Source organism: Protopterus annectens, chromosome 15.part0 (genome assembly GCF_019279795.1).
Source record: "Protopterus annectens isolate FY-2018-M chromosome 15.part0, PAN1.0, whole genome shotgun sequence".
Lineage (NCBI taxonomy): Eukaryota > Metazoa > Chordata > Ceratodontiformes > Protopteridae > Protopterus > Protopterus annectens.
Genome location: NC_056749.1, coordinates 119,449,136 through 119,737,493, shown reverse-complemented (window position 1 = coordinate 119,737,493; position 288,358 = coordinate 119,449,136). Strand labels below are relative to the sequence as shown.

General features: G+C 39.0%; 1 protein-coding gene across 2 annotated transcripts; it reads right to left on the bottom strand.

Moving 5' to 3' along the window:
* Positions 1-69,618: 69,618 nt before the first annotated feature.
* On the bottom strand, positions 69,619-227,022 carry LOC122790018 (liver-expressed antimicrobial peptide 2-like). 2 transcript variants are annotated; one of them, XM_044057554.1, is made up of 3 exons: positions 226,793-227,022; positions 166,835-167,067; positions 69,619-70,391 (listed from the first exon to the last, which is right to left on the bottom strand). In XM_044057554.1, exons 1-3 carry the CDS (start codon positions 226,847-226,849, stop codon positions 70,352-70,354), a joined length of 330 nt encoding a protein of 109 aa, XP_043913489.1. In that variant the 5' UTR covers positions 226,850-227,022; the 3' UTR covers positions 69,619-70,351. The 2 variants fall into 2 exon arrangements, with proteins under 2 accessions (XP_043913489.1, XP_043913490.1); XM_044057555.1 differs by having other exon boundaries at positions 166,856-167,067; positions 226,793-227,021.
* Between the last annotated feature and the right edge of the window lie 61,336 nt (positions 227,023-288,358).

The window sequence follows — 288,358 nt, the reverse complement described above, 5'->3', positions numbered from 1 at the left end:
TATTTTATTTTACATTCCCAGTACCTGCCCCCTTCCCCTTATATCTAGGGATCAGGTCATCACTGCTCTCTCAAAGGCAAAACATACAGCCTCCATGGGACCCAATAGCATCCCAGGCTGCATCCTGCATGAACACAGTCAGGAACTTGCAGCACCATTAGGCACCCTATTCAACTAAAGCCTGAGTACAGGTTTTGTCCCAGCTGAGTGGAGGACAGCCACTGTCATCCCTTTACACAAAGGTGGAGCGTCCACTGATCTGGGAAATTATAGACCCATAAGCCTAACTAGCCTGATCTGCAAGGCCATGGAACAGATTATCATGGACCTCATAAACAAGGACATTGGAACCCTCCAACCAGTTGATCCCACACAGTTTGGCTTCATCAAGGGGAGGTCATGTCTGTTAAATTTGGTCAACTTTTTTGAGACAGTCACCAAAGCCACGGATGAGGGGAAGACAGTGCCTACTGCCTACCTTGACCTGGCCAAAGCCTTCGACACTATTCTCCACTCGGGCATAATAGATAAACTCTCTCAACTTGGCATCAATCTGTATGTTACCAGATGGGTAGCCAACTGGCTCTCTGATAGAACCTACCTACTCAAAATAGGGGAAGCCAGCTCAAGCAGTAGACCTGTATCGAGTGGCATACCCCAGGGTTCGGTCTTGGGGCCTCTGTTATTTGGGATATACTTTTCTGAGGTACAGACCAAAACCAGTGGGCTATGGCTGACCAAGTTTGCAGATGACTGCAAGTTGGGAGCTGTCATCAATTTCCCCTAGTAACGTGGACATCCTCCAAGCGGGTCTCACCCAAACAAATGACTGGTGCCAGAAACATGGCCTCAAGCTGAATATAAAAAAAATGCATCCTCATTCCCTTTGGGGAGAGAGATGTCCCCACAAATGATCACATTAATAACCCTTTCTAAGCATGCAGTCAGTCGTGAGGGATTTGCCAGATTGATAGCAGCCTGACTTTTGACCACCATGTTGCTTCCATTGTATGGAAAACTTTCCTACATGGCCCACCTCATAAATAGGGGTATCTCATCCAGGGATAAGGAGGTGATGACATCCCTGTATTCTTCTCTTATAAAGCTCATTATTGAGTACAATGCCTCATTCGGCATGTACCTCACAAAGCACATGCACAGAGGTTCCTCACCAGGGCCTCAAAAATCTACCATTCACAGATAGGCTAAAAGCCCTATGCCTCTACTCTGTTTCATACAGACTCCTCAGAGGTAACTTCTGTCTGGCATACAAGATGATCTTGGACCCCGCCTTGATGGGACTGCTGCATATCCACAAGTCAAGCACTACTCGAGTAACCCACACATGCAGCCTCAACCTGGTCTGTGACATCAATAGGACTTGCTGGTGGGACAGATTTGTGTCCCAGAGACTCCCCCATCTATGGAATAAACTTCCTCTCCATGTCAAGCAGAGTACCTCTTTACCCCTTTTTATGCACTATCTGGATAACTGGATGGGAAATAGAAAATACATCCCTGGGATTCCACCTGTGCCCCTGCTGGACAGGGGTACTGGGTGCTGATTTGGCTATGCATAGGCAAAACTCTTGGCTAGGCTTATAAGGGCCTCAGGGCCAATAGCCTAGTAACTTCCTATGATCCTATGATCCTATTATGCATTACTTAGCATTTAGTTTTAGTCCATGACTCTGACACCAGTTGTTTGTCTGTGTCAGCACCTCCTGGAGAACATTTGTGTCAGTGTGTGATTCAGTGACATATACCATACCATATACCATACAAACAGGAATATATATATATATATATATATATATATATATATATATATATATATGGGTCTACTTGAAAACACTGACATGCCAAAACACCGACGATGAGAACACAGAGACCGGAAGATCGACAAGTGAGATGCCTGACAGTTTAAAAGCACGATGCTGAGAACACCGACATGTTAAGGTAAGTGTGCGATAGTGACAGACTTTAGGGTTCGGGGCGGGTTAAGTGAGTTAGGGTTAGGGTGCGGGTAAGGTAAGTGTGCGATAGTGACAGACTTTAGTGTTAGGGGCGGGTTAAGTGAGTTAGGGGTAGGGCGCAGGTTAGGTGAGTGTGCGATAGTGACGGACCTTAGGGTTATGGTTTGGGTTAAGGTTAGTGCATAGATAGTTGTGTATGTAAGGTTTAGTGTAGGATTGTAAGGCTTTTGGTGTGCTTGTGTTGTGTGTGTGTTTTTCGGAAAAGGTATTTGTTTTGTTGATTGTCGGGATTGTGTTTTGTCAGGCATGTGAAGTTTCGTGCTTTTAAACTGTCGGTCATCTCAGTTGTCGATCTTCCAGTCTCGGTGTTCTCGTCGTCGGTGTTTTGGCATGTCAGTGTTTTCAAGTATATATGTGTGTGTGTGTATGTGTGTGTGTGTGTGTGTGTGTGTGTGTGTGTGTGTGTGTGTGTATATATATATATATATATATATATATATATATATATATATATATATATATATTTCATGGGTCTAGGACACATGCTCGACTAGCATATGTCCGAATCACAAAACATCGAATACACATACACGAAAGTGCTTAACATCGAAAAGTGCTTCTGTGTATGTGTAGTTCAAAAAAAATCTATGTTTCTGCAGGGGGCTTTGCCTCCCTGCACCCCCCACAACCCACTACTTTATTATTCTCACTCTGAGATTGCACTACAGTGGGGAAAAGGGAATTTTCCCTTACCCGCACTGTAGTCCGATCTACGAAACAGGCACACATACACGGAAACGCTTGTTGATGTTAAGCGCTTTCATGTATGTGTGTTCGATGTTTTGTGATTTGGACATATGCTAGTTTAGCATGTGTCTGGATCCCATATTTTATATGTATATATATATATATATATATATATATATATATATATATATATATATATATATGTGAAACACTTCCTCGTCCCCACTTGTTTTGTCATAAACAAAATGTTATTTTCTAACTGACATCATCCCAAATGTTATTAAATAATACTTATTTAGTTCTTGCTTGCCAAATCTGATATATCATAGCCATACACATCGTACCTTTCCTAACTACCAGTGTTATTTCTTCTTGTTCATACATTCCATACACACTATTTTCCATTCTCACATCATTCAAGCATACACTTTTATTTTTTTTATTTTTCCTAAACTCTTTTTACTCTATTACAGTCTAAAAAGACATGTTCCATAGTTTTTATTTCTTCACATGCTAAATACTTCCTATATTCCACAGCTATATACTCCTTTTCACTTTTGACTGGCAATTTTGTAATTATCACTCTCCAGATAAAATCTTGTCCTTCTTCCCATGCTCTAAATATTTTCCTTCTATTCTTAATGCTTATTTTATTTCTTTGTTTTCATGTTCCCGTGGATGTAAATAGCATGCTTTCTCCATTAATTCTTCATACTATATTTCTATTTTACTTACAGTTTTGTTAATATTCCACACTATAATTTCTTTTCTCCATTCTTGCCTTCCCCTTCTCATTTTCTTTTCTTTAATTTCTTACAAAGTTCTTCATGTTTCATTCTTACAGTATTAACCGCTACATTTTTCATATTTCCTTCCTCTCAAAACCTTATGTAAACACAAAGATACTAAATACTAGGGGTTCTTTAAATTTAATCTCCCTTTCTCCAATTTATTATAGATTATTCAAGTTTTAATATGTTCAGTCTTGATCCCCATAACAATAAAAAAGTGTTTCTACAATGCCTTTTTCTATGTTTTCTGGATATGTCTTAAGTAAACCTAAATAACTTAATTTCCCTATTACATAACCGTATATTAACTGTACTTTTTTTAAACTCAAGTTAAAGATTTTTCATTGCTTGCATATGTTCTGTATTTTTTAATACATGCTATCCATTGGTTCTTCGTATCTTCATAAGTTCCATTAACAATCCTCTATATCATAATACTCTTATTATTAAAGTAAATTCCTGCTTTTTTGATTATTTTACCAAATGCTTTGCTTTTGACTTCATTAATTCAAAAATATACACAATCAAGGCACTTTTCACTTTTTTTTTTTATCTCAACCGACTAACCAATATTTTTAGCAAAAAACACTATATTATCTGCAGAAACCATCATCATAGGAATTCTTCTCTCTCCCCATATTTAAATACCGCTTCTTCCATACCTGTATTCACAAAACCTATAACCATCTTCATAGTTAAAGTAAACAATAAACTACTGAGAGGGCATCCTTGTCTTACATGTCTTTCTATATTTATTTTTTCCCTTACCCATCTAATTACTGTCAAACCAGTCACACCTAAAAACTAAACAGAAACGTTCCAACTTCAAAAACAAAGGTACATAAAACCCGGCTGAGGAATTGATATAACCAAAAAACGAATACCACTCTCCAAAATAGTTTTAGTGCTTTCATTCACCTTTAATTTACGTGAACTTCTTCAGAAACATGGGAAATGACATAATAAGTTGTATAAATACAAATGTTACAGGAAGTGATGTCATGTTAATACAATTAAAAACTTTTTTCATTATAACTTTTCACAAAAATTGAACTTGGTATATTGCTCACAAATGTTATTATTCCTACTTGATTATAACTTTTATAAAAATTTATGTGTATGTATGTGAATATATCCATGAACAAAAAATAGTAATAATTTAAGTACCAGTCACACCTCTTTCATATGCATTCCTAAGTAGTCTAATTATTTTTAATCCATATTGTATTTTTCTAAAATATTCCATAATTGTTCCATTAGAATATTGTCATGCATGGATCATGCCAATTATTCTCTGATATTCAGAAAAAGACAAATCAGTTAAATGCTACTATAGCATAATACCTGGTCTTAACAAGGATTAAGCACCCCCTGCTTAACTTGTTCAGGTTGGATCTTGCATCAGGTAGTCACATCTGCCAATACTGACCACCAAAAGACAGCGGCAGAATAAAAAGCTGATTTGTTTCTGCCTGCTGTCCATACAGATAACATGTACAACATGTTCCTCACTTCCTCTCAGAAACTTAGAAAGTAACTAGAATGACAGGATGTGTGTTTGTCAACATTTTGCGAAGGATACAAATTCTGAAACTGAAATTAATGTCATTGTTTAGTGACTTCAACCCTGAGTGATTTGTTTGTATACCAAATAGTTTATGAGGAACATACCAAACATATAAGGAAAAAATATGGACAATCTGCAAAAATCTGGACATTTGAGAGACTTGGCAATGTGAGTGTAAACATAAGGGATTGTGTCATACTGTCTTCCTGACAGTGCTTGCTAAGAGCTTTATGGCTTTGTAAGCCAGCAAAACACCTTTTCTTTCTTTTCTACAACTAGTAGTACATGGAGAAGAAACATATTTTGAAATATTTTCTTTAAATTAAACTAAAATTGAAATAATTCCTCATACCAAATTACTAGGTGTTACTACTGATGACAAACTAAAGTTTGACATATTCAAAGTAGCATCAAGAAAACACACCAGAAACGTGGCTTATTATATAGGAATAAACAATTTCAGAATATTCCTTCTAAAATCCTGCTAGCAGATTCGTAGCTCTTACCCTCTCTACTCTATAGAGCCCCAGTTCTGAACAACCTACAAACCTCCCTAAAAGTCAAGTTAGAAAGCTACTATAACAAAATTCCAAAGTTCACATTGAATGCTAAACACGCAGCAGACCACTGCAATACTTTACAGTCCGTCAACTGGCTTGAACTTCCCAACCTTCTCTCCTATTTCCAGCTGGAAATCCCAAACAGAAATCTCAGATCCAGAAACAAACAGCTCTTCACGGTTTCCAAACCTTCCACTTCTTCCGGCCAAAGTCTCTACTCCTTCTCTTGCTAAAGCTTGGAACTTCACTTAACATCAGAAGAGTAACTAATCTTTCTTCCTTTAAATCTTCACTAAAAGAATATTTAAATAAATCCCGGATATGTTCCTGTTCCCATCCCAGATGAAACTGACTACGTTTGTACTCTCTGTACTCTGTCTCTCCTTGGTAGCTCTCTCTGCTCTTTCATTCACACCCCCCTCTCTTTCCCTGCCCTTCTGTCTTCTTCTCCTCCTTACTGATCTAGCCTTTCTCCTATGTGCACATCTTTACAACTTATACAATTTTAGCACTATGTCTTCCCTCCCTGCTCGAACTATGTATCCTCTTGCCTCCTGACCTCTTATATTCCTCCCTTTCTCTGTCTAACAGCTCTATATCACTTCATCTGACTGTACTTTACCCCATTATTTTGTCCTTTTTAACTACTCGACTCTTACCCAATTAATTATTAACTTCAAAGCACGAAACAATCTCTTTTCCTTAACCCCCCCTTTTGCATCTCTACATTAAAAGACTGTACTACAATGCCTTTTCTATTACAAAGACTGTACTACGTCAAGACTGTACTATAATACCTTTTGTACCTTAAAAAATGTATTATATTGCCTGCTTCTCATGTCTTAATGTAACTGTTTAACTGTACTGTATTGCCTTCCTCTTACAAGTTTTACTATAACTGTAATTATTACATATATGTACTTTATGTTTTTGCTTATTCTGTCTTTAAATTCTGTGATGTGGAACTTTTCTCCCTGGGCCTCTGCTGAAAAGGGGCTCTTTTTGGCTCATTCGGACTTTCCTGGTAAACTAATGGAAAATAAATAAATAAAAAGCTCCGTGAACTGCAAAGAATTACAATCAGGTCTGTGCTCATAATCCTTAATTATGTGTTCTCTACATGGATGCCGAGATTCAACTCAAGCGTGACTTGACATCCATGTCTTGAACAGATTATATTAGCACACAAACAGTCATCCATCTTAATCTTGGGACTACTACAAGCTTAGAAACTTGAAAACAAACCATTTGGACTACATTTTGCATCCAGAGATATAACATTTAAACTATTGTTAAAATACTGGATTTACTTCAGCATTTGAATCAGTTTTGTGTGTTTCTTGTTGTGTTTGTTGTGTGTGTGAAATTAAAGTTATTACTTGAAAGCAATTTTATAGTTGCAGTGTTTTATATTATAGAATTTTTAAATGGTTTCTGTGCTCTGCCTAGGTGTTTAAATAATTTCTGAGTGGGCTTTCATTTATTGCATTTTTATTCTCTCTCTCTTCTGAAATTTTCCACCCATCCACCATTTTCCTGTTGCACTTTTAAACTTGGAGGCTTTAGAGCTGCCCACTGATAACATATATCTGGGCTTGGAAGCTTCTCCCAGTCTCATCTATTGTATACCAGGCTCTAGAAGCCCCACCCAAGTCTTATTTTCCATGCTCATCTGACTGGGTACTGACAGATAAAATTTGGAAGGCCCTCCCCTTAGACTGTTTGCACTTTAGATTACCTTGAAGTATGTATGCTCCACATTGCTGGCTTATTTGCCTTTGATTTACTTTGTAATTATTTGTAGATAGTTGTTAGATTTGTTTTTGGTACCTATTCATTTTGGGCTAACTAAAGGGTGTTTTTACATTAGCAAGCTTTGACTGCAATTTAACTCATTCACTCCAATGGAGCTCAGGAAGTTTGCACTGTAACTTCCAATGGGCGGAAGCTAAGTCTTTTTACAGAATCAAATTATGTCCTTACATTTCAAACAAATGTTCATATTTCTGGAACCATAGGGGTTATGGAAGATGTATAAATGGCAACTCTTCAGCACAAACTACTTTATAGTGGTAGTATTCTTTAGGTTCTAAGTCTTAAACTGAATTTTATAAGTCACAGTAAACACAGTAACTATTACATTTGTAATATTTTTATTTATTTATTTGTTTATTTATTTTACATTTGTTTACTGGGAAAGTTCAACTGGACAAAGGTCCTTTTTCAATGGAGGCCCGGGGAGAAAAGCTCCAGATACATGAAATAACCTTTACATACCTTTATATCTGGCAGATTTGTTCACATAACACACTTTGAAGTACATCAGAGATACACAGAGTTTGCACAACACATTTAGAAATATATAGAGTATACATAACATATATGTATATATATATATATATATATATATATATATATATATATATATATATATATATATATCTAGTTTACATAGCAAATTTAGAGATATATAGAGTTTACACCAGACACAGTCTTAATTGTAGTAGCTAATACTTTTCTGTGAGGTATTTAATTTCAGACTTATAACAGTTTTCTATGTGCTCATAACATTTTCTATGTGCTCTAAGTTGTGTCTAGATACATTTTTGGTATATCATGCTGGTTGAAAGGATCATTAAAGAAGGGTGTGATACAAGTTGACATAAGGGGCAAGGTGATGGCTTATTGAAAGTAGGACAGAGAAGACAGGATATATTAGTGGAGTAGCAATGTAGTGAGAGAGATAGAGTTGTTAACAGAGCAGAAGGTAGTGTAAGAGATTAATCAAGGTTGTCACAGTTACAGAGCCATGATTGCTGTAGGTGGTTTAGATGACTAAAGCTGTAATAGGAATTGACATGGAAAGGTTGGATGAGGGGCTAATAACCAGTAGGTGAGTGGAAGTAAAGGTACTTTAGTGGGGGTAGCAGGGTGCTGAGAGAGATGGAACTGGTAATAATGTAATAGGAAGTGAAGAAGATTAATTAGGGTTGTCACCATTACAGAGTCACAATTGCTGTAAGTGGGATTTTAAGAACTTCTTGAAGGAGGCAATGGAAGTAATAGATGAGATGTTGGGGGAGGGTTGTTCCAATGTTTGGCAATAGTGTTGCTATAGAGGGATATACCTGCAGAATTATTGGCTTTGGTCACATCTAAAAGGCATTTTTGATTGGATCTTAGGACTCTAGTTTTGGTGCTTGGATGTAGTATGTTTTGTAGAGCAGGGATTTTTTCAGGGTGGTGAAGTAGTTTGTGGGTTAGTATAAGTTGATTATAAAGCATGAGATGGGGAAGTTCAAGCTAATTAAGTGTTTTAAGGGGAGTGCAGTGGTGTGCACTGTGGGGAGTATTGGTTGCAAATTTGCAATTTTATTAAATCATACTTGCAGCTTGGTAAGGTCAGATTTTCTAAGACTGGTGAAGATTGGTGAAGCATACAATAGAGCAGAAGTGAGATGGGTTCATGCAATAGTGGCTCTGGTGGAGTCATTTAGGTATTTGTTTCTGTATAGCATGGCAAGTTTTTTTATGTACTTTCTTTATTATAGTATTGGATATATGTATGTCCAATTTCATGTTGCTGTCAATTTCATCTCCTAGCAGTTTGGTGTGATGGGGGAAGCACAGATTACTGTGGAGTCATCTGCATATTGGATGACAGAAGCATGAAGTGTGGCAGTATGAAGGTTATTAGTAAAAATAGTAAATAGCAGTGGTCCTAGAATGGAACCCTGTGGGACTCCTAGATAAACAACAACTTAATATCTCAGCAACCACTCAAGTTTCACACATACTGTCAACAGCATTTTTATTCATCTTGCTGAGAACTTTCATATGAGGATAAGGAGTTCTGTCTGTGTTACTTGGTTGTTGAAATATTTAGAAAAAAGTGAAAATTATATCTATATAAATTAATATAATTAAAGCAACAGTTAATATCTATTTAGCTGCACTAGACAGAGGTCAAATATTAATGTATTTGAGTTTGCCATTGTGCAAGCTTTAAGATGAAATCTTTTAAAACCTTGTACATAACATGGTTTTGGAATTATTAATGCAAATGTGAACAAGCAATATTTAACACCTCGAGGTGTCAGTAGGAGTTAACTGCAGATGCACCTGGAGGTATCATTCAAATGTAATGAGTTAAGTGGCAGTAGTAAGGTAGCATGGTCTGTCTGAGTTGGGATAGACACAGGTAGGCTAAAGTGAGAATTATTTGTTGTAGCTAGTTGTTTGATATGTTTCTGATACCTTTTCATTTTTGGCTAATTAAAGTGTGTTTACATTAACAAGCTTTGGACTGCAACTTAAGTGACAGTAGAAAGGTAGCTTGGTCTGTATGAGTTTGGTTAGATACAGGTAGGGAAAAGTGAGAAATATTCGTAGACAGTTGTTTGATATATTTCTGATATGTTTCACTTTTAGCTAATTAAAGTGTGTTTTTACATTTAGAAGACTGAGACTACAATTCTAGTGGGAGTAGAAAGATAGTCTGGCCTGTCTGAGATGAGAAACACATAGGGGGGCATAAAGTGAAATTACTTGCTGTAGCTAATTGGTACCTTTTCAGTTTTGGTTAACCAAAGTAAGTTGTTACTTTAAGAAGAGTGGGACTACAATTCTAGTGGCAGTAGAAAGGTAGCCTGATCTGTTTGAGTTAGGAAAAAACAAACTCAACTCTCAAAAACAATGAACCGACAAACTAAAACCTAAAAGACACTGCTGGAAACAGAGGCAACGAACACTTTAGGACCAAAATCAAAAAAACTCTTTAATGCAAAACCAAAAAAAAAAACAGTAAAGTAAAGAGTTTTTCATCTGGCTACATAGCCAGACTTCTTCAGACAAAGAAAGCAAAAAGTTTGCAGCATTAAGTATTCACCCAGTACCTTCCTATTAAACTAATTAACCAATAAAAACACATCTACATGGAAGCAATTAAAAGTCAGTAATTAGATAATGTTAAAATAGCCAAGTTCAGCATTTTACAACTTGAAAAGCTACAAATAAGTATTAAGCAAACAACTCCACCACCCCCGCCCACCAAACAAAACATTTTACCATAAAATTTGTTACCAAATATAATATTAAATATTGATTGAGTTTACTTAAAATTTACACTTAAACTTGTTAAAGTTATTTTACACTGTCTCTAGACACCTAACATGTTGTTTATACAAAGTGTTGTTAATATACTCCATTAACTACAAAAATGTACACAGTTAGTTCAGACCAGAGGTTAAAAAATCCATTTAGCTGTTACACTTCCAAGGTGCAAATTATATTCTATGCTAAACCTCCAATTTTTGTATCCAGGGCCAAACAGGCAGTCAATAAATCATCTGCTCAAACTTTTTAGTTTTAAAATACAAGTTAGTGAGGTGATTTCATTTAGTCCTGGTGCCCTACTGGCATTTAGCCTCAGTTGCCAAAGCAGTTCTAGTTGTTCCAACAATAATTGGAATGGACCCCCTTTTAAGTTTGGTATAATCTGATCGATAATTCTAAAAACAAAAGAATGACCAGCATTACCATTACAATGCCTTGCCAAAGCGTTCTCTTGTTTGCCTTTGGTAATACTATGTACATTCTCATATACCCTTTCCTTTAGTCTTCTGTCAGTTTTTCCAGCATAGAAGGCTGGGCATGTCTGACACTGGGCTAAATACACCACTGCCTTGGAATTATAATTAAACTGCCCACCTACTTTATAAGTACTTTCGCGAATCAGAAAGGTGCTACCAGTCACCATAAACTTACAAAAATTGCAAGCCTCACATTTGAACATTCCAGGTGTTCTGAGGCACATAGCCTTTCAACTTTCTAGAAGGGCTTTTAAATTTTTATCTTTTCTAAATGTTACAATAGGTTTGCTCCCGACCTTCTCCATTATCTTTGTGTCTGATCCAAAAATGTTCCAGTTTTTCCACAAAATTTTAATAATTTCATTAGCATCAACACTAAATGGGGTGATGAAACTAATTCTATAGTTGCCAAATCTACTGTCTCCTACTGGTAAACCATCCATAGGTACTTCTATACAACTCAAATCATGGAAAACTTCTTTGTGGTTACATAAGATGTCTAGAGACAGTGTAAAATAATTTTAACTGGCTATGTAGCCAGACGATAAGCACTTTACTGCTTTTTTTTTTTGTTTTTACATTAAAGAGTTTTTTTGATTTTGGTCCTAAAGTGTTTGTTGCCTCTGTTTCCAGCAGCGTCTTTTACCTAATGAGTTAGGAAAAACACTGGGAGGCTTAAAGTGAGAATGTTTCATCAGTCAGAGGGCATTTTAGGAACTTAGCTGTTTGGTGTTGATCTGCACTTGAGAGATACTTTTTCTATGCTTTTACATTAAGAAATTCCTGGATCATCCATCTTATGGCAGACAGTGTTTACTTGGTTACTCTGAGTTGTGAAACATACACACACACACACACACACACACACACACACACACACACACACACACACACACACACACACACACGCACACACACACACACACACACACACACACACACACACACACACACACACACACACACACACACACACACACACACACACACACACACACACCCACTCTACATCCTTCACACATACTGCTCACCATACATATAGACCTTCTTATGCTAAGACAATTAAAAGAAACCTTCCCAAACCTCAAAGACCTCCTAAGCCATCAGATATCAACACTTATCCTCAGTAATCACTAAAACATGCAACACCTAACACCATATATAAGCCTGTACCCAATGATCTATCAAGAACAAAGCCTATAAGGCAAGCAATCACTTTATAGGTTCATAGGTAGGTACCAGGCTATCAGCTCAAGGCCTGTACAAGCCTAGCCATAACTAGTACTCTTGTCATAGGAGATTCTATTGTACAAAACACAGATGGCCCTCTCCTCAGGCCGGACAAGGAGAAGATAATGGTTAGTTGCCTATCTGGAGCTTGGATCCACAATATCATGCATGCACTCAAGTTACTGGACCATAGGTACCAATATGATTCTATTATAGTCCACTTGGGTACAAATGACCTGAGATGTATCTCAATGGACTATGAATATGTGTCACAGACAAGTATGTGCCTTGCATTGAACAGAATTCTACATTCACCAGGGAAGATGTTACAGAGTGAACAGAAAATGATTGGTTTTAATAATTGGCTTAGTTTATCGTGCCACTTTGGGGGGATCCAGTGGTTAACAGACCACTTTGCATTGCTAAAGATGGTCTGCACCTCCCTCCCCCTAGGCTTTTGGATATTGGCTAAAACTTTATAGACCCCATCAAACCATTTTTAGGCAATATCAAAACGACAAAACTACTAACATAGCAAAAAAAAAAACTCATACCAACCTTAAGGTCAATGCTAGGAGCCTAAAGAAGAAACACCACACTCTATAAGCTGTCCTCACTCTGAAGAATGAGTACATCTGTACTGTTAACAAGACTTGGTTTAAAGCTGTAGAAAGTACTTAGGCAGTGCAAGGCTACAGTGCCTTCCACACATTTAGGCCAACAGCAGCACAGACAGGAGCTAAAGGTGGATGTGTCTCAGTTTATGTTAGCAACAAGTATAACTCCCAACTTGGTAAACGGGATGATGTTCCTGGAGTTCATCAATATCCAAGTGTCCATAGATAAGGTTCCTTACCATGTCTTGGCCAGCTAAACCATTCAATCAAATACCCTATACATGGAATCTTTTAACTACCCCTCTATAGACTGGGAACATTTTAGTGCCTCTAACTCACAGGTACAACATTTCCTGGACTTTATCTATACAAACACTCTGGACCAGAAATTGTGCACTCCATCCAGAGGATCAAACATACTAGGCCTAGTACTAACCAAACATGGGAGAACATTGTAACCCCCCCCCCCCATGTCACTTCCTCATTGATGAGATCAAACCTCAAAACTGTTTCCCTTAGAATAAAAATCAGTCTGGAAAACCTAAGTTAAACCTTTAACACTTAGAAACTTAAGTGATAGTTTGTCAAAATTCATGGCTCCTCCAAACTCTGAGAACACAGCTACCTATGCAGAATTATTCAAAGAAACCCTGTAGAAACATGTAAATGAATGCGTGAGGCTGCCATACCCACCAGACGTTAGCCCATATCTGACACCAAAAACAAACCCCACTGCTGGAATCTTTAACTTAATATGGTATATAACAAAAGAAAAAAGTCATGACCAAAATCAGTAAGAGCAACTCTCATAGAGACAACTGCTTTGTGATTCAACTAACAAAAAACTAAGAGGTCTAATAAAGCCTAAGAGATGTGGAATTGTGAGTAACTGGCTTTTCACCTAAAAGGAAAGGGAATTAAATTATTTTTATTATTTCAATGCAACTTAAATATAGTGACCTGTTTGGTGATATTTCTTTGTACTTTTCTGCTCTGTGTTATGTTTTAGCCAGATAAAAATAACTGTTTGCATGTTTTAGTTGGTTCTGAGACCTTAGTCTTGTATTTTTATTAGCAGTTGTAGGAAGTTTGTATTTCTGCATTATTCTGCATTTCTATTTCCACAAGTAGAATTATTTGTAAAAGGTATCTGTTTATATTTTAAACTCTGTTGGGCCATAGTCTTATAGTTTAATTCACAGTTGTGGCAGGACTGTATACTACTAATAGTGCAAGATTTGAGCCTTAGTCATTTATTACTGCATTTTTTTCCATAAACAGCACCACTGGTAAATTTCTGCATAGTCTGGTGCCTTAAACTGTGTAGAAGTTCAATAGTGAGAGAATTGTCTCTGCTCCAGTTTGTGTTTCAGTGCTTTTATATTCTGCTTATCATTGGTATATTGTGTGTGCAAGAGACCAGATGGAAGGGGAGCAAGGCTAGGTGTATCGGAGGTGGTTTCAAATTGTTTTATCATGGTGTGGATGGGTGGAGAAATGGCGTAGGCATTATCCTGAAGGAACAGTATGTTAAGAGTGTTTTGGAGGTGAAAAGAGTGTCGGATAGAGTGATGTTTATGAAGTTGGAAATTTATGGTGTAATGATGAATATTGTTAGTGCATATGCTCCACAAGTTGGGTGTGCGATGGATGAGAAAGAAAATTTTTGGAGTGAGTTAGATAAAGTGGTGATGACTGTACCCAAGGGTGAGAGACTGGTGAATGGAGCAGATTTCAATGGGCATGTTGGTGAAGGAAACAGAGGGGATGAGGAAGTGATGGGTAAGTATGGTGTTAAGCAAAGGAATGCAGAAGGTCAGATGGTAGTGGATTTTGCGAAAAGGATGGACATGGCTGTGATGAATACATATTTTAACAAGAGGGATGAGCATAGGGTGACATACAAGAGTGAAGGAAGATGCACACAGGTGGATTATATCTTATGTAGAAGGGCCATTCTGAAGGAGATTGGAGACTGTAAAGTGGTGGCAGGGGAAAGTGTAGTTAGGCAGCATAGGATGGTGGTTTGTAGGATGACATTGGTGATCAAGAAGAGGAGGATGAGTGTGAGGGCAGCACCAAGGATCAAATGGTGGAAACTGAAAAAGGGTAATTGTGAGGTGATGTTCAGGGAAGAGTTAAGACAGGCACTGGATGGCAGTGAAGAGTTACCGAATAGCTGGGTAACTACAGCAGAGCTAGTAAGAGAGATGGCTAGAAAGGTGCTTGGTGTGAAATCTGGAAAGAGGAAGGAGGACAAGTAGACCTGGTGGTGGAATGAAGAAGCACAGAAGAGTATACAGAGAAAGAGGTTGGTGAAGAAGAAGTGGAATTGTCAAAGAGATGAAGAAAGTAGACAAGAGTATAAGGCGATGAGGTGCATGGCAAAGAGAGAGGTGGCGAAGGCTAAGGATAAGGCATATGAAGAGTTGTATAAAAGGTTGGACACTAAGACGGGAGAAAAGGACCTGTACCGATTGGCTAGACAGAGGGACCGAGCTAGTAAAGATGTGCAGCAGGTAAGGGTGATAAAGGATAATGAGGGAAACGTACTCACAAGCAAGGAGAGTGTGTTGAGCAGATGGAAAGAGTACTTTGAGGGGTTGATGAATGAAGAGAATGAGAGGGAGAGAAGGTTAGATGATGTGCGGATAGTGAATCATGAAGTGCAGTGGAGTAGCAAGGAGGAAGTAAGGATAGCTATGAAGAGGATGAAGAACAGAAAGGCTGTTGGTCCCAATGACATACCTGTGGAAGCATGGAGGTGTTTAGGTGAAATGGCAGTGGATTTTTTAACTAAATTGTTTAATGAAATCTTGGAAAGTGAGAAGATGCCTGAGGAATGGAGAAAAAGTGTTTTGGTACCAATTTTTAAGAATAAGGGTGATGTGCAGAGCTGCAGTAACTACAGAGGGATTAAACTGATCTGTCACAGCATGAAGTTATGGGAAAGAGTAGTGGAAGCTAGGTTAAGAAGGGAGGTGATGATTAGTGATCAGCAGTATGGTTTCATGCCAGGAAAGAGCACTACAGATGCAATGTTTGCTCTGAGAGTGTTGATGGAGAAGTACAGAGAAGGTCAGAAGGAGTTGCATTGTGTCTTTGTGGATTTAGAGAAAGCGTATGACAGGGTGTCTAGAGAGGAGTTGTGGCATTGTATGAGGAAGTCAGGAGTGTTAGAGAAGTATGTAAGAGTGGTACAGGATATGTACAAGGGTAGTGTGACAGCGGTGAGGTCTGCGGTGGGAGTGACAGATGCGTTTAAGGTGGAGGTGGGATTACATCAAAGATCAGCTCTAAGCCCTTTCTTATTTGCAATGGTGATGGACAGGTTGACAGACGAGCTCAGACAGGAGTCCCCATGGACTATGATGTTTGCAGATGACATTGTGATCTGTAGTGAGAGTAGGAAACAGATGGAGGAAACCCTGGAGAGGTGGAGATATGCTCTAGAGAGAAGAGGAATGAAGATCAGCAGGACTAAGACAGAATATGTGTGTGTGAATGAGAGGGAGGATAGAGGAATGGTGAGGATGCAGGGAGTAGAGGTGGCAAAGGTGAATGAGTTTAAGTACTTGGGATCAACAGTTCAGAGTAATGGTGAGTGTGGAAGATAGGTGAAGAAGAGAGTACAGGCAGGATGGAGTGGGTGGAGAAGAGTGTCAGGAGTGATTTGTGACAGACGAGTACCAGTAAGAGTGAAAGGGATAGTCTACAAGAGGGTAGTGAGACCAGCTATGTTTTATGGGTTGGAGACAGTGGCATTGACAAAAAGGCAGGAGTCAGAGCTTGACGTGGTAGAGTTGAAGATGTTAAGATTTGCACTGGGTGTGACAAGGATGGACAGGATTAGGAATAAGTATATTAGAGGGTCAGTCCAGGTTGGAAGGTTTGGAGACAAAGCCAGAGAGGCAAGATTACGTTGGTTTGGACATGTGCTGAGGAGAGATGCAGAGTATATTGGGAAAAAGATGCTAAGGATGAAGCTGCCAGGTAACAGGAAAAGAGGAAGGCCTAAGATAAGGTTTATGGATGTGGTGAGAGAGGACATGTAGGTGGTTGGTGTGACAGAGCAAGATGCAGAGGACAGGAAGAAATGGAAACAGTTGATCTGCTGTGGCGACCCCTAACGGGAGCAGCCGAAAGAAGAAGAAGAAGATTCTGCTTATCATTTAACTGCTTAAAGTAGCATACTGTGTATGCCCCACCCCCCACTAACATATAAAGCTAAGGTTCTGAAAGAGCTCTAATATTGTCTTTATTTGATTTTAGGCCTGTCAAGCTAGCCTGTGAGTTCCTTGACAACCCAGCAAACCATTATTGCTCTTGAGTAAATCTTCTTTACTACATATTATTTCCTGCTCTCTTTCTTAGAAGTGCCTGTGTTCCAGAAGGGTTTTACTTGTATCTGGTGCCATCCAGGCAAAGTTAACTACCTTTTTTTACACAAATGATTTTTATTTTGATAAAATAACACAATATTTTAATACATTCATAACATTCAATAACTATTTATAGTATTTACATTCAGCCTGGCAAAAAAGATTCAGATAAAAACATTTGTGGTTAAATAATAAGTTAATGTATAAACTATGATAGTTAGGAAGAGTTTGGTTCCATCTGTAGGATCTCAATCAAATTCAAACCTTTCCTCCATGGACTATTAACCAATGGCTTAGGAAAAGTTCTTAACTCTTTAGTTTTTTTTCTCCATTAGTATGCATTTCTTCAGTGATGATAGGAATTCCTCCATTATGGGTGCTACATTAAGAGTTCCATCTTCTAGTTATACATTTTCTGGCTATTGCTAACATTGTCCACAACAAATGCAGGTAATCTTTCTTCATATTGTTACTATTAACAACATTCAATAAAATTAAAGACTTTGTCAAAACAAATATATCAATATAGATAGCTTGAAGAAATTTGTTAATCCCATTCCAATATGGTTTAATATTAGTACAGTCATAAAAATATGAGACCACTCAGCATTAGTGGACAGATGACATCTCCAACATAACTTGTTGTTTGAAGGGTTCAGTTTTGAGAGTTTCTCAGGTGTCAAAAAGGATCTGTGTAGACATTTCCAATGAAAAATCCTCCAGAACTGTGAGTAAGAAGTTAGTTTAACAGAAAATAAAATGTTTGTTTTATCTTCCATTGATAATGATACTTGAAACCCTTTAGTTAGGTATTGCCAGTAGGAATCTTTAGGAGCTGTTTTATAGACAATTAAAGTGTTATAGAGATATGATAATTCATTCTTAACATTGATATTATTATATAGAAATCCAAAAATCCAGTTTATAATTTTTGGTATGGTTTTGAAGGATGAGTTATGTATTATTCTACACAGACCCATAGTGTATGCTGTGACACTCTGAAGAACCAACCAGTCATTAGGGGATAAGCCATAGGTTGACAATATACAATATACAAAGTATATTGTCAACCAACCAGTCATTAGGGGATAGGCCATAGGTTGACAATATACTTTGTATGTTCAAAACTTGTTGGTTTTCAATACATTGCAACCAACAAAAGAGGTTATTATTTCCCCATAAACCAAAAATCTCTCCATGTGTTTTATCAGGGAAATCCCTTGTAATAGTAAATGGTATTAAAAATCTATGACACCGTTTTATATCTAAATTTGTGTTAAAAATATTTTCTAAACACATGAAAAATATTGTTTATTAGTGTTGGTTTAGTTAATTTTGTTGTACTATACTGTAAATTTAAACTTAGATAGTGCCATGTCTTGTTATCTTTGTCAGTTACCAAAGCATTCTTTAATAAATAATTTTCATTCATTAGTATAAATGAATGTAACTGTTTCCAATTGGAAGAGTATCTAGGATTTATTTAATTCATCACTATTTTAATTATAGATGTGTTTATACAAGTTTCAATCTCTGGGAATTTTAACCCCCCCTTGTTCCTATTTTCTGATATGATGAGAATATGCCACTCTATTTCTTTTGGGTACCATAGGAAGTTCATCAGAGTTGAAATGATTTCTTTAAGGATTTTCTTTCCTGGTGGAACCATAAGGGCTTGTGCTATATATAATATTTTAGGTAACAAAACCATTTTTGTCAGTGGTAACCTATCATCAAATATTATAAACAAATTATTCCATTTGCTTATTAATATCTTGATTATGTCTATGGCCTTAGCATAGTTAAGCTGTAAGGTTTCCTCTATATTCTTGCCTAGGAATATTCCTAAATAGTCTAGAGTTGAAACTTGGTTTCCAACAATATGATTAACTGGAACCTGCATGTTCTTTTTTATTTAATAATAAATATTTTGATTTAGATTTGTTGAAGGAGAGTCCTGAGATTTTTTGGAAATTTGTTGTTACTATATCCACTTCACCTAACACTTCCTTAGAGTTGGGTAAGGTAAGTACGACATCATTAGCAAACATCATTATTTTAGAAATATATTGGTCATATATATTTATACCTGTTATCTTTGGGTTATTGCATATTAAGATGGCAAGTATTTCTATGACCAGAACAAACAGGATAGGGGACATTGGACATCCTTGTCTAGTACCTCTAGTGATTTGGATTGCTTTGGAAGTAAAGGGACCTAATTTGACATATGCTAGATTATTTTCATAGATTTTCTTTATCATTGTTATAAAAATGGGGGGAAATCAAATAACTGTAAGACTTTAAATAAATAACCCCAATTTAAGGAGTCAAGTGGCTTTTGAATATCTACACCTATTATCAATGCTTCATGGTTTCCTCTATTGAGGTAATCTATCAGAGTTAATACTCTTTTAATATCATATTGTGTAGGCCTGTTATGTATGAAACCAGTTTGGTCTTCATTAATTATTTTAGATATGGGTGTTTTCAATCTATTGACCATAATCGACATACATAGTTTATAATCATTATTCAACAAATAAATTGGTCTATATGAGTTGCAATGATTAGGGTCCTTATTCTCTTTTAATATAGGGGAAATTAGAGAATATGGTTAAGGTGTTTGCATTACAAACACAAGGTGCAGGGTTTGAGTCTCACAAGGGATAATTGGCTAGGCTTAAAATGGCTCGCAAGGGCAGTTAGCTTAGTACTAATCTATGAATCTATGAATCTATGAATTTGCTAATGTTTGAACTTCAAGAAAGGTAACAGGCTGCATTATGGGAGAACAACTTATCTTCAAACCTCCTAATAACCCTCGGTGTCCCTCAAGGCTCCATACTAGGTCCACTCTTATTTTCTATATTTATTAATGACCTACATTCTGTAATACCTCAAGCTACCTGTATCCAATATGCAGATGATTCAACATTAATATGCTCAGCCGCTTCTGCATCAGATCTACAGTCACTAACTCAAAATGTGTTTAATACAGTTGAGAAATGGCTTCTACACTGATGTCTTATCTTGACCCCCCAAAAAAACAAAACTATTACTATTTACTCCCACCTGTAGAGCCTCCCCACTTAATTTTACTGTTACATCAAGTAATGGTACTATCATCTCTCTTGATCCTACTACAAAACTACTTGGGGTACTAATAGATAACAACCTTACCTTTGATTCCCATATAAACAGTACTATAAAAACAGTCAACAAAAAACTAGGTTCCCTCTACAGGATCAAACCTTTTCTGACCCCACTAGCCAGGTCCACTATTGCCCGTACCTACTTAATCTCTACCCTACTTTACACCTCCCCTATATATACTAAACTATGCAAAAGCAACCTGAACAATCTGGCCATCTCCTACAATAACATTGCCAGATATGCAACTGGGTCTACTACAGAACCCATCATTGTCACAATCTTAAACAGCTAGGATGGTTAGAGTTGCCAAATCTTCTACTATTTAGCCAACTAACAGTTGCCCACAAGATCCTATATCAACCTACCAACACACCAATACTTACAAATCTTATCACCCCCTATAGCAACCTAAAGACCCTATGCTCATCTAATAAACAACTTATGCAAATAGGTAAAACTAACAATTTGGCTGGTGACTCTCTGTTCTCTAATACTGTGGGCAAAACTTGGAACTCCCTCCCCAGTGACCTAACCTCCCTTTGCTCAATCACCCTATTTAAAAGCAAACTGGAACCATATCTTAAATCACAATGGTTATGCCGCAGTGCTAACCCTGACTAACTTCCTCACTTATCTGTGGGTATTAATTATCTTATCTGTATGTGCTAGTTACTATTCTGTTACCTAAAAAGAGTGTGTGTGTCTCTACAGTTAAAAAGTTTTACTTGAGATTTTTATGTATGACTAACTATACCTGATTGTTGTTGTTGTCTCTTTCGGCTTGTCTCGGTTAGGGGTTGCCACAGTGGAACTCCGGTCCGCTAATAATTGGCAGTAGATTTTTACGTGCCAAGTTGCCAGCTCTGATGCACAACCTTCAATGAAGGTACGCCCATTCACGCATGTCTCCACACAGAAGACGCTCTAACTGAGAATCAAACAGGACGTCTTACTGTGAGGCGACAAATATGTACTAAAATATGTAAGCAAAAATCCAGTGTATGGTAAAAAACTGTAATGTATCTCCATTTTGTAAAATGTCTCTTACTGTAAATAATATTGTGATTGTGGAGCTTTTCTCACTGGACCTCTACTGAAAATGGACATGTATCCAGTTGGACTAGCCTGGTCAACAAATGTAAAATAAATAAAAAATAAATAAATAAAATGTAGGAGAGAGATTATAGAAGAAGGGAACAATCTATAAATTTCAATAATTAAGCCATCTATTTGAGGTGCTTTATTAGACTTACTTCCTTTAATCCCATCTATAATTTCCTTTTGAGAAATAGGTTTTTGTAGATCTAACTTAAGTTCCTCAGGAATTCTTGTTATGTTGGGAACTATATTCTCTAACTTCTCACATTCATTTGTACTTATTTTATCTTTATGATGCTCTGCATAATGATAATTAAAAGCATCGAGAATGTCCCCTATGTCTGAGACTTTTTCCTTTTCCCTTCATGAAAGATACCATCAATGTTATTAATTTTTGATTGTATCTTAACTTTCATAGGTTATAAAGATGCTTAGGAGAGGTAGCATAAGAATTTAATTTCAGTTTTTCCATAGCTAAATTAGTTTTATGTGATAATATTTCATTGTATTTCTTATTTGCTTCTTATATTTTCTTAATATTATCTGTAGCAATTAAGTTTTTATTAGATTTAAGAGATAATATTTGATTTTGGAATTGCTGTAACTCTGAGTCCCATTCTTTAATTTTATTTTTGTACCAGCTAATGGTTTTACCATATAGATAGGCCTTAAGAAAATCCCAAACCATAACTGTGTTTGCTTCAGGTTTATAATTAATCTCTAAGAAAAGCTGAAATTCAGAAGTTATCTAAGATTTAAAGTCTTTAATTTTTGTGATATATGAAGGAATCCTTGAAGTAATAACTGATTGAATTCCATGTGTATTGTTAACAACAGGGAATTATGATCAGAAAAGGGACAAGGTTGTATTGAAAAATTCAAGATTTTAGAATAAAGATCTTGTGAGATATAAATTTTATCTATTCTAGTTTGCCTACCCTGTCTATAGTCCTGGTGTGAGAATAGTAAAGAATTTGGTCCCAAATCATTAAAGGTATCTTTTAATTTAAACATTTCTGTCCATTTTTTTAATTGTTTGGCTGAGGACAATAGTGTAGGAGATTTCCTATTGGTAGTTTCTGTAATATCTGTGATACAATTTAAATCACCTCCTAGTATAATATTACCTTTAGAAGTAATTGTAATAAAGTCTAAGTGTTTCTTAGCTAGTCCAACCCCCATACACGGGAACCAGTATAACTCAACCAGGGTCCAGATTCTATTATTAAACTTAAGTATAACTAAGGCCATGAGTCCATCATTATCTACATGTTTGGAAATGATTTGAGGATTTAAAAAAAAATATTTTTCCATAGAATTATTACTCTGGTCTTATTTTTATAAGAAGGTTGAGCAAGTATTGTGTATTCCTTAGGGTCCCACATAAATGTGTCATTTATTTTAAATTGTGTCTCTTGGAGAAAAAAACTACTTGAGCTTTGTTTAGTTTAAGATACCTTAGTAGGTTGGCTCTTTTATATGGATTGTTTAAGCCATTAATATTTAAGGATATCAGAGTTAAATCCATATCAGAAATCTTTAAAGATAACAAATAATAAAGGAACTTGTATTAATAGAATCCTGTATACATAATACTCTTCCTGAATAGACAATAGAATATCAATTGTTGTATTTCTATTTATCACAATCCAAATAACTTTCCCCACGAAAGATAAAAGTAAAACAATTGTGTCAGGCATTTCAAAATGAGAAAAACAGTTAAATAAAAACATTAGCATATTTCACTCTGATATAAACTTTAATACACCCTATACATGGAATGATATACGTTCCTAGTCTAGCAAACAAAACTAAATCTACTAGACTACCTATCCCAACCATCAAGCTTTGTTGGTTTGAGCCGATGAAAACAAAGTAAAAAATGGAGAATATATTATAAATTAAGAGAAAAATAGTAGTGATAAACAACTAATCAGATATTAATTCCACTTAGGTTTTAGAGATGAGTTACATACACTATTATTAGAAACATTAAACATTTATACAGTAATTATTCACTAAGGAAGCAAGAGACATATTAGGATATATATAATCTGAGTTTAGTGCTTAATAGACTAAGGAAACATTAGCTTTATTAACAATCTAAATGATTACCCAAAATACCTAAGCATGACATCTGTATTAGTTCTAATAGAAACTTCAAAATGGCAGAACAAATCAAAGAATTATTTAGCATTTGCATTTACTTGCCCTCTGAATAAATCTTATCATGACAAGCTCCCATTAAATAAAAACTTCACGAGAATTCGGTGTTAGCACATAGTGAGTGTGTATCATTCACAAAAAATGTTAATGTAAAATTTATGTCACTACACTGAAAGGTAATCTGTACCATTACTCAGTGAAGACAACTGAGCCAGTTCAATCTGATATGAACATTCCTTTACTGCATACAAGGTAACATCTAGTATAACAATGAAAGATACACATGTAGCAAAACCGTACTTCAGCTTTACAGCATCATGACTGTAAAAATCAATGTCTGTCATACAAAAGTAAGAAGTCCAATTATAGTCTCTTTTCTGCCTGTATCAGCAGTTTTGAGAATATGCAAGAATAATAAGTCTTCCCTTGAAGCGGGTCTGCTGACAGTTTGATGACAGTTTGTTTCCCATTTTTCAAACATTCCGTTCCTGAAGAATAACTCCTCAGCCTTGCTCTTATTTTGCATGTCCTGTTGATAGAGACACAGCTGCATGACCTGCTTGTGGATAGAGAATTTCACAAACTGCATAGTTTATAAAGATAAAATATTTACTTCTGATTTCTAATAACAATAAATGCCAACCTATATGCCTTATTTTACATTTTCAGACAAAGCCACTGAAAGCCATTTTTAACTTGTTCATTGCAGAATATGTCAAATCTCACAGTTAACATAGATTTTTAGAAATATTTCATAAGACATATTTGTCCTTAATTTTGTCCTAAATGTTTGGAATAGCAGATGTTTAAATAACTGACTAAAATCAATAATAATTAACTGGCATCAGTTAAAATGACAACAATTAGTAAAAAACATTATTTATATAAATCTTACTATGGATAACAGCTCTTAAAAGTGAATGACTCAAAAACAAATTAAGATAGTAATAGATGTAAATATCTACAATAGTAATAGGGTAATACTGAAACTCATAACTTGTTTGTTGTGTTATCACAAGTCATAGATATTACTGAGCTCTTTCCGTGTCATAAAGTGCTAATATACTAAAAAACATGACTTTTATAATAACTGAAAACATGACATCTGAAATATAAATAATATCTAGGATACAATAACGAAATCAACATATTAAATGCAAAGTAATTATAGTTCAATCAAAATTATTCATACATATATTTGCTAGGATTTAGTATGGTGTTTGATTAGCCTTACAGTTATTACCATTAGTCATAAGCATTTCCTGTAAATGTATAAGCCTATACTAAACACTTGCTAATTGCATAGGAAAGTTATTTATAAAGATCTAGTTATAAAATTCACTAGAAATAGTGGCTATAATTAACTGCTTACAAGAAAAAATAAGATTTCTGTATATATTTGATCACAAAATATAGTCACTATTATAAAAGGGAATCAAGGATCATGAATATGTTTGCAGAGAATGCAGCTCATAATTCTTGTAAAAGAAGCCTACTATGCTATATTAACCAATCAGAAACTTGACATTCACAATTAGGCTTGCATATACACATAAGATGTAATGTAGTCTGATCTGCATGCATAGAATGCATGATATCATAAGCTAAGTAAGAAAGCTTCACATCTGATGTTGTAAATCTTTATTCATTCCTTACTGTTCTCGGAACCGACACGTCCATTTCCAACCTTGCGCCAGCCAAAAACTCTCAGCTAAGACCTACCCATAATGCCCTTCTCATAGTTACTCCAGATCTCATTTGCTGCATTCCTCGTCAGATGTGCCTAGCCATCGCTCTCAAAGCTAAGTGGAAAATTGTGATTTGTAGTATAGTCTTTTCTCAAAATGTCTTGTTTTTTATTCAGTGTAGCCTTTTCTCACTATCGCCTATAACCTACTTTATTTCCTACCCTTTACCTTTGGTAATTTAAATCCTACAATAATTGGTACTGTCCCTCTCTCCTGATTTTGGTAGGCCTTTCCTTACCACTTGTGGTATTATTTAAATACCATTGTTGGTATTCTTTCCCCTTTTCTCTTTATTGTTTCCTCTTAGGATACTTTTTTGTTGCTGTACTATGTCAGACAAAGTTAAGCTGGGGTTTAAATAGTGTGACAAGTCTGGGTGTAAGATGCTCAACTCGGACGGACACGCTCGTTACGTCTATTGTTTGTGCGTAGACCATATTAAAGCTGATTGTGAATTTAGCAATCGCACACTAGCAGAATGTAAGAATAAGCTTATTTTAAAAGGTTTAATTAAAACACCTTTTTTGGAGGCTCTATCTGGGTTGAAGGTCTCACCCCCTCCAAAGACCAAAAAATTATAAGGAAAAACGGAGTCACAAAGTGCCTACATCTCCATCAGTTATGGAACCGAGTCAGGTCTGAGCTTCTCCGGTATCCTCGGCAAAGACCTCTTTGGCACCAGGCCTTGTGTCTTCTCCCTCAGTGCTGTCTATGATGTTGACTCCTATTTCGGTCCCAGCCTTGGCACCACCCGCTTCGGTGCTGTTCTTGGTTCTGACATTGGCTCCTATGACTGTACCTGCTTCGGCACCAGCCTGATCACAGTGCTGATAGCTTCTTCAGCTTCACAAACTATGACCTTTGCTCATAAAGTCGAATATCTGCCAAGAACCAGATACTCTCCAATGTACGACCCTTTCTTGGGGCATAGATTTAGCCCGTTTCTTGAAAGACCTGAATCTCCTTCAGCAGCCTCCTTTAGATCCACCAGGAGTTTTTCTGAACCAGACCTAGTGCGGGTTGTGGACCAGCTTCTGGCAGCTAGGGGATTGCCCACTTCAGCTAGACCTTCTGTCTCTCTTGGTATCCTTCATAGTGTATTCTCCTGTTTATCCTCCTCCAGCCTCTACCCAGGTTCTGGAGATCTTGGTACCAATGTCCACCCTGGTGCATACTATCTCAGTTCTGACTATGGACTTTTTCCTGTCAGCACCGACTACCCTTGCTGGGTTGGCTCTGGTGGAGCTGGTGCTCTCTCGGAGCAATGCATGGACCATCGGCACCTTGGTACCTAGTCCATCACCTATTTTTTAGCTGGTGCCATCTATGTCCATGGCTCCAATGACTTCCAGTCCTCGCTGAGCTCCTCACCTGGAGGTGAGCTCCTCAGGGAAGGGTATGACCCCGATTCTGAGGTTGTCCTTCTTAGTTCTGGGCTCCCATCCCTCCTCGGTTGGGCCTGTTTTTAAAGTGATGGAGAGGGTACTTGCCTCTGCAGGCTCACAGCCAGCATCAATGACATCAGCATCAGAACCACCCCCCAACATGGAGCTGCCACAACCCCTACTTCGGGATCCCGGGCATGGGAGCCTCATGACCCCCCCCTTTGAAGGGAACCCTTTCTCTGGAGTCCTCCTCAGAAGATCCCACTGGAGATCCACCCTGAAAGAAATGGTGCAAGAGGAAGCACCTTGAGTCCCCATAGGAATCTATCACCAAAGACACCGACTGTGATGAGGGAGAAGGGTCCCCATGTTCTCCCTCAATGACATCTCATTCAGAGACATTCTTTAAATCCTCGAGCAGCAGGGAGACTGGAAGTCCTCTAACCCTTCTTCTGAAGAATCTGTGTTCTTGCAGGCCTTCCTTGACCAGCCATTTACTTTCTGGGTGACCCAAGCTGCAGATGAGTTTGTTAAGCTCATCGTGCAGTCTGCCTGGAAGGCACTGGACAATGTAGAACCTGTCCCCCAGAGGCCGGACAAAATTTTATCCACACCTGAAGATCAGCCCCACTGGTCCAAACAGTTGACAGTTGATTCCATGGTCATGGTGATGGTCACCAAGAGGGAACTGACAGAAGATAGTTCCACTGTCCATCCTCTGAACAGGGAGTCTTGGATCATGGACAGATTAGGGAAGTGGACCTATGCTTTGGCGACCTTTGCCATTCGGTCGCTGAACTATCTGGCACACTTCACTCACCTCCAAAGAGACCTAATATCTGAAATGTCCCCCTCTTTGGTGGGAGGTACTGCCTGATGAGGTGCATGACACTGTCGCCTCTCAACTAGCTAACCTCAAATTCATCTCAAACTCCTCAATGCATTTGATATCTCACAACACCAAGGGGGCAGCTTGGGCTGCTGCATCAGGCATTGTCATGAGACGTTATGCTTGGATGCGGTTGTGTGACTTCACAGACCCCTTTAAATCTTCCTTCATCAATGTGCCTGTTGACAAATCTGCACTTTTTGGTCCCAAAGTATGAAACACACTAGCACGAAGTGAGAAAGACATAAAGACCTTGTCTGCTGTGGGCATACGCTTTTCCACCTCCCAGAAGTCCTACTCCAGGAACCAGAAGGGAGGAAAAATGTGGTTCAGAAAATCCTAAGTTTCTTTTCGTGACACTCATGGTGAGCAATCTCCCTGGAGAAGAGGGAGCAACTCATCTGGAAGATGCCCCTTTGGGGGTAGAGGGGGTCCACATAACCAGGGAGCTACAGATTCCTTCTCCGGCAGACCCTACCAGAGCTCCTGAGCAGTGGTCCAATTGCTTTCCTCTGGAAGCAGCTGGGGGTAATTTTTCTCTGCACCTACCAGCCTGGCAACTTATTACTACTGATGTTTAGGTGCAGAGAATAATATCCATAGGCTACCAGATACCATTCGATTTAACTCCCAGAACTGTCAAACGAATCCCCGATGTGCCACCCAATCAGAGGGAATTAGCAGCCTTAGAAACAGAAAAGCTGCTAAGAAAAAGAGTCATCTAATCAGTCCTACCAGACCACAGAGGATCCGGGTTTTACTCAAGGTTCTTTTTAGTGCCAAAAAAGACAGGGGACTGGAGACCAATCCTGGATCTCAGCCTATTGAACAAATTTATCATATCTCAAAAATTCTGGATGGTCATGGTACAGTCCATTCTCCCCTTCCTAGGGAGGGACAACTGGATGTGCTCTATAGACCTCCAGGACACGTACTACCACATAACGATGGATCACAGCTCCCGTAGGTTTCTCTGTTTCTGGCTGGGAGCCAGTCACTACCAGTTCAGGGCACTGCCATTTGGTCTCACGACAGCCCCCCGAGCGTTCACCAAATGTATGGCAGTTGTAGTAGCTCATCTTCGACTACAAGGATTCCAGGTGTTTCTGTATCTAGACAATTGGCTCCTTACCACTCGGACCAGGAATCTTCTAATCCACAACCTTTCTTACACTCAAGGTGCCGCTCTCCGCTTGAGGATTTCAATCAACAAGGAAAAATCTCAAATGTCCCCAACAAAGACAATGGAATTTATTGGGGCAGTCTTCAACACAACATCCTGTCAAGCTTCTCTCCCTCCTTACAGGCTTTCAAAAATAAGACACCAAATCCAAGTCCTCCTTCCACAGACCTATGTACCAGCACACCTTGTACTGCAACTCTTAGGCTCCATGGCAGCTGCCATTACTCTAGTACCACTGGCAAGGCTGCACATGAGAATCCTACAGTGGCTTCTTTCTGCACAATGGTCGATCTTAACTCACTCACTAGACCACATGATACATCTTACAAACTGTTGCAAGGAAGAAATTCTATGGGGGATGAAGTCACAAATGAATTTTTGGTATTGACCGTTTTGTCTTCCCCAGCCCATGGCCACGGTGAACACGGACACTTCCCTATTAGAGAGGGGGGGGGGGCATTTCCAGTGAAAGACGGTCCAAGGCACCTGGTTCCCCATGGAGGCCAATTTGCATATAAATGTCCTGGAACTGATAGTGGTTCTCTTAGCATTGCAAGCATTCCATACATCCCTACCTTCTGGGACCATTGCAATTCATTCGGACAACATGTCAGTCGTCTGGTATATCAACAAGCAAGGTGGACCAGGTCTTACCTACGTGTCAGGAGGATTTGGCACTGGGTGATAGCTTCCAACCATTTTCTTATGTCAACGCACATTCCCAGGAGTTCCAACCTTATTGCGGAAATCTGAGCAGGAACATCCTGATGCCTCACGAGTGGTCCCTCAATACTGTAATAGCAGATAGGATTTTCCGCCACTGGGACAAGCCTTGCTGCAATCTGTTTGCTTCCCACCTAAACAACAAATGCAGAAGCTACTTTGCCCTGATCCCCCCTCAAAGGGAACACCTGAGGGATGTTCTAATGCACGATTGGCCCCCAGGTCTACTGTATGCCTTTCCTCCATTTCCCCTGATTCCAAAATTCCTCCAGAAAGCTCAAAAATTGAGAAGCAAAGTGATCCTCATTGCCCCTTATTGGTCCCATCAAGTCTGGTTCCCGTTCCTATGGTCTCATTTAATTCACAGCCTGTGGATCATGGATCATTCCCAAGGCCTGTTATCTCATCCTCAGGGACTGATTCATCCCAATCTCCACAGCCTCAAGCTCACAGCTTGGTTTTTCCACTTCCAGTGATTGCCAGGCTGCCTGACATCCCATCTCCTGTTTGTGAAATTCTTCTGGCTTCAGACAAACCTTCCACCAGGAAAGTTTATTCTAGTAAATGGACTACATGCAGGAGCCTCAGTATCGACAATCTCTGTACATTTAGCAGCTATCGCCAATTTTCATAATGGATTTGATAATTCTTCGATTATGTCACACTGCCTGTGCAAGACCTTTTTGAAGGGAGTATTACACGTTAAACCTAAAGTCAAGCTCCGCTTTGAACCCTGGGACTTGACCTTGGTGCTTCAATCTCTCACAGGCCCTCCTTTTGAGCCTTTTGATTCATGTGATATAAAGTTTTTGTCATGAAAGATCCTACTTCTAGTAGCACTTACGTCAGCGAGAAGAGTATCTGAGCTGCAGGCCCTGAGTGTCAAGAGGCTTACTTGAACTTCCACAGGGATAGGATGTCCCTTTGTACTGACCCTTCTTTCTTGCCCAAGGTCATTTCTGGTTTTTCCATTAATCAATCTATTGACTTGCCGGTTTTCTTCCCTCACCATTCTAACAGAGGGGAGTACCTTTTGCACACCCTTGATGTGCATCGGCAACTTCATTGTTATTTGGACAGGACTAAATCTTTCAAGAAAACAGATCAATTGTTTGTGGCCTTTGCAGGACCCAGATTGGGTAAACCTGTCTCTAAAGTGACTTTATCCTCCTGGCTTAGAAATGTCATTACCTTTATTTACCAACAGAATAAGTTATCCTTACCTTCTAGAATAAAGGCTCATTCTACCAGATCTATGGCTACTCCTGTAGCTTTCCATTCCAAAGCCTCTATGGATGATATCTGCGCAGCAGCCATGTGGGCAAGACCTCATACCTTTATCACTCATTACAAAATGGATTCGGCCTCCAGGGGACAAGCATCTTTTGGTTCTATGGTGCTCAGGAATATCCTTCCTTAGGGCCACAGAGGACTAAAGTAGCTAGGGACTCGGTCCTAACAGTAAGGAATGAATAAAGATTTACAACATCAGATAAAGAAGTTATGTCTTACCATAACATTCCATCTGTGTTGTAGATCTTTATTCATTCATTACTTCCCGGCCTCCTTCCCCCCTGCCTGGACTCTTGGTGGACTTAAGGAACTCCTGGTTAGGGTATTTGCTCAGACAGGGCCTCCTACTGTTTTCTATTACTACCGCTACTTTTCAGGGTTGGGCAAACTCGATCTGGAGTAACTATGAGAGGGGCATTATGGGTAGTTCTTAGCTGCAAGTTTTTGGCTGGCGTGAGCTTGGAAACAGCCGTGTCGGTTCCGAGGACAGAACCGAAGTCCTAATAGTAATGAATGAATAAAGATCTACAACACAGATGGAAATTTATGGTAAGACATAACTTCTTTTTCTTAAATTTCAAACTGACATTTTCCCGCCCAGCACACTACACAGTACAGTTTCCTGACCTCACTTTAACTGTATCATAAAGTCTGCTTATTTACAGTAACAAATGCAGAGTTTAACTGTCAGATACTTCCAAACAGTAAAATAATATGCAATGCCAATGAGAGAGACAACAATACTTTAACATTAAACTCTACAGGAAACATAACTTGTTACCATTTAAAAACCTTGTGCCATAAAATATACAAGCATGTCTTTCAGAGAGACCCAATTTATGTCAAAAGCCGGCAAACAGCTTATTGTTCACACAGGTACCAATATTTATTCTGAAACAATCAGAAGTTATAAATATTAAAGAAACTAGTTAATATATACTAAATCATAGATATGCCCTGTTATCCCATGTATCCAAAACAGTTTTGATAAATAATCTAAGCAGTGACTATGCCTGTGTAATAACTCAGAAGAACATTTAGCAGGGAAAAGGGCAATACATTATTTGAAATAAAGAATGTCATCTTAAGGTCATAAAAGTAAAGATAGCTTACTGTTCAGTTATATCACTCAATAAACCAGTAATTTTATACTAATATACTAAAAAGCATAAACAATTATTTAATTTGTATATGAACAAAAAAAAAGTATAGAAATGAAAAAGCAAAAATAGAAAGAAAAGCAGTAAGAAAAATATTGTCATGACATACCTGACTTGAAGATTTAGCAAGTATAAAACAAATTAAAGTCCAGTTGTAGTAGATGCTTTGAGAGATTTAGTGGGAGCAGCAATCTTTGACTCAGTTTTTTGTTTTTTTCTTTTTAACATCAATCCAAGATGATTTATAAGTAACTCTCTTCAGTGATACAGATGCCCATTCCATATCTTCAGGTAAGAAAATAATGTTATTGTTTTTAATAAAGGCAGTGGCTTCCTCTAGGGCATTAAATGATCTCCTTTCATTCTGGTATAGAATTTTTATTTTGGCAGGAAAGACAAGCTGAGCTCTGATGTTATTCTGTTTTATCAGTTTTATTAATGGCCAAGCTTTTTTCCTCTGTTACAAAATCCTCTTAGAATAGTCATTATCAAACCTAAATGGGTTTTAATTAAATTTTAATGGACTTTTCCTCCAGGCAGATTTTAGGACCAACTCCTTGTCCAAATAAGATAGAAACTTTATGACTATTGATCTGGGAGGAGTAGAGGAGGATGTTGACACTGGCTTTACTAAAGCTCTATGAGCCCTTTCAATACCAGAGGACAGACCCTCCTTTAAATCTAAAATCTCTGGAATCCAGGTATTCAGGAAATAAATGATATCTTCTCCTTCAGCTCTCTTAGGGATGCCAAAAATCCTTATATTTGACCTTCTCTCCCTGTTTTCCAGGTCATCCACTTTATTGAGAAGCCAAATGTTTTGTTTGATGAGAAAATCTTTCTGGCTTTCGTCTTCCTTCAATCTTCCATAAAGATCATTCAGGGATGCTTCTAAGTGTGTTATTCTGGATTGATGCTGCTGTATGAAGTTCCTTGAGAAAATCTGTTTGTGTCTGACAATTTTCCTTGAGGTTTTGTAATTCTCCTTAAAATCATCCATATTTAGTGAGAGTTCTTGTAGAGCAGATGTCACAAGCTGCATTTCTTTTTTTAAAGCCATGTCAGCATGAGAAGTCTTCAAAGTGCTCATCTCCACAAATTATATATTCTCCTTTATAATTTGACAGGAATAAACTTTCCTAAGTTCACCAAAGTTACTAATAATATAGTTTATACTTTCATCTATCAATTCTAAATATTTTGCTAAAATAAAATAAGTTATTTCCTTTTTTTATACTAATTTCATGGAGTTTTGAAAAACTGCTGCTATCAGTTGGCCATCTTGTCTCCGCCCACCAAAGTTAACTACCTTTGATTGTTAAATCACACTTGTTTAATTTTTTGAGTGAATGCTACTGATTCCTGCTCTTATGTGTGTGTATTTCACTGATTTTGGTAAAAAAAAAATGCTGTTCCTCTAACTGCTACTGCTGTAAGACTGCCTTGAAATTGCCTTCAGCAAGGTATTTCCAGCTAGCTGTTTAACTGGTTTATGTTTGCATTGTACTTCTGTGTCTCTTCTACTGTGTTTTTACATTAGGAGGACTGAGTTTATGCCTGGTCAAGCTGAGCTGAGAAATAGACATAAAGACTCATAGTTTAGTCATTTTATTGGTTAGAGGACTTATTAGTTACTTTTCTGTTTTTTCTGTGTTGCTATAAGTTGTACATGTTTCCATGGCCTTCAGTAGCAAACACCTAGAAGGCTTAGAGCAGTTAGTTGGGCATCGAGTGACAGTACCTACAGATTTAGTAGAATTCAGTATTGTGTAAACATTAAAGTTAGTACAATTTAGTACTGTTTAGCATAATCTGCCTCAGTAAAGCACTATTACTAGTCTGCACCAACAATGCACCCTTAACAGCCTTCTAGCCCCCCAAAAAACACCCCTTCGTAGCTCACCAGTCAAAGGACTGGACAGTAAGGATATGCAATTTTCTAACTTCTTTGTAGCCAGCTTGGTGGATATGGGCATCTTGACACAATGTAGCAATTGTTTCATGTTTATTGATAACCAATTAATTCTTAAAGAAGCAGACACAGTATGGGAGAGGTGTACTTACACAATGACACCAGATGCAAAGCTCTTACATATAAGCACACATCACATTGTCGAAGCCACACAAACAACACCCACCTCACATAGCACACATAGATTACCGTATGCTGAGGCACTTAAAAGCAATCTTCCCAAACAACAAAGATTGCCTAGCCCACCCATTATCAAAACTATGTCTCAGCAAGCCCGAAGGCACCAAAAAAATACAACACCTAACACCACACATACTGTCACTCACAGTGGAGCCCCAAACACTAAACCCCTAAGGCAAGCAAACACTCTTCCCATGACTCTCATCAAAGGGGACTCCATTGTAAGATATACTGAAGAACGAACCTCTAACCAGTCTGTACAAGGGGAGGATAACTGTTAGTTATCTGTAGCCAGGATCCACTAAATCACACATGCACTCACGTCATTACACCACAGGTACCTACCATAGTCCATGTATGCATAAATACCCTGAGTTGTAGGTCCCTGGACCATGTGAAGAGGGAAATTATGGAGCTTTGCGTCTATGTTTCTGATTCTGGCATGAGCCTAGCACCGAGTAGCATATTACCATCACTGAGAATGATGACACAATAGGAGTAAAACTGATTACTTTCAACAACTGGCTGTCTTTCTGGTGTCATTCTAGGAGGAATTAATATTGTCAACTTGGGAAGACATGGGTAACAGACCACACTAATTTGCCAAGGATGGTCTGCACCTTTCTCCTCTAAGCTTTTGAATACTGGCTAAAACTTTATCCACTCCCATATTACCTTTTTTAGGCAATGTCAAATTAACAAACCTACAAACACAGGAAAATCAACTCAACTGAACCTGTTACTGCTCAATATAAGGAGCCTGAATAGAAAAATCTACACTCCCTCCAAGTCCTGCTAACACTCAGGAATAGAGACAGCTGTGCAGTTATGGAGACATGATTTAAAGAGCCAGAGAGTACTCTGGGAGTTCAAGGTTCCAGTGCCTTCCACACTTTCAGACCAGTAGTTGCACAGACAAGGGCTAAAGGTGGACAAGCTTACCTCTAGAGTGGTCATACAAGATGACGTGTTGAAGCTCCTCCATGTGCAGATCAATACAGACAAAATTCTGTACCATATTCTAGTCAGCGATAGGTCACCCTCCATGTCCCAAGAAGCTCACAATGCATATTTGGACCTATCTGAGATACTTTCCATCCAAACTAATGCCCTGTTAATGGAGACTTTAATTATCCTTTTGTAGACTGGAAATCCTGCACAACCTCAAATCTACAGGCACAGAGATTCCTGGACTTCATAAATACAAACACTGTTGACCAAATAGTGAATACGCCCACTACAGACTCCAGCATACCAGACCTCATGCTCACAAATATGGGGGAATGCTAGACTCCCCCGATATCTCATCCTGTATGGTAAGGTCTGACCATAAAGTTATCTCTTTTAAAATCAAAATCAACTCTCTAATCCCATCAATATCACTAACAGTTATGAACTATTCCAAAGCAAGCTTTTATTAAGCAATTGGATGTCAAAAATTCAATACTTTTCCAAACCCTGAGAACAAAGCAGCCTATGCAGAATTGCTCTCAGAAACTCTGTACAACCATGTCATGTGGCTGCATAGAATAATTCCCATAAAGATCAAAACTCTCTTATCAAATTAAGTAAGCAACTAAGTGGTCTAATTAGGTCAGCCTTTCAGGTGAAAGATAGCCATAGGCCCTCTATAACTATATCATAAACTTCAAGGCAGCACATAGCAGAGTGCTGAACTGGTGGTTAATGGTGCCGCATTCACTGTGCCTGGCAATATGTCAAACCTGTTAGTGGACAAATTCAGTTCCAACTTTACCCCACCCCTCACCCCCCAACCATCTCCCCCAAAATGCCTCCAAACATAACTCCTCCAACTCTAACTAGGGAGCATGTACTGGCTGTTCAAAATCCTAGAACATAACCTCAGTGGGCCCTGATAAAATCCCAGGATGCCTCTTGAACAGTCTAAAATATGATTTATCAGGACCCCTGGAGTCATTATTTAACTATAGTCTTAAATCAGGCTTTGTCCCACATGAATGGAAGACTGCAATGGTCATCCCCCTTCATAAGGGAGGTCCTTTGACATTTCCTGGAAACTACAGACCCATTAGTCTGACAAGTCTTATTTGCAAAGCCATGGAAAGATTTTTTTTAAACAAGAAACATCTTTATTAAATTACCACATATGACATAGACAATTATACATTTATATAAATGAAGACAACCATACTGATATACTTTTAGTTGCAAACATCATACATCACAAACCATATTGATATAATTGTAGTTGCAAGCATTATATGTCACTTATAAGCTATCTAGACATTGTCAGTCAGACATTACATAGCTCATTCAAACCCTGCCTTCTTTTAAACCTCGTTCCTCCTCTGCATGTATTGTTCCCACAATTCCAATTTCTTCCTATGTAATTTTCTTCCACCCTTTTCTAAAGATCCCAATTCTAGTTGTTTTATCTCTGTTACTATATTCACAGCTTCTAGTAAAGTTGGTTCATAGGTTGGTACTAGGCTATCGGCCCTAGGGCCTATACAAGCCTAGCCATAACAATTCCCTGGCTATTTCTTCCCACGCTATTTACTTCCCTGGACCCCTGTCTAGCAGGGTGACTGACGTGATCCCTGGGGTGAATTTCCTTTCTCCCATCCAATCATCAAGGTTTCTTTAGAAGAGGGCCAAAGAGGCACTCTGCTTGACATGTATGGGCAGTCTATTCCAGAGTCTGGGGAGTCTCTGGGTCAGGAACCTATCCCACCAGCATGTTTTGTTTATTGTGAGGACAAGGTTTAGATCCCTGGGCGTGTGGTTTAGAGTTTGATTTCTATTTTCTAGTAACTGTATTTTGGCAGCCACCATAGTTAGACTCAACAAGACCTTACTATGTCTAACCCATCATAGCTCAAAAAAACATATCTTTAGTTACACCAATTTGCTTACCCAGTATCTCTGACAGAGCAGTCTTCTGGGAATCTTTAAGGTCTGCCAACTCATTACACTCTCAGAAAATATGTTCCCATTTACCTCTTTCTTCCACATCACACCTCCAACATTTGCTGTCTACCTTAGAAAAAATTCTTTGGAGTCTACTCGGGGTATAAAAATGCTTATGTAAACACTTCCAAGCAAAGATCCTAAATCTTCTAGATGTTGTTACATATTTGGAAGACATACATATAGCCCCCATTGTTTCTTTGTGAATTGCTTATTCAATCTCTTTTCCCAGTCCTTTCTAACTTCCTCTGATTGATTCGTACAGTTATTTATTTATTTATTTATTTTACATTTGTTTAACGGAAAAGTCCAGCTAGACATGTGTCCTTTTTTAGTGGAGGCCTGGGGAGAAAAGCTCCATGTAATAAAGAACATAGTAGAATACAAAATATAACTAAACAGTTATAAATTAAAACATAATTGTATATAAACTACATTGAGTGAATTTGTAAGTACTTATATAGTACTGATAATTAAATGATCAAGAAATCTAGACTAAGAAACATGTATGGCATTGGTGGTAGTTTTTATAGTTATTTACGAGTTATTAGTATTTACTTAAATGGTTATAAAAGAGGTAATATATAGATGAGCATATATGGGCATATATGAGCATAGATGAGCAAGGAGGGTTAGAAGGTGAGGTTTAGAGTAGAGTGGGACAAGAGACTATCCTGGGGAGGTACAGGAACAGAGCCAGGAATTTGCCAGGTGTATTTTAGGAGCTTTTTAAAGTGTATTGTTGAGGGATTGATCACTAAGGAGTTTGGTAGGTGGTTCCAGAACTTGGAAATGTAGTTGGAGAAAAGGGATTCACCTGCTGAGTTTTTAGCTTTAGTGACTTGTAGGAGGAGCTTATTATTAGAGTGAAGGGATCTCGAAACACAGTATGGCTGAATCATGTCTTTGAGGATTGGGGTATTTTCAGGGTGGTCGATTATTTTATAAACTAAGGTTAGTTGATTAAAGTGAAGGAGTTGAGGGAGTTCCAGCCAGTTTAGCTGTTTTAGTGCTGAACAATGATGTGAGTTATAAGAGGTGATGGTGGCAAATTTGGCGATTTTATTGTAGCACATTTCCAGTTTTGCAAGGTCTGTTTTTCGGAGGTTTGTTAAGACTGGAGATGCATATTGAAGTGTTGATAGTAAGTGTGTCCTGGCAATTGTAGTTCTTGTATTATTTGTTAGAAATTGTTTGTTTCTGTATAGTAGGCCAAGTTTTTGTGAACTTTTCTGATAGTCTGGTCTATATGGGGATCAAATTTCAGGGTGTTATCTATTGTAACTCCGAGTAGTTTGGCATGGGTGGTTGGGATGACCATGTTTTGTTTTTAGAGAAAATGTGGAAGGTTGCAGGAGGAGAAGTGATTCTAGAGGGGTGGAAGAGCAGAAGGTTTGTTTTATTGGGATTTAGTATAAGTTGGACATTAGTTAGCTAGGTTTCTACAGATAAAAATGTGTTTTGAGTTATGGTTTGCAGTTCATTGAGGGAAGAGGCAGAGCAGATCAAAGTGGAGTCCTTAGCATATTGAATGATGCTGGCATGGAGAGTGCAGAAGTAAAGGTGATTGGTAAAGACAGAGAAAAGAAGGGGCCCAAGGATGGAGCCTTGTGGGATCCCTAAAGAGACGGGGAGGAGGGTGGAGAGAGATTGTTGCCAACAGACTGCTTGCTGACGGTCTATTAGGTAGATCTGGAACCAAGTAATAGCAGAATCATTGAGGTTATGGGAGGAAATGACTGAAATTAGTTTACTGCAATTGACCATGTCAAAGGCCTTTGACAGATCAAGAAATACAGCTGATACGAACTGGGAGTTGTTCCTGTGATGGTTAACTATGTTTGTAAAGGACAGCAGAGTTGTTGTGGTACTATGTGCAAGACAAAAAAATGTGTTGGGTTGGGGATAGGAGATTGTGAGAGAGGAGGTATTCCATGAGTTGGGAGTGCACTACTCTTTCCAGAATTTTAGATAGGGGTGAAAGAATGGCAATGGGGCAATAGTTAGTAAGTTCATGAGAGCTGCCACCTTTGTGAAGTGGCAAGATGTGAGAGATTTTCCAGATAGCGGGTACATATGCTTCTGTTATTGATCTGTTTATGAGTAAGGCTATTGGGTAGGAGATAGCTTCTGCTTCAATTTGTAAGTATTCTGCAGGCAGATTGTCAGCTGCTAATGTGGTTGGTTTCAATTTTTTCAGTAATTTTCTAAAGTATTGGATGGGAACTGGGCTTAGAGTTTAAAGTTGCTGGTGGCATTTTGTGGGGGTAAATTATGGCTAGGTTGTGGGAGGGCAGGATTAGACTTAGTCTGGTTGTAAGCCAGAGTTTGAATGGATTCGGTGAAGTAAGTGTTGAACTATGTAGCCCCATTTTCATTATTGTTTGTTGTTTTTGGAGTGGGAGTAGTAGATTTGCCTGGTTGCAATAAGTTGCTTACTACAGACTAGAACTTTTGCGGATTTTTCTGATGTTTGGTCTTGATGTTTAGATAGAAGTTGCGTTTGTCTAATTTAATTTGTTTTTTAACTTTATTACGAAGTTCGAGGAAATATTGCTTAGTAGTACTGTTTTTGTTTTTATGGAACTGCAGCCAGGTCTTATCCCTGGATATGAGTAGGGATCTAGTTTCCTTGGTTAACTCTTTTGTCTCTAGGTGGTGCATGGGTGTTGAGAATGTCAAGGAATGTCTAATTAAAGGAGAATACATCATCTAAGGGCAGTTGTTTGAGATGTTCCCAGTGACAATTTTTAAGGGCAGAGATAAATTTGTTGGGGTTAAATTTTTGTTGGTTCCTGATTGGTATGGTAGGAAGGTTGGTGGGTTAGATGGTTGAGGTCTCCTAGGAGAAAGGTTGGGCAGTGGTCACTCACACTGTCAGAGAAGCAGCCTGAGTGGGGTGATAGGTGGGGAGAGTTGATTAGAATCCAGTCTAGTACGGATTCACATTTAGAGGTTTTATCTGTCCTGGTGGGAGATCTGATGAGTTGGGCAAAGCCGTACAGGTTAATGTGTGTTTTTGGTGTTGGAGAGGAGCAGAGTAGCCAATTAATATTAAAGTCACCCATGAGGATGGTTTTATGAGGGAGGGATGAGGAACACCACTGTAGTAAGTTCTCTAGTGTGTTAATGTTATTTCCTGGTGGGATGTATCCACCTATTATGTTAAGGTGCTTGCTAGTGTTAATGGTTAATCTAGCTATCATTAGTTCGGCATTAGTAATGTTTGGGATTGAACAGTCAATGATGTCAAGTGATAAGTGTTCTTTAAATAAAATAGCTACACCTCCCCCTTTTTTGTTTATTCTATCTTTACGTAGGATAGTGTAGCTTGGGGGAGTGATTTGTTCATAGGTTCATAGGATCATAGGTAGGTGCTAGGCTATTGGCCCTAGGGCCTATACAAGCCTAGCCAAAAGGTACCCTGGCTTTCGCCACCCAAGAAAATTATTTTCCTGTGCCCCTGTCAAGCAGAACCACAGAAGTGATCCCCGGGGTGAATTTCTTATTACCCATCCAATCATCAAGATTTTTCTTGAAGAGTGCTAATGGGGAGCTCTGTTTGACATAGATAGGTAGTCTGTTCCAGAGTATGGGAAGTCTCTGGGACAGGAATCTATCCCTACAGCATGTTCTGTTTATTGTGGTGACAAGGTTTAGGTCCCTAGAGCATGTAGTTCGGAGGGATTGGGATTCCTTTAAGTGGAGCATGTCCAACAGCTCTGGGTTTGATATAGCTTTGTATGTTAGGCAGAGATCGCCTCTGAGTAGGCGATATGCGATGGATTAAAGCTGGAGTTTTTTTAGACGGTCTGCATAAGGCATCTGTTTGAGGCCGGTAATCCTCTTTGTGAGGTATTTTTGCGGTCTTTCCAGTTGTTGTAGATGTCTTTTGAGGTACATACCAAAAGGGGCATTGTACTCTATAATGGGTCTAAGTGTGAGTGATGAGTAGAGGGGAACAATGACCTCTTTTTTTCTGGATGAGAAACCTTTTGTGATGTGTTGATGTCTGGCTTTAGCCATGTTTCTGTTAGATTGACTATGTCTGGGGAGTAGTCAGCTAGGAGAGCATGTAAATTGTGAGTTTCGTTAGCTATGCTTCTTACGTTTATGTTGAGGAAAAGGAGGGATGATTTTTTCCTTTGGTGTAGTAAGGCGAGGTTAGGTTGAGATGAGCTAGGTACCGAATCATGTGTGGAGGTGGGGCCAGGGTTGGGGTAGATTTACCTTCCGAGCTGAAGCTGTTTGGCTAGGTGATTGAGGAGACTGGAGAGCTTGTATAGGAGCCTGAATAATCTAATGGAGGTTGGTGAGTTAGTAAGCTGTGGAAGGACTTTGAGTGTGTGATAGTAATGGTGGCATGGAAGAGGGTAGAGGTGATAAGAAAATGTTGGGTGTTATATGGTGTTAGCTGTGTAGATGTGTGCCAGGATGGTGGTAGTGTGCGTATCAGGGGTGTATCATATGAGGAAAGGTTATATAGCAGGAGTAGTAGTGAAGTGGTAGTAGAAAGGAGAAGATATGTTTTTAAGCCTGTCTTGCTGAGGAGTGTTGTTGTATGTGTAATAGCAGTAGAGGTGTAAAGACTCAGAGTAGTATTTGTTGAGATGTAGGAATGGGATATCCAGTTAGAATAGGAAATGTGATTGGGTGTAAGAGATTAGTTATTGGTTAGTAGGTGTGGTTGTCTGAACTGATTAGGTAATGAGTTTGGGTGTAAGGGGATTGGCTGCTGGTTTGAAGGTGTGGATGTGGTTAGGTTTAAATGTGTGTATGTGGTGGGGGTGGGTGGTATTTGGGGATAGGACAGGGGAGTGGAATGAGCTCAAGGGCGAATGGAGTGGGTTGAAACTGAAACCGCAAGGCCAGCGGCAGAAAAAAATGATCAGCCGCTTAGTATTCAGACTAGTAAGATATATATTGATTGTAGTCCTGTCTGATGTAATTCCTATCTGGCATAAGCTATCTCTGGTCAAAGAGGGATGTTAAAATATAAAGTATTTAGACTGGGTGGAGGATGACCCTGTATCTGCTTTAAAGTACGTTTTATGGGGTGGGTTTAGCAGGTAGTTAGTGACTGGGATGTGTGCTTGCTTCACAGAGCCTGTTCAAAAGTTTAACACAGAGTGTAATATTATTTGGTGCAGCAGGATTTGCAACTTGAGGGTAGCAGGAGACATAGTTGCTTTACTTGTACAGGAGTTAGGTGGTGTTCCTCTGTAGTTGTGGACCTTGTGGAGGGTACGCACTACACAGAGAGACTGGAAACTGCAGCAGGGTTTGCAACTTGAGAGTAGTAGGAGATGTAGTCACTTTACTTGTACAGGAATTAGGTGGTGTTATCATGGAATATTTTGTATAGCCTACTAATTATTCCTTTTTTAACAGCAGCTTCTGTTCTGGATTCTACTAAAAATTCTGTTGGTGCTGGCCTTTTGCTTAGTATCCCTATTTTGTTCTCTGCCTATACTCTTGACATCAGTCTTGATAGGGAAGACAATCTCTATTCTGCAGTCCAAACAAATTTTTGGCCCCTTCCCATTCTATTAACCTTCCCTGTCTAATTATTTGCTCCCAATACCTTGGTTCTTTTACCAGGTTTTTCCAATAAATTCCAGCAATCCTACATGGTTATTGTTGTTCTCCCTAAGGATTTGCTTCTAAAATTCCAGTATCTCCTTGCTTCTTGAGTTCCCCCCATTTCATCATCATCCCTTTCCACTTTGAATTATAGGTTTCTGCTTATGCTATGCATAGGAGCCTTAACTGTGTAGCTCTGAAACACCCCTTCAAATTGGGTAATCCCAAACTACCTTATTCTATTGGAGAATCAGCTTATCCCACTGACTCTTGCAGTCTTCCCCTCCCAGGTAAAATCCTTCAGCTCTTTATTAATTGCTATCCACAACTTCTCCTCTGGATGATAAAAATATGCCTGACCTGTGTATAAAACTAAAGTGACTAGAAACATTTTAACTGTTTGTAGTTTACTATCCATATGCATGTAATAGACCTTCTAATTTCTCAGTTTTTGTATTATCTTTAGTATAGTCTTTCCCCACATATCCTTAGCTGCCACACTAGAATCCTTTTTAATTCATAGTCTGAAATACACAATTTTTATCATGTTCCATAAATATGGATATTGCTGAACCAATTGGTGGGTGGGTACCCAATTTAAAGCTATTACCTTTGTTTTAGCTTCATTAATTTTGTATCCTGAAAAGATATGAAACTGCCTCAGAATATTCCACAATGCTGAAATGTCCTTTTCTGGTTTTATTAGGTATAAAATAATATCAACTGCAAATGCAGCCAGCTTTTCTTGACTAACATACCAATTATATCCTTGAATTTCTGAGCCCCTTATTTTCCTTGTCAGTGGTTCTAAATATCATGCAAATAACAAAAGGGAAAGAGAGCACCCCAGCCTGATTACTCTTCTCAAACAGAAATTATCAGAGAGGAACCTATCCACTTTAATTTTCACCTCCGATCCCTCATATATCCTCCTAATTAACTATATAATTTTATAAGGGAATGTAAATGCTTCCATTGCCCTGCTCAAAAACTCCCAGATTACTCTGTCAAATGCTTTCTCTGCATCAAAACCCACCAACAACAGTCGTATTTTCTTATATTCAGTTTCCCTCTGGATCATCAATGCTCTGTTAATATTCTCATATGTTTGCCTCCGCTCCACAAAACTGCATTGATTCATGTCTATCAATTTTGGCATCACCTTTGCCATACTTTTAGCCATTATAAGCATAAACACATTATAATCATGGTTTAGTATTGAAATGGGCCTGTATGAAGCTGGATCTGATGGGTCTTTACCCTCTTTAGGTATTACAGCCACTAGTGCTTTCATCCCGGATGTTGGTGCTTCACTTTCTCTTAAAAGTACTGTCAAACAAAACCTCCCAGAACTTTTTCATTTTTTCCCTCCTAGCTTCCAAACTTCAACAGCAATACTATCTATTGGTGGGGACTTTCCTGTTGATTGGTTATACATCACCATTTTTATCTCATCTCCTCCTTTCCTGACGATTATTAATCGAGCCTCATCTACCTTTAACCTTGGCATATTAAATTCTTCCATAAACATTTCTATTTGTACCTTTTCCTGATATTATATTTCTCTGTTTTATACAGACTTTTGTAAAATTGCTGAAATATTTGAATTACCTCTACAGAATCTCCTGTTGTCTTCCATGTTATAAGCTCCCTAAGCTTCACGACAACCCTTTCTACTTTCTGTTGCCTGAGTCATTGCATAAAAAATTTTTGTGCTCTGGAATTATTGTTAAAAAATAGTTGCTTAACAGCAATCTATCTAAACTCATGCATATTAGTGAGGCAATGCTTTATTTTCTGCTTAGTATTCTGCAATAGCTCCTATTTTGTTCTGTGAGATTCCTCCTATTTTGCAATACTTTAACATTTTTCAGTCCCTCTAAATAATTCTTGTTGCTTCTTAACCATATCTCTATTTCTTTTATTTCTACCCTATTTTTAAACTCTACTTTAATTTTATCCCACTGCCTAGCTATATTTTCTGCAGAAATTTCTGTCTTCTCTAACATCTCCTCAATAATTTCTACTACCCATTCCTTAAATTCCTCTCTTTTCAACAGATAGGTGGGAAATCACCAGTGTGTCATTTTTATTTCATTACCCTGAATTTTTATTTTAGTTATTCATGATCTGACATAGTTATTGAGTAAGTATCAAAACTTTCAATTAAATGCACATGTTCCTATGAAATAAAAGTTCGGTATAGCCTAGTCTAGTTTTTGTATCTTGGGGAATAAGATGTAAATTCACTCAGAACTCCTACTACTGAATTCACATCTTCCATGCCAAATATTTTCATAAATTTATTCAAAAATCTACCCTCATTTGTTATATTTTCCTTTCTGGGCCCCTCAGACACATCTTCCCTGCTGGAAATCAAATTCCAGTCACCACCTATAAGTAATTTGAAAGCTGAAAGCTAATTATTTCTACCAGAATCTTCTTAAGCTCCATTCTAGCAGGTTTTGGAGGAATAGAAATACATGCCAATGTAATTCTCCTCCCTTGCCATTAGCGCCTTAGCACTACAGATCTACCATTATTTTCTTTTTTATCCTCTTGTGTCATTGGAACTCCTCTTGCAATTAATATAAGTACTCCTTTTTTCTTTTGTCTGAGGAATTCTGCTGAATAACTGTCCTGAAAACCTTTATCAAACTCACACGTTCAGTTCTTTCTAAATGTGTCTCCTGTAGCATAACTATTTGCACTCTACATTTTTAATATAGTTCACTATGCTTTATTTTTTGTATATATCTGTGAGACCTTAAACATTTAAAGATAGTACTGAAAAGGGCATTATGTTGAAAAGTTTTTATTCCCACTTTTTTTTTGTAACAACTTTTTTGTTAAGTATCTAGTTCCAGCTTTTGTGTTACATGCGCACACTAATGTTAGCAGGTTGACGTTTTATACAGTTGTTTCTTTTATATTCATTTGAGCCAATGTCATATCTTAAAACACTTTTTGTTTTATTAAAACCCTCAAAGAAAAAAACACAAACAGATACATCCCCAATACATCCCAAAGGCATGGAAAGAATTACCATGGAAATTATCAACAAGGACATAGGAGACCTCCAGACACTGGATCCATTCCAGTTTGGCTTTGTGAAAGGAAGGCCATACTTACTGTCATGCATACTGAATCTGGTGGACTTCTTTGAAAAGGTCACTAAGGCAATGGATGATGGGAAAACTGCACATACTGCTTACATAGATCTGGCTAAAGCATTTGATACAACACCTGACTCAAGCATTGTTAACAAACTTAAGGAAGTAGTTATAAACCCTTTATTGCGCACTGGATAGCTAGATGGCTCACTGATAGGATCCAGGAGGTTAGAATCAATGATACCCCCTCCAGAAAGAGGTTGGTCACCAGTAGAATCCCCATGGCTCTGTGCTAGACCCACTTCACTTTGGCATCTCATCTCTCTTCTCAGATGTCAAAGCCAATGTCAAAGGCCTCTGGCTAAACAAGTTCACAGATGATTGCAAACCAGGAGCAGTCACTGAATCCACCCAAGATGAAAACACCCTTCAGGAAAGTTTAACATAGACAACTGCATGGTTCCAAAGCTGTGACTTAAACACTCAATACCATGAAATGTATTGTAGTACCTTTTGGATATCTGCCACTCTGGGTAACTGTGTCATATGTGAAACACCCTTAAAAGTAGATTCACTAGTCAGGGATGTGGGAAGTCATATAGATAGTAACGTAGCCTTCAACCAACATGTGTCCATCATAATGAGTAAATCCTTCTATCTTTCTCAGCAAGAGCATGGCATCTAGGTCCAGAGAGGTCATGATATCACTGTAGTTGGCCCCTATGAGAACCATAATAGAGTATAATGTCCCCTTTGGTATGCACCCAACCGGACACATGCAGCAACTGGAACATCTATAAAGGGTCCTTACAAAAAGAATATGAGGAGTAAACACAATGTCCTACGCTGATCACCTCAAAACCTTGTCTTTATGCAGTATTATACAGACATCTGAGAGGTGATCTTTGCCTGGCATACAAGGGATCTCTGGATCCTGTTTTGATGAACTTTCTGCACGTCTGCAAAAGAAATAGCATCAGAACTACTAGAGTAAAAGACCTAAATTTTGCTTAGACATAAATAGGACATGTTGGAAAGGCAAAATATGTTTCTTGGAGAATTTCCATTCTCTGGAATAGACTCCCCATCCACATGAAGCACAGCTCCTCCCGATCTTCATTTAAGTGAAACTTGGACCAATGGATGTGTAATCGGAAATTCACGTCTGGCCTGTCTCTCTGGTGCACAGAGGTAGTCCATACCCCCCCCCCCCCCTGTATAAGTCAAATTTATGGGTCCCATTTGGGTTGCTTGGCTAGGGTTATAAGTGGCCTAGTGGTCGTTAGCCTAGTATAAACCTATGTATCTATAAGGCCAGTTATGAGGCCAGGATAGCCTTTTAGGCTAAGAACAATCACAAAGCCTTCTTCAGCTATGTCAGGAACCTTAAAGTTAATACTCATTAGTGTGCAGAACTGGTCATAAATGTAACAATCTTCACTGAACAGGGTGATGTAGTGAACCTACTGACTGATAAATTTAGCTCTAACTTCACCCCCCCCACTACTCCATGTGAAATCCTTTCTATCATATCCCTCAACTATCAGCAAGGAGCAGGTTCTGGCGGTGCTTGCTGAGGCCAAAAACACTGCTTAAATGGGTCTTGACAATATCTTTTGTTGCCTCCAAAATATCCTTAAATATGATCTAGAAGGACCACTTGAGGCACTTTTCCACTACTGCCTCAAAACAGGTTACATGCAATTTGAGTGGAAGGCTGCAAAGGTCAATCTTCTTCATAAGGGTTGACCATCAACCAACCCTGGGGACTACAGACCTATCAGTCTGACAAGTCAAATATGCAAAGCCATGGAGCGACTTATCAAAGAAATGATCAACAGGGACATTGGAAGCCTACAGACACTGGACCCATCCCAGTTTGATTTATAAAGGGAAGGTCTTGCTTACTCAATGTGATAGACAGGAACATTGGCAGCCTACAGACACTGCCCCCTTCCCATTTTGGCTTTATTAAGGGAAGGTCTTGCTTACTCAATGTGGTAGACTTCTTTGAGAGGGTCACCCAGGCTATGGATGAGGGGAAAACTGTGCATACTGCCTGTCTTGTCCAGGCCAAAGTGTTCAATACAATACCCCACTCAGGTATTATTGAAACACTCTCAGAACTAGACATAAATCCCTGCATAACTCTTTGAGTTACTGGCTGGCTCACAGATAGACCCAAGAAGTCAGGATCATTAAGACCACCTGCACTAGAAGATCAGTCACCAGTAGAGTACCTCAGGGGTCTGTGTTGGGCCTGCTCCTGTTTGGCCTCTACGTCTTGGAAGTCAGGGCTGATTGCAAAGGCCTCTGGCTCAAAAAGTTCATAGGTGACTGTAAATTGGGAGCTATCATAGATTTTTCCCCTTGACACTGGCATCCTACAAGAGGGTCTAACACAAACAAATGACTACTGCCAAAGCCACAGATTAAAATTCAGTGCAAAGAAATGCATTATGGTGTCCACCAGTGCTAAGTACTTCAGCTATAAAACAGCCTAAGAGTTGACCTGGTAGTTAGGGATCTTAGCTCATATGTAGATGACAATCTGGCCTTCCACCAACACATAGACAAGATAGTAAGAAAATCATTTCATGTCATCTGACTCATATGCAAGGGCATGGCATCCAGGTCCAAGGAAGTTATAGTATCACCCTGTTCAGCCCTTATCAAACCCATCATTGATTACAATGCCCCATTAATCATGTTCCTAACCAGACACTTGTAACAGTTCAAATGGCTTCAAAGGTTCCTCACCGTCAGAATCCAGGGTATGAATACCCTATCCTGCACAGATGCCTTAAGGTCTTATCTCTGCATTTGGTCTTCTACAGGTTACTGAGAGGTGACCTATGCTTGGCACATCAGTTATCTTCAGATACTGCTCATATAGATCTTTTGCATATTTGCAAAACAAACAGCACCAGAAATGCTAGATACAAGGACTTGAACTTTGGAAATAAATAGAACATGCTGGAGATAACAATATATGAGTTATTGCACTATGGAATAAGCTCCCCCTTCCCTTGAAGCAGAGTTAATCCCTGACCCTATTCAAACAAAACTTTTTTCTTTGGATGGGAAATTGCAAATTCACCCCTGGTCTGGCCCCTATGTTGCTGATGGACAGAGGTCAACAGTAAGCAAATTAATCCCCAGCTAACATAACACTCCACATAACCCTGAGCTCTCTCCTTGCTATCACACATCACCAAAGTACTTGGGGGCAAAACCGGGTTGGGTTGCATGGCTAGTCTTATAAAGACCCAGGTGGTCATTAGCCTAATATAAACCTATGAACCAGGTTATGGTCAGCTACCTGATCATAATCCTCTATATTATATCCTTTCTCAAAGTCAGTCCCTGCTTTTATAACTTATTTTATAGAATAAATTAGTTTTTTACAATCAGCATTTCACTCACTATCTTTCCTTTTATTCCATATATTTGTTGTTTGCACATATTAATTAAAATGATATCCTTCTTAAATTGCATTATTTTCATTAATATATTATAATCTATATTCATTAATTAAACTGGTCTCTCTTTCCTGCTTTATCCCCAATTAGTCTTATTGCTCCATCACAAATAACACAGTCTCCAAAACCTTGTTCTTTCCATTCATTTATTATTTAAAAATAATCTTTTTTTTTGCTTTACCTCCACAAGTCTATAAAATGCATAGTCTATTCTGTCTAAGCCTCGTGAACAATTTTCTTTCACTGTTTTTGCACTCTTTTCTAATTCATCTAAATTTATCTCTTTCATTAAAATGTCATTTTCTTTCTTTGCAAACTAATCACATTCCCAATCTACCTTTGGGTTATTCTTTTATGACATTTCTGGGTCATATTCTGAGTAGTTTGAACATTCTGTGAATTTTTTTATTCTTTAATCTTAAGTTAATGTCTGTTGCGTTATTATAAGGATAACATGAACAGTATTACGTGAGTGCTACTTTATTTGCAGGTGTTTATGTTGAATAACGTAAATAACTTCACATTTCTAGTTTAGTATTTTGGTCTTGGTACTTGCAGTTAAAGATGATCTTGAAAAATTGACTGCATTTTATATTTTTTAGAATTCTAATTTGCTTATATATTTTCTATTAACTGCATTAACCTGTTTGTTGACCATTGCTCTTTCAAAATGATTTGGTCATTGCTGAAGTTACTGATTTTACTGTTTTTATTGTAAATCTACTTGGAATGGTGTTACTTTGAATAATGATTTATGCTTTCATCTTTTGTATTTCATTGCTTTGTCTGATTAACTTCAAATGAGAATTATGTAAATGTGCTTAACTTTAAGTACTATAGTCAAATAGAATTTGAATTTTTTCAATTAATTTTTAGCCATGATACCTTATGTGCTGTTAAAATGGCTTACAAAGTTGTTCAGTTAATTCTAAGGACTATAGCCTCCAGGTGAAGCAGAGTTTTACTCTACTTCTACAAATCGTCAGTAAAGCCTGTTATAATACAATGTAATTTGTTATCATAAAAATCATGCCATGTTCAGAATGAAGAAGTACAAATTTACTGGCAGGAACTGTGATGTGGTATGTAAAATATAAAAAGAGATTAAAGATCTTTTCAGTATATTCTTTCAAAAAATGTAAGAAGTGGAGTACATAAGTTATGTCAAGTAATAAACAACCCAATAATGTTAGAGTTTTAAGATCTGGAACAATATAAACGTTACAGAAACATGAGAAGAAGGTTTGCCTTTTTCTCAGACTTTGACAATTTTATTGATGCAATCAATTCACAAACATCATAACACATTTTTCCTTTTTGCTATTAATCAAGTGATAATATATCAAAAACACACTCATTTTGAAGCCATTGCACTTTTTTAATAGCTTACACCTGTTCACCACAGAGGCTTTACATTATAACAAAGCTTTAACAATTAGTGAATACAAAACAAAACAATACTTATAATGCAATATATAATAACCTTCTTCTTCCTTTTCTTATTATTAGTATGTAAACATTTTCATTAAATCACAATTGCAACAGTGACATAGACACATTAACATAACATACATTATTAGAAAAAAAAAATAAACTATAGTGATATTTTTATTGTTTTCATGCAGTATGCATTTTGAACAATTATCTTTCACTCCAGCATTACCTAAAATTGCTCAATTCCTGCCATCCCTTAAACCTCACTCTTTCCTCTAAACATAATTCTGCATGTATTTTTCCCATAAATTATATTTCTATGTAATGTTCTCATTCCCTTTTCTAAAGATCCTGCCTCCAGCTCTTTTATCTCCTTTACAATATTCAGTACTTCAGTTGCAGTTGATTTAAAGTCTAATTCGCATTTTCAAGTGATAGCTTTTTTATCAGTGAATAGAATTACACTTAGTAGGGCCTTACTATGTCTAGGCAAATCAGATCCAATGTCCCTGTTCAAATGAATCATTTTGTTAGTTACAACCATTTGATCCCCCAACATTTATGACAGAGTACTCTGTAGCGGGTTTTTAAAATCTGACATCTTTCAGCAGTCCCATAAAACATTTCCATTCACATCTCCAGCATTTGCTCTGTACTGGAAGAAAAATTCTCTGATGTCTGCTTGAGGTATAAAAATATCTGCACAAATACTTCCAAGCAAAAATCCTAAACCTTCTGGACTTTGTTACATACTCGAGAGCCATAAATATGTTATCCTATTGTTCCTTTGTATATTGCATTTCCAGGCTCAAATCTGTTCTAGCCTCCTCTGATTGATTCTTATAGTTATCATGCAGTATTGTGCATGCCCTACTATTTATCCCTTTTTAACAGCAGCTTCTAAACTAGACTTGACTAAAAACTCTACCAGAGCTGGTATTTCACTTAGCATGGCCCTATCATTTTCTGTTTGACTGTATCAGTCCCTTGTAGGGGAAGGCAGTCTCTAATCTGCAATCAAAACTTCTGCTTGGTATCATCCCACTCTGTTACCTTACCCACAGTAGTTATTTGCTATCAATATCTTGATTACTTTGCTAATTTTCTACAGTAAATTCTGGCCCCCTTTTGCCTAATTTATACCCCTGCTTGCAGTCATCTGTATTGTCAAACTCTCTTTTCTCCTTTCTAGTGTTGGGTCAGTTCTTTTTCTGTATGGTTGCTGTTATTCTTCTTAAGGGTCTGCATCCAAAACCCTACTTTCTCTTTGTTTCTTGAACTCCCTGCCAGCCCCCACTTTTCACCATCTTCCCTTTCCTTTTGGATTTATAACTTTTGCTTATGTTATGTATATGAGCCTTAATTGCATCGTCTAAAGTACCCATTCATGTCAGGTAACTCTAAATCACTTTGTTCTATAGGGAGGATCAACTTACCGCACTTAATCTTTCTCTTTCTCCTCCCAAACAATTTCCTTCAACTCTTTATTATCATTCTCAGCTTCTTCTCTGGGTAATAACAATATATATATATATATATATATATATATATATATATATATATATATATATATGTATATATATATATATGACCATTATATATAAAACTAAAAGGAATAAAAACATATTCACTGCCTGCATTGTACTATCCATATCTACAATCAAGAGCCTCAGTTTCTCTGTTTTTGTATTATCCTTTGTTTATTCTCTTCCCACATATCCTTAGCTGCCATAACTGAATCATTTTAATCCATACTCCTGAATACTTCATTTTATCATGTCCCCGTAAATATGGGTATTGCTGAACGAATTTATGTGTTGAGTATTTGGTATATTGCTACAGCCTTTGTTTTATATTCATTAATTTTATATCCCCAAAAGATTTGAAAACAATCGAAACTATCTCAAAATGTTCCTCAACTTGTTAATATTCTCCTGCTCTTTCCCATTTTGAATTACTTTCATATTTGGACGTAACTTTTAAAATATTTCACTTCTTGAGTTAAATGTCAAGCCCAGATAATAAATAGTTTCAGAACAACCAATTTTTTTCTTTCATGATGAAAACGTCTTCATAATTACATATTCATTTTTCATATGTGTTAATCCTCTACCAACCTTTACATTTCACATTTATCTCATAAACTCACAGGTACTGTTATACTTTGACTCTTTTTTCCAGGTTATTTTTGCTTCATTCTTTTAATGCTCCTTTAAATGTTTCTTCAGTTCATTGAAACAAGACATTCTTCTGCCTGCTCAGACAGGTAAATGGAGGCATCAATTTCCTTCTAATGAGTTGATTCACTGAACTGTTTATTAGTTCTGTAAAAAAACAAGGGCTAACTCTAAATACTGAATCTTAAGGGGGAAGTACCACTACACACCAGTGCTTTGCATTTCTTACATTAGACACGATAATCATGCACAATACATGGCACAGAGGAACATTATACTACATTAAAGTCATTCTGTTCTGAGTACCTTACATATTAATTTATTTAAAAGTGAAGTATACAGTTTTTGGTAGAACAAATGGTATAAGTGCATTCATTTTAGGTAAATCACCAATACCCAAGTATTCAACCATCCAAAAATCATTCAGGTAACCAACTCAACATCTTATGTCAGCCTTCGCTCACAGAATTTTCCCAGCTTGACTAAAACCTTTCAGTATTAGTTCCTTTCTGGTTCATTGCAAAATCTTTCTCTTAAAGACTGTGAAAATGGGTATTGTTTTCCCTTCTCAGCTGGCTCAAAGTGGTTGGAGAGACTTCATCTGCATTCCTTGTTATCTAAGATGAACCCCTACTTCCCCTGTGGAGCAGTAGAAAGAGCTTAATATCTGCATTTTCAGAAACATAAAATATGATTGTTCACTCAGAATGGTTCACTCTTGAAAGAAGATAGTTACAGCAGTATAAATTGAAAATTCTTTATCCTGTACAACTTTACTGCACTATGAAAAGCTGCTGTCTTTTATCTTATTTCATCTAAATAATTATACTTAAACCACACTCCTATTTCTACCACTTTTTTTTCTTTTTAGGAACCCACTGTTTTCTTTCTTTAAATTCTTGGTGTGGAAGCAAACCAAGAGTGGTCTCAAAAACGTTGCCCAGAGTGTGTGTGGAAGAAAACCCCCTGGACTATCTCAATTCCTAACTTCTCTCAGTTTCAGCTGATTAGTCAGTTCTACCAACATATATTTCATGAACTCTGGATAATTCATCTCCTCAGTCTTTGCAGGAATGTCTGTGAATTGTAATTTTTTATGCCTGCTTATTTTTGTCTATATCCACAATTATTTAAAGCTTTAGCATTATCACTGAGGTGGTTATTTTGTGTTTCACTGGCTTCATGTCCCCCTTCAAATCTGGAAGAGAATTAGAACTGCATGATTGATTATAAATATTTGTGAAAGAGTTCATATGTATGTACTAGGCTAGCTGCCCATGCAGGCCATTATAAGCCTGTCCAATTTTTTTCTTTGGTGCTCATTGTCCCATTTGGTGTTAGATTGGCTTTACCCTTCCCTTAGTTTATGTATTACCCCTAGTAAGAATAACTGGGATCATACCATAGGTAATTAGAGGGGGCACATGCTTAGTTAAAGCATTTAGGATCTGCCTCTGTCCATTAGTAATATGCAGTCTACCATTTGTGGAGTAGGTCTCCTCATGGGCTCTCCAAACCAAGTTGAGTGACTTTTTCTCCCTGAGATCAACAAGTAAAAACAAAAGAAAAAGCTTCTTTTTTCACAGTAATCCACTTTTATATTCCTATAGGTATTTTCCAGGCAGACAGCTAACCAGATCAGAGTGTACATATTTTCAAATTCAGGCAATGAAAACATGAAATAATCCTTCTTTGCGCCTTAAGAAATTTGGTTTATTCAAAGTAATGAGCACTTTTATCTATCAGACTTGAGGAAACATTATATCTGATGAAGTCTGACAGATGAAAGCGCTCATTACTTTGAATAAACTGGACAACTTAAGCCTTAAAGAAGGACTGATTTATATTTTCATTGCTTGAATTTGAGATTGGGAACATTCTACACTGCTAAGTTGCCTGCCTGGAAAATACCTACAAGAATACAACAGTGGATTACTGTAAACAAAGGCATTTTTCACTTTTTTCTCCCATTAGTAGTACAGGGATCAGTTCTGGGATAAATACTTGTGTTTCCCATCCATTGATCCAAATTGCACTTGAATATGCTCTGAGATGAGCTTTGTTTTACAAGGATGGTTTGGATGTCCTAGACAAGTGGTATCCTTCTGTGAGATATAGCTGTTCTACCAAACTGTTCTATTGACATTTCAGAAGAGGTTTAGATCCCTAGACCAAAACTATTTCTGATGCCATTTGACATGCTGATGTGCAGTAAATCCATCAGTACTGAGTTAGAGGTTTAGATCCCCAGTCCAAGTAGTTCTGATGCTATTTGACTTGCTGATGTGTAGTAAATCCATCAGTACTGAGTCGGAGGATGGCATGTGTGCCAAACACAGGTAATCTGTTCTCAGTCTGTAGGATACCAAGTATGGCGACAGGTGCTAGTTCATATTATCCCTGATTGTTTACTAACATGACTACTATGAAACTATGAAACTATGTAATGTTTCAAACAGTTGTGATACCTTGACAGACATAAAAACTGCAATGCTAACAAATTATGAAACAACCATGGTCCTACAACATTGAACTTTGATTTTAATAAAGTATGGCCTTTTTGTTGGCCAAAAGTAAGGATTATTAATTGAAAAGACATTTTTCAGTTCTGAAAACAAGATTTATAATCATATAATTTGAGATATAGACCCCTTAAATTTGTAAATATGTTATGATAAAAATATATATAAAAATTAAAAGTCATATATCAGCAATAAACATAGCAACAAAAGAGGAATCTAGCACATCAAAAAAGGAGACAAAACCTTTCAGCAAATCACCACTTATTCCATATATTCCTGCAAAGAATGGAGTAAACCAGGTTCAATGCATAACAGCATCTTCCTTAATACTAATCTGATGGCATAATTTCCTCTAAGCTGTCTTTTGATTGAAAAATCACAATACGTCTTCAGAATTTCCTGCTTAAGATAAATAAAAAATATTCCTGCTTAACACAAGCAACAAAAAATAAATAATTATGAGTATCAATTTATAAGGAACATATATGGAATAAATGGTGGTTTGCTGAAAGGTTTTGTTTTGTTTCGATGTGTTGGATTCCTCTTTTTCGCTGAGTTTTTAACCTTTTGCACCTTAAACTCTGTGAGATACTTGCATGATGTGCTGGTTCCTCAGCGATAATCATTCCACAGTGAGAATTTAAAATAGTGGTAACCATATATTTGAGCTAAAATTAAGAATGATTACAGTCTTTAAAATTAAACTGATGAAAAAAAGTAATAATTTGAGGTAGACATGTATATGACAATTACCATTAGATCATCACATATGTAGGATATGGGAATTGTGGGTAGGGTACTGATTTAAGCAAGAACTGAAATAATTACTCCTTGCTAACTTAACCAAAAAATAAAAAAAAGTAGAAACTTTAGACTGTTATTATCTAATAATGATATTAAAATATAGAAATGTTTCATTGATGAAGACTAAAGAAGGACATGTTTGCAACATTTCTGTGCTTTAAGTAGCTATTATTTAATTCACTGGAGCTCAGTGTTTCTACATTTTTGATTTTATTAAAAATTCAAATTTCCAAAATGAATTAGTTTCTAAACTCCAAGGACCATGATAGATTTTGATTTCCATTTTGTGCCCCATTCCCCTGTCTTTATGCATTTACACACTGCTAATAGGTTCACAGGTGTGTACTAAGCTAATGGCCCTGGAGCCTTTACAAGCCTAGCCCATAGTTTTACCCTGGCATCGTGCCACCCAACCTTAGTTCCCAGTGCCTCTGTCAAGCAAAGCCGCTGGAGTGATCCCTGGGGTGAATTTTCTATTTCCCATCCACTCATCAAGATTTGTCTTGAAGAGGGCCAGTGAGGTGCTCTGCTTGACATGTATGGGAAGTCTATTCCATAGCATCGGCAGTCTCTGTGTTATGAACCTGTCCCTCCAGCATGTTCTGTTGATTGTGGTAATAAGGTTGAGGTCTCTGGAGCATGTGGTGTGGTGGGATTCGGATTTCTTTAGATGTAGCATTTCTAACAGAGCTGGGTCAGACATGGCTTTATAAGTCAAGCAGAGAGCACCTCTAAGTAGGCAATATGAGACAGAGAATAGTTGGAATTTTTTGAGTCTGTCCATATAGGACAAGTGTTTTAATTCCTAGGATCCCCTCTGTGAGGTACTTTTGTGGCCTCTCCAGCAGTTGCAGGTGTCTAGAGAGGTGCATGCCAAATGGGGCATTGTACTCGATGATTGGCCTAATGAGGGAAGAGTACAGGGAGACAATGACCTCTTTCTTCATGGATGCACAACCCTTAGTAATGAGATATGTCACATAGGACTTTCTGACCATAGTGGCAATGTGGTGGTCAACTTTGTTCCCAGATCTCTTATAACTCCTTCTGCATTCAGTGGACTACCATCGATGTGGTAATTTATGGGAACTGGGGTTTTCCCAAATGGGATGACAACACATTTTTTGGCATTGAGCTTAAAGCCATGGTTCTGACACCAGTTGTTGGTCTCAGTGAGGCCTTTCTGCAGGATGTCAACATTGCTAGGAGAGTTAAAATAGCTCCCATCTTGCAGTCGTCTGCGAACTTTGTCAGCCAGAAACCTTTTGTGTTGGCCTGGACTTCAGAGAAGTAGATACCAAACAGGAGAGGACCCAGGACCGAACCGTGTGGGACTCCACTCATGACTGGTCAGCTGTCTGACTTGGAGTCAGCTACTTTCACACTGTGGGTTCTATCTGTGAAGCAGTAAAATAAATACCACTGAGATAAAGCGAAGCTGTAAAACAACAAAATGTCCAAAGAGAAAAAAACAGCTTCACAGCACCAAGTATTAAAAATGTAGAGAGTTTTAATACGATAAAATAATAATAAAGTAAAAAATAAGGACCTGCACATAGTTTTGTATTTAGGGTCATAGATATTTTAGAACCAAGTCTAAGAAGAGGGGATATTAACACCAAGTTGGAAAAGAAGGAATATGAGTGGATTATTCGACTTCATGCAGATTCTCCACCTGGAATTAATAAACAAGTTTCTATTAAGCCAATTTTTAAATATAAACAGCAATATATGAAATTTTGATAAAATTAAACTTTTTATTTTATTATTATTTTTATTTTTATTGAATTAAAATGAATTAATGATATGTATATTTACATTTCTATACTCATTAATTAATATATTTATATGATAAGTTAGGTTGTGTCATGTGATTATTTTAAGATTGTATAAAAGGATGTATATGGCAGAGAACTTGTAACACTGATGAAGGACTTTGTCCGAAAGCTTTGTTTTGGAAAATTGGAATATTCGTATTAAAACTCTCTACATTTTTAATACTTGGTGCTGTGTAGCTGTTTTTTTCTCTTTTGTTCTATCTGTGAGCCAGTTTGCAACCCACCTAGGGATATAGGAGTTGATGCCTAGCGAGTTTTTCTATGATTCCTCAGTGTAATAACAATGTAAGTGTCCAAACAGAAGCGAAATTTCAGCAGATATCAATAGGGTGGACAAAAGCAGACAAAAGCAATGCTATTAGGCAGTGAGTGTGAAGTAAACAAAGGCACAGATAAAGTCAGGAAGTAATGTGAAGGTGGACTTCAGACTAAGCCAGGGTAGAGAAGGTGGCCATCATCAAATCATCATCATCATCAAGCCCCTTTTTTCTCATTTTCTACATTGGAATGGGGTGTTGTTTCAACTGTTGCCATCTCACTCTATTCAGTGCCACTCTACCACCATCTTTGATGCTCATGAGTGATTGACACAGCTCTTTTCTCACACAATCCATCGGCCTCGTTACTGGACACTGCAATTCCACTTGAGTTCTTCCTTTTTGTCCCAAATATTCTTCACCAGATTGCCTTCTACTTTTCTGTATGAGTCTGAACCACCGTAATCTATTCTATTTGATCTAGTCTGCAATTGGAGCTACTTTGGCTTCTGCTCTTATATCTTCGTTTCCTTGTCTGCCCCACAGTGTGCATCCTACCACCCTTCTCAGGCACTTCATTTCCATCACCTCTAGCTTCATCAGCTGCTCTGCCTTTACTGCCCAGGTTTTTGTACCATACAGTAGTACTGGTGGTACCACTGTTTTATACACTTTACAGTTCAGCTTTCCTGGTGTTCTTCTGTCATATACTACCCCTGACACTCTGTGCCATTTGGGTGCAGCCCCTCTGATTCTACTTTTAACCTCTTCCTTCAGACTTGCTGACTTCTCAATCACCCCTCCCAGATACTTGAAGCTGCTAATCTGTTCCTATATCTTCCCTTCTATCTCAGTTCTCAGCTTTTTATGATTTCCCCCATTTGCTACCATAACAACTGTCTTATCTGTGCTCAGTTTTGTATTTCATTCTCCTAACCTTTGCTGAAATTTTTGCTCAGAGTTTGTCTGTAATGCCACATTGTCTGCATACGGCAACTTTGTTGATCTGTCCCCTCTAAACTGTTTGCTTATGTAGTCCATTACAATATAAACAGGTGGGGACTCAGAGCTAAACCCTGATGCAAACCCACCCCCACTGTGAACACCTCTCTGTGAGTGAACACTGCTTGTACTTGAGTTGCTTGGGGTGGGATTTGGCATAATGGTTAAGGTGTTTCCCTTACAGACACAAGGTGCAGGGTTTGATTCTCACATGGGGTAATTGGCTAGGCTTTAAATGGCTCACAAGGGTAGTTATCCTAGTAGTAATCTATGAATCTATGAATCTTTGGGTCCTTGTACATAGCCTACACTAATTTGCCAATGTTTCTGGGACTTCAAACCACCACAGGACTACCCAAATTAACGTTTTGGGGCCTTGTCATATTCTTTCCCCAAGACTAGGAATTCTCAGATGGTCTCTTTCCTCATCTCTAGCATCTTCTGACGTATTTATCTCACTGCAATCATTGGGTCAGTTGTGCTTCATCCTGATCTGAATCCAAATTGCTCATTCCCCCATCTTACTATGTACTGTTTTACGTATTTGTTTATCAATCACCCTTTCTAGAGCTTTCATGCAGTGTGATAGGAGCCTGATACCTGTACACTTCCCACAGCTGTGAATGTCCCCTTTGTTCTAGAACACTGGCACTAGAATGCTTATTCTCCAGTCATCTGGGATACACCTTTCTCTCCACACTGCTATGAGCACCCTCAGGAGCCATTTCTCCCCTAGTTCACCTAACATCTTTATCATATCTGCTATGACCTCATCGAAGCCTGCTGTGTTCCCTGACTTCAGAGAAAAGGGTGGGAGTACAGAAAGACAGCAGGTAAGATGTTCATGAGTTTTAGAGACAGACTGCTAATGAAGCTTAAGGACTGCCATAGAATAACAAGTAGGAATGAAGGAGAAATGGAAGGAAATAACTACTAGAGGGGGAAATAGAGACGCACTGAAGGTGGTGCGAGGGGAGGAATGGTTCCTCCTAATAGGAAAAATTACAACCATTAGTAATGGTAGCAAGAATAATTTATTATTTCAACAAAAGTTATTACAGCATATACACAGGAAAATATAACAATAATCTAGTACAATCCACACATATTTTCTTTCTTTTTTAGTTAAAGTAGTCCAGTAATATATAAATAGTCTCAACTGAATTTTGTCAGCATGTGTGGATACAGATTTAAAAACATCAATCATTACGCAGTCTGTTAAATTCTGAACATAGAAAATTAAACATTTAATCAACGTTAACTTCACTGTGGATGGTAGATACAATAGTCACACGGTGCATCAGAATGATTCTTTGTTAGAGGGCTTACACATAAGCATTAGGCATCTCTAATATTTACTCATTTGCAGTTCATATATTGATTAGAAAAAATGAGTCTAAAGTTTAGCTCATAAAGTAACTGAGTCCATGTATATTAGATACTGCACAAATGTATTTGCTTGTATAGAGAACTGAATCATCTGTTCTGTATAAAGATATCTGACTGATAATTTTAATTGCAAATCAGTATTTCAGAGAAATTGAAATACCTTTCTACTAATGCAACCATAAATATTTTAGATTATATTTGGTTCTTTAACATTTTTTTTAACTAACCAACCTTTAACTTTTCAGAATGATAGAAAGTTATGTGAGCCTCATGTCTAATTATTTGAAGTCAAGTGGATAAGCATCTGTTACAGGTTAATATCTTAAATAAATGGTTTGAAAAGTCTGTGAAAGTTTTAACCTTATTTTAAGACATTGGTCCAGCAACGTCATTAACGCTTGAGTCTCTGCTGTCTTTGTGCAACAATGAAATATAAAACTCTTGGCACTATGGAATATATCATAACTCTTAACCAGATTATACATGACAGCTTATGCTATTTCTTGTGTATATGCTCAAGTCCCTGTAATATATTCTTGAATATGGTAAAAGGAAAAAAAAATAAATTAAAAAAAAAAAAAAAAAAAATATATATATATATATATATATATATATATATATATATATATATATATATATATTTAAAACCAGTTCTGCCCGAGTTCATATAAACGCCTAGTCCTTAGTATGACAAAACCAGAGGAATACATTCCTTCTCTTGAGTATACAAGTAAATGTGCTCCCTTTTCCTTCCCATAATTATGTAAATCTTGTTTTATGGCTATTAACTACCATTTTCTGTCTCATTGTGCTTGTTTTCTTAGTTTGGTTCTTTGCTAGGGTGCCTTTAGTCTACCAATTTCTGCCTCATAAAGCTTGCTTTTTAAGTTTGTTTCTTGACTAGTGTGCCTTCAGTTCAGGGTATGCATGCTCCTCTTGTATTTGTATAGTTTTTCACTCGTTTCTTTCCACATTCCAAAGCCATACTGTTGGGAAAAAGGGATTCCCTAAACTGCCAAAAGGTGCTAGGAGAATATACAAAACCACTCCCTATTATTCCAGATGATGATGCCACCACTCTGGGTACCTGATCTTTGCCTTCCATAGAAATGAATGGTCTGGTAGACTGTTGCTCCTGAAAGGAAGAAATGAATGGGTCCACTGCGGGAGGCTTGATGGATGTTGAGGGAGTGGGGCCTCAAAAATATATGCTCCTTATGATTAATCTGCATCTCATTTTTCATTCTGATCTATGAACTATAGCACATGTTCTTTCCCTGGCTTCTGACACCTTTTAATAGGTTTGTACTATAGTGAAACAGTCACTGTTAGTTGATTTAAAGAAAAAAAAATATGGGTCTCTAAAAATTTTTTTAAATGTAGAGGCCATCTTATAAGATGATATCCATTTTTGATGCCATGTTAGAAAGCTTGTAGTTTAAATTATAATAAATATCTATTAATTTCCTGAAGGACTTCTAGGAGGTATGTAATCACAGTTATGTCTTATAAGTTTGTAGGCAAATACTAGGCTAGCTACCCTTGTGGGCCATTTAAGCCGAGCCAATTTCCCTTCCAAAGGTGAGAATCAGATCCTGCATCTTATCTCTGTGAGGTAAATACCTCAACCTTTATAGCAACCCCCTTTCTGTTAAGAAACATTACATCTGTTCAAAGGGCTGTTCTAGCCTTACAGAGAAATAGTTCCACTGCTGAGCAAGAGGCTCCAGAACATGTGGTAATCCTGCTTGTCTTTATCTCACAGAAGATTACTATTCAGTGAGACTAAATTAATCTCCTGACATAACTCAACAAGCATAGTGCCCTTGTCCTTAAAAATGCCATAATGAGCCATATTTTGTAGATGCCTAGCTCCTTTAGGATTATAGAATGAATTATCCTTCAAGCCATCCCAGGAACAAGTCCTAGTTGTAAAATTCCTTGCTAACACCATTATTTTCTGCACTGCACTCTTTAGTAAATGTTCTTGTATATAGTGCATATCACTTCTTATAAGTAATCTGACATGGAGTAAGGACTATCAGGAGTAAATAAACATTTATTTGAAAACTTTGTCTTCTCCAAAACCCACTTTCACAGACAGCAGGTTTGAGATAGGCAAACCCTCTTTGACCATTTGAAGTACAGTGATTTTAACCAAGGTGAGCAGTCACATTGTGTCGTCCCCAGATGAGCTTGGTTAATGCCATGAAAGTGGAATAAATGGATTGATGGAGAATGGCATAAGGAGGTAAGGCAGTTTTGCTCGGGTCTATATTACATCACCGAACGCTTAAAAAAGTGAACGGTGATTAATCGACTCTATATAAGCAAAAGCTTACAATGTCAATCTGTCAGAACAGCGATTTTGAAAAATCCCTGTTCCAAAAAAACAAAAAACAAAAAAGAAAACACTTTAAAATATTACATTAAGTGGGGGGCTGCACCCCCACACCCCCCTACTTAAATATACCAACTCCGAGACTGCACTACAGTGCCAAAAACGGCAAAGTAACAAAGTGGCCAAGAAAATTCTTTCCCAGGGAAAGAATTCACTTAAAAGCCACTTTGATATTTTGCCTTTTCAGTCTTTTATGTTCGACCAAGACGCATTCGGTCTTGTAATAGGAACCCATTTTGCTCCTCTCCGCCAAGATTTTTGAAGACATACGATGCCAAAATTTAAAATAAAGTGTCTCCAGTCAGGATCGGCTCATATTTGACCAAACCTGGTACATCCTAGGAACGCTACTGTATAATGTCATGTTATATGGGATCTCAGACCTGGACTGATGCTGATTTTAACCATCCGTGCAGTTGGACCTTCTAATCACACTTTAACTGCAATTAATTCATATCTTTCCTGATTTCTCGTATTTAACCCCATCATATCCAGAATCAGCACCAGTTTAAGCAAGCTGTTGTCATTTCAGTGTCTACTTTATCATATACCTGTTAGAGATGAAAAGGTTTCTCAGCTAATTTTATACAATAAAAATGGATTTTTCTTCTTCCTATGGCAAATGCATGCAGAGCATTTCAGCACTGAGAAACAGTCATATTCAGATACTTTTCAGCTTAGCTGGATATTAATTTTTCTGTCTGCATTCCATAACGTGTAACCCAATCAAATTTATTTTCATAACCATGCCTGTTTTAATGCCTCCTCTATTTAATACAAGCTTGTTGCTTTTTGCTTGATCTGCGAATAGCATAAAATCACTCCTTGGTAGCTAGCTTTCCGGGGAGGGGTCAACTGAGTCCTGAAGGAATACAGCACTGGAAAGACTCACTCAAAGCAAATTATCAAGAAAGAACTCATGTAACACCCCTGACTATAACAAGGTGCTATCCTCAGCATGAGAAGGTAGCATTTAAGGCAGTCAGAATGATGGTGTAAACAAATTATCACCCAAATAAAAAGAACACCACCGATGAAGGAAACCACTTTATTCCGTTAAGTGCTTTCGTTCAAAACAGGACTTCATCAGAATAAACTATCCAAGAAACATCACAGAATTTGAACTGCAGCCATCCAATAAGAAAACGCTAACAATAAAACAATTACTTATGTTCACACTTAAAAACACACTTCTTTAAATGCACAAAGTAAAAAAAAACTTTGCATAAATTTAACAAAATAAATTATCTAACATAATTAACATCTTTTAAAAAAAACTTTTAATATTGAGAGTTTCATTAAGCACAGGAAATGTATCTGTCTGCAGTCTAATTTGCCATATAGTTTTTTCTTTTCAAGAGTGTTCTTATAACAACTCCCTAAAGTCTAAGAAACACTTTTCAAAACATTAAAATAAAACTCCTTAAAATGAAACTGTCAATATTAAATGAGGTCCTGTTATAGATGAAAGTGCTTAATGGAATAAAGTGGTTTCCTTCATCCATGGTGTTCCTTTTATTTGGGTAATGATTTGTTTAGTTTTGTTTTTTTTTACCCTACTTTTCTTCTGTATTGTGATTTGCACAATGATGGAGTGGATATGGAGGTGCTGGTAATATTGGCACGGAGATTATGCTCCCACCGTATGGCTCCCTGACTCTATTTTTTGAGACTGCACAAGCAAAAGAGAATTAAATGCTCTCAAAAAAGAAGCATTACCAGGATGATGAAGAGAATGGAGAGGCCTACGGGGAAAGGCCAGAAGATTAAGATTTATTCTCTACAGAGGACAGACAAGAAAGAGGGGATGTGATCATCCCCATAATAATTAGGAGAAATAGTCAAGAAATTGAGGTAGAAAGTATGGAGGAGGAAGAAGGGATCATGATGATAGCATGAAGCATAATTTAGCCACACCGCTAACAACACAGTTCAAGCTCAGCCTCCATACAGGCTTTGTACCAAATGAATGGAGTAAAGCTACACTCATTCCCCTGCATAAGGGAGGGCCTTCCATAGTCAATTACTGGCCCATAAGTCTGACCAGCCTCATATGCAAAGCCAAAGAAAGACATAACATGGAATTAATAATTCAGGATATTGTCAATCTCCAAACACTGGACCTGTCTCAGTATACATTCATCAAGGACAGGTCATGCTTACTCAACTTGGTGGATTTTTTTGAAAAAGTCACTAAAGAAGTGGATGAAGGCAAAATGGTACACACTGCATATCTCAACCTGGCAAAAGCTTTTGACACAATTCCCCACTCAAGCATAGTAGAAAACTAAATTAACTGGGATTATACAATGACTGGTCATTAACATTTGAAAATGAGCACACTGACTGGTCAGCCCAACCAGCATGCCTGTTGTAATTCGAGCATATACCAATGGGAAAAAAGTTCCAGTTCGATTCTCAGCTAGAGCATCTTCTGCGTGGAGACATGCGTGAATGGGCGTACCTTCGTTGAAGGTTGTGCGTCAGGGCTGGTAACTCGGCACGTAAAAATCAACTACCAATCATTAGCGGATCGGAGTTCCGCTGTGGCGACCCCTAACCAGGAAAAGCCGAAAGACACAACAACACAACAACCAATGGAAAAAAAGTCCAGATTTTCTTCTATTAATATATGCTATGAACATTTCACTTTTGTTTGGGCATTATTGTACTGTATATCAGCAATCTCTGTTTTATTAAAAGAAAAAACTTACAAAAAACAGAATAAAAATGAATGAGAGAGATGGGACTGACAAAAATGTAAGGTTAATGTGGTATATTATGCAAAACTAGAGAAACATATCTGATTATCTTTTTATTTTCTCTGTCCTGTCTCTCCCATATGTTGAAAGTTTCCTGGTTTCTTTTTTTGTATTAAAAACAGCACCAACAAAAAAAGCAATGGAGATTTTCCTTCCTCTGCTACTTCCTTTACAAGCACTGATGTACTACATAAGTGTGGGAACAAAAGTCCCACACACATGCACAGTACCCCGGGAAACCCCCAGGATACCACTGAAAAATGTGGAAGAGTAGCACGGTGCCCTCATACAACGACATTAATTAAGAAACGTAACTAACTTTTTTAAAATAATGTCATTGTATAATAGCAATAACCCAAGGCTGGGTGTGAGTAATGTTGGATTTACCGATGGTTGGCTTTGCTTTGCCCTCATGATCAAACTACATCAACTATGGGTAAATCCAGCATTACCCACACCTGGCTGTGGGTTATTGTTAAAATAAACCCTTTTGTCACCTGTTGGACTGCCAACTGGCTTACAGACAGGAAGCAGGAAATCAAAATAGGGGAAGTTTCCTCCACAAAGAGACCTGGATTCCCCCAGGGTTTTGTGCTAGGACCTCTCCTGTTTGGCATTTACTTTCCTTAAGTAAAAGCCAATACCAAAGGGGCCTGGCTGACTAAGTTTGTGGATGACTGCAAGCTAGGAGCAATCACTGAATCACCAAATGACTTAACCATCCTACAGGAAGACTTGTCCCAAATAACTAATTGGTGCCAAAATCATGTACTGAAATTAAATGCCAAAAATGCATTACTGTATCCTTTGGGAAGTCATCTATCTCAAGTGACTACCACACTGACAATGTTCCTATAAGAGCTGACCCAGTTGTTCAGAATTTGGGAAGCTATTTTTTTCTGCTTAGTATTCTGCAGTTGAGCCTCCTCTTGTTCTGAGAGATTCCCCCTATTCTGCAATACTTTAACATTTGTCAGGCCCTCTAAATAATTCTTGTTACTGCTTAACTATAACTCCCTTTTATTTCCACCCTATTTTTAAACATCACCTTAATTTTATCCCACTCCCTAGCTATATTTTCAGAAGAAATTTTTATCCTCTCAAATAGCTCCTGAATAATTTCCACTATCCATTCCTTAAATTCCTCTCTTTTCAACAGATAGGTGTGAAATTGCAAGTACCTCATTTTTATTTCATTATCCTGTGTTTTTATTTTAGTTATTATTGGTGCATTGATCTGAAATAGTTATTGGGTACGTATTAAGACCTTCAATCAAATGCACATGTTCCTGTGAAATGTAAATTCTGTCTATTTATCCCAGTTTTTATATATTGGGGAATAATATGTAAATGCACTCCGAACTTCTATTACCGAATTCACATCTTCCATGCTAAATATTTTCATATATTTCTTCAAAAATCTACTTTCCTTTGTTATACTTTCTTTTCTGGGTCTCCCAACACATATTTACTGCTGCAAGTCAAATTCCACTCTCCACCTATAAGTAATATTCCTTGGTGAAAACTGATTATTTTTACCAGAATTTTCTTAAGCTCCAGTCTAGCAGTTTTAGGTGGAATATAAATACATACCAGTGTAATCCTCCTCCCTTGGCAGTAGCCCCTTAGCACTACAAATTGGCCAGTATTGTCTTTTTATGCTCTTCTATCACTATTGGAACTCCTCTTACAATTAATATAAGTACTGCTTTGGGAACTTATGTTGAAATTGACCTACGTTTTGACCAATATATGTCCATTGTTTTAAAAAAGTTCATTTATATTGCTCAGTTTATAAACAAAGGCATTGTGACTAGATCTAGGGATGTCATTGTCCCTATTTACTCAGCCCTCATTGGACCATTCATGGAGTATAATGCCTCCTTTGACATGTATGTATCCAGACACATACAACAACTGGAATGCCCACTGAGGTACCTTACTAAAAGGATACAAGGCCTAAACAACATGTTTACATGCACCTGTTCAAAGCCTTGTCACTATACTTGGTATCTTACAGACTGCTAAGGTGTGACCTGTGTCTGGCATACAAGGCATCCCCTGACCCAATACTGGTAGATTTAATGCACATCTTCAAGTCAAATGACATCAGAAATACTTAGTCAGTCTAATGACCTAAGCCTACTCTGCAATAATAAACCTATTCTAAGAATAAAGCTATTCTGCAACAATCAAAAGAACGGTTGGGAGGGACCGCTGCTCTGGAACAAACTCGCTATCCACATAAAACAAAGTTTATCTCTCTCCATATTCAAGCTCAACTTGAATCAATGGATGTGAAACAGAAAAATTACCCCAGGACTGCTGCTCCCATATGATTAATATACATAGGCAGCTTCTAAATGCTTTATCCTATGCATGTGTGCTCTCAAATTATCTATGGTATGATCACTTTTATTTTTATTTTTATGATGAGACTATATAATTATCAACCATGGGATAGGTTAATTTGAGCACAAAAATGGAAGGTGGCTAGGCATCAAATGGCCTGCAAGGACAGCTAGCCTAGTACTTACCTATGAACCTATGCTTTCCGATATGAGAGACCAAGTTACAGTCTGGATTTAAAGAAGTGCATTTGGTATATTTCCTAGTTTGGATTGTGCAAAGCAAGGCTACCGACTACATCAGAAGGGCCTGTAAGGGATGAAGAAGGGAGAGGAGAAAAGGGTGTGGACAGTTGGTGTGGGCAGCTATTGAGTATTGTCTTCCTGTACTGTTGGCGCATATGTGCGTACACGTGTGTTGATACACATTACAACAGTTATAATAGAGCAATTACTGATCTGTGCAATGCAAAATAGTACAGGTTACATTAATTACCTCCATTAAGTTATACAGTATTAAATTAAGGTACTTAATTTATGTATTATACATGCAAATCTGTAGAAGGTACCTTTTAATATTTATTATGAATGTGTCCCAAAATCCAGCCTTTCCGAAACAGTATATGGGCTTCCATTGATCTGCTTCATGGGCTGCAGTGTGTCTTTATTAGCATTTTGTCCAACCAATATACTTAACGTCCTTCATGGAAACCCAAGTTCTTTGTTTATTTTTCAGTAGCTACCGTAACTAACCTTACTAAAACACTAGAATATGCACACTGCCCCGTCTCTTGTGTAACATAAAGTAAGTGTTCTAATTCTTTTTACAAGCTATATATATATTATAGAAGAATTAATAAAGAGATGTACTAGAAAGATGTAAGAAAATATTAAATGAAAACTTCCTTCCCATCCTGTTAACATCACACTAGCTGCCTTGCACTAGTCTTTCTACTGTTAATCCCCTTTTGGCTGATTCCTTCATTTTACAGCTACTGTAATATCCATGCGCGATTGTTATGGTCTTATATGGCATGACTTTCCTCATGACCATCTTGTCATTTGATGTTTGAAACTGGTATAACTGAGGATGCATTTTAGTATCAGTGTCCTCTTGTTGTAAACAGTGTACACATACAATACATGAAATAAACATTTATTGCATACAGTTGCTCTGATTGTCATATTCATGTTTAGATATTATTAGCTTTTTGCCTAATAGTTGTTATAGTTAACCTTCCAAAATGCATTTGACTCCTTCAAATGTAGTTCCATATTTTAATTTTTTATATTACATTACTGTGAAAAATTTTAATAAGGAATTTTTCATTAAACGTAATGCCTACTTAATTTAATAAAAAATATTAAAATATAAAACAGTGCTAACAAGATGTCAAGTATTTTTTGCTTCTGTTAATGCAAAGACTACTTTGTACTGTCACAGTAAAATACTAAACCATTTGGACAGTAGTTTCACAATGATTTCATTATTGTCTAGTGCAAAACCAACGCTAGAAGAGGGGGTTTGTAAATAGCCACCTCTTCAAATAAACAGCAGATTTAAAAGTTAGACTAGTAAACCAGTGTTTTATGAATGAGATATATAGTGGTCTGTCTTAGAACTGGCTGTCTGTTATGCCTTTTAAAGAGATTACATTTTAAGCACCCCAACTCTGCCATTAGAGAATCCCATTTTAGAGCAATAGATACATAGAGGTTATCCTGTACATTTCACGTACTGACCATCCGCTCTATAAATAAAGCATAATAAGAGTTTCTCTGTGCTTAAAGGTATATCCCAGTGGACAGTTGGTGCCATATGATGTTGTCGCTATGCCTGAACAAAACTGTTTTGTTTCCTCATCCATCGCCTTCAAGACTCGTATCCCTTTTGGAATGCACAGTGTCCTTGCCTGTAAGAAAAAAAAATCTACTTGTTAGGGACACAGCTCACAAGCTCTTTGCAAAGCCAAAAAAATGGGGGGGGGGGGGGGCAAAGATTCAAAAGTCAAAGACAATTTTTAAATATTACTTTAATTCACTTAAAAACTAATATATCAGCATGTATTTTCTGAACAATAAGTAGAAAACTCTAATTTCTGACATTATTGACTGTAATTCTCATTGATTTACCAGAAAATCAAAAATTCTGCTCAGGACAGGGCAAAAATAAGGGGCCAATTCAAATACATTGTGTAAGATCATGGAATATGTAAGAGGTATGGGACATGAAGAAATGAATCTGTTTCCACATGGAGCTATAAGTATTACACTGCAAACTCCAGAAAAGAGAGCAGCCTTCTACAATGCCTGAACTATATTGCATACTGTGTATTCAACACTCAAGAATAAAAGCATTCAACTTCTCATGACTTACTATAGTAATATGTTCTACTTCATATAAAGATAATTGAGGAGTACAGATTAACTGGGCTTTGTATACTGTTTTGCATGGTTCTCTATGGGCTTCACCTTCATTCCTTAGTTACCTGCTACATTCACAATCACTGTTTTGAGTCTGCTTATGTGGGGTGCTTTGACTGCATGTTCCACAACATTTGGGTCATATGTCAGCCAGTATCTAATGGATGTTCAGCACTCGTCACTGTTGCAGTAATCTTAGCTGCATGGGTCTTAACCTTCTAAAGATCTCATGTCCAGCCAGTATTTATAGGGCCATAGGTTTATACTAGGTAAACAACCACCAGGGTCTTTATAAGCCTAGCCATGCAACCCATTACAGTTTTGTCCTTGAATACCTTGGACACCTATATTAGTAAGGTCATAAAGGTGATGTGGGGGAGGGTAAGTTATTTGGGGATTCATTTACTTATGGTCAACCTTTGTCCATCAGAGACATAGGGACCAGACCAAGGGTGAATTTCTGATTTCCCAAGGTTTTGTCTGATTAAGGTATTGCATGAGCTCTGCTTCACATGAATGGGAAGCTTATTCGCAGATGACTGCCAACTAGGAGCCATAGTCAAGTCCCCAAATGATGTGGACATCCTACAGAAGATCCTCACTAGACAGATGCCTGGTGTCAGAGCCATGGCCTCAAGCTCAATGCCAAAAAGTGCAATGTCATCCCCCTTGGTAAAAACTCCGTACCCATGAACTACCACATAGGCAGCAATCTAGTTAACACCGAATGCGTGATAAGAGACCTTGGGACCCAGGTGGACAGTAGTCTCTCCTTTGATAGTCACATTGCCACAGTAGTCAGGAAGTCCTTCTACATGGCACACCTCATCATAAAAGGGTTCTCATCCAGGAAAAAAGAGGTCATTGTTCCCCTCTACTCAACACTCTTTAGACCCATTATGGAGTACAACACCCCTTTTGGAATGTACCTGACAAGACATCTGCAGCAGTGGAGAGGCCACAGACGTACCTCAAAAAGAGGATTACTGGCCTCAAACAAATGCCCTACACTGACCGCCTCAAAAAACTCCAGCTTTACTCCGTAGCATATTGCCTACTCAGAGGTGATCTCTGCCTAACATATAAAGCTATGTCAAACCCAGAGCTGTTTGACATGCTACACCTAAAGAAATCCCAATCCCCCCAAGCTACATGCTCTAGGGACCTAAACCTTGTCACCACAATAAACAGGACATGCTGGAGGGATAGATTCTTGTCCCAGAGACTTCCTATACTCTGGAACAAGCTACCCATCTATGTCAAGCAACGTTCTTCATTAGCAATCTTCAAGAAAAATCTTGATGAGTGGATGGGAAATAGGAAATACACCCCGGGGATCACTTCTGTGTCTGGACAGTGGCACAGGAAAATAACTTTCTTGGGTGGCATAAGCCATGGAACCTTGTTGGCTAGGCTTACATAGGCCCTTGGTCTGATAGCCTAGTACCTACCTATGAACCATATTGGAGGGGATCTCTGAAGCACATTTTAGTCTCTTCAACATGTTTTATTTGTTTTACAGGCACAGTTCAGGTCCTTGGATCTAGTGTTTCTGGTGCTGTTAGTTTTGCGCAAGAGATCCATCAGAGCTGGATCTGAGGATGCCTTATATGCCAGGCATAGCTTGTCTCTCAGTAACTTGTAGGAGACTGAGTACAGATATAGGTCCTTATGTTGACCTTTGAAGGATAAGACATTTATTCCCGGAATTTTCTTGATGTGGAACCTTTGAGGGCATCCAATTGCTGTACGTGTCAAGCTAGGTACATGCCAAAAGGGGCACAGTAAGTAGAGTAGCACTACAGCTTCCTTGAATCTGGGTGCCACACCCTTGACAAAGAGTTGGGCAACACAAAATGATTTTCTTACTATCTTGGCTAAGTGTTTGTCAAAGGCCTAATTACTGTCTACATATGTTCCTTCATCCTTAGCTATCGGAGCCAACTGTTAAGGGTGATTTATCAATGGAATAATTAGCTTGGGTGGACAATTTCAAAAAGATCACTATAAAGCATTTCTTTGTTTTTTTTTAAACCTTTATTGAATTATCTCTTGTGACACATGTAAATTTACATTTATAGAAAAGTAATCAAACTGTATTAACAAGTTTACCTTTACAAACATTATACTTCACATATATTGCTATATATATCATATAACCTAAGTAACATTTCATAAATTATTCAATTCCTGCTCCCTTTTTTAAAAATGAAACATCTTTATTAAACCATCGTTTACGACATAGACAGTCATACGTTCATATAAATGAAAACAAACTACACCGACACAATTCTAGTTGCAAATACATTACATCACAAACTATAGTGACACACTCCCAGCTGCAAGCATTATACATCAATTATAATCTACCCAATCATTTTCCGTCAAAGATTACATAGCTCATTTAAGTCCTGCCTTCTTTTAAACCTCATTCTTCCCCTGTATGTATTGTTCCCACAATTCCCATTTTTCCTATGTAGTTTGCTCCTATCCTTTTCTAAAGATTTCAATTCCAGTTGTTTTATCTCTGTTACTATATTCACTACTTGTAGTATAGTTGGTTTAGATTTTGATTTCCGTTTTCTAGTAATTGCTTTTTTGGTAGCCAACAAAATTCGACACAGCAAGGCCTTATCATGTCTAGGTAATTCTGATTCTGTATCATAGCTCAGAAAAATCATTTCCCTCATCACACCAATCTGCCCACCCAGCTTCTCCAACAGTGCATCCTGCAGGAATCCTTAAACTCCACCAACTCACCTCACTCCCAGAAAATATATTCTCAATTACCTATTTCCCCGTCACACCTCCAACATTTGCTGTCTACCTGAGAAAAAATGTTCTGGAGTTTACTTGGGGTATAAAAATATCTGTGTAAACATTTCCAAGCAAAAATCATAAATCTTCTAGATTTTGTTGCATATTTGGGAGACATACAGATAGATTTCCATTGTTTCTTTGTGAATTGCTTATCTAATCTCTCTTCCCAATCCTTTCTAACCTCCTCTGATTGATTCTTCTAATAGTTATCTTGCAATACTTTATATGCTCTATCCTTGATAGGAAAGACAATCTCAAAAATGCAGTCTAAATAAATTCTTATAGAGTCTTTCCATTCTGTCATTTTTCCATTTCTAGTTATTTGCTCCCAATACCTTGGTTCCTTTGCCAGTTTTCTCCAATAAATTCCAGCCCCCTCTTGCCTATTGTCTACATCCCTAATTATAGTCATCCCTATTGGCAGAATCTCCTTTCTCCATTTCTGTGTTGGCTTAGTTCTTAGGATACTTTCTGCTACTTTATAGATACTGTATAATATTCTTTATGGTTATTGGTATTCTTCTTAAAGGCCTGCATCCAAAATCCAAGTTTCTCCTTGTTTCTTGAGCTTCTCCCAGTTTCATCATCATCCCTTTCCACTTTGAATTATAGTTTTCTGTTTCTGCTATGTATAGGAGCCTTAACTGTGTAGCTCTAAAATACCCCTTCAGATTGGGTAATCCCAATCCACCCTGTTCTACTGGAAGAATCAGTTTATCCCACTTGACTCTTGCTGTCTTCCCTTCCAAGATAAAGTCCTTCAGCTCTTTATTAATTGCTATCCACAACTTTTCCTCTAGTTGATAAAAATATGCCTGACGTGTATAAGACTAAAGGGACTAAAAACATTTTGACCACTTGTATCTTACTATCCATATCCATATCCATATAACAGAGCTTCCATTTTCTCAGTTTTTGTATTATCTTTTGTTTAGTCTCTTCCCACATATCCTTAGTTGCTATACCAGAGTAATTTTTAATCCATACTCTTAAATATTTCATTTTATAATGTCCCCATAAATATGGATATCGCCAAACCAAGTCATAAGTGGGTACATAATTTACCACTATTGCCTATTTTTTTGATTTATTAATTTTGCATCCCAAATAGATTTGAAACTGTCTCAGAATGTTCCACAACACTGTAATGTCTCTTTCTGGTTTTGTCAGGTATAAAATAATATCATCTGCAAATACAGCCAGCTTTTCTTGACCACTATTCCAATTATATCCTTGAATTTCGGAGTCCCTTATGTTCTTTGCCAATGGTTCTACATAGAATGCAACTAACAAAGGGGAAAGAGGACACCCCTGCCTGGTTCCTCTGCTCAAGCAGAAATTATCAGAGAGGACCCCAACCACTTTAATTTTCACCTCCAGTGCCTCATATATCCTCCTAATCAACCTTATAATTTTTTTCAGGAAATGCAAGTCCCAGCTTACTCTGTCAAATGCTTTCTCTGCATCAAGACCCACCAAAAACAATGGTATTTTCTTACATTCTGCTTCCCTCTGGATCATCACTGTTTTTTAACATTGTCAGATGTTTGACTTCCCTACAAAACCGCATTGGTCCATATCTATCAGTTTTTGCATTACTTTTGACATTCTTACACAAAAGGGTCTGAGGTCTCCAACTTTACTTCCTTTTCCTCTTAGGCACATTCATGACCTCTGTAAAAATGAGCACTTTGACTTGTTTTCCACTGTATGCTATTTCTCTGGATGCATGTATTGGTCAAAAATGGGAATCACCTAGTGTAGCTTTATGAGACTGCCTCCCCTGCATATAAAAAGGTCTGTCTTCATCAAGATGATGATAAATGGGGAAAGTAACCTCACACAACACAATTCCAGTATCACATAGTCCCACCACATCAGCGAACCAAACACATAAATACACAAAAACATACTCGGAGGCTCTAAATAAAAATCTACCTAAGCAACAGAGACCTCCAAAGCAGGCATCCAAGCAAATGCTACCTCAAAACAAAACACACACAACACATAACCCACAAAGTCAGTGTGCCAAGCAGCCACAGCCCTTAAGGCTGAATAACACACCTGATACTCTTGTTATAGGTGACTCTATTGTCAGACACACTGACATCCCGCTCACTAGGCTGAATAAAGAGAAGGTCCCGGTGAGCTGCCTGTCAGGTGCTAGGATCCGACACATAACGGAAGCACTCAGGTCACTCCAAAGCAAATACTAATATGACTCAGTCATTGTACATGATGGTGTGAATGACCTGAGACGTACCTCCCAGGACTACATGAAAAGAGACATAGAGGAGCTCTCTGATCATGTAGCCCAGGCTGGTATGACCCTGACCTTGAGCAGCATCTTACCCTCACTTAGAATGATGCCACAGTACAAAGACAAAATGATCGATTTTAACAATTGGCTAAAATTTTGGTCTCATTCAAAGGGGATCCAGTGTCTGTCAGCCTGGGATGACATGCTCAACAAGCCACGTTGCTTCACTAGGGATGGCTTGCACCTGTCACCACTGGGCTTTCGGATATTGGCAAAGGCTCTTGCCACCCCCATAGTGCCTTTTTTAGGCAAGGCTCAAAAGTCAAACCCACCCCCATAGACAGCACAAGGAACAAGAAACTAAGGGTAATGCTGCTAAATGCCAGAAGTCTTAACCTCAAGATGCACGCACTCGAAGCTCTCCTCAGTATGGAGAACATCGATATCTGTGCAGTGACAGAAACCTGGTTCAAGGCTCCAGATAGCACCCCAGCACTACCAGGCTATACCTCGTATCATGCTTTTCGGCCCCAAAACCCAGACCGAACCACAAAAGGAGAGTGAGTTTCCATATTTATCAAGGATATCCACACCTCCAGGTTAGTGGCATTGCACGAAGTATCGGAGACCATCCATGTGAACTAACAGTGGGCAAGACTGCTTTTCAGTTTATAGCATCCTACAGACCACCCTCTCAAAGTCAGGAATCCTATTCAGCCTTCCTGAAAACATTGAAGAACATGAAGATCTCTCCGAACACCATTATATTGGGCGACTTCAACTACCCAAACATTGACTGGGAGCACTACTCAAGCCCCAGCACCTTAGCCCAAAGATTCCTGGAAATTATAAACTCAAATGCTATGGAACAACTAGTCACCACTCCCACAAGAGGGGACAACATACTAGACCTGATCATTACCAACATGGGGACTCTATGCTCCACACCAGAAGTATATCCCTCATTGGTAAGATCAGACCATAAATTAATTTCACTGGATGTCCACATCCCGACCCCACCCCCAACCCAGAAAACCACAGTGAAAAACTTCTCAAAAGCGAACTTTTCACTTCTCAAAACCGAAGTGGAATCCTTCAAGACCCCAGGGCCAGTGGAAATTACAGCCCAAACTGCAGAATCCTATATAAATGCATTCTATGGACATCTCCAGGAATGCATGGATCATGCTATCCCAAACAAAACCAAGACCCAATCATGGTGGACCCCTGCCATAAATAAACTGTACAACAGAAGGAGGAAGCTACTACATGATAGAGCAAAATCCCTAATAGGGAAGGCATCTCTGATCAGTACTAGCAAAAAATTACGATCCCTCATAAAATCCTCCAAGGCCAGCTTCGAGAGAAAAATTGCACAGGACACCAAAGACAATCATAAGGCTTTTTTCAGTTATGTTAGAAACCTGGGATGCAACTCCCAGACTTGTTCTGAGTTGATTCTAAATGACAAAAAATACACTGAACCCACAGACATCACCAATATCCTGGCAGACAGGTTCAGTGCAAACTTCTCCACCCCCCCCCCCACAAAACAGCAAGTATCTATCCCGGCAGAGGGCTGCCTCCCAAACATCTCAGATGCTCAGGTGAAGGCTGCCCTCTCCAAAGCAAAAAACACTGCTTCTATGGGACCAGATGGTGTCCCAGGTTGCGTCCTACATGAACTACAAGAGGAACTAATCCCTCAAATAAAACAACTATACAATCTCAGCCTCACTACAGGATATGTGCCCACAGAATGGCATACAGCAACAGTGGTCCCACTCCACAAAGGTGGAGCCTCTACGGACCTTGGAAACTATCGCCCCATAAGCCTGACTAGCTTAGTCTGCAAGGCTATGGAGAGGATCATCATGGAGCTCATAAACAAAGACATTGGGGACCTACAGACACTAGATCCTACCCAGTTCGGCTTTGTCAAGGGCAGATCCTGCCTTTTGAACCTGGTTGACTTCTTTGAAACAGTCACCAAAGCCATAGATGAAGGGAAGGTAGTCCACACAGCCTATCTGGACCTTGCAAAGGCATTTGACACAATACCCCACTCGGGCATCATAGATAAGCTATCCAGCTTAAATATAAACCCCTATGTCACAAGATGGGTCGCAAACTGGCTCAAAGACAGAACCCACAGAGTGAGAGTTGCTGGAACCATGTCAGACTCGAAACCGGTCACAAGTGGCATCCCACAGGGTTCTGTCCTGGGACCACTCTTGTTCGGTATATACTTTTCCGAGATACAGGCAAATGTGGGAGGACTATGGCTCACCAAGTTCGCAGACGACTGCAAACTGGGCGCCATAATCAACTCTCCAGCTGACACAAACATCCTTCAAAAAGATCTCACAGAGACAGATAACTGGTGCCAGCACCATGGTTTAAAGTTAAATGCCAAAAAATGTATAGTCATACCTTTTGGCAAAAACAATGTGCCCACAAATTACCACATAGGCGGAAACCCATTAAGTACAGAGAAAGTTATTAGGGACCTGGGGACCCAAGTTGATAGCAATCTCTCCTTTGAAAACCACATTGCCAAAGTGGTTAGAAAGACCTTCTACATAGCCCACCTCATCACAAAGGGTTTCACATCTAGATCAAGAGAGGTAATCATGCCCCTTTATTCATCCCTTATCAGGCCCATCATAGAATACAATGCCCCTTTTGGGATGTACCTTACCCGACACCTGCAGCAATTAGAAAGACCCCAAAAGTATCTCACCAAGAGGATCAAGGGTCTCAAACAGATGCCATATGCTGCTCGGTTAAAAAAACTCCAGCTCTACTCAGTTGCACACCGCCTACTTCGAGGCGATCTATGCCTGACATACAAAGCTATGTCAAATCCAGAATTAATGGACATGCTCCACCTCAGTAAATCTAAATCCCTTAGAGCCACACGCTCGAGGGACTTGAACCTCAGCACAGAAATAAATAGAACTTGCTGGAGGGACAGGTTCATAACCCAGAGGCTCCCTTCGCTCTGGAATAGAATTCCAGTTCATGTGAGGCAGAGCACCTCACTGAATCTCTTCAAGAAGAATCTCGATAAGTGGATGGGGGATCGTAGGTTTGTCCCAGGGATTACTCCCGTGTCACTATTAGACAGAGGCACAGTAAACTAAACCTTAAAAAGGGCACACTATACTCAAATCAAGGGGTGGCGTAAGCCATACAGCATCGGGCTAGGCTTATAATTGCCCCAGGGCAGATAGCCTAGTATGAACCTATGAACCTATGAGTGAGCCTCTTATAAGCAGGCACTGTAAACTTTTTTGCTATACAAGGAAATATTAGCTTTTAATATTGCATGTCAGGAGATAATGACCCCGTACAAGTGGGAAAAGCCTCTCATATTGCATGTGATAGGCTGGAAAATGTTTTGTAATAAAGCTTTCATACTGGCTCCAAGGAATATGAGCCCCACTGATGCAGACACAACCTCTCATTTTACATGTGTTACAAAACAGACTAATAAAGTCTGGTGATAGCTCATAAAAGCAGGCATTTTCAGTTAAAAAGTCTAAACCACTCTGTTAGATGGACCTGATATAGCTCAGGCAAAAGATATAGTTCTATAGTTGTAGCACATAGTGTATTCATAGGTTCATAGGTTCATAGGTTCATACTAGGCTATCTGCCCTAGGGCATTTATAAGCCTAGCCAGAGTGTGTTTGGCTTTCGCCACCCATTTTAAATTAATTTTGCTATGCGGTTTTTAAGGTTAGTATACTGTGCCTCTGTCTAACAGTGACACAGAAGTGATAGCCGGGGTAAACCTACGATCTCCCATCCACTCATCAAGATTCCTCTTGAAGAGAGTCAATGTGGGACTCTGCCTAACCTGGACTGGGATTTTATTCCAGAGTGAAGGGAGCCTCTGGGTTATGAATCTGTCCCTCCAGCATGTCCTATTTATTTCAGTGCTGAGGTTCAAGTCTCGAGCGTAGCTCGATGGGATTTGGATTTTCTGAGGTGCAGCATGTCCATTAATTCTGGGTTGGACATGGCTTTATACGTCAGGCACAGATCGCCTCTGAGCAGGCGGTATGCCACTGATTAGAGCTGGAGTTTCTTTAACCGGGCAGCATATGGCATCTGTTTGAGCCCTTTGATCCTCTTGGTGAGGTACTTTTGGGGTCTTTCCAGTTGCTGCAGTATTAGAATGTTTTGTTTGTTAGAAGTTAAAAATAAAAATAAAACCCTTTAACTAAGAATGAGGTTCCACAGGGTGTTGAGCTGGTAAAGTCTTATGGGTCTTTCAAGAACATTCAAATAAGGGCCTAACGTCTATGCTCTGGGATTGGCTCTGAGTTTTTCCATCTCCCAGACTTTCCTCCAATCAGTTCCCATGGACTCTCCCACCATTGTCTGTAACTGCCTTTAAATAACTGACCTGTTGAATGTAATGTATTAGAACAAGAACACTCTCCCATCTACCTACTTAACTGAACTACTGGAAACTTCAACCAGGTGTCTTTATTCCTCCCACAGGGAGGGTATCAGAGAGAGAGAGAGAGAGAGTGTGTCTCTTAGATCAGCGAGTTAAAGTGATTTCATCTGGCCTAATCCTTTATACTCTGTTTCTTGTTAGTCCTGTCATCCTCTGGTTCACAAGTGGGATAACAGACTTCACTCGACGCCTCTGGATTATCTCTGTTTTCATTTATAAGAATAGGGTATCCTTAAGAATCAACCTTTCCCTCATCCCAGAAATAGTACCAAAATTCACCTTAAATCAATCTCTTCATCCCCCTGTATTTCTTCTGAAAATCAGAAGGTAGTTCAGCATGAATAAAATCCTTGGAGACAAAAGTCATGCTGTAGCAAAGGTTTTACTGTATTCACATTACAGTATGACAGCATTTTCAGAATCACAAAAGTGAATCTGAACATGGCAGACTAATGGCTACCTTAATACACATACAAAGTTCCATATAAGCAGTTTCTCAGCTTAGCTGGCTCTTTTGGAATATTCTGTATTTACAATTTACTCTACCTAGCTGAGTGTTAGTTTTTTTTTTTTTTTGTAAATGACAGCTATTATTCTGGAAGGTTTCTTGTCTGATGTCAATTACTCCTTACATTCTCATGTCCAGTAAATTTCCTTATGCCTAATAATATTCTGTTCCTTTAGCATGTCATAAAGCAAGGTCATAGAATAATAGTGATCTATTCACCTGTCCCTATAATGTTTCTGACTATGTTTGTAGTCATGAACATCACATCTCAGGCCAAACACATAAATCTACATATGCTGAGGATCTTAAAAAAAGTGTATCTAAACCAAAAAGGCCTTACATATGTAATCTAAGAAACAAGTACCCTCAGCAACTTCATAAGCACAAAGCAAAGATAGCTCCTGCAATGAAATATACATCCAAGAGACACATTGTCTCAAGTCAGAAACCCATAATGCAAATGGCCACACAATCCAATATCGTAGTTATAGGTAAGACACACTGAAACACCACTCCCCAGGGTGTGCAAGGAGAGGGTCACAATCAGTTGCTTAACAGATGCCAGAATTTGCAACATCATGCATGCAGTCAAGTCCTTGCACCACAAGTACACATAAGACAGTCATAATGCATGTGGGAGTAAATGACTTGAGATGTACTTCTCTGTATTATATGAAGAGAGGCATGATGGAGTTCTCAGAATATGTGCCTGAGGCAGGTATGAACGTAACCTTGAGCAGCATTCTGTCATCACCAAGAATCATGCCACACTTCAAGCAAAAGATGAAAGACTTCATAAATTGGCTTAGTTTCTGTTGTTATTCAAAGGGGATATGATACACATCAGACTGGGAGGAGATGGTAGACAGTCCTAACTGTTTTGCCAGCTATGACCTGCACCTGTCTCCTCAAGGTTTTCTTATATTGGCTAAATCCTGGTCCACCCCCATAGTGCCTTTTTTAGGCAGTGCCAGTTACCTAAAGTTTCCAACATAACAAAACAAAATCCAGATAACATAAAGCTACTGCTGCTCAGTGCTAGGATCCTAAACAAAGAAGTCCAGTCCCTACAAGCATTCCTTACCCTGGTAAACACTGATATATGCATCATCATGGAGACTTCATTTAAGACCAGTGAGAGCAGTCCATCAGTGCAGGATTCCAATGCCTAACACACATTCAGGCCCATCTCAATTGATGAAAACACTAAAGGTAAAAGTGTCTCTATACTTGCAAAATAAAATTTCAACATCAGACTCATTAGACAGGACCTATAACTCCTTCATGGCCAACTAACCATTAACAAAACTTTTACTCACATCATAGCTAACTATAGGACCTCTTCTACGTGCCTCTTGGCCCATACTTCCTACCTGACTAGTATGTGTTCAGCCAAACAGTATTCTCCAGTGGGACTTCAACTACCCCTCTATCAACTGAGAAATGTATACATCCTTTAATGTATATGCCCAGAGTTTTTGGGACTTCATAAATACAAACTTGCTGGACCAGTTAGCTTGTACCCCGACCTGAGGTGGCAAAATCTTCAATTTTGTACTTGCCAATATGAGACAGCAAAGTTCACTACCAGTTGTAACTTCCTCCTAGTCAAATTGGATCATAAATCAGTCACATTCACCAAAAGGATGGAGCTGGAAGAATTCTCTAATAACTCAGTATACACAGATTATGTTAATGCTAATTACTAAAACGGAGTGAGTGATGACCTAGCTAAATTCAGCATCTCCTTCAAAGCCGATAACCACTGTGCATACGCAGAATGTTTTAACACCAAATTCTGTGTTTGTGTAAATAACTGCATAGATGGATCTGTCCCCCTCCAAGGTAAATATGATGCCAAATTTAAAAATAACCCTTATACTGGGAGACTTTAACTACCCCTCCATTAGCTGGGAAAACTACTCCTCTTCCAACTCATTTACCAAACGATTTCATGCAAATAACTGCTTGGCTTTAGGTAATCTGTACCTAAAATACAATGGGTAAAAAAACTTCTTATGACGAATAACTAGGCTTCTGAAGAACCTCATGGCTCAACAGCCTAGAAAGTACCTATAAGTCTGTGAAATGTCTGACAATACCCTTGTTCACATTGCAGCCTAACAAACAAAGCGCAGCTATGCTACTTTATCTAATGTGATATCTAAAATAATTTCAGAGAACACACTTATATTTTTATATATATGCCTATCCAAAAAGTAAAAAGTCATGGGCATTCAGAAGCCATGTGAAATACTATTATGTCCTTAAGGAATAATTTGCATATATCCCATGGGCCTCCACTACATGAGGTTTAAGGCATTACACAGTAATGATTCTGGCTTGGCTTGGTCTTGCTTGCACTTTTGACTAAATGGTTTGCCTGTGTGACCTTTTACCCTTTGGTTTACAAATAATTCTACTTGAAGAAATTCATCCTGATACCTCTGCTTTAACTCTACTTGACACTTTCTTGAACCAAAAAATAAGGAAGAGAGGGAGAATCCTACATACTCTGGATACCCAGTGACCTCTCAGATACTATATTGACAGGACAAAAGACTTTAGAACTTCCCATCAACTTTTCATTTCCTAGGATGGTAAAAAAAGGGTCAGTCAGTGTCAAAACAGACTATGTTTCCATATGATTATCCCATGCAATCCAGTTTTATTATTTTCACCATGGAAAGACCTTTTCTTTCAAGGTCAAAAAATCACTCTGCCACAACTTTGACTACCTTTAGAGCTTTTTAGAAATGGGTGGCCTCTTTAGGTGGCAACTGAGTCACGTGTACACATCTTCACTAAACATTATAAAAATGACCTCTTCTCTGAGTGAAGAACAGGCTTTAGTAGGACTATTCTTCAGGGGCTCAGTGGCTCTGACCCTTTTTCCTCCTCCCCTGCTATCTAAGTTTTAGTAACTGTCCCATATAACTTAGGCTGTTGCAACAGTGATCTAATAGTGAACATAGTACAGTAGTGTAAGTGAACTTACCATAACACTCATAATAGTAAATGATCGAACAGATCTCTGTTACAGTACTAACAATCTTCCTTCCTATCTAAGCTTTAGTAACTGTCCCATATAACTTAGGCTGCTGCAACAGTGATCTAATAGTGAACATAGTACAGTAGTGTAAGTGAACTTACCATAACACTCATAATAGTAAATGATCAAACAGATCTCTGTTACAGTACTAACAATCTTCCTTCCTATCTAAGTTTTAGTAACTGTCCCATATAACTTAGGCTGCTGCAACAGTGATCTAATAATGAACATAGTACAGTAGTGTAAGTGAACTTACCATAACACTCATAATAGTAAATGATCGAACAGATCTCTGTTACAGTACTAACAATCTTCCTTCCTATCTAAGCTTTAGTAACTGCCCCATATAACTTAGGCTGCTGCAACAGTGATCTAATAGTGAACATAATACAGTAGTGTAACTGAACTTACCATAACACTCATAATAGTAAATGATCAAACAGATCTCTGTTACAGTACTAACAATCTACCTTCCTATCTAAGCTTTACTAACTGCCCCATATAACTTAGGCTGCTGCAACAGTGATCTAATAGTGAACATAGTACAGTAGTGTAAGTGAACTTACCATAACACTCATAATAGTAAATGATCAAACAGATCTCTGTTACAGTACTAACAATCTTCCTTCCTATCTAAGTTTTAGTAACTGTCCCATATAACTTAGGCTGCTGCAACAGTGATCTAATAGTGAACATAATACAGTAGTGTAAGTGAACTTACCATAACACTCATAATAGTAAATGATCGAACAGCTCTCTGTTACAGTACTAACAATCTTCCTTCCTATCTAAGCTTTAGTAACTGTCCCATATAACTTAGGCTGCTGCAACAGTGATCTAATAGTGAACATAGTACAGTAGTGTAAGTGAACTTACCATAACACTCATAATAGTAAATGATCGAACAGATCTCTGTTACAGTACTAACTATCTTCCTTCCTATCTAAGCTTTAGTAACTGTCCCATATAACTTAGGCTGCTGCAACAGTGATCTAATAGTGAACATAATACAGTAGTGTAAGTGAACTTACCATAGCACTCATAATAGTAAATGATCGAACAGATCTCTGTTACAGTACTAACAATCTTCCTTCCTATCTAAGTTTTAGTAACTATCACATATAACTTAGGCTGCTGCAACAGTGATCTAATAGTGAACATAGTACAGTAGTGTAAGTGAACTTACCATAACACTCATAATAGTAAATGATCGAACAGATCTCTGTTACAGTACTAACAATCTTCCTTCCTATCTAAGCTTTAGTAACTGTCCCATATAACTTAGGCTGCTGCAACAGTGATCTAATAGTGAACATAGTACAGTAGTGTAAGTGAACTTACCATAACACTCATAATAGTAAATGATCAAACAGATCTCTGTTACAGTACTAACAATCTTCCTTCCTATCTAAGTTTTAGTAACTGTCCCATATAACTTAGGCTGCTGCAACAGTGATCTAATAGTAAACATAATACAGTAGTGTAACTGAACTTACCATAACACTCATAATAGTAAATGATCAAACAGATCTCTGTTACAGTACTAACAATCTTCCTTCCTATCTAAGCTTTACTAACTGTCCCATATAACTTAGGCTGCTGCAACAGTGATCTAATAGTGAACATAGTACAGTAGTTTAAGTGAACTTACCATAACACTCATAATAGTAAATGATCGAACAGATCTCTGTTACAGTACTAACAATCTTCCTTCCTATCTAAGCTTTAGTAACTGTCCCATATAACTTAGGCTGCTGCAACAGTGATCTAATAGTGAACATAGTACAGTAGTGTAAGTGAACTTACCATAACACTCATAATAGTAAATGATCGAACAGATCGCTGTTACAGTACTAACTATCTTCCTTCCTATCTAAGCTTTAGTAACTGTCCCATATAACTTAGGCTGCTGCAACAGTGATCTAATAGTGAACATAATACAGTAGTGTAAGTGAACTTACCATAAAACTCATAATAGTAAATGATCGAACAGATCTCTGTTAGAGTACTAACAATCTTCTTCCTTCCTTCCCCCTTTTCTTGTGTTTCCTTTATAGGGCCGTGTGTTTTGATTCCTCTCATAATGTAACTGCTAAGGTAGGATGCCCACATCACTATATTTCCCTTTTTTATTACCACATAACTAACTGTATCTGGGCTTTAGCTTCCTTTTCTCTGAGGTAATAAAGATCTGAATTTTGATGATTGCACATCTCCTTTTACACTGGCATGCTGTTGTGCCTCTTCAGATATATGGTTCGTGTGGAAGGGAGCCCAAAGCTTTGAATTCTAGCCAGACATCCAGTCCTTGACAGTATACATGCTAGATAGCTTAGGGTAATGCAGCGATAATGTATTTGAACATACACTCTTATGGTAAGTTATACTTACACAACAGTACTTTCCCAATGTCAGTATGCTCATAAGGAGGTTTTCAATCATATCTCCAAAAGCTTGTAGATCAAACTTCAGATGAATTAGACCTGTGCCTACCAGCAATCTCTGCCTTGAGAAAGAAAATGAGCTGTGAGTGAATGGAGCTTGTTTCAACCCTAGGAAAACTCATCAGTCCATCCCAACTGGTAGTTTTATTTTCTAATGTCGTACTCATTAGACTCTGACTTTTGAGCCTCCTGCATGAATGTATGTGCATGGATTGCAGAATATATTTTACGCGGTGATGCATTTTAAACTGAAATAAATACTGGTGGTATTTTCTAGCAAAATACCATGTGTATCATTATTAAATGTAGATTATAAAATATTCATGGCAATCATGCCTCTAGAATAAAACAATTTCTTCCAGTGTTGATAAAGATTGATCAGACTGGGTTTATAATGAACAGGACCATCTATGATAATATCAACAGAATAATATCAGTAATTGATTATACTAATAATTTAAAAAAATAACTAACTTTGGTTAGTCTGGATCAAGGGCGCCCGCAGGCAGGTGCACCCCCCTGGAACTGGCTGGCCAAGAAATTAATTTTATTTTAATTGAAAAAAAAAGTTTTTTTTTAAAGGGCGTTCCTTTTTAAGAATGGCCTTTGCATTCCGTTCAGTTGCACAGATGCAACAGGTGTTTGTGACCTGTTTTCATCTTCTGTGTCTGTGTGACCAATGATTTATGTCTCCATCTTTCGCGCCTACCAGGAATTTGAATTCCAGAGGACGTTTGGACTGCAGACGAATGTAGAAGTGAGAGGTAGGTGTGTGCATGTGTGTGTTTAAGTGTTTAAGAGGTGTGTGTGTGTGTGTGTGTGTGTGTGTGTGTGTGTGTGTGTGTGTGTAAGAAATAGGTAGGGAGGAATCTGCGGATGTAAGAAGTAGGTAGGGGTGTGTATGAGTGTATGTAAGAAGTAGATAGGTAAAGGTAGGTGTGTGTATGTGTGTTTTTCAGTGTGTAAGTAGTTCTTATGGTTCATACTCAGACAGGGCCAGTTATCCTAGGCAGTGTTATGCAGTCAGCTCCCCAATGAACAGTAACAGCCAGCAGGCTGGGGAACCCCCTGGTAACAAGCCACCCTTGGTGTCCTCTTTTCAACAACAACATCAACAACAGCAGTAGTTCTGGCATGGTCCTGGGACTGGAACCCGTCAGCCCACTTCCACTCCAAACTTAAACCAGCTTCTGACATCTCCTAGCACAGCTAGAGGTTACCAGAACTTTGTAGGATCTGATTACAGTAATAGCCCCCAGGATGGGAGTAACAAGGGACCAGCAGACATGGTGAACCAGCATGGTGGTGGCAACCAGGTTTGGGTAGGAAGGCAACAAAGGAGTCACCATGCCTCCATGACCCCTGGTAACTATGGACAACCTCACACAGCCAGAACCCAGGTAACATCGCCTGTAGCTTCCTGATCAAATAAAGTGGCTTTGTTTTCTTTCTTTCAAATGTTGAATGAGGATGATCTGTGTGTATGTGTGTGTGTGTGTGTGTGTGTGTGTGTGTGTGTGTGTGTGTGTGTGTGTGTGTGTGTGTGTGTGTGTGTGTGTGAATTTGTGTGTGTGGAGGGCTTTAGTGTACCTTTTTTTTCTAAGCCTGTTAGAAGGAATAGCCATTTTAAGCATCCTGTTGTCCTTTTTATTTTTGAAGGCTGGAAGTGAACATTTTTTTGTGTGGACAGGGTCAGGGGTTGTGGGACAGTTAAAAGTGAAGGTCTTGTCCTTGTACTGACTGACATGAACAATGTCTGTCGTCATAAATACAAACTATGGGTAGTCTTTCTTAGTAATTTGCTTGTGTTGCAGTACTAGAAAATATAGGCCACTGTTTTCTCTTTTTGACATTGATGCTTACATTATTAAAGTTGGAATTCATGCTCATTTTCTGTTGATGGGGACAGATTGTTAATTTTGTGCCGTCATTTTCATTGAAGGTTGTTTATCCTGTGTCTTTCCCTTTGCCTTTGCTTGCTGAAAGTGCCAGCAAACAGATCAGTGATTTGAGTAAGTGTAGATTGTTTTGAGATTGGAATGGAGGTAAAATCCTTCTGTCAAAGCCGGGAGACAGTTGGTCTTAGGTTGACAGCCTCTCTGTAATCTGATTGGCTCCTCATCATCTGCTCTTGGCTATTTATAATTGCTTCTGATGTAATGCTGTAACAGTTCTGATGAGTTCACAAAGTTTTACTGTAGCTTTTTTGTTTATATTATTTTTTTTTGTACATTTGTGTACTTAATACTTAATATCAGAGCCTTGGCCGGCTAGCATCTACCTGAAATCAGCTGGATGTGTAAGTGAATTTAAGTACACTTTTATCTACTCTTTTGCATATAGCACTGTATTTAATTTATTTATATGTGTTTTTCACTGAATATTAACTCAACTGAAGTTGTGGCTGTCTCTCTACAGAGTACTTTTTAGAATTTCTGTGTAGCCACTGATAGCAGTAGGGGGTAGTTTCACCTCATCACTGACATTCTGTCTTGCCTTATATAAGTGGTACATTTTGAGTTATCTCTGCTTAATATCAGAGCTTTGGCCGGCTAACATCTACCTGAAATCAGCTGGATGTATAAGTGAATTTAAGTACACTTTTATTTGCTCTTTTGCATATAGTACTATATTTAATTTATTTATATGTGTTTTTCACTGAATATTAACTCAACTGAAGTTGTGGCTGTCTCTCTACAGTTAGTTCTCCACCCACCCTGCCTGTTCTTGTTTTGGCGTTAATGTTGGCGGCTTTGAAATTGCCCGCCTCTCTTGTAGATTTGTATTTGGATACTCCTTCTGGGCCCATCTCATTTGCTCACTCAACTGAGTGCAGTGAGATCATATTCTGATTTCAGGCACTCCTACTGTGTACAATGAGAGCATTTGAGAAGGGCAACCCCTGTAGCCTCTTAATCCTGCTCTGTTCCCTCCCTCAAAAAAAAAAAAAAAAAAAAAAAATATATATATATATATATATATATATATATATATATATATATATATATATATATATTATTCAGCTGCTCTTACTTTAACTGTCTTAGTTGCTCTTCTGCATGCTGTTATCTGTTCAGTCGCTCTTACTCTGCACTTATTACTGCTTGTTAGTAGCCTTCTAATTTATTGCCTTCTGCACTTGTTTTTTAGTCATTTGTTAATTTAATTGCATTTATTTGAACTGTATTTGCCACAGTGTTGCTAATCATGTGGGTGTGCTGGCCTGCACTACAATTTGAATTGTATTTACTGCTTTTTTAGCTGCTTTTCTGTAAAAAAAAAAAAAAAAAAATTCTAAGCTTGTTTCCTGCCTTTCCTGTAACTAGTCAAGTCCAGATAGAGACTTGCTGTATCCAGGACTGCTGGTAAGTTTCTGAGCCCCCCAAGCCTTTCTGTGTTGGAGAGAAGCCTTCTAGCTTATCAGTGGGGGTGGTAAGCACTAGGTAGCCTATCTACCATGGGAAGAGTGGGTTTTGGCCCTGAAATTGTAGTTCATTGGCCGTTTGGGCAGTTTTTCCATCTCTTTCTACTTTCTGGTTAAAAGCCGTTTTGCTTTTGGTCCCTGCCTTTCCTTTAACTAGTGTAGTCTAGGTACAGATTTGCTGTATCCAGGACTGTATGTAAGCTTCTGAGCCCCCCAAGCCCTTCTGTGCTGGAGAGAAGCCTTCTAGCTTATCAGTGGGAGTGGTAAGCACTAGGTAACCTATCTACCACAGGAGGAGTGGTTTCTGGCCCAGAAAGTATAGTTTATTGGCCGTTTGAGAAGCTTTTCAATCTCTTTCAACCTTCTGATTTAAAAGTCTGTGTTTGCGCTTGTTTCCTGGCTTTAATGTTACTAGTCTAGTCCGGGTACAGATTTGCTGTATCCAGGACTCTTTGTATGCTTCTGAGCCCCCCAAGCCTTTCCGTGTTGGAGGGAAGTCTTCTACCTTATCAGTGGGAGTGGTAAGCATTAGGTAGCCTATCTACCACAAGAGGAGTGGTCCCTGGCCCAGAAATTGTAGCTATTGGCTGTTTGAGCAATTTTTTCCATCTCTTTCAACTTTCTGGTTTGAAAGCTGCACTTGTGCCTCTTTCCCGCCTTTCCTATAACTAGCCTAGTCTGGTTACAGAGTTGCTGTATCCAAGATTTTTAGTAAGCTTCTGAGCCCCCCAAGTCTTTCTGTGTTGGAGGGAAGCCTTCTAGCTTATCAGTGGGAGTGGTAAGCACTAGGTAGCCTATCGTCCACAGCAAGAGTGAGTTTTGGCCCAGACATTGTAGTTTATTTGGCTGTTTGGGCAGTTTTCCATCTCTTTCAACTTGCTGGCTTACAAGCCTACGTTTGTACTTGTTCTCCGCCTTTCCTGTAACTAACCTAGTCCAGGTACAGATTTGCTATATCCAGGACTCTTTGTAAGCTTCTGAGTCCCACAACCTTTTCTGTATTAGAGGGAAGCCTTCTAGCTTATCAGTGGGAGTGGTAAGCATTAGGTAGCCTATCTACCACAAGAGGAGTGGTTCCTGGCCCAGAACTTGTAGCTATTGGCCGTTTGGGCAGTTTTTTTTCCATCTCTTTCAATGTTCTGGTTTAAAAGCCACACTTGCGCTTGTTTTCCAACTTTCCTGTAACTAGCCTAGCCCAGATACAGAGGTGCTGTATCCAGGACTGTTGGTAAGCTTCTGAGCCCTGCAAGCCTTTCTGTGCTGGAAGAAAGCCTTCTAGCTTATCAGTGGGAGTGGTAAGCACTAGGTAGCCTGTCTATCATGAGAGGAGAAGTTCTTGGCCCAGAAATTGTAGTTTATTGACCACTTGACAGTTTGTCCGTCTCTTTCAACTTTATGGTTTAAAAGACCACATCTGCTCTTGTTTCCCATCTTTCCTGTAACTAACCTACTGGGTAGCACTAGAAAGCCTTAAACTGATACAAGCCTTCTAGCTTAGAAGAGAGACTTTGGAGTGATTAAGTATCAGTTTTCTGTACTTTCTTGCTGTACTTAACTGTTTTCCGCCTAAATGCAGATTTTCCAATGTTTATTGTGATTTAAAAGCTTGTTTTTTTCACATATTGTACTTATTTGACTGCCTGCACTTTTAAAAAGTTGTTTTTTGTTTAAATACTTTGTTTAACTGTTGTAGGCTACACACTAAAGTGCGAAGCCTTTTCTGATCGTTTTAGTCGTTTAAAGCTGTTTTAAGTGTATTTTCTACTGTTTTGCATTATCTTTTCAAAAAAAACAAAAACAAAATAATTCCTTGTTTCCCGCCTTTCTAAGCTAGTATAGTCTGGTTTTCAGGATAGTGCTGAATTCAGGGCTGTGATACTAGTTTCTGAGTTGCCCATACCTTACTTGGATAGAAGGAAGTTTCTCTGTTCACCTGTGAGAGAGGGGAGCTTTGAGCAACCTATCTGTCCCTGGAGGAGTGGTTCCAGCCTAGAAGTTAATAGTTTATTGGCCATTTTGGGCTAATTTCTATCTCTTTCATTTCCTTACCATAAAATCTGTGTCTGCACGGTTTTGCGCACCGGGCAGTGCCTGTTAGCTACGGTTAAATTATTCCCGGCTCCACTAAGCCTCCTCTTCAGTTTTTCCCTTGAAACTAGTCTAACTCTCAACTTGAGCACTCAGAAAGCATCTTACAGTCCAGCACTTGCTCAGACCTAATAGCAGGCACTAATATACCCTGACACTGATTGCCCAGTAGGGCAAGGCTCTTTATTCTCCCCTCACCAACCAAGTGACTAAGCAGCTCACCCTACTATTCAGGCATGACCAAAGGGCAACTTCAGGTGCACTCTTCAGTCCAGCTTGTGAATCTGGGTATCCTGAGGCAATGTTACAACTGCCTCATGTACACAGACAACCCTCTCCTTCTACCACAAAACACTAACATATGTGAGAGATGCAATTATACAGCCATACTGGAAGCTAAGCTGTCTCCACCCAAGACTGGAACAGACAGTCAAGAGGAGAAGGTTAACACTTGCACCACACCTCCAGCTGCACACAGACCTACTAAAACAGCACTGGCAAAAAATACACATAAATACACAAAATCATACTCGGAGGCTCTAAATAAAAACCTGCAAAAACATCAGAGACCTCCAAAGCAGACACCCAAACAACCTGCACTTCTCGTCACAAACCAGACAACACATAAAACACAAAATCAGTGTGCTGCACAATCACAGCCCTTAAGGTGAAATAACATACCTAATACACTAGTAATAGGTGACTCTATAGTCAGGCACACTATCGTCCCACTCAATAGGCTGGACAAGTAGAAGGTTACTGTTAGCTGCCTGCTGGGAGCCAGAATCTGCCACATAACACAAGCACTCAGGTCACTCCAGAATAAGTACAAACAATAAGTGCACTCTGGATGTCCACACCCCACCACCACCCCCAACTAAGGAAACCACAGTAAAAAACTTTTCTAAAGCAAACTTCACCTTACTTAAGACAGAGGTGGTACGTTTCACAGCCCCCATGCTAAAGGATAACGCTGCCCAAGATGCAGAAACCTTTACAAATGCACTCTATGAGCACCTACAAGGATGCATGGATCGTGCCATCCCTAGCAAAACCAAGACTCACTCCTCTAAGAGAAGGAAACCTGTTTGTTGGACCCCGGCAATAAACAGGCTATACAATAGAAGGAGGAAACTAGTTCAGAAAAAAAGCAAATCCCAAGAAGGACAGACATCCCTGATCAGTATCAGTAAGAAACTAAGGTCCCTCATGAAATCATCCAAGGCTAACTTCGAAAGAAAAATAGCCAAGGATTCAAAAGATAACCACAAAGCCTTCTTTAGCTATGTTAAGAATCTAAGTGGCAACTCACAGATATGCACTGAACTAGTGCAAAATAGCACAAAATATACTGAACCTACTGATATTGCCAACATCCTGGCAGATAGATTCAGTGCAAACTTCACCCCCATCTCACCTCCAAAAGGGCCCACAACAGTACCGAAAAAGTGTAGCATCCCAAAAATCACAGACACACAGGTGAAAACAGCCCTTTCAAAAGCCGAAAACACAGCATCAGTGGGACCAGATGGTGTCCCAGGCTGCATCTTGCATGAACTACAGAACGAACTAACCCCCCACCTAAACACGCTGTTCAACCTCAGCCTCTCCACAGGCTACATGCCGATAGAATGGCACACAGCAATGGTTATTCCTCTCCACTAAGGAGGGGCCACAACTGACCCTGGTAACTATCGCCCCATAAGCCTGACTAGCCTGGTCTGCAAGGCTATGGAGCGCATCATCATGGAACTTATTAACAAAGACATTGGGAACCTCCAAACACTTGACCCGACCCAGTTTGGCTTTGTTGAGACAGTCACCAAGGCCATAGATGAGGGAAAGGTGGTTCACACAGCCTACCTTGACTTGCCAAGGCTTTCAACACCAATCCCCACTCAGGTATTACAGAAAAACTCACCAGCCTGAACATAAACCCCTACATCACGAGATGGGTTGCCAATTGGCTTACAGACAGAACTCACATGGTAAGAATAGCCGGCTCCAGGTCCGACTCCAAACCAGTCACAAGTGGTGTCCCGCAAGGCTCAGTCCTGGGACCCCTACTGTTCGGCATATACTTCTCAGAAGTACAGGCAAACACAGGAGGACTATGGCTAACCAAGTTTGCCGATGACTGCAAACTGGGAGCCATAATTGACTCTCTGGCTGACATGGACATCCTCCAAAAGGGCCTTACTGAGACAGACACCTGGTGTCAAAGTCATGGCATCAAGCTAAATACCAAAAAATGCATAGTCATCCCATTTGGAAAAAAACAAAACACCCACGAATTACCACATAGGTGGCAGCCCCCTTAATACAGAAGAGGTAATAAGAGATCTGGGGACCCAGGTAGATATTGATCTCTCCTTTGACAATCATATTGCCAACGTAGTTAGGAAATCCTTCTATGTGGCCCATCTAATTACTAAAGGGTTCGCATCTAGAAATAAAGAGGTTATAGTGCCCCTCTACTCATCATTCATTAGACCCATCATAGAGTACAATGCCTCATTTGGGATGTACCTCACAAAATACTTCCAACAGCTGGAAAGACCACAAAAGTACCTCACCAAGAGGATTACTGGCCTCAAACATATGTCATATGCAGCCCGACTGAAAAAACTCCAGCTGTACTCAGTGACATGTTGCTTACTCAGAGGTGATCTCTGCCTGACTTACAAAGCCATGTCCAACTCAGAATTAATGGACATGCTCTACCTAATGAAATCCAAGTCACTGTGAGCCACATGCTGTAGTGAGCTAAACCTCGCCACAACAATAAATAGAACATGCTGGAGGGATAGATTCCTGTTACAGAGACTCCCCATGCTTTGGAACAAAATTCCAAATTACATCAGGCAGAACACCTCACTAGGTAACAGAAAATACACCCCTGGGATCACTTCATTGACTGTGCTTGACAGAGGATCAGTTAATTAATCAATGGGGTGGCGAAAGCTGACACACTTTGGCTAGGCTTATAAATGCCCTTGGGCAGATAGCCTAGTACCTACCTATGAACCTATGAAGTACAGGCTAACACAGAAGGTCTTTGGCTAACAAAGTTCGCAGATGGCTGCAAACTAGGAGCCATGATCAAAACTCCTAACGATGTGGACATCTTACAAAAGGGCCTCACTGAGACAGATGCCTGGTGTCAAAGCCATGGCGTCAAGCTCAATGCCAAAAAGTGCATTGTCATCCCTTTTGGTAAAAACTCTGTACCCATGAACTACCACATAGGCGATTATCTACTTAACACCAAAAGTGTGATAAAAGACCTTGGGACACAGGTGGACAGTAGTCTCTCCTTTGATAATCACATCACCACAGTAGTCAGGAAATCTTTCTACATGGCTCACCTCATCACAAAAGGTTTCTCATCCAGGAAAAGAGAGGTCATTGTTCCCCTCTACTCATCACTCAAAAGACCCGTTATAGTGTACAACGCCCCTTTTGGTATGTACCTCACCAGACATCTAAAACAAATGGAAAGGCCACAGAAATACCTCACAAAGAGGATTACCGGCCTCAAACTGCAGACCACCTTAAAAAACTCCAGCTTTACACTGTCGCATATCACCTACTCAGAGGTGATCTCTGCTTAACATACAAAGCCATGTCAAACCCAGAGCTGTTGGACAAGCTTCAGTTAAAGAAATCCCAATCCCTCCTGTCACCACAATAAACAGAACATGCTGGAGGGATAGATTCCTGTCCCAGAGACTTTCTGTACTTTGGAACAAACGACCTATCTATATCAAACAATGCTCTTCAGTAGTATTCTTCAAGAAAAATCTCGATGATTGGATGAGAAATAGGAAATTCACCCCGGGGATAACTTCTGTGGCTCTGCTTGATAGGGCACAGGAAAATAATTTTCTTGGGTGGCAAAAGCCAGGGTACCATTTGGCTAGGCTTATATAGGCCCTAGGGCCAATAGCCTAGTACCTACCTATGAACCTATAAACCTATATCTAAATAGTAAATTAGAATCATATCCACATGTGCATCTAAGGCAAATGCATGTTTTTCAGTGAATTTTAAAGTGTGACCTTGAAATGCTCAGCTGTAATATCATTTGAATCCTAGTAAGGAAACTTAAGAAATTTATCTCTTGGAGTATACTCACTGTTCTTGTAATCTTGACTTCCATGGAGCAGATTTTTGCTGTATTTTTCCGGTTATTGATCAGGTTTTCTTCTAAGTTAATATTTTTAATGCAGTGCTAATATTTGATGGTAGCAATCTGGATACATCTCTACTGGGTGCAGATTTTCGGCTTGCAGAAAATTTGAGTTCCTCGTCCAGTACAACTTCATTTAGGACATGTAAATCAAAATAATTTGTTTTTGAAGAGGCAGATTTATTTTAATGCATTGCATCTTGAAAAAAGAACTTTAACAGCAGGCAGATTTCAGCCGTTGTTTTACATCCTTCTGAAGGTTTGTGAAGTTCCTGATATTTGGGTTAGTAGATGTTTTGCTATGTGTGAAATGCATTTTTGACTTTGAGAAAAATGTAGCTCCTGGGGAAAGGTGGGGGTTATAAAACTAAGGATCAGGTTTTCTTTAAAAAGTTGGTATAGTCAGTACTTTGACCTCAACTTACGATATTTTCCTAGTTGAAAATTGTTTAAAAGAAATGCGCTTGTAACTGTTCTGTTAATTCGCTTACCTTTTGGTTTAGTAATATGTAGCAGCTACATTTGTGATTTATTTTTAATCTTTTTGTAACTGGGCAGTGAAAGTGTCTAAAGGATCTAATGCACTTCAGTGGTCCAGAAAACTCCTTTCGTATGAGCTAGACAAACGTAAATGCATGTATTAAAAGGGATGACTAACTGAAAAAATGACTGAATAAATAAAGATTATCAAGTAAGTGACAATTTTATGGTTGGTCTGGCATAAAATGTGAAGCAGTGCTTAACTTGGGGTAGTTGCCGAATGGACTAGTCTAGAAGCATTCTCATACAGTGTTGGCAAAAGTGTAGGGTTGCCACCTTTTCAAATGCTCAAAGTGGGATATTTTTGGTACAAATGGCAGATTTTGCAGGCCAAAACATGCCCATGGCCAGTACAAAAAAACAGAACTTCACTTTTTTTGCCTAAATAAAAGCTTATTCTTGTAGCATTTTAGTTGCTTATTCTGTTTCTTATAACATTTAGGTGTTTCAGATACAGAATAACTGTTTTATGCAACTATTACATAAAAATATAGGAAATAATTTTGTCCTAAAATCTCAGGACATTTGCCATTTTTACAATTTTTTTGCAGGACAGAACTGCCCAAAGAGGAACTGTCCCTCGCAAAGTGGGACAGGTGGTAACCCTACAAAAGTGGCAGTGACTAGAGTTGAGCAGACCGTGTCACCTTTTTTTGTGTGTTTTATAACTCACTTAGTAATTTGCTCAGTGGGTTACCTATTGGCATATGAAGGATGGCGCTCTATTAATCTATTAACTACGTTTTTTTGTTCATCTTTTGTTAACTGGAAAAGACCCACTAGACCATTTATTTTTCAGAGCAGACCCGAGGTGGTATGCGTATTGACTAGGGGAAACTTGGTGAGAATCTGTCCTGGGAGCCCTACTGCACCTACTTATCAGAGGTCCAGACACAGACAAAAGGCCTGTGGCTGACCAAGTTTGTAGAAGACTGTAAGTTGGGTGCTGTCATTGACTCCCCAAATGATGTTAACATACTGCAAGAGGGTCTCACAGCAACAAATGGCTGGTGCCAACATCATGGCCTTAAGTTAAACATGAAAAAATGTATTATCATACCATTCAGCAAAAATACAGACCCTGCTGATTACCACATCAGTGGCAACCCCTTAAGCACACAACCTGTGGTGAGAGATCTGGGTACACAGCTTGACAACAATCTCACATTCAACCATCATGTAGCGGCAGTGGTCAGAAAAGCCTTTTACATGGTTCATCTCATAAGTAAAGGGATGGCATCCAGAAAAGAAGGAGGTTATTACCTCTCTGTACTCCTCCCTCATTAGGCCTATAATTGACTATAACACCTCATTTGGTATGTACCTCTCCTAACACCTGCACCAACTGAAAAGGCCACAGAAATACCTCACAAAGAAAATTCATAGCCTCCAATACCTGTCCTGTGCAGACAGGCTCAAATTACTATCACTCTACTCGGTATTGTACAGATCTCCCTGGGGTGATCTGTGTCCTGCTTACAAGGCAATCTTGGACCCTGATCTACTGGAGATGCTCCATGTTCATAAGTCAAATTCCTCACAGATTAGCCACTCAAACGGCCTAAATCTAGAATGTGACCTCAACAAAACCTTCTGGAGAGACAGATTTGTCTCCCAGAGGCTGCCCCATCTCTGGAATAGACTTCCCATACACGTCAAACAGAGTACCTTACTGACCCTTTTCAAGCACAACTTTGAGTACATGGGGAAACCACAAATTTGTCCCTGGGGTTCCACCTGCAGCCCTCATTGACAGGGTGACAGGTGCTGACTGAGGTTTCTTTTGTGGGGATAAACTCTTGGCTAGGCTTCTAAGGGCCCCAGGGCCATTAGCCTAGTAACCTTGTATGATCCTAAGTAGGTAGGTGTGTGTGCGTGTGTGCATGTGTGTGTGTGTGTGTGTAAGAGGGAGGTAGGGGTGTATATGCATGTGTGTTTGTGTGTAAGTAAGTGGGAGGTAGAAGTGTGGGTAAGGGGGGGGGGATCGTACCTCACAATTATCCAGATTTTTGCTTCATATGTTTGTTTTGTTTCTCACAAAATTGTGTTTTTCTGGCAAATCATTGAGAACTGAAGTCAGAAAATAATGGCAGACATTTGAGCTTTAGACTTCATATCCTTCAGAAAATGCATACTAATGCAAAATCTGCTGTTCTATCCACTTTCTAAGGTGGTAGGGGGATGTATTTGTGCATACCTCTCAACTGTATCACTGAGTTTCAGACCTAATATCCTTCAGAAAATGCATTGTAATACAAACCCTGTTACTCTAGCAACTTTTTAAATGTGTCCCTAGTTTTAGGTCTTTGTCCCCAACATTATAACAGAGCTAAGAGATTGAGAGGTATTTGTGTGTGTGTGTGTGTGTGTGTGTGTGTGTGTGTGTGTGTGTGTGTGTGTGTGTGTGTGTGTAAGAGGGAGGTAGCATACCCTTCAGCTGTCCAGGTTTTTGCAGAATGTCCAGATTTTTGCCCCATATTCCTCCTAAAAAGGATTGAAGTTGCTAAATAATGGCAGACATTTAAGTTTTAGACATTATATCATTTAGAAATTTAGAAAAATGTGTACTAACAAAAAATCCTGTTATTTTAGCAATTTTCTAAGTTCATGAGAGCAATAGTTATAATCTGTCTCTATTTATTTTAGCCTATGTCCAGATTTCTTGCACTAAGAGGTTGAGGTGTGTGTGTGTGTGTGTGTGTGTGTGTGTGTCTATGTGTGAGAGAAATGCAGAGGTAGCAGGTGGAATTTATTTTCAAGTGCAGTTTCAAGGAATTGTGAGCTTCAAAGGAAAATACGTTTACTGTTACTCATGCTAAATCTGCTTAAAATGTGCAACTGTTTTGTTTAGCAAATGGTATCACTATTGTGGTATAGAATTTTAAAGCAGTGTTAGCACAGCAGGTAGAAAACTTGCATCTTGATGCAGAGAGCTGTAGGCTCTACTCCCACAGCATGCAGATTTGTATTTGAAGGGAGTGGGGTGATGTAACTATATACCTGTTTTTCAGCTTGCCACCCATTTCCCATTGCAATATACCAGTTTACCATTTTTTTAATTTAACATAAACAATTTATTCTTCAAGGGCAGCAGGCACTGAATTTATAGATGAAACATTGAAATATAAAGTTGTTTTCTAGCAACAACCTCATCATTAGTTTCAGATCTCTTTAATGTGGAATTATTCAGATTACTTTTACTTCTGCAGAGATTGTGCATGTTGACTGATACTGGTGAATTGTAATGACAGAAGTCTGAGTGGCCTTTTGTGGTTGAAAAGTTCTAAATTGGGCAATTTGTTATTATTGGTTCATGTGTTTTGTTTCATTGTTTATTGGAAAAATGTTCAAAACTATAAATTTAAAACACTCTAACAAGTGGGTGCTGTATTATACAAAGGATATAATTTGATTATTATATATTATAATTAATACAGTCAGGAAGGTGAATCAAAGAACTTATGCATGGTCCTAAAATGTGTGCAAGGGGCCTATAATTTGAAAACAGCCCAACAGTACACTGGCCAGATACATTTTCTTTGAATGTGGGTTTCAATGCTGTTTCAGTGAATGTGAGTTTCAAATGTAGATAGGTTTTAATGCTAAGTCTGTTTTCATTGTAAGACTATTGCTTTGTTTACCAAATGTCTTTCAGTGTTTGTGCTATAAAATTTGTAATAAAAGTTGTAAATTAAATCCAAATATCTGTAATCATTTTAGAAGTAAAGCATACAAAAGTATACATACTAGGGTTTTGAACAGTGTTTATGGCAACTGGGGAGAAATAGCCAAGTAATGGGACACTGAAATGACTGCGTGGGGGGGGGGGGCTGACAGGGAGGGGTCTGGGTTTGCACCCCCCTGCAAAACATCCTGCGGGCTCCCCTGGTCTGGATATAAATAGTGCAATTGATTCAGTTAATTGAGAGTACTTACTATTAGTACTGCAGGAATGTAATTTTTCAAACAATTTCTTACAATTAATCAAACTTCTCTATGAAAACTCCTTTGCATACATTAAGATAGGCTCATATACTTCATAGGTTCATAGGTTCATACTAGGCTATCTGCCCTAGGGCATTTATAAGACTAGCCAGAGTGTGTTTGGCTTTCGCCACCCATTTTAAATGAATTTTGCTATGCCCCTTTTCGGGGTTAGTATACTGTGCCTCTGTCTAACAGTGACACAGAAGTGATACCCAGGGTAAACCTACTATCTCCCATCCACTCATCAAGATTCTTCTTGAAGAGAGTCAATGAGGGACTCTGCCTAACCTGGACTGGGATTTTATTCCAGAGTGAAGGGAGCCTCTGGGTTATGAATCTGTCCCTCCAGCATGTCCTATTTATTTCAGTGCTGAGGTTCATGTCTCTTGAGTGCGTAGCTCGATGGGATTTGGATTTTCTGAGGTGCAGCATGTCCATTAATTCCGGGTTGGACATGGCTTTATATGTCAGGCACAGATCGCCTCTGCGCAGGCGGTATGCCACTGAGTAGAGCTGGAGTTTCTTTAACCGGGCAGCATATGGCATCTGTTTGAGCCCTTTGATCCTCTTGGTGAGGTACTTTTGGGGTCTTTCCAGTTGCTGCAAGTGTCTGGTAAGGTACATCCCAAAAGGGGCATTGTACTCAATTATGGGCCTGATGAGGGATGAGTAAAGAGGCACGATGACCTCCCTTGATATAGATGTGAATCCCTTCATGATTAGGTGGGCTATATAAAATGTTTTTCTAACCACTTTGGCCACATGGTTGTCAAATGAGAGATTGCTATCAACTTGGGTCCCCAGGTCCCTAATTACTTCTTCCGTACTTAATGGATTACCACCTATGTGGTAATTTGTGGGCACTTTGTTTTTGCCAAAGGGGATGACTATACACTTTTTGGCGTTTAGCTTGAGGCCATGGCTCTGGCACCAGTTGTCTGTTTCTATGAGGCCCTTTTGTAGGATGCTTGTGTCGGCTGGAGAGTCAATTATGTCGCCCAGTTTGCAGTCATCTGCGAACTTGGTCAGCCACAGTCCTTCCGTGTTAGCCTGTACCTCCGAGAAATATATACCGAACAAGAGAGGTCCCAGGACTGATCCTTGTGGGATGCCACTTGTAACTGGTTTTGAGTCTGACATGGCTGCAGCAATTCTAACCATGTAGGTTCTGTCCTTGAGCCAGTTTGCAACCCATCTAGTGACATAGGGGTTTATATTTAAGCTGGTGAGCTTATCTATAATGCCCGAGTGGGGTATTGTATCAAAGGCTTTTGCAAGGTCCAGGTAGGCTGTGTGGACCACCTTCCCCTCATCAATGGCCTTGGTGACTGTTTCAAAGAAATCAAACAGGTTTAAGAGGCAGGATCTGCCCTTAACAAAGCCGAACTGGGTAGGATCCAGTGTCTGTAGGTCCCCAATATCTTTATTTATGAGGTCCATGATGATCCTTTCCATAGCTTTGCAGACCAAGCTAGTCAGGCTTATGGGGCGATAGTTTCCAGGATCCACTGAGGCACCACCTTTGTGGATAGGGACCACTGTTACTGTACACCACTCTTTGGGTTCATATCCCGTAGTAAGGCTGAGATTGAACAGTAGTTTTATGTTTGGGTTTAGTTCTTCTTGGAGTTCATGTAGGACGCAGCCCGGGACACTGTCTGGTCCCATTGTTGCTGTGTTTTTTGCTTTAGAGAGGGCGGCTCTTACCTGAGCATCTGAGATGTCAGGGGGGGCAGCACTCTGCTGGGATAGATATTTGCCCTTTTGGTGGGGAAGGGGGGGGGGGAGAAGTTTGTGCTGAACCTGTCAGCTAGGATGTTGGCAATGTCTGTGGGTTTGGTGTATTTTTTGTCATTTTGGACTAATTCTGAGCATATCTGGGAATTCCCACCCAGGTTCCTAACATAACTAAAGAAAGCCTTGTGATTATCCTTAGTGTTCTGTGCAATTTTTCTCTCGAAGCTGGCCTTAGACGATTTTATTAGTGCCCGTAGTTTTTTGCTAATACCGATCAGAGATGCCTTTCCTTTTTGGGATTTTGCTCTATCATGTAGTAACTTCCTCCTTCTATTGTATAGTTTGTTTATGGCTGGGGTCCACCAGACAGGATGCCTAACTTTGGAGGATTGGGTCTTGGTTTTATTTGGGATTGCATGATCCATGCATTCCTGAAGGTGTTCATAGAATGCGTTTATAAAGGATTCTGCGGTCTGGCAGATTTTCCACAGGCCCGGGGGCTTTGAAGGATTCCACCTCAGTTTTGAGGAGTGTGAAATTTGCTTTAGAGAAGTTTTTCATTGTGGTTTTCTGGGCAGGGGCTGGGGTTGGGATGTGAATATCTAGTGAGATTAGTTTATGGTCTGATCTTACCAGTGAGGGATACAGTTCTGGTCTGGAGCATAGAGTCCCCATGTTGGTGATGATCAGGTCCAGTATGTTTTCCCCTCTTGTGGGAGTGGCAACAAGTTGTTCCATAGCATTTGAGTTTATAAATTCTAGGAACCTTCGGGCTAGGGTGCTGGAGCTAGAGTAATGCTCCCAGTCTATGTTAGGGTAGTTGAAGTCGCCCAATATAATGGTGTTTGGAGAGACCTTCATATTTTCCAGTGTTCTCAGGAAGGCCGAGTGGGGTTCCTGGGTTTGGGAGGGTGTGTAGCAGGCTATAAACTGGAAGGCAGTTTTACCCACTGTTAGTTGCACATGGATAGTCTCTGATGCTTCGTGCTGTGCCACCAACCTGGAGGTTTGGGTATCTTTGACGAATATTAATACTCCCCCTCCTTTTGTGGTTCGGTCCAAGTTTTGGGGCCGAAAAACATGGTATGAGGTATAACCTGGTAGTGCTGGGGTGCTCTCGGGAGCTTTGAACCAGGTTTCTGTTACTGTACAGATATCGATGTTCTCCATGCTAAGGAGAGTTTCGAAAAGTGCATCTTGAGGTTTAGACTTCTGGCGTTGAGTAGCATTACTCTTAGTTTCTTATCCCTTGTGATACCTATGGAGGTGGGTTTGTCTTTTGAGCCTTGCCTAAAAAAGGCACTATGGGGGTGGCAAGAGTCTTTGCCAATATCCGAAAGCCCAGGGGTGACAGGTGCAAGCCGTCCCTAGCGAAGCATCATGGCTTGTCGAGCATGTCATCCCAGGCAGACAGGCATTGGATCCCCTTTGAATGACACCAATACTTAAGCCAATTGTTGAAATTGATCATCTTGTCTTCATATTGGTGAGGGTAAGATGCTACTCAAGGTCAGGGTCATACCGGCCTGGGCTACATGCTCAGAGAGATCCTCTATGTCTCTTTTCATGTAGTCCAGGGAGGTACGTCTCAGGTCATTCACACTAGCATGGACAATGACTGAGTCATATTTGTACTTGCCTTGGAGTGACCTGAGTGCTTGTGTTATGTGGCGGATCCTAGCGCCAGACAGGCAGCTCACCATGACCTTCTCCTTGTTCAGCCTGGTGAGAGGGACGTCAGTGTGCCTGATGATAGAGTCACCTATTACAAGTGTATCAGGTGTGTTGTTTAACCTTAAGGGCTGTGACTGTTCGGCACACTGGCTTTGTGAGCTATGTGTTGCATGTGTTTTGTTTTGGGGTAGTAGTTGCTTGGGTGTCTGCTTTGGAGGTCTCCGCTGCTTAGGCAAATTTTTATTTAGAGCCTCCGAGTATGTTTTTGTGTGTTTATGTGTTTGGTTTGCTGTCGTGGTAGGTCTGTGTGAGACTGGAATTGTAGTGAGTGTGGATTCCTTCTCCTCCTGACTGGTTATGCCAGTACTGAGTTGAGAGAGCTTAGCCTCAAGTGGCTATATGGTTGCATCTGTCACATGTGTTGGAATTTGTTGGGAGGAGGAGAGGGTTGTCTGTGTACATGAGGCAGTTGTAACATTGCCTCAAAATTCCCAGATTCACCAGCTGGACCAGAGAGGAGATTGACAACTGACCTTTGGACATGCGAGAATAGTATTGGGAATTCCTTTATAATTGAAAAAAGGGCCAATGGGGAACAAAGTACTCAAGGGGAGTTTGTGAGGGTGTAGTGCTTTTAATTTTTTAGTGCTTACTTATATAATTGCTTTAGTGAGCAAGTGCCAGGCTTTAGAGTGGGAATAGGGTGTTTATTATGAGAACTAGATCAGTTCTAAGGGGAAAAAGTGAAGAGCAGACTTTGTGGAGCCGAGAATGGTTTAAACCCAATTAAGCAGCGCTGCCCGATGCTGCGCTATGTGCAAAATCGTGCAAAGCCGTGCTAAAGCGGGTTTTATACAGGGGGACTTGAAAGAGCTGGAAAATGGCCCAAAACAGCCAATAGACTACCAGATTCTTGTGCTGGGAACACTCCACCAGGGATAAATAGGCTGCTCCAAACTCCCCACTGCCACTGGTGAACAAAGAAGCCTCCCTTTATCCAAGAAAGGAAATGGGCAACACAGGAACTTTCCAAAAGTCCAGAATACAGCAAAGCCTGTATTTGGACTACTCTAGGTCAGGAAAGACGGGAAACAAGGAACATTTTTTTTTCTTTTTTGCAACAAGCAGCAGGAAAATGCAATAACTATGTAACCAATATGTAAATATGTACTCAATCATGATTACTAAAGGTACTAAACAGGGTTGCCCCTTGCCCCCACTGTTTTTTGCTGTAGATATGGAACCTTTTGTAAATTATATAAGAGCAAATAAAAACATCAAAGGCATACTAATAAATAATATTTAATTCCCAAAATACAGTTATTTGCAGATGACATCCTATTAACTTTGATTGCAATTCTTCTCTTATGCAGTATTCCATGCAATAGAAATATTCCAGAAGAAATTGGGACTCAGTTTTAATGAGAATAAGACTACAATACTATATGTTAATTATAATATTAATAAAATAGATAAGACATTACATAAATATATCATGAAAGACTGAAAAATCTCTCACTTAGTCTTGTCTGATAATATTAAAGATATAACAAGCCTTAATTATGATAATAACTTAAATTCCATAAAACAAACTCCAAATAAATTGAATTTATTTCACTATAGAAGAGAGACATTCCTTAATTAAAATGATTATCCTTCCTAAAATTCTATATATAATACAATCTTTACCCTCCTACTCCCCCCAAAAATATAAAAGACTATAATTCTTTATTTCTGAGATTTTTATGGATTCCTAATAAGTGGACATTGGGTGGTATTGGTCTTCCAGATTTAGAATTTTATTTCTTATTCTCAGCTGTTAAGCCCATAAAGCAAGCCACCACACAATCCAACATTCTTGTCATTGGAGACTCCATTGTGAGACACACTGATGTCCCTCTCATCCGGCTGAGTACGGAGAAAGTCATGGTCAGTTGCTTATCAGGGGCAAGGACCCACCACAAGTACCAGTATGACTCAGCCATAGACCATGTGTGAGTAAACGACCTGAGACGTACCTCCCTAGACTATATGAAGAGAGGCATCATGGAGCTCTTGGAATATGTGTCTCAGGCTGGTACGAGTCTAGCATTGAGCAGCATTTTACCTTCTCCAAGGATGATGCCACAGTACTAACAGAAGATGATTGACTTTAATAATTGACTTAGTTCTGGTGTCATTCTAAGGGGGTGCAATATTTGTCAGCTTGGAAGGTGATGGTCAACAGACCATGCTGCTTTGCCAAGGATGGTCTGCAACTCTCCCCTCTAGGCTTTTGAATATTAGCTGAAACATTGTCTTCCCCTATAGTGCCTTTTTTAGGCAATGCCAAACTGAAAGTACTTCTGACATAGCAAATCAAAGCCAAGAAAATCTAAAGGTTTTACTGCTCTATGCTAGGAGTCTAAACAAGAAACCTCCTCTTCAACCTAGAGAATGCTGATGTCTGTGGTCACTGAGACATGGTTTAAAGCCACGGAGAGCACACCAATAGTGCAAGGTTATAATGCCTTCCACACATTTAGACCAGCTACTACGTGGACAGGGACTAAAGGTGGAGGTGTCTCTATTTACATCAAAAATAACTATACCTCAAGGCTGGTCAAACAGGACAATGCACTTGAGCTGCTCCATGTTCAAATCACCATAGGCAAAATCCAATATCAGTTCCTTGCCAGCTATAGGTCCCCATCTATGAACCAGGAAACCCATACCATGTATTTAAATGTATTAGAAACACTAACCTGCCAACCCAATACCATATTCATGGACGACTTTAATTACCCCACTATTAACTGGGAATCCTATATGACACCAAACACACAGGCACAGAGATTCCTGGATTTTGTAAACACAAACTCCCTGAACCAAATGGTCACTACACCTACTAGGGGTACAACCATACTGGATCTGGTCCTTACTAATATGGGAGAGTGCTGTACACCCCCTACTGTAATGTCTTCCCTGGTAAGGTCACACCACAAAATGGCTCCTTTGAAGTAAAAATAAAACCTGGACCTCCAGCTAAACCTGGAATATTCAGGACCTACTCTAAAGCTAACCTCTTGCTATTAAGTGATAACCTGGCAAAATATCAAGCCCCCCCCCCATAAACCCTGAGAACGCTGACGCCTGTGCACAACTCTTCATAGAACCCATGTACAAGCAACAAGCATGTTAATAGCTGCAGAGAGGCAGCTGTACCCACCAGGAAAAAGTACAGAACTAACAAAAAAACAAGCCACCCTGGTGGAATCACAAAATCAAAAGGTTGTATAACACAAGGAAGAAATTCATGGCAAAAAATAGGAGGTGCAGCACCCAGCAGGATAAAAGTACTCTCATCAAACTAAAGAAACATTTCAGAGGACAAATAAAGTCTGCCAAAGCCAAGTTTGAAGTGCATTTGGCCTTCCAGACCAAGGTCAACCACAAGGCATTCATTAGTTATGTCCACAGCCTCAAACGCAATACACAATTGTGTGCAGAGGTCATTGTAAATGTAGCCACCTGTACTGAGCCAGAAAATATAGCAAACCTACTGGCTGATAAATTCAGCTCCAACTTTATCCCTCTCTCTCGCTCAACCTTCCCTCAGGAAACACCATCAGATATAACTCCCCCAGCTATCACTAGGGAACAGGTCCTTAATGGTCTCTCTAAGAACAATGGGCCAGACTATATCCCAGGATGCTTTCTAAATAACATGAAAGATGACCTATCAGGGCCTCTGGAATTGATATTTGACTATAGCCTCCAAATAGGCTTCGTGCCTCATGAATGCAGAGCAACAACAGTCATCCCTCTGCACAAAGGTGGGCCATCTACAGACCCATAAGTCTCACTAGTTTTATATGAAAAGCCATGGAAAGAACAATCATGAAAATAGTCAGTAATGATATAGTAAACCTCCAAACACTGGACCCAACCCACTTTGGTTTCATCAAGGGCAGATCATGCCTACTCATCCTGGTGGACTTTTTTGAGAAGGTCACCAAAGCAATGTATGAGGGCAAAATGGTTCACACTACCTACCTTGACCTGGCCAAGGCATCTGACACAATACCCCACTCAGGGGTTATTGACAAACTCAAGATGTTAGGTACCAACTTGTAAGGCATCTAGTGGATAGCCAAATGGCTCAAAGATAGGAACCAAGAAGTTAGAATGCGGAGTCCACTTCTACAAAGAGGCCAGTCACAAGTGGACTCCCTGAGGGATCAGTCCTTGGACTGCCCCTTTTTGGCATTTACTTCTCTGATGTCTCAGTGGTCTCTGGCTGACTAAATTTGCAGAGGGTTGCAAATTAAGAGCTGTCATTGAATCCCACACTGACATAAATGTTCTCCAGGAGGGGCTAAAATAGACAAACACCAGGTGTCAGAGCCATGGACTAAAACTAAATGTCAAGAAATGCATAATAGTATCCTTTGGGAAGTCATCCACCCCTGTTATCATATTGACAACACACCCCTTAGAGTTGACCCATTAGTCAGGGACTTGGGGACACACATAGATAGTAATCTAGCTTTTGACCATCACATGTCTGCAGTAGTGATGAAATCATTCTACGTTGTGCAACTTATAAACAAAAGGTATTGGCATCTAAGTCCAATGAAGTCATTGTTCCACTGTATTGGGCATTTATCAGACCTATCATTGAGTACAATGTCCCCTTTGGTATGTGCCTAACCAGGCACATCCAATGCCTGGAATGTCTACAGAGGTTTTTCACTAAAAGAATACAGGGCTTAAGTAAAATGTCCTATGCAGATCACCTCAAGGCTCTATCCCTGTGTTCTGCCTCCTACAGGCTTTTGAGAGGAGATCTATGCCTAACAGGGCATTCTCAGACCCTTTTCTGATGGACCTCCTGCATATCCGCAAAACTAACTGTACCAAAATTACCCATTCTAAAGACTTACACCTTGCCTGTGATATAAACAGGGCCTGCTGGACAGAGGTGTATGTATCCCAGAGATTACCCCATCTCTAGAACAGGCTTCCCATCCACGTGAAGCAGAGTTCCTCCCTAACCCAATTCAAGTGCAATTTGGACAATTGGATGGGGAACAGGAAATTCATCTCTGGTTTGACACCTATGTCTCTAATGGACAAAGGATCCAGTAAATGTTTCATCTCCCAAGCCCCTGCTTATACTTATCAAGGGTAGCAGAACTTATCAGAGATTTGGGATGCATGGTTAGGCTTAAAAAGGCCCTTGTGGTCATTAGCCTAGTAAACACCTATGAACCTATGAAGACAATAATTTCTTGGTTAAATAACAATTATAATGCCAAATGAAAAGATATTCAGGGAGGTATCTGGTATGAATCCAATAATTTAACAGTCATATCATATTAAAATAGTTACTAATAAAGTTCTTTGGTTAGTAAAGGACTATTTTATAGAAAACAAAACAAACTAATTAACTTATTTTATTATATTAATATGATAATAACCTCCTTTAAAATGTTAATTTTCAGGAACCCTGAGTATAAAGCAAGGATTTTCTTTGTATTTCCAATTGCCTACACTCAAGATAGTATCAATACATTTAATTTAACAGCCATGACTATATTTAAAGACAAAAAAAATGTTATACTGGTATCAATTACTAGACAACGGGAGTTTTAAAATGTTGAACACATAATTAATAAATTTGAGTTAAGCAAAGACGTGTGGTTAGAAATTCAAATTTGTAGGCAATTAGTTGAACATAAGATTAATGTAATGCAACCAAGAGTTAAAAATTCTTTCCTCACATTCATTGATTTATTCATTATTCTAATGCACCAGAATATAACTTGAAAATAACTTCTATCTAAAATATATAAAGTACTTAAGAAATGAACAGTATGTTACAAAGAAAGCTATTGGGATTACTTTAGATTTGTTAATAATAATTCCGCAAATGAAGATGATGAAAAACTAATACTCCAATCTTCAAAACAAACCACTTTATCACTAAGGTGGAAAATATTCTCTTGGAAGTTCTTACACAGAACTTTTATCACACCACATACAGTTGAAATGATATTTAATAAAGACATAGGATGCTGGAGATGTAAACTAAATGTTAAAACTAACTGACAGCATATGTTTTACGAATGTATAAAACTTAAAACATGTTGGGATAATATGAATTATCTTGTACAGTCTGTTTTAATGATACATTTATGCTGACCAAATTTCTTATTTTATTTCATACACCTATTCCTGCTTGTGTCTTTTATGGAGTATCTTAACACCAAGTCGTGGAAGAATCAGGCTATCCCTATTATGAAGGAATTTCTACACTTGGCAAGTGAAAGTCATCATCTTGAACTAATCACGATCAAGACAAGAACATCTAGAATCAGCTATTCATACAATATATGGTTGAAATTCAGAGAACCACTGGATAAACAGGCTTTAATAATTAACTAACAACTACACAACACATTTTTTTGTTTAAATAGCTTTGTTGTAGAGTAGACACCATTGTAAATAATTATTTTAGTTTATCATTGTTCTTATAGATATGTATATTTGTTTTATAATATTTCTATTATCATATATTAATGATTTGTTGTTAAAATATTTAATAAAAACAACTGAGAAAAAAATTACCATGTGTATGAAAGTTAACCCAGAATGTCTACGCACATCTCAGAATGTACAGTTGAGTAAAATCTTGCCATAACAGTAGATGTCTTTCTCTTCACTGTTGCAGTATCCAGATCTGAATGGATCTCCCACCTAGGGCAGCCCAATGCTCAGCCAGTATACAAAAACCTAATGCTCTTATATGCACCATATGTCACATTTATGCTTTCCATACAGAATGTAGGGCATAAAAGGGACATACGGCCGCAACTACCCAGAACTGAATTGTCCCAGAAGAGAACAGTCTCCATAGGACAAAGGAGTCCAAGCATATTCAGAAGAAAAAAAAATGAAGAAGAAAAAGGGGAAGCCGTCAGCAAGAAGAAAATCTAAAACAAAAACTTGAACAAACAAGAGGAGGTTGGAACGAGGGAGTGAATACTGCAATAGTGGTATAGGACATCTGCTATTATGATAGGATTTTACACAGTTGTGCTATGTCCTTCTATATCACTGTTACAGTATCCAAAACAGAAGAGAGAGTAAAAAAGCTCAAGAAACAGAATGGCAGGTGGAAGGCTGAGAAGAGCCCTCAACAAACCCACATAAAATGGTTTCAGCAAAACCTGCTGTGGCCCTATAAACCATATCCAAGTTATAATGCTGAGTAAAGGTATTCCCTGAAGACCAAGTAGCAGCTTCAAGGATGGAGCTGGTGTCCAACAACTTGAAGAAAGCACCAGGAGAGGCAACAGCCCAAGTGGAATGAGCTCTAACAGAAGTAGACATAGATTTGACATGAGAACAATAACAAAAGGAAATGGCTTTGGATATCCAGGAAGAGATGGTTTGCTTAGATACAGCCAAACCCAATGTCCTGGGATGAAATGAAAAAAAAAGCTGATAAGACTTATGAATGGCCTTAGTTTTATCCAAATAGTACCTGAGCAGTCTGTGCAAATCCAAGGTATGCAGTGCCTTCTCACTAGCAAACTGTAGAGAAGGAAAAAAGGAAGGGAGTTGTACCAACTGGTTCATGGACAACTCATTTACTACCTTGGACATAAAAGAAGGATTAGTACCCTGACCCTGTGAAAAACCTAAAAAGGAAGAATGGCCATAGGGCCTGGAGCTCAGAAACCCTCCACGCAGAAATAAGAGCCAGCAACAAAACAGTCTTCCAGGTACAATGTCGTGAAGAAACAGAATCTACAGGATCAAAAGTAGCCTGAGTCAGTTTTTCCAACACAAAATTAAGGGCCCATGGAGAAGGAATAGATTTTCTTGGAGGTTTAATATGCAGGATGTCTTTAAGAAACTGTTTGATCTCAAAATGGGAAGTCAAAGGAGGATTCAAGGGCAGAGAAACAGAAATGGCTAAAAAATGGACCTTCACAGAAGAATAAGCCATGCCAGACAGGAGCAACTCACACAAATAAGAGAGGACAGAGGGACAAAAGGGTCCTAGTTACAAGCATATCACCAGACAGAAAATATTTTCCATTTGGACATATAAGATTTTCTGATTGAGGGTTTCCTTGCCTCTTGTAAAACCCTGAGCACATCCTCAGAAAAGAGGTGCTTGAAAGGGATCAAAGCTCTATCATCCACAGTGCCAGTTGAAGAGTGGACAAGTGGGGATGGATGAGAGACACTGTGTCCTGTATCAGGAGAGCCAACCGGTGAGGTAACTTGTGGTGATTGCCCCTGACCATATGTATTAAGAGGGGGAAACAGTGCTATCTTGGCCAAAAGAGAGTCACTAACAAGCTTCTTGGGGAGTCCAGCTGAATCTTCTACAGGACTCTTGGAAGTAGAGGAAGAGGAGGGAAAGCATAAAGAAACATCCCCTTCCAAGGAAAAGAAAGGGCCTTCATCTTCCAAGCCAGATGGCATAGTACTCTGGAACAGAAGACAGGAAGCTGCCTGTTTAGAGGGCTGACAAAAAAGATCTACCTGAGGAATACCTCACCAATGGACAATGTCCAGAAAGATTTTTCTGTGAAATATCCATTTTTGAGCCTGTGTTTTGGACCTGCTCAGAGAGTCTGCCACTAAATTGTGCTCTGAAGGAATGCATACTGGCTGAAGAGTTAACGGATAACTGAGAGCCACCTCCCAAGCCTGAAGAGCCATCCTGCAGAGGAGGTAAGATTTTGTGCCTCCCTGCTTGTTGACATACTAGTGTTGTCTGTGTACAACTTTAAGTGGCTTGGAGAAAACATGGGTTAAAAACCTTGAAAGGCCAGAATCAGAGCTCTCATATCTTTGATGTTGATATGGTCAGACTTCTGATGAGGAGGCCAGAGACCCTGAACTTTCATGTCACCAAAAGAAGCCCCCTACCCCATGTCTTCGGCATCAGTGAACAGGTCTTGAGAAGGAACTGTAGGCTGAAAGGGCCTGTCTGGGTTGAGAGCAAACTGTTGAATCCATGACTCAAATTCCTTCTTTAGACAGGGAAGTGGAGGCACACTGAAATCCAGAGGGTAGTAATGCTGCAGCCAAATTGACTTGAGGTACCAATGAAGCTTTCACATATGCAGTCTGGCAAGAGGAAGCATTGGAACAGAAGAGACCATAAATCCCAGGGCCTGAAGAAACTCCCTGGCTAGCATGGCAGTCAGAGGAAGAAGAGACAGAAAGAAGGTTGTCAATGACAATACTTTTAGAGGTGGAAGAGAGACCAGCATTGGCACTCTCTGAATCCTGCATCCCAGATACACATGATCCTGAGAGGGAGTCAGGTCACACTTTTGGAAGTTGATAGTGAAACCCAGACTTTGAAGAAGATAGATGGTAAACAGGTGAATGGGAGAAGGCACCTGAAGCAAAGGGTCATCCAGAAAAAGGAAAAATTCTGAAATCCTTGGAGCATGCAGAAAGCAATCAGAAAAGCTAGGCATTTTGTGAATACTGGGGCAGTAGATAGGCCAAAGCACAAAACAGAGAACTGAAAATGAAAGAAAGACACAGCGAAGCATAAATACTTCCTGAAAATAAGGTAAATAGGGATATGAAGGTAAGCATCTTTCAAATCCAAGGACACCAGAAATGCCTGGGGTAATAAAAGAAGAAACAGGGTTCAAAGAGTAAGTATGCAAAAAGAAGGGACTCTGCAAAAGGTGTTAAGCCAGGAGAGATCCAGAATGTCTACAAGTACCATCTTTTGAAGGAACGAGGAACATCCTGGAATAAAAACCCTTTCTAACTTGAGAAGGGGGGGACAGGTTGAATGGTTCCTTGTTTCACCAGGGGACTCTAGAACCTCAGGGAAATGAGGAAGTTGCTCTTGAGAAGGTTGAAGAATCCCTGAAAAAAGAAGCAGAGACTTCCATACCATGAAGTAACCCTGACGGATGATAATAGAAAGTACCCAAGAGTCTGAAGTGATGAGACACCAATTTGAAAGACAAAGTGAAAGCCAAGAGACAAAGGAGCCGGGTCTAAAAGAAGTGGGGAAATTGTCAAAGAGAAGCAAGCTTATTAGATAAAGGAGGCTTCTGGGTTACATAAATCTGAGAAGCCTTAGCAGAGGGGGCCAGCATACCACCCTTAATACCCTTGGAGGCCTGGCAGGGTTGCCTGTGAACAAAAACAGATCTAGAAGGATAATTCCTCTAGCATGTAGGGATAGGAGAGACAAAAATATGTTTAAGTTATGCAATACTTTGCCTTTCTCTTCAACAGATTTAAACTTGTCAGCAGCATCATTCCCAAAAAGATGTTTATTATCCAAAGGAGCATCCAACAACTTGGCCTTAATGTCCTCAGGCAGAGACTGGAGACAAAGCCAAGAATAACGCCTCATGACAGACCCAGAAGCCACAGCCCTAGAAGAGGCATCAGCAGTATCACAGCTACACTGATAGAGTAGTAAGCCACTTGAGAAGCAGAACCTAAAACAGATAAGGCAGAGGATTTGCCTTCAGAATCAGAGAGGTCAGAAATAGCCTGACTAGCCTGAGTAATCAAGGCAAGAGTATACCTCGTCATGTGGTTCTGGTAATTAACAGCCCTAAAGGCCAAAGTAGAAGCAGTGTAAACTTTCTTACCAGTCCTCTCCATTGCCCTACAATCCTTAGTAGAAGGCAAAAGTTTGGAAGATGGCAAAAGCTTAGATGGTTTGCCAGAAGAGACTGACACCATAGTAGGATCAGCAGAAGGACATTCAAATAAAAATTGACAATCGTCAGGGACCTTATAGAACTATCAGGTTTCTTAGGAGCAAGAGTTTTAGAATCAGGAGACATGGAAGCAGCAATGGAAGTATCTAACAAAGTAGCCAACACAGGAGGAACTGGCAATGGTTTAGGAGTATTCAACTGACCAACTCATATCTTTATTTATTTATTTATTTGAATTTGTTGACCGGGAGAGTCCATTGGGTCAGAGCAGCCCATTTTCAGTGGAGGCCCGGGGAGAAAAGCTCTACAAGTAGTTACATTCATAGCAAAAGAGGTTACATTGCTGAAAATTACAGTAGTAAAGGATATATAATAAGCAAAGGGCATTCTTGCATAACATTTCTTACAGCAGAATTAAAGAATAGTATGTGGGTTACTTAATGAATTAGAAAGGCCATTTAAGCATTGTGAGGTGTTAATGCATATAGAGTGCAATTTATTAGACTTATACCATATAGAATACCCCTGAGAAAGGGGGATACCACTGAGAAAGGGGGATAACTTCATTACCAGAGGAAATCAGATGTTTTATTGTAGGGATAGTGTACTGATCCTACATTATTATAAAGAGGGGTCATGGGTCTAAGAGTAGGGGGGTGTTTAGGTTAGGTAGGAGCATGATGTTTAGATAGGAGCATGAGAAAGGCATTCCCATTTGGAGGACAGATGGGAGTGCAGGGTGGATTTGAAGTTGTTATGGCTTGGTATAGTGCATAGTGGAGGAGGAGTCTTTATTTGGCCTAGTACGTAGGTTTATGAGTTGGGTGAAGTTGTATAGGTTGATTGAATGAGACGAGGTGTCAGAGTTAAAAGAGGTCCAGTTAATGTTCATATCACCTAGGATATAGGTTTCATTTTTGATATTGGAGCTAAACTAAGAGAGGATGTTTTCTAGTGTTTTGATATTATCTCCTGGTGGGATGTAGATGGAACAGATGCAGACAGAGTTGAAGTTATTAAGTTTTAAAAAGCTTATCTGAATATCAGACACTTGAGAAGAAATCCACTTAAAGTATTCCATCATTCTAGCACTCTGTGTCCCTGAAGGAGAATTCCTCAAAAGGAGACTCAGGGTTAGCAGACTCCTCTTCATCAGAACCATAGGTTCATAGGTTGGTACTAGGCTATCGGCCCTAAGGCCTATATAAGCCTAGCCATAACAATTTCCTGGCTATTACTTCCCACACTATTTACTTCCCTGGACCCCTGTCTAGCAGGGCAACTGACGTGATCCCCGGAGTTAATTTCCTTTCTCCCATCCAATCGTCAAGGTTCCTTTTGAAGAGGGCCAAAGAGGTGCTCTGCTTCACATGTATGGGCAGTCTATTCCAGAGTCTGGGGAGTCTCTTGGTCAGGAACCTATCCCTCCAGCATGTTTTGTTTATTGTGATGACAAGGTTTAGATGCCCGGAGCGTGTGGCTCTGAGGGATTGGGATTTCTTTAAGTGTAGGATGTCCAACAGCTCTGGGTTTGACATGGCCTTGTATGTTAAGCAGAGATCGCCTCTGAGTAGACGATATGCGACAGAGTATAGCTGGAGTTTTTTAAGGTGGTCAGCTTAGGGCATCTGCTTTAGGCCTGTGATTCTTTTAGTGAGGTATTTCTGTGGCCTTTCCATTTGTTGCAGATGTCTTGAGAGGTACATACCAAATTGGGTCTAATGAGGGATGAGTACAGTGGGACAATGACCTTCTTTTTTCTGGATGAAAAGCCCTTAGTGATGAGGTGTGCCACATAGAAGGATTTCCTGACTGTTGTGGCAATGTGGTTATCGAAGGTGAGACCACTGTCCACCTGTGTCCCTAAGTCTCTTATCACACTTTTGGTGTTTAGTGTACTGCCACCTATGTGGTAATTCACGGGTACATGTTTTTTCCCAAAGGGGATAACTATACATTTCTTGGCATTGAGCTTGAGCCCATGGCTCTGACACCAAGCATCTGTTTCTGTAAGGCATCTGTGAAGAATAGGACAAAGCCCCCTCATCAGACAATGAATCCTTGTCCAAGAATTCTGGTTCCCTAAGCTGTTTAGAAGGAGTAGAGGTCTAAGGCAGAGCAGGTACTGAAACCCTTGAGGAGGCTTTAGGGCCATCAAGGCAGAAAACAAGCCCAGAGTAAACTCTTTGCATTCCCTTTGAGGATCCTTAGGATGGACCAAAACATGCTTCAGTTTTTATCTTTTCTTGGAAGGGACATCAGGACTAACAAATACTGGAGGTTTCGACCCTTGGTGAGATTTAATAAGAGAACCAATAACCTCCTGCCTGACCAATATCTGGGGAATCTGTCTAGGACCCTCCAAGATAATCAACTATGATTCCCCCTTGATGTCTGGAGAAGATGCCTGCAAAGCCTCAGGGGACATGAAAAAGGACAGATTCATGCCGGCATCCATCGGGGTTGTGGCAGAGGAATCCAACATAGACTCTGAATGACCTACAGAGCTATTGCCTGCTTCTACAGGAACATTTGGTGGAGGTTGGACAGCTAAAAAATCCAGCCAAGACTTCTTGGCCTTCTTCTTACCTAGCAGTAGTATCTCCGGGTTAAAGGATTCTGCCATGGTACCCTGGGCTAACTGTTTAAGCCACTGGTTTTCAAGATAAATGGCCAGGGAAGATAAACAGTTTCTGAGTGTCTTAGGCACAAATGCCTTACAGTTGTTACAAGAGGTATGGTTGTGGGAAGCACCCAAACAAAAAAAGACACCGTCCATGATGATTCTTATGGGGAATCTGCCTCCTACACTGACATTTTCCCTTCTTGGATGACATGAACTCTAGGTAGCAAAATAAAGTACAAGACCAAGAAAAGAAAAAAAAAACAACAACCCTAATGGGGGCACTTATCTGATGGCTAACTATTCAGTATAGCAACAAGGTGTTCAGGATAACTAGCATTTTCTAACTGGCTGCAAAGAAGTTCTAGATAATTGTGTCCATATGTCCCTTTTATGCCCTACCTTCTGTATGGGGAGCATAAATGTGACATATGGTGCATACAAGATCATTAGGCTTTTGTATACTGCCTGAGCGTCAGCTGCCTTAGGCAGAAGATCCCTTCTGTTTTGAATACTGCAACAGTTGATATAGAGGGACATCTCTGCACCTCCAGCTTCAAGTTGATTTTTTTTCCTGCCAGGTACACACTATCTACTGGCAGATTCTCCTGAGTGTGATGGTTAAGCTGGACAGTACTTGTACTGTGAAGTCTTGAAATTCACCAAAATGTTGGGACAACCAGTCAATTATGTGTTTGCATCACAAAATATATAGACTTCTCTAAGCTTCTGACTAGCGCTGAGAATGCCCTATCAAGACTCTGGGAAATGAACTACATAATGTATTCCCTCTGATTCTCGTGATTCATAGGGCAATGAAAGACACAGTCTGGCTTATTCTGAACCCCTCCAAAATAGCCATGGTTTTAACACCTCATGTAAACAGCACTGCAGTTCACTATTCTTACTATTAGGAATGACCTTCCCTTACTATACCATGTAATACCTTCCCCAATACCTTGCCTGATAATTCCACTACTGACACCTTGTTGAGCCATTTACCCAAAGCTATGGGAATCAGACATTCCAGGACAAAGTGAGTGCCTACAACCCATTCACTGCTGCCTGTGAATTCCTATTGGCTGTTTGCTCTTTGTCAAGAGTTAGGTGGTGGGGAGGGGGCCAGCTTGCTTGTCCTGGGGGTGGCTTTCTCTCTCTCTCTCTCTAGCTCTCTGGGGGTACCTCTTCCACCTTGCTGGCTTCCTTGAGCTCTGCTACTGAAGAAGGGAAGAATCTCTCCACTTGACAGGCTCCCCCTGGCTAGCAGTGTGAGATGTACTGTGACAGTGCTGGCTCTGCTGGCTTGAACTGCACCAAATAACACCTTGTCCTCCTATTAGGTGTCACTCTAGTACAAAGACAGAGTTGTCTCCCACCCATCCTCCCTCACTGACTCCTACAAGCATCTGACCACTGTTCGAACTTGGGTTGTCTGGGACATAGTCAGGTCTTTATCCTTCTATCCTTTCAGAAATATATTTTCTAAGCAACTTCTACAGGTCCATGAAATCCAAAGACTTTCTGCATGAAAGAAAAAATCCTTTTTGTGTGAAACACATTTCTCTTCTCCTTTGCAAATGCAATGTGATCATATAGCAGATTACTTTTCATAGTTATTTCTAATTGACCTATTCACAACCTTGCTGGCATGCCTTCTTTTGGACCTGACCTTTTTTTTGGTCCTGCTGTAAAACTGCTTCTTAAAGGGGCTCTGTATTTGAATCCCATGAAGAACACCCTTGTATTCCTTGGATTAATAACTGTGTTCATGGACTCTGTAATGCTAACACACTTTTTGCTTGAATTTCATCTCTTGGAAAAATATTATTTTGTTGGCTTTTCTTGCAGCAGGAGAGCTTGAGTTGCATGCTTCTACACGCCATGAACCATACACACAATTTGTTACAAGGACAAAGCATCATTGTTAATTCATCTTTCATACCTAAAGTCATGTTGGATATTGCTATGAATTAAACGATTCTTTTTTTTTTATCCCCAGGCAAAGAAAACATTTATCATAAAATGGATTTCAGAAGACAACAGATATTTTCTAGGCCAAAGAAATTCAAAAGCCTGATCAGTTTCTTGTATTTCTTGCGTTTGGCACATTGAGTTATTCAGTAGGAAAATTATCTTTCTCTCTGGCTCTCTCTCCTACTGGATAGATTCCTGCAATGATTCTGCTGTGATTGCAGATATAATTCTCTTTTAAGAGTCAGTGAAAGGCATTCTGTTAAACAGAGACAGCTTTCACACTTTACCAAAAAAAAAAAAAAAAAAAAAATGAAAAAACGGAAAAAGCTAAAATAAAAATAAAAAACAGACTGTAACCAAACAAAGAATTTATTGAACATAACACATTAAACAGTGAGTTCTTTTGTCTTGATAAGACTTCTTCAGACTGAATAATGTGATAAAACATTCATTGACTAAACACAATCCACTAAAATCAAATGACACTAATTAATAAATTTAATGCTTCAACCCTTACCTTTTAAGGAAAGCAACATAATCCTCCCTATCATTTAAACTGGGTAGGTGGCAGGCATTTAATCTCATCTGCCAGACATATTCCAACCACCCCAGTTATTCAGCATTAAACATCTTGTCAAAACATAACACTTTGTCCAAAACAAAAAACCTAAAATCAATTTTACATGTGTAACTTTATAATGTTTCCCAAGTGCATCTTTTTCATCTCCAATTGTCACAGCATATTTATGTTCGTACACTCTCTTATATAACTCCCTAGTGGTATGACCAACATAAAACGAATTAAATGACATACACAAAACTAGATACACTACAAATCTTGACTTGCAAGTATATACCCTTTAGAAATCTTGTTAACATCAGTCAATAAATTACATAAATTACAGTTATAGCATTTATACATGCCTGGACTGATGCACTTCTTTTGTGGAGGCTTTAATTTACTCTGAAATATATTTTTAAAACTCTTCCCTCTCTTCTGTACAAACACAGGAGCATTCCCTACTACTTTACTAACCTCAGAGTTATATTTAAACAAACTCCAATTAGCAGAAATAATATTTCTGATGGCTTGCATATCCAAACTGTTGGTAATTTGCATAGAAGTTTTATAATCTACTTGCTTAATAGCAACATATTTTTGTATTCCATATTTTCTTCTTTTACTTATTTCATTGTCTTTTTCCATTACTATATTCTCAGGATACCCTCTGCTAATAAAATTTTGGCATAAACTAACACTTTCCTTCTGGAAGTCATCATCTTTTATCAGTTAACGCATGCACCCTCATCAATTGTCCTTTTAAAATATTTATTTTAGTCATTTTGGGATGCATGCTCTCATAATGTAGATAAGCATTGTTCTGTACATCTTTTTTAGAGAAACACTTGACAACTGCTTAGTATTATTCATTTCCTACATTTATTAAGCACTGCAAGTCAAATATCAGTTCAAAGCTAAGGGTGGATTTGTTACATTAGTTGTACGGAATATGTCTGATGGTACCCTCAACTAAATGTGGATGTATAGTTTGCTTTCTACCAGTCTAGCTACACTGAATACAGAATGAACAATATATTATAGTACAGCTGTATGAGTAACTTACCTTTACAGTTGATAAGTTAAGAATTTCTGTCTTTAGATTAATAGCTAACCCTCTGTTCCCATTGGATATACTCTAATTTCCTTATCTCATTTTTTTATAGGTGCTTTTCCTCTCTCTCTCTCTCTCTCTCTCTCTGTCTTTTAACCATGAAGCCTCCCCCTATTGGACTTGAGCCTATTCATTCCCTAGGGGTGGGAAGTCCCTAGATCTGCTAAAGTGAGAACCATCTGGAGGGGGAGTCATCAGTCATTCACACGCCAAGGAGTTTATGCTCTTACCAGCATCCCAGACATCATGGCATTTCTGTGTAATTCCCTAAACCCACTCCTGGGCAGGGAGAAATGGGTTACCCACATCTCACAATGCCCTCCTCCTGTGTGTGTGCGCAGTTCTGTGCTAATGATGATCACCACTAGGTAGTGGCTTGGTGAACCTTAAACCCGCCCTGGCATGCCACTCCTCCTTTTAGGGATTATAGGTGTGTTTCCACACTGCTCCTGTCCATCCTCCTCCACAGGAATGGCCGCCCATCCATCTCTACCAGTGCCTTCAAGTGCCTGAGCCACTAATCAAACTTAGGTCACTTTAGCTTTAGTCAAGGCTTTTATCTGTAATATGCTGTTGGCATTGGCTTCTTTGTAGGCTTTTGTCAGACAGTGTGATATGCTGAGGAGTGAAACTGATGATTCACAGATCTGATTGCCAAGTCTTCATACTACTGGCCTTCAAGAAGCTTGACTGTCACAAACCATGCTGATATTTTCTAATACACATTTACACACACACACACACACACACACACACACACACACACACACACACACACACACACACACACACACACACACACACACACACACACACACACACACACACACACACACACACACACACACACACATGCACACACACTCATAGATAGCTAGATAGATATCAAAAAAGTGTAAGTAAACTTGCCATTAACAATAGATGGTTGAATGATTACTGTAGTAGCTGCTCCCTCCCTCACTCCATCCCATTTTTTTTTGGTCTGTGGTTTATGTTAGGGTGTGGACACTTATTTTTTGTTGTTCCTAGCATTGTCTTTTCAGCTCAGCTCAAGCTGACTAATGGTTTGGGTGCAGGGAAGGTATCCTGAGCCTTTGAAATCTGACTGGCTGTTGTATCCTTTTCAGGATATAACCCATATAGCTAAGGCTACTGCAGCAGTGGTCATTCAATCATCTAATGCTATGGTAAGTTTACTTACACAACTGATGTCCTTACATTCACCGCTGCAGTATTCATCACATATGGGATTCTTTACCATGGAAGCCTGATGTTTGGCCAGTCTACGAAAGCCTACCATTGCTTTAAGGTGCATTGAATGTCACCCAAACACTCCTCGTGTAGCGTAGGGCATAAAAGTGACGTTCAAGCATACCATCCTCAGAACTTCTTTGCTGCCAGTCCAAACGCTATTTCTAAACATTGGTCTGTTTGCCTATGCCCATTTTCTGCCATTTTTACTGTAGTTTTGTATTCCGGTGATTGCTCCTGTTTGCTGAAGTCCTAACTGTTTCAGATAAGTACCTAGTTTGGGTTTTGTTCTTCTTCTTGAATTTTTTGTGCTGTTTGGAGTTAATGTTATCCAGGAAGAGTAAATGCCAATTTGGGAGACAGATTCTCCATAAAGACGGCCATGACAAGTGCCTTTTTGCCTCGGAGCTTTTCACGATCATACATCTGGTTTAATTTGTCAAGTGTTCATCCCGAAAACCCTTCATAGTAGGCTTTCTTCCTTTTCATTGTCTTGAAAACCAGCATCTTAAGCTCCTTGCTAAAGATACAATGGAAGGAACTTCCCACCCCGAGGATCAGCCATCAGGAAAGAAGAAGGTGAAAAGGGTGAGACCAAAATCTTCCATTGTCCAGCCTTTGCCGGGTGTTTTTCCCAAGGTTGTTACAAACCCAGAGGCTCACCTGGCTATGTTGTCAGATTTCTTTGCCGTGACTGGGTTGGAGGCCAGTGAGAATCTGGTGAGCAGCACATCCAACGAGGCTTTGAAGGCATCCATTTTGGACATTTGGGGGAACCATGGTTGATTGTTTTTGAGGGGTCAAGGGAGGTTCTGCAGATTCTTCTTAGGGAAGAAGTTCCTACTATGTTTGTTGAATGCTGTCCTGAGTCAGAGGCTTCTCAGCTTTCTAGGGCAGATGCTCCCTTAAAAAAGAAACAGAAAATTAAACAGATTTCTTCTTCTCCTAGGGATCCACAAAGTGAGTGGCAAGGCTTTACTCAGGGGTTATTTAATGTTTTACTGTCATTAAGGCCTCCTCAAGGAGTTTTGGTTCCTGCTTGGTCCAATTCTCCACTTAAAATGCCTAGAGAATTGAATTCTTCTGAGGAAGAGTTGGAGTCTGTCCCTTACTTATTCTACCCAGATTCCTTCACCTTTGGATTATGGGTCAGAGGAGGAGGAATCTAATACTCCTGATACTCCTGTTGAGGACATTTTCTTTGGGGACACAATCTCCAGGATGATGGCATTTTTTAAGTGGGATTGTGCCCAGGTTTTGGATATCCATAAGATGTACTATGAGTTACTACAGATGGAATCTCCTAAACCTGCAGCCATTCCTCCTGTTTTGGCTGATTTATAGGTTCATAGGTTCATAGGTTCATACTAGGCTATCTGCCCGAGGGCATTTACAAGCCTAGCTAGTTGTGGCTTGGCTTACGCCACCCTTATGGGGAACTATACCCATTATTTTATTTTGCCTCTCTGCTGACAGCAGTGACACTGATAATAATCCTGGGGTATATCTCTCCCATCCCCATCCATCAAGATTCTCTTGAACAAGGCCAGCGAGGCCTGTCCTCCTCACATATACCGATTTTATTCCACAGCATAGGGAGTCTTTGGGTGATGAATCTATACCTCCAGCCACCCTGTAGTCTGCCCGTGGTTTAAGTCTCCTCCCGCCCTGACTTTGTGGATCTGATCTTTTTTTGAGGGATGTTTTTTTCCCAATGTCTTTAAAGTGCCTGATTCTCTGCCCACTGCTTTCAAGAAGCCTGATAGTTTTTATGAGGTGCCTGAGGATTGTTCCTTTTTGTTCAAATGTCCTGCTGCTGACCCCTCTCTGGTGTCTGTAGCTTCTGATAAGCTGTCTCAATTACTTCCTTCATCCAGGTTACTGCCTTCTGACAAGGACATCAGAACTATGGACAGGCTGGGTAAGAAGGCTTATACTTCTGCTACCCTAGCTTTTAGGGCAATTAATTATCAGACCCATATATCTTGGTTATGTGTTGGCTCTTCTTTCTCAGGCTTGCCAGCTTTTTTCTGATCTTCCAGACTCTGGGAGTAAATCTTCTGCTCTTTCCCTGCTATGGGCTTCCTCTCAAGTAGTTTGTCATTCTATCAAATGTATTTATGATGCAGCAGATGCCTCTTCTAGGGCTGCTGCTTTTGCTTCAATAATGAAGAGGTATTCTTGGCTTAGGCTTCAACCTTTAGCTGATGATATTAAGGCTAAGTCGATGGGTGCTCCTCTGGATAATAAAGTTTTGTTTGGGGAAGGAGCTGCTGATTTGTTTAAGTCTCTCCAGGACAAGGGGAAGGCCTTACAGGAGCTTAAACGTGTTTGTTTCTCCTGTGCCTAACTTTAAGAGAAACTACCCTTCTAAGCCAGCCTTTGTTCATAGGCAATCTCGTTCTCCTGCTAAAGGTAAAAAAGGGTGATAAACGGGCACCTCCTGCTAAGGCCTCTCAGACTGCAGGGTTTCAGAAGCCTTCCTTTCCTGACAAATCATGTGTTGTCTGACTATCCGCCTGTTCCCAGCCACATTCATCTTTCTCTTCTCCTTTATCTATCTCTTTTTATTTGGCTTCAGTTCACTTGGGATTCTTGGATTCTGTCAATCATTCAACAGGGTACTTCCTCAGCTTACTCAGGAACAACTTCCTTTTTTCCCAGAGGTTCTTTGAGATTCTTGTCTCAGGGTACTATTCAAGAGGTGCCTGTGTCTCAAAGGGGGAAGGGGTTTTATTCAAGAATGTTTCTAGTGCCTGGAAAGAGGGTACCTGGAGACCAGTTCTAGACTTCTCTCACCTAAACTCTTTTCTGAAGGTGCCTTCCTTTTAGATGTTGTCCCTTCAGGGTCTGTTTCCTCTCTTGTTCCCTCAAGTCTTTCTGTTGTCTCTGGATCTCAAGGATACTTATCTCCATATTCTGATCCATACTCTCTTCTGGAAGTTTTTGCATTTTCTGTTGCTTTCTGGCATTTTCACTTCTGTGCTTTGCCCTTTGGCCTTTCTACTGTTCCAAGGGTGTTCACCAAATGCCTTGTTGCTGTGATTGCTTTTTGCAGGCTTCAAGGGATCCAAATATTTCCTTACTTGGACGATCTGCTGATTCATGCATCCTCTCCAGAGATCAATTTGCAAAATTTCCATTTTGCCATTTCTCTTCTTCAGAGCCTGGGGTTCACGATAAACTTCAAAAAGTCTTCTCTGACTCCTCAGATCATGTTTTATTTGGTTGCAGGATTCAGACAGTGCCAATGCTGGCATGCCTGCTTCCTCCAAAGGCCGTAACTCTCATTTCTTACTTTCAAACTCTTCTTCTCCTGACCTCCATTACCATGCGCAACCCCTAGACTTTACAGTTCCTTTAATTCCTTGTCTCAAGAAGGAACTTCTCTGGTGGATTCAGCAGTTGTCTCTGAATCCAGGACTCCCTTTTCATCCCCCCTCTTCCCTGTCAGGTTCTGTTTACAGATGCTTCAGATGTGGGATGGGGAGCAACATTTGGTTCCCTGAAGATTCAGGGAGTGTGATTGCCTCATCAGCAGAAGGAGCACATCAATGTCAAAGAGATGAGGGCTCTAATGCTGGCTCTCTAGGCCTTTCATCCTATTTTATCTTTGGGGCCTCTCAGTGTATTCACAGACAATACCACAGTTATGTGGTATAGCAATAAACAGAGGGCAACAAGATCTTGCCATCTTTGCTGGTTGGCACTTCTAGTATGGGATCTGGCTGTCAAGTATCAAATGACTCTTCAGGCAGTTTATATCCCTTCAGATCAGAACATTGTGGCAGACACTCTGAGCAGGTCCTTCAGTCAATCCCACAAAAGGATGCTTCACAAGGATGTGTTTCTGGACATTGTAGATCTCTGACTCACTCTGATCAATCAACTTCCTCTGTTTTGTGTCAGAGTCCCAGGTCCTCTGGTGTGGAAGGTGGATGCCGTTGCATTTTCTTTGAAGGGGATATTTCTTTATGTATTCCCTCCCCTTACTCTCATTCCGAGAGTCCTGTTCAAAATTCAGCAGGATGCTCCCAAAATGTTGTTGGTGACTCCTTTTTGGCTCCGACAGCACTGATTCCCTCTACTTCTGCATGTAGCCAAGAGCAATCATCACAAGTTACCTCACAGGTGGATCTCCTCACACAAGACAAGGGGTCTCTCATCCATCACCACCTGCCCATGCTTCAACTGACACTGTGGGTGATAGGGTTTTGATTCCTCATAGACACCTTTTTTCTGAGGACATGCTGTAGGCCCTGCAGGAGGCCAGAAAATGTACTACTCGGAAATCCTACTTATTTAAATTAAAGAGCTTTTCTATTTGGCGTCTGTCTCGTAACCTGGACCCACTTACTGTAGATGTTCCTTTGGTTCTTTCTTATTTGTGTGAGTTGTTCAATGCTAGTTTGGCCTATTCTTCTATTAAGACCCACTTACCAGCTCTTTCTGCTTGTCTGCCTTTAACTCCTCCTTTAGTTTCTACATTTGAGGCTATGCAATTTCTTAAAGGCATCCTTAATATTAGACCTCCCAGGAAGCCTGTTCCTCCTCCCTGTGATCTTAATTTTCTTCTGGAGAAAGTGACTTGCACTTCTTTCGAGCCTGCTGTTTCAGCTTCCTTGCAACATTGCTCTTGGAAGATAGTTCTTTTGTTAGCTCTTACTTTTTCCAGATGAGTGTCTGAATTACAAGGCCTTATGGCTTGTCTGACTTTTTTGATATTCCATGAAGACAGGGTGTCCTTCCATACCAATCCTTCTTTTATGCCTAATGTGGTTAATGAGTTATCACTTAATCAGTCTATTAATTTGCCTACTTTTTTCCCCTCTCAGCAATCTGACAATGAGAGGGTGTTACATACTTTGGACGTGCATAGACAACTCAGATTTTATTTGAATAAGACTAAAGCTATCAGAAAATCTGATCAGTTGTTTGTTTCCTTTCATCCTAGGTCTTTAGGTTTCGCTGTTTCTAAACTATTTCTACTTGAATTTCAAAAGCTATTTCCTTTTGTTACACTTTTCACTGCAAGAGCCTTCCTTCTTCTATGAAGGGTCATTCTACTAGAGCCTGGTGCTTTTTTCCAGTTCTTAGACACTGCTTCTATTCTTGAAGCTGCTACTTGGACTTCTGTGCATACCTTTACCAAGTATTACTAGCCGGATGGTATCTCCAGAGCTAGAGCTGGCTTTGCTGATGTCCTTCTTCATGGCTTCTTAGAGGGCTCTGCTGCTGTTTCCTCCTCCCAAGTTTCTTCTTGACCTTTGACACTCTCCCACTTATAATGACTACTGCAGTGGTGAATGTAAGGACATAGTACAACTGTGTAAAATCTTACCATAATAGTAGATGTCCTTGCCTTCACTACTCCAGTATTCTCTCCCTCACTCCATCCCCCTAGTCTTTTTCCTTCCTGGATGTGCAGGTTCTCTTTGGTTTTCCTTGGACCAGTGTTCCTATTGGGGCAATCAGTTCTGTGGATGGCACACCTGGAAGCAACCTATATGCCCTGCGCTATGACAGGAGCATTTGGGTGACATTCAATGTACCTTAAAGCAACCGTAAGCTTTGGTAGACTGGCTGGATGTTGGGCTTCCATGGCAGAGAATTCCATATGTGATGAATACTGCAGCGGTGTAGGCAAGAACATCTACTGTAATGTAAGATTTTACACAGCTGCACTTGCTTTCCTGATCTGGTCTGAGATTCCACATTAGAGTGCTGGGTACTTAAAAATAACCCATGACTGCCAGGGACAAAGCATGGAAATCATGTCAAAAATACAATTCCCTCTGACCTCACATGATATAAATATCTTTGTAGTCATGTAAAGCATCTAGTCATCAGAAATAAAAAAAGAAGACTACCTCAAAACCAACATAAGCAAAACCCCCCAAATATTCTGGAGCTCTATCAATTCCTTACTAAATCCAGGCTCAAATAATAATCGTTATCTAAATCTGGATAAACTTACACTGAAATAGCCTCACTCTTTAACACATATTTCATTAATACCATAGCTAACCTCACCACCACCTTTCCACAAACTATCCTCACCCCTTCAGGTCCATCTTCACAAAATACCTCTACTTCCTTATTATCCAGCTTTTCTCTCTCACCAATACCTACCGCCTCTATAAAGAAACTGCTTCTTAAACTCAAAACCTACCTCCAGAATTCCTACAATTATCAGCAAGCTCTATTACCTATTCCATCAGCATACTTCTTAACAGATCTATTCAGGAATTCATGTACCTTCAGTTTGGAAAAAGGCACATATTCTTCCTGTTCATAAAGGCAGCAATAATACTGACATTTCCAACTTTCGACCCATTGCTATTCTCTCACCTATCTCTATGATCTTAGAAAAATGCAGTCGCACTCAACTGCTTAATTATCTGCTTCATAACCAAATCCTTTGTCCTACTCAGCATGGTTTTAGGCTGATCACAGTACTATTACAGCTCTAATATCCTTCACGGACACAGTTAACTGGACCGGAGATGTTGGATAAATTGTTTCTTCACTCTTTCTTGACCTCTCTAAGGCCTTTGATACAGTCGCCCACCCCCTTCTTCTTACTAAACTCTCTTCCAACCCTAAACTGGTTCTCAAACTACCTCACAAATAGGCAACAATCTACCAAGTGGCAAAATTCTTTCTCTCCATTCCTTAACACAACCACGGGTGTTCCCCAATGGTCCATACTTGGACCCCTTCTATTCAGCATTTTCATCAACAACTTCCACATCAGTCTTAGTCAAGGTACTGTCATCCAATATGCAGATGACTCAGCCATCACCTGCGCTGCCAAGTCCACATCAGAACTACAGCAACTCACACAAAGTGCCCTCCCTTCTACTGAAACTTGGATGACCAATAATCATCTCGCCCTAAACCCCAAATAAACTAAACTTGTGCTATTTACCCCTAAAAAAACACCACCCTAAACAAGAATTAATTCACTATGCATTCTCAAAATAACACTATCATTAAAGATGTTCCAAATACAAAACTACTAGGTGTCATCATAGATGAAAACTTAACATTTGACCTACATATTCACAGCAATATTAAAAAAAATATACAAACTAGGCATCCTCTATAGACAAAGATACTTCCTTAACCACTCCACAAAACTGACCCTAGCCTCTTCCTTTCTACTATCATCTCTTGTATATGATACACCTCTTCTTACCAACATCCTGTCCTCTCTGAAATACAAACTTGACACATGCTACAATAAAACTGCTAAATTTGTAAGCAATGTGAAATATTCATCTCACCACTGTTCCTCATTGCACCTACTAAATTGGTCAGAACTCCCACATTATTTCACATATTCACAATTAACCACTGCACTCAAATTTATATATAAGCCATCAATACCCCTATCAAAAATTCTAGAAAGATGTATTTATTACCAACCCCTCTCCCAGCTACTCTCCAACAACCTGCTCTCTAAAACTCAACACAGATTTTGACCAGGCCATAGTATCACCACTGCCCTAATTAACTTCACCATAATCTCATACAGAAACCAAGGCAAACTTGTCTCTGCCACCTTCCTAGACCTATCCAAAGCATATGACACAGTTTTCCACAATAAACTCCTATCCTCTCTCTCCAAAATCAACCTTGATAATTTTACCTTACAATGGTTCAGTAGCTGCCTATATAACCGCTCTCAATCTGTCAAATGGCTCAACTCCCTATCCCCCCACTCCCAGTCAAATGTGGCGTACCTCTGGGCTCAGTACGTGGCCCCCTTCTCTTCAACATTTTTACAAACCAGCTCCACTTAGAAACCACAAAAGCTGACATAGTCCAATACGCAGATGACACTACCCTAATTTGCTCTACACTCACTATCCATCTCCTACTAATTCAAGCCCAAGAATCCTTATTAATTAATAGAAAACTGGCTAAACAATTCTCAGCTGATACTGAACCCTAAAAAAAACACAACTAATGCTATTCCATCCAATAAAGACTAATGACCCCCCTTCTCCATTCCCTCTACCAATAAGACCCGCATAACACCTGTTTCTGAGGCCAAACTACTAGATCTTACAATTGACCATCAACATAAATACAATAAACCCTTATCCCTAACAATATCCACAAAGTCCTCAAAAAGCTAGGACGCCTCTATCGTAGCAACAAGTTCTTAACCTCTGAATCCAGAACTGCCATAGCCAGAACTCATCTCCTATCAACACTACTCTATGCATCCCCAGTGCTAACAGATCTAAATAAATCCGACCTGAACAAACTTTCAACATGTTACAACAAAATAGCTAGGTTTACAACCAATGCTAAATCACGGTCTCACCATTGCCAATCCCTACATAAACTGCACTGGGTAGAATTTCCAAATGTACTTCACTACCACCAGCTCAACTTAGCCCATCAAATACTGTACCACCCAGTACAACCCCTGCCCTAACAGGCCTCCTAAACTTCTATAGCACCAACAGGGAACTACGATCCAGTAACAAAGCCCTAATTGAAGTCATTCCATGTAAAAACAGCTCAGGGGGACTCTCTATTCCCTTATGTAGTTGCAAAAACTTGGAACACGCTACCCCCAGACCTCAGTCTACTAAACCACACTACCACATTCCAAAAATGCCTTAAATCACACCTTTATGAAAACCATATATGTAACTGTAATGACCCTCCCTGAACTCACCCCGTCCAAGGCTATTATTCATTGCTAGACCTGATGAATACTATTCCACTGACTTTATACTCTACCTAGGCAAATTTGTACATTATGCAAATATCTATTACATTTTTTATTAGTATGAAATCAATTGTATATATACTGTACTATTGTTAAACTTAACTACATTTTACTATCTGTAATTTGTGGAGCTTTTCTCCCCAGGACTCCACTGAAAACTGACACCTGTTGTCCAGTCAGACTATCCTGGTAAACAAATGTTAAATAAAATAATGTTAAATAAATAAATAAATAAATAAAATACATTGCCCTACCCTTTTATAGGTTCATAGGTAGGTACTAGGCTATTGGCCCTAGGGCATATATAAGCCTAACCAAAAGGTACCCTGGCTTTTGCCACCCAAGAAAATTATTTTCCTGTGCCCCTGTCGAGCAGAGCCACAGAAGTGACCCATGGGGTGAATTTCCTATCTCCCATCCAATCATCAAGATTTTTCTTGAAGAGTGCTAATGAGGAGCTTTGCTTGACATAGATAGGTAAGGTAGTTTGTTCCAGAGTATGGGAAGTCTCTGGGACAGGAATCTATCCTTCCAGCATGTTCTGTTTATTGTGGTGACAAGGTTTAGGTCCCTAGAGCGTGTAGCTCGGAGGGGTTGGGATTTCTTTAAGGGGAGCATGTCCAACAGCTCTGGGTTTGGCATAGCTTTGTATGTTAGGCAGAGATCACCTCTGAGTAGGCGATATGCAACAGAGTAAAGCTGGAGTTTTTTGAGACGGTCTGCGTAGGGCATCTGTTTGAGGCCAGTAATCCTCTTTGTGAGGTATTTCTGCAGCTTTTCCAGTTGCTGTAGATGTCTTGTGAGGTACATACCAAAAGGAGCATTGTACTCTATAATGGGTCTAATGAGTGATGAGTAGAGTGGAACAATGACCTCTTTTTTCCTGGATGAGAAACCTTTTGTGATGAGGTGTGCCATGTAGAAGGATTTCCTGACTACTGTGACGATGTGATTATCAAAGGAGAGACTACTGTCTACCTGTGTCCCAAGGTCTCTTATCACACTTTCGGTGTTGAGTAGACTACTGCCTATGTGGTAGTTCATGGGTACAGAGTTTTTACCAAAAGGGATGACAATGCACTTTTTGGCATTGAGCTTGAGGCCATGGCTTTGACACCAGGCATCTGTCTCAGTGAGGCCCTTTTGTAGGATGTCCACATCGTTAGGAGTTTTGATTATGGCTCCTAGTTTGCAGTCATCTGCGAACTTCATTAGCCAAAGACCTTCTGTGTTAGCCTGTACTTCAGAGAAGCAGATACCAAATAGGAGAGGACTGAGGACTGAACTCTGTGGTACTCCACTTGTCACTGATCTGAAGTCAGATTTGGAGTCGGCTACCTTCACAGTGTGGGTTCTGTCAGTGAGCCAGTTGGCAACCCATCTTGTGACATAGGGATTTGTACCTAGTTTAGTGAGTTTATCTATAATTCCAGAGTGGGGGATGTTGTCAAAAGCCTTGGCGTGATCTAGATAGGCTGTGTGAACCACCTTACCCTCATCTACTGCTTTGTTGACTGCTTCAAAGAAGTCCTCTCTACTTACTCAGTACCATTCAAACAGACTTCTCCAATCTGAAAACCAATTGCATCTGAATGTAGAAACGCCAAACCTCTCAGCTGGTCATCTGCTCTATTCCTTTACTATTGCAAAACTATAGAATATCCTCCCACCATCAGTTAGGACTACCAGCAATCCAGCACTCTTTAAAAAGTCCCCGAGACAACATTTTTCCTATCCATTGCTGTGCACATGTGCCAAAATGGCACTTCCTAAAGATGTTGCAAAGCCTTCTTAATTGATATAGTCCTGCTCTGTCTCCTAATGATTTTACTCTCACTCTGAGGCCTTACTTTTGATTTTGCAGAAGCTAGCCTAACCTCGTTTTGAATCAGACCATACTGTGGAGCTTACATTTTTATCTTGGAAAACTGTTTCTTTTGTAGCAATTACTCCAGCTAGAAGAAATAAAGAGCTTCAAGCTTTGTCCTGCAGACCCACTTATCTGTTTTTCCATAAGGAGACAATGAATTTGTTTATGAAGAAAACCAATTTTTGCCTAACGGGGTTTCAGAAACCAACCTCAATCTTCCCTTACATCTTGTTTTATCATCTTACACCAACAGGTGGAGATATCTTCTTGTTGTCTATATGTCCTCATGCAACTGAGAATGCTCATCATTAGATCAAGGTTGCGGTAGCATAAGCTATATGGTATATATCCTGCCACATATCGGATGTCCCGACAACTTCCAAAGCTCTAGGGCACCTTCCACATATCTGTACTACTGTTGGAGCTTGAGGTCAAGCAGGTATTAAAACAGATCTATGGACAAATATCTGACATCAAGATGCCTTTGAACTCCCTTCTGTCTTCTGTGTTTCAGGTAACAAGGTATTCAGTCAAATGTTCTTATGGCATTGCTGAAGCAGTATCCAGGCCCAGGCCTCTCAAATGTCCCTATTTTGGAGGATCATTCCTATTTTCAGGCCTGATTTACCCATGCACAGGATGCCCCTATTTTTGTTCCAATGCCCTTATTTTCTGTCTTGATCAACCCCTTCACACAATTTTCTAAATCCCCCTCATCACATATGATTTTTGAAAGCATATACTACTCAGAAAACCACATCACATGAGCAGCATACTAGTGGCAACAATAATTTAAAGAAAGAGGACACAAAGCTTACATCTCTCATTTCTGAAACAAACGTGAATTACCTTTTCTGGTAGAATTTTGCAATACAATTCATTAACTTCTACAGAACTTACACTGTCTCTGTGGTAATGTGATTATACTTCTCCATCATTTTTGTCACACTCTCCCCTGGATTTACTAATCTTCCGTGCAGGACTAGCTTAGATTCTGCACAGAAGCGACCATTTAGGAGCAGAATGGCAGTGCGTCATGCATATTAATGAGCCGTGCTTCCCGAGCTCCTAGACTTACATATATACGTATATAAGAGTGCAGGGGGCATGTCTGAAAGCAGAGCTCTCAGAATAAATACGCCCCTGCAATGTAGAACAGCAGAAAGGGGTATGCAATGAGCGAGACCGCTCACAGGTGACCTCATATCCCCACCAACAGTCCCCCTTGTGTACAATAGCAACAGCATATATAAATAAAATGAAGAAACCCTTGTAATTTTTTTTTAGAAATCCATTTAAAGCTAACTGTAGGCACGCGGGTGTGCCCATTGCTTAGCTATGGTTAATGCAGCTTAAATGTCTGAAGAGGATAACAAGGAAGATATATGCAAATAAAGCAGCATAGCAATAGTGTAGTGGGCAGAGCATTCGCCTTACGAGCAGGCAGTCCTGGTACGAGACCCACTGCAGCAGATTCCATTTTCCATGGCAAAGCAAGTTATGAGTAATATTTATGTTGCATAACTCACTAAATAACATATTTTTATGAACTGGAGTACTGTAAATGCACATGTGAGGTGTCAGTGTCATAATGAATAAGGCACAAATAAGCAGGTGTAAGCACAAATAAGCAGTAGTAAGCATATTTAAGCACTAGTAAGCAGGCTTAAGCCCGTTTGTGCGGTGGTAAGCAATGCCCACACTGGCTAAGCAATTCTAAAGCTAACACTGTGTAAGCAGATGTAATGGCAGGTTAGCAGTGCTTATCATTGTGCAAACCCACTTACAACTGTTTAAAAGTGCCTTAATCACTCTGTATCCAATGGGTCTTGTTCTGCCCACCAACAAAGTAAACAGCCTGCAGGTCTCGAACCCAGGACCCTATACACCATAGTCCCAGTAGTTATCCACCAAGCCATCATAGAAGTACAGAAGAATGAGGTATCAACAAACAAGTCCTCACCATAGTATAATCAAAGTGAACCTGTGAAAGGAATCAGTATACAGTCATATGTACCATAACCCACTACATAACATAAATATGTGAACTGGAGTACAGCAGTCAGCCCAGAAGTGAGTTGTAATTGTAATAGTGTGTTGACGTCCCCAGTAAAACACAAGGACCTCACAGAGTGTACGTAGAATTAATCATGGATATCAGGCATACATATAAGGTGTAATAAATAATAACACAATGCCAACACAATGCCAAAAAGACATTATAACTGAAGTCTAATGTAAGCAACGCTAAGCATTGCACAGGCCAGCTTAGGAGGTGTGAGCAATGTGTAGACCAGCTAACTCATTGTGCCCAGTGGTATACTCCTTTAAACAATGCCACCCTTAGGTAAGCACGTTTGCCCATAGCTTAGCCTTTTCAAAACTGGCCAATCATGGAAAAGTGTGAGAAATTGGCACTACTTAAACCCAAAAGGCAAGAATACATCTCATAACTGGTTGTAGCTTCCCCTTGCAGGTATTATGGCAGTAAGGGGAGAAGGGGTGCGCTTCCGGGTGCAGCACTGGTGCATCCAGGAGTCCAAGGTCATGGCAGGACTCCTAGTTAAAGACCATGCTCAGAGACTGCTGCAGGGCCAGTACCAGGGCTCCCAATATAAGGTGGAGTCCTGGGACCTTCTCGCCCGCAACCGCACCAGTGCCACTGGCATACCCCAAACTGGTGAGCAAGTCAGGCACCACTATGCCAACCTGAAGCTGCGGAAGGGGGACCTCTTGGAGGAATGGCTCTAAGAGGCTAGAGCATCAGGGGATGTTCCAGACGTGTTATTATCACCCCAGTATGTGTGTAATAATTGCCGGCTCAGGTAAATCATGGATAGGTATGGCTAAGTAGTCCTCTTATGTCTCCCACTGCTGCAATGGAGCGGGCCGTGAACCAGGAGGCCCTCATCAGCTGCCTGGCGAGGTTGCGACTCGAGGCAGATAAGTAATACTCGTGCATTTACTGTCATAGGAAATAAAAGTAGTAGTAAATTAATTGCTAGTATAAAACCTGTATTGTTCAAGGCAAGTACTGCATACACTAGAGAATATGGCAGTAAGAGTCTCATATTGTCTGTAAGTCAATAAAAGTGTAATAGCCTGACAAAACAGGTCTAACTGCTGGACTGCATGTGTATATCCTGGTATCATATGATAATGTAGATATACAATCATGTAATAGTACTATAGTATTAAGCACTGTTACCCACACTGTGCACCATAAATTGAATGTGTACAAATGCCTGTATATGACAGGTGTAATCCCCAGAGGCCATTTAGTACAACTGAGAGACTCATAGACAGCAAACAGGGAAAATGCAGACAACAAACACCGAATAGCACATGCAACTGAGATGTGAACTGTATTTTTTTAGCACACACAGGCACAATTCGAATCCTGGCAGTGGTAGTGGTCTGCATACAGAATCATACCCCACAACTGTACAGATATGTCCAGAATATCTAGTAAAGTGGCCCATATCTGTTGCCTATCAACCTGTCCCCCTGGGAAATCAGTGGGATGATCCCATATGTATAGGCAGCAAACAGGAAATACAACTGATTGACACACAGCTATGAGAACAATGCTGGCACACTAGCAACTCCCCAATACCTTATGTGACTAAGAAGTCATGTATGTCCCATTTAAACCCCAACTTGTCAAGTTGTGGTCAGAGTGTGTACAGTAACAGAGTGAGATGTATGTGCATAATAGTAAACCTGGTACTGTGTGTGAGAACACTCAGGTAGTGCTAATAAACATTCCTCCCACAGGTCTGTCAGATACTAACACTGTGCTCAGAAATACAAGAATGATATGCAGTTGCTCTGAATAATGAGGTATTACACATCACTGTCGTCCACACTGTCCTACAACATATAACTGTCTAGGAAACTGTATATGAGTGTTGTAATACAAGGTCATAATGTAAAAGCACAGGAAATTAATAAGACTGAAAGCAGAAAGGAGATATACAGCAATAACTATATAGCAGACACAACTGTGATGGACGGTTTTTAAGTTGTAGCAGACACAGCCATGATCTGAATCCTGGGAGTGGAATTAGGCTGCATACAGATGCATACCCCACAACTGTACAGATGAGGCCAGAATGTCCAGTATATGTGCCCATATCTGCTGCCTGTCCTCCTGTCCCCTGGTAAGTCTGTGGGATGATCCCAGATGTGTAGCCAGCAAACAGGGAATACAAGTGATTGTCAAACATCATGAGAACACACCTGTCACTGTAGCAACCCCCAAAACTGTTATGTCCTATCTACACTCCCATGCCGTCAAGCTGTGACCAGAGTGTGTACAGTAACAGAGTGAGATGTATGTGTATAATACTAATGTGTAATCTGGAATTTTGTGTGGCAACAGTCACGTAGTGCTAACAAACATTGCTCCCACAGGTATATTGGATATGAACACTGTGCTGAGAAATACAGAGCATTATAACCTCTACTGGTACTGTTCACTTTGGTATTGTAGGGAATTATGAGTGTTGCAGTTTCTCTGAATAATAAAGTATCAATGGTCACTGTCACCCACACTGTGCTACATAATATAACTGTGTAGGAAAGCATGTATATGTGTGTGTCAGGTCACTAAAGGTGGAAGAGGGCAATATTCTAGATATGTCCAGGCATGCCAGCATGTGGTTAACACATGGCCAGAGTCTGTGCAGAAAGAGTTGGATAGCTATGGGCAAAACAGCAACCCAGAATCTGGGAGTATGTGTAGAAACAGTTAGTGTTAAACATTCCCTCCACAGGTATACCAGGTAAGAGGTGTATACTGCAGGTAAAACTGGGTCATGTGTAATGATGATGACAGCCATATCCCTGTCCAAAGTAAGGCTATAGGGTAGGGTAGTGTAGTAAGACTTCTAAGGTACAGATAACAGCACTGACTAGGAAAGTAATGCAGACTACAGGAATATACTAGTTGCTAATTGACATCTTTCTCTCCCCACCACCATATCTCCAACAATAATCAACATACCCCCCCCAACTCGTATGTATTGACTCTGATAATGTCCAGTTGTTCAATAAATATATTAATGGTTCCCATGCATGTGCTATACTGAATTATTCCAACACTGGTGGCATGGTGCCATCAACGTACCTGCATGCTGTTCTTATTACCACTGTGATCCCATGTATGCATGTGTTTTGTTTGCTATGCAACTGTTCTGTATCTGGTGTCTGGGTTAATGGGAATATCTATGCATGCTGTTATACCTAAAACTGGAATGTGTTGACTATTGCTAACCCATATATGATGATGAAATCTAAACAATATAGCATGCTTGGGAAGGCCGATCCCAGCGGACCCACCTGTCCCACCTCAGCTGGCCGTGGTACCGGGCCCCAGCATGTCTGGGGCCCAACCCCGGACCTCCCTGTCCATTGGCCCTGCACCACCTTCGGGTGGAACTGCCTCAGGGGATGGATCATGCCCTCCCCCGGGATTGGGTGCGGACAGGCACCTGTCACCCGTCGCCAGGTCGGGTTTGTGGTGCGTAGAGTGATCAGCAAGCAGTTTGGTGATCTTCTACGCCAGCTCAAGGGCTGCATGTCATGATTAGAGAGTCAGCCTGGCTCTGCGACTCAGCCCCCAGCACAGCCACCTTCGGAGATTTGAAGGTATAGTGGTGACTGCCCCTGGGTGGGGACCTCAGTCCCACTGTTACCACTAGTGGGCTTGTGGGCTTCCGATATCCCAACACCCTTTCCCCATCAAGGTGTATACTCCCCACATGTGTCATATACTGCCCCTGTATGTGCCTTGTTTGTCTTGTCTGTTAACCTACCCAACCTACCTCCCCAAATATACCTACTACCCCTCCCCAACATCCCACTCCATTTTCCACACATGCCCACTGGACACATGTAATCCGGTCTAATTGACATCGCAACTTATTATTGTTGTCCTCACCTCTCTCCCAGGGGTTTGAGTGTCCAAATCTACCTCCAAATTCAGCAATTCAGTGTATATGCACAGCTGTTGCAGAAGAAATAGGCAGCTAGAACCTTCCCTACACCCTTCCTGCACATCCTTAGCTATTTTCCTTACTGTCTTTCCCTCTTTGTGCCCCTTTTTTACCACTTTCCTATCAACCCTTTTTTTATTTTCTTTTAAAGAAATTAGTGCGGGGGTAAGTGGGAGTAAGCACTTTTAAGCAGCAGTAAGCAGGTCTAAGCCTTTTGCATGGGGGTAAGCAATGCCTACACTGGTTAAGCAATTTATAAGCTGAGTATAAGAAACTGTAACCAGAAGTTAGCAGTGCTTACCTCCACGTAAACAGTCGCAAACCCGCTTACAACTACTTTAAAATGCCTTAATCACTCTCTATCCAATGGCCTGTGTTCTGCCCAGCAACACAATAAACAGCCACTGAAAGTCTCAAACCCAAGACCCTGCACACAATAGACAAAGTGATTTACCACTAAGCCATGCCAGATATAAATAACCCTGATGTTTTCAAAAACATATCATCCAGCCCAGTCATTAAACAGTACAGAGAATGTATTCCAACATTTAGATGTATGTATGTGTGTAAATATATTAATATCTAAACAGATACAACATATCTATATATATATATATATATATATATATATATATATATACACACACACATACATATATATAAATATATACGAACATATATACATGCAAATGCCTACATCAACATATATATATATATATATATATATATATATATATATATATATATATATGTAAGCAGATATATATATATATATATATCCATATAGGTATATATGGACATCCATGTGTAGATATCAATGGGAGATTAGCTAAATCATATATGTCCATATGCACCGTTAATGGGGTTGAGAGGCCCCAAACAATATGCATCTTGTACGAATAGATATACCCACCCCCCACAGCCAAATATTTCTGCCCTGCAATACACTACCAAGTGTTGCAGATCCCATAACCAGGTCCTGACATGACATGGCCACAAGATGTTAACAGTACTACATCCCACCTTTATGATGTCAGGCTGGTATTGGTAACATATGCAGTACAGTCTGGCTCCCACAGGAAATGTAAAATGTGGAGGCTATCAACATCCCCAGGATACATATACAAAGACACATATATGCAGATACAGATATATATATATATATATATATATATATATATATATACACACACACACACACACACACACTCATATACACACATGTATATATATATATATATATATATATATATATATATATATATATATATATATATATACATGTGACTACACATACACACGCAGAGATATGTGGAGTAAGATACTTATGTAGTAGGTGCACACAATATGGAACAGCCACTATGCCTACAGTTAACACCCTAACAAATGGACACTGGATGAGCCACCCATACAAATGACATTCGTTGCCTGCAACATATACCCTGAAAGGTCATAGGATAAAACACCACACACAGATTTTCAGAAATGGAATACCTTTACTTGTGTACTATTACAGTTTTATATGCCATGTCATATAGCTGTTCAGACACTGACATCCATATAAACAGAGTAATGCAACTGTGAAATAGTTATACTAATACAGTAGTCTGGAAAGGTCCACAATTGTTGCTGTCCAGGCCAAGCCCTTCAAATCATACAATAGTAAAGACAAACTGGGCCACAGGATACCACACAATTAACAGTAAGTAATGCAGGTGCATAGGTCAGCAGCCTCTATCTACACTCTGTACACAATCACTAGGTGGTAAAGACTTCAGTTGACCAAATGGGATGTAACTGTTACATAACAAGGCATAACTGACACCATCACAGGCACAGTGACAAACAGAACAGTCAGTATGGCAGGAGGCAGTAGGCCTGCTGTAACCCACTTTATGCAAGTAATGTCAAGATAGGTGAAATGTATGGTACTGTACATTCAGATACCTTAAGGCAACTCACCCCTGATACCCCTACATTTTGTAACAGCCTAGATTATGTATGGTGCAACCCCCCCCCCCAGACTCAATAATAATACAGGACCATATACCACTGTTACATACACTGGCCTCTGGAGTGCATATGGGCACACATGTATTGTGTAGGTAAGGCCCACATATATATGGCCCTAGCCCCATCGTATGTGTGGGGGATATAAAAGGAGTGAACTGTATCTGTATATGTGTAGACATATAATGCTCTGTATATGTATATATCTGGGTGTGTATATGCATATCTATGTACATATACATACCCATCTATATATGTCAATATGTACATGTGTAATTATCTATATAGATATTTGGATAATCATATGTACATATATTTTCACCATATGTCCTGAACATGGAGTGTAGCCCTACCTCAGTCCCTATAGTCCCAACTTTGTAGTGCAAGGTGATGTCAGGTATCTATAGAAGGTATATTAGTAGACTATTGCTACTGTAATAGGGATCGTCATCACAGATGTGGTGTGTGTGGGAGGTCACATCTGCTTTTCACATGTGTGCCATTGTCTACTGACAGACATTCTAAGGACATCATAGTACAGTACCACTGCAAGCACGTAATGCTCCTGTGGACTACAGCAGAGATATTGGCCAATATATGTGGACATTCTGACACACTATGGACAGTCCAGAGGTATACACAGAACCCCTTATTGCAGAACATTAGAACCAAGCCTGACAATATGGTTGTTAACACCCATGTGGATGGGTGTAACACATAATGACTGGTATACATTCGCCCCCATGGGTTATGCACTCAGACACCTCTGTCTGTCCTGACAAATAATAACTGCTGGTTCAGAAGTGCCATGGCCACATACTACCCACTAGATATTGACATACATCTGTACAGCATCCCACTGCTCTGTCTGACATACATGACTGTTAAGGGAGGCCCAGCAGCAGTACATCTGGCAAGTATCTGGACAAGACATCTCACTGGATAAGTACAATAAGCTGCTAGGCATGTAACAAAGCACTGTGCAGGCTACAGGCAGACTGGCTCAACACTGGCCTACATCTCCTTTGCGGGAATGCACATGTACCTGCATAGATAGCAGACTCTACAGGCATGTCACAGCACAGGGTAAGATACACCTGTGTGAAAGTGCATAACCACAACCAATGTGAACACAGCCACAGCCACATATGGTAAGCTAGCATAATAATACAGTATATGGGCTATCTGTTCAACGCCATCCTAATATGTGCCACTCACGCACTAACCCTACATATACTGGGACACTATACAGTGTGGTCCGATGCCTGTCTGTGGTATGGGACATGTGTGTGTATGGCCCTACAAACATGTAAGCCAATACAGTAACATACAGTGGAACAGCATGTAACATCAGATAGGACAGGACCTGGAACGATGACATCTACCACAGTCTGTACACAGGCCAAAGTAAATATTAACAATACACACACTGTTGACATTCACCATAAGTACACAGACCTCAGTACTGTACAAACAAGCACAGAATGTCCAGGTTATGTCATCAAATATAACCCTTACTGTACATTAACATGTGTAGCAGTCTGATATCTCACTGGCTTGTTACCAGATATGATGACACTAATTATGGTGTACAGCGTATATGCACCTCTTAATGCATGACATATGTACAAAGCTTGACAGAGTTGTGGCTGGAAGCACATACACAGGGCCAATATTGACATGTTGCTGTGATAACCACATACATTTACTGTTGTAACAGGATTTGTCACAACATATGTCCTGTGAGGGATATGAAGTCAGTAACTGTCATGGCTTTCACCATCTACAGACTGCAATCCTCACACTACCTTCTGCAGTTCACAGATAGATGCTCTGTGGGTAACACATGACACCAAATGCACCACATACTACACAGTCTGCAAATTACCCTACAGATGGGTAGTCCTCATAAACAGAACTGACATGGCAGGTATTAAAACATACAGGACAGCCATATCTGCACACACCCTGTTAAACCAACATTACTCTGAATGCAGTATAGCAGCACTTACAGTCTGTAGTCAGGTCAGGCACCCCCCCCTTCAGTGTGTTGGCCTGTTTCCACAGTGTATGTTGTCAGAGGTAAATCCCCAATCCATCTGAGATGCTGTTTGCCAAACAACAGATCGTGTTCCTGCTCACAGTGAATGAAAAGGCCCAACACCAACATGATGTTCCTAGATGTTGGAGTGTGTTTCCATGCAATTGGCTATGGGAATGTTACCACAGCTGTTCTACATGCAATCAGCTAGGGGATGGCTGCAATTCGTGCAGAGGCCATCAGCTGATCATGAGCATCACTTAAAATACACATGCTGCTGCCTAAGCAAAGCAGGTGTAGGTCTCCACATCCACCAGTGAGGGAGTAAGAGAGGCAGACAGAGGCAAAGACAAGTCAGGGAGGGGTGGGAGATTAAAACTTAAGCATGTTTGTGTCACACACCTAGCAGCACAGGGTATCAAACACCTGACAGCTATGTAGTGCTATCACAGTTCTATGCAGTTATTGGATGCAACACATGGGTTACCTGTTGTGTAGCCCTCAGAACATAAATGTGATGGTGAGTGACATCTGCAACAGGGATATGGTAGCTATACAGTATGTGTAGTACACATGCCTGTCCGCATGAACAGGTGCCAGTGTCAACACAGCCACACTCTCACAGGGACGCACACACATTGACAGACTTGGCAGGGCCAGAACTACAACCCATCACTACTGAGATTGCCACAACACATTACTGTTCAGGTATCACATGCACCACATGGGTCATACAGAGGTTATATGGGAAAAGAGTATCTGGAGGTGTCTGACATCAGACAGCATGCTTCAGTATGCCAATGGAGGTTGTAGTGAATGTGGATGTGATACCTTGGCATCAAGCCACATGACAATGATCTGCATTGTGGCTCAGGGCTGTAGTTTCTGCATTTGATTACACAGGTGGGTATTGTATCCACCATCCAGTCACCTGGGTGACTATTGCGTGTGGCCAATACTCTGCAATGCTTGCCATGTATGTGTTCCTTAGTCCATGATATGGACGGTGTCTGGGATGTGCACACCTCCCACATGCATGTACAGTGACATGTGGAGCTGTACCTGAGGTGTCTGGCCCATGTTGTGTACACAGATTATCAGCGGATGTGCCAGTCTTGGCCACCTGTGTTGGGAACTGGTAATGGACAGCAGGTGTATCCTGCACCTACATTGATAGCATGCTAATAGCATTCCCTGGTGTCAGTGACATCTGTCCATACAGGGCATGTTTTTAGGCATGGTATGTCCTTTGTGGGTCACATTTGATGGCACCACAGGTGTTGCAGGTGTCCAGTGGGGAACATGGGGAGGGTGCACTGTCTGCATGTATGTGCCTTTTGGACAGATGGACAGGGAGCCATGCCCTCTGTAACCCAATGCAATCACTCCATAGTTACTATCAGTGGCCAATATGCAGTGTACTACCCACATATTGGCTGTTGACTAGGCAAGTGTGTGTGTGTGTGTATGAGACATGGGTTGAGAGTATGCTCTGGGTAATACTGGGGTTGCTAACTGTAATTGCCTGGCCTTGATGTCACATGGATGGATATGGATTTGCACCCCAGCCTCTCAGCTATTTCACACCTGTTATCCTTGTACGGTGGCCATTGTGATATATACTAGGGCCACCATATAAGAAATTTGCAAAACCCACTCCACATTGGGCCCAGGTGTCACACACTCACAACCACCTCTACACAGGATACGAGTTACAAACACATACACACACACACACACACACACACACACACACACACACACACACACACACACACACACACTTGCCATGTCTGGGAGTAGAACCCCTACCTAACTAGTTTATTACACTACAGCACTACACAGTTATAGTATGCACCACAGAGATTACTAGAGTACTCCTTCCCCAAAGGTATATATCACATTGTGACATCAGCAGGATTGCCAAAGTAGGACATTCAAATTGTAGTGAGTGTGGCTAGGCTAAAATTCATTGCTCCCTACACAGACAGTGACACACACAAAACATCCACAACTAACATTTGTGGGTATAGAACCCCTAACAGAGGTCTATATCACAGTACAGCATGGAGCTGTTATAGGATGCACCATGGGGATTACTGGAGAACTCCTTCCCCAAAAAGGTATGTCACATTGGATGACATCAGCAGGATTGCCAAAGTAGGGCATTTGAATTGTATTGATTGTGACTAGGCTAAAATGTATTGCTCCCTACACAGACAGTGACACACAAAACATCCACAACTGACATGTGTGGGTATAGAACCCCTAACAGAGGTCTATATCACACTACAGCATGGAGCTGTTATAGGATGCACCATGGGGATTACTGGAGAACTCCTTCTCCAAAGGTGTATTTCAAATTGGATTGCCAAAGTAGGGCATTCAAATTGTATGGAGTGTGACTACCCTAAAAATCATTGCTCTCTACACAGACAGAGACACACACACACAAACGCACACACACGCACACACACACACACACACACACACACACACACACACACACACACACACACACACACACACACACACACACACACACACACAGTTGCCATGTCTGGGATTTTAACTCCTACCTAACTAGTTTATCACACTACAGCAGTACGCAGTTATGGGATGCGCCACTGGGATTACTGGGCTAAAACTCTCCCAAAGGTGTATTTCACAGTGGATGACCTTGGCAGGCTTGTCATAGTAGGGCTATGGGGAGGGCAGTGTGTGTGCATGGGCCATAACTCATTCATCTAGAGGTTGACACGCCACATGCGGGCACGCACAGGGTCATATTTCACAGGTGCGTGTATACAGCTGCTAGATGACTACGTCCTTGTACAGTCATGTTGCACAGCTAGCATGTGCACCACATAGTCTGTAATGCTGACAGATACTGGTGTCTAGTATCTGCAGTGAGTGACATCTGAACCTCAAGTGGTTGGGGGTTTGGCTGTGTGCTGGGTGGGACAGGCTTGGATGGCTCCTTGTTACAGTCACCCTCTTGCACACATCTATGTACATCTACCTTTGGCTTATTATAGTGGGTTGTCCTTGCATATATGTCTGTATTCCTATCCACCGTGTGTGCAAGGCATGAGTGGTGCATACCGACGAGTGTCTGCACTAACAACTGCGACTGCCAGATATGTCTGGTCCGTTAGTGTTTGCAGACATGGCCTTCATGTGTTTAAGTGTGTGAGCATGCCCAGTATGACCTTTCAGTATGTTGTTGACTGTCCTTGCCTTCATTTCTCTAAGTGTGAACATGCCCAGTATGCCCATCTGCATTTAATGTGTGGATCGAGTCCAGGTAGTTTGCACTGCAATGCTGACCTTTGTGTTGTACACCGACAGGTAGCATGCTGTTTCTGCAGGGTATCCATAGAGCATTTGGCATTGACTGTTACTACATTTCTGCATAGGATGGGGGGGGCTCACCTGACTATTTCTACATTTCTACACAGGAATGGGGGGCACACCTGACTGTTACTACATTTCTACATAGGATGGGGGAGGCACATCTGTCTATTTCTACATTTCTACACAGGATAGGGGGGGCACACCTGACTGTTATTACTTTACTATGTAGGGTGGGGGGCACACCTGTCTATTTCTACATTTCTACACAGGATTGGGGGGGCATACCTGACTGTTCTTACATTACTACATAGGATGGAGGGGGCACACCTGACACTTGTACACATTTGCTAAGACTGTACTGATATGTCAGGTACTCCATTTCATTCTGTAGTCTTACCTATCATGCTGACTAGAGGCATACCAGTGTACTACAGATTTTAGCTTTTATTTACCTACATATTAGTTTCTGACTTCCTACCCTTCAGAACTGACATCCCACTGTCTGACCTGCTGTAGTCTGTCTGTGTAGGCCTGGGGGGTTACCCATAGGCTTCATTCAGAGGCCATAGCACAGCCTTTGTTGTGTTTGTCTACACCTGTCCTGCTGGCTGTGACTGTTGTTGGGTATGTAAACCCCCCTGACTGGCATGTGTGAGTCACTTACCTTATGTAGTCCCAGTATTGAGGGTGGTGCTGCAGGGCTGCCTATGTCAGATGCACATAGTACACTCCCTACACATGGTTAAACACAGGTAGTGTAATGTTTGGCATCCCTTTTTACTGTATGTGAGAGTCAGAGAGATGTGTTATTCCCTGGGTCCCTCCTGTGTCAGTGTATGTGCTATGTGTTGCCTCTTTGCCAAGTCCAGGGCATACTGGGCATGCCTCCTTCTGCATACTGGGGCAGGCTCAGGTTGTTCCTCCTCCGAGTCACTCTGTGCAGGCCTTGACAATGGTGGGGGGCTGTGTGGCCCTGCCCCGTGCTGTTCCTGCTGCAGCTGTTTCCTCAGGATCATACTGTGTAGCATGGTACATACAGGGATAATTTGGGTACATGTAGCTGGTGAGTACTGTAAGGCTCCACCGGATGTGTCCAGGCACCAGAACTGTGACTTGAGCATCCCAAACACATACTCTACTATAATTCTGGTCTCTGCGTGTGCTTCATTATGGAGTTCTTGTTTGGGTGTGTGTGCATTTCTGAATGGTGTCATCACCCACAGCTCCAGTGCATATCTAGCATCCCACACTAGGTGACCGTCAGGGATGTCCCCATTGGCAAATCTCTGGTACAGCTGCATCAGATGCCAGATGTGGGAATCATGATAGCTTCCAGGGCAGCCAGCACACATTCATTATTATGCCCTGGGCATCGCACATGACCTGGCAGTTGATGGAGGGGAAGCCCTTGCAGTTGATGTAAACCCTACCCTGCTCACCGGGTGCTGCTTTGATGCATATGTGCGTGCAGTCTATAGCACCCACTACCTCAGGGTATTCTGCTATTTGGTGGAACAGTTGCATATTGCTGGCCAACGCCTCATGGGTGTTGGGGAAATATATGTGCTCACTGAAATGTGCTGACATGGCATCCAGGAACTGATGGAGTACACTGGATGCTGATGCCTGTGAAATCCCCATCATATCCCCAGTTGGCCTTTGGAAGGTACCTGTAGCTAGTATTCATAGGCCTACACATACCTTGGTATCCACTGGGATGGGTTCCCCTCTGTTAGTTCTGTGTGTCAGGCATGGCCGGCACAGCTCAACAATTTGCTATAGGAGGTCCCTGTCCACCCTATAGCACTCCACTATCTCCAGCTCATGTAGCCCCTGGTAGGTTAGCCTGGGTCTGTACACTCTTCTCCCTCTCCTCACTGTGGGTTGGTTGACAGCATTCACATCCTCACCACTCTCAGCCTCTTCCACAAGTTGTTGTATGATAGCTATTGCAGCCCTTATCACTTTGCTGTTGCGAGTGTTAAAAGTTCCCCGCTTGTTTACACCGGTGGTGTAGAGTGTGGGAAAAACCAGAGAAGAAGGTGCTTGCATAGTTTATAGTAGTGTTCTGGACTGGGCTGGTATGCTGCCTGTGTAATTGGCTGATTCGGATACATTTCACCTGCCAGCTATGCTAGTTCTCCTTGATTACCTTCCTACTGCTGTTTTTCCTTCCCATTTCCTTCCCTGCCTTCCTGTTTAAGCCCGGGGGGCGCACTGTGCAAACAGAGTGCACACATATGCACACTGCTGCTATTTCCTGGTTTAACATATTTTTTCTGCCTTTAAAACCCAGGGCGTGGCGTGCACACACGCCTAGACAGTGTAAAGAGTGCTAGGCAGGTTTAGACACACTCCCTAGCTTAGCTGTATTAAGCTAGGAGCAAACCCGAGCCACAGGAGTCCAATCCACTTACAGTATGCCTGACACAAGCCCCCATGATGTCAGCTAACTCCTAGGCTTGCATCAAGCTACTCCTACTCTTACACTGTTGGGACCTGACTCACATGCTGAGGAAAACTGGATTCACTATCATTCCCCTCATTTGCATAGGATTGCCTGCTAATGCATAGTTGCATGTCTCACATTGAGCCTCCCCCCTTAGCAACCACTACTCATTGACCATGTTGTCTTCTGCCTGCCATTGACTTGCATGGCAGAATACTGATTTTAGTTAGAATGCTTAATTTAGGTTTATTTTGCTATTTTTCCCCCAATCCCATTTGAGCGCCGCTGCCCTACGCCGAGATCAGCCAAGATCAGCTAAAAAAAAAAAGTTGATTTTTGTATTTTTATCATTGTTTGCAATGCCAATGGCCATATACTTGGCCATTGGCATGCTTACTACATGATATGCAGCCTTTATTTGGAGCTGTCACAGTTTTGGATTTTGCAGAAATGTACTTGGTTACTAACCAAGTACATTTCTGCAGATTGCACTAGTCCTGCACAGCTGGTTGCAAACTTCCTGGATTGCAAAATCACCTCTTTTGCATAGACTTCACCTGCAAATGTGGTGATTTGCATACATGGGCTTAGTCTGTGCAGGATTAGTGCAGGAGCGCTCGTGCATGCCCCTGCAGGCTGTTCCTGGATCGCATGGCAGACATATTTCCTGCTAGAGCTCCTGCACCGATCTTGCATGCCATGCAAGGTATAGAGAATCTGGGGGGTCTGTTTTTTAAACATGTATTTCTGAGTGGTATTCCACATTCCTACTGGAAGGGGGAGTTGTTATACTGGTTTGGTATTCACACTTTATGCTAATTAGATGCTCAGATTTTTGTCTGGATGTTCCTACTTTTCAAAGGCCTTTGTTTCTACTTTCAGTGTCTGCAGATTGAGAAATATGTCCAGGTCATGTGTTTCTAGCTTAGTGATAAAAAGATTTACTTGGTTGCATTCTTAAAAACAGAGACTTTGCTGTTTTATGTCCCCCTTGGATAAGAAAGTATTATTTTGTCATTCTTCTGCCAAATTGCTCAAAAAATTTGAAGAAAGGGGAACTCTTATTCAGAGGGTTTCTCGGATATTTCAGTCCTCCATTCCTTTTTTAAATAGAAAACTTTAACTGCTAGTCCTGGATGTATTTAAAAGAAACATTACAAGCAAGGCCAAGAAAAGGCAGGCAAACAAACATCTATGAAACTATGGCAAGGAGGTTTAAAAAACGAATGAGACCCCTTCTCAATTCCAGGGACAATGCAAAAAGATTATCTATTACATCTTTCTCTTTCCCATTCCCATCCTGGCAATCCCATAAAACCTTCCCAAAACCTAAGCCTTCACTTTCTTCTTTGACACCAGTTCACCTTAGAGGATTACTGGCCTCAAACAATTGCCCTACACTGACCGCCTCAAAAAACTCCAGCTTTACTCCGTAGCATATCAAATACTCCAAGGTGATCTCTGCCTAACATATAAAGCTATGTCAAACCCAGAGCTGTTGGACACCTAAAGAAATCCCAATCCCTCCAAGCTACATGCTCTAGGGACCTAAACCTTGTCACCACAATAAACAGGACACGCTGGAGGGATAGATTCCTGTCCCAGAGACTTCCTACACTCTGGAACAAGCTACCCATCTATGTCAAGCAAAGTTCTTCATTTGCACTCTTTCAGAAAAATCTTGATGAGTGGATGGGAAATAGGAAATACACACCGGGGATCACTTCTGTGTCTCTGCTCGACAGTGGCACAGGAAAATAACTTTCTTGAGTGGCATAAGCTATGGTACCTTGCTGGCTAGGCTTACGTAGGCCCTTGGGCCGATAGCCTAGTACCTACCTATGAACCTATGAACCTATGTCTAGGTTCTGGGAATCATTCAAAAAAGGGGTAGAACTGACAGCAGGACTCCCTTCTTCCCTTTCCCCTTTCCAAGAGATTCTCTCACATCAGTCTCACAGTTTCCCCCTATTCTGGAACAAATGCTATCACTAGGAGTCATAGAACATGTTCCTTCAGCTCAAACAGAAAAAGGATTTCACTCAAGGATTTTTCTGGTACCAAAAAAAGTAGGAACTTGGACAGCTGTCTTGGGCCTTTCAGTTCTAAACCTTTTCATAAAAAAATCAGAAAAAAAATTAGAATCAGAGGGGATGCAGGGAACTATCATAGAGTGTCAGGTGTAGTGTATGACAGAAGAATGCCAAAGAAGATGAAAAGTAAGGTGCAAAAAGCAGTGGTGTGACCAGTACTACTGTATGGTACAGAAACCTGGGGAGTAAAGTCAGAGCAGATGAGAAAGCTAGAGGTGACGGAGACAAACTGCCTGAGAAGGGTGGTAGGATGCACACTGTGGGACAGATGAGAAATGAGGACATAAGAGCAGAAACCAAAGTAGCTCCAATTGCAGAAAAGATCAAAGACAACAGATTATAGTGGTTTGGACACATGCAGAAAAGCAGAAGACAATCTGATGAAGAAAATGTGGGACAGACAGGAAGAAGGTAAGAAATGAGGGCATCCAGCAAAGAGGTGGAGGGATTGTATGAGAGAAGATGTGCGACAGTCAGGCATGAGTGTCGAAAAGGCAGGAGTGTGACATTGAACTGAGAGAGATGGCGACAGTTAACACAACACCCAGACCCCATGTAGAAAATGGGAAAAAGGGGGCTGATGATGATGAATAACTCCTATAACGATCACTAGGGAACAGGTCCATTCTCAATGCAGTGTCTAAGGCCAAGAACACTGCATCAACGGGTAACAATAATACCCCAGAATGCTTCCTTGGAAGCATGAAACAGCCTGTCAGGACTACTAGAATCACTATTTAACCACAGCCTTCTGACAGGCTTTGCACCAAGTGAATGGGGGACTGCATCTATCATCCCTCTGCTCAAGAATTGGCCATATATGGACCAAGATGACTACAGTCCAGTCAGTCTGACTAATCTTTTATGCAAAGCCATGGAAGAAATTATAATTAAAAAGATAAACGACATAGCAAACTTTCAAGCACTGAATCCAACCTAGTTTGGTTTCATCAAGGGTCTACTCAGCCTGGTGGACTTCTTCGAGAAGATCACCAAAGCAATGTATGAGGGCAAAATGGTGCTTATTCCCTACCTTGACCTGACCAAAGCATTCAACACTGTAACCTACTCAGGCATTGTAGATAAACTCATGAAATTAGGTGTAAACCCCTATGTCACCCACTGGATAGGCAAGTGGCTCACAGTTAGGACCCAAGAAGTTAGGCTAGGGGGTCTATCTCTACAAAGAGGTCAGTTACTAGCAGAATCTGTCAAGGTTCTGTGCTGGGGCTGCTCCTTTTTGGCATATACTTCTCTAAAATCAAGGCCAATATCAAGGACAACTTGCTGAATAAACCTGTAGATGACTGCAAACTAGGTGCAGTCATAGAATTCCCAAGATGCAAGTGCCTTCCAAGATGGACTGGCACTGACCAATAACTGATTCCAGAGCCATGGGCTAAACTCAGTGCTAAGAAATGCATAATATTATCCTTTGGAAAGACAGCTACCCTTGGAAATTCATTATCATCATCATCCCCCTTTCTCACATTTTCTTCATGGGGTCGGGGTGTCTTGTCAGCTGTTGTAATCTCTGTCACTTCAATGCCACTCTCTTACCTTCTTCAGCAGTCATGCCTGCCTCTCTTATACAAGCCATAGGTTCATAGGTTCATAGGTAGGTACTAGGCTATCGGCCCGAGGGCCTATATAAGCCTAGCCAACAAGGTTCCCTGGCTTATGCCACCCAAGAAAGTTTTTTTCCCATGCCACTGTCAAGCAGAGACACAGACGTGATCCCTGGGGTGTATGTCCTATTTCCCATCCACTCATCAAGATTTTTCTTGAAGAGTGCTAATGAAGACCTTTGCTTGACATAGATGGGTAGCCTGTTCCAGAGTATGGGAAGTCTCTGGGACAGGAATCTATCCCTCCAGCATGTCCTGTTTATTGTGGTGACAAGGTTTAGGTCCCTAGAGTTTGCAGCTCAGAGGGATTGGGATTTCTTTAGGTGTAGCATGTCCAACAGCTCTGGGTTTGACATAGCTTTATATGTTAGGCAGAGATCACCTCGGAGTAGGCGATATACTACGGAGTAAAGCTGGAGTTTTTTGAGATGGTCAGTGTAGGGCATCTGTTTGAGGCCAGTAATCCTCTTTGTAAGGTACTTTTGTGGCCTTTCCAGCTGCTGCAGATGTCTTGTGAGTTATATTCCAAAAGGGGCGATGTACTCTATAATGGGTCTAAGTGTCGAGTAGAGGGGAACAATGACCTCTTTTTTCCTGGATGAGAACCCTTTTGTGATGAGGTGTGCCACGTAGAAGGACTTCCTGACTACTGTGGCGATGTGACTATCAAAGGACAGACTACTGTCCACCTGGGTCCCAAGGTCTCTTATCACACATTCAGTGTTAAGTAGACTGCTGTCTATGTAGTAGTTCATGGATACAAAGTTTTTACCAAAGGGGATGACAATGCACTTTTTGGCATTGAGCTTGAGGCCATGGCTCTGACACCAGGCGTCTGTCTCAGCAAGGCCCTTCTGTAGGATTTCCACATCATTTGGGGACTTGACTATGGCTCCTAGTTTGCAGTCATCTGCGAACTTCATTAGCCAGAGGCCTTCTGTGTTAACCTGTACTTCAGAGAAGTAGATACCAAACAGGAGAGGTCCCAGGACTGAACCCTGCGGTACTCCACTTGTCACTGGTTTGTGGTCAGATTTGGAGTGTGCAACTTTTACAGTGTTGGTTCTGTCAGTGAGCCAGTTGGCAACCCATCTTGTGACATAGGGATTTATACCTAATTTAGTGAGTTTAGCTATAATTCCAGAATGGGGGATGGTGTCGAAAGACTTGGCGAGGTCAAGATAGGCTGTGTGAACCTTACCCATCTCTATGGCTTTGGTGACTGCCTCAAAGAAGTCAATCAGGTTCAGGAGGCCTTTCACAAACCCGAACTGGGTGGATCCAGAGTTTGGAGGTTACCAATGTCTTTGTTTATGAGTTCCATGACGATACGTTCCATGGTCTTGCAGACCAGGCTTGTCAGGCTAATAGGGCGATAGTTCCCAGGATCAGTGGTGGCTCCCCCTTTGTGGAGTGGGATAACTATTGCTGTAAGCCATTCATTGGGCACAAAGCCTGATGTGAAGCTATGATTGAACATGGTGCTTAGGTGGGGAGCCAGTTCGTTCTGAAGTTCGTGTAAAATGCAGCCTGGGATGTTGTCCGGTCTCATGAATGCTGCATTTTTGGCTTTAGAGAGTACAGCTTTTACCTGTGTAGTTGTGATTACAGGGACTCTGCATTCTTTCTGTATATATATGGGCCCTTTAGGGGGTGATGGGGGGGTAAAGTTAGCAATGAACCTATCAGCCAAGATGTTGGCAATATCAGTTGGTTCTGTAATTTTCGTGCCGTTGTGCTGTAACTCAGAGCAGGTCTGGGTGTTGCCATTGAGATTTTCGACATAGCTATAGAATGCTTTGTGGTTGTCCTTAGAATCAGTGGTGATCTGTTTGCTGGGTGCCCTTGTCTCAACTTGCCTTATTCCTGTCTGTATAAAATCTTCTTCACCAACTTGTCTTCTGCTTTTCTGCACATGTGTCTGAGCCACCATAATCTGTTCTCTTTGAACTTCCCTACAATTTGAACTATTTTGACTTCTGCTGTCATGTTCTCATTTCTTTATTTGTCATGCCAGTAGTTTACTGACACAGAGTTGCTCGGCTTTATGGCAGGCACACACTGGCCAACAGGGACACATACACCCTCCCACCATTTGCATGGATCCCTGGCTTAGGTTGGAGTAGACCTTGTCCTCAACCTGCTAATCATTGCCAAATACCAATGCCCAATTGGCAACAACAGTTAACAGAACTGAATCACCTACAGGGAGTTTTGTACACAGTTCAGTGGCAGCCCTGACAGTGCGTGCAGTCTGTGTTTTCCTATCTGGAGGATACAGCACACCAGAGTTGATGCCCAAAGCAGTTGGTCTATACAACTCTTCTTCCTACAGGACACTATCTACAGTCTGTGCTACTGGCCACAGCTCCAGTCTTGAGTGAGTTTTTTTTTAGATGAAAAAACTCAGCATGTGTTTAGAAGGTGGGTGGAACTTCCAGAGAGACTGAGGGAGAGCATGCAAATTCTTTACAGCTTTGGTCAGAAGTCAGGATTAAACCTTGTGCATGGGCGGCAAAGACCTTAAGCATTATGGCAACTGGTTTCAGTCTTGACATCATGTGGAAATCATTCTATGTTGCTAAACACATAAGCAAAGGTATGGCTTCTAGGTCCAAGGATGTAACTGTTCCTCTCTACATGGCACTCAACAGGCCAATAACTGAGTACAATGTACAGTGCTCCTTTGGTATGTACCTGATCAGGTATATGCAACAAGTGGAATGACCACAGATGTTCCCCACAAAAAGGATACAAGGCATAAATAACATGTCCTACATGGACCTCCTCAAAGCCCTATTCCTGCACTTATTCTCCTACAGACTGCTGAGAGAAGTTCTCTACCTGGCCTACAAAGTACCCTCTGGTCATTCTTTAATGTGCAGTAAGACAGTTATTTTGTATCCCTAGCTTGTTGTTGTGTATATTCAGTAAATGTAACAAAACCTATTCTACGTTGTTAATTGTTGATCACCATCTGTAAACTGATCGATCTCTGTAATGAATACCCTAAGAGTTGGAACCAGACCCTTGCTTAACTAAAAAAATAACATCAAGCCATGCAACTGAGAGATAAGACCTGGAAGTCATGGCTACAAACCAATTCTGAAACATCTGTACAGTTAAGGAATCATAGCAAATGATGTATAAAACAGGACAAAAAAGCTTATCATAGCAACACACAAAAATGGTTTCTTAGTTACCTCGCAATAGGTCCCCTGTAGTGAAATGGCAAGATGATTTCTCCACTTTCCTTCCTATATCCATCACAGTCCCACAGGTTCTATCCTAGGATTAGTACTGTTAACTTATTTGTCAATGAACTAAATACAGCAGATAAAGAGGCCACCATAGTACAATAAACCAAAAGGGACTACCAGGGTAAGAACATGGGACAAGGTCCCTTAAATAGGCATTCTGACTTGTTGTACTGTCCTTGTTTTGGGGGTTCCTGATTTCTGTTTGGAACCCCCTCCACCATTTCTTCTTAAACATCTGTTTACCCACATTTTGTTGAGACTGTTTATTTTGTTTTTTAAAAGTGGAAGTTTTTTTTTTCCCCCAGAGGGAACTTATCTGCCCCGCAAAGGAACAGCATGAGCTGACTGCCAATCCTTGAAAGCCTGCAGAGGAGTGCTCTCTTCAACAGCAGGAAAGCTCTTAGGGGCTCGGCACCCAAACATGTATTTTAGTCAGCTAACCTCAAGCTGAATGATGGTTTGGGCATGTGGAAGGTGCGCCAAAGCTTTGGAAGCTGTCTGACTGTTATATCCTTAGTAGAATATAATCCATATAGCTAAGGCTACTTCAGAAGTGATTATTCATGACTGTACTTTCATTTTCTTTAATCAGTCTTTTTCCAGAAGTGATTATTCATGACTGTACTTTCATTTTCTTTAATCAGTCTTTTTCCAGAAGTGATTATTCATGTCTGTACTTTCATTTTCTTTAATCAGTCTTTTTCCAAAAGTGATTATTCATGTCTGTACTTTCATTTTCTTTAATCAGTCTTTTTCCAAAAGTGATTATTCATGTCTGTACTTTCATTTTCTTTAATCAGTCTTTTTCCAGAAGTGATTATTCATGTCTGTACTTTCATTTTCTTTAATCAGTCTTTTTCCAGAAGTGATTATTCATGTCTGTACTTTCATTTTCTTTAATCAGTCTTTTTCCAGATGTGATTATTCATGACTGTACTTTCATTTTCTTTAATCAGTCTTTTTCAGCAGCCAGGAATTATCGCAGAAGTCTAGGTTTCATGGCTTCCACTATTCCCATGATTCTTTTAGCCAGGCTCCACATGAGGAATATTTTGTGTTTTCCCAAATATATGTGGTGTCAACAGCAACACACTTATCCTTTCAGATTCTGGTGCTGAGTTATGTTAAGAAGAAGATCCATTGGTAGTTGAATCAGTTGCCTTTAAATTGAGGCCTCCCTTTGATTCCTCCAACCCCTACTCACTCTATGACTTCCATGACTTCAGATACATCAGACTTTGTATGGGGAACGGTATCCAAAGGGGTAAAGGTCCTGGGTCTGTGGAACTAGCAAGATAAAGTCAAGTGCACAAATGTTAAAGAGATAGATTATAGCACTGATAAATGCACTCATATCTTTAAATGACCTTTGGCTCCCCAGCCCTCTCCTAGTAATCACAGACAACACCAAAGAAATATGGTACAAAAAGAAACAAGGGGTACTACATCCTACCCTATTTCAGACTATCAATGATAACCTGGGAAATAGCAACTCAGCTCAGCTCCGTCTATCCCTACAGGCTACCTGCATCCAATCAGAGCAGAATATATTAGCAGATTAGTTGATATGGACCAGAACAGATACCCTTGAATAGAAATTGTACCCTGGGGTCTAACGGGATTTAATCTTGGTGTGGGGAAGTCCTCAAGTAGATCTACTTGACTACATTCACAACAGACAGTTAAAGATGTTTTCCACCAGAATTCCTTTCATAAAAGCCTGGAAGCTATATGCATTTTCATTCCCTTGGATGTGAGTATTCCTGTATGCCTTGGGACTCTACAAGGATGATTCTGGTAACTCCCTTTTGAGACAGGCAAAAGTGTCTCTGTTATCTTGAAAATGGCCAAGAGCAGTTCCTGCAGACTTCCTCAGAGGATGGATTTACTCACACAAACCAGAGTTTTACTTAATCCATCCTAGTTTTCAGCTTTTTTGTTAAAAATCCTGCTGCTACAAAATCATACACGGCTAAGTGAAAAGCTTTTTTTCTACTTGGTCCCAAACCAATAACCAAGAACCAAGATTCTTTTAGGGCAGAGACCCCCTTGGTTCTGCAGTATTTGTGTGCATTATTATCCAAAGGCCTTTCTAATTTTTCCATTAAGGTTCACCTTTCAGCCATGTTTACTTGTCAGCAAGTGGTCCTCTCCCCCCTTTTTTACCTTATTTCAAATTAAACAACTCTTGAAAGGGATGCCGCATATTTGTTCCCCTAGGAAACAGGTACCTCCTACATGAGATCCTAATTTTTTTTCTAGAAAAAAATTACACTTTGTTTTGAACCACCTTATGAGGCTGTCTTCAATTTCCTATCATGGAAAACAGTGTTACTCACTGCTCTGACTTCACAGAGTATTTGGGTGTCAAGCACTTATGGTGAATCTTCCCTATTTCATCTTTCATAAGGATGGGGTCATTGTGGGAGCCAGTTCTTTATTCATGTCCAAAGTGGTTTCAGAGTGTACACTAAGCCAGCTGATCCATCTCCCTGTCTTCCTTTCAGGAAAAAAAATAAGAGAGAAAGGATTTTTCATATTCTGGACGTCAACAGGAACAACAGATACTATACTGATAGAACAAAAAGCTTCCAGAATCCTAATCAGTTGCTTACTTCATATGAAGGCAAGAAAAATGGACTATGTATGTCAGAATGGACTCTTAACAAGTGGTTGTCATAGTCAATTCCATTTTATTTTGTTTAGCATAACAGGACACTCTATGGCTACTTCTTTAGCATTTGGGAAAGGGGTGCACTTTAGAATTATTGTAGAGGCAACACCTTGGCCTTCTCTCCACACATTTACCAAGGATTACAAAATTGATTATTTTTCTAGGGCCAAAACAGGGGCTTGCTAGGACAATATTGAAATGATTCCTAGATTTTGATCCTTCTTTCTTTCTTTCTAAGCTTTGGCGTTCACCCCATGCAGCTTAGGCTACTGCCAAAGTGACAAAATGATGAATGTAGTATATTTGTGTAAGTTAACTTACCATAAAAGTAGATTTTTGAAAGGATTACTATTGCAGTACAAACACCCCTCCCCCCACTGTGATTTTTGTTATGCCAGGGTGGGGATCCATATCTTTCCCTATTGTCCTAACATGAATTTGTCTGGCAGGACTATAGTTTGCTTTGTACTGAAGCAAAAAAGGTTTGAGTTTTGACACCCATTTGTTTGTTTTATTCTGGCTCACCCATGATCTCCAACGGTCATGCAGTCGCATGGAAGGTGCTATGGAGCTTTGGAAGCTGTACACACATTCGAACCTTTGCAGGATACAACCCATATAACTTAGGTCATTGCATCAGTGTTCTGTTCAAACTTCTACTGTTCTAATTAGTTCATTTACACAACGGCACTATCTACTTCCACAGTACAAAGCAGTTAAGACATCATGGTCAGTTGTTAATTTCTTTCTCTACAGTAAAGATAGAAAAAAAAGTGTCCAGGGTCCAGATGGCTCTCTGATTGCAATGTGTTTATCTGTACATCAGGTAATAAACATCTTACATCTATAGTGAAGGTTAACTCAAGAAACCCAGATGCTACTTCCTCTACTTCCGTTAAAAGTACTTTGTTGATGATATCTGTACAGCTGTTACCTCAGCTTCTGTGCATATCTCTACCAGGCACTACAAATTTGATGTGACTTCTTAGTCAGGGTCTAACGTTTGTGCCATCAGCAATATGGTATGATGTGACCTGAGATGTTGCTGGGAATTCTGTCCTATCAGTGAAGTGGAATCAGCAATATGGTATGATGTCACCTGAGATGTTGCTGGGAATTCTGTCCTATCAGTGAAGTGGAATCAGCAATATGGTATGATGTCACCTGAGATGTTGCTGGGAATTCTGTCCTATCAGTGAAGTGGAATCAACAATATGGTATGATGTCACCTGAGATGTTGCTGGGAATTCTGTCCTAACAGTGAAGTGGATAGACTGGATCATTCAAGATACAATAGTTACATAGTTAGCATAACATTGGACCTTAATTATCCATATCCATCCACATCACCAATCCACTCCATCTCATTCTAAATTGTCAGCTTATAACTCCTGTCAGACCTTATTGACCTCCTGAGGTCTGTCTGTCATACATCCGTTACTCTTCATTGCTTCTTCATTTAGTAGGTTATAGAGACCTTTAGGTGAGCAAACACAATCTGAGGTAAACAGGGAGCAGCACTGCACTGTGGCTGTTAGAGAAAGAGCTCAAGTTGTGGGAGAGAGCTTTTTGATGTGTTTTGCACCTGGAACTGAACATTCCCATTAGTGAAGTAGACTGACACGGATAATCAAATCCAGTGTTCTGGGAACTACATAATTAACATATTTGTGACAATGAGAAATTATTTTCAATGAAGGATGTTTAATTTGCCATGTGTTTATATTCCCCCAAAGATGAAAATATTTAAGCTAAGAACAATTTCGGAGGAAATAAAAAGATTAAGCAGTAGATAATTAGCAAAATATGAGATTGGAAAGTTATGAACATAGATTTGGATAGTAAGATACAGACAATGAAAATGTTTACACACACTTGCACACACACATAACGTATAATTCTTTTTGGCCAAACATTTGTATTTCTTGACCAGGAAAAGTGTGATTGAAAATCAGCTGTTTGCACATACCAGCTTTTTTTTGTGCGAGAGTGTGATATACTGAGGATGGGTGAATTTGTCCTTTTCCCACTGTAGTGTGATCTTGGAGTTGGTATATATATTTAGCAGGGGGGGTGGGAGATAAACTGGTAATCTTAATTTCCCCTTGCTCCTAAGGAGAATCATCTTATCCCATTTGTCTTACCATTTTCCCAACCTAACACATTTTTTTCAGTTTCTTAGGTGTAGATCTCTATAGTGGAAGAAGAAAATATTGAACCTTAACTGCTCGAGCTCCAATGTTTGATCACCAACTCATTAAATAAATAAAAGTTAGTTAAACTTTCTCCATATCGAGAAAACAATATTAAAAACAACAAGAAAGAGGAACGCTGTAAAAACCAACCACAAACAATATTAAATCTCACCTGGTTGAGCTCCAGTACTTGCTCACCAACTCATCAAAAAAGTTAGTGAAACAAGTGTTTTTGCGAGGGAGGCAAGCTGATAACAATTTACTCCAAAATCGTTCTCAGCTTGCACATATTCATCTTTATGGGAATATAAACCACTTTTTACGATATGGAGATATACATCCGTCATACCCCTCAACTGTACAGATTTTCACAGAATGTCCAGATTTTTGCCTCAGATACATGGTCTGTTCTTGTAAAATTGTGTTTTTTGGCAAATCACCATGGATTGAAGTCACTAAATAATGACATATATTTGAGATTCAGACTTCATATCCTTCAGAAAATGCAAGTTAACACAAATCCTGTTATTCTAGCAGCTTTCTAAGTTTATAAGAGCAGTACTTATAATCTATCCCCATTTCTGAGCCTTTGTTCACCCATTATTTTAGGCTTTGTCCAGATTTCTTGAATTAACAGGTTGAGAGACATCTATAAATATATACATACACACAATAGATATAAAAAGTTTACACACCCATGTTAAAATGCCAGGATTTTGTGATATAAAAAAACGAGACCACAATAAACCATTTCAAAACTTTTCCCACCTTTATAACCTCTACAATGCAATTGAAAAACAAACAAATCTGTTAGGGGAGAAATATAAAAAATAAAAAATGTACAATAAGCTAGTTGCATAAGTGTGCACACCCTTAAACTAATGCTTTGTCGAAGCACCTTTTGATTTAATTACAGCACTCAGTCTTCTTGCGTAGGAGTCTATCAGCATGGCACATCTTGACTTGACCATATTTGACCACTCTTCCTTGCAAAAACATTTCAAATCTGTCTGATTGCAAGGGCATCTCTTATGCACAGCCCTCTTCAGGTCACCCCACAGATTTTCTATTGGATTTAGGTCTGGGCTCTGGCTGGGCCATTCCAAAACTTTAATTTTCTTTTTTGTTGATTTGGATGTATGCTTGGGGTCATTGTCATGTTGAAAGGTGAAATTCCTCTTCATCTTCAGCTTTCTAGCAGATGCCTGCAAGTTTTGAGCAAAAAGTGACTGGTACTTGGAACCGTTCATAATTCCCTACACCTTGACTAAAGCCCCAGTTCCAGTTAAATGTACCTTTTGGAATTGTGGCCAAAAAGTTTAACCTTGGTCTCATCAGACCACAACACATTTTCACACATGCTTTTGGGGGACTTGATGTATTGTTTTGCAAGTTGTAGCTGGGCCTGGATATTTTTCTGTGTAAGAAAAGGCTTCCATCTTGCAATCCTACCCCATAGCCCAGACATATGGACAATATGGGAGATTGTTGTCACATGTAGTACACAACCAGTACTTGCCAGAAATTCCTGAAGCTCCTTCACTGTTGCTGTAGCTCTGTTGGCAGCCTCCCTGACCAGTTGTCATCTTGTCTTTTCATCAGTTTTGGAGGGACATCCAATTCTTTGCAATGTCACTGTTGTCCCATATTTTCTCCACTTTTGATGACTGTCTTCACTGTGTTCCATGGTATATCCAGTACTGTGGAAATGTTTTTGTATCTTTCTCCTGACTTATACCTTTCAACAATGAGATCCCTTTGATGCTTGGTAAGCTCTCTGCAAACCATGGCTTTTGCTCTAGCAGGCAACTGAGTACACGTCAGGAAAATCCTACTAGGACAGCTGAACTTTATTTGGGGTTAATCACAGTCTCTTTAATGGTGCAGGTGTGTACCCAAGAAAACTGAATGCTGTAATTAAATCAAAAGGTGCTTCAACAAAGTATTAGCTTAAGGGTGTGCACACTTATGCAACTAGCTTATTGCATTTTTATTTTTTATATTTTTCCCCTAACAGATTTGTTTGCTTTTCAATTGAATTGTACATGTTATAGGCCACATTAAAGGTGGAAAAAGTTTTGAAATGATTTATTGTGGATCATTTTTTTATATCACAAAAACCTGGCATTTTAATTTGTTTGGCTGGGGAGCTTGGCAGAGATAAGTGGGATAAACTGCTTCTCATTATAGAGCAAATGGAATTAAGATTACCAGATATGAATGGGGGATTTTATGGCCAAACAATTAAGGTTTGAATATTTAACACAAGCTGAGAGATTAGGTTCATAGGAAGTTACTAGGTTAGCAGCCTTTGAGTCTTTCTCAGTCTAGCCATGTTAATCCTGGGTTGCCCCAACTGTCCTTGGTAGATGGATGTACTTTACAGATCAGCACTGACTACCCCTGGTGTTTATCAAAGTAACAAAAAGACAATGGTGATACAAGGGAAAGTATGTAGGATAAAGAGATATTAGTATTTTGGTTGCACTGAATTAAGAAAAACAGTAAAAATCATCCAGAACATTGCATCTATAAACAGAAAATGTTATAAAGACTAAAGGGGTATGGGACAAGAGCAATGAGATTCTTCCATTAGGGATACACAGCAGTAAGTGTGCAAAAATAAAGCAGGAAGTAGCTGGAAGTAAGAGGAAGTTTGTTAAGAAACCAAGGTATGGAGAAGAGATTCATTGGGAGGGAAAAATAATAAGGTGGAATGAAACTAAGTAAGTATTTGATGTGCAGGTTGGGGATGGTCTTCCATATCAGGGACTAAAAATAGGATATAGATGAAGAGACCAAGAGATAGAGGAATGATAAGTGAAAGATAGCCCTGGTGCAGTTATACTAGTGCCAAGAACAGATGCCGCCTTTAGAAAGGGAAAATAAACAGAACATATAAGATTTTGCATAAGTATATGAATCAGAGGAGGTTAGAAGTTATTGGGAACAAAGAATGGGCAAACACATTATGATGGAACAACGGGAAGAGATTTTGTAGAGCACCTAAGTATAAGACAAAATCCAGGTGGTTCAGGATATTTGTGTAGAAATGTTTGCATAGGTTTTTTTATACACCTAGTAGACTTCAAAGGATCTTCCCCAGGTGGGTAGTAGATGTTGGATATGTGAAAGAGAAGAGAACAGAAACTGGGAACATGACATGTATTTTGGGAATTGAGTTGATTGAGAGTCTTTACAGAAATTTTGATAGAAGTATTAGTGGAACAAATTGTGGTAACTAAGGAGATGATGTTTTTGAGTTGGTGTTAGAGTTAGAAGTGCCAAGGCATAGTAAGACATACATTGCTTGTTTATTTTTTGCTTGATTATACTATTTAATACACTTTTATTGTGTTCTGCTTATTTAATGCTGAATTTTAATACTGTGAACTTCCGGAGCTCCTGTAACAATTAGTATAAGTACTCCACTTTTCCTTTGCCCCTGATATGCTGCTGCATATCCATGCTTTCTTTGTCAAATTCACTTGCTCACTTCTTTCCAAATATGTCTCCTGTAGCACTGCTATTTGTACTTTGCATTTCCTAATGTAATTCAATACTCTTACCTTTTTTTCTATATCTGTGAGGCAATTTGCATTCCAAAATAATATGGATAGAGTGCCCACTATAAGAAATTATTATTCCCAGCTATTACATATGACAGCTTTTTAAACTATTTCCAACGTATGTGTTACATGCATCCGGTATTGTTTGGAAGGCTGATCCTTTATACAGTTGTTTCTTGTCATCTCTATTTGAATCTATGCCACATTTTACAAGATTTTTTGTTTTAATGAAAACCCTCAGAAAACAACAACATCAGAACATCCTCATAGCATATTAAGTTAAAACAAACACCCCAAACTATGTACATCTTCAAATAATGAAGTTTAATCCTCCTGATAGGAAAAATTGTCCCAAATTGAAAGCTACACCCACAGGCATCACCTAACCTAAAAGTAAGGTTACCCATGCTAAAGCACATATTACAGCCTGCACTACTACTTACACTAACTGCTAGATAAAGGAAAACAATTCATTACATTGTGGCCTCTCATCTAGACATTCACCTATGCAAAAGCTGCTGCTTGCATGTCATCTGAGGTGGCATTACTGAAGAATGCCATGGATATTGAAGCTGCCCAAGTAGAATTTGTTTTGTGACAACTCAGATGACATGTCAACAGCAGCTTCCTGATCATCTCTGCACACCTTTGCTAAACATAAGTTGGATGCAACCTCTAGGTTATGGTCCCCCTTCTGGGACACAGTAATCAAGGCTATGGTCTCATAGTAACCTTCTATGAAGATTGAGATGGGGACTCAATCTTAATTGTTCTTGCAGGCAGAGCTTTTTAAGATAGATATAAAACATTTGCATACTCATCATAACTCTGAATCTGTGAGAAGAACACTGCCTACAGTTGTCCAACACACCTTCACATTGGGTTTAGGTAGAACTGGATCCTTCTAGAACAGTGGGAAATAATTTCATTTATTTATTTTAACATTTGTTAACCAGGAAAGTCCAACTTGGAATGAAGCCAATTTTCAGTGGTGGCCTGGGGAGAACGCTTCAGATGCATATCTTTGTGTAAATAATGGGTATAAGGGGTTAGGATGGCAATCTGGGAAGGCTTTGTGCTATATACATAAGTTTGGTGGAGTGCAGCTTGCCTCCTGCAAAAAAAAAAAAAAAAAAGTTTAAAGTTGGAGAATAGCAATGTTCGAGAGTTGCTCTTCTGAGTTTTTGATTTTTTTTTCTTGTTCTGTCTGCACTCTACATTATTAGTGCCAGCATTTCAATAGGGAGCCTTCAAGCAGTCCTAATGCCGGATGTATCAGTACTGATTGCTCCAGCAGGCAAACATCTCAACATTACAAATCATAGCAATGGTCTTCAATAATCATAGCAGACAGAGGATCAGAAAGTGGAGCACTTTTTATTTTTCACAACAGAAGGCCTTTATTTACTAGATCCTGTTTAGATAGTAGTAGTAGTAGTGAATCTTTATATAGGATTGGCTTATGTATTTAATAAAGTAGATAGCCACAAACATATCTGACTTTATTATGAAATCATAAATGTAGGAGGAGCAATAGTACATCTGAGGGCCAAATTCATAGTGCTATGCCTAAATTGTAGCAGGCAAAGGTCTTCTCACAGTTCCAACATTATGATGTGTACCAATAACTTTTATTTCAGGTTGCTAAGAAAGGTAAGAACCATGAAAGTTGACCCATACTGGGACAGATTTTTAAATGATGGCTTGTAACAGCATTGGATCATTATAATTAATTATTTAATTGTTTAATAAAATTGTTGGACAATGAAGGTGGATTTCAGATCTTGTGATTGACTAATGATAGTAACGAACCACATTGTGTGACTTACATCGTATGTCTGACAAACTACTTAGTAACCCAATTAAACGGCTTTGAAAATCACACCATCAGTCTGATTTCTGCTTTGATATGTGTTTGCATTTATTAAGTCAGCATGTATATTTGCACTTAAAGTAGCCCTTTTCACTGATAGTTGTTACTGATGATTCTTTAGTACCATAACAGATTAAATATGTCTCTTCATTTAGTGGATTCCTGCAAAATTTTGCTTGATTTCAGAGAAGGCAGTTCTAAAAATGTTGTCTAAAAAGACAGAAAAAGAAAAAATATTTTGATAGAAAATGAAAAACTTGGCAAAGAGCTGTACTGTTAATGCACTCACATGTGTTAGGCACAATCCTCTCAACCTCTTGCAGAAAAAAAATCTGGACATAGCCATAAATAAAAGTGGAACAAAGGCCCAAAAATAGGAACAATTTTTAAATATTGCTCTTACAAACTTAGAAAGTTGATAGAATAACAGGTTTTGGATTAGCATGAATTTTCTGAAGGGTATGAAGTCTGACACTCAAATGTCTGTCATTATTTTCTAATTTCAGTCTTTAATGACTTGCCTCTAATTTGTCAGAAAAACACGATTTTATGAAAAATGGACCAAAAATATGAGGAAAAATCTGGACATTCTGTGAAAATCTGTACAGTTGAGATATATGGAAGTTAGACACCATGCAGTGAGTGATTGCTTGTATGCAATTAGAAACATTTCATGATATCCTGCTCTGTGTTGTATTGTGTGAGTTAAGTGCTAGGTTAACTTACCCCCCAAGCTTTGAATTATACCTGCAGATCCTAGTGAGGCATTCGTGATCATATTGGCAGTAAGCTCCATGAGGTTTGCTGCCCACCATCCTCCAAAGTGGAGTCATCCTAGAAGACCGTTTCCGCACACTTGTTCCTGCAGAAAATTTTAGCACTGACATCTGCATAGAAGACGCAGGCTCATTGCCAGTTAAATGGGGGAGGTCACTGGCTGTTATAGGTGATGAGGATACCTAATAAGGAACACAGTAATGAGAAGGAAACATAAATTACTTCTTTGCTGAGGCAAAACAGGAGCTTATATGTAATAGTTTAAACTATCAATCTAGACATTTAAAGAAGCAAATCTGAATCAAACATTTAGGCCAATATGTAACCATATCTTATTTATTTTTGTTACAGAAGCTTCAAAGTTAATTTTAATTTTACTTGATGACAAAGCAGCTTAGTCCCATGAAAATATAAATTCTGTTTTATAAGTATTTCGGTTTATTCAAATATATCTGCACCTTGTAACACACAACTATCATTACAGACTTCTTAGACAGAGAAGTAAGAAAAAGGTGGATGCACCAGTAAATAAGGTAGCAAGACATACAACTTAAAAAATAAATAATGATTATATTCTTAGTTAATATAAATGATATTAAAAAGGTTTCTTATCTGGTTCTTCACTGAAGGAGTTGATATGGGATTGGGGGGTTGGCATAATGGTTAAGGTGTAGTTTCATCATTTATACTGCCTCAGTGGTGTATGGGTTCTGTACCTGCAAAAACCCACACTGGCAGCATTCTAGATTTGAGAATCCCCTCCTCTGAATCTGTATTATACGGGATTGGCTAAATCCATCCTATCAGGAGAAGCCTAACCCCTATCTTTGTATCACTTGTCATGGGGGTGGAAAGTTTAGATGTTTTTTTGTGAAGTATGCAAGGAGTTTGCATTCCAGGCAATTCAACATAAGAATATTAAACCCAGCCTGAAAGATAATCTTCCCAAAGATTACCTTGCACCAAAGCTCAGAACAGGGAGTTGGAGGAGCATGGGATAGTTGATGAGTCTTCCTGGGTTATTCCCTCTCTTCCACAGATGCCTCACATGGAAGTCCATTCACAAGAGAGCAGAAAAGAAAACTCCTTACCTTCAGATCACACACCTATTTTAGGGGTTTCTCTTTTGAAAAAGTGTTAGTGCTGCAGGACCTCCCAGAAGACAAAGGTTAAGTGGTTTTCATCTAAAAAAGAATTGAATAAGTATCTTGGTTCCATGCCTTCCTCCTCTCTTTTTGACTTTTCTCTCTGTCTCTCCATAGTCCTACTGTTGCTATGAGTTTAGAATGGAAGAAAATGATGCAGGCCCACATTAGAGTTGAAATTGAGATAGGCATTGTGTCTTCTATCTTAGTTTCCAGGGTAGATCCCCCTACATCCATCATATCTGGATTTCTGGTGTTACTTCACTGGCCTCCAGCATCTTAGCACCAACCAGTGCTACCAGAGTTGATAAGAATCCCACAGCACTATCTTGACAACAGCAAAAAAGGTCTGTGATCTGGCGGCTGGTGCTCCTAAAATGTAGCAGCCAATCAGACAAAGCACTCAAATTTTAAATATTGCTTTTATAAACTTAGAGTGTTACTACAATAATAGGAGTTGTGTTACCATACATTTCCTAAAAGATATGAAGTCTGAAACTCAAATGTATGACTATATTTAGTGATTTCAGTCCTCAGTTATATGTCAGTAAACCGTATCTTTTATGAGGAACAGACCAAAATATGAAGAGAAAAATCTTGACATTCTGCAAAAATCTTGAAAGTTGATAGGTATGTCCATCCTTCATCAGCTGATGAGGTGCAATTAAAAAAAAGTCTGCTATCAGGTACTTGGGGCTCCTGAAATACAACAGCTGATCAGGTCCTGTTTCTGCACCCTGCCCCAACCCGCCTTCCTCAGCTGGAAAAAAAACAACAAAAAAAAAAAAAAAAAAACAAGAAATGTCTTTTTTTTTTCTTTTAAACTGTAGGAAACTGAGTGCTACAGTTTATTAGACCACACAGGAGGCACTACAGCACTCAGGTTTTAATTAAAAAAAAGAAAAAACAAGTTAATCTTTTTTTCTTTTAAATTGTAGCAAACTGCTTGCTACAAATGTATCAAGCAGTTGTTACAGTTTAGACCACACACAGATTGATACAGTTTGACAACAAATGCAATATTGGCTTTTTAAAGTTGGTATGCACTAAAGAGTGATCAGGATTGGTCAATCTTGCCCCATAAAACTTTGAGCACTTGGCAGTTGCCCCATTTACCCTCCATCCTAGCTATTCTACAGAATGTCAGTGTTCAAGGTCATGGTATTAAAATTAGCTTTGGTACTGATACATGGTTCTTGTACAGGCCAAGTTGACCTCGGTGTAGGTGCATGCACAGATCAAGTCAGTGCCGAGCTTTACGGCAGTAACTTCTTCCATGTTGAAGGGTCCCCTAAATACCTAATACCGCTAACTTCAGTTCCAGAGCAATCAGAGTCAGTGCAAGAGCATTTTCTGAGAGGCTGCATTGATGCTGGTTCCACCCCAGAATACCATTAATTCTGAGACCTTGACCCTCCCATCTTCAACCAAAAGACTAACTTCAGAACAGACAACTAGTATCCAGATTAGATTCCTGTCCCTAACACTGAAATGAGAGAGAATAGGTGAAGGCAAGCATCTTGACTCCCCTATGAAGTCTCCAATCCCAGATACAGATTTGGATAAATGGGAAACCTCCCCCATATCCATTCCTGAAGAACCCAAACTTAGGGAGATCCTTGAGTTAATGGGTCATCAAAAGTTTTGATCAGTAACTCATGTCTCCAGTAAAGATGACATACTGCAGGAGGCTTCTTACCCCCATTCCACTTTTTTTGAGTAGTCAGGCCTTAATAGTATCAGTGTATTATTCTGGCTGGTGTTTTTTTTCCATGACATAATGGATCTTGGTATGGCTACACCCCCCCCCCAAATCAAACCCAGTTTTACCTAAAAACAAAAAAAATCAACAAAAACATGCCTCAGCTAATGGTTTGTGAATCTGTTGTCTTAAGCCAGCCCACACTGCTGTTGTCTTAAGCCAGCCTGCAAAACACTTACTCCCCCCTCACCCTCTGGTGTAAGTCCTCTAGAATATGGGGGTCAGACACATCCTCAGGGGCTGTTACTCTGTCCCCAGACATTTTGTCCTCCAGTGTAGTTCATAGTAAGAAGAAACAGAAACGTCACCTCATGGCAATCAGGTTATTGCAATGTTTAGAGCTAATGTGGTTTCCTTACCTAAGAGTGTTTTACAGTCAGCTAATCTTGGAGACTCTGCACCTATTCAGAATGACTATGGGCCTGCCTTTTCTAGAAATCAGTCTAGCATCACAGATTTTGAAGGGGACTCTGATGCAAAGAGTAGTGAACATTGTGATTTTGTCCAATCTGATTCTTCAGAAAGTGAACAGGTTCAAAAACCTAAGCAGCTGTTGACCTTTCCACATATGCTAGCCAGATTAAAAATGTATTTGATTGGAAGTAATCTGGAGCCATGCCAGAGATTGGCAGAGTTTATGATTTTATTGAGGCTGAGATTCCATATTTTTTGGGTGTTCATCTCTTTTTACAGCCTTAGAAGATGTCCATAAAACTGCATGTAAAACCCCTTTGGCTAGTGAACCAGTTCCTAAAAAGGCTATGGGGAAATACAAGATGCACTCTGATCTTGTAACTCCAATAACTTCATCCTAAGCCAATTGGAATCATGCCCTACCTACACTCAAACCTAGTCCCCCAGAAAAAAAATGACTTATCTCCTGAACACAGATACAACCGTCTAATCTCTCCATGCCTCTTCAGCATAGACAAAATCCTGCTCAAAAATATACAATCTAATGCTGTCCATTTTCATCCTTTCCTCAACTAATGGGACTGGATCAGATCCTCATATCTGACTCGGCTGTTTTACTAGCTTGTGGCCACCAATAAACTCTTGAGCTCCTTCCCTACCCATAATGCACCACCTTAACATCCTTCAGATCTCATTTGCCTTAGATGTGGTCACCTTCAGCTCATGAGTTTTCAGTGAGAGATAAGTCAATTTTCCATATTTTTTCTCTAAAAGTCTTTACAAATAACTATTTCTTTAAACTTCATTTTTCATTTTAAAGTGTTTCTTCCATTATTTTTCTTATTTTTTTGAGTGTAAAACTTTTCTAACATCATGGTAGGCTTCTCTCCTTCCCTTTTATCCTTCTTTACACATAGTGTAAAGTCTGTCGTTGCCATTGTTGGTATTCTAGCTTTTCAACAAGCCCTTTTTCTTGTAGTGCTTAAATACCATTGCTGGTATTTATCCCTTTTATATTATTTTTCTGCCTATTAAAAAAAATGTAGTTTAACTTCTTCCTCTCGTAACTAGGACAATGTCTGAGAAGGGTCCAGCAGGTTTTAAAAAAGTGACAAGTGTGGGCACAAGTTGCCCTTGTCTGATGTCCACAACCTTTGCATGTATTGTTTAGGACCAGAACACTTACAACAAGACTGCAGTATTTGTCATGGGTTCAACCCCTGAGCTTTAGCAGACAGGAAAAATAAACTGAGTTTAAAGGGATTACTGCCACCTCCCTTTTCTGAAGCCATTGCTAGGGTTAAATTCCCCATACATAAATCTAAAAACCCATCAAAAAGGTCTAGGTCCTTGGATTCTCCAGCCTGTACCTCTTTTGAACCACGAAGAAAGAAGAATTACAGGATCCAAAGCTATGTTTTTTCCAACCATCATTGGATCCAACCACACATATTTCAGATCCTACATCCTTGGATCCGACCAAACATATTTTGAATCCTTACTTGTAAACTCCAAAAACCACTCTAATTCCCTTGAACATAAAGTGCGTCAAGTAGTGAATCTTTGAAACACCAAATATTTTAGAGTCCGTTTAGTCATAAAACCAATGTATAACCACCATATACCTTCCAAGACAGAATTTGGTAAGCGCTTTCATCTGTCCAAATGCAGACTTTATCAAAACCAGTAAAACTTGTTAATAGACCATTTAAATAGTCTTATCAATTAAGTCATACTTAAAAATTAAAGTGGTAACAACAAATAAATGTAACTCTAATTGTAACTATACCTTTCCATAAAACTGAGACTTTTTCTATTAAGATTGATTTTAAAGAAATATAATCATTCATGCTAGGGGGTTGACAGGCATTCAACTGAAGTTGCCATTGCAGCTCACTCTTTTCAATTCTGTTAGACCAGTTACCCCCTCTGGCTTCCTTTAAAATAATTTCTAAAATTCCAAAATGAAATCCTAAGTAGTCAGAACAGGTAGTAGTGTGCCTATAAAGTGCATTATTAGTATTTTGAGTAATAATGGCGTATGTGTGTTTGTAAGTTCTTTTTCTAAGGGCTCTCTCTGTCTTTCCTATATAAAATGCATTACACCCTTTACACACACACAAATATAATAAGCCACTACTGTAACAGCTACCTTTTGCTAGTTGAATTTTCCTAACAGGTTCCCCTACCCAAACCTTGTTACTTTCCATCACAAAGGCACAATAAGAACGTGTACCACATGGTTTTGTACCTATATCAGTGTTTTTCCTAAAAGGATGCTCCAATAGGTATTTAATATTATTACCAACCTTAAATGTAAAATTAGGGCCCTTCCCTAACTTATCTATGATTTCTTTATTAGTTTCTAAAATGACCCAGTTCTTCTTCATAATCTCTCGCACTTTTTGTCCAAAGGACCCATATTGGACAACCATGTTGTGCACTTCTTTTTGATTATCTAAAGTAATGTTCTGCTTGTTTAGGTTGGTGTCACTTAACGAAAGATTTATCTCGCTTAGTCCTAACAACGGTATATATTTTGTCCTCATCCCTCTAAAATCTTCTCTCTGGTCTGCATGAACAAATGGAAAGGGTAACCTCTAGCCAAAACCATCTGAGTGAGTTTGTCTAGCTCTAATTTCAAGTTGGTCAATGTGGAGCACATCCTGGCCCCTTTAATCATCTGTCCCCTAATAATATTCCTCTTGACAAAATGAGGATGTCGACTGTTGTAACTCAAATAGCAGTTGAATAAGTAGGCTTACGATGTACTGCTGATGTAAATTTTTCATAAATCCCAATCCTTAGTGATTTTTACATCTAAATAATCTATAGTCTCGTGATCAAAAACATGTGTAAATTGAAAATAGGTAGTGACCGAGTTGATGTATTCAACAAAGTCATCTGCCTTATGTCTGTCACTTTTTCATAGAATAAAAATATCATCCAAATATCAGACGTACATTGACCAATCATTTGTGTAACCTGAACTAAATATAAATTTCTCCTCCCATCTAGACATAACTAAATTTGCATATATGGGGGCACAACTTGCCCCCATTGCAACCCCTTTCACCTGTTTGTAAATTTCATTCTCAAAAGTGACGAAATTAATGTACAAAATTTGTTCCATCACTTCCATAACAAAGTTAACCATGTTGTTACTCAAGTTAGTGTGATGAATTAAAGCTTCATGAAAAAATTCCAGACCAACCTTGTGGGGAATAGAACCAAATAAATCTACTATGTCTATAGTAGAGAAACATGTAGATTCGTGGTAGTAGCCAGCCTTGATTTTAGTTGGAGCCAGATGACTCCCAGAGCTGATGCCTCCCTGTCAGATCTGAAAGGATAGGGTTGACTTCAAGGTTTTCAGAGACATCTCTTCCTCTTGGAGCTTTGGCACTGGATAGCTTGGGTGGATTGCTCTTGGAGCAGAGGGAGGTGATGAGCCAGAAACTCACTTTCTTGTCTCAGCTGGCTTTCTTCTGTCTGGAGCAGTCTGCCTTTGAGGTAGTGAAGAGTTTTTTCTCTGCTCCAGCAGGTCAGATGGGTCCTTCCCCCTTGGACAGACCCTCTACTTCTCAGATGATTTGCACCATGATCCTCCACATTCTACCCGACAGGGACAGCCAGCCCAAAGCTTCCAGTCTACCTAGCAGGGAATTTTGATCTAATCTGATACTTCTCTGGACCACCGCACCAAGGAAATCCCTAGGAAGAGAAAGTGCAAAATGCAGCACTTGGACTCTCCTCAGGAGTCAGTCAATGAGGAATCCTATTTTGATGAAGGGGAGGGTCCCCAAAATCACCACATGATGATGTCTCATTTGGAGATATTCTTGAGATCCTAAAACAAAAGGGTGACTGGTTTTCCCAAAACTCTTTTCTTGAGGAATCAGTATTTCTGGAAGTATTTGGTACTGGTCCATCCTCCAGATGAAGAACATATTGATTTGATCTCCAAGTGGGCATGAAAGGAACCTGATATGATTGAGCCAATCACCAAGAGACCAGACAGGATTCTGGCTTCACCAGTAGGCTGGGAATACTGGAGTAAAGTGGTTCCATCAGATGCCATGGTTGTTGAGGTGGCTACAAAAAAGGAGCTCGCTGAACAGAGTTCATCTGTCCATCCTTCTAATAGAATGTCAAGGGGGATAGACAGATTTGGGAAGCAAGTTTATGCTTCAGCGACATTTTGCACTTAGATTACTGAACTATTTAGCACATTTTACTAGGCTACAAAGAGATTTCATTAAAGAATTATCCAGATCTCTTTCTGGAACTGGAACTGCTGAGGCTCAATTTTCATTAGTGTCTCAGTTGGCTACCCTACAAGCTATATCCAATTTGTCAATTAGGCTTATCTTGCACACTGCAGGAAAGTGCCTCAAGGGCTGCAGGTTCAGGCACTTCCAGCAGGAGGCACACCTGGATGCACCTGTGTGATTTTTGTGGAGCCTTCAAATTATTGTTTTTCAATGCTCCCTTTGACGGCACTTCTTTGTTTGGCCCCATAGTAAAGGACACACTGTCCAGGTTTACGAAACATGGAAAGACCCTCTCTGTAGTGGGTATGTGTTTTTCGACCCCTCAAAGGAGCTATTCCCTGGAATCAAAGGGGAGGTCAAAAAATGTGGTTTGGAAAATCTCAGGGTCCTTTCCAGGACACACATGGATTTAGTTTCCACAGAGGCAGAGAATGGAGTGATAATGGAAGACAATGGCCCATGGTAGAGGAGGCCCACAAAAGTGGGGGTCTAGATATTCCATTTCAGACACACCCTTTCAGTGCTCTTGAATACTGGCCTAATTGCCTACCTCTGCAGGCAGTTGGGAGTTGCTTATCTCTGTACCAGAAAGCCTGGCTAAGTATAACAAAATACAATAGGGTGCAGAGAATTATTTCCAAAGGTTATATAATTCCCTTTTTCCCTACCTCTACCATTATCCAGAAAAATTCCCGACATTTCACCCAAAAAGAGGACAGCAGCAGCACTAGAAATCCAAAAGCTGCTACAAAAAGAGCCATCCAGAGGTCCCACCAGATCAAATAGAATCTGGAACTTACTCAAGATTCTTTTTAGTGCCAAAGAAAACAGGGGACTGCAGACTAGTTTTGGATCTCAGTGTACTAAATAAGTCAGTTTGACACACAAACTTCCAGATGGTCACGGTTCAGTACATTCTACCCTTTTTTGGGCAAGAATGACTGGATGTGCTCGATAAATCTTCAGGATGCATACTATTACATAAAGATGAACAGACACAATCCAGAAGGTACTTACACTTCTAGCTTGGAGCCAGTCATTATCAGTTCACAGCACTGCCCTTTGGCCTCACCACAGCTGCCAGGGTGTTCACCAAGTGCATGGCAGTGGTTGCAGCTCACTTAAGACTGCAAGGTTTCCAGGTGTTTCCATATCTGGACAAATGTCTCATTACCACCCCGACCAGGCATTGATTGGTAGAAGTGGATCAGGTGTTACACACCTGTTTACATCTTGGAATAACTATAAATTACAGCAAGTCTCATCTACAACAACCCAGACATTGGAATTCATGGGAACAGTGTTCAATACAGTAACTATGGTAGCTTCTCTTCCACTGTCAAGAGTGCAAACAATAAGGATGCAGGTCAGGAAAATAATTTGCAGTACCAGAATTTCAGCCGAATGGATTTGCAAGCCCTGGGATCAATGTCAGTGGCAATAACTTTAGTTCCTTTAACAAGATTCCACATGAGAATTCTACAATGGATGCTGGCAACACAATGGTTAATGCTTTCTTAGCCAATGTCTGCGAAGATAAGCATAACCCAGGTATGCAAACAATACCTTTCCTGATGCATGCCATCAGAACAGTTGTTACAAGGTTGTCCTTTCATCCTCCCTCAGGTCAAAGCCATAGTGACCATGAATGCTTCCCAGACTGGATGGGGTGGGGCATGTCCTGGGGAAAACTGTCCAAGGGACTTGGTCCCTTGTAGAGGCCAACCTGCATATCAATGTTATGCAGATGACAGCAGTGCTCTTACTGCTGCAGGCATTCCAGGACTATCTTCCTCTTGGGGCAATTGTAGTTCAGACAGAAAACATGTCAGTAGTCTGGTACATCAACAAGCAAGGGGGAACCAGATCATATCCTCTGTGTCGGGAAGCCCTTAGAGTGTGGCAATGGATGATATATTCCAACCACTTTCTAATATTAATGAATATTCCGTAGAAGTCCACTCTGATAGCAGACAAACTGAGCAGGTCCATTTTACTCCCCTACTGAGTGGTCTCTCAACAACAAAGTGACGGAAATGATTTTCAGTCAGTGGAGCCAGCCTTGCTATGAGCCTTTTGCATCTTCCCTAAACAACAAGTGCAGCAACTTCTTTGCTCTGATGCCCCCACTGGGGGAATCACAGTGGGATGCTCTGATCCATGACTGGCCTTCCCAGTCTTCTGTATGCTTATCCTCTAACTCCCTTAATTCCCAATTTCCTGAGGAAAGCAGCCTGGTTGAAGAGCAAAGTCATCCTCATTGCATCCTCATTGCACCATACTGGCTTTGGCAGATTTTGTTTCCCCTTCTTTGGCCTCATCTTCTATACACACCTTGAATTCTGGATCCAGTTCCAGACCTTCTGTCTCATACAACAGACATGGTTCACCCGGATATCTTAAATCTGAAACATAGCTTCTCCAATTCCTTTAATAGCCAGGCAACAATGCTTTCTTCCCCTGTTTGTTCCCTACTTTTATCTTCCCATAAATCTTCTACTAGGAAACTCTACAGGAGTAAATGGAGAAGGTTTGCTTGCTGGGCAGAGCAGAATCAGACAGACCCCTTCTCAGCTCCAGTTCATTCTGTTCTAGAATTTTTATGGAGTTTGTTTTATGAGGGTGCTAGTTCATCAACTATTGAAGTTCATCTCGCAACAATCTCAGAACTTTCATGTAGGATTTCAAAATTTTTCCCTGGCTTCCTCTAAACTGTGCAAAGCATTTCTGAAAAGTACCGTTCTGCTAAGCCCCCTGTGGGATTTAAATTTGGTATTGCAAGCCTTAATAGGCTGTCCCTTTGAACCTGCAAATAAATGTGATCTTAAATTTTTGACCTGGAAAACTGTATTTTTAGTAGCAATTACATCTGCTAGAGGAAATTCAGAACTTCAGGCATTATCTTCAAAGCCCCCATATTTGATTTTTCATAAGGATAGGGTCACATTATGGACTAACGCTTCCTTCCTTCCTAAGGTAGTGTTAGAATCCAACATTAACCAATCCATTAACTTGTCAGTATTCTTCCTACAATATACAAATAAAGGGGAATATATACTGCACTTATTGGATGTTCATAGACAATTATGTTTCTACCTAGACAGAACAAAAAATTAGAAAGACGAATCTGTTATTTCTTTCCTTTGCACACTATAAATTGGGTGAATTGATTACAAAGGTAACTCTAGCTAGATGACTGACAAATTGCATCTCCTTTATCTATAACAAATTGAATCTCCTCTTACCAAAACCATTAAAGCCTCATTCAACTAGATCTATGGAAACTTCTTCTGTATTCCAGTCTTGAGCTTCTATGGACGATATACATGCAGCTGCAACTTGGTCAAATCCTTATGCCTTTATCACTCATTATAAACTAGACTTGGTCAGGAGGGGAAGATATCCTTCAAAGGAATATCCTTCCTTTGAGTCCACACATGAATTTAGGTACCTGGGGACTCTGTCCCATTAGTTGACAAAAGGATGAAAATGGACCGCATCAGATAAAGTTATGTACTTACCATAATGTTCCATCTGTGTTGTCCATTTTCAGTCGTCCTCAACTCCCCCACCTACCATCCCTCTCCATATTTCATAACTGACTTCTGGAGGAATGAGCTAGTTCAGGACACCTATGTCCTTAATACTGAACTTCAGTTATGGTACTTCTTTTATATGATTCCTGTCAAGCTGCAAATAAGATCTGAGGGATGTTAGGGGTGGTGCATTATGGGTAGGGAAGGAGCTTGAGAGTTTATTGGTGGCTACAAGCTGGTAAAAAGTCAGAGTCAGATCTGAGGATGAGATCTGATCCTATTAGTTGAGGAAGAATGAAAATGGACAACACAGAGGAATGTTATGGTAAGTACATGACTTTGTTTTACTAGCCTATACCAAATACAAAACCCCACACTCCTGTGCAAAAAAAGTACCAAAACTACTTCTCCATAATCTCCAAGACTCCAGCAACCAGCCCAATAAACTAATAGATTGATGTACACCCCAACCCTGGCCCAACACTAACCCCTCCTAAACCAGCTCAACACCCAACCCACCCAACACCCCTGCCTGCTTAAATGTTTTCGGTCTTTTTTTTTGGCTTTTCAGCTCTAGACATTTTGAGTATCAACATTTCAATAGCGACCCTACATCTGAAGATTTGGAAAGAAATACTAGAGATCATTATGGTCATTATGGTGACCCCCTTTTGGCCAAGCAAAGTTGTTTCTTCCTTTTAATGAAATTGGCCAAGGGCAATTAACAGAAGCTTCCTCACACTCTGGATGATTCTTGATACTGATACCTTTTAGGTACTTGTTCCACAACGATGTGCAGCAGATATTGAAGGAGGCAAAAAAAAACTGCAACTAGAAAATCTTATGTTTACAAGTGGAAGAGGTTTCCTAGGTGGTGCCTGACTGATATTAGACAGCCAGGTGTAGTGTCTACCCCTCATACTGAAAAATGTGTGTGAGATACTCAATGATGGCTTATCTTATGCATCTGTGTAGGTGCATATTGTGACCATCTCAGCTTGTATGTCTATAGATGCCCCTCTGTTGTCTCTTTTTGTGGTCAAGCAGTTCATGAAAGGAATGCTGCACTTGAGACCCTCTCAAAAAGCAAATTCCTCCTCCTTATAATCTCAACTGTGTTCCTGAAAAACTGGCATTATTTCCTTTTGAACCTTCCTTTTAGGCTGATTTGAAGTGTATCACTTGGAACATTATTTTACTTATGGCTCTGACATCTGCAAGGTGAATCTCTAAGCTGCAAGGTCTCATGGTGGCTAACCTTATCTGATTTTCCACAAGTACAGGGTTGTTTTATGCACTGATTCTTCTTACATGCAAAACATTATTTCTGAATTTACCCTGAATCTAGCCATCAGTCTTCCAGTTTTCTTTCTGGAAACTGAAAACAAGGGAGAACACGGAGATACTACCTACCTTGGATATGCCCATTTGGCTCAGATACTATCTTGACACAACTAAGCCCTTCAGGAAAGCTAAGCAGGTGTTTATTTCCTATTTTGCAGTTAAAAGGGTCAACCTGTGTCTAAGCAGATGATTGCTCATTGGTTGTTCTCTGCTATTGTTTTTTGTTAGTCCCACCATGGCAAATCAATTCCAGGCAGAATTAAGGGCCATTCCACCAGAACCTTCTCCTCTTTGTTGGCATACTACAATGGAGTGGACTCTAGAAGTATTCCAGAGGCAGCAACCTGTTCCTGCCTGTACAAAGGACTAACAACTATATTCTTTGTGAGATAATTCTCCAGGGACTCCTGGAGCCTTATCCTTCCTCTTCCTCTCAGGTAAGGTAAGCTTTGGGAGTCTATCCATATGTCACTGAGACAGTGTGAATGATGAACATAATACAGTTTTCATTCAGTCCTACATACCTGTAACAGTTGATGTTCAAGTTTCACACTGCCTCAGTGGCAGTACCCACCCATCTTCTTCCCCTTTATTTTGTATACAGTTCAATGATATTCAACCTTGCTGTGTTTTTGCTTATTTAGTTATTTGTGTTAGTGTTTTTAGGCTGTGAATCAATTGGTTACAGGCAATTCTTGCTTCTGGTCCTTCTTGGTTCTTTGTATTTAGTGCTAACAGCCTGGATAATTGACTTCCTGTTGCAGGGGTTAGGCTTCCCCTGATGGGAGGGTCTTAGCTATTGCCCTACGCAGGGACTCAGAGGAGGGGATGGGATTTTGAGCTCTGGAAAGTTGCCAGTGTGGGTATGTGCAGGCACAGAACCAAAAGCGAGTTTTTGGTTGTCACAGGCTTTAGCAATGGCCAAGTCAGATCTGAACCCATCAGTTGAGGATAGAATAAAAATTGACAACATCAGATCTCATATTTTTGTGTACATTTCAGTAACTGGCTAATAAGTTCACTGCCTGGAAGCCAGCAAAAGAAAAAAAAAAGAAATTCAGAGAACTGGAAAGAAAATCAATCACAAAAGGTGAGGAGAAAACACTGACTGGAAAGAATTTTGCAGCTGTTCAGCAAAAAGCAGCACTGCTACAAGACATGACTTCTAGTAACCTAGAAGGATTTACTCAGAGCTGATTAAAATAAATGAAACACTGATGGAGTATATCAACTCAAATAACAAAAGGTTGGAAAAAATGGAAGAAGCTTTAAACAGATATTCAGATGAGGTGATAAAACTGCAAAAATCAGAAGTCAAAATGAATACAATGCTGGCTGAATATGAGACTGCTCAAGAAAAGATGTTTCAAAACTAATAGAATTAGAGGGCAGTGCATGTAGGGAAACCTGAGATTTTCTGCTGTACTAGAGAAGCTGGAAGGAACAGACTGTATTAATTTTATGAAAACACAAATAAGCAACTGGACTGGTATTGCACAACGAGAGCTCTTAAGTGAAAGGGCACATTGCAAGACTTCTTCAAATCTGGCCATAAGAAAGCAACCTAGACCTTTAAAGGTAAATCCTACCAGCAGATGGATATGATTCTGACAAAACTGTGGGAGAAGAACAAAGTACTAAAAGTGGGATACAGTAGAGTGTTTGTGGAAAATGATTACTCACTGTACACCAGGCAGAAGAGAAGTACATTTATTCCAGCAATCAGGGAATGTTGAGAAGTGGGTGTGAGATTCAAAATGTTGTACTCAGCTATCTTCAGAATATTCTTTCCTGGAAGGATAAAATTATTTTATGAAGCAGAACATGCTAAGGAGGGAATACAAAAGTTTGACCAACAAAAAGTGAGTTGTGAAAAAGGAGATTCTTCTGCTTGTTCTTCTGGTAATAAAGATCACAGAAAGACTGTGCCAGTGAAACTTCTTCCAATGTTTCAATGGAACATGCTTGAAAAACAGAAAAAAAACTTGTAAGTGACTGCAAAGCATATGCCCTACTTCATGTCATTAATGTTTGAAAGAACACTTAGAAGAGGGGAAGAGGAGGGAGAGAGTTAATTGTAAATAAAACAAAATTTTGTTTTTAACATTAGTACTTTTATAATGCATGATACAATTTGTATGCTATAAAGTAAAATGTTCTCAGTTATTTTCAAGTGTAATGGGGATACTAAAGTAAACCGGTTCCTCCATTTTTTTCTCCTTATTTTCTCTTTCTCCTTGTTCAGCTTTAAAAAATGTAGGCACTGTAATGTAAAAAAAAAAATAAATATCTGGTCAAAAGAATATGATACAAGAAAAAGTGATGTGTTTTTTCTCATTCTTGCTTAGGGGATTGTCTAGATTATGGATCATGGCTTGATCTCGTAACAAATTTTAAGAGAAAGCAAATAAATAAAAAAGAACATTGAATATAATAAAGCTTTTCTCTAGCAAATAAATAAATAAATGTTTTTAGAAGAAACTCTGTATCTGGTTCTCATGTCTCCACAGACACAGTCTGATAAAAAGCAATAAAAACAGAATAATTATTTCTTTCAGTGGCTAGGGAATAGTGTTTTCTGAAAGCATTCAAGTGTTTTCCCAACCTGGGAAAGCAATAAAGATAATAAAAAACAAGAAGCACTTAGTAGAAGCACAGGCTGTACCATGCGTCTTAGTATGGATATCTTCCCTTTAGGTTAATCCAAGTCTCTGAGTGTGGCTGTCAGTTTGGGACAAGTATTCCTATTAGGAGGGTAAAACATCAGTATTTGAAGATGTACATAGTTTTGTGTGTTAGTATTAAGTTTATAGGTTTTAAAGTTGTATTAGGGTGCATTTTTGATGGGTTTCAATAAAACAAAAAGTTTTGTAAGATGTGACATAGGCCAAATGGATATGACAAGAATCAACTGTATAAAAAATCAGCCTGACAAAGATTAGTGAATGCATGCAATGCAAAAGCTGGAACTAGATACTTAAAAAAGCTGTTACACATAAAAGGTGGGAATAATAACTTTTTAAAATAATGACGCTGTCTATATTATCTTTAAATGTTAATGTTCTCACAGATATATGTGAAAAAGAAAGAGTAGTGAACTGTATTAAAAATGTAGAGTGCAAATAGCTATGCTATAGGATACACATTTGGAAAGAACTGAACATATGAATTTGATAAAGAAAGGTTTTAAGGATAGCTATTTAGCAGACTACCTGGGACAAAGGAAAACAGGAGTACTTATATTAATTGCAAGAGAGACTCCAATAGTGCTAGAAGATGATAAAAAGAAAATAATGTTAGATTTGTAGTACTAAGGGGCAACAGGCAAGGGAGGAGGAATACAGTGGCATGTATTTATATTCTACCTGAAACTGCAATAATGGAGCTTAAGAAAATTCTGGGAGAAATAATCAGCTTTCAGCAGGGAATATTACTTATATGTATGGATTGGAATTTGATTTGTAGAAGTGAATATGTGCCTGGGGGCCCAGAAGGGAAAATATAACAAAGGAGGTTAGATTTCTGAAGAAAATATTTGGCACGGAGGATGTGAATTCAGTAGTAGGAGTTTGGAGTGAATTTACATACTATTCCCCAATTTACAAAAAACTGGGCTAGGCTAGACAGAACTTACATTTCACAGGAAAATGTGTGTTTAATTGACAGTTTTGATAAATATCCAAGGACTATTTCAGATCATGTTGCAATAATACCTAAAATAAAAATGCAGGGTAATGAAATAAAAATGAGACAATGCTACTTACCCACCTTTTTGTGGAATAGGGAGGAATTTAATGAATGGGTAGTAGAAATTATTCAGGGTTTATTAGAGATAATAGAAATTTCTTCTGAAAATATAGCTAGGTAGTGCGATAAAATTAAAGTATAGTTTAAAATAGGGTGGAAATAAAAGAAAAAGAGATATAGTTAAAAAAACAAGATGAAGTACCCAGGAAAGGACCAAACCAGCACTGAATAAATTCTGATGTTTTAATGCAGCCAAATAAACCATAAACACATGATAACACTCATTAACGCATACACTGCAGTACAAAGCGTTTTCGTCAGTATTCCAAATACTTCATCAGATGCAGGATTGAAAACCAATACTTCTCTTATATAAAAGCTTACTTACTGTTAAAATGACTAAATATTTTGTTACAAAGACAGTGAACAGAATTAAAAAAAAAATATGTAACTTTTAACCTTGGTAAAATCAGTTAAAACCACAAATAAATTTTAATGAATAAAACCTTAAATATGTTAAAATCGATGCATTTCTCATACCTAATAATGCTTGTGTGTACAAATATAAAAATTCCAAATGTGTCAAAATAATTTAAAATGAATAAAAGTGAATGAACTGGTGAACATGAAAAAATACTAAAACCTTATACCAACGTTCTATCTTGTGGCTAAAACATGAACTGTTCAAATGAAACGATACATGCACTTACAACCAACTTATATAAATGTAACTTATGTATAGACAAACATTTAAGGAAGAGTTCAGTAAAAACATGTTTGTGTTTAAAACTATAACTTAGAAGCTCACATTTTTAGTAAGGGTGCAATTGAAATGTTTTAATTTAAACCGGATGGGAGTGTGGCTTGTAAAGTTATCTGCCACCACAATTCTTTATACTCAATTTTCTCTTCCCAAAGCCCTTATCTTATTTCTCTTTTTACATCCTCTAAAACAAAAAATATATACCTTGCATTCAAAAATTCCAAAGTATGTTTGTATAATGCATTTGTTTCTTTTATGTCTGAACATTATAATAATGTTTATATATTCATCTTCTTAATTTTCTTTCAGTCTTTCCTATGTAGAAGGACAGACATACTTCACAAACTGCAAGGTATATTAAACCACTGGAATCACAATTAAAAAATCCTGTGCTGTTAAGCCTCCTATTTCTACTTGTCAAGAATACTTCTTCTCTATTAGCTATATAAGTACATTAGGAGCAATGCCCACACTTATAGGTGCCCTTCCTTCGGGTTTTAGAATAATTCAATTTTGCACTGTTTTCCATAAACATTTTTAAATTCTGAGAATTCTTGTAAACAAATTTTATTGTATCTGTAAATGCCTGCCAGGTCAATGAAACCTGTAAATTTATTCCATTCAGCTTCCAATGCTCTCCTAGTTGCCTTTGCACTAGCATTATATTCTAAAATCACTGTATTTCCATATTCTTCTGTCCCTTTTTGTTTCTCAGTCATCCTGTCAGTCAAGGCTTCACCTAGTATCGGTTTAAACCTTCATCTTCTACCCTCATAACTATCCATTCTTGCTTCATCAATTAGCTCTTTTGGATATTTTCTGGCCAAAAATAGTCTCTAAGAAATCATTTCAACATTGAATTCTTTCTCTTCAGAAGTCGTTCTGCTTGCCCGCACAAATTGCCCTTTCACAATGATCTTTTTGTAATGTAAAGGGTGGGCACTATTGAAATGAAGGTATGAATTTGAGAAGGTAGCCTTTCAGTAAATTTTAGAATTAAATTTACCATCCTTTCTATAAATTTCTGTATCTAAATACTGTAATTCTTCTTCAGAAATATTGTGAGTAAAATCCAGGAATGACACAGTATTTTCTAAAAATTCTAAAAATTCATAAACGTTTTCCTTTTGACCTGCCCACAAAATACAAATATCAACCAGAAATCTCCTATACATTAGCCAACAATCACTGTATATTGAACTTAAAACATTTCTCCTCCCATTTTGCTAAAACCAGATTTGCATAGGTAGGGGCGCATGCTGCGCCCATTGCAACCCTTTTGATTTGATGGTAAAATTCCCCCTTAAAAATATAAAATTATATTTTAACACCAATTCCATTAAATGTAAATAGACCATTTGCTCATTTTGAGATAACTCCCCATCTTCAAATAAAATTTCCTACAAAATTTGCAACCCCTCTAGATGGGAAATACTTGAAAATAAATCCACTATGTCTATAGTAATGAATATGATATTTTCTTGTACATATCTTTCTTTATTTCTCTTAACACATCCCATGAGTCCCTAAGAATATTTTTCCTTTTTAACCAAACTTTTTTTAAATTATTACAACAAATTTAGCTAAGGGAAGGGACTTAAAACCTTTAGCAGATACTGTTAACCTAAGAGAAGGATCCGACTCATTTTTATGGGTTTTTGGTATACCAAAGACTGAGAGTATCCTAGGTTTATCCACCTTTAAGTAATTAAAAGTGTTCTGGTCTATCAGGCCCTCCAAAAACAAGACCGAAAGTGCTATATCAACTTTGCTGTAAGCTATAGTTATTTCATTTTTGGATACGCTAGCATATTTACTTGTATCCATCAGTATGTTATTCATCTTCCCTTCATAAATCAAGGAGTCCATCAAGACCATTCCCCCTCCCTTGTCAGGCTTCATAACTCTGGTTTGCTTGTTGTTCCTAAGTTCAGGTAAAATATTTGTTTCTTTAAGGTCTAAATTATCTTTAAACTTCACACTCTAATAGCCTTTCCTAATTTCATTTTCCACAATATCTTCAACATTTTTGAGCTGATGATGTGTGGGGGATTGTAAGTACTTTTCCTTTTCAATTGATTAATATTTGGTCTATCATCCGGGGGTAGCAACAAACCTAGATTAACCTTTCTTATAAATATTTTCACATCCAAAATAGTTCTAGCCAAATCACCTTTCCTGAGTGGTATGAACTTCAGTCCCTTTGACAAAAGCCTGAAATGTTCCTCTTTAAGTTCTACATCATTGAAATTGTAAATGGTGAAACCATTCATAGAACATTTTAAATCATTTACATCATCCTTATTTATAGCGCCATCATCATCACTGTCAGAGGTAGGGAGGGCTAAATTGTCACTAATTAGTATCTCCCCTTTCTCCCCCCCTTGCCAGTGAAAATTTTGCTACTGATTTTGGTTATTAGTTTTGTTCCTAATCATTTCCGATCTTTGTAAGGGCTGTTGCCCTGAAAAGTCATCCAGTTCATTCACATTCTCACCAATCTGTACATTTTCTCCTACACCTCTCCTTATATTCTCATTATACAACTATGTTTCATTTTCTCCATTGTTTCTAAACGTTTTTGGTTTGCGATAATTCATATTGTTTTTAAATTCATTTATGTATCTTTTTAATTTCCTTAACTTTTTATTCACTAGTTCCTCACATTTAGCATCAATGCCTGTTTTAATATTAAAATACCTCTCTTTTTCTAAATCAGTAGTAAAAATGGAATCATTTTTTAATATGTTCATTAGTAATTTCTATCTCCCTTTGTAATTCTTCCTTCACCCTTTCATTTTCTTTCATCATAGCTTTTAATATTTCCAGTCCGCATCTATTGAAAATTTCAATCAATTCATCATGAAAAACACTTCCAACCATCACATTGTTAGGATATTTATATAAACAAAGACCCTTAGGTACAATTCTTTCAATTATACATTGTCTCAAATACGTATTTTCAATATCCAAAGTTCTAAACTTCAGCATTAACATAGACAATTTATCCAATTTACTATTGTATGAATCAGATACTGGTGGTAATTCCCTGACATTGTCTGTAAATTTTGAAGAGAAGCTGACCTGAAGCCAGTCTTAAATCAGTTCTACCTGTTTGGGCAACTGCAGCATAAGTCCCTCTTTCTTGTCCAGGTGGTGGCATCCAGCTCACTTCGTAATCCACTTAAAACTGCTGGTGTTTGCTGAAACTCATTTTCATTATATCCCAAGTCATTGTTTGTCACAGCATTTGTGTTTCTAATACATCCAGCATAAACGCCATTATTTTCACACTGTTTTTGCAGTATTCCCATGAGAAACTTCATGGTTCTGCCCTCCGTGAGCTCTGGAGACAATCTCAACCATAGATTGCCTGAATGGTGTTAACAAGTCAATCAACTGTGAGAGCTGTCCAATCAGCTTTCTCGCCTGTCTAATCTCCTCCTTTCCACCCCTTTCCTCGGATATAGTACTGCTCTCTCCTTCCATAACCACAAAAGTACAAATAATCCAAAAAGAAATGGTTTTCCAGGTGCAAAGTAAACCAAATAATGAAGCTGAAGTGCCCAGGAAAGGATCAAGCCAGCACGGAATAAATTCCAGTGTTTTAATGCAGCCAGATAAACCATAAACACACAATAATACTCATTAACGCATACATAGTAGTACAAAGCGTTTTCGTCAGAATTCCAAAGACTTCATCAGATGCAGAACTGAAAACCAGTACTTCTCTTATATACAAGCTTATTTTCTGTTTAAATTACTAAACATTTTTTTTAAAATGACAGTGAATAGAATAAAAAAAAAAACATGTAACTTTTAACCTTGGTAAAATCAGTTAAAACCACAAATAAATTTTAATGAATAAAACCTTAACTATGTTAAAATCTATGCATTTCTCATACCTAATAATACTTGTGTGTACAAATATAAAAATTCCAAATGTGTTAAAATAATTTAAAATGAATAAAAGTGAATGAACTGGTGAACATGAAAAAATACTAAAACCTTATATCAAAGCTCTGTCTTGTGGCTAAAACATGAACTGTTCAAATGAAACTATACATGCACTTACAACCAACTTATATAAATGTAACTTTAGTATGTAGGCAAACATTTAAGGAAGAGTTCAATAAAACATGTGTTTGTATTTAAAACTATAACTTAGCAGCTCGCATTTTTAGTAAGGGTGCAATTGAAATGTTTTCATTTAAACTGGGTGGGAGTGTGGCTTGTAAAGTTATCTGCCATCACAATTCTTTATACTCAATTTTCTCTAAGAAAATTTAAAAGAAAAGGTATTTAAGGAATGGGTAATGGAAATTATTCTGAAGATATTAGGGATGTGGTGGTGCTGCGGTAGCGTTGTCGCCTCACAGTATGACATCCTGTTCGATTCTCAGCTAGAGCGTCTTCTGTGTGGAGACATGCATGAACGGGCGTACCTTTGTTGAAGGTTGTGCGTCAGAGCTGGCAACTCGGCATGTAAAAATCTACTGCCAATCAATAGTGGACCGGAGTTCCGCTGTGGCGACCCCTAACCAGGAAAAAGCCGAAAGACACAACATTAGGAATGACAGACATTTCTTCTGAAGATACAGCTAGGGAGTGGGAAAAATGAAAGCAGAATTTAAAAATAGGGTAAAAATAAAAGAAAAAGAGATATGGTTAAAAAGTAACAAAAATTATTTTGAGGACTGACAGAGTTTGAAGTATTGCAGAATAAGTGGAATCTTACAGAACAAGAAGAGGTACAACTGCAGAGTGCTAGAGAGAAAAAAATAAAGGACTTACTGGATAATATGTATGAAATTAGAAAGACTTCTGTTAAGTAACTGTTTTTTTGATAATAACTCCAGAGCACAAAAACTTTTAGCACAATAACTCAGGCAACAGAAAGTAGAAAGAGGTCTCGCCAAGCTTAGGGAGCCTATAACAAGGAAAATTACCAGAGATCCCGTAGAGGTATTATAAATATTTTGAATTTTTTATGAAAATCTGTATAAAGCAGACACATGTGGAAATCAAGAAAAATCACAAATGGAAATATTTATTGAAGAAATTAAATATGCCAAGGGTAGAGGTAGCTGAGGCTCAATAATTAACAGGGTAGGAGGAGATGAGATAAAATGGTGATGTATAACCAATCTACAGGAAAGTCACCAGGAATAGATGGTATTCCTGTAGAAGTTTGGAAGCTAGGACAGAAGAAAATGATAAAGATCAGAAAGGTTTTGTTTAACAGTATTTTAAAAGGAGGGTAAGCATTAACATCCTAGAAAAAAGCTGTAGTGGCTGTAATACCTAAAGATGGTAAACACCCACCAGACCCATCTTCATATAGACCTATTTCAATTTTAAACCATGAGTATAAAGTGTTGTATCTATAATTACTAAATGAATGGCAACAATACTGCCGAAATTGATAGATATGGAACAATGTGGTTTTGTAGATATGAGGCAAACACTTGGCAACAATAATAGAACAATCCCCAACACACAAAATACTGCTAGGTGTATGAATGAAGCATTTGGCCAAAAATAAAAGCAAATATTACACAACAAAAAGGCCAATACTTCAACCATAGGCAAAGAAATCTCAGTCCATCCAAGTGAAGTAAAACCAGCTTTAATCTTCCATAAAACTCAGATAAAACAGGGTTAGCGCTTTCATGGTTGTATCACACCACTTCATCAGACCATAAAAACTGTGTAGCTGTGGTACTCAATAAATATGCATAACGATTAACTTCAATTAATCAATTGAGTATGAGCAATTATTCAATCTAAGAACTAATATAGCATGTATACTGACTATGCATTATATTTATTCCTAAATGCATCTGTTAAACATCATAAATGAAAACTTTAACAAAATAAATGACAAATATTAAAAAACATGTTTTTTTATTATCTGTCATTTTTTTATTATCTGTCATTTATTTTGTTAAAGTTCTCATTTATGGACTGGGATTTTTTGTATATGGTTGAAGTATTGGCCTTTTTGTTGTGCAATAATAGAACAATGATGATCTAGGGGGAATCAGAATGAAATTTAAGGTTATAATTGATATGGTAATCAAGAAAATTGGATTTATTTGCAGGTGACATTATTTTATATCTGATAAAACCAGAAAAGGACACCTCAGTGTTATGGAACACTCTGAAACAGTTTCAAGTCTTTTTAGAATATAAAACCAGTGAAGATAAAACAAAGGATATAGTTGTAAACTACATACCCACACATGAATTTGTTCAACAATACCCACGTTTATGCTGACATGATAACATTAAGTACTTAGGAGTATCAGTTAAAAGGATTCTATTACACCAGCTAAGGATATGTTTGAAGAGAATAAAAAAAAGATAATACAACACTGAGCACCTGGAAACTCTTAGTTATGGATCTGGATAGCAAGATACAAGCAGTAAAATGTTTTTAGTCCCTTTAGTTTTATACACAAGTCAAACATTTTTAGCAACTAGAGGAGTTGTGGATAGTATTTGATAAAGATTTGAAGGCTTTTATCTGGGAGAGGAAGACAACAAGAGTCAATTAGAGGATAAGATGTATCCTTCCAATGGAACAAGGTGTTTGGGATTACCTGATTTGAAGGGATATTTTAGAGCTACACAGTTAAGGCTCCTATACATAGCACAAGCAGAAAGGTATAATTCAAAGTGGAAAGGGATGATAATGAAATGGGAGAAGCTCAAAAACTAAGGAGAGAGTGGGATTTGGGGTGCAGATCCTTAAGGAGTATAACAATAGCCATATAATGGAGGGTCTGAATGGAGAGATGATAAGTCAGCCAGCAAGGAAGAGTAATATTGCTGAAATTGAATTCCTCCTCAAGTCTTGGTGAGTACCTTCACAAGGTGGACCCTTTTTTTTCACAAAATCTCACCAAGACAACACTGATATATAGATTGTATTTTATATAGCATATATCATGGACAGAGCGGTAGGTCTAAAATAAAAAAATATAGCTGGGTGCACAAGACCTGGGATAAAAAAGTGACAAATCCTGGTAGGCGCACTGGTGCCAGGACTGGAAAAAATGACAGTGTAGAAACCTCAAAATATGGAAACATTCTTACAAGGGGATAGGTCAGGCCCAGGGAGAGGATGTCCTCCACAAAATTCACAAAAATTGATAGGCCAAAGAAGAGCTATAAAGACAATAAAATGGACTATTGAGGATAAGAAATAAATTATGAATTATTACTATTATGCAAAAAGCCCAGAATTTCCAGACACAAGATATACAAAAAAATTAACAGAGAAATTAGAAGAAAAAATAGTTTCAAAAGAAAAACTCTCAGAAGCCTTAAATAAAAATTTGTGTTCACTAAAACAAAGGATTTGTGAAAAGCATTATATAGACCAAGAAACTTTGATCTGTTTGGATGAAAAAACAAACATCTGAGGAAGTGCAAGAATATGAACAACAAAACCTAGAGATTTTTGAAAAGTATAAAAAAGAAACATGGACATGGGAAAGAAAGAGAAATTTGCTATGATGCAATATTTATGCAAAATTAAAAGCCAAATTAATCAATATCAAAAATGCAGCCCCAAAGATATTAGAAGAGAAATTCAGGCAAAGGAATCCAGATATGGAAAATTTCACAACAAAAAATATCACAAAGAGGAACTGTAGAAAAGAAGATTAGTAAAGCAGAAGGTAAAAAATAGAAGCTGAAGTTATGGAATGCATGCGAAGAGAAGGATTTGGAGTAGAAGGCCTAACACAGCATGATGGAATGAGTCCCCATAGTAAGCAGAACAGGAAGATCAGGAGACATCTGAAGAAATATGGACATGAGAAAGAAAAAAGAGATTTAATATGGTATAATATTTATGCAAAGGAGAAAGGAAAAATTAATCAATACAAAAAGAGCAGCTCCAAAGATATTTGAAGAGAAATACAGGCAAAGGAACCAGGACATGGAAAACTTTACAATACAAAAAATAAGAAGACAAAGAGGAAAAGAAGAAAAGAAGATAAGTAATGGAGAAGTTTAAGAAATGGAAACTGAGGTTATGGAGTACCTGCAACGTGAAGGATTCAGTGTAGAAAGTCTAACTCAGAAAGCACCACAGCAGGATAGAGCAATAGACATCCAAATTAAGGAGAAAGCATTGGAACAGGAAGCAACTGAGCAGTTGCCATATGAAGATATTTGGAAACTTCTACAGGTAACCAGTATAAATGTTCATTTGAAGCTGGACGGCAAAGGAAGGAACAAGAAACTGTGGCGACTCTAACAAAGTCAATGTTGGAGAGTGATAGGCCAGTTAATTCCCATATGACAGAGTAATGGATGACACAGGATGAAGTTGAAGAGAATGTGCCACAGGAAGATGCTACAGAACTCATTATAGAATGCCCGTAGGAAATGGGGAACAAAGAATGTGCCCTTCGTTTAGAAGAAAATGAACTAAAGAAAGAGTTGCTTGATTTAATAGAGATAGATAGACATATTAAGATCAATGGAAGAAACAGACTGTAGGAGGTTAATAAAACCAGAAAGTCATAAGTTTGATAAAACAAATGAACACAATATTTATGACTGTCCATAGAGATCCATGTGATATAACAGAAGTAAACAGGATATATTACTGTGCAGCTAAATTAATTTAATAACAGATAAAATTCCACCCCAAGAACACAGGGTAGTAAGGGAAAGGAAGGGGAGAAATCGAATACCATCATGGAAGTATTGAATAGAGAAAACTATAAAGCAATTACGACAAGAAGTGTCACTGTTAGAAGAGTATAGAAGAGGGAACAGATCAACAAAATTACTTTGAAAGATAGATGTGATAAAAGCAATGCACAGTATTATAATGGGTCAGGATCAATCGTGTACTGTCAGAAATAATAAACTAAAATTCTCAGCACAGGCAGAAAAACTTAGAAGATGTACAGATGCATATAAAGGAAAAGTAAAAAATAAACACTTTATTGATGACCCCAAAAAGTTCCATAGAGCATTGGGAAACAAGGTAAAAGGAATTGAAAGACCACCCAAAAAAGAAGAAATAGATACAGTTTAGAGAAATATCTATGAAGATCCTGTGGAACATAACAACGATACTAAGTGGATAGAAGAAGTAAAAGAAAGAATAAGAAGTTCAAAGGTACAGGATATGAAATGGGAAGAGGTAATGTCCAGAGAGATGGAGTTAAAGTTAAGAAAAGCCTCCAATTGGAAAATCCCAGGCCCAGATACAGTACCTAACTTCTGGCTAAAAGTATTAACATATTTGCACGAAGATTTACCCATGAGTAAGTACTATTTATATGCGCACCCTGAACAGACACCAACTTGCTTAACAATGGGAAAAACAATGTTCCTATTTAAGAGTGAATCTGCAAGTTATCCTAAAAATTATAGACCAACATACTTACCTTCTGACAATGTATAAACTATATACCAGAATTAATGCAGGCAGAGTTTATAGTCATTTAGAAGAAAATTCAATCATGGCAATAGAACAAAAGGGTAATAAAAGAAAGTCATATGGAACAAAGAATCATCTGTTGCTAAATAAAGTCATAATAGAGAACTGTAAAAAGGGGAAGAATCTAAGTATGGCATGGATTGAATACAAAAAAAACATTTGACAGTATCCCACATTCATGGATAAAAGAGTGCTTAAAAATGTATAAGATGCACCCTACACTGATAAACTACATTAGAGCAACCATGAAACAGTGGCAAACCTCTTCACAATTAAGCCACGATAAAGGACAAAATATTATTCCAGGGATAAAAATTCAAGGGGGGATATTCCAGGGTGACTCCATGTCACTGCTGCTATTCTGTCTTGCCCTTAACCCTTTAAGCTCTCCACTTAACAGATTAGGCCATGGCTATAATTTGGCTCATAGAAAACAACAAAGTGTAAAGACTTCACATCTATTTGTTGATGATTTAAAACTGTACAGTTCATCAGATGAGGAACTGAAAGCACAGCTGCAAGTTGTCGAAACATTTTCAGATGGAGGCATGGCCAAGATGCACTCAGAGTAACAGCACTTCTCTTCAGCTCTGTCTATTCCAATTTTCTCTGACAGGATTTTTAAAATATATCTATCAGAAATCTGGATTTTTGTTATAAAAGGATACTTTATACCTTATACAAGGATAGTATAAAAATATTTTTGATTATTTTATTTTTTCCTGTCAAAAAACATCAGAGATCTTCTGAACTACTCCAGTCAATAAGATGAGCTTCAACAAATCTTCGCACCAGGATACAACTTTTAAAAAGGAATTACAATCTTTGTTACTTAACATTCAAGAACTAACTAGTAAAATAAATAAAATGGACCTGAAATTGGACAGTTTTAAAGAGAGCTGTACTAAACAAATTAACAGTATACATGAAGATTTAAAACAACAGAAAGAACAGATTTCAGGTATGGAAAGAGCCATAAATGATATGGATTATAGGCTCCAGGAAGGTGAGCATAATATTGAATTCCTTTTAAAGCAAAATACTTACCTTTTGTCTAAAATAGATGATCTAGAAAATAGGTCATGTCGTAATAATATTAAAATCTTTGGCTTACCAGAAAAAATAGAAGGAGATAGTATGGAAAAGTTCTTGTCTACATGGATACCTGAAATACTAGAATTACCTGAGGCTCTTTCATATGGTATTGAAAGAGCACATAGATCTTTGGTTTCATCAAAAATAAAAAAAAAGTAATTCTGCAAGATCTGTGATTGCAAAATTCCTTTCTTCATATGGTAAGGAAATTGTCTTGAAGACAGCATGGGCAAAATCTCCAATTAAAATAAAAAATAATTTAGTTCATTTTGATAATGACTATTCTCCTGTGGTAAATGCAAAAAGAAAAGTTTTCCTACCTATGATAAGAGTACTTAAAAAAATCAAATAAAATTGTATCTGTTGTTTCATGCAAGGCTTAAAATATTTTACCAGGATACATGTAAATTATTTGAAGATCTGGACAGTGCTCTTATTTTTGTTAAATCTAACAAACTTTTGGACAAAATAGAAGAAATAGATTGGGCCAATGCTAACTTGAAGAGATTAGCCGAAAATGAAACTAAGGTCAGGGAAATTGATAACCAGAGCAACAGGTAAGATTTTACCACTGTTTATTATACTTTTTAATGATAGTCTTTACTGTTTTTTTATGCTTTTTATGCAAATATTTAGTTGTTTCTTATTTTTGATAGGTATGGGTTACTGTTTAAATTGAGTTATTATTGTAGTCTATTTGTTGCCATTTGTATTGAAGTACAGTTATATCTATAGGTTGCAACTGTGTTTGGATAAACATCTTCTTTAATAACATGTCTCAATGATTTGGTGCTTATATTTAGTTTAGTATTGTATTGATAGATACAGTTTATATTGTCTTCAGAAGTTTCTATAGACATGATTTTAGTGTATATATAAAGTTATTTTTGCATGTGCTTTCTCTTATTGGTGTCTGGAGCTATTTTTTAACATAAATGTTGTTGTTGGTAGTGTCCGGAGCTAATATAAAACATGATATGTGGATAAAGACGATGTCCGGACTGAATTTGTGTTATGGGGTTACTGTTGGTAATGTCCGGGAATGTGGTGTTCTCAAAAGTTGCTGTTGGAAATGTACGGAGTTGTTTGGTCATAAGGGCTGCTGTTGCTGCTGCTGTTGTTTCCCTCTCCTTTTTGAATGTTTGCGTTTTCTTTTTTTATTTAATTCTGGCTGATTTGTGTCTTTTGCTGGTGTGTTGTGGTGTTGCTCTGTTTCTCCATAGTTGAAACTGAGATGTTTTGTATTTCACAGTGTTGGCCTCTGGTTTAGAGAGGCGGTTTGGGATGGTTTGTGAGCTGCACAGTGTATTCTCTGATTGCTGTACATTCAGAAACCATTGTTTCACCACCTGCGAATGACTTTAGCGGCTCAAGTTGCTTTAAAGTTAAATTCTTTCCTACTCATTTTTTCCTGCTGAAAATTTGAAAGTTTACAGTTATTCAGCTTCAGCTCAAGACCTACTTCACGTTCGGTCTCTTAATATGGACATGCTCCCTGGAGTTACATCTAGATTGCTGCCATGGAAACCATAACTCCCTATACCGGAAATAAAGTGTCGGAGACTTCAGAACATTTGAACGCTTTAAAGGGAAGAAAAAAGCGAGAAAAGCAATGGAGATTAGACATTGTTGCTATTAATGGGTGATGTGATATATTTACTTATATGCAAGCAAACTGTGTTTAATAATTATAACCTGTAATTAATTTATTGGTTACTTGTGCATTATCGTACCACGTTTGGAAAGAACTGCATAAGCAACTTGCTTTCTGACTTTTCTATGGTGGAGAGCTATCATCAGCCTGTTTTAGATGCGGGTATTAGTTATTGAAGTCAGTAATTCTTAAGAAAAATTATGTTACTTCATACTGAAGTGCATAGGGTTGTGATTGTTTAATATCTGGGCAGAAAAAGTGGTGCTTTTCCATTGGACCCCTACTGCTTCATGTTGGTCTGCTTTTTGCAACTTGTGCATAATATGACTTTACTTCTCAACTCAAAAAATAGGATTAAGGTTCAGAGCTAAAATATGACATAAAACTATAAATAATTTGGCTATACATATATTGAAACCACTCGGCTTTGGGTACAGCTGCGGATTTCAAAATTGGAGGAGAGTTATTTACCGTAACCAAAAAAGTGGGGACACAGGAGAGTGTAAGGCAATTTAAATGCATTAGAATTTTGTAAACTCTATAGCTCTAAAGGAGTTTACTTTATAATCTTGGGGAGAGTAGCTCTGCTGTGTCACATATTTATAAAAAAAAAAAAAAAAAAAAAATAGAATGCTTAAATTGGAAGAGGTGGGTTGGCAGCAGGGGTCTGGCCAGGGTTTTCAGAGTTGTTCTTCCTTTTTCAGAATGCTGCCGATCACCGTAGGTGACTCAGCCATGCTTGTTTTTTCACGATCCATGTGGTATGTGTGGAGGTGGAGGTGCAGCACAGATGTATGGAGGGTATATATTGAAAGGCGTTTGAATGCATTTCTTGCTTGGGTGTTTGAGGACATTTGTTGTGCTTCGTATGTGCGGGTCATGGCTCTATAGAATAACTGTACACGGGGAATGTACTTTACTTTATGGACTGTGTGATAGCCTTAAATGTGATGGAGGTGGGTCTGGACAGTGCACTGACTCTTTTGCTCCTTTTCTGATCAATGGAGGGGTTGTGGAGCCCATGCGCAGGAGGTCTTTTTATACTGGCACAGTTCTGTTTTGAGGAATATACTCCCCTGCTTCCCAGGTTGGTGTTTTCCATCCTAATGGACTTTATTGTTGAAGAATAGTGGCGAGTGTCTCAGTGGCTCTACAGTTTAATGGATTGCCACATCCTGTTCTCCTTTCTGCAACATTTTAAATTGCTTACCCGTGGTATGTCTCCAATCATTTTGATGGGGTTGCGCAGGTTTCTTGACTGACTCACAGGAAAGACTAGATAACAGTATGCTTCAAACTTTTTGCGGTGCTTTTCAGCTGGAAAAGTACAGACGCTTTTCTCAGTTCTTGTGCTGCCTTTCAGTTTTGACTCGGAGCCGTTGAGTGGTGGGGGTTTAACGGAGGGATACCGAAATGGTAAAGTATCATTCAGACTTCTCTACATAGGTTGGTGGTAGTTCTTACTTTGAAAATGTCACAAATAATGTTACAATGTGATCATTTGAAAAGGCACAGTTTTAGGAGGCATATTGAAGTGATTTTTATATATGCAAACACAGGTGTAAGTAATTATAAATAAGAGCTGCAATTCTGTGCCACATTCAATACAATTCCCAGTAAAAATACAGTTTAGTGGTCATGCCATTATTACTCTGAAGATATGTGCAATTTGTTTATTCTCAAAGTAGCACAGACTAAGGTTCTTTGCTGTAGTGATGGAAAGAAATTAATGTGGGAAAATTTGTAATTAGACACTACCATTAAAACATACAACTATTTTGAAGACAATTACAAATATAATATGTGCAGAAATTGTCATGGTCCCAGAAAAATATCAGTTTAATGACACACTCTTGCCTAGATAGTTTCAGTAATTTTTGTTGACAAATGAATGCATTTGAAATGAGATGCTTCTGAAGTAGGAATTGCGGGTGCGATGATACATGAGTGCCAGTTATTGTGACTGGTTTGCATACATATTTAATTGTCTGTTTAATTATTTTAGTAAGCAGCAAAATAATACTTTCTCATAGCAACTTAATAGGTTTGATAACATTACTAGGGTCTGGATGAGCATAGTTAAACAGAATGATGATGATTATAAATTCAAAATCTAGACAATATTCTGTGACTAAAATAAATGGAGAAAAGAATAAGCACATTGAATTGGTGGTTTGAAATGGTCTAAGCAACACTGCCAATAAAATATTTATGTTATAGATGAAAACTAATTTATTCCTTATATTTTGAGCAATAAATTAGAAATATTTTTATTAACACCTCACTTATTATTACAAAATCTTTATTAATGCATAAATACAATTAAAGTAAATACATTTAAGTTATTACAAATGAGAATAATCCATACCTTCACTAGTAGATCATTAATTATAACTTCTTCTATTTGTTTAGAATATCATATTAAGAAAATATGAGAGTTTTAGAATATTAATTTACTTGTTTTTATGATTTAGTTATATATAATGTATCAATTCCTTACTTATATATGAAAAGATATTATTTATAAATTGCTTTACTATTTTTATTTGCAATCATATCAGCTCTATGTTATGGTTATTTGTCTTCAATATCTAGATTCATAGTGAGACTAATTTAACTTAAATTCACTTCTAGTATAGTCAATGTCATTTTTTCATGGATAAATAGTAACCACATAATAGAATAATGAAGATTGATATATGTATAAAATCTTTTTGGAGTTAAAGGTTTTCTTCACTTAAAGATTATTGAAACAGGAAGATTACTTTTTGTTAATAGGAATTAATACTACTATACTACAAATTGATTCTCTTTAAATACTGTATCATATTTGCCTTTTGCATAATGTTTTTGTTATTAATTTAAAATGATTAGATATTTTGATTTTCTATAGAAGCTAAGACTGATTTGCCATGATCTGGAAATTTTCTCTTAGACAGATGCTGATCAGAGGTTGTTACTTGATGAGGGGTTAATCTGAGTGATTATATGTCACTTGGATTAGGAGTATTAGACTCCAAGAAGGTTATGGGGGGTTTTGATGTTATTAGTTTATGTTACAGTTTTTTTGACATTCTTCACAACACAAAGTAATACTATAGTATTACTATAAACTATTAACTATAAAGACATGCATCTGGAGCATTTCTCCCCGGGCCTCCGCTGAAAACAGGCTCTGTGGAACCTAGTCGGACTTTCCCGGTCAACAAATGTTAAATAAAATTAAATAGTAATACACTCATATTTTTCATATCTATTACAATGTAATCAATCTAAACTTTTTCTTCATATTCCTTTAATATTTAACTATTTGATATGTTTTTGGTCAAAATACACTCTTTTCATAAATTTTATTTCATATGACTTCATTAAAGAGTATTTCTATTAATGTTAATGGATTAAATAACTCAAATAAGAGGGGACGTTTATTCAAATATCTTAAATTACACAAACCCCAATTAATTTTCTTACAAGAAACGCATTTGAAATCAGAAGAAATCTTTAGATTAGATACTAAATCTTATTCAACATTAATTAGTTCAGAACATCTTCAGAAGAAAAGAGGGGTAGCAGTTCTGTGGAATAATACTTTACCTTGCCCAAAGATTAGAAATACATTTAAAGATAATAAAGACATGTTTTGCCTTGTCATGGTTGAATTTAATAAGAAAATGTATACTTTAGTGAATTTATATTGGATACCAGGAATAGGTATCAATACAGTGAAACAACATCTCGATCTCATAGTACAACATTCCAAGGGGTCCTTAATAACAGCGGTGGATTTTAATTGCATTTTGGATAATAAAGAATCAACATCGTTAAATAAAAGAAGGATTACAGCTTCAGCCAAATCATTAAAAGATTTTCTAGAATCATATCATCTGAAAGATATTCATTCCTTTGCAGAATCTGATTCTTTAAAGTATACTTTTTTCTCTCATAGACATAACCTATTCAAAAATAGAGAGAGTCTTATTTTCTAATGACTTATTAGACTCTCTGGTCAACACCAAGGTTATTTATTGCCCAATATCAGACCATAATTCAATAATATTTGAAATTTCAGTTAATTCAAATTACAATACACAGATAAGAAAAATACCTGCTTATATCACAAAACTGAAAGATTTTGAAGAATTCTTAACTTTGGAGACACAAAATTTTATAGAACTAAATAATAATAATAATAACTCCTTGGAATTTATTTTGTGTGGGATGCCCTAAAAGCTTTTTTATATGGGAGAATTATTAACTGGTATCATATAAAAAGAAAAGTTGGGATAAACAGTTATTAGAGATTCAACTTAAATTAGATTCATCAAAACATAATCAAGAGTCAGATCTAAATAATAAAGATAAGAAAAATGAAATAAATTATTTGATTAATATATATATTGAAATCCTAAACCATAAAACATGATTATATTAGAGAAATATAATTTTTTTTAAATTTTCCACAAATCCCAAATCATTAAATTTATTAGCTAACAAAACCAAAAGATTAAATAAAATGAATCATATAACTGAAAAATTTTCCTCTAGAAAGAAAAAGATGGTTTCAGACATACAAAACATTCTAACTGAATTCAGAGAATTTTTTATTAATATTAATCAACAATCAAAAATAATAGATTCTAATCAAGAAATTAAAACAATTATTAATAGATTTACTAAAAAAGACAAGCAAATGAACAAGCTAATTCTATAATTAAACCTATTTCATTTAAAGACATTCAAACCCAGATTAAAAATTTTAAATTAAATAAAGCCCCAGGAAATGATGGAATCATCCCGGAAATATATAAAATGTTACCAACTGATCCTATAAAATTACTTCATAAAGTATATAATTTATCCTAAAATAATAAGTTAATTCCCCCCCTCTTGGAAGTATAATTTTATCTCTCCTATTCTTAAACCTAACAAAGATCCAGTTAAGGGTTCATCCTATAGACCTAGTTCTTTGCTAAATATTGATTATAAAATGCTTATGTCAATATTTGCAGATAAACTAAAAAATGTGTACCAATCTTTGTTGAAAATGACCAAACAGGATTCATAATTAATAGAAATACATATGATAACATTAAAAGAACATTAACTCTAATAGAATCAGTCAAATATTTAAATAATAATCTAACACTAATTAGTTTAGATATAAATTGCGCATTTGATTCTGTTAATTGGTACTATTTATTTATATTACTGGAAGAATTAAACTTTTCAAAGAGCTTTATAAATTTAATCACTCAATTATATCAGGATAGCCAATCATATATTAAAATAGGTACTAATATTTCCCAAAAAATCCCTATTATTAAAGGAACAAAGCAGGGTTGCCCCTTATCTCCCTTATTATTTACCCTTATTATGGAACCATGGGTCAATTTGATAAGAGATAATGAAAATATTCAAATATTTAAATTAAATTCCAATAAATCTTCCAAAATACAAATGTTCGCATATGACATTCTTATTACCCTTGGTGATGATTCATCTATTTATGCTCTCTTTAGTAATATTGATTTTTTTCAAAAGAAATCTGGTTTATTATTCAACGATGATAAAACTAAAATCTTATTAATTGGTCATAAAAAATTTGAAATACAAGCGGCTTATACTAAACATCTGGCAAAATCTAATGAACTACTTTATTTAGGTATTATAATTACAAAAAACATAAAATATATCATTAAAATAAACTATAATAAGAGTTTATTGGCAATAGAAAATCTTATTAAAAAAATGGAATACAATTCATTTCTCCATGGATGAAAATCTTTTAATAATAAAGATGATTTTATTACCTAAAATTTTATATATTATACAATGTATCTCATTATCTGTTCCCAATCAGATTATTAAAAAATGTAATTCCTTGATACACAAATTTTTATGGTCCCCGATTAAACCCAGGATAGCTCTATCTAATCATATGAAAAACTGGGAAAAAGGTGGTATAGCAATGCCTAAATTGGAAATCTATTCTATTTCCTCAATGTCCAAAACTACTTACCATCTTATAGATAATAATTATACGGCAAACTGGAAAAATACCCTAGAAATCTTAATTAGTAATTCTATAAATAACAACAAACTTCAGAAGTTAACTCTACTAAGTAACTCCTTTATATGGGTTCTAAAAGAATATTTATCTTACTCCTCTCAAACATTTAACACCAATGATATAATTCTTCTTTTGAAATACTTTAGAAATTATATTTATAAATTCAATATTTATAAAGAGTGGATATATATTCTTTCTCCTATAGCTTTCACACAAGGTGTCATCTTTTCATCTGATTATAATAAAATGCTTTCTTTTCAACAGAAAGACCTAATATTTTGGTTTCAATTGATGACTAAGAATGATCTGAAAACTATAAACATATTAAAAAATCAATATGAATATGATTCTTTCTCTTGGTTAGATTTACAGGAAGCTAGGAAATATATTCTAAACAAAATGGATTCTATGTCTTTAACAACAAAAAATACAATACCTAAATTATTTCAATTTATGATAATAGCTTTACAACATAATTCTACATCTAGAAATATTTTATCTCATTTATATAAAGCAGTCAAATTTGATTTAGATAACCCTTCAGAAAGTTATTGAAACTATTTTACTTTAATTAATAATTATCCCCTACAGATTCTGGCAAAATAAATATCTTATGTAACCACTTCATCACTTAATTGGAAAATTTTTACATGGAAGTATTTGCATAGGTTTTTTATTGCACCATTCTCTTTAAGCAAATTTAATAAAAAAGATACCAGTTGGTGGAGATGTAACAACGTTGTTAATGCAGACCGGACACACATGATGTTTATAGAATTAAATAAATTTTGGACAGATGTTAATTCCTTTTTACAAGTTATTTTTACAGATCATTTTTATCTTTCGAAATCACTAGTTATATTTAACACATCTGTTCCTAACTGTATCAGATAATCTAATCATCCTTTGATTTGGTCAATCCTATCCATTGCCAGAAAAATCATCACAAGAAATTGGAAGTCTCATACTTCACCCTCAATAATTAAATTCAAAAATTTACTTCTTGAAGTCTGTAACTTAGAAATTTTGACCAATACTGCAAGATCTTCTAGAAACACTAATTTGTCTAATATGTAGAAAAAAAGTATATGATTTATTGAACAAGTAATGCAAATTATTTTATAATCTTCTTGTTTTAATGTACTTGTTTATTAATATTTGATTCTTGTGGAGAATGTCATTGTATATAGCTTAAAATCTTTGTTTATTTTTTTTTCATTTTGTTATGTCACTCATTTTGAAAAATGTACATATCTCTAGTTTATGTTTATTTGACAATATTTATCTCAATAAAGCTGTTTTAAAAAAAAACTTTTTCAGATGATATAATGATGTCATTTGGGCTTGATAAATGTGCAAAAGCAACCTTTAAAGCAGGAAAACTGCAGCACCAAGAAAACATCAGTTTAGGACAAGAATGTGATATAAAAGAACTTCAGCAAGAGGGAGTGTATAAATATTTGGGAATTGATGAAGGATCAACAATAAAACATGACCAAATGCAAATAAAACTTAGTAAGTAATATTTCTGAAGACTTAAAATTAACCCTGAAAACAGCATTGATGTCAAGGAACAACATTCAAGCTATAAACCAATTTGTTCTTCCTGTCCTAACTTACAGTTCTGGAGTGACTTACTGGCCCCAAAATGTGTTGGATAGAATAGACAGGAAAACAAGAAGAATGCTTCATGCTCGCCAAATGATTTATAAAAATTCAGCACATACTAAGATGATATATTCCCAGTTCTGAAGGAGGGATGGGCCTCCTTGAAATTGTTTATGCAATCGTGGGACTGCACACATATCTGCTGAACTCACAAAATCCAAACATAGTGAAAGTTTTGAAACATGAGAATAAATCTAAGATAACTTCCCTGCTTAGTCTAGCAGAAGCATATTGGCATCAAGCAGGAATGGAAATCAAAGCAGAAGTAGATAAATATCAGGCAGCAATTGAAAGTGCCAAAAAAAGAAAAGAAAGAATATAAGGTGAAGGATCAGATGAGAAGGCAAGAAATGTGGAAAATGCATAAATATAGTTTCAGGTATAGAAAACTCCTGGAAGAACCTCATGTTGATCAGGATCAAATGCAGGAATGGTTAAGGAGGGGCAAATTCAAGGTGGCCCAAGATAGTGTGCTACATACACATTTGGTTGACAAAGTCAATTGAACATGTGGGAGAAACAGACTATTGCAGGTTTTGTAAAACAGAACTGGAAACAGTCACACATCTTGTTGCTGTCTGAATTTATTAATGACAGAAGGACTGTATACTGAAAGTCATAATAATGTGGCAAGACTGTTGCACTAAGGATTGTACAAACATAATAATATTGAAGTAGCCAAAAAACACTGGAAAATGAGCCACAAAGCATCATAGAAAATGATGAAGTCTACATCACATGGGATCACTCCTTACCAAAAGTTCAAAAGACAGATGAAAGAAAACCAGATATAGTGGTCCATGAAAAGAAGACAAAAGTAGGGCATATAAATATTGCATGATAACTACAGAAATCAATCAGTCGAGGTTAGAATAATTGGGAAGAGAGACTCAACAAGTAACTCACAAAGAAGCAATGGGAGGCTATATGTATAACTGCCAAATATGCAATAAAGTCTAGAAGATTTAGGATTTTTGCATGTAAGTGTTTGCATAGATATTTTTACACCCAAAGAGGACTTCAAAGAATTTTTCCTTGTAGATTGTGAATGTTGGAGGTGTAATGGGGAAGAAAGATTTAACAGGGAGCAAACTTTTTGGAAGGATAATAAGCTGGCGTTCTTTAAAAGTTCCCTACAGACCACTCTGTTAGAAATCCTGGGTGAGCAAATTGATTTTGAGCTAGGATACAGGATCTGAATTGTCTAGACACAGTAAATCCTTGATAAGTTTAATTCTGCTGGTTGCCAAAAAAAGGAATTACTAGAAAATGGAAAATGTCTAAACCAATTCTATTTGAAGTAGTGGATATAGTAACAAGAGATAAATTAACTGGAAGTGAGATGTTTAGAAAAGGGTAGGAACAAATTACATAGAAAAAATGTGAATTATGGGAACAATACATGCAAAATAATGTTTTGGAGGAAGAATGAAGAGTGAGCTATGTCATTTTTGATTAACAATGACTGTAGAGAATATTATATGTGATGTATAATGTTTGCAACTGAGAATATGTCAATATGGTTTGGTTTAATTTATGTAAATGTACGACTGCCTATGTCATAAGAGATAATTCACTAAAGACGATTAAAAGTGATAATATCACCAAAAACTATACCCAGCTGAACCCAGGGTTGAAGCTATTTAACATTAATGTATTCAGCCTGTGCAACAATTACCCTCGGTTTTGTGCATGACATGGATTGCAAAGCACTCCCCTGCCATTACAGTAGTTACAGAAATATGGCTGAAGCCTGATGCACAAGATAAAGAAATTGTTCCAGATTGTTATAACTTCATCACAACAGATGGGAAAGATAAAAGGGCCAGAGGTGTAGCAGTAATATATTCCTGCAACCTAATAACATACCCTGTTTCAAGAAATCAGAATCATTGCCCCTCCTTCTAAAAATGAACCAAAACAATTTTATGTGCATTTTAACTGTATGCATCCCTCCCAACAATAACCTCACCACTGCTTAGGACATCCTAGCCTGGTCATTATCACATTCCACACAAAAAAGATTACTACTGGGTGATCTAAGCTTAGACTGGTCCATCATCAGTATACAATGTGGATCAAACCTGATAAACTTTTTTACTTTCAGCCAGCTTATCTCTAACCCTTCTAAGCAGACCAAACCCAGTAAAAAAATTCTATAATGGACTGGATATTAACTAATGCTTAAATGATCATCGTATGACATTTGCTACCCAGTAATGGGCTAATACATGCAAAAAATACTCAATATTTCCCAATCAGAAAACTTTAATCAAGAAAATGTCATTGCCACTCTGAACCAATGTAATTGGACCATACTCAGATATCTACCTTTAGATGAGGCTGTTAAATAATTCAGTATTATCTTCCACTCATTTCTAAACCCTCAAGCCCCTGTGAGAAAGACGTAGTGTTAAAGGCAAATCCAGACCCTTACCTTACAAATCCTATCAAACAAATCTTGCAAAAAAGAAAGAAGGACCAGAAAGCTTGCTGTAAAGATGAATCTCAAACCAATTACCAAACCTCCATGTATATATGTAACCTCTCCAAATCATTCACAGATTCTGAAAAAAACATATTATCATACTCAGAAAGATAGTTGCAAGATACTCATTTCTTTAATCCCAGAACATTTTGTGAAACATTAATAAGCTCCCGAAACATGGCAACATTTCTCAACCTAACCCCATGCCCTGTGATACTGACTCAAGTATTGTCAAATTCAATTCCTAATTTATCAATAATAATGCTGCTTTACTGGTTAGAACTAATGCCCAACCATCCCCATTTCAACAATTCCATACTAACAACAACCCTACACTCTAGGCTCATTTCCATGACAGCTGTGCACTGATCAACAGGCATATTTCAGCTCTCCCTGTGTGAATTTATAAATTGAGAAGAAAGGACCACTGAAAATTCCCATTTGGATAAAATGTAGCCACTGTCTGGTAATTACACAGCATGGGTGCCAGCAAAGACAACATTTGGAGAACCTGAGGGAAAATGAGGCAGAAAAGAAGAAGAGAAAACTCTGATCGGGAAGAGTCCTGCAGCTGTTCAGCAAAAAACATTTCAAATTTTAGCTTTAATACAGGAGACAGCATCCAATAATTAATGTGAAAAAATAAATTAAATGTACTCAGAGGTCTTTAAAATAAATGAAACACTGAAGGAACATATCAGATAAAATACTATATAGCTACAGAACACACAGAAAAGCTTTAACTAGCTAATCAGATGAACTAATAAAACTTTAAAATCAGAGATTGGCATGAAGGAATGGCTGGCTGAGTATGAGACTTCTCAGAAAGAGATGTTTCAAGAAACAGTAGAATTAGAACACAGATTGCACTGAGAAAAATCAAGATTTTTTGCTTTACCAGAGAAACTGGAAGGAACAAACTATTAATTTTATGAAAGTGCAAATAAGCAACTAGACTGATGTCCTACACCAGGATTTCTTAATTGAAAGAGCATATTGTGTGTATGCTCCAAACGCATCCATGAGAAAGCAGCCAAGTTGGGCTTATAAAATAAAAGGTGTTGCGGCTGGAGAGTAAAAACACTTTAATATACAAATAAAAGATAGGTAAGCAGTTTCAAGGTTGCTCTCTTCTTCAGACCTTAATAAAACAGATTCACATATTAAAAGTTTAAATACAATTAACAAACAATAAAAGCAGACATAAACTAATGAGGCAAACCTCTTTTTCTCAAAAGAGGTTTTAAAGAGACAGCACTATTCAGGCCAGGTGGAACATAAGCTTTAAAATCAACAATCCATCTTAGCTCAATACACTCTGTCTCATTACATAAATCTCCCTCTCTTTGGCTCTCATTAATTTTCTCTAAAACCAAAAACTTAAAATTGTGATCCATACCACACTAAGATACATTGTTGGCCAGTGCATTAGTCAATTTATTGTTACATATGTCATTCAGGTGTTCTATAACTCTCTCCTTTAGCATACGATTGGTCTTACCTATATAAAAACCACTGCACAGGTTGCACTTAGCCATATATACTATATTCTTACTGGAACAGTCTACATAGAAAGAAAACACTATTGGCTTGGAAGACAACGGATGCATAACCATGCAAGTTGAACAGATACTACAATGAGCTTTACAAGCCCTACAGGCATAAGTCCCCTTATGCTGTGAAGTAAACCATTCATATGTTCTATTGTCCTTGTTACACAAAAGTTGCTTCAGGTTCCTGCTGTTCTTAAAGCTAAATTTGGGTGCAGACTCTATAACCCTAATAATTTGGGGGTCTGTTAATAAAATAGGCCAGCTCTTTTTCACTATCTCACAAATTTTATTAACATCCCCAGAAAAAGTTAAATATAACCTATTCACCATTTCAGTACCTACTCTTCCATCATCCAGTACAGTCATAGGGGACTTAGAAAAGAAGGGTTTCATTTTATTATGATCTAACAAACTCACTTCCTTCATTGCATTATCTATTTCTTCGGTTTTATAGCCCTTATTCTTAAGAGCTATATACAAAACATCTAATGCCTCTTCTAGATTTTCCACATCAGTGTGCAATCTCATGCAACTAAGTACCTGGTTCTTTACAACATTTTTGGTAATATGCCTGGGATGCATACTTGAGCGATGAAGAATATTATTTCTCCTGCAAGTTTTTCTATATAGCCTAGTTGATATATTACCAAACATATTCTTACTCATACTAATGTCCAAAAAATCAATCTTAACTTGGGAATAATGTAGAGAAAATGACAAGTAGGAAGTTGTATTCCCTAGGAACTGAACAAACCTCTCAAGCTCTACCTCATTGCCATGCCAAATGAAAAAGATGTCATCCACAAAATGTTTGTAAAAGGTGAGATGTTGTTTAAACATTTCACAACAAAAGACTGACTCTTTTTCCCAGTTGGCCAGCACAATATTGGCGTATGTGTTGGCACAGGCTGTGCCATGGCAACTCCTACTGTCTGGAGAAAGTATTTAAGTTCAAAAAGAAATATGTTGTTCTCTAAAATCAAATCTAAGAGGGCACAGATCATTTTGACCTTTGTAGTGGAGAACCTACTCTCTTTTGTTAAGAATTGTCTCACATTCTCAATTCCTTCATCATTAGGGATGACAGTGAACAAAGAGTTCACTTCTAAGGTAACAATAAATACACTTTGAATCTCAATATCATCCCTAGAACTGGCCCATACATAAAGTTGTTCCAAAATTTGTTTACTATCCCTTATCACATTCTCTACAGTGTTTAAAACACTTCTAAGCTACTTTTCCACATATATAGACATAGGCTTTGTGAGCCACCCCCTTCCAGATACAATAGGTCGGAGAGGGGGATTCAAAGGATCTTTGTAGACTTTGGGTAGGCCATATATAACCGGTATGGTGGGATGTTGTACAGAAGAATATGTATACAGAGAGTAATCAATTTCATCAGTCATTAATAAGTCATATATATAAAAATTCAATCTATCCATAATACCATTAACCTGATATTTCTGTAACATGACATAAACAGTATTGTCATAGAGCATCTCACGCATTTTACTAAAATAATCCATGGTTTCAAAAATAACTATTCCACCACCTTTATCAGTGGGCCTGATAACCAAATGCTCAGCCCTAGTCAGTGCACTTAGTGCTTCACCTTCATTAGCTGTTAGATTATAGAAGCCAGTTCTTGATTTCTCATTAACTGATTTCCTTAGATCATCTTCACACATTTTAATAAATGTCTCCATTGCAGGAGAATTGTTTGGTACATAACAACTTGGTTTCTTAAAGTCATGTGTATTTAATGTATCTGTACCCCCATTCACAAAAACAGTTTTAAGCATAATGCTTCTAGCAAACATATTTAATTCCAAGACAGTACCTACTAAATTTAACTTACTAACTGGAACAAATGATAGACCCTTATTTAATACAAAAATCTGTTCTTTGTAAGTGCTACAGAACACAGATTAAAAACTACGTCATTCACTTCCGATTGCATGTAATCGGACCCTTGATGTGAGCCGAGGGGTTGGATTGTATCCTTCCCCTTCTCCTGCAGCTCCGAGATCTCCCCACCCATTTGTCTTGCCTTATAGGAAGAGCTTTCTCCAAAAAAACAGCCGAATGGCAATTACTGTCTGAGCCTACTACTATTAACCACTGTTAGAACCTTAGGTCTAAAAACAGGCTCATTATTTAATGCAGTCGAACTACCTGTCTAAGACACAGCCTGGTACAGGATAATCACATTCTTCATTAACAGTACTATTATTCCCAATAGGCATATCTAATGCACATACAGTCCTTGAATCAGTATCAGTAGTAGAGTCCCTGTCCATAACGGCATTTTCAGCACTATCTACATCACTCACAACATGTTCAGTACTTACATCGGTAATACTTTATATTTTAGATTATTGTTCTTCTGGGTCTGTTTGATTCCACCACTTTCTTTATGTGCTTACAAGTTGGGTTTATGTCCGAATATCGAGATTTTGGAAACTCAAGCTTCATATGATATATGTTTTGACTTTCTGAAAACTCAAATGAAACAAAACAACAAAATTCAAATGTTTTTTTCATGGGGGCAAGCCCCCCTGCACCCCCATACCCCTGCAAATTATATTAACCAACTCCAGGAACACAATACAGTAGAGAAAAGGATAAACTCCCCTGACCCCCATTGTTTTGTGATCGCCATACAAATGCTTTGATTTTCGGGAAGCCAAACATACAGGGCCAGATTCTAAATGAGATGCTCTCATTTTAAGTCTGCCCTGATTCTGAAACACTTCCTCTCAGTGTAAGTGACCTACTTTGGTGTAAAGCGTATCTATAAACAGGCTTACTATGGGGACCAGATTCTAAAACACCTGTTCTTAGCGTAAGTGGTCATTTACACTGAGCAAGCCTGTTGGAATTGGGGCCATTGTCTCAACCATATGAAGTTTGAGTTTCTGAAAATTCAATCATCTGACATAAATCCACCAAGACAAATATCAGTAAAAATGCAGTAATATGGGCAGAAAGGGTTGAGCCGGACAAAACTGTGGCAGAAAGCTGGAGACAGCAGATTGTTTATGGAAAATGATTATTCACTATACTGAAGAGAAACAATTTTATTCCAGCAATAACGGAGTGTTCAAAGGCAGTATGCATCCTGCTGTTATCAAAATATTTTATTTTCCTGGAAGATCAAATAAATTTTTTACGCAAAACAGACTAAGGAGAAAATAAAAATATTTTTCCAATGATGACAGAGCCAGAAAGCAGAAGACTTTGCCAGTGAAACCTTTTCCAGTGTTCCAATGGAAGATGCTTAGGAGACAGAAAAAAACACAGGAGCTGACTAGAAGAATTGGGAGTACCTTCGACTTGAACCAGAGACTGATGTTGAGAGATGGAGGTGATCTATATGAGGGCCAGCAACACTTAAATTAGTGCATAAACAGGAGACGATAAACCATCAGTCCCAGTGGCTATAGGAATATGCATGTGAAACATGACTTTGCAAAACAAAAGTGGTTGAGAAAGACTGGAATTTTGTTGACTGTTAAACATGTGGGTGAACTGTAAAGCTTAGATCCCACTTTATGTCATTAATGTTTATAAAGACACTGTAAGTAATGAAGAAGTAACTGTAAGTAAAACGTTGTTCTTATTAATATTTCTACAATTTCGTAATGGAAGTTGCATATTACATTGTATAGCAATTGTGCATAGTGAGACGTCAGGGGTATTTTAAATGGGAAGTGCAGTCTTCTCTATGACTGCTGTCTATGTTAAAGATGTTAAAACAAGCAAATATTTTTAAAAGGTACAAGCTTTATACCGTAACAAGACAAGAACAAAGACATGTGTCTGGAGCATTTCTCCCTGGGCTTCTGCTGAAAATTAGCTTTGTTCCAAGTTGGACTTTCCCAGTAAACAAATGTTAAATAAATAAATAAAAAATAAATAAGAAAGGGTGGTCAAGCAAGTTAACATTACCATAATGTTGTGATCTTGTTCCTGTGATATCAGTGCATCTTAAGTCTTTCTCTGATAGCTCTGTAACCCCCCATTTATGTTTGTTAAAAAATAGAATTGATTAACCTTTTTCACTGCACTTCACATAACCCAGAGGGCTCGAGCTGTAGTGAATCTACTTGACTTATATTGATGTCTAGTAAACCAGCTTGCAAAATGAATAAGACATCTAATGCTTTTCTGAGCTCTACACTTGGTAAATAGGATCTCTGAGTGACATTTTGGAAAATCTGCTACAACTATTGTTGGTTAATAAAAGAATGTAATCAACAGGTAAAAAGATGGACTTATTGATTCGAGAAAATATATACGTCACTATAACGAAATACATTGTGAAGTCTGAAACAAGGATTCAGGACACTGAAACAACGATCTCTGCATATTCTGATCAACTGACAGCACAGGACACAAAGATTATGGAAATGCAACAGCTTCTTCAATTCTCCAAGGTGAGAATTAAATATCTGGAAAATAAAAGTATTGATCTGGAAGACAGCAGCCGTAGGACTAGTATAAATTTGATTGGAGTGCTTGAAAATCTGAAAGGGGCAAACTGTGTAGACTTTGTGGCAATAAAACTCTCCAAATAATATATATATATATATATATATATATATATATATATATATATATATATATATATATATATAAAATATACTATATATTTTTTCTTATTCAGAAGGTTTTCATGCATTTTTTATGGTTTGATGCAACGTTACTTTAATTATTTTTTCAAAGTCTTAATTACATTGTCATGTCATTAGTTTGACTGTATTTAAATGGTCTGATTTTTAAATGAAATGTTTCTGAAGAAGTTCTCGATAGTGAAAGAATGAAAGCACTAAAAATCTGACTCCTGTTTTTATTCGAGCTACGTACATGCAGTGGTGAATTTATTTGTTCAAGTAGTTTCAGTTTATAAAACTCTCCAAATGGGCTGCTGTACCAACAGAGGAAATGATTACAGACAGAGAGATCTCACCCGGTAGCAATACCTCATTTAATAAGAAAGCGCGCTCTCCATCCCATATGTCTGCGAATCTTTAATTATATGTTTAAGGAGAGCTCTGGGCAGTGTTTGACTTCCTGGGAAGGTCATCACAGCTGACGTGTCAAAATCTTTGTTCAACAGGACTATTCCTTGGAAACTAGACAGAAACATGCTGAGTTCTGCCCTCTCTAAAGCTGGCTCATCTGAACAGATCAATAGATGGAAGTATGTGCCCTCTGACGATCAACAAGCTTTGATATAACTTACATCAGGACATCAGACAGGCACCAACTGAAAGTGCACGTTGGATCTATTCCCAGTCTTTAAGAAAGGGACTGCATCTCACCAAAGGGCATTTCATACAGCCGCATGATAAGCACTCAACAGCCAAACATCTGGGTGAATTATTACATTGTTAATAATTGATGGATCGAATGGCCGTACAATATTTGGCTAATTATAAGGCACTTGTGACACCTTTTCAGGTTACTGTAGCTTTTAGCTTGATGAAATTTTTCATTGTTAATGCGGGGTATGGAGCACATGGCATGAAGACTTCACCTTTTTCTGTTGATGCTCTAAATCTATATTTGAAGCACTTGTGCTTGTTTTCACCTCAATGGGTGCTTTGATCACCCTCTGTGTTGATTCAGGTGAATTAAGGCTAAAGTTGTTGTAGCTGTAAAATGTAAATGATTGTTAACTTGTATCACTAAACATGGTGTTTTTTGATAACTTTCTGCAGGCACGAGGAAAACCAATATTAGAAAGATGTACAGTACAAGATCAGCCTACGCTTAAATTTCTTGGATTTAGTTTTTTTTTTTTTTTTTGGTTTCGCTGGTTATTGGACACCATTTACCTCACATTGATTATTCAGTCATTAGTATATTTTCACTGTTTTATTTTTCTTTTTTTTAAATAAATGGCGGATGTGATTTTCTATCTTGAAATGTCAATGACCTTGTAGAAATACAAAAAAAAGTGTTTGTATATATTTATTCTGTAAAGCCACATTTTGTCTGTCTGCAAGAGACTTATTTAACTGAAATGGAAAATGTGGCATTGATGCAAGGTAGTTATACACAGGGTTACTTTTCTGTTTACACTAATGGCCACAGAAGGAGTATAGTAATGTTAATTAAAAATATATCCTATTTTCAGTGACTGAGTGCATAACTGATGACTAGTGTAGGTTTGTTCTTCTAAAGGGAAGATTTTTTAACAGTGAACTATTAATTTTGAATGTGTATTTGGTTCCTGGAACTCCAATTATGGAATTATCATATTTGCTTAGAGAATGTCTGGCAAGGATTAGCTCTCTGAGCTGATGACAGAAATACTGCTGTATTGCCTGGCGAGGTTTCAGCTGGCCCCAGGAAGTGTTTTCTTTTACCTGCAGGGAAATTTCTTAAAAAGATCTTGAATATGCTTGGGATCATGGATCATGGATGCTCACATGTTCCTGGGGCTACTTTCATATATTTTTGAGGGTCTATATTAGAACATCAAAGTTTCAAAACTTTGAATGTTCTAATATCGACCCCTATTCAGCAAAAGCTGAAAATATCGAAGCAACAGAAAACCTATTTTTTTCCTAGGGAAAGAATTTGGTTGTCCGTTTCTGTTGCTTTGGTATTTTCAACACTGTGGTGGAAAGTTACGGGTCAGGTTCAGGTAAGTGTGTGATTGAGTGCGGGTTAGGTTAGTTAGGGTTAGGGTGCGGGTTAGGTATATGTGCGATTGTGTGGATGTGAAGGTTAGCGCGGGTTAGGTGAGTTAGGGTTAGGGCGCGGGTTAGGTATGTGTGCGATTGTGTGGACATGAGGGTTAGGGTGGGTTAGGTGAGTTAGGGTTAGGGCGCGGGTCAGGTAAGTGTGTGATTGTGTGGACATGAGGGTTAGGGTTTGGGTTAAGGTAAGTGGATAGTTAGTGGTGTATATATAGTTTAGTGTAGGGTTAGGTGTAAGATTTTAGGTGTATGTATGTGGATTGCTGTTTGTGTGGTGTGCTTGTGTTGTGTGTATGTGTTTTGGAACTGTTCTGTAAGTTCGATGTTTTCAGCTTTTGCTGAATAGGGGTTGATATTAGAATATTCGAAGTTCTGAAACTTCAATGTTCTAATATAGACACTATTTTTGATCACTACTCTCTCCCCTAAGATTTTTTTCTCAAATAAATTAGATATTGGTGTTACAGGAACATGTGCAGTATCTATATAGTATCCATGTATCTCCTATTCAAATCTTTGGCATGCTTTGCTGCTGAAAAAGTTGCAATTTTTCCTACATTTAGGTTGTAAATGAAGGAAAATAAATGGTATGTTATATCGAGGAGAGATTGTTATATATACAGTTAAGAAAATCAGCAGTCAGAAAGAATCTAGGTTAGCCACTATAAAGCACTATTCAGCCAAAAATTGGGATATTTATTAAAAAAATCTCTTTCAGACTTTCTACATGTAAACCCGGATGTACTTAGGAGCTGTTTCACAGCTAGAATACTTTCTCTTCAGGATGAACTGTGCCAGGTTCAATATCAGATGAGGGAGAGAAGACAGGAATTGGAAGACAAATATGCTGTTATTAAGAGAAGATTGGATTCATTCCAATATCAAGCCGAGCAGCCATTGAAGCACTAAGACTGAAAAATGTCAAAGTTCCCCTTCCAGTACTAAATTCTTAGCCCTAAGGCTTTGACGACAGTAGGTAGAGTGGCTAATAAGGCAAATTAGACACCAAAGGACAGTGGAAGTTATGTACCTTTCTAAGTAAAATAATCAAAGTCTTTGTGGAATATTACATTCAATTACTCTCAGATAGCATAGACCCTGTCCCCATGTCACCAGAGATTAAAGAGTATTTTGCATGACTTACTTTAGGAACCCTCTCCCCAGATAATGTGACAGCCCTCACTGCTCCCATTAACCCAGTCCTGGGAATCAAACATTTGCTAGCCTCTAGTAAAACACATGGATCAGATGGCCTGCCTTAGAAGGTTACAATGGAGAAATGAAGATTGTGTGTGTGGACTTTTGCTGCTTTGAGTAATGCTTTGTTAAAAGATGACCCCCTCCCTTCTTGGAAGGAAGCAACTGTAACACTTATCCCAAAGCCAAATAAAGACCTGTCTCTTTCAATGACCTATAGACTCATATCTGCTTTAAATCATAATTATAAATTGTTGATATCCATTATTGATCATAGATTATCTTATATTTTCCCCAACTTGATTTGTTTAGATTAGACTGCTTTTGTATGGGGGAGAACCACATTCGCTAGTTTAATTAAAATGGCTTTATTAGATGAAAGTGCTTCTAATTCAGCTCATCTTCCATTAATAGCCAAACATGATGCAGAAAAGGCCTTTGGGAGTTTTTGTCTCACTAGGGCTTTCATATAACTTTTATTAAGATTATCTCATCTCTATATGCATGTGTATCTGCCAGCTTAATGATTAACAATGAGCCGCTAGGGACGGCTTGCACCTGTCACCCCTGGGCTTTCAGATATTGGCAAAGGCTCTTGCCAACCCCATAGTGCCTTTTTAGGCAAGGCTCAAAAGACAAACCCACCTCCATAGGTATCACAAGGGATAAGAAACTAAGAGTAATGCTACTCAATGCCAGAAGTCTAAACCTCAAGATGCATGCACTCAAAACTCTCCTTAGCATGGAGAACATTGATATCTATGCAGTAACAGAAACCTGGTTCAAGGCTCCCGAGAGCACCCCAGCACTACCAGGTTATACCTCATACCATGTTTTTTGGCCCCAAAACTTGGACCAAACCACAAAAGGAGGGGGAGTATCAATATTTGTCAAAGATACCCACACCTCCAGGTTGGTGGCACAGCACGAAGCATCAGAGACTATCCATGTGCAACTAACAGTGGGTAAAACTGCCTTCCAGTTTATAGTCTGCTACAGACCACCCTCCCAAACCCAGGAACCCCACTCGGCCTTCCTGAGAACACTGGAAAATATGAAGGTCTCTCCAAACACCATTATACTGGCCAACTTCAACTACCCTAACATAGACTGGGAGCATTAATCTAGCTCCAACACCCTAGCCCGAAGGTTCCTAGAATTTATAAACTCAAATGCTATGGAACAACTTGCTGCCACTCCCACAAGAGGGGAAAACATACTGGACCTGATCATCACCAACATGGGGACTCTATCCTCCAGACCAGAAGTGTATCCCTCACTGGTAAGATCAGACCATAAACTAATCTCACTAGATATTCACATCCCGACCCCAGCCCCTGCCCAGAAAACCACAGTGAAAAACTTCTCTAAAGCAAATTTCACACTCCTCAAAACCAAGGTGGAATCCTTCAAAGCCCCCGGGCCTGTGGAAAATACGGCCCAGACCGCAGAATCCTTTATAAACGCATTCTAGGAACACCTTCAGGAATGCATGGATCATGCAATCCCAAATAAAACCAAGACCCAATCCTCCAAAGTTAGGCGTCCTGTCTGGTGGACTCCAGCCATAATCAAACTATACAATAAAAGGAGGAAGCTACTACATGATAGAGCAAAATCCCAAAAAGGGAAGGCATCTCTGATCAGTAGTAGCAAAAAACTACGGGCACTCATAAAATCGTCTAAGGCCAGCTTCGAGAGACAAATTGCACAGGACACTAAGGATAATCACAAGGCTTTCTTTAGTTATGTTAGGAACCTGGGTGGGATTTCCCAGATATGCTCAGAATTAGTCCAAAATGACAAAAAATATACCGAACCCACAAACATTGCCAACATCCTAGCTGACAGGTTCAGCGCAAACCCCCCCCCCCTTCCCCAGCAAAAGGGCAAATATCTTTCCCAGCAGAGTCCTCCCCCCCCCTGACATCTCAGATGCTCAGGTAAGAGCCGCCCTCTCCAAAGCAAAAAACACAGCATCAATGGGACCAGATGGTGTCCCGGGCTGCGTCCTACATGAACTCCAAGAAGAGCTAAACCCAAACATAAAACTACTGTTCAATCTCAGCCTTACTACAAGATATGTACCCAAAGAGTGGCGTACAGCAACAGTGGTCCCTCTCCACAAAGGTGGTGCCTCAACGGATCCTGGAAACTATCGCTCCATAAGCCTGACCAGCTTGGTCTGCAAAGCTATGGAAAGGATCATCATGGACCTCATAAATAAAGATATTGGGGACCTACAGACACTGGATCCTACAAGTTCGGCTTTGTTAAGGGCAGATCCTGCCTCTTAAACCTGGTTGATTTCTTTGAAACAGTCACCAAGGCCATTGACGAGGGGAAGGTGGTCCACACAGCCTACCTGGACCTTGCAAAAGCCTTCGATACAATACCCAACTCGGGCATTATAGATAAGCTCACCAGCTTAAATATGAACCCCTATGTCACTAGATGGGTTGCAAACTGGCTCAATGACAGAACCCACATGGTTAGAATTGCTAGAGCCATGTCAGACTCCAAACCAGTTACAAGTGGCGTCCCACAAGGCTCAGTCCTGGGACCTCTCTTGTTTGGTATATATTTCTCGGAGGTACAGGCTAACACGGAAGGACTGTGGCTGACCAAGTTCGCAGATGACTGCAAACTGGGCACCATAATCGACTCTCCAGCTGACACAAGCATCCTACAAAAGGGTCTCATAGAAACAGACAACTGGTGCCAGAGCCATGGCCTCAAGCTAAACGCCAAAAAGTGTATAGTCATCCCCTTTGATAAAAACAAAGTGCCCACAAATTACCACATAGGTGGTAATCCATTAAGTACGGAAGAAGTAATTAGGGACCTGGGGACCCAAGTTGATAGCAATTTTACATTTGACAACCACATGGCCAAAGTGGTTAGAAAAACATTTTATATAGCCCACCTAATCATGAAGGGATTCACATCTAGATCAGGGGAGGTCATCCTGCCTCTTTACTCATCCCTCATCAGGCCCATAATTGAGTACAATGCCCCTTTTGGGATGTACCTTACCAGACACCTGCAGCAACTGGAAAGACCCCAAAAGTACCTCACCAAGAGGATCAAAGGGCTCAAACAGATGCCATATGCTGCCCGGTTAAAGAAACTCCAGCTCTACTCAGTGGCATACCGCCTGCTCAGAGGCGATCTGTGCCTGACGTATAAAGCCATGTCCAACCCGGAATTAATGGACATGCTGCACCTCAGAAAATCCAAATCCCATCGAGCTACATGCTCGAGAGACTTGAACCTCAGCACTGAAATAAATAGGACATGCTGAAGGGACAGATTCATAACCTAGAGGCTCCCTTCACTCTGGAATAAAATCCCAGTCCAGGTTAGGCAGAGTCCCTCACTGACTCTCTTCAAGAGGAATCTTGATGAGTGGATGGGAGATCATAGGTTTACCCCGGGTATCACTTCTGTGTCACTGTTAGACAGAGGCACAGTATACTAACCTCGAAAAAGGGCATAGCAAAATTCATTTAAAATGGGTGGCAAAAGCCAAACACACTCTGGCTAGGCTTATAAATGCCCTAGGGCAGATAGCCTAGTATGAACCTATGAACCTATGAACAAAACCCTCTTGGATTCTTTTCCTATTAAAAGAGGAACCTAACAAGGGTGCCTGTTATTGCCACTGTTAGCACAGTAGTGCATCTGTCAGTGTTGTCACCTCACAGCAAGAGGTTCCTTGCTTTGTTTCTTGGCTGGGGTGCCATCTGTGTGGAGTCTGCATGTCCTTGCTGTGTTCATGAAGGTTTTCTCTGGGTGCTCCAGTTTCCTCCCACATTCCAAACACATGCAGCAGGTGGATTGAGTACTCTGAAATGGCCATAAGTATGAATATGCATGTGAGGGTGTGGTGTGGAAGAATTAACACAGCAGGGCTAGCCACCTGTTGGTGTAAACCTTGGCTGTAGATGATTGTAAGTGTAGAAGTGACACCTTAACCTTATGTGCAAAAATGGGAAAAAAGGTTGTTGTGGACATGTGGATGGATGGATTTGGGGTCCTTTACTGACAGACTACAGCATACACTCATTAATGAACTTATGCATATGGGGTTGAATTCAGATTCTGTAGACAGCTATTAGATTTTAACAGAAGAGTTTTGAACAGATTGATTTATCCCAAGTTGTTTACCATTCTACATGCTGATAGACCTAGTTGGAACTCTTGGATTTGTAAATGTGAGGGATAGGGCTTACAAAGCTAGGGATATAACTGTGCTGTTGTACAAGATTTTGATTATTCTTCATAAAGAAATACTTAATAAGAGAAGCTTCAGTGGGAGCAACAACTAAATCTTCAAATTGGAGCTAGTAGATGGAAAAAAACCTCTTAATTCCTAGGTGCACTACAAGGTCAATGTCATTTAAATGTGTTTGCTGGCTATACCACTAGAAGTATTTTTACACTCCTGCTAGGCTTTATAGGATGATTCATGACGCATCTCATAGTTGTTGGAGATGAAACACAGGTTCTGCTGGAGACTGGACCTATCTTTTTTGGGACTGTTCTGTTTGGGAAAACTTTAGCTACATGCAACAAATTATCTTAATACATTAAGGGCTGATAATATGAAGATTACTAAGGAACTATATTTCTTTGGGGATGTCTCAGTTTTTGTGCATGTATGTCCTCAGTCTTGACTACTAAAACTTCTTCTGATAATTGTAAAAGTATAACTAAAAAAATGGAAAACAACCCTCCCCCATATCTTTTAGATCTCTTGCATAGAGACAGAAGAAGTATCTTAGCTGGTATTAGCCACTGACAGCCTGTATCTGAAAGGAAAGTCAAAGAAGTATATGCTTTGGACTGCTGTTTCTGATTATGACTGTATTGATCTTGTATCACTTATATAAGTTATTTTGTCATTTACTTTAACCCAGTGTCTGGAGTTTGTTATTATGTTGGGTTGACAGATTTTTGTTTGGGTTACTACTGACTTGTTTGATCTGCTTTTAGTGTTCTTAATGTATGGAACTGAATATTTTAAATAAAACCTTGTTATGGAGAAAATACATAATGTGATCTTGTACCAAGACCTATGTAGAATTGTGATAGTAATTTCCCATGTTTTTTTGGGGGTGGGTGAGGTGGGTATCTAGATTAGTGTCTTTAACTTAAACTGTAGATAATGTTTTGTGAGAAAACAGGATTAAAAAGTAAGGCAAAATGATGAAAGACACTGAAAATGCTAGTCTATTTTCATCTGCAAAGCTATAAACATGTTTTTTTTTGTTAGCAAATGCTCTCAGTGGAAGACAAGAAGTCTACAGGATCAGGTAGCTGGCCATTGGAAGTGGCACATGGTTTCTGAGTGAAACTTACAAAGATTCTTTCATGCATCTACAAAGTTGTTAGCTGTTAATCTTGAAAATTAGGAGCATTCTTTGGTGAGAGTATTATTTGAAGGTGGATTAGCAAGCCATTCACTGAAAAGTAAATAAAGTTTGAAAATCTGGGAAGTGAATGAGAAGCCGTAGCCTCCGAAGCAGTCTTAATACTTTAATGCATTTAATAGATTAGTGCACAATTTAATTCATTTATTTAAAGATAGCCAATGATCTTTTCTTAGGACTTAACGTTAACTTTTTACTGAAAGCATGCAAGCTGTTTTTCACATATGGGAGGGCAATAGAAATATTAAAAGAACAGCAGCAGTCAGTGTATGTGGGAACGCAGGCTGTAACATACGCTTTAGGATAGGATGAGTAACCTTCATTTCAGATTAGGTAGTACCTGTGGGCGCAGCCATCAATTTGGGGCAACTTCTCCTATCTGAAAGGGTAAACTTCATTTGTTGAAAATGCACATAATTTTGTATGTTTGTTCTAAGTTAAAATGGGATATGGAGGTTCTAAAAAAGAATTTTGCTATGGCATGTAACAATATGAAGGAATAGACTAAAAACATAGTACATACACTTAGAAACTGAAAGATCTTGGTTATCTATATGGATAGCAAGACATAGGCAGTGAAAATGTTTTAGTCCCTTTAGCATTGTATACAGGTCAGACATATTTTTATCAACCATAGGAGAAGTAGTAAACAATAATTAATAAAGAATTTTGTTAAATCAGATAAGTTGATCCTCCCCGTAGAATAAGGTAGTTGAGGATTATATTATTTCAATACATACTTTAAAGCTATGCAGTTAAGGCTGATGTACATCATTCAATCAAAAGGTTATAAATTAAAGTGGAAAGAAATGATGAAACAGATATGTGTCTGCATGTGTATATATTTTATATATTTATATATATCTATATCTATCTATCTATCTATATATATATATATATATATATATATATTTTATATATATATATATATATATATATATATATTTTATATATATATATATATATATATATATATATATATATATATATACATATATATTTTTTTCTTATCTTTTTTTTTTAAATAGTATAGCTAAACTATAAAATCACATCCCATTACCCCTGAAATTTATTCAGAATGCAAACATATTTAAAATGCAACTTTAACTTCACGTGTCAAATGAATGGATCTGCTCCTGCACTCCTGTACATCTCCTGGATAAATGCCACTGTTATCTTCAGCTTGTCACATCATCAAACTGTTTCTGTTTCAAAATCCTATACCCCACCACCAGTCTTCACCAATACCCAAATAGTTTTATTAGCATCTCTCAGCTATATTCATTGTTTTGTGACACAGCTCACTCCAACCTCTAAACTTCTAGTATAAAACTAATAACACTATCTCTCTCTCTCTCTTTCTCCCCCTCTCTCTCTCTCTCTCGCTCTCTGTCTATATATATATATATATATATATATATATATATATATATATATATACATAAAACTGTCTCTGAACCTGCTTAGCAGCCCACCTCTTAGCTACAATATTAACATTGTCTGCCCTACATAGTTCCTTCTCTCATATCCATTTATTTGAATTTCTAAGTACTAATCTCATGATATATTATCTGTCTGACAAATCCACAAATACACCTCTTCAAATGCTCAATGTTCAACATCTACTAATGGGTAAATCTGCAATTGTTAATGTATGTAATGTAATGAGATTTCAGTATTTCGAATTTACAAAGTAGACCCATATATATATATATATATATATATATATATATATATATAGCTATATACACACATCTCTCTCTCTCTCTCTCTCTATATATATATATATATATATATATATATACACACACACACACACACACATATATATGTAGATAGATACATATGTATATAAATATAAATATATATATATATATATATATATATATATATATATATATATATATATATATATATATATATATATATATATATATATACTTGGTAACTGATCCCTCCAGTTTATACTTTGATAGTTAAAATCACTAAGTATAATTGTTGGAAGACCATACCTGTAACTCTCCAATGAATTTAAAAATGCATGTTCTAAAATACTCATCTTAGGTTTCCTGAATGGCAGCAGTAATCTGCAATCAACTTATGCTCTACAATTTTTTTTACAATCACTCTAATGATTTCCTCATTGTGATATGTATTCTCATTGACACTATACATGCTGTTATGCCCTAATTATAGTACTCCTATATTGTTTTTGTTTGATCTAGTCAGACAGTATTTAGTGAAATTAGCAAGTGTTAGATGTGCATCACTCCAACATTCTGTTATTGATAGAAGTTAAAAATTATGATGTTTTAAACCTTTTGCATATAAGCATTTTATTATTCCAAAGGACCTATCTGTTCTGTTCCAGAGATAACATCTCTGGTTTCCTTCATTCCAGCTAAAAAGACCTGCAAGCTTTTCTTCATAATTTTAGTTTAAAAATTACTTGATTTTATACTAAAATGTAGAATATCTCATGAAAACATCATAGTCCAAAACTGTTTCTTCTCACATGGTTGAAACCCTGCCATTGTAGCCATGTGCCATAAAATAATCTGAAAATATTGGACATGAAGGAATTTACAGAAACTGAGTTTAGCCTTTTTTCCCAAACAGTCCACTTGAATTTAAGTAACTGCCTCTTTCATATAGGTCAGTGGTATATATGTTAGATCATTAGCTCCTGCCATGATCACAACATAATTATACCATGTATGTGTATACATATATATAGCTTGACAATTCACCATACATAATTGGAATAACTATTAACCATACTCCACTGAGATTAGTAACTATTATAGGCTCTCTGTGTAATGCAGTTAGTGGCTTTGCTTCATATTTTAAATGAGATTCTCTCTCTTATGCCTCTTGTCATTTACATATTCTCAAGCCTGTTCTTGATCACAAATTCTATCTTGCTGGGTATGTCTCACAACATGGATAACCTTCTTTCTGTTCCTGACTTACTTTTTTTTGTCTTTTCTTTTAACTGTTTATTTTATCTCTGATTTTTCTGTTGAGTTGATATTCTCCACGATTATAACTACCTTTCTTTTTATTTTCACTTTCACATTGATTCATGCTGCCACTTTTAACCACCAGTATTTGGGAATCTCGCTTAAAGTATACCACATTAATTGTTATAGTATACTAAACAACTATCATACTATTTCACCGCTATGTATTATTTACTCATTACAAGGTTCACTGAAATATGTCATTTGTTTTATATTTACATTATATTATTTTGGCTTGTCTCTGTCCCATATTCTGGCTGAAAAATATTTTTTGGACCTGTTCACCTACCTGTTTAGCAAATGTAATAAATAAATTAACTTACAGTCTGGTTGTGGGATAAAAGATAGTTAATTGTGCAGAACACTAAGAAACAAAACCCAGAGGATGATTGCAAATGGCTACCATTTATAACCTTCATTATTTACATTAGATGTTCTGCAGAAGGATTAGAAACATGCCTCTCAGTTCTGTGGATGTGTGCCTCATATTTGTGGTCTGTTACTCTTAAAATCTGTGTTTTTTTGACAGATTATTGAGGACTGACATTGCTAATCAATGGCAGACATTTGAGTTTCAGACTTAATATCTTTCAGAAAATCCATGTTAATGCAACATTGTTATTCTATCAACCCAAATATTTTTTCTTTGTCCAGATTTCTTGTGCTAAAAAGTCGAGAGGTATTACTAGAAATAAAAGTATGAAAGTCATTTTGTTGATGACACTAAATTACACAAGAGATACATCTGAAACTTCATAAAATGAAGCCATACCAAAATTGGAGACTTGGTTAAAAATTGGAAATTTAAATGTAAAGTGAACAAAATCAAAATAACACATGTAAGGCATTAAATTCCAAATATAAGATAAATGACTATAGGGGAGTGGGTATTGAGGGTGGATGTATGTTGGATGGCAGTACTTAAAAATAAATCAAAAAGTATGCTGGGATGACATATTAGTAGAGGCATTACCATCAGGAACAAAAAAGAAATTATAAAACCATGAAAGCAACCAGTGAGTCACTCTTGGCTACTATGTGCAGTTCAATTACCTTATTTTTGGAAGGCTGCAGACAGAAAGGAGGTAATGCATAGCAGAGTAAATAATGCATGGTATACAGGCTTGTGAAAAGATATGAAATACAATAAATTTTATACTTTTTTAATTTTAAAAATGTTAGAAAAACTGAGGGAGAGACACGTGATGAAAACATTCAGATATTTAAACACTTAAAGTTTGGGATGGACAGCATGTAATAAAAGTTGAAATGCAGAAACACAGTGGATTGCAGTGTGGGAATGGAAAGAAAAAAATTAGGAGTGACACAATTCAGTTAAAGGGTGATAAACTGCTGAATATTTTTTTCTGAGAATGATGTTTATCACTTACAATGAAGAAAATGAAGAACACATTCAGCACTAACGTACACTGCCCGCAATAGATTTATCAATCGAATATAGATATAATTGGAAATAATTTCATAACAGAATTAAGAACTGAAATAGGTATGGTAGAGAATCATTTATTATTAAGAAACAGGTGTATTAGGTGAGCCATGTGAGGACTACCTGATATTATCTTCAATGCTTCTGTGAGCACATCGGATGTCTTACTAAAACTTAACTAAATGAATTCTCCAGTTTCTACATTGTCCACTAGTTTGATCACCTAGGCAGATTAGTCTAAATGAACTCTGCAGCCTCTCCCTTGTCCACCACTTTGATCACCTAGGCAGATTAGTCTAAATGAATTCTACAGCCTCTCCCTTGTCCACCACTTTGATCACCTAGGCAGATTAGTCTAAATGAACTCTGCAGCCTCTCCCTTGTCCACCACTTTGATCACCTAGGCAGATTAGTCTAAATGAATTCTACAGCTTCTCCCTTGTCCACCACTTTGATCACCTAGGCAGATTAATCTAAATGAACTCTGCAGCCTCTCCCTTGTCCACCACTTTGATCACCTAGGCAGATTAGTCTAAATGAACTCTGCAGCCTCTCCCTTGTCCACCACTTTGATCACCTAGGCAGATTAGTCTAAATGAACTCTGCAGCCTCTCCCTTGTCCACCACTTTGATCACCTAGTCAGATTAATCTGTTTATTCATTTTACATGAGTTCCATGCTGTCTTAGGTTCCATACCTTTGTCTAAGTACTTGTCTTTTCAAATGAAAGGACCTTTGATTTTCTTATCACTGAAGTTTGACTATTGAAGTATAATTTACTTCTGCTGGGCTGTTCACAGTTTTGCAAATGTTAATCACTGTTGCCCTTTTTGGACACTACTCTCCCCCATGAACTGTTAACAAAGGGAGGTAAAGTTGTCTTTTAATTTCCTTTAACCCTTTTATAATCAGGTGTTAAACCCATCACGCAATAGTAAAACATTGTTATTCCAAAAAAGCCAGAAAGTCTGCATAGTAAATAATACTTAAAGCTTTTTTACATAAAAAATGAAAACTAGTATATATCCCATAGTAATGATGCTCTTAGCATAACTGCTACCTTTAAAAAAACCTTTATATGATTCCCTATTAATAAACACTCACCAAACAGGTCAACATCAGTATGATGCATAAAAGAAGTAATATTCTGCCACACTTCATCTTCCCAAGCTGTGGTATGCAAGCCTTTGCTGTCCTGCAGGACTCGGTAGCACACAGTGCGGTGCAGTGAGTTCAGCTCTTTTCTGAAGCAGGATGGGACAGAGTCCTCCCTTGTATACACAATTTTATCTCTCATTTGCTAGCTGCCTTGCATCATCTGTTTTCTCAGGAAGGAAAGGCACACTGATGAAATGTTTTTATCTCTGTATTCCTGGATGTGCCACTCAAGGTATTTGGCAGGATCAAAGATTTAAACACATAGGTAAGTTGTATTATGAACAACCTTGGCTTTGTGAGCCAATCAGGCAGCTTATCGTCTGTTCAGTGTTGTACTGGACTTGAATGGCAGAATCTGCAGAAATGTATAAAATCGGCGAGGAATAATCTGTCGTACATTTTGCTTTCTGTTTTGTAATGCTGTGGAATGGCACTCAGTACTTTGAATGGTGTTTAAAATAGTGCCCAGTATTGTGGCATTACTCCAACTTTTTATATTCAATTCTATTTCTTTGCTAGGAACTAACATCTAATTATAGAAAAGCATCTCTAATTGGCCCCTTTCTTTAAAAAAAAAATACTGTCTATATCTTTTAGAGAACTCAGAATGCTATCTGGCAGGAACCCCCCCACCACCAAAAAAAAAATATTCAAGATCACTGTTATAGTATTACTGACAAAAGGGTTATCCTGCCAAGGATAGCTGTATGTCTGGTCTTTCATACACCTTTCTTACACCATACGGCAGACACATGGGCAAAGTTAGAAGGTGGGATTGTTTGTCTACATTTTTGTACATGTCGTCCAAGAACAGAAAATGTAAATTTGGGTGACAGATTCCACAAAAAGATCATCATGAAAAGTGTTTGTTCTGTCATAATGCTGAACATAATTATAGGGGAATGTACAATTTGTCAGTCTTTCCTCCCTAAGTCCCTTTGCAATTGTCTCACTTCCATATCTCTCAGTTGTCTAGATTTTCGCAGACTGTCCAGATTTTTGCTTCAGTTTTTAATCTAGTTCTCATAAAATTTCAGTTTATTGGCAAATTATTGAGGACTGAAGTCAGAAAATAATTGCACACATTTGAGTTTCTGACTTTATATCCTTCAAAAAATTCATGCTAATACAAAACCTGTTATTCTATCAAATTTCTAAGTTTGTAACAGCAATATATAAAAAGTATCCCTATTTTTGGGCCTTTGTCCCCCACCATTATTTGTGCCTTTGTCCAGATTCCTTGCTCTAAGAGGCTGAGAGGTATGCTCACTTCTTTCAATATTGACCTAGAGAATCAAAGACTCATAACACCTCCCGCAAAGCACAATGTCATCACTCTTCCAGCCATGAGGTCCAGCTGATTCTAAAGAAGAAGCCCAAAATGTCTAAACCTGTGGTCTTGTCTGTCCTTCCCATACCAGAAGTCTCTGCTGTGTCCAATGATGAGATCTCAGAGCATCCAATTCCTACACCATTCCCCACTATCGAGACCCCATTGGAGGCTTATATGGGTGCGGACCAACTGCATGTCCACTATTGCTGTTTTAATGTCTTTTTCAGGCAAGAAGGGTGAAACTCGGCTGGCTATTTCTGAATGACTGGGTGGTGTTCCTCAGATCCTCAGGGAGAAAATTCCTGGCAACTTAATAGAAGCTCATCAAGGCTTTGATTTTTGTGAGCAGACATTCCAGCAAAAAAAAAGGCAAACAGCTAAGCATTCTTCTCTTATTCTTGTATTAGGAAACCCTCAAAAAGAATGGCAAGACTTTAGTTAAAGTTTGTTTAAAGCCCTTAGATCTGTCAACCCCCCATATTTCCATGCTCCACCTTCAACTGTTCCTCTTTCTTCTACCCCACAAAAAATGAATGACATCTCTGAGTCTGAGAAAAGGTCCTCAGCTTTATGTTTGCATTCCACAAGTTCAGCTATAATGTTGCTGATGCATCTTACAGAGTGGCTGCATCTGGGTCAGTCATCCACAGATATTTTTGGCCAAGGCTTTGGTCCCTGCCAGGAGATGCCAAGGTGAAGAGGAGATGCCAAGGTGAAGCTATTAGGCTGTCAAGTTGACAAACAGTTTCCATTTGGGTCTCTGCTGCAGAACTGTTTGAAACCTTACAGAATAAGGGAAAAGTCATTCAAGACCTGCAGAAGATTTTTCTTTCTCCTGTCTCTAAGTTCCAGAGGAATTATCCTACTAAAGCAAGCCCTTTTGTCAGGAGACAACAAAAGGACCAAAACCCTGCCTTCCAAACAAACCCTCTTCCTTATGACTATCTTTTTTCCCTTCATCCTGTTCCCCTTGGACAGAAGTCCTTGTCCCAAAAACTGTCATTTCCCTTCTAGTCTAGAAAGAAATCACTTCAGACAAATGGGTCATTTCCATTTTAGAAAACGGGTAGAGAATATCTTGGAAGTACCCCCCCCCCCAGGAATTCCTTAGCCTTCTCAAAACCATCTTCCTCTGCTTTTTCCTCTTCTTCAAGACCTTTTAATGCTGGAAATCATTCAGTCCATTACCTCTTCTCAGTTCAGAAGAGTTTTTGCTCCAAGATGCTCCTAGTTCCATGGAAAGGGGACTTCTGCAGACCAATTCCAGATCTTTCCTTTCCTATCTCAACACTTTTCTCAATGTGTCAAGTTTCAAGATATTAAGCCTCCAGCCCTTATTTCCTCTGATTCTTCACCAAGCTATTCTAGCGACCCTGGATTTGAGGGATGTCCACCTTCATATCTCTATCCATCTTCTTTTCAGGAAATGATTGAGGTTCTGTGTGTCTTCTTCACATTTTCAGTTTTTTTCTTTACCCATTGGTCTTACTACTGCTCCAAGTTTATTTTTCGTGTGTCTGTCTCCTGTCATAGACTTATGCAGACTTCAGGGTATTCATATATTACCTTATCTGGATGATTTGCTTATTTAGGCTCCTTTACAAAGTTCCCTTCTTAAGGATCTTGGTAGTGAATCTTCTTCATAGTCTAGGGTTCACTCAGAACTTAAAGAATTCTGATCTGATGTTGTCAATTTTAATTCTATCCTCAACTGATAGGTTCAGATCTGATCCTTGGATCCAACTTGGCCATTACTAAAGCTCATGGTAACCAAAAAGCTCTCGAACTTATACATAATGCACCAACCCTAAGCTACAGATCCTGCTTGCCAATTTTCATGAAAAGACATGGTTAGTCTAGCTCTTGAGCTTTCACAGATAAGTGATAGTTTTCTTCAATTTACATCTTCTAAAACTTTATATTTTCTAATATTACTCATCCCTTACCCTCATGCATTTTAATATCTCTTCAATTACCATTGTTGGTAATTTCTTCCTGTCTCTGTCATACAGTTTGTCGTTGGTGATTTCTCTTTTTATCTTCTACGTTCTTATGTAGTCCTTAGTACCATAGTTGGTATTTTTTTCCCTGCATTCTCTGTTCTAACAAAAAAAGCCTGTATTTCTTAACTTTTTCCTGTTTTTGTAGTTATTGCTGTAGTGGTGAAAAAAGGTTGCTTTGGGTTTAAAAAGTGTGTTGTGTGTGGACACAAGCTGCTGCTGCTGTCAGATGCCCACACACTATGTGTTTATTGCCTAGGGCTACAACATCTACAAGAGGAATGCTCACTCTGACATAATTTCAACCCTAGGGCTCTTGTTGAGAGGAAAATAAACTCATATTAAAAGGATTATTGCTATCTTCCTTTGGAAAAGTGATATTTGGGGTTCAATCTCCCAAAGGTAAAAATAAATAAAGCTTTCATCTCCAAAGCCTTCTACCTCATCCATCTTGGCTTTGGAGCCATCTAGAAAAAGATCTAAGTTGGATCCAAAAAGGTCCCAAAGTTCTTCTTCCTCAGATCTGAGGAAGAAAAACTGATGGATCTGACTATCTCAGATCTGACAAAAAAGGCAATTGTATCTGACTGCCTCAAGTCCTATAGTTCTCCCCAGGGCCAGATATTCCTCTTCCATTGACCCTGTGCCTTCTAAGGTGCCTTCAGCCTTTTTGGAATGACACTGGTCTAACTCTCCTTCTCTTGCTTCAACTTGTTTGTCCAGAAGTCTGCCAGAAGAAGATATGGAAAGAATAATGCTGAAGTTCATCTTAGCGCAGATTCAGATAGGTGTCTTGCTGGCTCCTACCCCTTCTGGTCAGGAGGTCTGTCCATCAACTACACCCCCACTTCAACTTCCTCCTCCTATCCCTTTGGTTGTTTCAGAGTCCCTGGATCCAACCCTCCTGGATCTGTCTAGCTTGGATCCAAATATAACATTATCTTCGGTGCCAAAGCTTACTCTGAGTGCTCCGGTTCAGATTTCCCCGGATCCGGATAACTCTTGGAGTTGAAGTTTCCCTGTCAGGTCTGAGATGAGGACAGTGGTCCAGAAGCTTACCTTCTTGGCACCAGGGTTTTTTTTTCTCTCTCACTAGGACTATCAACTTTCGAGGTGGTGAAAAGGGTAGTCGCTGCTCCAACAGGAAGGACAGATCCTCAACCTTCTACCTAGACGTCTCTGCGCTTACAGCATCATCATTCTTTACCATAGGGATACCAGTCCAAGATCTCCAGGATTCCAAGCAGGGTATTACAGTTTCTTCTGATACTGCCCCAGAACACCCCACTGAGGAGGTCCCTAGGAAGAAGAAGTGAAAGAGGAAGCACTTGAACTCTCCACAAGAGTCAGTCACAGAGGACATAGACTTCTATGAAGTAAAAGGGTCCCCATGATCACCTCCAGTAGATGTATCATTTGGAGACATCCTTGAGATCTTAAAACAGAGAGATGATTTTACCCGCAGCAACCCTTCATCTGAGGAGTCAGTATTCCTCAAGGCTTTCCATACTGGCTTGTCTACCTCCTGGGTTACTTTGCCTGCCAATGATGTCATTGATTTGGTCTCTTGGGGGACATGGAAGGAACTTGACACAGCTGAACCCATACCCAGGAGACCAGACAAGATTCTGGCATCACCTTTGGGGAAAGAGTTCTGGGCTAAAGGGGTGCCCCTTGATGCCATGGTCATGGTGGCGGCCACCAAAAAGGAACTTACTGAACAGAGTTTGACTGTTCATCCTCCTAACAAGGAGGCCAGGATAATGGACAGGTTTGGGAAGTGTATCTATGCTTCATCCACCATAGCTCTAAGGTTGCTGAATTATTTGGCATATTCACTAGGTTACAGAGAGATTTGATAAAAGAAATTTCAAATGCCCTCTCAGGATCCATTTCTGCAGAGGTCCAATCATCCGTGACTTCTCAGTTGGCTACCCTACAATCTATTTTGAATTCATCCATGAGGCCTATTTTGCATGTAGCCGAAGGCATCTCAAGGGCAATGGGTTCAGGCATTTCCATCAGAAGACATGCCTGGATGTGCGTATGTGATTTGCCCTTCAAGTCTTCATTCATCAATGCTCTCTTTGATGGCACTTCCTTGTTAAGCCCCACAGTGAAAGAAACTTTATCCAGGTGTGAGAAGAATGGAAAGACCTGTCTGCAATGGGCTTATGTTTTTTGACCCCTCAGAGATTGTTTTCTGCAAATCAGTAAGGTGGTTGAAAGATGTGATTCAGGAAATCCCAGGTTCCTTTTAAGGATACATGTGGAAGAAGTTCCCCAGGGGCAGAGGGAGGGAACTCTAATAGTCAACACAGCCCCTGGGGCAGAGGGGGCCCACAAAACCAGGGGTCAAGAGATTCTTTCTTGGACAGACCCTATCAGCACACCTGAAAGGAGACCCGATTGACCACCTTTGGAGGCAATCAGGGGTCGATTATCCCTGCATCAGCGAGCCTGGCTAGACATAAAAGATACTTGGGTGCAGAGGATTATATCCAGAGGATATATAATACCCTATTCTTTTCAGCCTCTAGTCTCAAGAAAAATTCCAGATGTTCTACCCAGTCAGAGGGAAGAAGCATCAATTCAAATAAAAAAGCTAATAAAAAAAAAGAATCATCCAAGAGGTCCCATGAGACCAGATAGCATCTGAAACTTACTTGAGGTTCTTTTAGTGCCAAAGAAAACAGGGGACTGAAAACCAATTTTGGATCTCAGCAACTTGAACAATTCAGTTTGACATACCAAGTTTGGGATCATCATGGTTCAGTCCATTCTCCCTTTTCTGGGCAAGTACGACTGGATGTGCTTGACAGATCTTCAGGATGTGTACTATCATATAAAGATTAACAGATAATCCAGGAGGTACTTACACTTCCAGCTGGGAGCCAGTCACTACCAGTTCTAGGTTCTGCCCTTTGATCTCACCACAGCCCCCAGGGGGTTCACCAAATGCATGGCAGTAGTAACAGCTCACTTGAGACTGCAGGGATTCCAGGTGTTTTCATATACAGATGACTGGCTCATTACCACCCCGACCAGGCATCAACTGATAAGGGCAAGAAATCAGGTTCTCCAAGCTTGTTCTCATCTGGGAATAACCATAAACTTTGACAAGTCTCAACTAGAACCAACTCAAAATTTGAAATTCATGAGAGCAGTTTTCAACACAAAGTCAATGATAGATTCACTGCCTTCCTCAAGAGTACAAACTATCAGATCACAGGTCAGAAAACTAATCTGCAGTACTATGATTTCAGCCCACTTGGTCCTTCAAGTTCTAGGATCAATGTCAATGGCTATAACCTTAGTACCTTTAGTCAGATTTTATATAAGGATTCTCCAATGGATGCTAGCAACACAATGGTTGATACTTTACCAACGCATGTCAACTCAGATACAAATCACTCAGACATGCAAGAGAGATCTTAGGTGGTGGATTAAATCAGATCATATTCTACAAAGCCATCTGTTTATTCCCCCTCAGCCCAAGGCCATAGTGATCATGGACATTTTCTGGGAAAAACAGTCCAAGGCACTTGACCCCCCCAAAGGGGCCAACTTGCATATCAATGTCCTAGAGATGAGAGTAGTGCTTTTAGTGTTGCTGGCCTTCCAGGATGGTCTCCCTTCGGGGATGATTGCAATTCCAATGGACAATATGTCAGTAATTTGGTACATCAACAGACAAGGAAGAACCAAATCATACCCTTTGTGTCGAGAAGCACTCAAAGAGTGGCAATGGGCAATCTGATCCAAATGCTTTCTCATAGAAATGCACATTCTGGGGAAGTCCCATGTGAGCAGACAAACTGAGCAGATGCATTCTTATACCTCAGAAGTGGTCTCTCAGGTCTCTCAACAAGAATCTGATGGAAATGATTTTTCTTCAATGGAGCCAGCCTTGCTGCAATCTTTTTACTTCTCCCCTAAACAACAAATGCAGCAGCTACTTTGCCCTAATCCCCCCAAAGTGGGAATCTCTGAGATATTGGGAGGGGTTGGGAGGGTGGCCTAATGGTTAAGGTGTTTGCCTTACAAACACAAGGTGCAGGGTTTGAGTCTCACAAGGGATAATTGGCTAGGCTTAAAAAAAAAGGCTCACAAGAGCAGTTAGCTTAGTACTAATCTATGAATCTATGAATCTATGTTCTATTTCTCGATTGGCCCCCCAATCTAATTTATGCCTACCTACCAATCCCATTAATTCCAAAATTTCTGCAGAAAGATGCCTTTGTTTTTCCAGTTCCATTAATAACCAGATAACCAATGCACTCTTCCTCTGTCCGACATATACTTTTATCTTGGTATAAACCTTCAGCACAAAAACTCTATACAAGTAAATGGAAAATATTTGTTTACTGGGCACAACAACATCATGTTCAGCCATTTTCAGCTCTGATACATAACATACTCAAGTTTTTAATCCTTAATTTTAAAGAAGCAAATAGCTCCTCAACCATTAAAGTTCAGTTAGCAGCAATATCAAATGTTCACATTGGGTTTGAAGGTTCTTCAGTAGCCTCTCTCAAACTGTGGAGAGCTTTCTTGTGAGGTACTCTACTTTTGAGACCTCAGTTTAAGGACCCTATTCCCCCATGGGATTTCAATCTGGTACTGCAGGCACTAATACATTCCCCCTTGGAACCAACAGCTAAGTGTGACCTTAAATATCTTACTTGGAAAACTGTTTTTCTAGTAGCCATTACCTCTGCTAGATGAATTTCAGAGATTCAAGCCTTGTCTTCAAAACCTCCATACTTGATCTTTCACAAGGAAAGAGTAACTCTACAAACAAATGCCTCCTTCCTTCCCAAAGTGGTGTCAGAATCTAATATCAATCAATCTATTAATTTGCCAGTATTCTTTCCTAATTTTGCAAACAAAGGCAAATACACATTACGTTTATTAGATGTTCATAGACAATTATGTTTTTACCTGCATAGAACAAAAGACATCAGAAAAACAGATCAATTGTTTGTTTCCTTTGCAGAATTGAAATTGGGTAAACCAGTCACAAAAGTAACTTTAGCCAGATGGGTAACTGATTGTATTTCTTTTATTTGTAACAAATTGGGTATTATCTTACTACAACCAGTACAAGCTCATCCATATAGGTCCATGGCAACTTCTTCAGTTTTCCTATCCAGAGCATCCATGGACGACATATGTGCAGTAGCAACTTGGGCTACTCCCCATACTTTAATTACTCATTACATGTTGGATCTTGTCTCCATGGGTAGAGCATCATTTGGTTCAAATGTACTCAAGAATATCCTTCCTAAAAGTCCACTCGGAGTTATACGTAGCAGGGGAATCTGTCCCGTCGGTTGAGGATAGAATGAAAATTGACAACATCAGATAAAGAAGTTATGTACTTACATAATGCTCCATCTGTGTTGTCCCTTTTCATTATTCCTCAACTTCCCACCAACCAACCACCATTTTTTCTGTTCACAAACTTCTGGACGAATAAGCTGTTAAAAGGACATTATTGTCCTTTATACTGAGCTCCAGATATAGTTTTTTCCTTTATTGAGCACATGTAATTTTATGTCTCCTATATTTATGCATGTAAAACATTCCTTTTTTGGGAAAAAAATCAGCAAACAAGATCTGAGGTAGCTTAGGGTTAGTGCATTATGAAGAAGCTCTAGATTGTTTTGGCTACCACAAGCTTTAGTAACGGCCGATTCAAATCTGAGGATTGGATCCAAACCCATCAGTTGAGGAAGAATGAAAATGGGCAACACAGATGGAATATTATGGTAAGTACATAACTTCTTTTTTGATTCCATCTCAGGATCTGATCTCCATCTCAGGATATGCACTCTCTCAATGACAGTCTTCCATCCTATGGACAAGGTCCTGTTTTTGACAGAGTTCTTTCAGAACCTTCTCCCCTTGCACATGACTGCAACAATAGTGTCACTGAGAGCGCTGGGGTTCATGGCATCTACCATTTCTATTATTCCCTTTGCTAGACTCCATACAAGGAATCTACAGTGATATTTTCAATCTGTTTGTCTTCAGCACTGCCACCCATTAGACTTCCACATCCCTGTCTTGCCCTGCATTAGGAAGGAGTTACTTTTGTGGATCAACCAGATTTCAATTAGCCTGGGACTACCTTTTCTAGTGCCTCCCCCCAACCAGAAGCAATTCAGAGATGCTTCAGACCTGGCATGGGGAGCATGTTCCAACAAAACCGTCAAGGTCCAAGAGGTTTGGTCATCCAAGGACAGGAAGACCACATAACCATCAAGGAGATGAAGGCTCTGATTCTGGAACTTCAATCTTTAAATCATCTCTGGTCTCCGGGCCCCTTCAGGGTGTTTACGGACAACACCACAGTCATGTGATACATAAACAAGCAAGGGGGTGGGGGAGTACCAGGTCTTACCGCTTTTGCCGTCTGGCCTTTATGGCTTGACAGATTGCCCTTCTACACAATCTAGTTCTTCAGGCAGTTAACATTTCCATGAGAAAGGAACACTATGGTAGACACATTGAGCAGATCCAAGCCAGACCTTCACGAATGGATGTTAAACAGGAGGGTTTACCCGGACATTGTCCATCAATGGGGCATTTCTCAGATAGACCTTTTTGTTCCAGGGATCCAAGCTATCTGGCTTGGAAAAAAGACACCATGTCCTTTTCTGGAAGAGGAGATTCCTTTATGACATCCATCCCCTACCTTTGTTGCCAAGAGCTCTTAACAAAATTATGAGGGACAAGCTAAAAATCTTCTTGGTGACTCCTTTTTGGCCCAGACATCAGTGGTGTCCCCTTCTTTTTCACCTAGCCAGGCACAATTGTCATTAGTCACCTCTCAGGCTAGACCTAGTCACACAGGACAAGAGCTCTCTTATTCACCTTATAGATTTGAACTGCAGGTTAGAGATTGCCTTCCCTATTAAGGACTGATATCAGAGTGTAGGAAAAGAGAAAGAAATGGGGGGTCTTAAATGAAAGACCAGCACTGGTAGAGTTTTTAGTAGAATCTAGAACAAAAGCTGCCATTACAAAAGGAATAATCAGTAGAGCATAAAAAATATTGCTTGATAAATATAAGAATTAATCAGAGGGGCTTAGAAAAGATTGGGAAGAGAGACTGGATAATCAATTCACAAAGAAACAATGGGAGGATATATGTATGTCTCCCAAATATGCAATAAAATCTAGAAGGTTTAGGATTTTTGCTTGTAAAGATATTTTTATACCCCAAGTAGACTCAAGAGAATTTTTCCTCAGGTAGACAGCAAATGCTGGTGGTGTGATGGGGAAGAAAGAGGTAATTGAGGACATATTTTCTGGGAGTGTGATGAGTTGGCAGACTTTAAGAATTCCCTGCAGGATGCACAGTTGGAGATGCTGGATGGGTAGATTGTTGTGATGAGGGAGAAGATTTTTCTGAGCTATGATACGGAATCAGAATTGCCTAGACATGGTAAGGCCTTGCTGTATCTAATTATGGTGGCTGCCAAAAAAGCAAAATGGAAGTAAAAATCTAAACCAACTACACTAGAGGTAGTGAATATAGTAACAGAGATAAAACAACTGGAACTGAGATCTTTAGAAAAGGGCAGGAGCAAACTACATAGGAAAAAAAAGGGAATTGTGGAAACAATACATACAAGGGAGAAATGAAGTTTAAAAGAAGGCAGGACATGAGCTATGCAATGTTTGACTGAAAATGATTGGGTAGATTATAAGTGTGTGTGTGTGTGTGTCTTTCGGCTTTTCCCGGTTAGGGCAGCGGGCTTTTCCCGGAAGTCGCCACAGAACTCCGTCCATTATAAGTGATGTATAATATTTACAGCTGGGAGTGTGTCACTATGGTTTGTGATGTAAAACGCTTGCAACTAGGATTATATTGGTGTGATTTGTTTTTATTTATATAAATGTATGATTGCCTGTGTCATATGTGATGGTTTAATAAAGATGTTTCTTGTTTAAAAAAAGGCAGGAATTGTATAATTTCTGTAATGTTGCTTAGGTTATATGATGTATTTTTTATTTAACATTTGTTTACCTGGAAAGTCCAACTTGGAACTAAGTCAATTTTCAGTGGTGACCTGGGGAGAAAAGCTACAGACGCATGTCTTTGAAACGTGGTAGGAAACCGGAGCACCCGGAGGAGGCCCACACGATCACAGGGAAGACATGCAGACTCCGCACAGAAGGCACCCCAGCCGAGAACTGAACTGGATATATATATATATATATATATATATATATATATATATATATATATATATATATGGTTTCACTTCAGAATCCTGAAATATCACAATCCTGAACTTCATAATCCGGAAGGCAGTTCTTCTTTAAACATTTGTACTTTGCAAACTGTTTTGTTAGTGGCTTTGACATCTGCTATGGGGGTTTCTGAGCTGGAGGCACTGATGGCTATTTCACCTTATCTTTTCATAAGAATAGGGTTACACTCTACACTCATCTTCCCTTTATTCCCGAGAAAGTGAATGAGTGATCATTGAATCAGTGTACCAGGCTGCTTCTTTCTTTCCTTCTGTGCAAAACAGAGGAGAGAGAATTCTTCATTTCTTAGATATGCATAGGTACATCTTTTATCTGGACAAGCCTAAAGATGACAGAAAATCAGACCATCTTTTTGTGTCCTTTTAACAAAATAGAAATTGGGATTGACAATCTCTATTTCTTCCTTGATTTCCAAAGTAATTTCTTTCTGCTATGCTTATTATAGGAAACAGCTTCCTACTTCTGTCAATGCTAATTCTACTAAAATGGTAGCTTCTTCAGGAGACTTTTTCAAGGGACTGGAGTCCAGAACTTTTCATGATGCAGCTACTTGGTCATCTGTGCATACTTCTACTAAACATTACAAGCTGGATATTTTCTCTAGAGCTCGAACAGGATGTGCTAGATCCAGTCTTCAGGGATTATTAGACCCTAATCCTTCTCTTTCCTCCTCCCTTTCTCCTCGTTTCCTTTATTACTCTCCCTTTTGTCAATAATACCGCAGCAGTGGTTTTTGAAGGACATAGTAGAGTTATGTAAGAAATTACCATAACAGTACACGTCCTACTGATCACTGCTGCAGTGTAATGTCTCTTCCCCCCATCCTTCCCTCTTTGCTAGACTTGGTTGTATCTCTGGCCCAGCTGGATATTTTCTGTCTTCCCTCCTTTGGTGGATATGTAGATATATAGATATGTTTTTCTCTTTCTGCTCCTAGTTTGTTCTGTGGCAAATAAGTTTTGAGGTAATTCGCACTTGTATGTCTCTTATGGAACTCCAGCCTTCAGACTTTGGTCATACAGTGGATGTGTTGGCTATCCTTGGCAGGATATCCAATTTGTCAATAGTACTGCAACAGTGATCAAAAAGACATCTATTGTTATGGTAAGTTCTTACACAAATGTACGTTTTCATACTTAATTTAGAATACCCTATGATGCTCTTTGCATTTTTAGTCTTACTTTTTAAATGTGCAAATAAATAACTGACTCGATAGAATCCATCACAATCTATGTTAGCAGTTAAAGTTTCATTTTGCACTCATAGAGCTTACACCCACTGTTACTCACAACTGCTGACTACTTCAGACTTGTTTGATTTTTGCTGTTCCTGTGCACTCCAAAACTATAAACCCTTTAAAAGAAAGACACATTTTTTTGAATTGCTCTTATGCTACTGGTCATTTTGGCTTATTTTGGTCTCTAATTATACAGGGCTAAATATCAGAAATGGTCTGATGAGAAGTAACGTTTTTACAGCAAGATATTTAACATGTTTGCAAGGAAAAACTTACAAATGTAGAGGGACATCATCTTGGATTCTGCTTTAAGCACTGAGGTTTCAGGCACTCAAAGATGTCTATCTTGAAGCTAAGGACTCAGGTGTCTTCCTGCTTGTACCCAAATGTGATTACTTATTCAGGATAGGTGCTGCAGCTGTGAGGAGTGAAGCTGCTACACCTCATCCAAGTACATTAAGCAAGCCTGGCCAAGGTAAGTGTGTCAGCTGAGGGGGGGAGGTGGTATGGAGTGTCAGTTACAGTTTCAAGCAGGGAATGGAAGCAAGGTTTAGGTTTAGGGAAGGGGAGTTTAGGGTTAGGGTGCAGGCAGGAAGTTTAAAGGTATGGAGCAATCAGGGGCTAAAGCCTGGTTTAAGAAGCAAGAGGGGAGTTTTAGGTTTAGAGAGTGGCAGGGGAGTTTCAGGATTAGGGAAAAGGAGTGGAGTTTTAAATGTAGGGAGCAATAATGGATTTTAGGGTTAGGGAATGGGAGGGGAGTGTCATGATTAGAGTTAGGGATCAGGTTGGTGTTTTAGGGTTAGTGGTAGGACTCTGGTAGAGCTTTGTAGTTTGGTAAGGTTTTTTAGTAGGAAGGTTAGGTAATTAAATATGAGCTGGCTAATGGGCATTAGAGCAGCTGCCACTGAGGGAAGGTGCCAAGGTGCAAATGTGTTGCGTGCTACACAAATTTCTCTGATTCTTAAAATGCTGGAAAACATTGCTTTTATGAACTGTTGCAATACATATGTACGTGTACCTATATATATATATATATATATATATATATATATATATATATATATATATATATATATATATATATATATATAGTGTGTGAATATATCTATACATATATCTATAGCTATATTTGTATGTGGGCGTATGTATGCCTCTAAATTGTGGCTGCCTTTGAACACAGGCTATATCAACTAACTCCCATGGTTACACTATAAAATTCTTCTCAGAAAACCTTGGTTGCTTAATGTCTTAACCTCACCAACTTAAAAACTCATATCCATTGCTTCCCAATCTGCCCTGTCCATTCACTACTATAGATCTAATATCCATGTCTCCTGTTATTAGCTCTGCCCTCTCCATTCACTACTATAGATCTAATATCCACGTCTCCTGTTATTAGCTCTGCCCTCTCCATTCACTACTATATATCTAATATCCACGTCTCCTGTTATTAGCTCTGCCCTCTCCATTCACTACTATATATCTAATATCCACGTCTCCTGTTATTAGCTCTGCCCTCTCCATTCACTACTATATATCTAATATCCACGTCTCCTGTTATTAGCTCTTCCCTCTCCATTCACTACTATAGATCTAATATCCACGTCTCCTGTTATTAGCTCTGCCCTCTCCATTCACTACTATAGATCTAATATCCACGTCTCCTGTTATTAGCTCTGCCCTCTCCATTCACTACTATAGATCTAATATCCACGTCTCCTGTTATTAGCTCTGCCCTCTCCATTCACTACTATATATCTAATATCCACGTCTCCTGTTATTAGCTCTGCCCTCTCCATTCACTACTATATATCTAATATCCACGTCTCCTGTTATTAGCTCTGCCCTCTCCATTCACTACTATATATCTAATATCCACGTCTCCTGTTATTAGCTCTGCCCTCTCCATTCACTACTATATATCTAATATCCATGTCTCCTGTTATTAGCTCTGCCCTCTCCATTCACTGCTATAGATCTAATATCCACATCTTCTATTATTAGCTCTGCCCTCTTCATTCACTACTATATATCTAATATCCACGTCTGCTGTTATTAGCTCTGCCCTCTCCATTCACTACTATATATCTAATATCCACGTCTCCTGTTATTAGCTCTGCCCTCTCCATTCACTACTATATATCTAATATCCACGTTTCCTGTTATTAGCTCTGCCCTCTCCATTCACTACTATAGATCTAATATCCACGTCTCCTGTTATTAGCTCTGCCCTCTCCATTCACTACTATAGATCTAATATCCACGTCTCCTGTTATTAGCTCTGCCCTCTCCATTCACTACTATAGATCTAATATCCACGTCTCCTGTTATTAGCTCTGCCCTCTCCATTCACTACTATAGATCTAATATCCACGTCTCCTGTTATTAGCTCCACTATTTCAGCTCTTAGTATTCTACAAATTCTGCTCTTTTCACTGCTAAAATTTCCCTCCATGCTTGTATATACTATGTCCATTCTTTTGGCTGGACCACATTTATATCACATATTAACACCTGTATTATGCATTGTATAGTCCCGATCCTATGTCTTTTTAAATCTCCTTGTAAATATGTGTATATATTTTTTTACACGTGTTATATTATTTCACCATACTGTATGATTTAGTCATACCTTTGATGTTGCTTTACCACTGCTACTATGTATGTAACTTGGGCTGAGCACTGCTACTATGTATGTAACTTGGGCTGAGCACTGCTACTATGTATGTAATTTGGGCTGAGCACTGCTACTATGTATGTAACTTGGGCTGAGCACTGCTACTATGTATGTAATGTGGGCTGAGCACTGCTACTATGTATGTAACTTGGGCTGAGCACTGCTACTATGTATGTAACTTGGGCTGAGCACTGCTACTATGTATGTAATGTGGGCTGAACACTGCTACTATCTATGTAACTTGGGCTGAGCACTGCTACTATGTATCAAATGTTCAGATTTGGTCACTGCTCTATCCTAGTAAACAAAAATAAATAAATAAATGCAAGCATCTACAACATAGCTCATTTGACTGAGGTTGTGGGAGCTATAGTTCTCAACTTTTTGCTTTCAAGGCACCAGCTGGGTCATGAGGACTGAGATAAATCTACTGCCAAATGGTGTTTAATTCCCAGGGCATTACACATAATGTGCCCACGAACAACCCAGGCAGTTCCAGTGCTTCACACGTATGGCATGAGTTTGACCTACACATTCATGTTGGGGGACTTCCTACAGAGTCATCTAGTTGTTAGATGCATTCATAGGGAGGTTACATTAGGCACTATACACAGTTATCATGCAAGTATAGAGCAGGGCACATATAATGCTGTGACTGTTGTGTATTGCAGGTGATGCTGGATATGTTCTGGATCATGATCCTCGCAGACCATGGTAGAGATAATCTACAACACAACCTATTCTGAAACAAAATCCTGTGGAGCCCATTTATTTAATTTATTTATTTGTTTATTTCTTTCCATTTCTTCACTGGGTGAGTAAGTTGGTCTACTGACACTTTTCAGTCTGGACCTGAGTACATTTTGGATAACTGAAGAAATGCATCTACTTTCTTAACATATCAGGTGTGGCATTGCAAAACACACCTGATATCTGAAGCAATAGCTTCACAATATGTGCCATGTTGCAGAAACATTGCAGGAAACCAAAATGTCCACCATAGCAGGAGTACCAGCAGCAAATGAACAGGGTGTAGCATCTGCTGATGAAGGAGCAGCAGTGGAACCCCAAGCAAGAAGGAGTTTGGCATCATATATTGCAGAAATGACAAAGAAATGGCATCTGGTCACAAACCTGGGCTGTGACACAGACAACGCAGAATAAAATGATTCATATATTATTACATCCAGACTGTGCAAGGTAGTACATGGACTAGCCATGTTGTGCATCAGATTAAACATACTCATACAGGATAGTGGTGGGTAGGGTCAGGTTACCACCATTTGAAGATGAGGGGACAAAGTGATAGGTGACAATGACAGTATAATCTAGTAGAGTCATGGGATGTGAATCTGCTAGCCAAATACTGTTGTAGGAGATTGGAGACAGTCAAGTTCACATTCCTTCGTAGCGGGGTTGACCTGCCACACTGTGCCCATTAATGATGTCCAGTGTGGTGGCTTGTATTCCAAGAACTTGTTAAGGTCCATGGCAGGGAAAGTGAAGAACTAAGGCATCATGCAAGTGTACACTGGTGGGGAGTCCACTTTGAAGTCTATAGGACATTGTTATCCATGACCTGGATTACAGCCATGAGGGGGCATGGCATTTCATCAGCCCACAAGCAAAATCGAAGGGCTAGAACTATGGGACCATTTGTGAAAAACCTGGTTATCCCATGTGTTGATCCCATGGAGCATTGGTGCTCATGACTGTGAGTCTGTCAGTGGCCAGTTCTGGCTAGCTATGAGGCCATAGCTGAGAATGATGCCCTTTCAGCAGCAGTCTGTATCATCAGAGTAGGGTTGGCATGTGCCTGGCACCCTCACAGCTGGACCCTCCCATGGCCACAGACTGCGAGGGTGCCAGGCACATGCCAACCCTACATTGATGATACAGACTGCTGCCTGAAAATACTTGGTATACTTAGCCAGTGTAGCAACTGACTGACACTCATGAACAATGAGATACTACTTACCCCATCACTGACTAACTGCGAGAAGTGCAAATATTTAACTAAGATGAAAGCAACACTCATTCTGTGAGTACCATACACCACTGCAGCACTCCGCACAAACACAAGGAAAATTATCATATGCCAAGACTGTAAAAAAGTCATTGCGTAAGCCTCTATGGACAAATAAGACCAGGTCTCACTGGAAATTGAATACCACAATGCATACTGTTACATCCATAACTGAGAGTCACCAGAAAAATAATTGCCCCAAACCAAATACACTTAAACCTCTGATAACAATAATAAACTAATGATTGCTGACTCCATAGTAAGCTACACAGCCTTCACTCCCACAGGGCTTGACAGAAACAAGGTTGCAGTGCCTTGTATTTCTGGTGCCAAAGATCTCCAGTGTCTCAAGAGCTTTTAAGACCCTTAAAATCAACAAATGTGAGGAAGACATGATGGTGGTCTGTGTGAATGTAAATGATATAGCATATAAAACCTTAAGGGGCAGTGCAGAGAGACATATCCAAGCTCTCCATGCATGTCACAAGTGCAGTAAAGATGCTGGTATTGAGCAGATTTCTACCATCTCCAAGAATGATGAGCAGATTCCTACCATCTCCAAGAATGATGAGCAGATTCCTACCATCTCCAAGAATGATGAGCAGATTCCTACCATCTCCAAGAATGATGTGCAGATTCCTACCATCTCCAAGAATGATATGCAGGCACAAAGAAGAGATGAGTGCCTCAGTAACTGGTGGTGAATCCACTATGTGTCAGCAGGGAAGAACAACTGCACTTCACTTGCTTTGCCAAAGATGGCTTGCACCTCTCATTACAAGGCTTCTGCATACTGGCTAAATCCTTTGTTGCATCTGTAGTACCTTTTCCAGCTAAAGGATCTTCTAACCCAAAAAACATAACAAATAAAGCATTGGATAATATCAATATTGTGTTACTGTGAGTCTAAATAAATTGTCTGACCTTGATGCCCTCTTGCATTTGGAGCACATTCATGTGTGTATTATTACTGAAACCTGTTTCAAGAGTACAGAAAGCACCCCTTTGTACCAGGGTTTTGCATCTACCATGCCTTTAAACCCAGTGAAAACTGTGGTGGAGTATATATATTTGTTAAAGACCACATTACTGCAAGACAGATCCCTATGAACACAGCCTATTGAGGTTCAACTCAGCATAAATATCAGATCATAGCATGTTACAGGAGCCCTCCAATGACCCCCAGATACATTTCCAGTTCTTAAATACATTGGATGAACTTCACAAACACAAAAACTCCATTATCCTAGGAGACTTTAATTATCCATTTATAAACTTGAAGACCTATACCTCATATGTAGGCTATGCCCAAAAATGTCTTGAGTTCATAAACAAGAATTCCTAGAGGATTCAATAATTAAAAATCCTAGCAGAGGTTAAAGTGTTCTTGACCTAGTCCTTATAAACGTAGCAGCTATATTTGTACTATCCCTTCCCAGTCAAGTCTGACCACAAATTGGAAACCTTCACTTTCAAAATCCATAAATGTACTGAGGGAAATATCACAATATTTAAAGACTTCAAATGTACAAACTTCCTACTATACTATGATGAACTCTCTTAAGTTCAGATATAACTGTATCCCTCCAAAATGTAGACTTGGTTATAAGTTATGCAAATAAATTCTAAGCTGACCTTGAAAACTGCATAAACTTGTCATTCCCCATCAAAACTAAACAAACAAGGAACAAGCAAACCAGTCTGGTGGTCCACGTTTAAATAAACAAGTTAGAGTATATAGCAAAACTAAAGACCCACAAAACAAGGTTAAACTCAAAAGGTTATCCAAAGTACTGAGAAGCACCATCAGGAAAACTAAAGTTTCCCATAAACTTAGACTAGCATCAGAAAATAAGAATTACAGATCTTTTTTTACCCATGTCAGGAAATTAGAAATAACACCCAACATTGCTTTGAACAGATTCAAAATGGCACTACCTACTCTAATGGAGTGGATATTGTGAGTATTCTGACAAACAAATTCAGTGTTAACTTCACGCCAGAAACATCTACACCAATCCCACATATACCCAATGATCCAAAATTCCCATCATCATAAAATTTCACTCATTAAAAGTGCTTTCCAAAACAAAAAAAATACATACTTTATGGGACTGGATAGCATAGCAGACTGCCTGCTGAACAGTACTAATCGTGTATTGGTGAACCCACTCCTCATTCAGCTTATCCACTGGCTTTGTCCCTGGAGACTGGAGCACACCGTTATGATACCTCTTTACAAGGGCAACCCTACCACAGACCCTAGAACTGCAGACCTATCAGCTTGATGAGCTTCAACTGTAAGGCCATGAAATAGGTCATAACAATCCTGATAAAGTAAGGTATAAAACCCTTATGAGACATCAGTCCTGATAAAGTAAGGTATAAAAACCTTAAGAGATGTGAACATCAGTAGTTTGTCTTTGCTAAGGATAGATCCTGTCTAATTAATCTGTGGGAGTTTCTCCAGGAAACCAAACCAAATCCTCTCTTCCCCTAACCTCTGTCTTCATCACTGCCTGTAACAATACAATAATCACTCCTACATCACAAACAAATCTACTAGGTGTTACAACTGATAGTGACCTAAGATTTGCCTTACATACAGCACAAACAATTAAGAACGTTCATAAAAAGATGGGTACTTTATATAGAAACAAAAAGTATATAACTTAATGCTTCCAGGGTAGCTATTGCTAGAACCTATCTCCTTTCAACTCTCCTGTATGCCTCCCCAATTCACACCAACCTTAAAAAACAGACTTCAAGAAAATTTAAACTTGTTATAATAAAACAGTTAAATTTGCCAGAGACAGTCCACATTACACCACCATTATCACAGCCTAAAAAAGCTGTCTTGGCTTGAACTATCACAGCTATTATGCAACAATCACATAATTATGGCACACAAACTAGTTTATCAGTCCAACAAAACACCTGCTTTACTAAACATTATTCAAGCTCATATTACCAACCAAAATCTACGATCATCAAATATTTCACTATTACTGGTGTCCAAGTCCTACAATAAGGCAGGGGACTGTCTATTTTCCCACCAAGAAGCCAAAAAATAAAGTCACTTCCTCATTCCATTAGAGCCATGTTTAATATAAAGCAGTTTAAAACTGCTCTCAAAGCTTTTTTAATACTTCTTGGCTTTGCACCCGTTCTAGTCCAGGCTAAGTTGATATACGAACGCCTGGTCATATCATTCCTGCTCTCCTAACTTCTGAATCTTAGCTCCTTTTGTTAACGCATTTTTCCCTACTTGCTAATATTCCCCTTAAGTTCTCTTTTCAGTTGTTATGATAGCTTGATACTTGCTTATGTTGTACAGTTTGTACTATCTCTATTTTTTACATTTTAAAATAGACTATTACAATATATGTACTTTATGTATTGTCATATTTAGATTATAATTTATATTTTTTATTGTTTTGTTAATGTGGAGCTTTTCTTCCTGGGCCTCCGCTGAAAACGGGTATTTATCCCAGTCGGACTTTCCCAGTAAACAAATGTAATATAAATAACTAAATAAATAAATAAAATAAAATAAACAAACAAATAAATTAATGAAAGTTCTTTTTTGAGGGGCCAGGGAAAGAGAGCTCATGTCAGCGATGAAGTACCATTGGTCAGTCAGTCCCCTTGCAGGTATGTCCCTAGAAAAAAAAAGACATTGTCCATTCAGAGACATTTTGTCTGTTCAAAAGGATGATTTTCTTAACTTAGCCTGGAGTGTTTTGGAGACTTTGTATCCAGAAGAGTACAAATCCATACCAGAAGACTAAAAAGACTTTTGGCTTTTCCCAGTTAGGGGTCGCCACACAGGAACTCCGGTCCGCTCATGATTGGCAGTGGATTTTTATGGTGCCGAGTTGCCAGCCTGACGCCCAACCTTCAAAGAAGGCACGCCCATTCATGCTCACACTTACCTGCATGTCTTTAACATCACTCAACTGCAGGGAGGACATGCAGACTCCACACAGAAGGCACTCCAGCCGAAAATCGAATGGGCGAACCTCTTACTGTGAGGTGACAACGCTAACCGCTGCACCACCGCAGCATAGCTAATTAGGTTAATATTTTTCTAAGGAAAATATGCCAGAGGATTCTGACACAGACAGAGACACGGCTTTTTCTTTGTTCGATTCTTATAGGAAAGTTTGTCATCTGCAACCTGACTGGATGAGTTTTCATTTTCCTAAAACTAGTTCTAGAATGAATGATTTATTTTTGTTTGAACAAGCAGATGGTCCCTCTAAAGTGAGGAGATATTATGATATGCTGCAAGTGGATTTGTCACATGCTGCACCCATTTGTCCCATCATGCCAGCTTTGCCAGATGTGATAAATTCTGCCTGCAATAAATGTGACCCTTGGCATTCAGTCCTCCAGAAAGACAGAACCATACCTCTCAACTTCTTAGAACAAACAATCTGGACAAAGCCATAAGTAATGGGGGGACAAAGGCCCAAAAATAGGGACACTTTTTAAATATTGCTCTTATAAACTTAGGAGGTTTAGAAGGTAACAGAATAACAGGTTTTGCATTAGCATGAATTTTCTGAAAGGTATGAAGTCTGAAACTCAAATGTCTGTCATTGTTTTTTTATTTCAACCCTTAATGATTTATCAATGATTTGACAGAAAACAGCAATTTTATGAGAAACAGACCAAGAATGTGAGGCACAAAAATCTGGACATTCTGCAAAAAATTGTTACATTTGAGAGGTATGACTCACAGAACACTTAATAATGCCAACCTTCCCCCTGCAGATGAGAAGGTAAGGTATCAGATTTCATAAGAGAATTTCCTTCTTCTAGTTTATTCTGATAGGTGTTGACAGTTTGTGGAACTGTTCTGCCACACTTCATTGAGAGGGTAGGTCCAGTCTGAATCTTACAATTTCTAATCTCTCAGGTGTCTAAACATGCTTTGAAGAGTGTGTATGATGGTGCAGATGTGTCTAGGGCTACTACTCTGTATTATAATGTTCCTGTCACTTGTCACTGTGCTTCTCCACCTGTGCAAGTGTCGATGACCATGCCCTGCTCATCCCCTAACATGCATGTGTATGGTTATGTCTAATGTACAGTATGGCCAGTCTATACACTGCCTTACATAACTTGGGTGTGATAATGCATGTATCATTTAATTCTGCATTGTCTGTTCATTGTCCACATCTGTGGACCTGATGCTGTGTCTTTGCCAGTGCCATGATGTATTCTGTCTGCTTCAGTCTCACATCTGGTACTATTGCTGCCTGTTTGTCCCCAGAGTCTTCATCTTACTCTTCTGCTATGGTTCTATTACTGTGGTGGGCCCTGTTGGGATGTTACCCTGCTACACTGGCTATTTCCACAATGCCATATTGTGGCAAGTATCAAGTCTGTATTTAGCACCAACCTGTCTTGTCTAGACAGTGAAAACATCCCTTCAATTTTCTGAATATATACTTCACAAAATTCCATGTGTCAGCATTTGCTGTGTTGTACAAAATCCCTGCCATGGTCTGTGATTGCAGGTACAAGTCAACATTGCTGGTCTCAGGACATATCCAGCATCAATTGCATCAGACAATACTCACAGCATTATATGTAACCTGCTCCCTCCTTGTATGGTAGCTGTGTATAATGCCCTTCTTAACCTGTCTATGTGTGTACCTACAGACTAGATGACCTTGTGGGAATTTTCCCTGTCTGAACTACTGGTACATGTGGACATTTGCCATATGTGTGAATCATGAGAACTGCATGGGTGGCACATAAACACGTTATATAATGCCTTAAGTATTACACACCACCTGGCAGTTCAGGGAGTGGAATCCCTTCCTGTTTATATATCTCAGTCATTGTGCACCGATGGACCCTTGATCGCAGAGGGTGTGTGTGTGTGTGTGTGTGTGTGTGTGTGTGTGTGTATAGGAAATGGTGGGATCTGTCCTACTGACTCCTTGAATATCTATAAGAAGATGTCTGCCATAAGTCATTGGAGGTTGTTGACAGTAGCCCACATAATGTCAGTGCCAGTGGCTGAAGTCCTGCCAACAGCATCTGTGATACCAGGGTAGGTGTAGCAGTTGTTGATCAATTATGCCATCTTGTTGTCTTTTTTCATCCAGTTCAACTCTTGGGTTATCAGATACGACTAGATCTGACCTCGATGCCTTTAGAAGCTGTGGATCCAGGGCTTTGACTCCTCTCCTACTCATAACCCCGCTCTTCTTCTAAATACCTCAGGTCTCATGTGCTTCCTGATGAAGAAGGTCTTGTTTTCAAGGGCTCTGATTGATAGTTTTAAGCCAAGTACCTTTTATCTTCTCTGTGTCTTTTTTGCAGTCTGTTCCATTCTTCTTTTACCTCCCCTATTATTTCCAGCTAAAACTTAACACAGTAATGTATTCTTTTCCCATTTTGTTTTATCCCACTGGCCAAAAATTTAGTTTGTATTATAAGACCCTGTTTATGGTGAGTTGCATATGTATGAGTTCCAGTGGGTCATACGCTTTAACTAGTCTGGATGTGAAGTTGGTTTTAATATATACTGAAACTCCTCCACCTTTAGTTCCCTCCTGTGCAGTAGGTGGTCTAAAGGTGTGAAAGGCATTATAACCTTGCATTGCAAAGGCACTCTCAGAGACTTTACAGCATGTATCCGTTACTACACAGATGTCTACACTCTCCAGGGAGAGGAAGGCTTGCAGGGAGTGGAGTTTCCTGTTAAGACTTCTAGCATTGAGCTGTACCACTTTCAGATATTCCTTAGTAGGTTCAGTTAACTCGGGAGATTTATCAGTTTAACATTGCCTAAAAATGGTACTATGGGGTGGAAAAGGTCTTTGCCAATACTAAAAAGCCTAGAGCGGACAAGTGCAGACCATCCCTAACAAAGCAGCATAGTCTGTCAACCATGTCATCCGAGTCCATAAAATATTGTACTCCCTTAGATTGACACCAGAAGCTAAGCCAATTGTTAATAACCAATCGTTTACTGTCGGTAACATGGCATCATCATTGAAGAAGGTAGTATGCTGCTCAGTGCTTTGGCTCATACCTGCCTGATACACATAATCAGTGATCTTGACCATGTATTTCTTCTTATAGTCAAGGAAGGCATGTCTCAGGTCATTAGCATCCACATAAACTATGATAGAGTCATACTAGTGCCTGTGGTTCAGTGACATGAGTGCCTGAGTGACTTAATAGATCTGAGCCCCAGAAAGGCAGCTAACTGTGACTCCCTCCTTACTCAGTCTGGTGAGGGGGACATCTATGTGCCTCATTATAGATTCACTAATGACCAGTAAATTTGGGACCGTGATGGTTTGACCTTAAGGGCTTAGCAGTGAATACATTAAATACAGTGTTACTATATGTAGCTATGGGTGCTGTTTTAATGGAATGTTTATGTGATGGCTGAGGACCCTTTTGTGATTGTGCTGTGCAGGAGGTCTTAGTGTTTTAGGAAGGTTAACTATAAGTGCATCAGCATAAGTAGTTTTATGTGTAGGGTCTTTACTCCGTGCAGTAGGCATGATGCAAGTGTCACTAACAACCTCTACAAGTTTAGTTTTGGTCATATGAGGGAGTTTTACCTCCAGCATTAAAGTGTATTTACACCTCTCATATACTTTGTTTTATTAAGAATAAGTGGGCTGTCAGTGTGCGTGAGGCAATTGCTACAATGCCCATCTCAACCAGAATGGCCAGATAGAGAGTCAGAAAGTGCATATCCATAACGTAAGAAAAATGTAAGAAGAAAAGGCAATTTGTGCTTATCCATGGCTACTGATCTACTGGGGAGGAGTGAGGGACATTTAAATATTGAATAAGTCAATGAGACAAGCAACTTGATCAGCAAAGCTCAGCTATGTGCAAACTAGGTGGTATAGTAGTTAAAAAAATTCTGTCTAGACAATAAGGATATTTTAAGGGAAACTTATACTGTGAGAGATTGGCATCTACACAGATGACAAGGGGGAATTATGCTGCAAAATATTGACAACTATATAGATCACTGCTAGGCGCCACTGTGCAGAGAGAAGTAGTTCTAAATAAACACTAAAAAAGTTCAAAAAATGCAAATATTCAACACAGAAACACTCAAGTAGCATGGTCACCAAATGCTCCAGGCACAGCAATTCAAATTTTTAAACAAGCTAGACCAATAGCCAATCAAATAAAGGCACAATAAGACTTACAACAGAGATATACACCTCAGAATGGCATAGGTAATCCTCTCCTGCCTCAAAAGTGTAATCTACACACCTTCCTAATGTAAAATAACTGGTTTGGAGCCTAAGCACTTAAAACAGAAGTAAGAGACTTTTAGAATAACAGACAGAATAAGCCTTCACACAGCAATTTCCAACTCAGAAGGGTGGAGGCTACCTCTGCTGCCACAAGAATGTAGACCACAGACCTTCCTTATGTAAGAAAACTAGTTTGCAGCCCAAGTGCTTAAATCAGAACTAACAGTTACAATGTAATAATGCTACTAACAAGCAGTAATAAATACAGCGATTAAATACAACTGAATACTTTAAGAATGTGCAACAAAATAAAGTAGGAAGACGCAAAAATACAGTAAAAGCAGCTGAATAAAGTGGATTTTTTAAGTAAGTGGGGTGGTAGGAAAAGATAATTCAAGTGAGGAGACTATGGGGAAGGGCCTTCCTAGCTGATCTCTCATTGCTCAGCAGAATCAGTTGATGGGATGGGACTGGGAGAAGTGTCCAAAATCAGATTTATAGTAGGGGCAGGCAACTCAAAAGCCACCAAGTTTAAAAGCACATCAGCAGCATGGTGGGAGGATGGGTGGGAAAAATTAAATGCAGGCAGGGATCAGGAACAGTCAGGCAGAAAAAAGCAAGTCAAACAAGCACTGCAGTGCAATAAAGATGTCACTAAATATTTGTAGTTAAATGAGTAATGGTATTTCTTAGCTCCTCTCACTAATCTGGATGTTGTTCACCATCTGTCAGAAATACAGCAAGCCAGAAGCCAAAATATTCCTTACTTGGACAACTGGACATTAACTGCTTCTCCCAGCCAGAGCTATTCTTGGCACAGGAGTCTCTGATCACGCTGTTCTGATCCTTAGGGATAAGAGCAAACCATGTGTGCCAGTCAGAAGTTTGGAATACAGATTAGACATTGCCTACTCTACTAGGGATTGATATCAGAGCAGAGGTATAGAGAAAGGGATAGGGGACTGATACATCAAATACTAGCTCTGGTGGAGTTTTTAGTCAAATCTAGAAGACAAATTGATGATAAATAACGGATAATTAGTAGGGCATATAAAATATTGCATGATGACTACAAGAGGAGACTAATCAGAGGAGGCAAGACAAGACTGGGAAAAGAGACTGGAAAGGCGATTTACACTGGAAGAATGGGAGGAGATGTGTATGGCTCCCAAGTATGCAACAACATCCAGAAAGCTTAGGATTTTTACTTTGAAGAGTTTGAATAGGTACTTTTATATCCCAAACAATTACTAGAAAATGGAAATCAAAATCTAAACCATCCGCAGTTGAAGTATTGAATGTTGTAAATGAGATACAGAAACTAGATTGGGACCTTTATAAAAGGGAAGGAGCAAATTACACAGAAATAAATGGCATTTGTGGGAATAATACATGCAGAATAATGTTCAGGAGAAGAAATAAGGTTCAAGTGAATGTAGGAATTGAGCAATTTATGTAATGCTGGAGAGAATAACTGTTAAAAAGAAGTAAAACATATCTAAAGTATAATGCATGAATATGAAACATGTTAATATGGTTTGTTTTCTTTTCTTTTAATGTATTTGTGCCTATGCTTTAAATGATAATTTAATACGGGTGTTTAAAAACAAAGAAGCAAAAAAATTCTGAGTGTTTAACTGAGTTTCTACACTAAGGATGTTTTAGTGCAGTTCCTGCCACAGTCCTTTGCTGCTAGAACTGTGAGCAAATCACGGCTGTTATTTCCACTGATTAAAAGCTTCTTTTGAAAGTTTCAACAGGAAAACGTACTATTTTTGTTGTTTTTTTCCCTTGGGTCTATGTGTATTTGAGTTTCCTGAATAGATTTAAAGCATTTTAAATGTTTTTTCTTCATTTAAATAATTATTTAGGCACCCTTTTATTAGTGAAATATTTCTGCCAGGAATTTGTCTTTATTTTATACTTAATTCCTTGTATAATCTTTGGGGCTATAATTATTGGATGGGATCGCATAGACTAACAGAATTTGAAATTATTTTTTTGTTTAAAATCACAATTTGACACCATTTAGTTGTATTTCTGACAGGAATTTTAATTAAGTTTATGCGTAATTCCTTATTTAAGGCTATTTTAGGCTAGTCCTAATCAGATGGGGCTGAAAGCAGATTTTATTTATTTGATTTCAGAGTATTTGTGATGTACTTATATTGTACTTTGTGTTGGGTTATTGAAATAGCCATCATTTTTCTTTTGCACAGTATCTAGTATAATATCCATGTAAAAATAGACTTCGGTTTTGCTGTTTATAGGAAACACTGTGGGATTTGTCCATTTTGTAATTGGTTTGACCATGCAACCAATACTTGGTAATGCTGTGGCTTTTTGCCCCTGACTTGAGATACAGTAACCTACCACCACCACAATCCTCTCTGTCTGCACCTAAAAAAAGAAAAAGAAATAATAAATCCAAAGTATACTTCAGCCTATGGCTTTTGACTCCACAGTAACCTATGATTTGGGTAGGCTATCGGACCACTCACCTTCTTTTACTTCCAATTCTCCTGGTGTGGTCATAATATCACAACTGAGTTTGACACAAGGGTCAGACACATCCTCCAGGGCAGTACCATTGCCTGCTTCAGATATAAGAGAACCTAACTCTTAGGGTGCATAGGGGGTCATGGGTGTAGAATTTGTTGCCAGTGTTGATACATCTCCCCACCTTGGTGATTTTCTCACTAGTGCTTTGCATGTTGAGAAGTGACAGAACACCCACCATGTGATGGGGCAGAAGTTTCTGAGTGTTCCCCCATCTGAGATGGTGGCCATGGCTCGATCCTTTGTTCAGCTGATTACTGGGTTCATACCTAGGTTATGAGTAACACTGGCACTTCCACCACTGTTAAGGATCCTGAGTTTGAATGGGTGCAGTAACCCAAGCAGATGTTTTCCTTTTCCCAATTGCTGGCTAGATTTAGAGAGGACTTAAGTCAGGATAAATCATCAGTTGCCCTAGATTAGCATGGTTTTCTGATGTTTTGGAGGATGAGGCGCTGGACACTGACACTTTTCCTCCATTTATCCCAGTATTGAATGAGTTTTTTTTAAGAAAGCATGTAATTCCCCTCTGCTTATTGAGGTGTTACCTTAAAAAAAGTTTTTAGACACTTGGGGAATGGTTGACCATGCCTAACCTCAAAGCTGTTGTCTGTGGATCCTGCTTGTGTGTCTCCAAGAACCTTGGTCAACAGGAAGACAATGTCTTCTTCAAACTCAGTCACTCTAGATAAGCTAGGCAAGTGACTAGAAGCCCAGAGAATAAAGCTGGCTCAGTCCAGCATAGTAGCTTTTAAAAGTGTTTAACTACCAGTATTTTATATGGAAGTTTGCCTTCAGATGCATGTGTGCTATAGCAGAGTTTGCTGTGCAGTTACCAGTGGACCAAAGGGTCTATGTCAAGCATATTGTTGCCAGTGTTTCTCAGGTGTCACAACATGCTTTAAAAATGCCTTGGAGGGGGCTGATTCCATTTCTAGAAATGCAGCATTGTCAGTGGTGATAAGGAGGTATTGGTATGTTTGGTTGCAATGCAAGAATTTTTCAACTGTGTTAAAAATTAAGATTATGAATGCTCCTCTTGAGTCTGATCATATATTTGGTAAGCAGCTAATCAACTCCTTGAATGCTGGAAAGACAGTAATAAATTGTTGCATGAAATGTCAAAAATGTTTCATATTCCCAAATCCTCCTCTGTTAAAAAAATATTTTTTTGGTGGCCTATTAAAAAGATGTCCCAGCTGAACAAAAACCAAGGCAATACCAGGAACCGGAAGGATGACAGAGTCGCCAAGCCTAACAAGAGGTGTTCCTTTCCTAAAAGGGATACTCACCCTACCAACGTATGTCTATGTCAAGGCACAGCTCTTTTCTTTATCAGATACCCTGTTTGGGGGGATTCCCCCCCTTCAGTCGGCCAGACCAGACTTTGTTATTCCCTCCTTTTCTCCAGCAAATGCTGGACTCAGAGGCTATAATACCAGTCGTTTCTTTGGAATGAATGAGTTTTTTTCCTCCAAAACATTCCTGGTCCCTAAAAAAAAGGGCTGTCAGGGAGACCAATCCTGAACCTTTCATTTCTGAATGCATTTGTCGAGTTCCCCTAGCTTAATTTCATCACCATGCAGACAATACTGCCCTGGTTACCAGACCATTGCTTTATGGTGACCTGGGACTTGAAGGACATATATCTTCTTAGTCCCATAATATCTGAGGTTCAGTGTGGCTGTTTCAGTTTTCTTTATTGCAGTTGGTCTATCCATTGCACCTCAAGTGTTTACCAAATGCCTTGCTGTGGTAGTGGTTTACTGTTGGACTCTGGGGATTTTATCAGTACTTGGAAGACTTGCTCATCTGGGCAGATTCTGCATTCAAGTGTTTAGAATCACTAGAGAAGGTCTCGGCCTTACTCTGTTGTCTAACATTCAAGTTTAATCTTCTGAAGTTGTGTCACACACCCTCACAAAGATTCGTCTTTATGTTTACTTAATTGTCTCCAACAAAAGAAAGGTCTTTTTGCCCAAAGACAAGACCCTGTCTTACCAGATGGTATTCCTGGAATTTTCCAAGAGGAATCTCACCTTAGTCTGAGAATTCCTAAAAATGCTTGGGCTGATGTCATCTGTGATTCTCATTATATCAGTGGTCCATCTTCTTATGAGTAACATTCACTGGTAAGTATGAAGTTCTTGGCCACAGCACCTTCCTTCCCTGGTTTCCCAGTTACCAGTGTTGCCCTTGATAAGACAAGAGTTACAGTGGTGGAGAAAACATTTGAGTATCTGTCCAGGGCTTCTTTTCTCCCTGCTGGTGTCAGTGCAGTCTGCCCAGCTGGATTCCTCCAACTTTGCTTGAGGAGCTGTGTCAGTGGAGATACAAGTGCAAGTCACTTAGGAGGCCTATGAACACAAAAAATCACAATAGTCTATAGGAGATGTTGGTGGTAATTTACACCTTGAAGGTCCTTCATCACCCATGGATGCTGGGTTTTCTTCTGGTGGTTCTTGACTTTGCCACTGTGTTGTGGTACCTAAATAAATAAGGGGGTATGAGGTCTTACCCTCAGTGCAAGTTGGCATTAATGGCCTGGGAGAAGGCTTTTTGGTATTCTCTGATGCTTCAGGCATCATACATTGTATCAGAACAAACCATTGTGGTAGACTGACTTAGCAAATCCTGGGCAGACCCGCAAGAGTGGCAGCTCAAGGCAGCAGTGTTCCAGGATCACGTCTGGATGTGGGGAACACCTCAAATAGATCTACATGCCTTCTTTCAAAACAGACAGCAGGAGAAATTATGTTGCAGACATCCTTGTGACCATGCATGAAGGATAAGATGCATTCTCATTCCCTCGGATGGGAATGTTTTTGTATGTTTCCATCCTTTCCACTGATTCACAAAGTACTTCTGAAGGTTCAGAGAGAAATGGACAAGATCATTGTGGTGACCCCCTGTTAGTCCAGGCAGTCTTGATTCACCCTTTTAATGGTCTTGGCTAAGAGCAATCACCACAGCCTTCCTCACACTCTGGATTTACTCATAGAGTCTCAGGGGTGACTGCTGCACCCGAATTTGCTGAAAATTCAGTAGACAGCCTGGATGATTCAATCTTGACTCCATTTAGACACTTGTTTCATGAGGCTATGCAGCAGGTGTGGAGGCTAGAAGACCTGCTATTGAAAAATCTTGGACTTAAAATGGGTAAGGTTTTCTAAGAGGTGTCTAAAAGGAAGCAGAGGGTCCACTGTGGTTAATATCCCTCTGGTCTTGAAATATTGGTGCGAGCTACTTCAGGATGCCTTGAGATGCATTTAGCCATCTCTGCTTTTCTGTCTCTAGATCCCCTCTCTTTCTTCTTTTTCTTTTTTGGTAAAACAGTTCATGAAAGGAGTATTGCATATGAGACCCCCTCACAAGCAAATTCCTCCTTTGTGGGATCTGTATTATGTGCATTCATATTTACTACATTAAACAAACAAGTCTCTTTTTGTCTTTTCCAAAGGCATAATCTACTGCAACAGTTGTTACCACTCAAGCATTTTTCTCATGGTACAACCTTGAATGATATTTGTGCAGCAACTGCTTGGTCATCACTGGAAACTCAGGAAATAAAACACAAGCTGGTTGTAATATGCAGATTTATGTATTCCTTTGGAGTCACAGTAATATGGAGTATGTTCTCAATGGAGAACAAACAGGATGCTTTGCTTTGGTCTCTCTCTGTCTCTCTCTTTTTTTCATGATATACCAGAGGATGGATAACTTCATACCAGACATGGAAGTTATGTAATTACCATAACAATAGATCTGGATACATATGTCCATCCTTGGAAAGAAACCTCCCCGTCTCTCTCTTCTCTCCTTCTTTGGCATGGAGGCTTTTTTGTCACTTTTCATGATATGCTATACATCTCAAGATGAACAGTACTACAGTACATTGTGGGTTGGGTGACAGGCCTAATAGCCAGGGAAGTTTTATGTGCTCAACCAGATATATCACTGTGGTAGGTACAAAATATTTTCACCTTGTAAAAAAGCATTCAAACTAATAAATAAGTTGGATGGGTGATACATTAGGAAAATTAAAACAGGGATAGCTGAGTTTAACTAAAAAAGTGAGGCTTTATCTAAATTTAAACTATAATTAAAGGCCAAATAACATATATCAATAACAAGAAGTATACATGGTAGACTGGCTGTTGGGCATATTGTTCAAATATATTTAAATGCAGTAAAATAAGCTGGAAACAATATAAAGAGAGAACATTAATAATAGAGAAGACAGAAAAGGATTTTGTGTAATTAAGGAAGTACTGAAAGAAGGGCATCAGTTCTGTCAAGGTATAAATGTTTTTACTGTAACAGACACTCTAACAAAAGTCAGGTGGATATATTATGATAGAGATTAAAGATCTGAGACCTGTGATTATTACATGTTCAATGACAATACCAGTACTATAGACTGTGTAACTGTGACAATAAAGACAACTGTGCAACATATAACTATTGTTGGAGTGTATAGACCTCATAGAGGAATTCATACATTTCTTGCATGAAACACAGGAGGGAAGAATAATAGCGGCTGAGGACTTAAATTTAATAGAAATCAGATGGGACTAATATTGATTTGACAACATTAGTTTGTAAAAAAACCTACAAGGTAACGGAACATATTAGACATTGTTTGTGTTTCTAAATTAGTTACTTCATGTCAAGTTTTACCATCAATGATGTGTTGTGATCATGGGGTTGTAAAGGTTAATTTGTTGCTAGATAAATCTGCCAAATTGAAATATAAAGCAATATACAGAGGATTAATTACAGATTATACTAAAACAAAACAGTCACTGTGTAAAACTAATTGGAGTGAGGTGTTCAGTAGAAAAACTGCAGAAGGAATGTGAAGAGTTTTGAAAGAGAAATTGAGAACAAAAAAAAAATGTTTAACATCAGGGTGTAGGCATACGATGTCAGGGGGATATATTTCCCTAATAATAAGATACATGATTAAGGTGAGAGACAATAAATATAAGAAATGGAAAAGATGTTGAACTATAGCTTTGAAAACTGAAATAACAAGCTGGACAAACAAATTAAGCATAGTCTGAGACAAGATCAAGAAAAATTTGAAGAAAATGTATATAAAGATATTGAGCAAAATAGGAAACCATTTTATAGTTACATAAGATGTGGAAGGAGTAAAGATATACAACTTGGTAAACTGTATATAGATTCTAAAATTTATTATCAGACACAACAGTTCACATATGTATTTACAAACTTTTATGCAAAACAGTTTGGATTCACAAAGTGGGTGATAAGTTGTCCTAATGACATCCAGGTAACCTCAGATACTAAAATCAAATTAGATTATATTGAAAAAGAACTATGCAAACTGGAGCCAAACAAAGCACAGGGTGGAGACAGAATTAGTAGCAATGACTTGAGAACACTTCATCAAGAACTTATAGTACCATTATATCCATTATTTACTTGGTCATATACATATGGGGAGATTCCTCAAGATTGGAAACATGCACTTATTAAACTTGTCTTTAAGGGAAAGGGGAGTAGGACAAATTCAGACTCATACAGACCCTTATCTTTTTTCATGTTGTGGAAAAACAACGAAGAAGGTAATTGCAATGCCTATGCACTGGCCCAGTAATCAAGGAGCCTCAATCCTCACCACTAATACCAGTGAGGCGCATCCATATAGGGAAAGGATAATAAATTCACACACAGTAAAGTACAATTTCCCTTAAGAGCACACAGAGATCACAGTCAGTCTTGGGCTGGTTTCTCCCTTTCTCTCCAGGTACCCAATAAGACTCCTCACTGGCACAGCTATAGGGTCCAGATCACAGCCAAGTGGGCAAGCTAAAGCCTCCAGCACCCTCTCTATCCAACCAGTGCTTCATGTCCCTGCACAAATAGCTAACACACACACACTTTGAGATAAGAGTTTATACAACCATGCAGACACTCCCGGGGAAGGCTGGCACAGGTTTTCTAGATGTGCCCCTTTTACCTAGACTATACCATAGAAATAACTGCACCACCCAGCTAATATTTATCAGATACTCAAAGGCCCTTAAAGGGTGTCTAATTATTACTGTGCAATATTATTATCCAAATGGCAAGTGTGATTGAACAGCAAAGCTTATTTGGAGTGACTTGGTACAGTATCACTATATATATATATATATATATATATATATATGCAATGTACTCTAGAGCTTAAATTATCTCTACACAAAACAACCACAGTTGAAAGGTTTAGAAATATTTAATAATAATAAATAAAAACATAAGACAATACTTCTTACTATGCAGTGCTAGTCAAGAGTTCAGAGATCACAAAGAATTTTTTTGCAATAAAATAGTAGAAAAGTTCTAACATCACAGAAAAACACTTAGTCTAATATTCCTAATTCCTAGCTATTTCTAAGAGAAACACTAAAGTCTAAGATCCTACTTACATACAGACACAGGCAGAGTGCTGGGTTGGATGTTCTCAAGACAAATGCTCTAATGCTCTCATTCTTTCTGTCCTTAAATTGATAACACAGTACCACTGATTCATTTCAGATTACATCATTTCTTTCAGGTTCCCAGGCTAACAGACTCTCAGAGGTTAATAGCCTTTGATCTTGCAGCTGGACAGGAAGCCAGAGCAATAAAAGAAATTATACATGCAAATTCTACTCATTAACTCTGGCCTCAAAACAATAGGCAGACTGCCTTTATCTAGACATCTTGGGTCCAAGATTTGACATGAAAGAATTGACTTATCAGTTTTGTTACAGCAGAGTGCACTGTTGTTACATTTTTGCAGTTTCACATTTAACATCAATTTTTCCCATTTAAGGGAACAAGCCTGTGGCTTATATTAATATTTACAAATGACAGAATTATCTACAAAATTCTATCTGGCTAAGCTGGCAGCCTTCACCTATCTTCAAACAATCCCCCCCCCGGGGAACTCAAGCTAGTTTTTCAAGTGACCCCTGAAAAACGTTGCTTGAGAGGGTTAGGTCTATCTAAATATACCTTACCCCATTCCCTGTCTTGAGAGCCCAGCTGCATTGCCATTGCTAATCCCACTGCGGTGCTGCACTGATATATCATATGCCTGCAACCCTAGGCTCCATCTTAGCAACTTGGCATTTTGCTGGCTGGCTCTGTGTAACCATGTTAGGGGGTTGTGATATGTCACTACAGTGAATTTTCTTCCATAAAGATAAGGCTGAAGTTTCTGCAGTGCCCACACTATCGCTAGAGATTCCTTTTCTACAACTGCGTAGCATTCCTCCCTGAGTTGAAGCCTATGACTGAGATAAGCCACTGGGTGCTCTTCTCCCTCTTAAGAAATCTGGCTAAGTACAGCCTCCACCCCATGGTTCAAAGCATCCACCTGTACAACAAATTATTTGCTGTAATCTGGACTGGCTAACACAGGGGGTCCTCCCAAAGCTTTATTAAGCTCCTGGAATGCCCGCTCACATGCTTTGGTCCACACTACCTTATCTGGCCTGTTCTTCCTTGTCAGGTCTGTAAGGGGAGCAGCTATGGTACTATAACTGAGGACGAACTTTCTGTAGTACCCTGCTGTCCCTAAGAATGCCCTCACCTGCTTTTTGGTAACAGGTGCAGGTCATGCCTGACTGGCTTCCAGTTTGGCAGGTTCTGGCCTGATCTTATCACTCCCCACTCCATTTCCCAGGTAGGAGACCTCTGCCATTCCCATCTGACATTTGCTGGGCTTAATGGTCAACCCTGCCCTCTGTAGTCTGCCCAGCACCTCCCTGACATGTTGAAGGCGCTCTTGCCAGAAATGGCTGTAGATGACAATATCATCTAGGTAAGCAAGGGAAACCCCTCCTGCTCCTGCTAGGATATGATCTACCAGCCTATGGAAAGTTCCTGGGGCATTGTTCATCCCAAAGGGCATCTTTGTGAACTCATATAAGCCAAAAGGAGTCACAAAGGCTGACTTCTCTTTAGCACTGGGAGTCAAGGGCACCTGCCAGTAACCCTTGGTAAGATCAATAGTTGTAAGATACTTATCCCCACTCAGCTGCTCTAGGGCCTCATCTGTCCTAGGCATAGGGTAAGCATCTCACTCTGTGTGACTATTTAATTTCCTGTAGTCCACACAGGACCTGGTGCTGCCATCCTTCTTTGGCACCAGCACCACTGGGGAGGCCCAGGGAGTATTGGACTCTTGAATCACCCCTAGATCCAACATCTCCTGCATCTCCTCCCTCAGAGTATATTTGACTGTCTCAGGCACCCTATAAGGGACCTGCCTAATAGGCTTTTGGGGTCCTGTATCCACCTGGTGCTCCACCAGGTGGGTGCACCCTGGTTTCCCAGTGAACATGTCCCCAAACTCTTGTAACACTGCTCTCAAACCTGGGTAGGAGATAGCTGCTGGGACATTGCTACCCTTTCCACTGAGGTGTCAGTCCAAGCCTCACTGAGGAGATCAATCACGAGATCTCCCTCAGACTCCTCCTGCAATCCACTGCAAATGCTCAGCACAAGGGCCTCCCTATCATGGTAAGGTTTCATCATGTTAACATGGTACAATTTGTGCTCCTGCCTCCTGCCTAGCAGTTCCACCTTGTAGTTAACATCACTTACCTTTCTTACCACCTTGTAGGGTCCCTCCCAAGCTGCTTGCAGCTTGTTGTGTCTGACAGGAATGAGAACCATTACCTGCTGCCCTACAGCATACTTTCTAGCTCGACCTTTCCTGTCATACCACACCTTTTTCTGTTGTTGGGCTTCTGCCAGGTTCCCCTGGGCCAAGCCCATGAGTTCCCTAAGCCTTGTCCTGAGGTTTAGGACATACGCCACAACAGACTCCTTGTGAAGTTTACACTCACGTTCCCACTCATCTCGAATTATAAGGTTATAGTTAGGGTGTCCCGCAGGGCTCTGTCCCGGACCCATACTTGTTTAGATTGTATTTCTCAGCTCTATATTTTTATCTGACGTGTTCTACAGTCTGTATGCAGATGACTTAAACACTGATTATATGTTTTATAAATATGGCATGTCTGCCAAAGAATATGAATAAATTGTCCATTTGGCCAACAGAGAATAAAATACTAATAAAAACATTAAAAATTAAGCATATGAGATTAGGGAGACTTAAACTGAAAAGATGAATATTTAATACAGCACACAGCAATTGAAACTGTAGATTCATTTAAGGACCTGGGTATATGAGTAGATTCAGCTTTGAGTTTTTCTAATCATATCAACCAGTTTGTTAATGATAGCTGTAGAAAAAAATATACAAAGTCTAAGAAATTAGAAATGATGAATCATTGTTTGTTAGTTACATTAGACCCAAGTTTGAGTTTTGAATAACACTATGGAAACCTTATACCAAAACAAGCATGAGTAAATCAGAAAGAGTACAGTGTAAATATACAAAGGGCATCCATGGATGTGAAAATGTAAGTAATTATGGAAGACTGAAATATCTCAACTTTTGCAGTATCTCAGACAGCTATTTAAGGAGACCTTATTCAGGTGTATAGGACATTTAGAGACAATTATCTCTGGGAATGTTTGGGGTTATCAAAACATGGGTGTACGTATTATCGCAACCAGGTTCCAGACTCATTACCTGATATTGTAATTCCCAGTTATAGCAGACGAAATCAGCTCATGTATGTGCCTTGAGTGTAATCCATGTCACTCTGTGTTCTGTAAATGTTTATTGCCGAAGTGAGTTTAGTTCTGATTGATCACACCATCATGTAGTTTTGCTGTGGCATAATATTGTTTGGACACAGTTTTGCCCTGCTTTCTTAAAGAATCCCAGTGAATGTGAAAAATGGCACGGGGAAAAAATGAGTAAAACCACAGAGAGATTTTTAAACACTGCCAGTATAAACTTAGTTGGGGCAATCAAATGTTTGCAGCGTCATAAATGTAATGAAGGATATGACATTTGAACCTGACCCATTTGTCACTCCTGTGGTGACTGATGTCTTCAATTCTTTGCCCGAAAAATGCTGTTTTTAAGTCTGACACAGACACAGACACAAAATAATAGGACAGCCACATGTCATGCACAGTTGTGCTCGCTGGACAGGTATGCTTAGGATGACGGATTTCACTAGCCAATTTATGAAATGAAGCAGCTCTCTGTACAGAAATGTATACGTGTGCTTAAGTGATGGCATGGACTTAAACTGTTGCTGGTTGAAACAGCCACCAGCGCTGAACGAGTAAAACTCTTCATGCTGTTAGGACAGTCCCGGTTCCATCATTGTCCACCCGAGTACCCTCAAGAAAAAATGAAAAAGAATATATTTATAGGCAACACAGGTAGAAAGAAGTAGTAAGGAGTGCTATTTTCTCCTCCTAAGAAACTTTGACTACTGTTATCGGCAGGACTACGGCTTGGAAAACATCTGTTTCTCCTGTTCGGAATCTGGTTGCGAACATACTTAAGTACCAAAAGGTAGTAAAGTATCATTAGACAACCTATGTAGAAAATGCTATAGGAATGGGAAGTATACTGACTCATTGACACCTAAGTAGTATGGAATTTCACAACTCTAGCAGCCTACACGTATCTTGCATTCCAGAGCATTTACTGAAAATAAACTTAAAAAGGATAAGATAAACAAAAATAAATATTTTTTGAACAATAAAAGCTATTAAAACTGTGGAAATATTAATGTTATCAGTAAGAAGTATTCTTTGCAGTGATAATAGTACATTTAAACTTGTTACACAAATACTACAATATGTTATAATGAATACAAACCTAAAATTACAGTTTTACTAAACTTTCACATTTTGTTATATATTGTTAACTGTATAACCTAGGCAAATTGTTAGAAAATCTTTGTTAACCAGACATAAGTTTTCACGTGACAACAAGAAATTCCTCCATGAGGTCATGTGCATTGAGATATTTACAGAAATATGAAAACATATGTTTAATTGTACAATTAGCAGTACACTGAATATTTCTCAAGATTTGCAACTTACAGTGCAAGTTTGAAAGAATGTTTTCTTCAACAACATGCAAGGTTTCAGCCGATGCCAAGCAACAGTTTGTAAGTCAATTGTTTTTAAAGTATTAAGTACATATGAAAATATTGTTTATTTTCATAATTACTAATAAACAACTAGCAATATATCAAGTATAGTGTGATGTAAATGAACACTGACAATGAGTTTACAAGTATCCCACCATGGCATATCACACCACACCCCCCCAATAACATGTAGGGCTCTCTGTTATGAAAATATGAACATAAATAGGAAAATATGAATATTAAGTGAAGAACAGTGATTAATTTCTGTATTGTGGGAAATCTAGATTAACAGTCTTGGTGTAATTTTGATAACAGTTTTTATTAGTTGGTAATTCACTTAATAAATGAAGTCAGTCCAAAAAAGTTCGGAATGCCATAAGGAGCTGTGAATGTGAACTGGAAGTATGCAAAAATGTGCTGTAGGTGTGAATGAGTTAATTGGTTCTCTGACAGAGTAGCTGATACATGGCATAGACTACCAAATTAAATTAAAGCAAGCACTAGTTTAGATATTTTAAGAGAAGCTTGGACACTTATTATGGGAATGACTTTGATAGGATTACTATTACATGAATGAACTTTTCAAAGTTTGAATGTCATATGAACACCATATGATCGAACTTTGAAAAGTTTGAAGGTTAAATATAATGGTGCCGTATGGTGCAGAATGGGAGAATTTCCCTTTTCTGCACTAAAGTGTGATCTCGGAGTTGGTATATTTAAGTAGGGGGGTGTAGGGGTGCAGGGGGGCTTACCCCCCTTCTCGGAGCATTAAGGTAAGTTTTATTATTTTTTTTTATGTTTTATTATATATTTGAAGTTTCAAACTTCTATCATATGTTGTCGAACATATGGGATTCGAAGTTTTGAAACTTCGAATATATAATATAGACCCTTTTGGTATACTGGCTGGCTAGAAAGGCATGCCTGAAATATTTGTATGTATGTATGCATGTATGTTATACTGTCCATTACTAATCTCTCCATGTGACTGGAACACAATGTGGTGGATAGAGTGATCAGAACAGTGATTAATGGTATTGTTATATGCTGGGATGCTTGGGTGCATCTCTATGATTTTGTGGAGAACTTTCAAGGTATCCTTCAGGCAAGAGACCATTAGACTGAACAGACATCTCTCCTTCAAGTTGGCCCTCTTCTATATGAGCTCCTGTAAAGAAAAAAAAAAAGATTAACCATTGTTTATCTCAAGAAGTAATTACAGTTAGGAAAGATTATTTTCTTACCTTTGCAAAGGCTAAGAATCATAGTGTCTAAAAGCCATTACTGGTGAGCATTCTCTGTAAGAAATTCCTGGGGAAACAGATCCTGATACGTCGGATTTCGACAAATACAGAAAATATTCTGCTGCAGTCTCACAAGCCCAGCTGTCTGACTATGAAGAAAATTCAAACTATTTTTCTCATATGGAAGAATTTTCTTTTAATCAGGTCATAGCCAGGATGAATGAAGTATTTTATGGGAACAGCTAGATATTCCCCTTGAAATGAAGAGACATTATGATGTGTTAGAAATGGATATTCCTTCATTTCCTCAGCTTTCCTCCTATGCTGCCGGCCTTGCTGGATGTGTTGAATTCTGCCTGTAAGAATCCTGATATCCAACCGTCAGTTACTACAAAAAGCAGATAAAATGTATAAAGTCCCTCAGGCAGATACATTTCTCTCACATGATATCAGACCCAGCTGCCATATCCACTGCATCACATGCTGGGAACAGAATTGGTACTGAATACCAACCCTCTTACCTGGTTACAAGGAAGGCAAGGTGTTGGACTATCTCAGGAAGAGAATGTTTTTCTGTTCCACTTTGGCTTTCAGAATTCTCAGTGATCAGGCCTAGGTGTGTAGGCTTATCCTTTGTTTTGTTGCTAGCTTGAGGGAACTTGTTACTTCACTTCCTTCAGAAGAAAGTTCTTTTTTGAACCAAACTGTTTCTACCTTGTCCGAGGTATTCAAACATGATTTGAAGAGTATGTATGATTGTGCACATGCTGTGTCTAGGGCCACTGCTGCTGCTACTGATACAATGTTGAGAAGATATGAATGGGTATGTAACCAGAAGTTTGCTGATGAGGTAAACTCTAAAATCTTAGATTCTGCCTTAGACAAAGTGGTATTATTGGGCTAATCTGTACCGAGGCTCTCAAACAATATATGAAAGAGGGAAATAGATTCAGGGAGTTTCTAAGATTTAGGGAAACAGATGCAGGGAGTTTCTAAGATTTTTCACATCTCCCAATACACACTGTATATGCTCCTCTCTTTCACACACAAAAACAAATATCAAAACGAGTCCTTTTCTGGAAAATGAGGTGCTGAAAAAGGATGCCTGGAAAGAAAAAATAACAAGAAACAGGGGTCATTTCAGAAGAAAGTGACAAACCAACAGTACAGAATGACTATGACAGCATTCTTTTCACACTTCCTCTTCCTTCAGCCAATATCTGTTCAAATCTATCCCACAAACTGCTCCACAACTCTGTCCTTTGACAAATGATTGTCGCAGACTCTTGAGTGTTAAAACTGGCGGGTTACAGATGGCACTGGATACAAACACCTCCTTTCACGAGAATTCCCTCCTACCTTTTGAACCAAACAAAATATTTCTCTTTGGTCCTTCAGTCTTTAAACATCATAGAATCAACGTCATAGAATCAGTGCCTGTAAATCAAAGAGGTAAATGCTTCTATTCCAGAACATTTCTGATTCCAAAGAAAGAGACTTCTTTTTTTTTAAAACAAGTTTATTAGTTTTAACATACAAAATAAATATTATAACAATCTTATGCAAGCAGTTAACATATAAACAGTTATAACATTTGATAAAACAACTAAAGTATTTACAAAGACATCCACTCTAAATCAAATCAATTAATTAAACTGTAACATCTTACTAATGAAACTAAGACTGTTTTAACACGCCATATATTATAGTAAGATGTTTTCCTAATGGTTCTTGACTTTATTGTCATTAGTTCCATATGACACACTTCAATCATAACATTTTTAAATTCATTAAATGAAGGAGGAGTATCTGAAAAGAAAGAGACTTCTTGAAGACTAGTACACCTTGCTTTTCTGAATCTCTATGTGAAAGTACCAAAATTCAAAATGTTGACCTTGCAGAACCTGTTACCCCTCATTCCTCACATGAGTTACTTGATATCACTAGATGTAAAAGATGCTTATTTCCTCATTTTCATAGTCACAGGCTTCATGAAATAACCAAAGGTCTATGTTTCTAAGTCACATTATCAGTTATCTGATTTACCCTTTGGATTATCTGCAACTCCGATGAGATTCATGAAATGTCTAGCTCTCCAGAATCAACAAAAGATGTGGCAAAATGGTAATTTTATATTTTATTATTCTGGTGTTACTGTTTTCCCAGGCTTACCATTTTGCCAAGTCTTTTATTGGTTCCTAGTTTACTTTCTTGGCTGGTATCTTTTTGTTTACAAATGTCTAGCTCTAGTCATAGCTTACTGCAGACTAAATGGCATTCACATTTTCCTTATTAACATGGATCATGTCTCTTGACCAATCTGAGCTTCCAGACTACACTTGAAAAAAGATGCAAATGTTGGCTGTGTTCTGTGCCTCCATCACCTATGGTCACCAGGACATCTACAAGTAATTATAGACAATACAACAATGATATGGTGCATAAACAAGCAATGAAATACAAGGATGTACCCATATGCAGGTTAGCTGTGATAGCTTGGAAGTTAGCTTGTCAGCATTCCTTAACTCTCCAACCATCATACATTCTTTCAGTGCAAAACATAGTGACAGACAATTTGATCTGGACCAGGACAGACCCTCATGAATGGAAATTGAATGGGAATGGGGTATTCCAGGAGCTGATCTAGTTGTGGGGAACATCTTAAATAGATCTGTTTGCATCCTTTCAAAACAGACAACTCAAAAAAATTGTATCAGGGTCCTTGCAAGCAAGCCTGAAAAATACATTAATTTTCATTCCCTTGGAAGGTAATGTCCCTTTATGCTTTTCCACCCCCTTCCACTGATCTTCACAGTAATTCTGAAAATTCAGAAGGATTCCCCAGAAATTATTGTGGTGACTCCCTTTTGGCCCAGGCAACACTGGTTTTGCCTATGAATGGAATCAGACAAAAGCAATTAACATAAGCTTTTTCACAGACAGGATCAACTAACACAAGACGGGGAAGAGTCTGATACAATCAAATCTCAATCAGCTTCAGCTGACTGCCTGGTTGATTCAATTCTGATACGTTTAAGGCACTTGCCTTTCTTATATAAAAGTTCATCTTGCAGACATTGTAGCATGTCTGCCAATGGCTCCTCTCTTTCCTCTCCATATGTGGTAAAACACCTTCTGAAAGGAGTTTTACATCTGAGATCTCCTGGTAAATGGTTACTCCTTTTGGGATCTCCACTGTGTGCTGGAGAAGTTTATTATGCCACCTTTTGAAACTGCTCATCAAGCTGATTTAAGGTTCTTGACATGGACAGCTTTACTTATTATTACTCTGATATTTGCAAGAAGAGTATCTGAGTTGCAAGCTCTTGTGACAGTTGAACCATACCTAATTGTCCAAAGAATTTGGGTCATGTTATGCACAAACTGCTCATTCATACCCAGAGTGGTTTCAGAGTTTACTTAGAATCAAGCCAGCAGTCTCCCATTTTTGTATCCAGATCCTAAGAACCAGGTAGAAAAGACTCTACATACTCTGGACATGTGTAGGCAGCTCAGGTACTACACATGTCCAGAGTCCGGACATGTGTAGGCAGCTCAGGTACGATCCTACATACTCTGGACATGTGTAGGCAGCTCAGGTACGATCCTACATATTCTGGACATGTGTAGGCAGCTTAGGTACTATCTTGACAGATCTAAGTCAATTAGAAAGGCTGATCAGCTATTTATTTCATATCAGGGGACAAAAAAAAAAAAACAGACATCCTTTGCCTAAACAGACAATTTCCAGGTGGTTGTTCTCAATTATTGCTTTTTGTTATTTCCAGTATGGTGTGGCTATGGGCACGGCAGTAGCGAACACCTACGCCAATTTAACCCTAAGTAAATGGGAGGAGACAAATGTCTATGGCGATGCAAACACCTATGCACACAAAATACTTTCCTATTCACATTTTGTGGATGATATTTTTCTTATTTGGAGTGGCAATAAAAGAGAACTGCAAGACTTTAAAGTGTTTTTAGAACAAACAACAGACTTCTTGAAGTTCGAAATAAATATATTTCCATCAATAATAAATTATTTAGATGTATGTGTCACGTTAGTTGGAGGTGAATTAGATACGAGTATATATAAGAAAGAAATACTCACCAATAAGTATTTACATAGGAATAGTATGCATGCTGGACATGTATTTAAGAGTGTACCTAATAGTCAATTCATGAGGGTCAGTAGGTTAAATACAAAAATGGGGAAATGTATGTAAGAAATGACAAATGATTTTAAAGTCAGAGGATATGATGTTAATCAGTTAAATAGTACTAAGCAAGATATCATATCTTTAAGAAAAAGTGTTGCCAAATCATACTTTTCAGATTCTCGGAATAGGATAGATATTAATAATACACCACATAAACTTCAACCTTTAAGATATGTTATGACATATAGTAGAGCAACTGAGGGTATAGAAAATATTATTCGAGAGAACTGGGACATACTTAGTTCTATCCCAGGACATAAAAAATGGCTAACTAAAAAACCTTTATTCTGTTATAAGAATTCAGGAAATTTAAAACAATCTTTGTGTTATAAGGATTTCCATTTTAATCAACAAAAAAACATTAACTTTAAGACAAAAGGGACAATACCATGTTATAACTGTTCATGTTGTGTGAACATCTGCCAATTGACAGATTTTTTACATCCTGTTACAAAAATAAATGATTCCTTCACTTGTATGGCCACTTGTAACACTACTTTAGTGGTATATTTAGTGACCTGTACAGCCTGTTCGGCATTTTACGTGGGTAAATGCTCCAGAAGACTACGTGATAGAATTCTGGAGCATAAATCTGATATACGTAGAGGGATTGAAAGTAATTCATTAGCAAAACATATTTTAGAACAAGGTACTCGTCATGACTTTAATTTTAGAGTGATAGAAATCTTGAAACCTAATATACGGCATGGTGACATTATTAATAGGCTAGATGTGAAGGAATATGAATGGATTGTACGTTTGCAGGCAGATGCTCCTCCGAGTATAAATAAACATGTTACAATTAAACCAGTTTTAAAATTAAAACAGAGAAATGTATAATATTATGTTTTTTAAAAAATACATATTAACATATAGTTATAAACATAGATATGGGGTGTGTGTGTATACACATACTTTTATGGTGGTAGTTTTGTATCGCCCCATCTCTTATATGATTAAGGAAATTTAACAATTGAGTGCTTTAAACTTTGTAATTGAATATCTACTTGTTGTGATAGGATGGCTGTGTCATGTGATTATTTAAAGTGTGTATATATATTGAGTATTGAATTTCTTATATTTGTAACACTGATGAAGGATTGTTTTATCCGAAAGCTTTGTTTCGATATTTTATCTAGTAAAAGAAGTTTGCATTTGCGTTGTGTGGAATTGCGATTTGTTTTTCGCTAGTCAGTCATCAGTCAGAGTAAAGTAGTGTTGGTGAGCCAGAGCTTTGTGAAGTTGGCCAATTGCTGTTTTTTAGGTGAGGAAACAACCGATATAACCTAAAGGTACTGCAGTAGTGAGGAATTATTGTTACAGGTGCAACTTACACAACTGTACTTTATCTGCCATTGGAATACACTTTGACACCCTCAGAGGTCCTTCTCTAGGAACCAAAAGGGTGCCAAAGCACTCTGGTTTAAAAAGTTACAATGCCTTCCATTTCATTCCCTTTTGAACAGGGGCTCCTGTGGCAGAGGGGTCCCCTCAATGGATGTTGTCCTAAGGGCATACGGAGTCTGCAGAATGAGAGTTTTAGGGGTCCTTTCTCTGAAAATCCAGACCAACGTCTTTGCAAACTTGCCCTACTCATCATTCTGGAGGCAGTCAAGTCTCTTCACTGGAAATCATGGTTGGTCATCACACAAAACAACTGGGTGAAAAGCATCATATCAAGGTAACACAATCTATTTCATAGAAACTTCCAGGCAGTTATTTCTGCCTCTTCCAGATATGCCACACTGACTACAAACAGTAGCAGCACAGAACATTTCTCAACTCCTTCAAAATAGAGGCATCCAAGAGGTCTCTCCTGACCAGAGTGGGTCTGGTGTCAATTCCAGATTCTTTTTAGTCCTCAAGAAGACAAAGGACTTAAATCCTATTTTAGATTTAATTGGCCTAAACCATTACTTAAAAAAGACAAAGTTCTGTATGATCATGGTGCAAGCAGTCATTCTCTGCTTACGAGAGGGACATTTGATATGCTCAAGAACTGGTTGTTCACTACGTGCGTGTTGTCAGTAACAGGTCTTCTCAGGCTGAAAGGGATCTGTGTGTTCTCTATGCTCCATGTCACCCCCCAAATATCCCTCTTTTCAGCAAGAGACTATTTGCTTTGCTTGTGTCTGTACTTGGGCATTTCACTAAATCTCTCATAATCTAAGCTGGAGTTCTCTCCAGTTCTTGATTTCACAGGATGCCATCTGGAGACAAGGTTATAAGTTGCAAAACTTCTAAATGACAGATTTCTCTTTCTCTGTCTCTCATATCTCTTATATCTAAGCACCTTCAAGAGACCTCCTCTATATGTCTACTTCTCTGATTCAAGTATTCAATATGATGACAGCCATGATCACTTTGGTCCCTCATGCCAGATTTGACATGAAAGTATTGCAGTAGACCTTCACCACCCAGCGGTCTCAGATTCTGCGCTTTCTCAACATTCCCATACATACGTTGACAGTCTGTAGATAACATTTACTGGGGTGGCTGCAGCCACTGCCTGTACCAGCAGAATGACCTTTCAAACCAGCCCTCCCTTCAGCCCAGTTACTGTGGATGCCTCTTATCTGGGGTGTGAGGGGCATTTCATAGTGAGAACAGTCCAAGGTATGTGGTTTCAAAAAGAGACCCATCTTCACATCAGTGTCTTGAAGATGAGTGCTGTCTTCTGGGTGTTGCAAGCTCCAAAGGACTTCCTTTTCTAGGGTATGATTTCAGTCTTTGGACCACACTTCGGCAGCATGATGCATCAACAAGCAAAGGGAAACTCATTCAAACCCATTCTGTTGAGAGACCATAACAGCGTGGTACTAAGCAGTCTCTTCACAGCACTTTCTAATTGCATTACATATTCCAAGTCAGACCAGCCTTCTGGGGGCAAGCTCAGTCACTGCATTTTAATGCCTCATGAGTGATATTTCTATTTGTCAGTAGCACAGATGATTTTTGGTGCTGGTGCCAGCCTAGCTGCACCCTCATCACACACCAGTACCAAATGCTGCAGCCACTTTGCCATAATTCCTCCACAGGGTCAGACAACCAGGGACACTCTTCTTCATTTCTTCTATGTCTTCCTTTCATGAGAGTGTTCCTGCAGAAAGCCATTCTGTGCATGGCTTCAGTTATCCTCATCACCTAGTTTTGGCTCAGGCAAATTTAGCTCCCCATGTTGTGGCCTCACCTCAAGAAACAATTTTGGCTGCTAGATCCCATTCCCAAGGTATTGTATCAGCCACCCAGAAATCCTCATCTGAACATTTGATAAGTGAAACTAACCATATGGTTTCTCCACTTACAGGGATGGCCAGTGATTCCCTCCTTTTCTTCCAGGGTCATTTGGATCTACTCAGCCTCACAGAAATACACTATTAGAAAGATTTACAAGAGTAAATGGAAATGATTTTCACTTTGGTCAGTATGTCAGTGATTGGACCCTGTCTCAGCTCTCTTGAGTTCATCCTTAGGTTTCTTTGAACCTTACTTGACTATGGTTCTAGTTATTCCACAATCAGGGTTCATTTGGCGGCCATATCCAACTTTCACCAATATTTCAGTTCTCCAGTCTTACTTTCCCAAAAAGTTTGCAAAACCTTCCTAAAAGGAACCTTTCTTTTGAACCACCCCCCAATTAAAGACCCTTCTCATTCACGGGACCTGAATTTGGTTTTAGAGGCCCTTACTCAAGTACCCTTTAAACCTGCCTCTTCTTGCAGTTTAAAATACCTCTCCTGAAAAACCTTTTTTCTCCACTATAACAACTGCCCAGAGGATTTCAGAATTGAGTGTTCTCACCTGCCGATACCCCATCTGCTTTTTCACAGAGATAGTTTCTCTCAGACTCTGTCAGACCCAACCTCTCCTTTTTGACCTAAGGCCACTTCGTAAATTAGAATATCCGCCTTCCAACGCTGTAAAGGAGAGTTTCTGATTCACTCTTTGTCTGTTTGTAGAGAGCTTTGCTTTTACCTTCATATTATTAAGGACCTCCATAAGGACAATCGTATGCTTGTCTCTTACTCTCCTGTTAAGCTGGGATTCAAGATTTACAAGATTATTCTGTTTATAATCCCTTCAGATTGTATTACACATATTTACTCCATCAACAATAAACCATTTTGTCAAAACCCAAGACACATTTATACAAAGTCCATATCAATATCCATTGGCCTTCTTCAAGAATTACTCATTGAATAAAATGTGTGGTGCAACAGCATGGTTAGTAATACATGCCATTATCAGCCACTACAAGCTGGAGATGAGATGCAGATCCAGATCTTCCTTTAGTTCAACCATCTTCAAGGGTATTCTGCCATGATGCCACCCAGGAGTGTAAGTAGCTGGGGATGCTGTCCCAACAGCTGAGATAGGCAGAATGGATAATGTAAGATATGGAAGTGATATACCTGACATAATGTCAGATCTTCGTTATCCCACTCTGTCCACCTCAACATTCTGCCATCCTTACACCTCCAAATTCTTAATTCCTGGCTTCCAGAGGGATGTAAAAGACTTAAGCCTGAAGTCTGTCCTCCAGCTATTTGTCCTGCTTTCTCATTCCCAACATATTATTATTCAGGGATCCAACTCGATCTGAGGGGCAGGGTATATATATACAATACATGTGCATTGCAGAAGAAGGTAGCTCAAGCTTTGTAGTGAGTGAAAGTGGCTGAAGCAGTTACTGGCTTGGATCCAGTGCAAAAACAGATGACCCAACAGTCGAGCTGGACAGAGTGGGATAACTAAGATTCAGCATTATGGTAAGTACATAACTTCCATTTTTATGGCATGGCTTAACATGACCTGATCTGTAACACTCCCTTTAACTTATCCTTACATAACACATGCTGTACTATTTTCCCTGACATTAATGTCACCTTACTTTGTTTCTCTGTAACTCCATGCATTGTTTCCTAACTGCTGACTTTGAAAAGCCTACTGCTGCAGAGCAAGCAGTGTTGTTCACGTTGCAATGCTCAAATTATTCCTCCTGTCTGCAGCCGCTGAACTCAGTCCTTTGTGCAAGTTTGTGCTTGTACACTCAAGCTCTGTCTGATTCTTGTTCATAGGTTCATAGGTTGGTACTAGGCTATCAGCCCTAGGGCCTATACAAGCCTAGCCATAGCAATTCCCTGGCTATTTCTTCCCACACTATTTACTTCCCTGGCCTCTGTCTAGAAGGGCGACTGACGTGATCCCCGGGGTAAATTTCCTTTCTCCCATCCAATCGTCAAGGTTCCTTTTGAAGAGGGCCAAAAAGGCACTCTGCTTGACATGTATGGGCAGTCTATTCCAGAGTCTGGGGAGTCTCTGGGTCAGGAACCTATCCCTCCAGCATGTTTTGTTTATTGTGATGACAAGGTTTAGATCCCTGGAGCATGTGGCTCTGAGGGATTGGGATTTCTTTAAGTGTAGCATGTCCAGCAGCTCTGGGTTTGACATGGCATTGTATGTTAAGCAGAGATCGCCTCTGAGTAGACGATATGCGACAGAGTATAGCTGGAGTTTTTTAAGGTGGTCAACATAGGGCATCTGCTTTAGGCCTGTGATTCTTTTAGTGAGGTATTTCTGCGGCCTTTCCAGTTGTTGCAGATGTCTTGAGAGGTACATACCAAACGGGGCGTTGTATTCTATAATGGATCTAATGAGGGATGAGTACAGTGGGACAATGACCTCCTTTTTTCTGGATGAAAAGACCTTAGTGATGAGGTGTGCCACATAGAAGGATTTCCTGACTGTTGTGGAGATGTGGTTATCGAAGGTGAGACCACTGTCCACCTGTGTCCCTAAGTCTCTTATCACACTTTTGGTGTTTAGTGTACTGCCACCTATATGGTAATTCACAGATACATGTTTTTTCACCAAAGGGGATAACTATACATTTCTTGGCATTGAGCTTGAGCCCATGGCTCTGGCACCAAGCATCTGTTTCTGTAAGGCCCTTGTGTAGAGTATCCACATCATTTGGGGATTCAATAATGGCTCCCAGTTTGCAGTCATCTGCAAACTTTGTTAGCTAGAGTCCCTTAGTATTGGCCTGTACTTCAGAGAAGTAGATGCCAAACAAGAGCGGTCCCAGGACTGAACCCTGAGGTACTCCACTTGTCACTTGTCTGGAGCTGGATTTGGAATCAGCAACTTTTACAGTGTGGGTTCTATTAGTAAGCCAGTTAGCAACCCATTGGGTGACGTAGGGATTAATGCCCAGCTTAGTAAGTTTATCTATGATTCCAGAGTGGGGGATGGTGTCAAAGGCCATGGCAAGGTCTAGATAGGCTGTGTGGACCACCTTACCCTTGTCCATAGCTCTGGAGACTGATTTGAAGAAGTCAATCAGGTTCAGGAGACAAGATTGGCCCTTCACGAACCCAAACTTGAAGGTTGCCAATGTCTTTGTTTATAAGTTCCATGATAATACGCTCCATGGCCTTGCAGATAAGGCTTGTCAGAATGATGGGAATGGTAGTTTCCGGGATCCAAGGTAGATCCCCCCTTGTGGAGTGGGATAACTGTAGCTCTGTGCCACTCAGCGGGCACGAAACCTGAGGTGAGGCTATGATTAAACATGACACTTAGGTGAGGTGCCAGTTCATATTGTAGTTCATGTAGTACACAGCCTGGGATGTCATCTGGTCCCATGGATGCTGTATTCTTAGCTTTGGAGAGTGCGTTTTTTACCTGTGTGGCCATTATTACTGGAATTTGGCAATCTTCCGGTATTGAGATGGGCCATTTAGGGGGTGAGAGGGGGGTGAAGTTGGCACTGAATCGATCTGCCAGGATATTGGCAATATCCTTGGGATCAGTATATTTAATGCTATTCTGTTTTAGCTCAGAGCAGATCTGAGCATTACCATTTAGATTCTTGACATAGTTATAGAATGCCTTGTGGTTGTCTTTGGAATCTTTGGCAATTTTATTTTCGTAACTAGCTTTGGAGGATTTTATGAGGGATATCAGTTTCTTACTGAGGCTGGTAAGGGAAAGTTGAACTTTCAGTTCCCGTCTGCATGGGTGTCAAGAAGTTTGTCACTTCTGACTTGAGTAGCATGAAGTTGGCTTTGGAGAAGTTTTTTATGGAGGTTTCCTTACTGGGGGTGGGGGTGGGATGTGGATGTTAAGGGTGATTAGCTTATGGTCAGACCTGACTAATGAGGGGGTGACCATAGGTGTGGAGCATCGATTTCCCATGTTGGTAATGACCAGGTCTAGGATATTGGAGCCCCTGGTGGGACTATGGATTAGTTGATCCAGGGCGTTGGAATTTTTGAATTCCAAGAACCGTTGGGCAAAGGTGTTGGCACATGAGTAGTTTTCCCAGTTAATGGCAGGGTAGTTAAAATCACCCAGTATTAGGGTGTTTGGTTCTATCTTAATATTTTCCAGTATGTTTAGAAAGGTGTAGTGTGAATCTTGGGGTATGGTGGGTGATCTGTAGCAAGCTACAATTTGGATTGCAGTCTTACCTAGTGTTAGTTGCACCTGGAGAATTTCAAATGCATTGTTTTGGGCAACTAGCCTGGTGAGGTGAATATCCTTGGTGAATACTGACACTCCTCCACCTTTAGTGTTTCGGTCCTGGTTGGGTGGCCGAAAAGTGTGGTAAGAGTTGTAGCCTAGTATTGCAGGGGTGCTCTCTGGAGCCTTGAACCATGTCTCAGTTACTGCACAGATATCAATGTTCTCCATTTTTAGGAGTGCCTCGAGAGAGTGCATTTTGAGGTTTAGACTTCTAGCATTGAGTAGCATTACCTTCAGATTTTGCATGCTTGTACCTTTTACGGTGGTGGTTTTGTCCTTTGAACTTTGCCTAAAAAAGGCACTATAGGGGTGGCAAGAGCCTTAGCCAGTAGCCTGAATCCCAGGGGTGACAGGTGCAGACCATCTCTGGCAAAGCATCGTGGTCTGTCAATCATGTCGTCCCAGGCAGACAGATACTGGATCCCCTTTGAATGACACCAGAAGCTTAGCCAATTGTTGAAGTCAATCATTTTGTCCTTATATTGTGGTATCATTCTGGGCAAAGGCAGGATGCTACTCAGGGCTAGGGTCATACCTGCCTAGGCCACATGATCTGAGAGCTCTTCCATGTCTCTTTTCATGTAGTCTAGGGAGGTACGTCTCAAGTCATTCACTCCAACATGGACAATGACAGAGTCATATTTGTACTTGTTGTGGAGTGACTTGAGTGCATGCGTTATGTGGTGGATCCTGGCACCCGACAAGCAGCTGACTGTAATTTTCTCCTTGTTCAACCTGGTGAGAGGGTCATCAGTGTGCCGGACTATACAGTCACCCATGACTAAAGTGTTAGGTACATTGTCTTGCCTTAGGGGCTGTTGCTGGGTGGCACACTGGTGTTGTGAACTATGTGACACTTTGGTTGTGACTGGTGTTTGTTTGCGTTTCAGCTTCAGAGGTCCTTGTTGCTTGGGCAGGTTACAGTTAAGGGCCTCTGCATATGTGGATTTAGTGTTGCTATATGTGGGTGTTGGTGGTGTGGGTTTAGAAGGGCTATGTGTTGCTTGAGGTGTTGTGTGGGTGTTAACCTTCTCCTCTTGACTGTCTAGCACAATCTTGGGTGGAGAGAGCTTTGCTTCCATTTTGGCTATGTAAGTGCATCTCTCACAGGTTGTAGTGTTGGGTGGTAGGAGGAGAGGGTTGTCTATGTACATGAGGCAATTGCTGCATTGCCCAGTATGCCCAGATTCACCAGGTGGACAGGAGAAATCACCAGAAGCTGACCCTTGGACATGCCTGGTTTGGTGCTTTCTTTTTTTTGTAAAGTACAGGAGCTGTTTTCCCTTACCTTAGCAAGGTACTTTGCAATTATAGGCTGTTTAGTGCCTACTATTAATTTCTCCTTATTAACAAGGAGAGTTGAGTGACTGTATCAGTTTAAGGATTCCTAGTGCTTTCCAGCAGGTATTAGAGAAAGTGCTAGTCACAGGGATGCTTAAAGGTAAGATGAAAAACAAATGCACACTGCAGTGTGCACTAGAGAAGTTAGATGTGAAAGTAGATAACTTAAGTTTTACCTGTTTAAAAAGTTAAGGTTTAGTGGAGAGTTACTATTTTTAAAACAGCAAGATGGATTGAAAGGGGTGGTCTGCTTTGCTCCTCTCCCTCACCCATCCACAGTCACGGTCACCACCCCCAGGGTTCCATCTCTATACATTCATCTCCCCTTCCCTTCATCTTTATGTGTGGATTCATTTGTGAAGTCAGTTCTCTCAAAATTTCACTTACCAATATAACAAATCTCCAGAATGTATGGATGATGAATTTTATCCCATTTTGCTGTTTTAACTTCATTAAACTTCACTTTTTTATTAACCTTCACCTTGCTCTAGCTACCTGGTTCATAGGTAGGTACTAGGCTATCGGCCCTGGGGCCTATACAAGCCCACCCAAAAAGGTACCCTGGCTTTTGCCACCCAAGAAAATTATTTTCCTGTGCTACTGTTGAGCAGAGCCACAGAAGTGATCCCCGGGGTGAATTTCCTATTTCCCATCCAATCATCAAGAATTTTCTTGAAGAGTGCTAATGAGGAGCTTTGTTTGATATAGATAGATAATTTATTCCAGAGTATAGGAAGTCTCTGGGACAGGGATCTATCTCTCCGGCATGTTCTGTTTATTGTGGTGACAAGGTTTAGGTCCCTAGAGCATGTAGCTCAGAGGGATTGGGATTTCCTTAAGTGGAGCATGTCCAACAGCTCTGGGTTTGAGATAGCTTTGTATGTTAGGCAGATCACCTCTGAGTAGGCGATATCCGACAGAGAAAAGCTGGAGTTTTTTGAGACGGTCTGCGTAGGGCATCTGTTTGAGGCCAGTAATCCTCTTTGTGAGGTATTTCTGTGGCATTTCCAGTTGTTGTAGATGTCTTGTGAGGTACATACCAAAAGGGGTGTTGTACTCTATAATGGGTCTAATGAGTGATGAGTAGAGGGGAACAATGACCTCTTTTTTTTCCTGGATGAGAAACCTTTTGTGATGTGTGCCACGTAGAAGGATTTCCTGACTACTGTGGCAATGTGATTATCAAATGAGAGACTACTGTCCACCTGTGTCCCAAGTTCTCATCACACTTTCGGTGTTAAGTATACTACCGCCTATGTTGTAGTTCATGGGTACAGAGTTTTTACCAAAGGGGATGACAATGCACTTTTTGGCATTGAGCTTGAGGCCATGTCTTTGACACCAGGCATCTGTCTCAGTGAGGCCCTTTTGTAGGATGTCTACATTGTTAGGAGTTTCGATTATGGCTCCTAGTTTGCAGTCATCTGCGAACTTTGTTAGCCAAAGACCTTCTGTGTTAGCCTGTACTTCAGAGAAGTAGATACCAAACAGGAGAGGACCCAGGACTGAACCCTGTGGTACTCCACTTGTCACTGGTCTGAAGTTGGATTTGGAGTCTGCTACTTTCACAGTGTGGGTTATGTCAGTGAGCCAGTTGGCAGCCCATCTTGTGACATAGAGATTTATACCTAGTTTAGTGAGTTTATCTATAATTCCAGAGTGGGGGATGGTGTCTAAGGCCTTGGCAAGATCTAGATAGGCTGTGTGAACCACCTTACCCTCGTCTACAGCTTTGGTGACTGCTTCAAAGAAGTCTATCAGGTTTAGGAGACATGATCTGCCTTTTACAAACCCGAACTGGGTGGGGGTCCAGAGTTTGGAGATTACCAGTGTCTTTGTTTATAAGTTCCATGATGATATGTTCCATGGTCTTGCAGACCAGGTTCGTCAGGCTAAAGGGGCGGTAGTTCCCGGGATCCGTGGTGTCTCCCCCCTTGTGGAGTTGGATAACCATCGCTGTGCGCCATTCAGCAGGCACAAAGTCTGAGGTGAGGCTATGACTGAACATGGTACTTAGGTGGGGTGCCAGTTTGTTCTGTAGTTCATGTAGAACGCAGCCTGGGATGTTGTCTGGTCCCATGGATGCTGTGTTCTTGGCTTTGGAGAGTGTGGTTTTTACCTGTGCAGCCGTGATTACAGAAACTTTGCATTCTTCCGGTATAGAGATGGGCTGTTTAGGGGGTGAGAGCGGGGTAAAGTTAGTACTGAACCTATCTACCAGGATGTTGGCAATATCAGTTGGGTCTGTATATTTAGTGCCATTGTGCTGTAACTCAGAACAGATCTGAGTGTTGCCATTGAGATTCTTGACATAGCTATAGAATGCTTTGGGGATGTCTTTAGAATCAGTGGCGATTTTGTTTTTGTAACTAGCTTTGGAGGATTTTATGCAGGGATCGCAGCTTCTTACTGACCAGGGAGCTGCTCCACTTATGGGATTTTACTCTCTTTTGCAACAGTTTCGTCCTTCTGTTGTACAGTTTGTTTATGGCAGGGGATCACCAGATTGGCTTACTTTTTTTGGAGGATAGCGTCTTTGTTTTGTTTGGGATAGCACGATCCATGCACTCGTGTAAGTGCTTATAAAGTGCAATTGTGTAGGATTCAGTAGTTGTAACTGTATTGTCCATCTGCATGGGTGTCATGAAGTTCACCACTTCTATCTTAATAAGCATGAAGTTGGCTTTGGAGAAATTTTTTCCATGGTTTCCTTAATGGGGGTGGGGGCAGAATGTGGAAATCTAGGGTAATTAGCTTATGATCGGATCGAACCAATGAGGCATTGACTTCAGGTGTGGAACACCAGTCACTCATGTTGGTAATGACTAGATCTAGGATATGGTTGCCCCTGGTAGGGGTGTGGATAAGTTGATCCAGGGCATTGGAGTTTATGAATTCCAGAAAGTGTTGAGCAAAGGAGTTGGTACATGAGTAGTTTTCCTAGTTAATGGTGGGGTAGATGAAATTGCCCATTATTAGGGTGTTTGACTAAACCCTAATATTTTCCAGTACATCAAGAAAAGAGGAGTGGGAATCCTGGGGCATGGTGGGGGATCTGTAGCAAGCTACAATTTGGATTGCAGTTTTACCCAGAGTTAGTTGCACTTGGATAACCTCGGCTGCATTATGCTGAGCAACTAGCCTGGAGGTGTGGATATCCTTAATGACTATGGACACACCTCCGCCTTTGGTGTTCTGGTCCAGGTTACATGGCCGAAAAGTGTGGTATGAGTTATAGCCTGGTAGTGCAGGGGTGCTCTCTGGAGCCTTGAACCAGGTCTCAGTCACTGCACAGATATTGATGTTCTCCATTTTAAGGAGTGCCTCCTTAAATTGGTTCCCTTTACCTCCTATCCTTATCACAATAAACATTATCAAAAAGTTAAAAATTCCCAGAGTAATGCTGTTTTACTCTAACTACATTTTTAATACGTACATGCCATACTGTTTTTCTCCACATTGACTCTTATACCACCTTCCTTATTACTAATTTCTGTGCCCACACTATTCTTTGCCTTTTACTTTGTTTTGTTGTCTTTATTCATCTTATCATGATATTTGACTACAGCTATGCCTTGAACCTAGCTCCTATTTACTCATTTTACAGTGCACAAAGTTTCCATCTTCCCCCCACATGTCTCGGACTATATGCTTTACATAGCATTATTTTCACAATGGTTCTTTTTTGCCCATTATTGCCTTATTATATTTTACACATGCTATGTTGTTCTTCTTTCGGCTTTTCCCGGTTAGGGGTCACCAGAGCGGAACTCCAGTCCGCTAATGATTGGCAGTAGAATTTTACGGTGCCGAGGTGCCAGCTCGATGCCCAACCTTCAACGAAGGCATGATATTTCACACCTGCTATAAATGATCTTATTACCCTTCCAAATTAACTCTGCACATCTCTGACATCTCATCTACTTATCCTGTATACAAAATATTTTACTTATATATTTATTCTCCCTCTTTCACTTATTTTTCTACTCATTCTCCTATTCCTGCTCACTATCTCTCAGACATCCGTTATGACATAAGTCCCTTTATGTTGGTCTGCCTTGTTGTAACATACTTAAACAAACGTATGTGAATTTCCTACCGTTCCTGTTTAAATTTAATGCTTCCACTTCTGTCTCTTTAACTGTCAAACACACTTATTAGTTTCCTTCCTTCTCACGCTTCTTAGTAATACTGAATCTAATCTAGACTTACTCAACTTCCATCCACCATTAAATAAACTTAATTTAGCCAACTTAAATAAGGCCAATATCAATAACAAATAGTTAAACCTTGAACTATGGCTAAATCAATATCAGTCTAGAATTATTCCTATCACCAAATCCTCCATCTTTGACAGGCCATAATTTTACTGATAATACATCTGGGAATTGCAGACTAGTTGGGACCCCAACATTACTACTTACATTTTAAAAAATATTAAGAGCCTTACTATCCAAAAGTAACTCCAACAACGATAAAGGAGCAAACTGGACTCTTCATGATCACTAAATACTGATAACCACCGTCCACATTTTCCTACCCTCCAGTTTCTCTAGTATACAAGAAACACTACAACAAATCTTAAATAAAGCACTGTAGTACAAAGTAATAATTTTTGGTGGCTTTACTATTAACTAGGAAGGCAAAAATAAATCCACTCAATCATTTTCTCTCCCTTTACAACCAGACACTAATGGCTACTGTGGCACTGGGTACAACCCAGATGGGTCCAGATAATCAGTTATTGATCTCCTTATTACAGACTTCAGATAAACTATAATCTGTACAGTCTTCCTCCCACTTTCAGCCCTCATACCCTTTGACCTCTTATTGGACTTTTAAAGCTCCAAAGCTTCCTCCCAACATATTCTTTAACTATTACCATCCCTGATTTGGCAGGTAATCTTATACTCGAGAACTGTAGTCCATTGATTGGACTCCCATACTTTAACCTTATCTTTACGGACAGCGGTAGCATTGTTGCCTCACAGCAAGAGGTTCTCCTGTTCGATTCTCAGCTGGAGTGCCTTTTGTGTGGAGTCTGCATGTCCTCCCCACGGTCAAGTGGCCTCTGAAAGACATGTGTGAATGGGCGTGCCATCGCTGAAGGTTGGGCATCAGGCTGGCAACTTGGCACCATAAAAATCTACTGCCAATCATTAGCGGACCGGAGTTCTGCTGTGGCGACCCCTAACCGGGAAAAGCCGAAAAGACAAACATTGGCTGCCATATAAGACAAGATATTTCCATTAAAACATTTAGACATAAAAGTACAGTGTCCCCTAAATAGCAGAGAACTCCCATCAGCTTAAGAAAGAAAGAAAGAAAGAAAGAAAGAAAGAAAGAAAGAAAGAAAGAACAATTTAGGAAAAATAACCCATGGGATCCCACTACTATACAAATTCTAGTAGTAAATTAATGAAGCAAATGTTTCATAACTTAGGCATACCCAACTCACCCATCTTGGACAATCTAAACTCTTCTGGAAATCTGTGAAACAGATTTCCTCAGGTAAAATTTTCTCAAAAACATAATCATCTATATTTCTTAAACAGAGCTGCTTGCAGATAACCAGCAAAGCCTAAGTTCACCTCCCCTAGCTTTCTTCTACATCTTCTTAAATATTCCCTTTGCCCTGATACTCCTGTGAACAATCTCACTAAGAAAAAACAACTGTATTTCTAACTCCTGTCATTGAAAACAAAAATAAAACAGCTGAATAAAACTATTACAGCAAAACATATTTCCATGCAGTTCACCAAAACAGCTTTGTTTTGGTTTTAATTTTGTGTGCAAACCTATAACTCATATCTTTAAGTTATCTCTCATGACTAATATAATTTCAGACATTTTATAAACTATGTTGTAATCCCATTACACAAAGTTATTAATATGTGTCCCACTAATCACTTCAGGCCCATTTCTAATATTTGCCCTCTTGCTAAAAGGTTTGAAAAACGTGTGTATCACCAAATACTTGAATATACCCAGTCACAGGGCCAGCCTTAAGCCAATTGGACCAATTTGACACAACAGGGCCCTGCTCCCTCAGGTGGCCCTGCAGTAGACTATGATAGAGTCATTATGTCTTATGAGACCCGAAGATTTGTCTGAGAGACACTACAGCAAAGTCAAAGGCATTTTTTCTTCTAGTATTCTTGTTTTCATAGTAGTGAAAAATCTTGTTGGTAGAGTGGATGACATTTTAAGTCATATATTGAACCAGTGGCTACTGCAGTATTATTATTATCCCCCACTTCATGCCTCTTGCATGGCTTACAGTGTTAGTTTTACATATGTCCACAGTGGTCAGAGTTGCTGTCATGAGTGGTCAACAGGCTTTTCAATCCAAAAGTGTTTGGATTTGTGAACCACTCCTGTTACAGTCTCAGAAGATTAGACCTTATTTTAATTTGAAGACTGATAAAGAGGTACTATGTTTTCTTTTGCTTCTTCTGTTGACATGGGGTTTATGAAAGGTTGCTGATGAATACATTTACAATAAATACTTGTTGCACAGACAGTCTCAGAGGGTATGTAAACACTGATACAGCAAAAAAAAAAAAGCGAGATACTGTAACGTCACGTAACTTCTGATCAGCAAAATTGATGACAGAAAATTACCAGGGTTTACAATTGTTTGTTCAAATGGCAAAACATTTGCTGTTCGAAACAACGAAGAGTAAACCCAAGCACAAACATTCTGACCGGCCACAATGTTGATCCAAATGATTGACACATTTGAGTCGACATTGTTACCAAAACCATCACGTGATAACCATTTAGGAGCTGATGTAAATCAGACTCCAGATTCCTATAAGACATGTCATATTTTTGCAGGGAGGCAAGATCCCCTGTACCCCCACACCCCCTGCTACTAATATATTATAACTCCGAGATCACACTACAGTGGGGATATGGATGCATTTCCAATCCCCACTGTACCGTGATCTCTGTGCAGATAGTTGAATTCACTTATGCAAATGCACTACTGCATTCGCATAAGTGTGTTCGACTATCCCATCCAGTTATGTTTTGCGCATGACATTCTGATTTTTGGCAGCAGTGCTGCCGACAGACTGTCGTTCGCACAAACCATAGTAAACCTATTACCAGTTCTACAGTGTGGCAAAGAAAGGGTTGCTGCAGTCACAAATAAGAGCAAAATAATCTCAGAGAAGTGAAACATGAGGTGCGACCAGTTCTGGATTGTTCGTTTCTAAAACTGTTTGTGGTACTACCCAAATTCAAAACAGTGTCACTGCACAATGTTTTGCTTCTTCTTCCTCTTTCATGTTTCCTAGTAGCACTACACTTAAAAGATGCTTATCATCACATCCCTGTTCATCCAGACTTCAGGTGTTTCTTAAGGTTTTGGGTGTCTGGATCACATTATCAGTTCTCTTCCTTACCCTTTGGACTATCCATTGCACCAGGAGTGTTCACAAAGTGTTTGGCTCCAATTGTAACTCAATGCAGGCTACAGGATTTCCACATTTTTCAATATTTAGACAATCTGCTATATTTGCAGAGTGTTTTTCAAAATGTCAGGAGTCTCTTTTTTGGGTAAGAGATCTTTTGCACAAGCAGGAATTCCAAGAAAACATTCAAAAGTCTTTCTTGACTCCCGCACACAGGATTGTGTTCCTGGGATGAGAACTAGACACCTTTGTTCAAAGAGGTTTTTTCCACAGGATAAAAACAGATCTTTGTCTAGAACTATTTATAAGGTGTTCCACTCAAACTTCGGTCACTGTGAGGGAGT

Coding starts and splice junctions, on each gene's coding strand:
- LOC122790018 (XM_044057554.1), bottom strand. CDS start 226,849: ATGAAGTGTGGCAGAATATTACTTCTTTTATGCATCATACTGATGTTG. Junction 167,068..226,792: donor TACTGATGTTGACCTGTTTG/GTGAGTGTTTAT, acceptor GTTCCTTATTAG/GTATCCTCATCACCTATAAC. Junction 70,392..166,834: donor TATAATTCAAAGCTTGGGGG/GTAAGTTAACCT, acceptor TTTTTCTTACAG/GCAAGGACACTGTGCATTCC.